A 269,868-nucleotide genomic window follows, 5' to 3' on the forward strand; every position below is an offset into this window, starting at 1 on the left:
TAAAGAAAATTGTGTGTTTGCCATACTTGGATTTTTGAAAAACCTATACCAGCCAGCCAGCAAAAAAACCAAAAAAAAAACCAAACAAACATTTAAAAAATTTAACATAGATCAATTGCATAAACTTTAACTTTCCCATCGCGTTATAGGCCATAAGTATGATAAATCATCTGTTACATTTACAATGCAGCGTTTCTGGTGCTAGTGTAAGTACAACAAGCATACTTATAGTTAGGTGACTGTAACAAGATCTCAATTATGAATACAAAGCATATTTGCAACAAATGCAAAAAGATGCAAATTACATATTACGAAGACAAATACGAAGTTTTAAAGAAAACAAGAATATATTTGAAATATATTATGAATGATGAAGGTAGTCAACACTTATTGAAGGAACGTGAGAATTTACGTAATGGGTTCAATTTTGCAGCTTCGCTCAGTGACATTTGTATATTAAGGCCAAAGTAATGAAAGTCTTTGTTTTGCGTCCCGTCCTGCTTAGGTTTTTAAGGTTTTCATGAAAAACACACAGTGTATTTATTTGAGTAGGAAATTTTAGGACATAACATACCCACTAAGCTTTTCTGAACTAAAAATTTTGTTACAATTTTTTATTTGCTGCAATCAAATTACATTGTGTTAATTTTCTTGTGTGTGGTATTCAGCCTGCTTAGACGCGTACCTTTTCCCATTTTGAGTGGACGCAAAACAAAGAATGTAATTACTTTGGCCCAATTGTGACATGTAAATTTAAGATCGAGACCTGTATTTATGTGAACAATTGGACGTATGATTTTTAAAAAAATTCATATCTATTGTATGATCACAGCCAAGCCTTAAAGATAACGTTTAGAATCCAATTCTAAAATTACACGGGAAAGGGGCTTCAAAGGACAAGAGAAAAATACAATAGGTAGGGCAGGAGGACAGAATAACCAAAGCTTGTCTGCCAAGGAAGAAAGTATTTATAGTACCAACGAATTCTGAACATCTCGTGTAGTCAATTGAAGATTACTAGTACCCTCTCAGCAAGCTATGGCGAACCTATGATTAAAAGCAGGCCAAGACGAGGTCACATCAATATTATTTTGGTGAAATTCCAAAATCCAATTTCTTACAAAATTCCATTTGTAACCACCCTAGTCTAATTATCAAAGTACATTAATAAGACTAATCAAGGGTACATAAATACACAGATTTAACTATATTTTTATTGGGAAAAAATTGTTCATTCGACTACCATGTGAATCAAAATTTCGATGAAATTCCAAAATCCAATTTCTTGAACACATATCCATTTGTAACCATCCTAGTCTAATTAAGTACATTACTATGAATAATCAAGCATACATAAATACACAGATTTATCTATTTTTCATTGGAAAAAAATATTTGGATTTTGAATTAAATATCGCTTATTATTTCTCTGGCGTACAAGGTAATTTAATATGGTTATTTTTCTGCCGATTAGGCCAAAAACTAATAAATAAATTGTGCTGTTCCGACAACATGGTTTTCAAAAATAGGGCATGTAGGTCGGCAGGGATTTTTTTTTCTAAATATTTTTATTTTTAAGTAATGCATTTTCCAGGGGTTCAGGGCCATCAAACACTGGTCACAACATTTCCAGAAAAACGTATCATACATATAATAGAAATAAAACCATAAAAGACATCCTCGTTCAAGCAAAAATCAAATGCCAGGTTATGAATGCGTGATTTTATGGTTTTTTCTTTCTTATTTTTTTACTTCTATGTTTATGTAACTTTAAAAAGTTTAGGGTCGGCAGCTAAAAAATAGGGTAGGACGGGTTGTCGGAAGAGCACAATTTTTTTTCGGCCTTACAGGCTAGAATTCCACACTCGTCCATGTTTAGATCAACTTTAAAGAATTATTAGAAAAAAAAGAAGTCAATGAAATGTTGCAGGCAAGTTGTCGAATATACACGTAATCTATCTATGAAAAATTCATTTATATTCTCAAATCTACATTACTGAAAAAACACTAGACGAGGAAAATGACAAGGGAAAATATGATGCAATTTTGGCGACCCATTTCCGCCAGCCGAACCTGTTCACTATATATTGTCTGTAGCGGCATGAACTGTGCTTGGAAGCAGATTTGTATTTCACTGGTAAATTTGACGTAAAACATGTAACAGGTGGCCGAAATTGGTAGAAAAATTACCCAAATCATTGCTGAGGTCAAGAACTTGTAAATTGAGAACGGAAAACTACAACAAACGAAAACTAAACTTCGCCAGCTCTGTCGATGGAGATTCGATCTATTGACATGTCAGGTCTTTGACATGTACAAGAAAAATAACGAACAAAAAGAGAACCGAAGGCAAACAACGAATTCACAGCTCAACGTATTCGCGACATGGGTTTAGCGTTCATCCCACCATATACTCGAAAGTCTTCCTCCGGTTACTCTGTTATGACATTGATGAGCCCACAGACTCGGGGAAAGGCTAAATGAAAATTGAAATTCATTTGCATCGTTATTACCACGTACGTACAGTTTGTCCACAATTCAGCAATTTTTATATTTGAGTTGAGCAAATGTGGTTTTTTTTTTTTTGCTTTAATTTAACTATAATTTGATATGTAGTATATATAAACCAGTATACTGTATTGGGTACAACCTAGACACCTGTCGATGTCCTGTGTATCCGTACTTGTTCAGCAGGTATTGCAGAGCGGAAGAAAGATCGACTCCCAGAAATACCAAAATGCTCTTATTAACATATATAATATTCTTGTTGTATATTTTATTCATAATTTTCATATTGTCATAATTAATAATGAATGTGATATGCATGTTTTACGGTAGGCCTTCTGAATCGCCTTTATATCTTGATTCAAGATTTTGTGAAATTCAATTTAAGACTCCCTTTCTCCCTGTTTTCTTGGTAGTTTATCTTTCACGTGCAAAAAAATATATCCCAGCGCGAGAACGTGGGATAATGTCCGATTGCGCCACAGATTATAGGTAGGAGGGTAAGAAGACTGTGATTGAAGTGGCAAATCGATTTATAGCAGTACAGTGTGCATCAATACAACCGTCACATAGAGGGTCATTATAAGCGGGATATTCGAATTTATCGTCACAACAACAACAACAACAACAACAACAACAACAACAAAACAACAACAACGACAACGACAATGCAAATAAATCCATGACTTTAATTGGACTAAATATCGAACAAGGCCAACGCACATCACTTTCATCCGTCTATGAATGTTCACAGCGCCCTCTTGCAGAAACTATGCATGGCACGCAACAAATGTCAAGGCAAACCTCTTTAGAAATTTGTTTCTCCTTGACCGTATCAAGACATTCCTTCCCATTCTCCTATTCGTCTTTATTAAAACAAAACAAAACAAAAAAGCAAACAAAAAAACAATTGCACATCACATATCAGTGGAAATCGTAAACAGTAAATGTTGAGAAAGATAAAAGTCTAACTACCGAAACGTTCTCGAGTCGGACTTTACTGTAAATCTTTCCTTCCAACTATTGTCATGTATATATGTTCTAGCAATACGACGCAGTGTGGCCATGTGGTGGCTTTCATTTCGGCTCAAATGCGAAAGATCGTCTTCTGAAGATTTTGGGCCTTGCCATTTGAAAACCTAACACTTCAAATTTGTTGCAGTTTCACTGGCTACCGTCTCCAACCACTGAAAAATGAATAGATATAAACTGTAGGTTGGCATCGCCACACAATAAAACTTCGATCTTTTGAGGCGTACTCGTGGAGCTTTGTAGTCCACGATCCATAGGAATCCATTCATGCATAATGGGAAGCCTTTGTGCGCGGTATGTGCTTGTTCTCCGCGCTCTGCTTTCCCCATTTTGCATCAACTGGCTAGTAAATTAGCATGCTCACGTGACCATTTATTGGAATAACTAATGTGCCCCCCTTGTGGAACGGTTCGAACGGTTGTTGCTTCTTATCTTGCCTTTGCCTTTTTTAAAGATATTTCCAGTGATCTGGTGTTATTCTAGTAAAATGTTTCTATATGAAGTATTCAAGATCCCCGTCTACTCACAAGCATTTTCCGGCAAATGCGGTAATTATCTGTAGCGATATCTACCGGAGGGTGGGTGAGTGTGGAACAGCCCTAATCATCAACACGCCCTATTTCTAAATACATATTACGAGTTGTACTGAGCGTGAACGTGTATGACTGTGGAAAACTGCTGCTTTTAGTAGGATTTTGTCATCAACAACCGTCACTGGAGCGTTTTAGAGAGTCACTGGCTATTTTTGTATCCAGCTGTGTTCACAAGGTATAGTCTTTTTTCAAATTATTCGAATTATCGGAGAATTTTCTTCGACGGACGGGCAAGGCAATGTACGTGTAGACACGCATGGAAACCACGGATATGTGATAGCAGATATCATCGGGTGCGGGTCTATCGTTTCCGTAATTGCCTTTGCACAAGTGAACAGTTTCAGTCCTCCATTACATGTAAAGGATGAGTATTCATAGAGCTCTTACGGATATAATTAAGTCTTTCTGTTGACTGTTCAGGACGTGTACACGGAAAAAATCAGACTCCGCCAGTTTGTTGTCCCCCGAAAGCCGTACCCGTCTTACTCACCTGACCGTGTACACATAGACGTCATCAGAGATGGGTGTCAACATTTTTCAACCGCGCAGTAGCTAGTTAACTTGCCGGCCACTTCTCATATCCCAACGGTTCACGTATCTAAACAAGTTGTATTTCCTTCCATCTGTTTTCCGCCCAGACTCTGGATTTGATAGAGGGACAAGAGTTCCGTCATCTTGAAACCAGTCGTGCGGGATTTCTTTGCTTGCCTCCAGGTGGGTGGAGTTGTTCTATTCTCGAAACAACATTGGCAAACACGTCGTCGTCATCAGCTGTTGGGGAATCCAATGTCCGCCCAGAACTGTTAAACTTATGTCAGCGTAAAACTGGTAGTTAATTCATTGCCTAAGCTGATATTACGGTATGCCTCAGCTACTGCTATTGTTTTTGCATCTATAGAACAACAACAAAATCGGTTTATCCAGCCAGTTAGTCCTGATATAGGGAAATAATCCCTCCACAATACTGTGGGTACGACTGTTATATTATAATACATATACATAATCTGTTAATCTGGGTTTCTGTCAATGGGAATATTTTCGGTGTAAACAGGAACAGGCAAAAAAATCTCAAAAACACAGAAAACTTTCAAATTAACATCGTAATACAGGTGTTATTTATGTATGGGTCGTTGACAGTAGTGGGACGACTGGTCCAGACAACAACTTACAAGGCAGTTTATGATTTACTGGACGGTAAGTCCGTGTATGGCAGCAGTGTTATGGCAAGCATTATTATTTGAATAACGTGTTATTTCCTTAGGCATCTTACAAATGTACCTGTACAAGATCAACCACATCGAAACACAGCCTTTATTCACAACAAACTGAGGACAAGGTATTAAAAAATTGCTGGCATTGGCATGCACAATAATTTTATGATGTCAGGCCATCATATTTAATCTGTTCCTGCCATCACCAAACTTTTGAACTTTGGACTTTTGGAGTTGACTTTTCAAGATTGCGATCACAATCACTCATCAACGATAAAGAAGAGAGATTGTGAGGGTGTGGTATACATACCTGTGATGGGAGCAAAGATAGCCACCAGAACCCCGATCTGTTGTGAAAGTGCATTCGCTCAGACTCACATGTGTTATGCTTACAACATGTTCTTCCTTTTCATATGTCAAATTGTCATCCTATAGTATTAGTGGCCCTTCTTTAGTTTGCTATACAGCAGTCTTGGGTTGGGCACCTAGGCCTGTGTGGTTGCAAACAATTGAATTGGGTGCGAACTGAAAAATATTGGCCTTTTTTTTCTCAGAGCCAACAATACAGCAAGGTGTGTGCTGGAAAATTCCTATTGAAATATATACATGCAACGTATGTGTTGCTTCTCACCACTATGTATATGGGCCATACTCTAGGAATATGCCACTATTACCATAGTGAAAGATTTTATGGCATTTGAAATAATTATCCCTTCTTTTCATACTGTTGATCAAAGTTCTTATCACACTGATCGAAGTTCATAAAAGGTAGATCAATAAAGTTGGGATGTCAACTTTTAAAATAAATTGTCCTTGAAATTGTCACATAGCAAAAATGAGACATTTTATTCGCTGGCTTATCTAACAGCAAAGCTGTTCTCCACAAAGATCAGAAGGCCATTTTGTAGGACATCAACAGTACTTTATTTTCATAGTTTTCATTGTATTCAAAACTTTTATATGCTGTTGCTATTCATAGTAGCTGTGGCCAATTGTGAAGTCCAAAATCTATGAATATTTGAATAGTTGCATGATAGTGTGCTGTTTCTTTCAAGTGTAGCTAGCATTAGCTACTGTCCCTATTTGTCAACAGAAGATGCTTTGATTCTAATTAAAGACATGTCAAGTGTGTCCGTCAGTTTGTCTGATGTGATTTGACAGGCTATTGCATTGCAAGAGATTGGAATTCAGAGTGGAGCGGACGTATTCTTTTTGTGTTATTGGAGTTATTAAATCATTTGTCTGCCAACATTATCATACAAGAGTGGATATAATAAAAAGGGAAAAATTGCAACTTGCAGACAGGAGAACCCTTGCTTTTAGACTCTGGGTTTTCTATCCTTTCTTGTATTAAAATTCATAAATGAATGAACAGTTTCTGTACGTAAATTTACCTTTGAGGGTTGTTAAACAGGCATGGTACAAAAGGTACATCACTTGCTACAGTCAAATTTTAAGTAACCATTCATTGATTTGCTTCAATAGGGATGTATTGCTTTGATAGTTACATGGTTTTTCCAGGAATTATTGGTTTTCTGTGCACTTCAGCAACAAGGTTTTGCTGGGCATATTGTCGGCCTCCTTGTTGGTTACATAATCTCATCTGGGAGATCAGTTGCCAGGTAAAATTGGAGGTTAAAGGTCATTAATTTTCCAGCACACCTTTCAGGCAATGATAAATACAGCATTTGTGTTGCTTGTCTTAAGATTAGGCCTCTTCTAATTCCATGCCTTTCTCTTTGTATGAAATATACGTATGTAAATTTTACAAAAGTAAAGTGGACGCCACTTGAACAGCCTTTTATAGTAAATACCCCTGTCATAAGACCATCATTTTATGTTCTTGTCTTGCAAGAAAAGCTTCATAAGTGTTTTGTGTTTTAGTGAACTCTTTAAAGGGCAGTGGATAATTAACAAACACATGACTAATGAAACCCATGACAAGTGAAGCGCACGTTATTCAGGCATTGGGGAATTTAGCTGTATTTTGAATATCATTTGCAAATTGTCACTAACCAAATGCAACTGTTTCACCATGGAAACCGAGTGTACTTGTGACTCGTCTGATTTTCTTTTGAAATGTGTTACAGTCAAAATTCTGTGAACAATTTTAATTTTCAACAACCCATCGTAGCAAGTTCCAGCAAGGAAGATAAAATCATAGCTTTGATGTCTAATTTTTGCACCATCAAACATTCATGTTGGTTAGGAGGTTACTTTAGGTTTAACGAGATGGGTTGCATTTTTTGTGCGCATTTTAATTATTCACATTCCATAACTGATTTGTAAAAAAATGGCAATGGCTGTCAGTCTCTCCTCTGCATACAGTATGCTTAACTGTGCATGTGGACATTGAGTCTGTCACTCAATAAAAGTGCCTTCTTGAAGTTCTTCCCCACAAAATGGATTTCAATATTGATTTTAGATAGACTGGTCTTAGCTGATCCAATCATATCCTGACAAATTCCAGTACATCCGTTGTCATAAGGTTTCTTGGCAGATTGACAACTAAAATGAAGGAAGATGTGTGTTTTAATAGCTTGGTGACGGTGTAGAGGCTCAAGTGAGCAGTCTTTCACCGAGACTGTGTAATGTAATAGTGTCCTTCCTAATGGACTATTTTTATCCTCTCTTATGAAGCATTACGAATATTAAAATGTTGCTTCATTAATTTGATTGCTTGCTCTGATGGAAGCTTAAGTGTGACAATTGTGCTGGTTGTTATGTAGAAAAATGACATTGGATGACTTATTAAGATTAAAAACCTGTATTTGAATTCAGGAGATCACAATACTGACCAGTACAACGTTAGTAGCAAAAGTGACATCATGCACGCAGAGTTTTTTTCGGAAAAGTAGTGGCAATAATGCCCCACCACTGGTTAGCTGTATTAACAAAATATTATTGATATGATTTCACTCCGATGATATCTTTCTGTCAAATGTCATACACATAGGTCATCATTTTATGAAATTAATAAGTTGTCCATTGTTTGAGAAGGTGCATGTGTGAATCGTGCATCACAATCATGAATATATGAAGAAATCATGTGCCTATAGTATGAAGAAAATAAAACTGATATCAGTATAGTTATTTTGTCAGAAAATTAATTAGAGGGTATAAGAATTATTTTTGCCACTCCTATCTCTTGTGATTTGTACAGCCATGTACAATGTAAATGTTGGATTATATCAGTGTCGAAAATCTAGTTAAATTCTTACTAAGTAACCCATTACTGTGATATAACAATTTGTTGCCATGATATGTTCAGCATGTTCAGAGGCCTGACGTGATAACCCATTCCCCCAGCCAAAGGCCATGTGCAAATCAATGTTTTTAAAACTTGCATAACATCTTGAAGCTTGGTGAAGTAATAACTGCTAAGTAGCATTTGTTGATGAACAGGTATAATATTGATGACAGGTTGATCGGCCTGTAACTCAATACACACGGCAGGTGAGAACCCAACCTGCATAATTTATGGCTCGGAATTTTGCTCCCAGTAGATAAGTGACACAGCTCTGGCCGATTGCCAAACCTGGTAAACTCATACTGTCATTTCCAATTCTTTGTGGTATTTTAAAACTAGCCCTTGTCTAAAATGGTTCTAACACTGGGGTTGGGGTAGCACAGGAATTCAAGAAACTACTTATTTTTAATCATCTAGTACCAAACCCAGGTCAGGATGAGAAAGGAATGGACGCAGGGGTAGACAGGATTTCCTGAGTGTTACCCCTCCCTCATCCAGGTGACATGGCAAATCCAATACAACTTTCACAATCTGCTGACCACGGCATAAATCAGCGTAACTCCTTTTAATATTCAGATGGGTTGGATCTTCCGCATTTCATTCACACAACTTGCTACTTTCAAGTCGTCTGTTCAAGAATGTTTTATTTGACCCTGGCCAAAAGAAGTATAATATGCAGATTTTTTGATAACTTTCTTCTGTGTGACAAGACCAGCTTGCTGACCAATCACAGTTCAGATTATCCCCTATAATTAAAGACACCCGATGGAAGGGGTCTCTGATTTTCTGTAGATACATATAAAGTGTGTAGCCATATCACAGAACTTCAGTAAGGACTGGCCGGGGGCCTTATGTAAGTATGCAATAGGGTCCACCTGCTGACAACTGTTCAGCAGGTGATTGCCAAACCTGTGAGGGATTGTTGCATGTTTGTTAGTTTGACAGATAGACCTACCACCTGGTGTAAGATCAATATCGATTGGTCCTATGTACATGAACAGACCAGATGCATGCCAGGTGTATATATACGAGGTCATCAATATCACATCTGTTTCAACTGGGGGCAGTGTTCCATTTGAGTGCATCTTTTGATCTGTTTGAAACCTGTCTCCTTACGTGAATACTTATAATTTTATCCTGTTCTCAAAAGAGTCAGTTTCAGGGTTGACTACACTGAGTGTGAAAATAAAGGACAGGAAGGAGGCATACCAGTCAATTGAGGCTGAAACTTTGGTCAGCAATGTTTCAAAGTTAACAAGTGAGTGATCGAAAAAAAAATTTAATAAATTGAACTTGAACAATAGCATACAGAGGGCGAAATGATGTACTGAAAATGACAGGATACATTCAGTAACAGTAACAGTGTGAAAAGGGAAAAGGTGAACACCTTTTGTTGGTGTCGCATTCTTTCCCATCTTTCAGCCCACAGTGTAAATTTACATAGGCATTTGACAGAGTTGTCAAATGTCCTGGTACAGACTCCCTGCCCACATTCCAAATGTGTACTCTCATGCACCATGAGCAACCACTAGGACTTCTTAAAGTTTTAGAGTGTCGGTAAGAAAACCTGAAGTGAGGTCTCAGACAGTTTTGAGTCATCCAAGGTTAAAGTTATTTGTTTTGGCATATTTTTGTTGTTTAAGTCCAACATCAGCAAATCCATAATGCAAATAAAGTTTATCTCTTTTGAAAAGTTTATCACTGTGGTCTACAAAATCTCATTTTAGCTCTTCTGTTGGAATGAGGTTTTCAGCCACTTGACAAGGTAATCCCAAATTTCTGTATAAATTTAAATAAAGAACAGTCTGTGTGTTTGTGTGTGTGAGTGCTCAAACTCAAATCCTTCCCAGTCTTTCAGTAAGTTACATGGACAGAGGTACCATGGTTCAGAAGTTCAAAGATATAATATCGCTCATCACAAGTAGGAATTTCTTTTATTCGTAGTTACGTACTCAAAGTGGAAAGAAGCATCACTGGTTATCGCACTCTTGATTTAGTACTTGAGTTGTGCTTAGTGTGTTTAGAATCGATGGACAGTGAGTTAATTGTTGGAATACAGTATGTGAAGCCTTTCAGTTCATTTGGAGCAGTTTCTGTGGTACACTGTTCACGTACAAGTGTACGTGTACCTCTCAGTTTGAATCGTAATTGCAGTTCATTGATGTAACAATGCTTGTAAATGTGATATTGTAGAACAGTTTAAATGTAGATATCTGAAACCTATTGGATTTTAGAATTCTCCCTGTGAGAAAGTAAACAATATCAGCGTTTTGTGCTGAAGCATGCTATGTTAAATTTTTTATGATGGTGGTTTTATTCAAGCACTGTAGATTATGAGAACTCTCCAAAACATGATAAGACTCGAGGATTTTTAAACCTGTTTCAGTGCTTTTTATATGCCGGTTATAAAACTTTGAATATCTCATTGTTAATGTTCAAAATAATTCTCCCAGCTCGGTACAAGAGTCCAGTCCCGGGGCCTAGCCTACAGATGCATTCCCTAAGTGTAATCTCTTGTCCAGCATGCAAGTTCAGGATCTAGACACAGCTGCATGCACATTGCAGGGTTCTGTCAACTTTACTATTGTAAAAGAACACAGCTCCATGTCAACCTGGAAGGTGTCAAGGTTGTTCACTGCCAACTGCAGTGTAACTTTAGTTCAGCTTTGTGATGTATTGTGTTATACAACATAGTCATCAGATGGCAATTGTAATGGACATGTATTGCCTTTCTGCAACCATCCCCAACCTGTCGGAATTCTTCCTTTGTTTGTCAATCCAAGGCCTGTTAATGTTATTCTCACCATCATGTGACAAGTGCATGCCTCTGTATAGAAGGAAGTAGAAAAGAGACTTCACCTATTATTATGCAGCAGTTGTATTTGTATGAAGTTCATACGACTCTTTGGGATGTTGTTAGGTTTTCCTCCTCGCTGCCCCGATTACACGGACATTTACCAGAATGCTAACCCTTAGCTATTCAGGTTTTGCTGCTTTTTTTGTTGCATCGTCCACAACCAATTAATGTACAACTTGGCTGTTTAGTAGTGTATACACACAGACATACATTATCTACAAAGAGGTATACACTATGAAATTACAATACAAATCAGTGCCGTTATCTGGGTGATACACATGTAAATAACATGGCAGTGAACCGGCTCCAGTAATTGGTGGCAGCATCTAGTGTTGAATCACAAGCTTTCCACAGGTAGTGTTGAATGGTATGGATCAATTATCAAATTTACAATTTTTCAGCATTTTATACTTCTTTTCCCCCAGTTGCATCTGCCTTTCTTACTGTAAACACTACCATGGACAAGTATAAGGATGTCCATATAAATGGTTAATCTAATGTGGGTCATGACTGATGCTTCGTGTCACAATTTACCTGAAGTGTTAACCTGGATGAAATGTCGGGAGAGAACCAGGCTAAACAAAAGTTAAGAAAGCTGGAGTATTGGGGTTAAGTGAGAAAAACACTGAGACAAATTTCTTAGATCGTGTTGTGACATATGGTCTACAGCTGTAACATACAGTGTTTGTTTCATTGGAGTGTACATTTTACTAACACCATGTGCTCCAATATCAATGTTATTTATCAAGCAGACATTATGATGACATCAGTGTTTCACAATATTTCTGAAGTCTCAATCCTGCAATTGTTATCCAAATCAGCTGATCTTGAAAGACTGATGGATGAACACAAATCAGTTGTATCATAAAAATGGATTACAAAACTACCAAAAATGGCTCAGAGCCACAAGATTTATTTTACACATAAATAGATAACTGTGTATCGTTTCTTGTGAAATTGCACTTGTAAACTTTCCATTTTAACATGCAGCCTATACCTGGTGAGTTTGTTGTGTGTATAAAGGATGAACTGTCATTCAACATTGAAGTAGAGTTTTGAGATTTAGGATGTACGTGTTTCCTCTGTGTATCGATCCATCTGCATTTAGAGCTGACAGATTTATGTGACCATTTTAATGAAATGAGTAAAAGCCATGACAAAAAGCCTGTAAAGCCAGTAGGTCACAAGTAATTTCTTTCGGAGACAAAACTTCTTGCCAGTGGTAATCAAGTTAGATCAAGACTAATGTGATCTCGTAAACTACCCGTTGATGATGTCTATACGGCAAATGTACTTCAATCCCTTCGTCTGATGGAAGGATATAAAATTCGGTACCTAGAATATTATATGTATCTGTTTGTAAAGGTCGAAGTGTGTTGAAAGTTTAAAGTTCAGCATATTTATGTGGATATAGCACTGATTACTTTGAAAGTTTTAAACTTGTGCCATGGGCATGCTTGCATGTCAGTGAAAAATAATGATGGTTTCTCTGTTGTCTTTTCAGAATTGTGTCTGATCGTATCAAAATGCAAATGTGAAGTACATGAGTTATTCAGATGACAGAGAAATTGAAAGTATTTTTTGACTCAGTGAAAGGATTGAATTACACTTTCAAACTGGATTGAACTGAACTGCAATGTAGGTTGTATCATAATAAATTACTAAAGTGGTTCTACAGATTTTGCGATCCCAAAATGTATTAGCATTGGGAAAATTTTTCAATTCCGTTTTCAGCTAGAGAAACTGAATATTAAATAAAAGGCTGGCATCCTATAAAGTGTTCATTTTGTACTCATGATCTGTGTTTGTGAGTTGTAATTTACCGTAAACAGCGTTTGTAGACAGTGTTGTATATCAGGGTCATCATTGCTGACATTGAAGTCGTAATTGAAAGGTATGTGGACTAGATAACACTTAATCGATTAGCCTATTCAATGTAAGAGTTGATGTCTTGCTGTGGTGTTGTACACTTTCTGTATCCACAACCCAAGTCAAACCAGTCTTTTGTGATTCATGTCAAGAATAAAACGGTTGCCAAGGCAGTTTTACCTACATGATGATGGTACTAATAGATGGTTCAGTAAACAAGTAAACAAGCTTTTGTTTGGCTTGACTTGGCTTGAAACAACAGGGTCAGTTAGCCTTGAATGTGTATTGTGAACTAATGTGTGATCAATATTGATCTTTGTTGTGTACATGTTCAGTAGCACTGTTACGGTGTAACTACCGCTTTGCATCTGATGCAGCCGATCCCCACTGAGTTCATTGGAGGGACACAGATGGAGTCATCGTTCTGGATGGAGAATTTCAAGGAGAAATAGTCTTCATGAAACCATAATTAAATTTTCTGGTCATTTAATTTGACAAGGCAACGTCAGAGACCAGAGACACAAGTTATTGATGTAGGTGGGCGTGGTTGATTAGTCTCGCTACACCCAGTGAGAGATGATTCATTCACACAGCATCTTTAGCTTATTTGTTTCTTGGCTCCCCATCCCTGTTTATTCCCATACATACGGTAGCTTGCCAGAATCAGTCAAAGTATATCTGTGAACTATTTTGCCTGTGTTTCATGAAGATATGAGGCTTGTGTGAGTGTACATATAAATCTCAGATTGGCGGCACTGTTTTGTACATTATCATGTAATTCATTTATGTACAAATTTATTTGTTTCTGTCATGCCAGTTTGATTTGAAGTTAAAGTTTTTTCCAGTGCATACATATCCCTTGACATTATTGTCAGTCCTGGGTACAGAGTGTATTTATTTGATAATATTTTTCTTTTGATCACAGTGACAATAGGGAGGCATGTGTTTGTCTTGAAAACAAGGAATCTGAAACTGTCTGCAATATAATGTAGAGCATCAAATAGGACTGTTTCCAGCTACCGTACTATGTTACTCTGAGGTACCGGCGCTCTTTGTTTCATTCTTTGGAAATTGGACAAATAATATTGTCTATTAGTCACTGACAGTGTACATGTACATCATCAAAGTACTGTGTCTCATGGCATCAATGGTTGTAATAACTACTTGTTTAGGTATGGTATCATTCGTGAAAAAGTCTGCTTCTGCCAGTACAACTTGTGCCACACTCAATCCGATATCCCAGATTTGCTGTTATTGAAGGTTTACTATGGTTCAGTCCGTTCCCAAGACAGACAAAATCTAATGATAAATCAATGAACTGTGGTGATAATAATGTGAGCGGCCTTTGTTAATTTGTCTCAGAAATCAATAATTTTCTATTAGCCACTATCATGTTATGACAGTCTGGTTGCTTACTTAAATTGTTGTGTCTCAACCATGCAGACTGTATGCCTCTGCCCTTTGTCAATAATTTATTTAGGAAATGGCAACAACAGTTGGTGTACTGCAAAACCTGTCTAGCCCATTGCCCTGTATATAGATGTACACTCATCATTGAAAACATTGGATTTTGGACCAAACCATTGTGAAAGGGGTTGCAAAGGAGTGGCCAGTGTTGTGTCTGCATGTTTTGAGTGTAGGAAGTGCTTGCATGCTTCAACTGTACCAGGAAGTGACCTTGGAATTGAGGTCACACCCTCTCCCAGCTTGAAGTTCCAATTGTCATGTTGTTGGTAATGCTATGGGTAAACTGCCAAGTGCAGCCAATCTAGTCATCCTGTTCTTTGTATCTGTGTTCTCTGCTCTGTGTGATCATCACGTGGGTGGTAATTGTTTAGAAACCCATTATGCAATGCCCTGCCACAGGAATTGTACCAGGCCAATTGAAACTATCCTAGTGAAGATTGTCTTTACATTCTGTTGTTCATCTGTTCATCCCTCTTCACTCTTTGAAACAATTTGTTACCGCAATTCTATTGCGACATATCCAAATACAATTTACCTAAAAATGCAAACTCAAAATTCTTCTATATCTATCAAAAAAAGGCATTAAAGATAACCAGTCATCAGTAAGGAGTCAAATGTCAGTGTCCAACTCTCCTTTTCATGCCAAACAATGATGAAAAATTTCATGTAACATATCCCTGTAATTAGCATTGAATGACTTTCCAGGAAATATTCTATGTATCCAGGATCTGTTCCAAACTTTATTGATGGAAACCTTTTGAAGTCTTTCTAAGAATGTGTGTTGTCAACCCACATCTTTCAACACTTGTGAGATATCTCTTCATCAAATGATTGTTGCACACAAACATTTAAGTTGTGGAAATGATGAAATACGGTAGAAGTAGTGGTAAATGGAAACAGGAGAAGAGGCATAAGACGGACATTTTATAGAAAAATAGTTTTATAAAACCATCGTAATGTAGTGAACGCTGTATTGGTCAGGACCCTGGTAGGATGCACCTAGATTAATGTATAGAATTTTTCATGTGTAGGAGTAGTGCGGCATGTCTTTATTATCGAGTACTTGCCATACATACGTATTTTTTTAAAGTTTTTTTCTGTGCATTACTTGGTACATGTATGTATATTTCTCTTCCATGTTGTGTTATAGCGCTTTCCTTCCATATGTGAATATTTTTGTACATATTGGTCAGTATGTCCCATTTCTGGTCAGGTGACCAAACCAAGTCAACCAATAGGAGGCCAAGAACGCCAGCATTGGAGGGGTCCGGATTAAAGCCCATTATGCACTTATCGGGAAAAGGTGCCTTACTGTGCATAATCCAGGTCCCAGGTCCGGAGTCATGTCAAAAGCATGTAACCATGTAAGGAGGAATCTTAATTGGGAGACAAGACAATGGTTGCTGCGCCGTTAATTGGATGCAGACCTGTTTTTCTCTTAATAACTGCAGTCATGATTCCTGTTAAAAAAAACAAAGGCATTTATTACAGTTGAATAGGTTTAACTCATTAAACCGTGCCTGTTCTATTCATGTCAGCATGTTCTCTCTGTTCCCTATTCACCATTTCATTAATTACGAACAAAGCACCTTTAACTATTGGAATGTAAATTGTAGATATCATAGATTACTAGGACGGCTGAGGTTTGCGAATGGTTTTCTGGGGTTTCAAAAATTGTCAACAACTGTTTAAAATCATACAGAGGTATGCAGATACAGATACAGTGAAGAACATACACACTTACACACTGATACAAATTTCTTTGAAAGAAATTGTACAAACTGTTGAAATTAAATTGAGAAAGCATTCATAGTTACTGAATTGGATTTAAACACCAGCTAATGTTTTCAAATCTGTGGTTGTCCTGTTCGAGTCCCAGTGAACAGATGCCAGGGGCTTGATACATGGACTTAACAGAGAATGCAGATGGCAAAATTATCACACATGAGTTGGGTTGTTTGGTTGATGTAATGTCGATCTGTATTACTGTGGTCAGTCTTGTAAGAAGAATTGAAGTGAAAGTGACAACTGTAGTCTCAACACAGCCTGATTCCAAAGTGATGCCCACCTCCTTAAAGTCTCAATCTTGACCTCACAGGTCATCTAAAATCGATCGTTTACATTACTGGCTTGTGTTCAAGTCGTTAAGCTCATACATTTGTAATGGGATTGAGGCTAATGTGGTTTTCTTCAAATCATTTCAACTCTTTTTTCAGCAAGGAAAACACTTTGTTCCATCATTGTAAACACTTTCCTTGTATTTTATCAGAGATGAAACTCATCATGGGTGTAATATTTTACCTGAACTGAAGAGTTCAAAAATGATGTCCCAAATGAAAACGAACAAAATTGTGAATGCATCAATTATGGGATGTATAGTACTGTAGCCCTGATAAAATTTTATTGGCATAAGAATCTTGCTATAGAGGGACAAAGTTGGCCATTTTTCATGAATTTTGTGTGATATGAGATACTACTTATATTGCTTGACATGTTGAAAGATACTGAATTACTAATAATGGGTGACCATGCGTATATTCGACCCCGGTTTTAGACACGATACATGAAACCATCGCGAAAATGAATTAATGGTCATGACCATTTATTCATTTTCGGGATGGTTTCATTTAATTTGTCTAAAACCAGGGTCGAATATATGCATGGTCACCCATTCATTATCTTTCAACATGTCAAGCAATATAAGTAGTATCTCGTATCAAACAAAATTCATGAAAAATGGCCGACTTTGCTGGAACACAGTGCCTCAACTGTCCTTGAGTTCAGATTATAACTGCTAACACCTCAACAGTATCGTTTAATCCTCCTAAAACATACCTTTTGTGTTTAAAAGATGTAATTGGTTTTGGAAGTAGTCGCTTTTCTGGTCAGATAAAAGCCTTCCCCAAAATAAAGGAGAAAGAGAGAAATAGAGAATGGAAAAGCCAGGGGGGAAAACGATAAAAAATGAATAGCTGTGAAGGCTGCCCATGGCCTCATGTTTAACTGTTCCACCGCCATGGTTTGACCTGAACCTGTATGTATATTAATTGCTATCCATGGTTGTTGTAGAGCTGTTTACAGGGAAGGGGGGATGAACAGGTCCAGGGGACAGGTTCATACTGACTGGTAATCAGTGGTGATTACGGTCAGAAAGCTGTAGTTTTCCAGAAATTAATAGGAGTCATTCTTAACTGACATGAAAACTCCGGTTCTGGAAAAGTAACTTTGTCATACCAAAAGTGAAGCATACATGTGTAACATGGAAATAGAAAAACAGCAGTTGGGAACCAAAATTTATGCAGTGGCAGGTGGAACTCTGATAATTTTAATCAAAACCTGTGAAGGTTAACGACCATTATGCAAAAGAGGAGAAGCAACAACAAAAGCAGAAACAGTGTTATTTTACCTGCAACTTCCTAAGCGTATGATGTAACATGGGGATGGGAAAGCTCTGATTTGTCAAATTTCGCGATTGTGTTCTTTTCCATGTGTGTTTTAACAAGTGCAAGCATTGACAGCGAAGGATGCCCTACGGCTATAGAGCTTGCAGTAGCTCCCCTTTGCTTTGGAAGTAAGCCCTAGCCACTGACACAAAGGAAAAAAAAGAGATTATATAATGCTGGATTTAACCCTTTCAAGCTTTAGTCTTCAGATATTGCAATATTCCCCATTGTTTCCATGGGTATTAACGGTATGCATGCATTTGTTAGAGTTATGCAAAGCCAACCAAAGGTTGACAGTTTGTTGACGAGGGTCCTGAATGTATAAAACCAGCATGTCAGCCAGTTGTGATGAGCAAAGCATCATCAAAAATTTAATCATTTGTCCAAATATTCAATCACTGCATTGATGTATCACATACATGAACTTGTTCACTGTATTTTCCTTTTCATCCCAAATAACTGCTGTGCATGAGACTTTTGACTGGATGTGGATTTTTTGAACGCTTTCGCTTTGTTTTCGCTGTTTTTTTTATGTGCTCTTCTCGGAATAACTGGGGCGATTTGTTTAGTGACATGTGACCTTAAAAAATTTAGCTGGCTTGGCATCACCACCTTGCAGGTGTCCACAAGAAAAGCTCTGATAGCCTTTCAGTTATTTAAAGAATCCCCAAACGCCCTGTTGGTGTTCTTCTGTAAGGGTAAGTACTGCCTTCCAGGTATGGTGTGAGCAAGACTGGCAAATACTGCGTATCATTGTCATGTAAGCTTGGGAAATAAGGTATTCTTTGCTGGAGAGTTTTTCAGGAAATTTTACGTGAAAAAACCTGTCTGAATATCAAGGCTTGTTTGAAGTGTACGTAGAACACTGTGCAAGTCCTTTTGATGGAAAATATTTTTCTCTTAAGTCGTGTCAGTAAAACCTTATTTCACATTTTTGACATGGTTGTTCTATTACATCATACAATGCAACGCGTGATGTCCATTCAATCACTGCCAAGATATTGTTCAGAAAATCTCAGGTTGAAATTTAAACGAATCTAGACTCACTGACTTTGGTACTTGTACCTTACTTTTTTTTGGCCACTACACTGAAGAAAATGCAAGTGAACAAAGAAAGCACTCAGTACTTAACATTGCTGATTGCTTGCCAAGTCTCTTATACTCGCTGAAATTGAACTGTTGGCCTTAAAAAGTGGCGCTACGTGCTGATTTCCCCATGTTGGGACATTAGTTATGGATATGAAGTACGCATGACTTGCAGCCGTGGAAATACTTAGGCTCGTTGACATCATGAACCGTAGCCTTTGGTTGAAATACCTGTCAAAAAAGAACAAAGGAGTGAATGGAATGAGAATGTTTAACCTTGTTTAATGATAGCCTGGCTCTGTAACACTGTGCTTCTTGTGCAGTTACTCACCCCTGGCAACATATTGAAAACATACCCTGCCATCCTGTCACTTCCCCATTGCCAAGTCAGTAAAAACCAGCCAAATCGCTCGACACATGTCCGTACTTGTCAAATCGGATTGAGGAAGGTGGGTTCACTCTCTTCTCTGTAAGCTATTCTGCCATAATAACAGTCAGGTGTGAAGACAGAAATGTTTTCACTGCCGTTCCTCTGCAGACCCCTCTTCAGATACAAAATTGTTCGCAAACTCAGAATGGTTCATCATGTGCGAACAACACTGTACAACTGACACAGGAAATGTTTCATTGTAATATGTGTTCACGTACTGTACACAGCTTACATAAATGTAGTATACAGACATGGCTCCACCATTCAATTTTCGTAAATCACCCACACAAAGGAGTCTGTGAGTAGAATTTGTGGGGTTTTAGAATTTGTCGTTTTTACTGATCATAGAATTTACGGATACAATTATTGACGTAGCAAAGGCACACAGTATGAACTTCTAGCTCCTTGTGGCTATTCAAAAAAGGTAAAAGAGAATGACTTTGTCCCTTTATTAAGTTTTACTCGGTTGTCTGCTGCTTTGTTAAATTTTCTCTTCAAATTTTGTCCATTTTGAACTTTTGTAGAAAATCTTTTTCAAAAGAAAACTGTCTCGTAGGTTACATGTAGGCCAAAGTCTTGAATGGACTTTTTTATGTTTTTGTCGTTGCTAGCAATATCTTGTGCAAACTTGCATTGTAGTTGTCCAGTCTTGCTTGTTTGAAGTGACTAGTGTAGACTGATTTAGCTCACGTAAGTGTTTGATCTCAAAAGTTCTAAGCTGTAAAGACTTCCGTTGACAATATAATGAGATTTTCTCATTGTCCAAGACTTTGTTTAAAATCATTCTCAGGCCTGATTTCACCAACAGTCCTTTTTCCTGATTGAGATTTGGTGTTAGTTCCGTGTCTGCTGGATTCCCTTTTGTTAAATGGTTTTGTCTAAATATGTACACATCTTCTGAAAAGTTGCTTCGTAAACAAAGAATTCAGCTACTATATGATTACTGTGATCAAATTTGCGAAGAACCCTGTTTTTCTCTTCCCTAACGTGTGACTTCACTTATCATAAATTTCATGCCTTCTGGGTAGGCTGCATATTTGGCACTAGAACTTGATATAGTCATGTGGATCGGTGTGGTAGACTTTAGAGACAGCATTGTTTTGCTTTTTGTAATTTATGTAAAGTGATGAATCTTAATTTGTTTCCGGGATGCATTTCAAACAGCCGATTGGTATGCATAATAATGACGACATCTATCTATTCTTCCCTGCACAGTGCTTTGAAAAGTCTCTCTTAGTAGAAGGAAAACTCACTTCAAGCAAAGCAGACTGTTCATTGGTACATGTAATTGTAAAGAAGGCTGGTTGTCCATCAGCTGTCAGAATCAGTACCACTATGTGACAAAAGGGCCCAGTCAAAGAATATGAGAATTCGTCTTTTCTGAACCACCCATTCTGGGACTGCATGTAAGAGAATGCGATCGGTGAAAAAAAAAGATCAGGTTTGTGAAGCAGTCCTTGTGTTAACAGGCTTCAGTGCAAAGTGTGTGTAGTATAATGCAAGTCTTGGAACAAAGTTGGTTTGTTTCAGCAAGTAAAAATTTCTTTGGGACAGAAAAATCTGATGTGGCAAAAGAAAGAGACCTTTGTAAACGAAGGTTTTCAAAACCCTATGTACAGTACATTTACATGTACTGCGGAGTCTATGCTGTTCGTCTGCACACCGTTTCCTCCACTGGACAGTGACGCGATGTGTATGCGTGAATTTTTTTGTTCCTGCTGGCAATTTCTGTCTCAGCGGCGCTACTGAATGTGATGTTCCAATAACACCTGTTGATTTGGTGAAACCAAAAGGATAGCAACATTCATGTTAGGTGATAGGTAATGCTTGGCAACAGAACGTCTGATTTGTTTTGAATTGTTCGAAGTCATTTGCCCAACAGTCAGTGAACTGTTAGGGTTTATTTAATTTTCATTAGTGCGCTCAAATTGCATTCCACCAGTGGCGTCTTTGTTGCAACCAAAGTTTTGCCATAGCCCCTACACTGTTAGTCCTGTCTTGGATTATCTTAGTCGTTTTGGTTTCTTGGCTAAAATCATGCAACTTCCAGAGATGATTGACTTTGACTCTTTCAATAATTTAGGTCAAGATTCAGCATCTGTGTCCTTGAAAGTAAAGTCATGACCAATGAAAAATTTGGTTTCAAAATGAAAGTGAAAGAGAAGTATGCAGTATGCAACATGAAATGTCAAAAAACACAAGTGCTCTGGTGGAAAAAAATAGAATGTAAATAATGAGAATTTGTCAAAATACATGTATTGAAAGTATACACATAAATTCCATATTTCTTACAAATGAAATTCTAAGATATTATAACTAGATGTATTTTAGTCAGCAAAGATGCTGTCTTTGTCATACCCTATGCTATATCAAAAACAGTTTCCAATACCTATAAAGTCATGTGTGCCATTATAAAATATTTGTCACTAGCTTTTTTTCAAAAAATTGAAATCCAGTACTCGGGTTTTATCCAATCTTTGTCTACAATAGAATGAAGTACACATTCACTGGGCAATCAGTTTACACAAAGCAAATGACCCCCCTTTTCCTCAGTGTCAAGAGCTGAATCCATTGCTGTGCATGAAACCCTTTTGGACTGAGAGTATAATTCCAGAGAGCCCAGTGTTGTGAAAGTGGTTAGTTGTCCCTGGGGTTCCATAAGGATAACAATCGTTTTCATTGTCTACTTTTATAACCCCTGCCTCCACATCATCATAGTTATGTACCCCTTCTAGTCACGGCGTAGCAGGATGTTAACTTACAGTAAATCTTTTTTCCTTGATGCCACACTGGCGGCAATGTGTTCAGTTTTTCACTGTGGTGTACCCTGTTTTATGCTTCAGATGCTCTTTATCTCCAGTTTTGTTTCCCACTATGGAAATTATGATCCCTCATTCCAGCGTCGCCATCAAGTGTTTTGTCAGCACAGTTTTATTTGCAAGCTGATAATGTCAATGGTTCCTCTCGCACAATACATTTTGATGGCAGGGTGCTGGGAGATTGCATTCAAAGAGGGAAAATGAGAGCCCACTGGCACACCCTTGGATGATCATAAAATACTCTGAGTTCTTTACAAAATTTATTTCTCAAGGGCAAGGCATATCCTAGACCATTTGTGTATACAATTAATTAACATGTAAGTATGTCACTTTCCTGTGAAGAGTGTCTGCGTCAACACAAACATGCTGACACATAATTTACATATAAGCTATACACAAATGTATCAAATGTATGTACCAAGTGTATGTGTGTCTACAGATACCAGTACAATGTTATATATACACACACACACACACACACACACCACACACACACACACACACATATATATATTATATATATATATATATATATATATTATCATGGCAGTCAAACATACTCTTACACGATACAGATTAATTTGTTCTGAAGTTAGTGAAGTGCAAATTATTTTTACCTATTTTCACTCTATCTAAATCAAAGGAAGAGATATTTCATGTCCCTGCCTGGCTGCAAGATTTCTGCCAATACAAAATGTGTTGAATAAATAGTCAACAGAATAAATACTGGTGAAACATTTCTGATATTAGGGGCTTTGTCATGGGTTATATGAAAATGTGTGACAACAAGTGAAATCTGTGGTAGCTACACATACATGTGTATGTAGTGTGCACTTCAAGTTCATCAAGTATTACTAAAATACTGTCAACTAAATTAAGCCTTCAAGGTGTGAAATCTGACTCAAGGGAGAAACAGAACTCAACAAGTTAGGTTTTAAACTGCAGGCTGTTCATAAATGCTCTACTTTTCACATCGTTTGGTTTTGTTGACACACTTTGAATTCTGGTCAGTACTTCATTTGAAGCCATTCAACTGCCTCTATGAAAACAACGAGGAAATGAGTCCTCCATCTTTCTCAGCTTCTCTGCTGTTGATCTCTGTTGTCTTGGTTGCAGCATAATTAGCGATGAGTGAAATACCATGCTTCTAGGGTAGACCAACTCCAGTAATTGAACATTACTCTGGCTTTAATTTGCTAAATTAAACGGTTGTCTTTTCACACACCAGTGAGCACATGCTGAAGGACGAATGACATCCTGAAGGGACCTGTTCTCCAGGGAGTGAATTAAAAAACAGGACCAGGTACAGAACATCGAGAGTGCATTCATCATTCACCTACATGCATGGCCGCCAACTGTCGATAGAACATTTAATTATGAAAATTTTAAAACATATTTGGCAAGAATGAAAAAAATATGTATAATAATAACTTTTTCATTTTATTTATAGTATGAACCATAATATTTGATCTTTACAAAATTTCATACTTTTGGTAATACCCTATTTTATTTGAAATCTTCCATTTTCTAACTATTTAAAATCCATTCGTTACTATATGTTTACTGTTACACTGACCAGGGTGGCTATTCACGATACCTACAATGCAGATCAGCTTGTATTCAATGTACGGTGTGTGTGCCTTATATATCGTCAAATACCAATGACATATAACATAAGGAATGTAAGCTATGCTACACTCCCAGGGTAAGAACTGTATTGTACCACCAAGTTCCGGCACCTTTGGCTATTTATTTTAGGGTGGTTTCATGGTGCTCACGTTAAAAAATTATAAAAGTACAATGCCTTTATATTATGTTACATCCTGCAATATGTATTATTACGTACACATTGTTTATGAATCATTGATATTATTACTGAATGAATGTCTGCTGAATGCAGGACTTTAGAAAGATAGAATGATTTGTACGGCAAATGTTTGGACTCAGGTGTAAACTGGAAACTTACATGTAAGTGTCCTTGTCCAGCGAAACGTTTGATCTGTAAACCACCTTTGCTCAGAAGAGCTGCACCTTTTCACAAGACCAGCATTCCAAACCCCAATCACAAAGACTCATTGTTGCATGAAGACTGCTGGTGAAAAAATCATACCTGTCACCGTTTACATGTACAGCGTATTTCATCGTTAACTCTGAGATCAGCCCCTCAAGTGGCAGATATGCACAGTTGAAGAAAGTTTATTGTACAACACTTGAAGTATACATTATTAATACTTTCTTTCGAATATGTCATTCATATTTACCTTCATGCAAGGAATATATTGAATAAAACCATTTCAGAATTTGCATATCTGAACGGAAAAGTCACCCCATTTTGGTGTTTACATACATGTACATGTAGTAGGTGTGGGGTTTTTAAGGTGACTGACGATAGTTTCTTATTTATTGACGTTTTTGGGTTCTTGTTGATTGATATTGCTGTTGTTGTCTGGGGTCTATTGACACACTGTGCCCAATTAAAGTTATGTAAGACTCTTAGAGTGGCAACAAACATCAAGTGGGCTGTCTGTTCCATCACTGAGGACGTTGTGGAGCACCACTTACAATTGTTAAAAAAAAATTTACTGGAGACTTTTCCTCAACAGCTTTCCTTCAAAAGTAACAGTTGAATGGTAGATTTCAAGAGTGTGATCGATAGTTGAATTTATGCCTTTTGATGAAAGCACTTCTCAGGCTCATTAAAATTGCTACTTGTGAAAGTGTTCAGAGAGGTTGATCAAGAGAAAGCTACTGTTGCTGGTAGGGCGATTTGATAAGGTGGTTCCCATGGCATGTTGCTATGCGATCAGTCAAGTTTGAGTTTTGGCACAAATATGTGTTATGCCAGAAAATTGTTTGATTTCAGCAAATTCAGCAAATAAGGAAACATATGTTTATTAGAGTACTCAGTAACCATGTAGTCAGAGGAAAAAGTGTATTTGATATTATATTACGGTACATATTACAGTTTTGTCAATATCAGTGAATTTTGTGACGTCATAACCCCCCCCCCCCCTAATTATTACCAATAATGTATCCAGTATTAAAGTATCCAATTATTATCCAGCATTTAAGTCCAAGATATTTTCCACATTTAAAAATTCACTGGTATTGACAAAACTATAAAACAATAGCAATGATGTACCCCCATCCGGCCCATAATGGACTCAAGCAGACTTTGTGCTCCATATTACTCAGCTTAACCTTGTACATTATGTGTTCAAAGTTTGCTTTTCTCCATTATCGAACGGGAGAGGGTACATTATTGCTTTTATTAATTGTGCTATTCATGGTGCATACGCTTCAATTTAACTTAAACACATGCTTCGGTATTCTTTTTAGGTATTTTGAGTAGCACAAATTCTCAGAGTGAGCTATCTCTGATGTACATTTGTATGTAACCCTAATCCTGTCAGACAGTGTAACTTCCCATATTTAACTAAATTCATCTACTTGACTTTTCAGTGGTATGTTAAAACAGGTCATCAAAAATCATATTTACAGTATCTTGGCCTTCAGGGACCTTTACTATAAATATTCAAGTCTTTGTTAAAATGCAACATACGGGACATGTTATGCCTCACTGGTGTTAAAGGTATACAGTCACCTGTAATCTAAATATGCCCATATATGGTCAAAGGGGCGTTCCTTGGTATTCAAAATGCCCATGCGAGGGCGCTGTTTTTAAAAAGTGGCCACCCACCTAAAATCTGTGATTGGTTAAATATTCTCTTTCCATGGTAACTGTGGCAAAATTGGAACAGGTGACAGTATACCTTTAACCTTTCACCATCATGGAATGGTCCAAACCCATTGTTATCAATGGTGACTGTGAACCTGTGAACAGGGAATTGGGGTGAACAGGTTAACAAACTTGACCTGGTGTCGATATATGGACTTGGCAGGATAAGGGTTATGCAAGACTTTCTACTCAAAACTCTATACACGCTAACTTGAATCAACAGGTGGCTTATAGTTAATATGCAGATTTGATGTTAAGTATTTGGGGGGCATTTACGCTTCTACATAACTACCGTACTCGTCCGAGTATAAGCCCCCGGTTCGGCAACACTAAACAGCGGTAAAACTAGGGGAGGGGCTTATACTCGAGCAACCCCATGTTATCTGGCATGGACGCTTAATTTATGCTAATTTTATGCACGATTTTTTTCAACACCACTCGATCTTTCTATGGCTTTCAAAATCGACTTACACATCCAAAGAAATTGATTGTACAATCTCTGAATACAGAAGTGACATTTTGGTGAAATTCAGCGTCGAAAAAAACCCCAAACTTGAAGCAAAGACGTCATGTATGCTGCTGATCAACAGTAATGTGAACAGGCATGCATTGCCCACACGGAAAGGCAACTCAATATTCCAATATCAAACTGTCTACATCTTGTGAAGACAACAACATAGCAGTGAAAATTGTAATAGTCACAAGGAAAAGTCTTCACAAATGAAAGGATATTGCTTCAAACAAAAGAAACTGCATGTTTCAAGCATGAAAACATCGTGGCCGTGAATGAAAATAAACAATGGCGGACGTGAGTGAGACTATTCTATTTAGGCGACGGGGGTGAGTAGGGTCAAAGAATCAAGATAGTACTGGAAAAACGTGTCATTTTTCTTACGATATTGTCAAGGGAACTCCAGTTTCCCATTGTTTTAACATCTTTTAATGGTTTCTTTATTATCTAAAATTAATTTTACCAAGTTAAATGACCAAATATACTTTCCTAACCTTTCTGTATTTGAGTTACACTAGGGTAGGGGCTTATACACGGATGTAATGCATTTTCTAAAATCCTCTAAAATCAGTAGGGGGCTTATACACGAGCAGGGGCTTATACTCGGACGAGTACGGTATATATGTTGACAGAATAGATACGAGATATTGATTTTTGAAATAATTTTTTGTGTTGAAAAATGTCGAGTCAAAAGATACACAGTCAGACCAAAGCAGAGTGAACTTGTAGTTGTGGCTATATAAAAGCTTTTTTATGCTGCAGTTTGCATCGAATCAGCGCTTCCCAATTCACATTGTATTTTTGGTATGTTCCTTGACATTTGGATGATCATTATACCTGCCTACTAGGAGTATGGCTATATCATCTCTGCAGTGGCAGTAATTTCAAAAAAGACAGTTTATTTGGACCCAAACCAGAGAGTAGATGAATCAATTTTTACTCATTCGTGATAAATTCAAAAGCCAAGAAATAGCTTTTTCAGAGTTAGTGTCAGTGACAAGAGGAAAAATAGAGTGGTAGGGTCCTCAGTGGTGTTGTTGTGCATGGCCGAGAAACAACTACTGAGAGATATATATGTTTGAGTAGGATGATCTCACTGCTCTTTTGTTACTTGTTTTTGAGAACAGCAATGACAGACTGGTGTGTATACATTGCTTTGTTTTATACTCTGCATGCTTGCGGTTCAAAACATCATAAGAGTGACAGGTAGAGGCCAATACCTCTGATGGCAGCCCTACACTGGCCGGCTTGCTGCCCACCATGCCCCTGTAAATGCATTGTCCAGGTTGTGTAACCCGTTTGCTGACAATTCTTCTTTTGGGGACACGGAAGATGTCAAGAAAGGTCATCTGAATCACACGGAAAAATGAACTCCAATTAAATTATATGATGGTCACACCCATTTCTTGTGTCAAAGGTGAGCAAACAAGGAGTTCAACACAATAGAATGCCAGGTCCAGTATTCCGTCGATACTTAGAAATAAAGTTGTTTATGAATCGGTTGAATGTTATACAATGATGATAAAAAAAGTCTTATATCGTGTAATATGTTTCTCTCAGCTTTGCATTGGTGAGGCATCCCTCGTTTTCATTTCTGTCAATTAATGATTAATTGTTTTGTGATTTAGTTGTAAAATTACTTATGGTCACTAGTTTTTGCAGTTTTGCATTTAAAAATTATTTCAGTATTTACTACATATAGCTGATAAAAAAACAAAAGAGAATTAGAATTCTTATTGAACTTTGCATCCATGAAGATTGCCTCTATGCAAATGAAAAGCAAACAATTGAAGCTTACAGTGTGGTTTTCAACCCAGTATTATCATACCAATCATTACAACTAATATAACAGTCGTGTTTTGTGAAGTACCATTTCACTGTCTTTTTGCAGCAGAAAATGAACTTTGACTGGCATGGAAAGCATTGCAGAGAACTTTCCTCCATAGCATATGGGAAAGAAATTGGAAAAATATTCCTCTAATTTGTGGTCATCATAGAAAACAAACAATAGAATGTCATATTGTAAGCTGTTGAACAGTTCCATACTGTTTTTGTCTCTCGGTTCTACTTGACTTGATTAGGAAACTAATAAAATCGAATCTATATGTTTGGAATGCTTCTGAAATCACTGAAATGAATACAACACACAAGACTTACCCAAGGTGCATTGTTTATGCATGGTGGGTATGTTGAATTGCAGTCCATAAGAGGCCACAGATCACTCATGCCTGATCAGGCTCTGGGCAGTCGTTGTCTGTCTCAGATGCAGCAATCAGGTAAGGCACCTGGGCAGAAGGCACAGATCTAGGGTGGATGTCAGAAAATGGCGCCCCATTGATATAACCATATTATGGATTTGTGAATCATACTACACGTACAGGTACATTGTATAAAGACAGAAATGAATGGCAGTCAGCAAATGCCATGTCTGCCAGTGTAGTCTGCATTCCATGTCAGCTATATATATCTTGCAACCCGAGTATTCAGACCATTTTGTGTTCAAAGTTCTTTTTGACTACAATGGAATCGCTGTGGTAACGCCGAAACGACGAGAAGTAAACAATACTTTATTTATACAGAAATTCTAATAGTTCTAAACTTTTATTTTCATTGCATGAGGTGTTTGATTCACATTTCTGTGTGTTAGTTCTCCAAGGTGGTGAAGGCATGGGCACTTTCAATTTCTTTGCATGGCCGTTTCCAAGAATTCCAACAAGTCTTATGTTTGATTTCATTTTCAGTTTTACACAAAAGCTCAATTTTGATGCCGAGAAATGATCCAGAAGTAGAATAAACTGTGGTAGTGTTTGAAAGTTATGTGGTTTGAACCAACGTAACATCTATTTTCAAATCTATGCATACGGCAAGAAAAACAGTGGCATAGCAGAAGAGGTATTATAATTGTAATATTGAGCAGCTATTGTTATGCAAATGATCATTCAGCTAATCAGGATGATTGACAGCCAAGCAGAATCCTAAAGAGTTGGATAACCAATCAGATTATATCTGTCTATGTTACCTGCTGTTGACAACCACTTGATAGATTCCAGTTTTTGAAAGGTTTGGACTATATCCCATGATTAAATCAGAAACACTGTTTATAACACTCTGTGGTATATTTTGTACAGCCAGAGTAATTAGTTTACAGGTTGTTGGTCAGGGCAGATGAACAGTGTAATCTGCCATGATGTAATCAATAATTGTAAGTGATCTTGACTCCAAATGAAACATGGTGGTTTTATGGGACAGGGGGGTTTCTTCATGGTATTTGTAGACGGAGGGAATTCCCTTGTGGTTAGTTTTTTAGGAAACTAGAAAGCCAATCTCCCAGACCGCACTGAAGGTTGCCAGTTTGAAGACTGTTCTTGAATCTGGAGATGATCCCTATTGAGGGATTTGTTGGGGAATTTTACACCTTAAAATAACACAAAACATAAGAGTGGAACGAACATTGTTATGTAACGTTGCCCTTTCCATAAAGTGAAAGCTTTTTTCTAAACTTGTTGCACAAAGGACGGCATATGGACTGTAACAGACAGTGAATAATGGAGTGGGAGTGAAATAATGGGAAGTAGACGAGATTGCTTTCCCCTGACAATACAGATTTGTTTTCAAATGACCCACTCTGTTAATCCCTCTGATGTTCAGATATTCTTTCTTTTTACATACAATGATCTGGTTGAAGTGTTACCAGACACATGTTGGCACAGTTTGAGCCAATGTTTCCATGTGTGGGCCATATTTTGACATGCCTTTTAGAGAGGAGGCAGTTTTTGATAATGAGTAAGCAACTTGCGGTGAATAATATGAATCCATGGGTACCAAGAAAATATTCTGTACAGGGAAGTTGCTTTCAGTGGAACACGCAACTGAACAGTAAGGTGTAATAGTATGTTTGTTTGTTTGATTGCAGTCTTTGCAGTTCTTGCGTGCACACATGGAGGTGAATATTGACATGATTCCTAAAACTTATAAAGTGATTAGTGGGTAGATCTGATCGGTATTTACACTTGTACATGTAATGTGGTGTTTATCACAGCTTCTGTGCAGGTTAGTGGTCAGTGTACCGATGGAAGGAAACCATTCACAAGGATAACCAGGAGTTCAAGACTACTAGTATACATCGCTACCAAAACAAAATTCATACACACTGCTACCTCACCAGGACCATTTGAACTCCTTGAATTTTGAAATTCAATTTATGTACATACGTTGCACAACTTAAAATTTACAACTTTAATTGACTGGCCATATGGAAACTCTAATTGGTTAGAATTTAGTTACTGACTTGAAACATTGGCCCTTAAAAACAAAATATGTAAGCTTGAAACTGTAATATGTAGAAATGATATCCTGGATTTTTTTAAATTATTTGTCATGGGCAGTTAAGTGAGGTGATCTGGTAAATTTGTGTATTTTCCCTTCCCATAATGGGATGGATTTTCATATGTAATCACTCTGTCACAACTGTGAATCATCAATGATAACAAATCCTCTTTGATATTTAATATACTGATAATGTCAGGAAGTCATAGCCATCTTATCATATATCATCTGTTATTCATTGACATCAATATGAATATTTTTCACTGGGATGATATCGTGAAATGCCCATTTGTCTTATATTTTATCAAGCAATCCAATAGACAAAAAATACTGGCCGATGTTGTGTAAGTGAGATATTTGCAGTAGGTATGGAATTTTCAGTGAAATAATGATGAGCCTACATTTTGTTGTGGCCATCAAGTCAAACATCAAATCTCAACTGAGGGTTGACAGTAAGATACATGGATTGACATATTTATTGAAGTTGCCTTTAATACAGACTGTTGGCAGATAATCATGAAAAAAAGGACAGAGCCAGTTTTTGCAGGAAATATTTGGAGCAACTTCAGTTCCTGTGGAAAGACTGTATACAGCCTAGATCTCTTGGTTTAATAATATAAAAACTTCAACAAAACTATGGAGGTTTCTCAGTGTGCCTTTGAAATGTAACTGTTACCTGAAAAACACACAATCTGTAGTTTGTCAATTTACTTGTTTGTCAACACAAGTTTTGTCTTGATCAGTTTCAATCCTGTTTATGTGTCAGCAACTGTTGTTCATAGTAGGGGCATAATTTATGTATCGGACTTTGTACACATGCAGGCTGTTTTTAGAAGTTCAACTCTGCATTTTGATTAAGGCATGATTTTGACGTGGTTTTTTGAGTAGATCCGAAAACTGTACAGAATCACAAAAATATTCAAAAGGACAGACGAATTAATAGCAGATTGAGCTTTAACTGCAGTCTGCTGGCTACATGCAGGAATGATTGGCCCAGTAATGAATTATTGATTGTGAATCAACACATTGAATATGCAAAATCTCATCATCTGTTGGAATACAGATAACAGTTGTTTGCCATATGTCGCATTTCTCTGAACAAAATTAGATTTTTTAATACTATCATTATTGCTTTCTGTTTGGAAAATTAGAACAAAAATACCAAGTTGCAAAATTATTATCACCAACACTGCCAATTTTAGGAAATCTATTTTTGACATTGATCTTGTGGCAATATTTTGTAAGTGGCATGGATTGTGGTACTGCAAATTATCTGCCAGTGTCCTTGATTCGTATCAATAACACTGACTGCAATTCTTGCAATGCGTGTGCTTATGTTCAGTGCTGCAGATAGAAATGTGGACAAATTTTCACCCTTTTTGGATTTGCATTTATTTTCTGCAGATTTGTGGTCAAATTCCTTGATATGTGATTTCAGTCGGTGTGTAATATTGACATTCATAATAACACATACTGCTTTTCATCTTTTACACAATTTCTGATAGACCTGTCAAAAATTTTTGATAAAACATTTATAGCTGCATATTAAAAATAGAACTGATGGCGCAAATGAGTTCCATTTATACTTGTATTCTACCGGTATTTCTAGTTTTCTTCTATTTTACCATCTGTATCATACATGAATATTATCTGTAAAACTATCTTCAGATATACATTCAGGGGATGTACATTCCTGAAAGGGGAAGACACTGTATTCTGAAAAGTTCAAGAATAGATTTTAAAATCATAGGCAAGGTCCTTCTGCTACTGTAAACATACGTTTTGCAAGCCAGTTATGTCAACTAGGATGGCCACCCTCTCCATGGAGATAGGAAGAGCTTCCTCCTGTCTGGGAGCTACTGTTATATGTAAATTTCTTTTGTTACTGGCCATTTAAGAAAACAGCCTGCTGAACGTGCAAGTGTAGGTGCCACTCAACGCCAAGGTTTCGTTCACTGTATTTTAAAAAAACATTTACAAAATTAACATCTTTCCTTATAAACAGCCATTGTCTTTCAGTGTATTTTGTAAATTGTAGAGTGAGAATAAATCATATGTCATAAAGTACAAAACATTTCCAAAATTGATGAAAAAGTTTTTGTGAGTGTGTGGACACGCTGATTTGGCCAGCTTCACAAAGCAATACCTATAACATCTGTCAAACTAAATGGTGGAAAATCTGAAGTAACTTATGAAGTGGTTTTGTTCAGATATTTTGAAACTACAGTGAGCAGACTGGTTTGTATGTCTACGCAATATTGCAGTGCAATATCATTTTTTATGTCAAAATATTCAGTGGCAGGAAGTTTGAAGCCAAGGCAATAATAACAAATACCGGGCAATATTGAACCTGGAGACTTTGTGAGGTCCTGAACTCTCAAGTATTCCTTCACTTCTGATGAATTATTAAACTGTATTTTGGGGGTTTGAGTCAAAGTAAAGCAATTTCAAACAGTTGTAGTACTTTTTCACTCAGTGAAGACAAAGTCCAGAGTGTCAATGATGCTCATATGGACGAGGCTGTTCTGTTGCTCCACAGCAAAACAAGTACCCACAGGCATTTATAGTATAGCACATACAGTATAAAAACCTGAGTTACAACTAGTGCAGTTTCGTTTTGACTCTATATGTACTGGTAACTCTCAACAGTGCAGTATCACCCCTTCATACACTGTATATTCAATGAGGCTATGGGTTTGACAGGGAGAGCTGGAATACATGCACATGTATACACACTGAGACAGTCAGTTGAACACAGAAATGTGCCCAAATAATGACTTAATTTGCAAAGAAATAGTTACAAGATCTTAAAAAAACAACGTCAAAAAACACGTAGGTGTCCAGTATTGATGTTGCCTATGTAATCCTGTGTTTGCCAATTCAGAGTTTGTTTTTGCCGAAAACATTGTCATAAAATCGCAACTTGAAATAACCTGAAAAACGTGTCCATCTCTTATTGTATTATGCTTTGTTCTATTGTCCACTTCTCCTTGTAGAATAGCCTGCTTGTATTCAGCCAAAATGAAAGCATTTCATTCCATTGTAAAGCCAAAGGAATATAACAGGTACAAACAACTTTTTGGTGTGTGCATTTGATATGCAGAAAGGTCTTTATTTGTTGAATAGGGATGATTACATGCCTTGTCTTTTGTGTGGGTATTGCCATTGACAATAGAAAATATGCCTGGTTACAAAATGTATTATGGTGGAGATTGATCGGAATGGTCCGTATGTAGAGAGGCATTCCAGTCTATGGATTTGTTGACATCGGGGAACTGCTCTGCTTTTGAAAAGTTCCCCGACAGGTCAGGAAAATGTGCACAAGAAGTGACTTAGTTTTTCCAAGGAGAAGAGTTGCATTAAAAAAAATCAATAGTTTCCGTAAATTCCCTTGGGTTGTCCATCTCGCCTGGCAGCTTGCCAGTGAGGTATGGCTCACTGATGTGGGGTCTAATACTGCCTCTTTCATCATGTATCAGTGTAAATACAGCAAATATGACAGGTGAGCCAGCGTATTGTCAGATACGGTACAAGTAATTTGCATATTGTCGTTGAGCACGTAGTCCATCCCGTAACCATGAACAGCATTCACTTCTCAGCATTCTCCTTAGCCAGAGGGCAACAACTTGAGTGAAGACTTGGCTGGTTGCTGACCCCATGACCTTCAGGAAGTCTGCTATCTGCTGTAGAACTAGACATTTCATGGAGAAACAAACATGACTATATGGCATTTTGAATATTCCAACAAGACAAGTGCATACATTTCTCTTTGCTTGCCTTGGCTCGTATTTTTGACTGATGTACGAACACAGTAATTGCATTTAAAAGTTCAGTTCACATGTATGGTGTATGTATCAGGAAATGCTTTCACAACCACGTGTACAGTGTCTTTTGCATAAAATACCTTACACCTTTACACGACCAGACATTCAATAATCTATACTGTATTCATACTGTTAGGAATGATATGTTACGTATGGACATAACACGTGAAAATACATGTATGTATTGGCATAAACACACTCACATGTACTTTAATACTGTATCTGCATGTGCCACAATATGCTTGTCGTCATACACATACATGTGATAATGGTTGTTATATAACAAAATTCTGTTAAATATTCTCAGAAGTCCTGATAAATTAGGGATTCAAAAGACAGACGTGCTTGTAATACCTCAGACAGATTTATCTATCACTGTTGAGATCAGCAAAAGATGTTTATGTTGTTTTCATTTTACTCATCAAGGCAAAGTTTAGGTAATGATTCTGTGCAAGGGCTGCGTTTGTTTGCATTGACGGTAGCCTGCGGAGGTTTATGGAGTCAGACCCTCTCAGTGTTGCTCATGTAGTAAACAGACACCTGTTGCTTCCATGCCAGCCACTGTAATCCTGCCTGGTTACCCCTGTTGCCATGGTGATTTGATGACCTCATCAGTGCAGAAAACATATCATTCACTTTTGTCCATGGCACTGTAGAAGGAATTGTGATATTCGGAGGTCTTTCTTTCCAGAAGGTCAATATCTGGTTTGAGGTTATCACATGACATGACATGTGTGTATATAAAGTGCACCTGCTATGATGTGATTGCTCACATCTATGGCAAAGGTCACAGAAACATCACCCGTGTACTTGTGTGGAGGAGCCATATTGGAAGGCTGTGCATTCAGAGAGCAAGGCTTCAATAGCTCTGCTTTGGGCAGGCAGCTCCGTAAAATCCAAAAGCCGTGCGCCAGATTCATATGTGGATAGGTGTATAGAAATTGAGCAGAGGATTGCGGTATTGGGTTACAGCACTTAACAGTGTATCGGCGTACCAGGGGGTTCTCTGCGAAGTCATCGGATCCCGCAAAGTAGACCCTACAGTGAACAAGGTAAAGAAAAGTGATTACAATCACCAAAGCATGATATCTATAGGTGTGATGACACCTTGAATTTTGTCAGACCTGAGGAATACAAAGTAATGGAGCTAAGTGAAGAGACATAAAACTTGAAGTGTCGAGCTTCTCAGGGGAAGCAGTGTTCGGTATAGGTACTCTACATGCCTGCATGTATTGTTTGAATTTGGATGTCATGCATGAAAGTTTTGTTTGAAAGTTTATCAGAAATGGCTCATGCGTATGTTGTTGTTGCGGCTGTCAAAGAGAGCATTGTTAATGCATGGCAGGGGCAGCAGTCACAAGAATGCCAACGGCCAACTTAAGGTCCCAGCCATTCTTGTGTTCAACAGCAACCGTGGTATTTGGATTTGCATCAGAGGTGACTTTTTTTGTGTAATGGGTCAGTGGTGGTCGTTAAAATATTCTGAATTCTGGTCAGGTTTGGCGATCAGCGGCTGGAAAGAGATGTGTTGACATGTAGGTTTTGTCATGGTTGGGAGGACTTCAGGATATTCTTCATGATCAGGATGAAATAGATCGATAGCAAATGTCCAAAAGTGCAAAAAAACACAAATGAGATGCATTGATGATGAGAATGGCCAAGCAATCAGCAGGTCTGTTTCATTCCAACCTTTGACATCCAGCAAACTCATTTATCACTTAAGTCAAACAAAAGAAAGTAAACAAGAAAAAAAGTTTAAACAAAAAGGCTTCAGCTTTATACCTTCAATATTTGTAGAGTCAAACATCAGTTTGATATTAGTGCTACTATCATAGGGATGTATTCATCCTTTTATTAAGGCGGATTGATTTTACAAATAGTAAATTGTTGGCTGAAGTGATTTTACCTGAGGGGCTATTGTGTGGAAATCATCTAATACGGACTACAAATGCAAGAATCACACATGTAGGTCATAAATTAGGACATGAAATATGTGTGTCGTCAAACAAACAGGTGGACGGTTCTTGTGTGGCAGACTCTGCAAGTACTGATTTGACTTTCCCAGGTACTAATAGGAGAATGTCAGTCACACAGTGAGTACAATTCTGAAATCTGTACCCTCATTCATATTGACAAAGGTTCTTTTATATAAAAACTTTGTGCAAATTTGAAGACTCATAGTACTACTTCAACAGTAGGGGGAAAGTTACATACTCGGTACATCATGAAGATGAAGACGACCAGTTTGAGCTGTAGAAGCTCTTCATTTACTTAAAAATTTTATGAAGTTTACTGGAAAATTTTCATTCTTCTAACTTGAATGTGATGCATTGAATGATCGATTTGCATCCAAGTGTGATGATTACATTCAAGACTTTGCATATCTTGATCGTACAGCAAACATGTTGTATGCACACATACTTCAAAAGCTGAAATCTTCGTCTAATTTTCCCTGTGATGTTCAACATGTTGCTCCTGACCCCAGCAATTTGAATGCAACGTAGAGGTTGTTATCAAGATAAGATGTAGGGCTCCTTACTGGTATTTCAGTCTCATTAGAACGACAGCACAAAGTGAACATTTTGGTGTTGCCTCAATTATAGCCTATGACATTATAGTCCGGAAAGCACCAGGGATCAGATTTTCATAGTCAAAAAATTGTTATTATTCTTACTGGTCTGCAGCTTTGTTTGGCTCATTTTGATATCTGGAGAGATTGGTATCTTTCTGCAACCCTGGAGTTTGAAAGATCAAAAAACTTAAGATCAGGTTTTCTACGTAGAGATAATGATACAGGATAGTTTACCAGTTTGAATTTCATGCTTAGATATATAATTTGTTTCTCTATCGTATAAATTTGCGGAGAAAGGTCATCATTATGAAAGGGATAGTATAAAGTTTCGTTTAGCAAGGTTTCAGCCAAAAATGTACGTATTTGAAATGCATCTGACAGGATGTCATTACAGGTTATGCATATATTTTAACATTATACCTGTTACAGGTGACTGCTCTCAAAGTTTTCGATTCATAACCACGCTCAACTATCTGTTGACCGTCATCATCAGCATTCTCACATAAATGCAAATGATCACTGGCTGGCCTATCTTGTCATGCTTTTGCATTGCTATGCTTGATACTAGATGAAGATTCAATGTTTGGTATGCCAGGGGCACATGAACACTTCTTGTGTGTACATGTGTGTTTACAGATGCATGTATGAAATGTAATAAACCAGAGGATGTAAACACCTGTCAGCATTTACTTAACATGTAAACGTCAGTGATAAGCAAATACTTGTCTGGTTGTTGCATTACGCTGCAGTCAATGTAGAAAAATCTTTTGAAGCTTTCATAAACTTTTCACTAAATACGAGCAATTATACGTCATGTGCAAAGAAGCAGTAATTAAGTTCTTTTATGATTAAGTCAGCAATGCTACAGAAAATTATGTGAAATATAATCTGACAAACTGTTTTTTGTTGTTTTTCTATTGAGTGCTTATGGCAATTCTTAGCCAGTACTCTCAAGTTATGAATGTCCCCAGCAGAGGAGGGGGTTCTCAGCGAGCTTTATATATACCATACATATGTAGCTGTTGACTCATTTATTACAGGAGGCATACCGTACTATTATTAAATCAGTTTCAATGCCATGAATAACGTGATTGGACCAATGTTCGGGATATTAAACGGAACATTTTCAAACTTTGGCTTTCTACATCCTATGTGAAACTCAAATTTTCAAAGTTGGCACAAAGCATTATGGAAGATATATGAGTTGTTAGAGAGATTTTAAGGGTGACATTTTCAGAGTGAATCGTCACTCAAATATTTGGATTGTCAAATTAATTTTGCTTCTTTTTATTTTCAATTTCGCAGGCAGCAGCTGAGGCTATCTGAGTTGTGAGACAGAGGAGTGCCTATAAGGGCATCGCTGTACACAGAGTAAACCATGCCGGTGCATGCGGGCAGGAGAGCCGAGCCTCCCATTGAAGTCTGGGATGACTCTGGATACTCCCAAAACTCACAGACATCATACATGAATGGAATGCAAAAGTAAGTCACACAGCTACGTTTTGTGGGTCCTAATTCCATAAGTCAACTTTGATTGGAGAATGTATTTTGATCACGTTTTTGCATTTTACGAAGACAACAGTCAACTTTGCATCCTGTAATAAATCCTGGAAGTTCCAAGTGTCTCCTAGACGGCCTGTATTGTAGTGTTCATGTTTGCTAATTTTACAGCCCGGATACTGAGCAGATGTTAGCACTGGAATATTGACCAATATCAGCATTAAAAATTATGTAACTTAATTAAGACTTTGAGTGCTGTTCCAAAATCCAGATTTCCATGAAGGTTTATCCCTTATCCTACCATGTTTGTATTTTATTATCAGATCAAATGAGTTTAAACCTGTGAAGCACAATATTTCTCATATGGCGCGTTCTAAAAGAAAATTGAATGTTTGAAGGCCCCGAAAACAGAGATACTGTAAACATGATTTTCAGACTAAAGCCACGGTAACATGCCAAGCCAAGTGGCTGAAAATACATATGGTTTTGACTCAATACCACTTTTTACTGACTTTGCTGATGGGGAAGTGATACTGTCTGGCAGGAAAGGTTTAAATGTTGATGATTCGAACTTCAAGTCATTATTTTATGAACCCTTTTAACCACTAGGATTTAGTCCTACCTGTCATTTTCAATCGGTTAAGGGCAACTAGTATACTTGGAATTGGAAGTGTAAGTGCAAACTCCAATGAATAATTGCTGTGTACTATTGTGGCAGTCTTTCTGTACATTGCTTCCAGTGCACAAACAGTTGATGTACAAAACACTTTCAATTTAGACCATAAAACCACTATTTTGCCAACAAGCTTTCATTACAATATGCAAATCTTAGTCTCCCTTGCCTCATTGTTTGTAAATTTATGTGCATGTGTGCGTAAATGAAACTCTCATTACTTCTTGAAGTGTGTTTATTATAAAAGCATAATATTTAGCTCACTGTGATATGAAATTTTGATCAACGACCTCAGATCTCATAAAAAAAAATATATATATGTACTTCATACAATGTAGAGCTGACTTGTTCATATTTCATGTTTTGAAAAATGTTTAATTTGAGCAACAGCATGTGTGGATGTTTACTACGTGTATGTGCTATTTCAAAGAAACATAAATTTGACTTACGATAAATGCAGATGATAGGTAGTACTCCCGCATGTTCAAAGACAGCAGAAGTTGATGAATTCTTTTGATGCCTCAAGCTAATGTGGTGTGTCATTATTTCTATTTTTTCCGTTCACTGCAGTGGCACCAAAAACAGAATGGATACGTACCAAATGGCTACCTCCAACAGATAAATGGTCCTGGGCCTGGGCCTGGACCGGGGCAGCCAGGCAAAATGCCAGCCTCTGGAAAAGATATTTACGGTAAGCTTTACCTTACAGGCCTTGTTATGGTAGCTGTCAAGTGCTAACTATTTTTGCTTCAAATGGTACGTGTATGTGTATCGTAGGTGTCAGAATTTTGATCAACAAATGGTACCAGTGAATGAGAGTAATTATGTTCTGTTCCATTCTGTTCCACTAAGACTTGCCTCTTAGGGACAGGTTTGCTTTGTTTTATCTTCCTTCAATTCAGTTTACTTTAGAATCAGTTAAAAATGGTTGAATGTCATGTATCATAATACTGAGATAAGTGTGTAGTTATGGTGTATCCTCACATGACAAAATCTAACGTTGCTGAGGTCATGCATGGTTTATAGAAATGGCACGAAACCAAGAAACTGTCTAAACAGTGATTATTTCATCGTACTTCAGTGTGTCATTAGTGTAACATATACCGGTACTGGTATCATGGAAATATATGGCTGTGCTCATCTACAGAATTGCCCTTATTGATGTTTTAACTAATCCAAGTGGATTAGTAATATTTCCAAAAGATAGATCGTGTCGACAAGCATAAAAAAAGTTGTACATGTGTTGACCAGACAGTCGCAATAGCTAAGAATCCACCAACGATCTCGGTGACACAGAAATTCGTAATGTCCTGTACATAAAGTACGTGCACTGCAAATTACAGCATCATTTCTTTTCTGTTTACAAAGCACACACTCATTTCCTCACACAAGTTGAATCCACCGGTGGTAAAAAAAGGTCGTGAAAATACTTTAATATCACCAATTCCCCCAAGATATAAGATATTATGTCAATCAAGCTTTTGAGATAAAGTTATTTGATTGTTTGTTTCTTTTCATAGTTCAGTTATTGTTGTTAGAAACCCATATACATGTTTATATGTTTATTATGACAACTGTCATCAGCTTGCTATTATTCCAATTACTGTCCCTCCACCGTGACTGTGTTCCTAATATACATGTCAACCTTTAATGCTATTTTAACGAGTGCAATGCCATTCTTCCACTGGGTGTGAACTGTACATATTTATCATTATTGTTTGAGAGGCAGACTCACATAACATCCATACCAGACATCACACGGCATCACAGCATTCAGATATTTTGGTTTTCTCTCCCGTTTTCTGATTTCAGAGATTCGGAGACAGTGGACCGAAGGAAAACTCAAAATGTATAGTATGTGTCTTAATAAACATTGCTTTTTCTTGTAGACTTGAAACACAAATGGACAACTCTACATGTAGATGTGCACTAGAAACTCTGCTGGTTGTGATCTCTTCCTAACCAAGTCTGTCTGAATAGTTTTTTATATGCTTTGACATTGCCATTTTCAACCCTAATATAGTAATACCCTAATTTTATCATCCTCTCCGTCTCTCCCCCTTTTCTGTTGCCTCCCCTCAAATTACTCAAATTCATCTCTATTCGGTCAACAATATAAGCATAATTGCAGTGATGCTGAGGCAGTTCATATCTTGTCATATCAGTTTAGTTTGCATCTTTCAGGCAGTGTATGTGCCTACTGACTGCATGTGTGTGTGTGTATTTGTACATCTTTGCCTATGTATGCAATGTTTTACGTGTGTTTGTGTGTGCAGATGTTGTATATCTGAGTACAACCCAGCCCGACATTCACTTGCCTATGCATATACAGTACATGTATGAAAGTTTAATCGACAATTGACTTTAATAGACAAACATAACCGTTAAAGGTCATCTAACCAATCAAAGATTTTAAGCGGGTGGCCACTTTTTAAAAACAGCGCCCTCACATGGGCATTTTGATTACCAAGGATCACTCCTTTGACCGTATATGGGCATATTTAGATTACAAGTGACTGTATACCTTTAACCTGCCTTGCTGACTTCAGGTTTTAATATTGCTCTGAGTAGTCCCTGAAGTGTATGGTTTTGATGTTTCTGCCCAAAGAACAGATACACTGATTGCTGACACACAATACATGTATCTTTATTAATGAGCAATTCTTACACTTTTAATTGAACAAAATGTAGTTGTACAGTACTCTTGTGGAAAGCAGAGTGGACTTGTATTTGTTTTAGTCTGGAAAATTTTCACATTCAACAATTTGCCAATCTGTAGCTTTCAACTGACGTTTTGCAAGGAAGTATTTAGCTCAACAAGGATCGCTCAGTGCTTATCATTTGCATTTGATGGCAATTGGTAGTAGCTATTGGTAACAGAGTAAATGCAGTAGCTACCCTTATGACAAAGTCAACATACGACCTCTGTACTCCATCCAGTGTAAACTGTGGATCCAAATCTTTGTGGTTGACTACTGTTAGTGTAGCAGATGTGTAAACCGCTATACCTCATCTGGTTTTACCAGATTAAACATTTTTAACATTCTGACATTTACTCATAAGGCCAAAGTAATTAAATCTTTGTTTTGCGTCCCCACCGCGTAGGTTTTTAAGGTTTTCATGAAAACCACACACAATGTATTTGAATAGAAATTTTAGGACATGACCGCTTAGCTTTTCTGAACTAAAATTTTGTTACAATTTCTTATGTGCTGCAATCAAATTACATTGTGTTAATTTCTTGTGTGTGTGTTTTACAGCCGCTTAGACGCGTACCTTTTCCCATTTAGAGTGGACGCAAAACAAAGAATTTAATTACTTTGGCCTAATAGCAAATCTTTTCTCATTTCGGGGAAGGAAGGAAGGGGAAAAATAAATATAAATATATTACTACATTATTTTAATTTCAAAGGTCTTTTGATTCTTTGTTTGATGACATATATATATATAATATATATATATATATATATATATATATATATATATATATATATATATATATATATATATATATATATATATATATATATATGTAAACAAAGAATTTAAAAGACCAAAGACCTTAGAAATTATAATAAAATTAGAGGAGGTACATTGGTTGCACTCACAGATCATCGTAGATTTACAGAATGATATTGCTATAAATCTTGTCTCAGAGTCAGTCCCTTCCGATGGTTAACATCTTGTATCATTGCAGTGCACTGTAGAAATTAATTGTAGATCTTGGTTTGGCTTGATTTTTTGCATACTAACTCGTAACATTTCTTATCAACAGATTGTAAAGGCGTAAGTTTTTTCCCTGCTTCTGTACCGGCAAATACGCACACACACACACGCCGTGCTGACCAATACAGCTTCTAACTTTGTAGTTTCTTATTTAGATTTACCCGGGCAGTTCACTTAGTAACTATTGCCCTCATGGAGGAAAAGTGAAAATGTTAATTGGTGTGAAGTTTTATCATGCCCCTAAGTTACCTGTTAGTGTCATTGATCTATTGAAGTAACACTGATATTTGTCTCATCATTCATGTATGTGATAATAGGGTATTTCTGTGAATGATATACAACATTTGGCCAACGTTACTAAAAAACTTCAAGAACCTTTTGTTTTCTTATTTCTCTGTCTCCCATTTTCTCACATCGTTTCATTCATTTTCATTTGAAACTCAAACAATCATGGCCATTGTGTCATGAAAAAAGGCAAACTATGGTAATTGTATTGAAATCATGCAAAAGATATGGTAGCCCAAAGCATTTGATAAGTAGTTACTAAGTAATACAGGCATCAACCATTGACCCATATCACACTTTGTTCTAAATTCCACAGAGTCGTCTAACTTCCACTATTTAGAAAATTACTCTCCGTTAAAGGCATATCTCCTGTAATCCTTATACCTTTTGATTGACATGCCTTTCAGTTTACAGATTAACCTTTGAACTCTGTAAGCCTAACTGGTAGATCCATGTCTGTGACCTCCGACCTATTAGTTCAGTTATACTGTGAACGACGATCATCATGGATAGGTTAAAATTGTATAACCTCATCGAAGTGAACCCCAGTCACTGACATGACTTAGCCAAAGCCTTTGTTTTCAATGGCGAGTCTCGACCTGTGTGCAGGGAAATGGGATTGAAATGGTTACATCACTAATTAAGATTGTCTGGTTTCATCTCTTCACTAAAATGCTTAATTTCTTCGTTTTTCTCTCATCACCACAGGCTTTAAACTATGTAGATTTTGTATTTCTAGCCCTTTTAAACTACAAATTATGCCCTTACAATGGCAATATGTATTTTTGTCGTTGTTTTTATTCTTTGTAAGACAAAGAACATCCAATCACGAAATACATTTCAATATTTTGTATGCCATCCAGCAATGATGCTCAAACTGCAACACTTTACCACCCGACTAAGGGGCATTCCAGGGTTTAACATGGGGTACATGAACAGAGAAATTAGGAAAGTAGGTTGAAATAGCTTTTCCATGAACTTCCTGGTGAAGTTCTGAAAATCTGGACACAATTTTATTGGGTTACCAATCAAACTCAAAGCAAGTTCCATATTAATATCTTTTTTGTATAGAATGTGGTGCATAGTACTCCTACCCTCCTTATGACAATGCTTTTCTTTTAATTTTTTTAACAGAACAAAGAAGAAATTGGACAAGACATGAGGGTCCAGACAATACATTCTACCCTGTGGAGGTAAGTATTGTTCTGGTGAATGCCGTTGGAGTTGCTCAATTTGAATCTGCATAAGTCACTGGAAAATGAACGTTTGTTCCTTCCAACGTTCAAACACCAACAGTAATAGCTGTGCCAAGTTGCTACAAGCCATTTTCCCCTGACACAAATGAGTTGGACGCTGAATAACTGTTTGTTGTGACTTCAATACCCTCACAACAGATGTGGAAATGATTGTTGCCAAGAAGTACATTGGCCTGTGTTTTGCTGTGGCTGTGGTTCAATGAACTATTTGGTCAGCATTTTGTACATCTTGTCCTGTGTTGCCCAAATCTGGACTTTACTCATGTCAACTCAACGGTTTTTAGTTCAACTCTTAAAAGAAAATTTGAAGAAGTGTAATCAAATATACATATCAAATGATAGTGAAGCCCCAAAGCTGAACCTCGTATGAACTTTTCTTCAAAAAGCCAGCCTTCAAAAATCACAATTTTGGGAAGCTAACTTTTCCCAAGACTTCTTGTAACAAAAGCTGGCACTTTCCTGAAATGCAAATAAACTCTACAGATAGACAAACAATTCATCGCCACTGTAATGATATCAAAGAATTGGAAACTATATTGTTATATGATTGAAAAATGCACCAAAATATTTTATGTACATGTGATTGTATTCAAAAAGTTGACAAAGACACACATTTTCACTTTAAAGTTGGAGAATTGTTGTTAAAGCCTATCCTGTCGCGCTCTTACTGTTTATGATTTTTAGTGGAAACAAAAAATGTGTACCTGCTGATAATATTTTTAGGAGCTCCGCCGTTGGCAAATTGGCAGGCAGGGCTGTCTATGTGACTGTGCTCGGTGTTCAAAAGTTAAAAAGAGTGAAGTAACCTTATGTAAGGCGTATGTGATCCGTAATCCCAACATTGTGTTGCATTTTGGTCAGCAGTGGTGCTTTTGTGTATGAAAGCTAGAAATGGGCAGGCACAGTTGGATTGGAATGGTTTATATGTTTTATTCAGTGTGATACATACCCTGCAAGCAGTGCCCATCAAATTCACACACTTTACTGTATTCTCTTCCAGCACTTGGCGACTTTCTCCGTGGATAGGAAAGAAGCCGTGCTGACAGTGGAGGACAGCATCCGCAAGTTGAAGTTAATGGATGCCAAGGGAAAAATATGGAGCCAAGAGATGACGCTACAGTTGACAGATAGAGAAATTATACTTATAGACAATGAAACCCAGGTGAGTAATCACAGAGCGATACAAAATATGTTTTTCCTCGCGGGGAGATTTTGTCTGATTGTCTTGTGATGGTGAATTGATCCAGTGAACCGAAGCTATCATTAGTTTATCTCATGGTTGGATAAGTTTTGCAACTCACCATATTTTCATGCACATGACATCTCCTCTAAGCTTTACGCAAAGAACGTTTTGCCGTCTGACTATGGTAAGGGAAAATGTTTCAACATTTTACCACTGATAATGTGATATGAAATCAGACAGAATTTACCGTTGGCGTTAGTTTTGCATGAGACCGTTGTATAAGAATTTGTAAGCATTATGCAAGGTACTGGCTTGTGGAACCAACAAGGGTTTGTTGTGTTTTCAACACAGTGGGAAAAGAAAACAACATGCCTTGCTCTGCCTGGAACGTTCAATTTGATTTCAATAGCCATGTCTGGTGACTCACCTTGTTGATGTCATGTGACGCAGTTGCTATTTTACACTCTGAAAGCAGTTCAGGCAGTATTTGTAACTTTGTCTTGTTTTGTAGTCTGACAAGGCGAGGAGAGATGTTCAAACCACATTTGATTTTACAGAAAGGAAAAAGTCAAATATGGAATTTACTGATCTTTTAAATGATGAGCTCTTTCATCATTTATTAATATTAGTATTAGTATTAACCCTTTGAATGCTGTAATTTTTCCCACCAAAATTTTAGCGCAACATTTCATCAGTTTTTTGAATTTGTCAATAGGTTTTTGATAATTTTGGACCAAACGGGTTTCACATTTCATTGACTACAGTTTTTCATCAAAATTTTGGCAAAAATTTGAAAAAATTTGACTGGGGTACATTTTATAAAGGTGACAAAAATTGACTTTGGCGCTCAAAGGGTTAAGACAACTGACTCATTATTATTTTTCCTTCATATTGGCTTTATCCTTTGACCAGTTTCAGCCATTTTACTCGTTTACTCTCACCTTTGTCACTTGCTTTAATTAATCAAAATAGAGTAACCTGTTACCATGATTGACTGGTCGATTTTGTCAGAAATATGTTTTTTTAGCTATGGATTATGGTTATTGCTTTTGTTAAAGTCAAAAATAAACATTTTACAATGATTAAAAACAGTATGAGATACACATCTGAAAGCAGGATTTTGAAAAGTCCAGTTTTATATTCCAGTCAGATGTTTAAATTGAAGGACATTCATTCTTGCTGTTTCACATACACTGTTTCCCTTTAAACGTTCCGTAAGCTATAACTTTTGATATATTTTCCAGTGTTTTTGTTTTGTCTGTAGAATATAGCTTGTTGCCCTACTCCCAAACTTGTGTCGAGATTAGTAATGTTCTACTCGTCAACATAGACTGTATGTGTATAATGTCCGGTGTAAACTGTTGATAACTGAATTCTAGCCTGACGTAGAATTCATAGGTTGACAATTACATATTTTACACTATGCAATTCTACATCATACACTATGCAATACTATGAGGTTATTATGAAAATACCGCAAAGGATGCACGAGGACATTGGCGCAGCCTATCGCCCGACGCGAAGCAAAGGGCGATGCGCGGCGCCAATGTCTGAGTACATCCTTTGCGGTATTTGCGTTATAACTTATTATTATACATCTTACATTCCTGATCGGGGCATCAAAATGTCAGAGTAGTGACCGTTTTCGTGCAATGTCAACAATTTTTCTTCCGATTTTATCGCACCAGTGTGGAACGCTATCTCGGACGCGCTTCTGCAAGTTTTGGAGTGTGTGCACTACACACATACGTACGTACAGAGCGCGCGCGAGACTTGTTCTGGCACTCGTCCAATGGGTCCCTTGAAACCGTTCAACAGTGAACGCGCAGATACAGCCGCAGGGAATGGGGCGCCTTGAAACCGTACGTGTTACGGAACGGGCGTTCCGTACGGCTTTTTTAGCGCACGCAAAATTCTATTGTTCTCGATGGTAGATGTATAATAATACACTATACACTATGCAATACTATAATATGAAAAGTCACATCTATGGTCCCTCTAAAGCTATGAGCTCTGCTAGATTCAAAATAACCTGTATTTAGGTCATTTATTGATAACCTACTGTAAATATCTGTACTATATTTCTTCCCGATCTGTATTCTCTTCACAGGAAACTCTGGAAAATTTTCCACTGAATAGCATCATCATGGCAACTGCAGTTATAAATGAGTGTAATTACAATAGTGTGTTAGTCTTCTCCTGCAAGGACAGCTCTCAGAAAAACCCAGATATGCATCTCTTCCAGTGTGATCACATCCCAGTAAGTTCCAAGCCTTTCTCTTCATGTTCTCTGTATATGTTTTATGTGACGTTGTGTTTTGGTTTCTACTTCCATGGGTGGATGGAAACGTTTTCCTTTTAACAGGCAGAATGACAGAGAGTGTTAGGAGTGGTCACATGGTTCCTGGGGTTATGCATAAAGGTGTGTGCACAAACACTTTGTGTTTAGCTCCAGCTGATGGGATATTTTTTGTATGAGAAATACCACTGAGAAGTTTCTTTGCAGCTGATATCTTTTAAATCTTCAAAACCCAAATTTTGTTATATAAAGAGCCTCTCAAACAGTCAGCTTACCAAACTCAAACGTTTTTCTGAATTTCGCTGACCCAGTTTCATAAAGTAGGGCAGGTCAAATTGTGTGGCAGTCGACCCCCAGCTGTGAATCAATACTGGAAATCTTGATGAATGATACTGTTGAATATATTGTTGTTATCTAGTGTCTTGATGACATGTGATCACCTGTAAATTTAGGTTGAAGTTTATAGTGTTGGCACCATTATGCATGGATACTGTCATACCTGTCCAGTAGATTTGTCAGACTTGTCAGTGTTGTAAGAGACTTTGTAGTTGAAGAGTAAATCAGACGCATGGATAAATATTGAGTGACATAAAACTACATCGTGGGGAACCGTAACTTCAATTTCATTTACATTGCATATGCAAATTCATTTTAAAGATGGGAACAGCATTCCATGTCACATGTTGCCATGGAAACATGGATGACCAGAGAGAACCATGTCAGATTTGGGTTTCCTTGATGTGGATCTAAATTTCATCTTTTTACATTCCACCAGGCTGATGTAATCTCCGGTGACTTACAAAACGCAGTCGACTATGCAACCGGCAAAACTAAGAAAAAACCAAAGAAGATTCCTCCCCAAGTGCCTCCTCATCCCCAAAGACACCATCCTCCGTCTGCCCAGCACCATCCATATCCGGAGTATCCTCCCTACCAGCAGGATATGATGATCCCCCCTCCCCCGAGGGAAATGGCACCAGAACCCCCTTCAGAAGGGAATGTACGGAATAAAGTAGCACTGTACACTGCTGCGGCAAAGCAAGGTAAAATTCCAGTTTATTTCAAAGATGTGTATCTCAGCCCCACCTGACTGGCAAATTTCAGTATATTCCCACCGTCTTCTTGTAGAGATGTACCACAGCAAGGGGAAGCCAGGGGTGAAAAGATGGAAAGTTAGAGGGGAATGTGCAACTGAAAATGCACTAGAAATTTCAAAAATTCATCAAATTACTCCAAAGGCTAATATTTTGAGTTTTTATCGCTTGTCAGATATATTCAGTTCGCTTTTTCTTCATAGTGGTTTATATCTGTCTTAACCAAAGTGAACTGCTATATTGTGTTTGCATTTGTTTACAAATAAAAGCCAAATAGATGATGCAGGTGCTAAACGTATCCGAACTTCTTGTCTTCACCAACAGAGAACGGTCAACGAGGTGTTCCCAGAGTTCCAATGCCTGTACGATCTCCAACAGGCAAACCATCAGGAAAGGATGACGACTCAATCGAAATGCTGGCTCTGAGAACGGAGAGGGATGTGGTGAGTAAATGGAAACCAAATGACAACTTTCTGATCAGAGGCAAGAGTTAAAAAAAGCAGACAATATGCCGTAGAGGAAAGGAACGTGATAAATATCAGTTGCATCATCAGCTAGATGTGTTCCCTTTTCCTGAGCTTCACACAATATTGCTTTGTGTTCTCAAATACACAGGAGGTAGAAAGAATCTGAACCTAGGTTTTTCTCATTCAAAACCTTTTCATCATCTTTGTGGAGTGCTGTTGACTTGTCAACAATTGTATCTTTCGCATGAATTATTTACTGTGAACATTGCACAGCTTGGCAACCCCTTACACCCAACACTCTCTGAAACATTCTAATTGGTTTATAAGCCTTCCCTGTAGTACATATTTACCAACTGGTATAGAAATATGGGAAAATTTGCTGTGTAGACAGGTGTATCGGATAGAAATGTCAGTTGAAAGAAATGGGTGATGATCATATCTTCAGATGGTGCTGGGTGAGATACGTTAGGTTCAGTGCAGAGGCCTGGCTCCACTTTAGTTCAGTTCACAACCAGTCAGTGTGCCAGACTGGACATTGTATCAGTTTTAAAGTGAGCAAACTGTAATAAATTCATAGCTTGTTCACCATGTTCATCAAGAATCTGTTAGATTGACTGTTGGGAATGGCAAAGTGCTCCTTTCTCAAGGAAAAATTAGTGACATTTACTTGTTTTTATACCTGTTCACTGTGATGGCCATTTTAACTGTGCTCTTGGAAAAACCCAACCCAGTTTACACCATGGCATGTGTGTCATATTGAAGGGGTTCTGTCTTAGGTGTTCTTCAACGGAAATACCGGTAGTGCAGTGGTCTGGAACTTAGCTCACAGCAGATATTAGTGTACATGTTTGGTGGAACTGGCCGTACCAGACTGTTCTGCTCAAATTCAAAAAGAGATGAAACATTATTTGCTCCTTTATTAATTAGGCACTTAAAATGAAATTCTTTATTTATTGTCAGCGTGCTGGTAGGTTTTCAGAGAAATTGAGAAAACAAAAACAATGTTGACAATACTACAAAGGACAATATTATTTTTCCAAAATAAACCAAATAAATAATGAGCTTAGGTTAATACATTCGTGTTTTTTGTCTGTATTTGTTCTTTTCCCTGGCTGGCTGGTAGGTTTTTCAAAAATCCAAAGACGGCAAACAAAGAAGTTTCTTTAAATGGCCGTATGATTTAATACCTAAGGCTCTGGATGTGTAGGTATGGTCTTGAGACCCATTTCGGAGGAAAACAAATAATTCTTGGTATGGTCAGTGAAGGATTTAACATTGATATGTGGTGTGAGAGTGAGGCTTGGTTTTTTATGAAAAAAAAACGGAAGTACTGCTCGTCAAAGGGTAAGATCTCTGACATGTGTCAAAATTTATAACTCTTTCCTGCTTCAAAAGACAATGTAAAGAAGAAGTGAAATGAGTCAGTCTATTTCTGGTGATGGCAAGTCTGCTACTGTTGCAACCATTGTGTGACTTCTAATGGTTAATAGACAAGTGTTGAGTTTGGGATCTGCATGATGTTTTAGGTATTTATAGACGTCTGTATAATTTTTCCACACTGCAGACCACCTTATGTGGCCATAACAGGTTATATTCCTACAAAAAAATGGTTCTGTATCTTATTTCATATACGCTTGCACCATTGTTACATCAGTCAGGACAGACACATGCATTCATGGTTTTCTATTGGTCCCGTAAGAGAATGAACATCTTTCTATCATGTCACCCCACAGCTGTTGTTACAACACCATTGCACTGTGGCTTGGCCAGACCTCTCTGTACATAAAAGGCAGTGGATGACAGGATGAAACTCAAGGAAGATACACCACCTCATCTTAAAGTTATCTGTTTCTTTCTTTTTCAGGAAATTCTCAACCACTGCTTCAGTGATGTTGAATACTTTGTGGCCAAGTTACAGAAGGCGGCAGATGCCTACAATGAGTTGGCACGGAGGAAAAAGAATCGTAAAAGCAAGAAGAAACAAGCAGGAGATGGTGTTCTGCAGGCCAGATCCAGACCGCCTTCCGAAGACGAGTATTTTGACGTTTTCCAGAAAATAAAATTTGCTTTCAATTTACTGGTGAGTACCTCAAGTCTTGTCTGCCTCGTCAGTTTCATGTGAGGGGTCTTGTCGGATACTAGGTTACCTTGCTGCAAAGGCTGAAATATACATAAAGGAGCCATCCAGTGTACAGAGTGTATGCCAATATCTGTCCTATGTAATGTATAGTTTATCAGTCAGCAATTAAGAAAACTAACCAGTAGTGTTTCCTAGTTCAAGTACGTCATTCATTCATTTCAAATAGGCATCTGTTTATTGGTTAATTTTGCAAATGTTGCTAGAATTAATGCTGTGTGGAGCAGTTACAGCGTGGGTAACATCCTTAGGGGACACATGGTCTTCTGTGTTGATCAGACAATGATAGCCTGATTGATGGCAGTTCGATGACATTACAACATTCTTTCTCTCTGAACACATTGAACAATGCAGGGGAACAGCGTATTCAAGGACAAAAGATGTGTTACCGAGTCCCTGAGTTTGTGTCTGAAAGGGCTGGAGTACCGGTAATTACTAACCAGTGCTTTTACTGTACCCCAATTCTGGTCCGTAGGAGTGTGTCAACACATTAAGGAATGCTCATCCATGTGAAATATTACATGCTAATCTGGACAATAGTCTCAATTTATCCGACTGTTGATCCAGTCATTCCACTTCAGTCACGCCAATCCATGTGCCCTTCAACTTTCATCTGAGAGAATCTGTTGTGTCCCAGGAGAGAAATACAAATGTGGCCCTATAAATGATAGTAAATGATCTGTTGTGTCCCAGGAGAGAAATACAAATGTGGCCGTACAAATGATTGTGAATGGTCCGGTAACACAATTCCTCTTCCATGCTGCTGTATAAGGCACAGACTCATTAAATTCCAAGAAAACCTGAGTTTTCTTTGTTGTAACATGTATTCTTGGCTGCAAATCAAACATATAAGTCACAATCCAAAGGCTCTGTAAAAAAATTTGGAATTCTTTCGTGGCAAGAAATTCACACAATTGTAAGTCAAGAGATAGGGTAATATTGCAGTACAGATGAGACAATAGCCCTCCTAGTCAAAGTAATACCATGAAATTCAGAAATAAAGGTGCAAAGTAAACAAAGTCAAGTTCATGCACATGTGTTGCTTGTGTTCAGTAGAAACTAAGTGGACACCAATGCTATCCAGGTGTGCTTGTAAGAGTAAATATTTAACAAACAATTGAGAAGGCGGCCATCCAAAACACTGTTTTTACCTGTTGAAATTCTTAAATGTCCATAAAACATGACCCGCTTTCTGCTGTGTGTCTGACCTTTGAGTCCATAAAAACTGAAAGGAACAAGGTGGTAAAGTGGCGTTACCATTTATCTTTAACATAAATCACCTATTTTATGGTTGTTGGTACCTGAGTTGTATGGCAAGGGGGTGTTCAAATTCATCATGTATGTGCTGGTCCATGTGGATCATAGACCAGTTTGTGTCTGGGTACTTTTTTAGCCTTACATTTGACCATCAGTTCTCACTAGTCCATCAGACTGGCTGAATTGTAAATTTATTCGCCCAAGCATTAAAAGTTGGTAGTCCCAGATCCATACCACTGGACTGACTCACCCCTCTAGTCTAGTATTCTGCTTTTGTTCAGGGGCCGTTTTGTCCACAAAGGCCCAGTGCCTGTCGTCATGCCCCATTTCCATCACCCCAAAATCCTTTCATCTATGCCATACTCTTACAGGTAAATTTCACAATTCAAAATTGTCTGGTCAACTTTTCTCTCCTCATCCTGTGGTCAAACAGAAAAACGTTAAGATCATGGCTTTGGCATATAGGAAAATTAAAACTTGATGAAAACCATAAATCATGTATTTTGAAACACATGCCAATGTTCCAATTGTGTCACAGAGGCAGACCTAAGTGACGGGTGTGGCTATTGTATGCATGTGATATCACTATTGAAAGAGAAGCATCTCACGTGAATGATTGTTATTCAAAGATTTGTTTATCTTCATACATGTGAAGATGTCGTTAATATCAATATGCATCTTTTGTCACCTTTACAAAGAGTCATTTGAGAATATTGTCTGGTCAGCATGAATTATAGCTTTCCTGACCATTTTGCCCATTGCCGTATTGACATGTAAAATTTGCTGTTTGCAGACAGGATGAACAAAACAAAATGAAAGTGGTGATAAATAATTATGATCAAGTTGAAAATATGATGGAATCAAAATTTTTCTTTCACAAATTCAAGTGTAATCACAGGCCATGATGCAATATTGTTGTATGATTTATTTTCCTCCAGGCTAAACTGAAAGCGCACATCCATGATCCAAATGCTCCAGAGCTGGTTCACTTTCTATTTACACCCTTGGAACTGATCATTCAGAGTTGCAATGGACCTGAGCTGGCAAGGACTGTCGTCTCACCACTACTCACACCTCAAGCCATTGAACTTCTAAGGAACTGCCTGGCATCGAGGGAAGGCGAGCTCTGGGTCTCGCTTGGACCTGCATGGACAACACCAAAGTGAGTACTATATATGAAAGTAGTCTCAATGGTGGAAAGCCGTAGGTCAGGAAACATCGTTGCTATGTAGAGGGACCATTCATTTATGCTGAAGTGAGCTTGTATATAACAAAGTCTGAAAAAATTGTTAATTTTTGTTACTTTGAAAAATTAAAAAAATTCATAAAAAAGTTCCCCTCTTCCTGAAACCCATTTAAGATGTAGTGTGTTCCCAGACATATGTATGATTAGACCCTAATTTCCAGGTAATCTGTATTACGTAGATCCGCGTTTCAGGATTATGTTTCTGGTAGTGTGAATGTATTAGTGTTTATACAAAGTCTGCAAGTTCAATTCCATGAGGCAGTACGTAGTCCCTTTCACCCTTTTGCCACCAGACTTTGGAATATTCATTGTTTTCAATAGAACAGTTTGACCCACAATTAGGGAAAAGAGGGGTGAAATGTTGAATGGTATCAGATTAATCTGTGTCATGAGGCCATGTCTGATGAGAGACCGCAAAAAAATTGTAACAACTCTTCATTTGTCAAGCCATGCAGTGTAGAGATACCAGCCAGTGATGTGAAACATCATGACAACCCCTCTTCACCACAGAATTCTAGATAATTCCTAGATAGGCTGTGCAATTCTGATGACAGCTCCGGTTTTAGGTGCTGATTAAATCTGCAGGCAATCAAAAGTCCCAGGGAAGATGGACTGAGCTAATCTCAGGACACATCTCTGTGGAACTTGGCACTGCGACAAGATGAACTTTACCATACCTGCAGCACTATATCTCATTTACGACAAGGCTCTGTATGCTTTGCAAATAACGAACAACCAAGTATTTTGAGATAGTGTTCGCTGCAAAAAACAGTCCAACCAATCTTTAGTGTAAAATATTAACCTAGTTTCCGTGGTGAACTGAAGATCTTTATCAATGTAATTAATTTGTGTGCAGAGTGAATAGGCATTTGAAATGACAATAACTCCACACAGTTATGATATTTCCAGGCCAAGGTCAAGCCTTGACTGTACTTCTACCATAAAGTTAGGGCTTCCATAGTTCTACCATGAAGTTAGGGATGCCATAGTTGTACCATGAAGTGAGCACTGTCATATTTCTACCATGAAGTTAGGGCTGCCATAGTTCTACCATAAAGTTAGGGATGCCACAGTTCTACCATACAGCCGGGGTTGCCATTTCATGTGACTGTTGTTACCGATGACTTACTGCTCTCCACTCCAGAAGTCAGGCATGTAAATGGTAGTCATTTATGTCAAACTATGATTTTCTAGCAGATATTGTATCTTCACAAATTTTTGTGTAACTTTTTTTGAATGAATGTAAAATATGGCATGTGTCGGGCTTTTTGCAGTTTTTGAGAGCTAATAATGTATGTGTATAAAATTCTTGTAATGATTTTCATCCTTAAAAAGTTGTTTAATTTCAATGATATTCAGCTGCTTCTGTTTTAAATAATCGTTTGAAAGATTTTTGAAATTTTGATGGTGTGTTTATACTTCAGGTGTATAACAGTCAGTAAGTAACATGGTAAACAGATAGAACTTCAAAAATTTTGTGTAAAATGAGTCAAAGTGTTCCATCTTTTTATTAAGAGATATAAGTTTTTTTCATATGTGCAGGATTAGTCAGGAAAAAATAATGCTTTGAAGAAACTCATCAAGTCAATGCTAATATTCTTGTATTCAATGCCATGATTGACGAGGGGATCTGTGCAGATTTTTATAGAAATAGCACCTACAGGAAGCACTGATGGTCCATACAACACCATACCATCATTCATCATATATCAAATGTAAATGAGATATTACTAAATTAAATGGAAAATGCAATCTACAATGAAACAAGCAAGACAGCATTCAACAACAGGATTATCTATGTCTCCACAGAGCTGCCTGGCCTAAGGACCAATATGTACCTCCGTTTGTTGTGCCCAAATTCCGTGATGGCTGGGAGCCACCAGTGTTTAACTCACACCCAGACAATGCTCGGGAAGAGATCGAAGCTGCTGTGGCCGCTAATGCTGCTGCAGTGATGAGGGCTGAGGAGGTACGCAAGGCCCAAATAGAGGTGAGATGAACAGCTGTCATGTCTTGCTAACTTGTTTATGGATAAATTTTTGGAACGGGTTGGTCAAAAAAAGAAGAGTACAGCTTGGAAATAAATCGCTGGCAGCCTTGCTGGATGTGCAGAAAGGAATCGATGGGTCTTAATACTGACAAAAACAGATTAGGAAATCAAGAAGAAAAGTTTGCATACTCTGTTAACTCGGGACAAAAAAATCTGTAAAATCTTGAAAAAATTAAAATGTCATCATGCAGACAGGCCCTATGCCTTGCTAGATGTAATAGAAACATAATGTGAACGTAGGAATATAGCAGATACATTCATTTCACAACGGCTGCAGATTTGATACTTTGTTGTTTGTAGTTGTTACGATAAATTAATGGGAAACAGCTTCTGTTATGAACATAACAATGAGCAAAGTGCTGTATGCATCTTGAACAGTTTTCATTTTGAGCATTAAGTTTGACACTACATCGGAGTCATTCTTGTTGTGCTCATTATATATCTACACCACTGATGTACCACTGAAATGTTTTCTCTACCGTCACAGGGAGAGGAGCGTGTCTTTCAGTTTCCACCTCCCTCTGGCACCAGCTATGGGGATACCTACTTTGCCCAGCACCAAGGCCAGCAACCGCCACAGCACCAGCCACATAGCAAAAAGCCAGAGCTAACCCCTACTACTGACCCAGCAGTGGCTGCATTCAAGGCCAACGTTGCTAAGCATGTGGACAGGTCAGTCTGTCTTTTTCGTTTTCTTGTTGTTTTTCTCTAAACTGTGTACGTAAATGTAAATCTACGGTTTCTTTTGCAATACTGATTGATGAACAATCTAACACTTCGGCTCTGTAACAATTGCTCTGAGAAATGAAAACAAATTATTTTGTTTTTGTCATAAATCGTGAATTTTCAAAGATGACATTAGACAACTGACCAGAATTTCACAGAAGTGTATTATCAGTTAATCTACCAAACTTTCTGCCACCTCTCTCCCAGTTATGTCATCTTTATGATTCAAATAAGTGTAGTATGAACATTTGATTCAATTAGTGTAGTATGAACATTGAAGAAACTATGCTCAATCAGTGATTTGAGATTTGGTATCGAATCTGTAAAGTTTTGTATCATCTCAAATATTGAAATTATCACATATTGTTAAGTTTGAAGGGAAGACCTCAGTGATTTTTAAGTGCGATATCAAATGAATATAGACAGCGCTTTATCTGGAGAAGTACATCTTTTGAAAGTTTTGCTGACAATTTTTTTTTTCGCATAACAGGAACTATGAAGCACAGGCTTTAGCTAAAACCAGACAGCCACAACCAGTAGCTGCGGCCCAGGCACCTCCCCAACAGGCCAGCTATTACTCCTCTCACATCCCCACCCCTCCCCAACAGCAGCCAAGTCCATCAACACACGCATCCAGAGACAGAGAAGCAACTACTGCCAAATATGACTTTGTGGCCAGAAATTCCAAGGAGCTTACAATCATGGCGGGCGAGAGTCTTGAAGTAAGTTATGAAAAGGAAAAATCCCAGTGTACCTTAGAGCTGATTTCAAACTCTCACATTGCTGACCCATATGCATGCACATGTTTGTCACGAAAGTGGAACAGAATATGTGTGCCCGTCATAAAAAGAATGAAGTGCAATAAGTTTAACCCTTTCACCCCCAGTTCCCTGTATACAGGTCCAACTTTACCATAGAAAACAATGGATTTGGGACAAACCATGGTGGTGAAAGGGTTAAAACCCTGCTCTGTGACACCAGACTCCTCCTGTTTTGTCTGTGGAATTTTAGAAGTCATTTATGCAACTGTCATCGATAGAAAAAATTGAAAAATGTTTACCCAGTACACACGTACTCCCCATGACTTGAAAATAATCTGATCATCTAGTGGTAAATGAAATATTCAATGATGATATTCACAGGTTGTAGATGACTCTCGCATGTGGTGGTGTGTCCGTAACTCATCAGGACAAACCGGATTCGTGCCATCTACTATCTTAGAAACATCTCATACATCAGCTCATGCCAGCAGAATACCCTCCCCACCACCTCAGTCCCCTCCCCCAGTACCTCAACAGCCTGCTCAAGATCCAGTCTACCACCACCATGTACAGCAGAGAGCAGTGAGCCAGGTAAGAATTGTTGTACAAATCTCTGCATTTTTAACCCTTTGAGTGTTGTCATTTTTCCCATCAAAATTTTAGTGCAACGTTTTATCAATTTTTATGATTTTTTCTGTAATTTTTTTTTGATAATTTAGACCAAATTAACATCACTTTTCATTGGCTACAGTTTTTGATCAAAATTTTGGGAATAATCTGAAAAAAGTGACTGGGTTGTATTTTATAAAGATGAAAAAAATTTACTTTGGCACTCAAAGGGTCAATATTGCAAATTTTTTAACCTAGGGGACAAACAAGAAGCAAACATGGAAAAAGCAGATTGTAAATACCGGTACAAATATTTTCAAGTGATAAAAAACCCCAGTAATTTTAATATCCTTATGTTGAGTACAAATGGCTGTCAACAAAAATTTGGAGAACCTTCTATGTTTTGTTGTGTTACGTTCTGGTCTGGACAGCTATGAGATGATGTTTTATGGAACTGTATGAGATAGACAGTACTTACTGTATTGTGATGACATGCATCTCATAGGTTCCATAATTTGCATGATACATTACATAACCCACAAGCAGGTTATAAACAGGTCCAATGGGCCATCAACTTTGAGTCATGTAGGTCAGCAGTAGGCTTCAAAAGACCACAACAATGGCTACACAATTTGCCGAAGAGTTTTAACTGTGGTCTGTTTTCAGTAAAGACTTCCATTGTCTGGCACTGCTTGATGGAGCGCATTTCAAAGGGAAAGACCCTGGGGAGTGCACCCCATACAAACTAGCTGTGAAGGTTTTATCAACAGAAAAGTTGGTCATGTTTTCGGAGACAAGTGTTTTTGTATTCACTAGGGCCCATATCACAACCACATAAATCATCCTTGGTTTTTTTTTTCAGTTGCGTTACATCACAACCCGTAAAACTCATTTTGTATTTAAATTCCATGTACAAATTCCATTGTTCCCATTCTGTGCCGGAGTCTACTTCCTTTGTCATAAAGCATGGAGGGTTTACATCCTTGTTTCAAAGACTTTACAGATTTTCCCTGATCTAAAGAACACCTTTTCATCAAAAGTGGCATGTGTACTGTATTACCAGTAATGGTAATGATACGCTTACACTGTGAACTCAACATCTCTTTCTCATATTTTTCACCTTTTCATCTCACAAAGTGGAAGTCATTAATATCACAGCAGAATACGGAAGCTGGTGATGATAAGGTCTGCTGATTGTTCTGTGCAGAGTTTGTATTTATACATACACTTCCATTGTTGTAAAGATGTTAATAAGCTAACCAAATGGCAGATACCATATTCTTTTGTGTCAGTACAGTGATGTGAACTTTATACAACACTGAATTAAGACACCTTAATTACCCCATTTCCTTGTCCCATTCAAATTTAAAAAAAAAACTTCAATTTGATCCAGCTCTGCTTGTCACAGGGCCAAAAGTTGACACATCTCTCTAATCATGATTACACTGAAACATTCCGTACTGACACACTAATTGATCAGTAAGTATGTGTTAATATTTAATTGCAAATATTTAAATAAGACGATTCTTCTGGCTCAGAAAATTCACCATCCTCTGTATGTATGTGTTGTATATATATATATATATATATATATATATATATATATATATATATATATATATATATATATATATATATATATATATATATATATATATATATATATATATATATATATATATTGTAGAAAAAATAATGAAACCCTTAGAAAACTACATCAATTATCTCCTTATCTCCTTGGTTTTTGCAATATTTATTTTCACATGATATCAACAATCATACTTTAGTCAATATCTGTAAGTAGATTTTTGACAAGTATTTGGTTTTGAAAATTTCTTGTTTCCCAGTGTACAGACAGTTTGATGAGTTTCAGAGATGAGCCAAAATGTTAATTATTGAAAGGTGTACTTGTTCATGCTATGTATTGAATTCTGATCCATAGGGATAGTATTTTGTATAATGCTAATGCTAAAATGTACATAAAATTTTTTCCCAGTAATGCAAAACTAAATCCTTGCAGTACATGTTTGTTATCATTTGTATTAAAATCACATGTATAAATTTTCGAATATAATAAAGCTTCATTAGCAGCAACTGTTAATGTATTTTCAACTTTTTTTTGCTTTGTTGAATTGATAAAATACAGTTTCATTTTGCAATTTCCATTGTTTGCTGTTGATAAATGAATGTTAGGTCAAGCCAGAATTTATTTTTCAACCATAATATTGCATGTTTTACTCAATGTTTTATGTTTGCTAGAATAATATGAGGTTATTACGAAAATACCGCAAAGGATGCATGAGGACATTGGCGCAGCGTATCGCCCGACGCGAAGCGGAGGGCGATGCGAGGCGCCAATGTCCGAGTGCATCCTTTGCGGTATTTTCGTGATAACCTTATTATTATACATCTTACATTCCTGATCGGGGCATCAAAATGTCGGAGTAGTGACCGTTTTCGTGCAATGTCAACAATTTTTCTTCCCATTTTATTGCGCCAGTGTGGAACGCTAGCGCTACCTCGGACGCGCATCTGCAAGTTTTGCAGTGTGTGCACTACACACATGACATACGTACGTACGTACAGAGCGCGCGCGAGACTTGTTCTGGCACTCGTCCAAGGGGTCCCTTGAAACCGTTCTACGGTGAACGCGCAGATACAGCCGCAGGGAATGGGGCGCCTTGAAACCGTGCCGTACGGAACGGACGCGAGTTCCGTACGGCTTTTTTAGCGCACGCTAAATTCTATTGTTCTCGGTGGTAGATGTATAATAATACTTTGTATGTCCCTAAACTTTTTGTAAAATGAACAAGAAATGTGCCTGCCTCACAAAATCAAAATTATGAGAATATTGTCAAAGATCTTGCCACAATGCTGCAGGGTATAATGGTATTTTGGAATGGCAAGTGATGTCGAATATTGCCTTGTGTTTGAAGTTCTATTTCTGGTTCATGTTTCTCATGCTAAATGCAACAAACTTTCTTCGTGAGTGGTTTTTACAGTTTTAATGACTAGAACAGAGAAACTCCTTTGAAAAAAACTCCTGCAAGAGAACAATGTACAGACCTGAATAAGTTCAGTTCATAGCTGTGTTTCTGCCACTAATATCAATAGTTGCAAACAATACTGCATGGATATCCTGTATATTCTACTCATAGAAAATACAGGGCTCAGTGTAGATCTTGGCAGATTAATCTCAATTTTGTTAATTTTTCTCCTTTCAGAACACAAATCAAACTCAGAGGGACTCTGTCTATGCCAGCAATATCCCCAGACAGACGCAACAGGCAGCGCCACCTCCACCACCCCCACCCCCTCCTCCCCCAGGGGTCCCACCTCCAAATATTACCTATGCACAGGCCAAGAAGCCACCAAACAGACAGTCATCATTCAGGAGAGGTGAGTGTTATATGAACATGCCATGGCTTCATGCAGAGACTGGCAGACAGACAGACAGACAGACAGACAGTCAGGAACAAAGGCTGAAAGACACAAAGATGACCCAGGGACTACGATAGACTGATAGATAGACAGACAGGGACAAAGATAGTCAGACATACTCAGAGAGAGGAAAACTGACACACAGACATAGATAGATACAAAAATACATAGGAACAAAGACAGATACAAATATACATAGGAACAGAGGCATGGACAGGTAGATGCAAAGATACACAGGGACAAAGACAAATCTGCAAATAGAAAGATACATAGGAACAAAGACAGACACACAGACAGATATGAAGATACAAATAGACAAAGACAGACAGAGAGACAGATCTGCAAACACAAAGACAGTAGGAACAAAGACAAATAGATTGCTATATTGACCTTTGACCACAACTTGAATAGAAGGGCTGACAGGACCGCCAGTCATTTTCAATCTATGAATATCCTTTTCTCCTAAATACAGAAAATGTTACTCCTTTGTCATGTGCTTTCCACTTACCCAGTGTTTTCTTCACATTTTGTGCAAAGTCTGTATTTTCTCTCGTGGCAATGCAATACCTATCAGCATAAGTTCACAGACCAAAGGAAAAAACATTCTCCTGAACTGTGTATCATTTAACTTTGTGTACTTTCACACTTCAGATTCGGACGCTTCAAATGATTTGCAGCAGCAACTAAGAAGTAGACAGGCGTTGAAGAAAATTGATGCTGATGTTGAACGAGGTAAGATAAACAGGGAGAATAATTAAAAGAAAAGCCAATGTGGTTGTAGATCTCCCAATACTTTAAATTAATTGTAGATGTCTTGGGAAATAAACCATACATAATGAAAAGTTTCCTTTTTGGAAGAAGTTGTTTTGTTCTTAATGGACAATAGCTGCTACTTTATACAGAATTCATTTTTGTTGTAGAAAAGCTAGTACATTTTTTTCTTATGTTTGAATAAAGTATATTGTAATATTAGTCTTGTGAAGGTAGTGAATTGTGTACTATGTGCTGTGTTATTGTTGACAAACAAACGTTTGTCCTGACGCCAGACTGAAACCCACTCGTCAAAAATAACATTGGGCATTCACACACATGCGGGCTCTGTTGACAACCCAAACACTTGGAATTTCAACTCAGTGTCAGAGATCAGAGCAGGAAACTTTACATCACAAACAGAACAGCAAAAATAGCAAACACATCAAAAGTTACAGATCATTTAGCTGTGAAAGGATGATGTAAGAAAACCAGCTTTATAAATGAACAGTGTTCACGCATGGAGTTAAAATGAACTGCTGTTGCTCCTAAAGTGTTGGACTGAAAAATTGAGTTTGTGGCATGTGAAGGTTTTGATGAGGGCGTATTATTCTGTCTTTTGTAAGCATCTGATATCATCAGTGATGGCTCTTTTGTTACAGCCAAGAGGACAGATGACCTGCATGAAGAGCTGAAGAGGCGAGTCAACCAGGGAAATAAGAGAAACTTTGTACCACGTCAACGAACCCATCTGTCAACATCACTCCAGACTCACTTCCAGACGAAGTCACCAAGGGTTGATGTCCAAAGGATTTAGCAAATTGTAAGATCCTCAATAACGTCTCCCTCTTTTGAGATTTTAATCCTATGTTTGTTTTGATTTTCTCAAGAATTCTGACATCATTTTGTCATGAGTGAGAGAACTGATTGTCCACAAGTGGTAACGCAAGTCACTGCAAATTTGTCATTCAACCTCTGGCAGTGTGATGTAGTTTGAACCTCTATGATTCATGAATGGTTTTTAGAATGAAAACTAAAATATTAACACCCCTACCCAGAATGATTGAGCAGAATTATTTCAGTAAATGGTATCCCTTGACCAGGAAAATTACAAATGGAATCCAGAAAGAAATGGAGAAGCCGCCTGAACTGGAAAAGGGAAACTTGTACATGACATTGCGTTTTGTAAGAAATTAGCAGTTATATCTTTTCAAAGTCGACTTGAAAGGGCTTGGAGGAATTGGAAAAAAAAAACCAACCAGGGTGAAAATTTGTGTTTGACAGGACTGTGGACAGTCTAGGAGTGCTGACTGGTGCTCAGCTGTTCAGTTTGACCAAGGAGGAACTCAAACAGGTCTGCTATGAAGATGGCTCACGAGTGTACAGCCAACTTATGGTGCAGAAATCAAGACTAGAGGTAGGATTACTGCCCAAGACGTCAAAACAAAAACCACTGCTAATGTCTGTGTTACTGTATGTTAAAAGATATAACCCTAAAATAATAACCAGCACTGGTAACTTTAACAGCACTCGTCCACTTCAATGTATAAATTACACCTTGATCCATATCACTAACATTCTGTGGTTGTTAACGTTCATTTTCCTGGGCCAGTGTTTTGGAGGTGGAAGAGAAACAAAAAAACAAAAAAAGAATGACACATTAAAAAAGATGAGGAGACAACAAATTTTTTCTTGTTTTGATCTGGTCAGCACAACAGGCTTGTCTGTTTCTACACCCGTGTGCGTGTGTTCTTTTTTTTTCCCATTTTGTTAACATTGATGTTTTTGTTTGTGTGGGGTTAGGATTCATTGAATGGATCTGCTGAACTGCAGGCAATAATGCAAAGACGTAAAGAACGGGCCAACTCCGATAACTATGAGGACTCTGGTGCATTTCACCAGCCACCCCCAGACTTCAGCCCCGCTACACCCCCTGGATTCAATTCATCAGGAGGTGGGTTTCAGATCACAAAAATTATAGAGTGATCAAATTCCAAACGGATTACATATAGCCACGACTAACATTTCATTCATTTCAACACATTAAAGGCATTAATATGTAGACGACCTTTTAGAAAACATAGCTGAAATCAGAAACGCCATACTGTGTCTTTCCCATTCTTTAGACATTCTTGTATCAGTTATGTAATAACTTTATAATCAGCATATCTTAATCTGTTAATTGATTTAGAAGCAGTAATTGTCACATGGTTCAGTGACATATGCACGCAGCTAGAAATTATTTTATATATGCACACACCTAGAATCCGTAGATTCTTGTATTCAGATCTCCGGAAGGAGTGGAATGGGTATATATGTGATGATTGTTTTACGCGTGAAAAATACAGATGGAGATATGGTCAAACGTTCCTTTGTAAATTCAATGTGTGTATCACTTCAAGACTCTGTTGTTCGACTCTCAGTATTCCTAAAGGGAGAAGAAATTGTGTAGATTTTTCTCTTTCAAAGAAAACTAAATACAAAAATCCTGCATGGGATGTGACTGGTTGAAGCATGTTAAAACTAATGTACTAATGTACAATGAATAACCAAAATATTCTGTGGATGTAGGCATCTGATAAAATTGGTGAACTTTGACCCGGTGATATAACTAGGTACAGTGTGTGATAGCATATCTTTAGCTGATAATGGTGCAAGGAGACCTCCAATACTCCTGATTAAATTCTGATATTGATGTTCAGCACAAACATATATAGCTAGATAAAAAAGAACAGAAAATCTAGCAGATGTATGGCAACCAAAACCTAGCCTGCAAATTTGGGGAATTGTCAACAGACCCAGGGAAGAAATCATAACAGTATTATAAAGCCTGGTGTCATTTCACGTCTGCCCCCTTTGTTTTTGATTTCATTTGCACTGAATATCTGTTATGCACCAAATATTAAGTTAAAGCATGCATGTCACATTGTCAATCAAAACACGAAATGTTTTTTGTAGTCATGGTAACATTGATTAGTGTCGTATAGATAGGGTGTCATCATTTCTGTTTGTTTTAAATTTGCCAGGACTGCAAGACTCTGATTTGACTTGATTGTGTAGAGCTGGCAATGTGTGTTTTTATGTTCAAGTTTACTTATCGCATACATGTTTGTGTTTTCCTTATTTCAGATACGTCACCAAGCTGGTGATAAGTATTAAAATTCAAGGAGACGCAATTAGCAAAACCAGCAAACAAGTGTTGTGTTCACCATGATCAACAAGGGACTGAGAAACCTAGACAACTACTGCCCTCTATAGTCCAACTTCTGCAAGGTTCTGTAGAGCTAGGCCCTAATTTCCCACACCCAAATGAAATTGTACAGTTTATTTTCTATAAATCAAAGACTGATGTAAATAGTAATGTTGAAATTTTTTTTTGCAATGAGTAAAGGAAGTGTTGCGGAATTTGTGGGAAGGGGACTTCCTACGCAACATCCTCATCCCAGGGAGTGATGCTGTGCGTCATGTGATCAGCATGTGATCGGTTTTCTAATGTACAGTAATAGGACACTGAACTGCTCTTTTTGATTTCTCTATTTTGTGATGATGGAACAAGCAGAGAGTGACTTTAATTATGATAATTTTTTTTGGGGGGGATGATAGCAAATTGTTTGATTGGATTCCGTGAGTCACATGTAACCTGCAAAAAAAGAAAATTGTGACTGAATTGTGTCGTTTCTCAGCAGCTGTGAGGTAGACCAACTGCAGTAATAGTTCTTCCCATTATAATATTGCTATATGTTCGTGATTTTTTTTCCAGGAATATTCAGTTTACTCAGTTATTGAATTTTGATTTCTGCAATGCGGATGACAAATTCTTTCATATTTAGTTTTCATATAATAATATATAGCCTGGGGGTTATTTGGACATATGAAATTGTTTAGTTTATTGAGACATATTCATACTTATGATATATGCATATACAAGGGTAGTTTTTGGTTGCAGGTACAGAACAAACATAGGTAGATTATTGTTGGAAAGAAATATCAAATACTGGTGACCTAAATCTGATCTTTTTCTATATATGCAATATTTTCAGAGAATTATCTCACAAAACTATTTAGTCCGTGGGCTAGAGGGGGTCTACGTGCACCCCCCCCACAGGATAACAAACCTGTATTTTTCAGAACCCTTGGGATCCCTAGAATACGAAATGGAATTTTAACAGGAAAAATATAGGGACGCAATAGCTGTTATGGTCATGTTTTGAAGGGTACCGCAAAATCACGATTTTCCAAGCCAAATGCATTTTCGTCAAATTTGTCTTCTTGTAAGTCATGTGCTGAGCTAATTTTTTAACATAACCTCACTTGTTTGGTATCATTAGAAAGGGAATTTATTCCTCTTTAAGATGACATATTGCATTATGCAATATCTTCTACAGTTTTTGTCAAATATAACCAAAACTTACCCCTTACCCCAAAATTTAACATTGCAAATTACAGTAAAACTCAAATTCTACCAATTTTTTAGCTGGGCATAATAAAATATGCATTGCTTTGTCTGAAATCTGTTTTATTTGATACAGGGACATGTCAGAAATATGAAATAGACTTTTAACAGAAAAAATATTGGGAATCTACAGCTGTAACAGTCATATTTTGAAGGGTACCGCAAAATAACAGTGTTGCAGATTTGCATGCATTTTTGTTAAAACTGTCTTCCTATAAGTTATCTGCTGAGCTTGTTTTTGAATATAACCTGGCTTGTTAGGTATCATTAGAAAGATAATTTACTAATCTTTAGAATGACATATTGTAACATGCAATATCGTGTGTAGTTTTCATGATATGTAACCAAAACTTACCCCATACCCCAAAGTTTACATTGAAAATTTCAGTCATAGCTAAAACCAAATTCTACCATTTTTTTAGCTTGACACAAAAAATATGGCCGTTTTTGCTATGAAATCTATTTTATTTGGTACAGACACATGTCAGAAATATGAAATAGACTTTTAACAGAAAAAATATTGGGAATCTACAGCTGTAACAGTCATATTTTGAAGGGTACCGCAAAATAACAGTGTTGCAGATTTGCATGCATTTTTGTTAAATCTGTCTTCCTATAAGTTATCTGCTGAGCTTGTTTTTGAATATAACCTGGCTTGTTAGGTATCATTAGAAAGATAATTTACTAATCTTTAGAATGACATATTGTAACATGCAATATCGTGTGTAGTTTTCATGATATATAACCAAAACTTACCCCATACCCCAAAGTTTACATTGAAAATTTCAGTCATAGCTAAAACCAAATTCTACCATTTTTTTAGCTTGACACAAAAAATATGGCTGTTTTTGCTATGAAATCTATTTTATTTGGTACAGGGACATGTCAGAAATATGAAATAGACTTTTAACAGAAAAATATTGGGAATCTACAGCTGTAACAGTCATATTTTGAAGGGTACCGCAAAGTAACAGTGTTGCAGATTTGCATGCATTTTTGTTAAATTTGTCTTCCTATAAGTTATCTGCTGAGCTTGTTTTTGAATATAACCTGGCTTGTTAGGTATCATTAGAAAGATAATTTACTAATCTTTAGAATGACATATTGTAACATGCAATATCGTGTGTAGTTTTCATGATATATAACCAAAACTTACCCCATACCCCAAAGTTTACATTGAAAATTTCAGTCATAGCTAAAACCAAATTCTACCATTTTTTAGCTTGACACAAAAAATATGGCTGTTTTTGCTATGAAATCTATTTTATTTGGTACAGAGACATGTCAGAAATATGAAATAGACTTTTAACAGAAAAAATATTGGGAATCTACAGCTGTAACAGTCATATTTTGAAGGGTACCGCAAAAGTAACAGTGTTGCAGATTTGCATGCATTTTTGTTAAATTTGTCTTCCTATAAGTTATCTGCTGAGCTTGTTTTTGAATATAACCTGGCTTGTTAGGTATCATTAGAAATATAATTTACTAATCTTTAGAATGACATATTGTAACATGCAATATCGTGTGTAGTTTTCATGATATATAACCAAAACTTACCCAATACCCCAAAGTTTACATTGAAAATTTCAGTCATAGCTAAAACCAAATTCTACCATTTTTTAGCTTGACACAAAAAATATGGCTGTTTTTGCTATGAAATCTATTTTATTTGGTATAGAGACATGTCAGAAATATGAAATAGACTTTTAACAGAAAAAATATTAGGACTCTACAGCTGTTGCGGTCATATTTTGAAGGGTGCCGCAAAATCACAGGTGTTGCAGATTTGCATGTATTTTGTTAAATTTGTCGTCTTATAAGTTATCTGCTGAGCTAGTTTTTGAATATAACCTGGCTTGTTAGGTATCATTAGAAAGATAATTTACTAATCTTTAGAATGACATATTGTAACATGCAATATCGTGTGTAGTTTTCATGATATATAACCAAACTTACCCCATACCCCAAAGTTTACATTGAAAAATGCAGTCATAGCTAAAACCAAATTCTACCATTTTTTTAGCTTGACACAAAAAATATGGCCGTTTTTGCTATGAAATCTATTTTATTTGGTACAGGAACATGTCAGAAATATGAAATAGACTTTTAACAGAAAAAATATTGGGAATCTACAGCTGTAACAGTCAGATTTTGAAGGGTACAGGAAAATCTCAGTATTCCTGACCTGTGTGCATTTTTGTTGAATCTATCGTCTTTTAAGTCATCTGCTGAGCTTCTTATAGAATATAATGTAAGTTGTTAGGTATCATTAGTAAGATTATTTACTAGTCTTCAAAATGACATATTGTAACATGCAATATCTTGTACAGATTTTTATGAAATATGACCAAAACTTACCCCATACCCCAAAATTTACATCGAAAACTACTGTCATAGCTAATGTCAAATTCAAGCAATTTTTTACGCAGACATAAAAAATTAGACAATTTTTGTATGAAATCTGTTTTATTTTGTACTTGGCCATATCAGAAATATGAAATTAACTTTTAACAGAAAAAATATTGGGATTCTATAGCTGTAACAGCTGTATTTTTAAGGGTACAGCAAAATCTCAGTATTCCTGATTCGCATGCGTTTTTGTTAAATCTGTCATCTTATAAGTCGTCTACTAAGCTTGTTATTGATTATAACTGAGTTTGTTTAGTATCATTGAAAAGGTAATTAAATATTCTTTACAATGACATATTGTAACAGGCAATATCTTGTATATTTTTCATGGAATATGACCAAAACGTACCCCATACCCCAAGGTTTATATTGAAAGTACTGTCATAGATAACGTGATCAAATTCCGTGAATTTTTAGCTAGACATGATAAAAATAGCTCTGTTTCGGTATTAAATCTGTTGTATATGGTACTGGGTCATGTCAGAAATGTGAAATAGACTTTTAACAGAAAAATATTTGGACTGTATGGTTGTAACAGCCATATTTTGAAGGGAAATGCAAAATCGCAGTACCGCAAACTGGCACCTTTTTTGTTAAATTCTTCTTCTTGTAAGTCATCTGCTGAACTTATTTTGTGACACAACCTGGCTTGTGAGGTATCATTAGTAGGGCAATTTATTTTTCTTTAAGATGACATATTGTCATATACAATGTCATTCATAGTTTTCCTGGAATATGGTCAAACTTTACCCCATACCCAAAAAGTTCAAATCGCAAATTACGGCTTATCTTAAATTCTACCATTTTTGCTGCACATAATACAAAGGCAATTCTGTTTAAAATCTGATTTATTTGTTACAAAAGTATGTCACAAGTATAAAATTAACTTATAACGGGAAGATGATACAATTTAGTAGCCATTTGGATCATTTTTGGAGGGGGAACCCATATATTGCAAATGTATGTGTTTCGGCAAATTTGCCCTGATACCTGGGTACCCTTCCAAATATGATCCAAAAGGCTACAAAATCATATTATGTTCCTGTTAAAAGTTAGTTTCATATTTGTGACATACTTTTTTAACAAAATCACAGATTTCATAGATTGCATACAAGCATTGCCTTTGGTATATAAAGTTAATAAATTGTAAAAAAGGTAGAGTTTCAGATTTGCAGTAATTTGCTGTGTCCTATTTGGTCCTATTTCATGTAACCTAAACAAGACATTGCATATTACGATATGTCATTTTAAAGGCTAGTAAATTACCTTTCTATTGATACCTAACAAGTCAGGTTATGTCAAAAATCAAGCTCAGCAGATGACTTATAAGAAGACACATTTAACAAAAAAGCAAGCGAGTTGCAATACTGTGATTTTGCGAGACCCTTCAAAATATGACTGTTACAGCTGTAGAGTCCCAATATATTTTCTGTTAAAAGTCTATTTCATATTTCTGACATTCCTCAGTACCAAATAAAAGATTTCATATAAAGCATTGCCTTATTTGTTATGTCTAGCTAGAAAATTGGTAGAATTTGACGATAGCTACGAAAGTAATTTTCGATATAAACTTTGTGGTATGGGGTAAGTTTTCGTCATATTCCATGAAATATATCAGACATGGCATATAACAATATGTCACTTAGAACAGTAGTAAATTAGCTTTTTAATGATACCAAATAAACATGGTTATGTAATAAAATAAGCGCAGCAGAAGACCTACAATGGGACAAAGTTAACAAAAGCACATATGAGTCTGCACTGCTGTGATTTTGCAGTACTCCACAGAATATGCCTGTTACAGCCATAGAATACCAATATTCTTTCTGTTAAAAGTCTATTTCATATTTCTGACATATTTCTGTACCAAATAAAATATATTTAATAGCAAAAATGGCCAGATGTTATATGTCTAGGTAAAAAAATGGTAGAATTTGGTTTAGCTATGACTGAAATTTTCAATGTAAACTTTGGGGTATGGGGTAAGTTTTGGTTATATATCATGAAAACTACACACGATATTGCATGTTACAATATGTCATTCTAAAGATTAGTAAATTATCTTTCTAATGATACCTAACAAGCCAGGTTATATCCAAAAACAAGCTCAGCAGATAACTTATAGGAAGACAAATTTAACAAAATGCATGCAAATCTGCTACACTATGATTTTGCGGTACCCTTCAAAATATGACTGTTACAGCTGTAGATTCCCAATATTTTTTCTGTTAAAAGTCTATTTCATGTTTCTGATATATCTCTGTACCAAATAAAACAGATTTAATAGCAAAAACGCCCATCTTTTAATGTCAAGCTAAAAAAATGGTAGAATTTGGTTTTAGCTATGACTGAAATTTTCAATGTAAACTTTGGGGTATGGGGTAACGTTTTGGTTATATATCATGAAAACTACACACGATATTGCATGTTACAATATGTCATTCTAAAGATTAGTAAATTATCTTTCTAATGATACCTAACAAGCCAGGTTATATTCAAAAACAAGCTCAGCAGATAACTTATAGGAAGACAAATTAACAAAAATGCATGCAAATCTGCAACACTGTTATTTTGCGGTACCCTTCAAAATATGACTGTTACAGCTGTAGATTCCCAATATTTTTTCTGTTAAAAGTCTATTTCATATTTCTGACATGTCTCTGTACCAAATAAAATAGATTTCATAGCAAAAACAGCCATATTTTTTGTGTCAAGCTAAAAAAATGGTAGAATTTGGTTTTAGCTATGACTGAAATTTTCAATGTAAACTTTGGGGTATGGGGTAAGTTTTGGTTATATATCATGAAAACTACACACGATATTGCATGTTACAATATGTCATTCTAAAGATTAGTAAATTATATTTCTAATGATACCTAACAAGCCAGGTTATATCCAAAAACAAGCTCAGCAGATAACTTATAGGAAGACAAATTTAACAAAAATGCATGCAAATCTGCTACACTATGATTTTGCGGTACCCTTCAAAATATGACTGTTACAGCTGTAGATTCCCAATATTTTTTCTGTTAAAAGTCTATTTCATGTTTCTGATATATCTCTGTACCAAATAAAACAGATTTAATAGCAAAAACGGCCATATTTTTTGTGTCAAGCTAAAAAATTGGTAGAATTTGAGTTTTACTGTAATTTGCAATGTTAAATTTTGGGGTAAGGGGTAAGTTTTGGTTATATTTGACAAAAACTGTAGAAGATATTGCATAATGCAATATGTCATCTTAAAGAGGAATAAATTCCCTTTCTAATGATACCAAACAAGTGAGGTTATGTTAAAAAATGAGCTTAGCACATGACTTACAAGAAGACAGATTTGACGAAAATGCATTTGGCTTGGAAAATCGTGATTTTGCGGTACCCTTCAAAACATGACCATAACAGCTATTGCGTCCCTATATTTTCCTGTTAAAATTCCATTTCGTATTCTAGGGATCCCAAGGGTTCTGAAAAATACGGTTTGTTATCCTGTGGGGGGGGTGCACGTAGACCCCTCTAGCCCACGGACTAATTTCCTTTTCTGTCAACCAACCTTTTTTTGACGTTCATACTCGCTGAAACCAGGTAATTTTGTAAACCACATTTAACTTTGGCCTTTTCAAGAATTGTTAGTGTAATAGTTTGAACTCATTTACTCTTTGAAACCCAACAGTGTTAAATGTATGTAGGACCATGTTTACCCATTTAGCTTTGGGTTGGATAATGATTTTATACAGAGTTGACAATAATCTGTCTGCTGTTATCACACCCAGCAGCCACTTGTACATGAAGTTAGACGTCAATATTGGAATTCAAATTCAAGAATTCAATATCAGAAGAACTAAGTCACAGTCTTTCTTTGTTTGTCTCTAATATATGATAACTTTGACTGTCAAGTTATCAGAGATATTATATACAGCACGGGGAGTTGCACCCCCTGTGATGTCAGCAATGTTTTCCCCAGAGGAAGGCCAGCCATTTGAAATTATTCATCACAGGGTAATATTTCTCCCTGTCAACAAATCAAGTAATTTTATGTTATTGCTGTCAGTTTACACGTAGGTCTGAGAAAATGCCATGTCAGACAACTGGCATGTCAACTAGAGTATGGAAATGATGTATGGAAATTGAGTTTGGGATTTCATGAAAAAAATATTAAACAGCTGTACATGCTGTCTGTGCCATGAGTTACGTGAATATCCAGATATTAGGACCAGACATGGTTTAGTAAAGAACAAAAGTATAATGTTAATCTAAGAAAAGTATCTATATATATGTTATACTTAGTTATTCACTGACTTCCCTTGTTTATTTTTCTCAGGGGTGGAGGTATACTGTAAGTTTTTGAGGGTTAATTGGCACGCCGCTTAGCGATCTCCAACATCACAGTATTACAGCGCAAAGGAAAGTAATATTAGCTGACACATACAATCTTCAAAAATCCCAAGAACACATTTACCAATCTGTGATATCCGTTTATGGTGTACCTTATTTCTGTGTTATTGTTTGTGTTCTGTGTTTTTTTTTTTGCATTCCTACTAAAAATAAACTAAAAAATCCACAAATGAAATGTTAAGATACCCCGTAGCTTCCTCTGATGTGGTACTTCGCTAAAAGTTGAAAATTGAAAGAAAATTGTGATTTGCAAAATTGAAATGCGTCTTCAGGTCAAAGTTGCATGGTTTGAAAAATTTGGCACTTTTCAGGTGCTTCTGCTATGGTAGGATTTGACATTCTGACTCTGTAGGGAATTTTTCTGGGACTCCTGTTTATTTCTGTTGTTGCCAAAATTAAGTTGTCATCATTCCCCTGATGTGATATTTTTTTGTTTAGCAAACAGTATGAATGTGTTCATTAAGTAAACATAATCAGCAGAGAAAAACATTCCATTTACATTATATATATCTATATATATGAATATGAAAAATAGGTCACAAAATGTTCTAGTGAAAAAAAAGGGAGAAAATGAGTAATGAAGTATATGGCATGGTCACTGATGTAAGTTCCAGAAAATATATGTGAAAAAAAGTTGTGGGACATTATATCAAGATGATTTGCCAAAGAAATTGGTTTAGTTTAAAATGATCATGAGACATGTATGAGAGTGGAAGATTGTGAAGTGTTGATGGTTATTTTTCTTCGGTCTCAAATTGTGGAAAGTATAGGTGTGACCTATGAGGCGAGCAATTATGAGTTTGCAAGAAAGATATTATCCTGCTGTCGTGGTGATACAAGAATTTTTGCGACAGTAGGTGAATATTCCTTACAAAAAATTAGTTATTCCAGATTTATAACCTCATTGTTGACTAGGAAAGAGGTTTCTAGGGAGATGGTTTTTTTTTTTTGTAAATTTTTGTCAAATTATGGGTGTTGCCGATTTCTGGTATTGTCAAAATCAATTTCAAGTGTACAAGTTATGAAGTTGGATAAATACATTTTGTTTAAACATTTGGGGCGGGGGAAGCGATTTTGTGTTATTTTTGGAAATTGTCGTAAACCTCTTTTCTATTCACTGTATTAATTGTTGTCAATCTTTATGTAATTATTTAATATCTATATATGTATGTTAATATTTCCTACAATGACAACCCTGAGAATTGTTACTATCATTTAATATGTTTTTGGTAAATAAAAACAATTTCAACTTAGAGTAAGTGTCTCATCACATATTATTTGAATTCCACAATTACTTCAAAAACTGTCAATTTTTGCAGCTGGTTTTGTTCTGCAGATATTCCCTAAATCTTTTAACATGTACACCCCCAGTTCCCTGTAAACAGGTCCACAATCACCATTGATGACAATGGGTTTGGGCCAAACCATGGCGGTAAAAAGGGTTTAGTATCCAGTATTCAGTTTGTCAGACAGTCCGTATATGTGTTGACAGTGGAATTTCTGTCCGGTCATTTCATTTGTCAACAATAACAGTATCTGTCACAAATGAACCAGCCTTCTGGACAATCTAAAATACACGGTATTCCACCATACTCTTCAGAGTTCACGGAGCAATCGCTGTCGATACAACAGGAAAAAGATCCCAAACATTGCAAAAGTTCTCAAAAATGCAGAAATAAAGAACAAATTCTGAAACCATGTCAAGTGTCACAGAATTATATCACAGATTCATGTCATGAAGCAAATTCCAAAAACCTGGAATGCTGAAAAATGACGAAATGAAGCTTCACTGTACTTTGAAGGCCCTATGTCAAATATAGAGTTCTGCAAATTCAAATTTATAAACAAGTTCGTGTAGTTAGCCAATATAGATAATATTTTAATAAATGACCATGATTTTAATGTTTAGTTCTTTTGATAGTTTTGGATTAAGATGCCTCCCATCTTAAAGATGCAAGTATTTAACTTACAGCTACTTGAGGACAATTTGTGGACAAATTGAAAGTGAAGTTCATAATCCTGAATGAAAATCAAGGGTGACCACGCAAATGTTTTGATTTTAGAAGAAAATAGCCTCCAACATGAAATGGCTTACACTCTGTGGAAAAATATGAAGTTTGCCATTTCCACAAAAACATTTTTAAGTGTGCAAAATGTGAGAAGGAATTTAAACTGTAGACCACCAAAAATTGCAAAATTGTTAAAAAATCGGATCTTTAGTGTATGATGCCAAAAGGTAAAATGGCAAAGTTGAACCTGCATACTGTGAAATGGTACTGAAAGGTTCATACATTTCTGCGTGTCTGTGAATAACGGCAGGCAATTTTCCCACTTTTATTACTTTGTATATTTGCTCTCTCAAAGTTATATTTGTCATAGTGTGCGCTCATTTCTTTGCTTCTCATACATTTTTTTTCCACTGAATAAACACAGGAGCTTTACCCACAACTCTTATCAACTGCAGCAATGCTGGGAACACTTACCTATAGCCATATTGTGGAAGGACCAGCAAATAAAACCCCTGTGGCAACATGACAAACCAATGTGCTTGAATGTCTAGTTTTTGATCAGTTAGGGGGCCTCTCTTTGGATGAGATGTACCCTATCTGTAATTCTTGTGTAGCTGTGAGTTGTGATTTAACTAATTCACACACTGTAAATCTGTCTCCCATAGAGCATTAAACAACTTCATTTCTGTACAGCGCATCATGTCCTGTATGCTGCCCTGCTGAGCACAATACTGACGTCTATCTCAGGTATGCCACTGCTGGGATGTTTCGCTGCTTAAACGAACACACTGGGTAGGGCTGGAAGTTTGAGAAACCTGTCAAACAAACTCATTACCTCAACCATAATTTGAAAACCTTGTGATATTTTATTCAGAAAGTATTGGGTTTATATTCAACACTTCCTGAATAACAACTGTATAATAATTTAGATCATCTTTCATGAGGAAGTTCCAACTGTAATCATTTGACTATATTACTGCCAGAAATTTTACATGGATTGTTCCAGTCTAGAAAAAATCTCTGTCAAAACTGAAATAGATTTTATGTAATCAAAGTTTGTAAATGTACCACCCAGAGACTTAAAACTTTTATCTGACAAATCCACAGTTTAGCAACAACATATCACATCATGGCCAGAAAACGATCAAACTCCACTGTAAATCGAGTGTTGTTGTTACACAAGTTTAGGTATTTCTGATCATTTAAATTGTAAAAAAATGTCATTTGAAATTTGTAATTACTGTTTACTTGTACTCTCCCAATTTTTGCCTATCTTGACAAATCTGTGAATGAAAACATCAACTATGCAGAAATAGATAATGACTCATTGACTGTGTACAATAAACGATGAGATGTTTGCCAAAATTAGCAGAGGAGAGGAACTAGCTTATTTATTTATTTCAATGTTTTTGCTTCCATGGCAATAAGTGAATATAAAGGTGTGGCTACACTATGCTCTAGGAACTTTTGGAATAATACTAGTTTCGTAAAAAATGGATAATTTCCTGACGAAATAGTTTACTAGGGATCTTCAGGATAATATTTGTAGTTGTGTCCAAAACGTGATAATTTCATAATAGTGTTGCATCTCAAGACGATGATTTTAGCGTACATGGAATATAAAATAATCAGTCTTAACTTGTTTCTGCAAATAATTGCAACGTGTTAGACTTTCATGACATGTATCACAAAATGCAATAAGAATGCTGAACTTTCGTTACCATGAAGTCTTGAAAGTATTAGATAAAGTGTTTGTTTTGTGTTGGGATTCTGTCGTCACAAAATAGTGAACATGATTTTTAAATGGAAGGACGTTATACACGGCCCCTCCCCAATCCCCAAATGATGTGTATTCTCTAAACATTCAGTCCCAAAGAACAGGCAGAGGAGGTGTCAGAATTACGATAATTTTGAAGTGTAATATGGAACTAAAATATAGAGAAAAGAAGACACTAATTGATTAGGTAAGGAGTTTTGTTATATGTTGCCAAGTTCCATCATGAGTTATGCAGATTTCAACTTCTCATTTTTGTCCACCCAAGATAACACACTTGTTCACAAATATTGAATTATTCATCTTTCAAACGTTTGGAGAAGCGGATAATCCTGTGGACTCCTGTCCGCAGCATCTTTAATCATCCCGAAAGGAAAATATATTTAGCGCCACCAGTGTTAAATTTTAGAATACATTTGTTTTTATTGATTTATTTATTAGATCACGTGTTCATACACATGAGCTAATGTTGCAGCGATGTCACTTCAGCCAATTCCTTATTAGCATATTTAATTAACTTTTTAAATTAGAGAGATATATTTGAATTGACTTGACCAAAGTTGATGAAACTTGCTACGTACATCAAAGATACTATAATATAACATTATTGAAAGTCAAAAGGCATTTTTACTTCATGCAATTCATAATTTGCATATTTAATGAACTTTCCTAATTAGGGATATATCTCTGAATTGACTTGATCAAGTTCGATGAAACTTGCTATGTACATTAAAGATACTATGATACAATATTATTAAAAGTCATTACACACTTTCACTTCATGCAATTCCTAATTTGCATATCTAATGAACTTTCCTAATTAGGGATATGAATTGACAAGACCAAAGTTGACGAAACGTGATATGTACATTAAATATACTATAATACAACACTATTGAAAGTCATAGAAAATGAACATGAACTTTCCTGATCAGGGATATATACCGGAATTTAATTCAAAGTCGGCAAAATATGCTAGGTACATTGATGATTATACCTAGTTAAAACAATATTTAAAGTCATTTCGCATTTTCATGTCAACTAATTTATAATTTGCATGTCTAATGAGCTTTTACAGTTTGGAATACATAGTTTGAAGGACTTGACCAAAGGCATGCAATTACACTTGCTATATAAAGTGGTGATACAATGACAGCAGTAAAAGAAATTTCGTATTTTTATTTCGGCTAATTACATATTTGTATACTTAATGACCTTTAAGAATTAATCTGTGGTGAATATTGTTCATGATGTTTATCATAATGCTTTCAATGAAAACATGTGGCAAAGGTTCAATATATAATAAAACACGTGAGCATTTTCAGTTTATATCTGGTTCCTGGAATACTTGCAGGCGCTGTCAAGATTTTCAACAGAAATTCATGCCAAGCCCGAATACCACAAATTCCTGATTGGTCGGGTTGGTGCCAACATCGGGAAAGTCCAGGATAAGGCCGGAGCTAGTATTGTCTTAATTCCCAGCCGCCTAAGATGAGGACCAAGAACTCATCACAATCATTGATAAAGAAAAAGAATGTGTGGATGATGCCAAAGGGGAGCTTGACAAATTAATTTTGACCTTGTGTCATCAGATTATGGATGGGCATGTTTGTGATTATTTTAAGTTGTTGGTTAGATCTTCAATAAATGTCCCTTGGTTCACTGAAATTTGTCAAGAGTTATCCGTTAGACCATTCTTGTCTTGAAGAAACAGTACAAGATCATTATACCGGTGATTATTATAAGGTATCAGATGGATATCTATTGATATTTTTGAATTTGCACTGCAGCAAGCATGTTATGCATGTGTTGCAGCGCCCTTCAGAGGCAAACAAGTCATTCAGAGCAAATACTTTCTGAACGTCTATGATGATGTCTCAAAACGTCTACAGTAACAATTGCTTTAATCTGAGAAATCCTATTTCCAGTATTCTGTTCTTCTACATTTTGTCAGGTTTAACCTGTCCATCAATATTGCTGAGAGTGAGATTACTGTGGACCCCAAGTACCATCGTCACTTCGTAGTGATAGTGAATATTTTGACTTGCTACTTTGCCGGAACTCGACTCGCCTCGTCCTTCGTTGAAGGCCTGCAATTCAACAAATTGGAAAACAACGAAGACTCTACCATCCACAATTATAAGAAGATAAATCTATTTGTCAATTAATTGCTTGACTGATTAAATATAGATTCAATTGATAGTTCGATCAATTAATTCACTGATTTTCAGTTTGACTAGCTGACTGACTAACATTTTCCTTGTTTTATGTCACCAGTCGAGTCTGACTGATTGGTTGTTCGGCTGGTTAATTGATTGATTAACTGATTGGTTTGCTTTCTTATTGTTCTCTATTTGGTGGTTGGAAAGGGTATTTTTGATCCCAGAGGTTCATGTTATTAAGTTTTATTTCTTCAAAGTAAAAATAAAGATAGAGACTTAAAAATTTCAGGCATTGGTAATCACATAAGCTTATGTAACTTCATGTGGAAAAAGAAATAATCGTAAATGTGTCACAATATTGAGAAATATGACACCATTTAATTTAATGATAAATAATTCATTAATTTCTTACAATTTTCAATAACAAAATCTACTCAAGCATTTTCTACCTGGTTTTTGTACAAAAATATATTCCAAGGCATTTGATAATGCTAGTTACGGGACAGTTTTTGCGTTGATGTCCCCCTTCTGCTAATAACCATCGGAAAGATATTGATACCCATCAATATCAGGACAATAAAGTTTGAAGGCCGATAGCGCGAGAAATAGCCTTCTTATGAAAAAAAACGGCCAAATTGGCCAAAAAACGTTGTTTACAGCTTGTTTTCGCCCCATTTTCATCGACAAAACGACCGTGGTTCAGCGTATTGCTGCTGTTCTACGTTGATGTTGACTGCTATGTGAATAACTGTTCTCTGTTAAATGCCGAAATTCATTAGAGATAAACTTTAAATTTTAAAGGATTAACGTTTGTCATATTTACTAATAAACGTCGAAACCTCTCCAGTTTATTCGTTGTCTGCGTTAACACACCTCCATAAGTTGGCGTATTTGCATAATTTAAGCATGGAAGTGCGCACGATGCATGCAATCACTGTCTGTAAAGTATCTTGATATCTACAGAATTGAAAATTGTAGGCCAACGATAATCTAATACGATCGGGAATATTCGGAAAATTGATAACGTAATTATAACTCAATACGTGCTCAGTTACCAGTAAAAACAACTTCCACTGAAGAGATTGCATTTAGATGTTGCGAGCTATCTTGGTTGGAGGAGAATTGGAAAGGTAGAATCTTTAGTTAACACGATTGGAACTAATTTGGGATAATTGGATCTTCATATTTTTCAAATTTCTCAAAAGTGTTAGGTGCCATATAGCTAAATGTTGCAATATTACAAATTAATCATTAAGTGTGTAACTTAAAAAGAAAAGCAGATTAGCTTACATTTGCAAGTGAAAACGACTTTACTTCACTATCCAATTATCCCAAATTAGTTCCAATCGTGTTACTGTTGAGGTATGTTGGAGAAAAGACATAGATCATAATGGATATAGATGTAGAGAAATCACTATGATCTCCAATAGTACGGCTCTTACAGTCGGATCTAAAAAATGGCCTCATGCTTGTGGTCCTCCATTAGCATCAAGATTTACGTTTGTGTTTTTGCTAATCTTAGTTTTAATCTATCCCAGGGCATACTCTCTGCGTTATTTGTATTTGTCAGCCAGAATTTGACCGTGTCCCTAAATTTAGACCGTAGAGGATTTTATCGAATCGTTGCATGGAAGGAACTATTAATATCACGTAATGAAACACAAGGTTTGCATGTGAATGAAAACCAATCAAAAATCGTCAAGATTGGGTTTACCCGTGACTCATAACTTTGCAACAAGGCTTCTCAATATTCAATTGTCTCTGAGCAATAGCTGTAGCTTTTTGAATATGTTGTAATTAGTTTTCTTAATTTTTCTGAGTTTTCTTTATAAAGAAGTACACCTTATCATATATAGAAGAAGAAGCAAACCTTCAATTCAATCAAAAGCCAATCGTTACAAAGTTATGAGTCGAGGGTAAAGTAAGTCTTGACCGTTTTTCAACGTACATACACCATGGAGGTAGAAGCTCTCCTTCTACCTCCATTTGAAAGTGTCTATTCAAGGTGTTAATTAATTCAGTGTTAGGTATGCAGTATGTAAGGGTCTAGGCTAAATTTGGAACTAATTGTCCATTCAGATTTATGCAAGGGTTCAATATTCATTTTGAACGCTGCACAAGAAAGTTTAGATCAAGACTCTCTGATTTTACACTATCACGAACATTTTCTATGCGTTCTGCCTTCTTCCTTTGTACTTTCAATGAGTGGACAGAAGTTACATATCGTAAGAGATAATCTCTTTCAGCGATTTATCATAGTTGGTTTAGGTCCCGATGCTAAAAAAACTGAAGATAGAGTTTTGCTGTTCACATGGTAATTTTAATGCAGATGAGTAATGTGTAGAAGATGTGCGATAGTCTGGCGTTTCCCAGGCACGTCATGACAGTCTCGTGCTGGGGCTACCAGGCTTTGACCTGGAGAAGGGGTTTGGCATTAGACTAGGAGCAGCCTTTCCCCTCCCTGCCGGCGGTAACACCCTCATGGGGTGCGAGATATTCGGAGTCACACCGTTTCCGTCATCGCCATTTTCTTATTCCTTATAGGAAAGGCAACTATAATCCACATAACAAGAAACTCAAAAAATAATTATTTTTAAACGTCTATAATGCACTACTTCATGAATTTTTTATCTACTAAGGATCAAAAATAATTTAATATATTTACTTTGTAACGCACTTAATTTGTTGATACTTCTGACCATAACGGATCTAAAATAATTGATAATATACATACGGAATAGTATATACATATCTAAAGTAATCTCAATTTATAATATAATCATATTAGATGCCTATCATTTTGCATATTATTGTTTATGTATTGTCACCAAAATGTCAAAACTTCCGTCATTACATTATCTGTTGAGATGCAATGAATGGAGTAAACTGGTGTGTACATGAATTCGACATTCGACTTTTAGCAGTTGTCTGAGCATAAGCCATTGCATGTTGATTAATCGATGTTATAACCTTGCAAGACAGTGCCATCAGTTTATCTATTAAAAATGAAGAAGAGAAAATTTACTGCCCCTAGGAGCAGAAAAAATCCACAAACTGCTATGTACACGTTTACAGACGTAAAATATTTATATCTTTGAAATTCTTCTTCTTAAATTAGTCTTTCCTTTGAAGAAAAAAATTTCAGGTCAAAGCCCTTTGGCCCCGGCACGAGACTGTCAGGAGGTGCCAAGTTTATTCAAGACCTTCTTTGTATAAAATCACATCAAAACAGCAAAAATTTATCAAAAGCTTCGTTCAACTTCAATCACCTATGATAAAACACCAAAACAGACTATATCACGCAATGTAAATGGGTCATCAAACTTACGACTGCACCAAACGTCTATTGCTTCACATAGCGGGTTCTACGTGATTTCAATTATTTGTAAAAGTTGGGACACAAATGAATTATGTTTTCATTTATTAAAATGTAATTCAAATCAGGAAGCCTGCAAAGCAACAATCATCTACTCTTTTTTCGCATATTGTCTGTAGTATGCTTACAGCTATCTTCTTGGGCAAACAAAGCACAAACTAATCTCAACATAGGTTTAACCGATATTGGGAAAAGTTTATACAGGCTACAAAAACAAAACAACAAAACAAACAATTGTATGCATTTTGGATTGACGTAAGGTCACTCAGGGTCATCAACCTCTAAAGTTCACCGGAGAAAAAAAGTATTGAGCCAATGCCCTGTGATAACCAATTGTGATGAAATCTGCTGCAGATACTGATCCGACTGATATCTAACTGTGGTGTAAAGCATTTAGTAGTGTGGAGTTAATTAAGGTTCATTTGCATATTTAATGAACTTTGTAATTAGTGACATTACTCTAAAATTACAGCATTAAATTTAATGAAACGTGATACAAATGTTGATCTGATGGATTTCTAATTGTCCCATGAAGCATTGAGCAGTGTCAAGTTAATTAACAGCTCATTTGCATATCAAATAAAGTTTTGTAATCAATAATTAAACTCTGAGAGTACTGTGCGAATTTGATAAAACCTGCTTAATATAGTGATATAACAGATATCTGATTGTTCTGTGAAGCGTACTACTATTAATGAACCTGTTGTAAATCACGTGAGCATATTCAGTTCACATCTGGTTTTATTTATATATTATTAAACTTTTGTCCAAAGATGATTATCCGACTGAGATAGATGCAAAGCATCTGTACAAAAGCCAGTCTCCCACAACACACTACAAAATAAGGAACAAGAGAGGCTGACATAATAAACATCGCAAGAATTTGAAGACAATTCAACAATAAAAGAAAACTAAAACATCTGTATATGGGAAGATCTGCATTTACTACAGAAGCAGCAGGTCATCCATGTACAAGTGTTTTGTTGACCAAATTAACAATAAAGTTTGTCCAATATCATTGTTTTATTGCCCGGTAAGATGCGAGAGTTGAATTGATAATTTGTAATCGGCAGATAAATTATTCCATGAAAAGAGGTATGTGTAAGAAAGAGTGTTAAACTAGTAAATTCTCAGTGCTCTTGAATCAGCAATGAGACTTGTATTTATGTATGAAAATGGAAACTTAACAAAATTATAAATATTTATGAAATATACTCCAAAACTATATTTATGCGTTCTGGAGAAGTTGGCAGAAATCAATCTCTGTTTTTAATCAACACTTGTAGTGTGTGTCTAGTCATAGACTTTAAAAACGGATATGGTCTAGTCAGTGATTACTGGTTTCTTTTCAACTTGATTAGATTTCGTTTCAGAACGCAATAAACACTCCCATATTCCAGTGTGAGGGCGTTTTTGGTAGCTCCGCTGGAGCAAAGTTTTCAAGCCTTGTAAGACTTGAAGGAGAAGAATGCATTCTGAATGCATTTATATGATGATCTTTTAGTTAAATGACTGATTTTTTAATTTTTTTCCAGAAAAGTTGCATTGTAATTTTGACACATTCACAGTTATATACATTAACTGCGTAGGTCAGCGGAGCGGAAATTATTGCTCTGGCTCGCGAGAATGATATAAGTTTTCCAATGCAGAAATTATTGTTTAACTTGAGGTTAACATGTGAAGTGTACCTGATAAAAAACTTTTGATACTCCTACGGATGTGTAAAGTGAGGTGAGGAGCCGGTGTCACAAAATGTTGTCCCTCTCAAGGAAGCAGAGGCGAGTACTCGGCCGTGTGAGGGCGTTTTTGGCAACCCCAAGAAAAAAGCCCCGCTGCAGTCATCAAAAAGTCCCGAAATATCCGAATTTTCCTTTTTTTCCCTCGAAATTCAAATATATAAACTTGCTTTGCAGATTTAGCTTGTATTCACGCATATAATTGACCTTTTTTCGATATACAGCCAGTTAGCAGGTCAATTATTGTTGGATTAATAGCCTCCATAGGTAGGGTAAGCTTTAATCATAGACCCTCGAGAAAAACGGGACAGGCAACTGCGATAGAGAACAAAGGGTCTATGGGATTAGCAGCTTGCGATCTATCTTGAATAATTAAGAGGTGTTAATGGGTCGGGGACGGAATGAAGCTGGACCCGATCGACCACAGGTCCAGTAGGCAGAATTTGTGATGATTTTTTCCTATTATTATCATAAAAAATAATTATGAATATTAATAAATTATTAATATGAATGTTACAGAATATTAAAACTTTTTTACACACAATGTCGTCTAGTTTGTGTAGATGCCATCTGGAAACTCCATTGTTTTGATAATTATGATTATAAATAAATTATGATTATGATTAATAAAGTCATATTTTACACATTGTAATGTGCTTATGTGAACAACCCTCTGGAAACCCTCATAAAGTTTCACAATCTATGCCAAAATATACAAGTGACACCCATTGCCCTATGGTGTCCAATCCATGCCAAAATTACTACTTTGATTTACAACACAACATGCCATTCCGGATTCTGTTTTACAATCCAACATGCTATTTCACAACACAACATGCACTTCCAAATCCTATTTTACAACTCAACATGCTATTTCACAACACAACATGCACTTCCAAATCCTATTTTACAACTCAACATGCTCTTCCCAATTTCATTTGACAACACATCATGCACTTCCAAATCCTATTTTACAACTCAACATGCTATTTCACAACACAACATGCACTTCCAAATCCTATTTTACAACTCAACATGCTCTTCCCAATTTCATTTGACAACACATCATGCACTTCCAAATCCTATTTTACAACTCAACATGCTCTTCCCAATTTCATTTGACAACACATCATGCACTTCCAAATCCTATTTTACAACTCAACATGCTCTTCCCAATTTCATTTGACAACACATCATGCACTTCCAAATCCTATTTTACAACTCAACATGCTCTTCCCAATTTCATTTGACAACACATCATGCACTTCCAAATCCTATTTCACAATTCAACATCCCATTCTAAAGCTAGCTCTGCGGAGCAGGCAGTGTTACTGGCTATCGAACAAGATTCAAAATGGCGGACGCGAAATGGTCCCCTCGCACAGAGAGAGAAATGCGAACTTTGCACAAGTCTAAAAACGCAGCTTAGTACATTGTGTATCGAAACAAAATGAGCGTGCTCGAAAACTAGGATCAATCACGATTATAAATTAAAAATTGGCTGTTTTTGGAAAAGAAACTGCGCGCTGCAATCAGCAGTTTTGTCTATTGTGCACCGTGCGTGGGAGGCTTATCGTGAAAGACCGAGATTTACTATATGGCGCATCTGATACGGATATGGTCCCATCGCATAAAGAGATGAAAATAGGCTTTGTGTAAGTTCAAAAGCACAGCTTAGCTCATCGTGCATCTAGACAAGTTGAGCGTGCTCAAAATAGGAGATCGATCACGATTTTGGGTGAAAAAACCGAGTTTTCGGTAAGAAACTGCGCGTTGCAACCAGTGGTTGGTTTTGCCTATGGCGGTCAGCAGGGCTGTGGTGGGAGGCCTTTAGCTGGCAAGGGTGGACCATTGGGGAGTGGAAAATTTTCGAAAAAAAAAATTCCCCACAAATTTCAATAAAAAATAATCAGCCAAAGAAACTTGAGAAAAACAGATGACGCACTTAGGTAAAAGGAAAAAAAATCCGTCAAAAGTTACTTTCTGAAACATTTTTATTTTAGTCTGCATCAGATAGGCCTATACTATGATTCTGTGGCCAAGAAGGGGGGAGGGGAGATCTGAAAGGTATGATCGTGGCCAGTAAATGAAGTAACTTTTTTATTTTATAACTCTTTGTTCTGTTTATCATATTTTTTCTTTCACTGAAGTTTGGCATCGTAAAGTAATTCGAGATATAAGATAATGTAAAAATCATATCTGTGATATCGATTGTTAACAACTGTATTGTGGGTCTTTACACTATGATTAATTAACAAGAATTCAACAATTCAGGCAGCTTGCATCGGTACATAAAATGGGAAATATTCACCAACAATAATGACAAACAATCACTTTCTTTGTATTTCAATATTCAACGAAACTGATTTCCATTGTAATGTTCTAAACTTTATTTTACAATTAAACATTACAAATCCGTATTTTTCTTTTCAAAATTTCATTTGTACACTTGTCTTGACGGTTGAATACCGTGCGTGTGAAATGCAATAGTGCAGAAGAATACGGATAGCGACATTACAGCCATGACAACTGACAACTAAGCCTCAGCAAGCGGAGATGTAAAATACGAATATGGGGCCAGACAAGGGTCAAAGCTCTGTTGGAACGGACTTTGCGAGAAAGACTGTGTGGATAAGGGACTGGTCAGTTTCTTCGGCCTGGGGGGGGGGGCCGTTGGATTATTTTTTGCCGACGTCAAAAAGTGGCTGACCCCCCCTATTCCAAATTTTGAAAACAGGGTGACCCCCCCTATTCCAAATTTCTAAAACAGGGTGACCCCCCCCCCGGGCGCGACAAAGGTAAAACAAAAGATGGACATAAATTTTATGTATATATATATATATATATATATATATATATATATATATATATATATATATATATATATATATATATATATATATATATATATATATATATATATATATATTATATATATATTTTACATATATTTATATTTTAAATAGTCATTCTATGTTTTAGTGAAATTGTTGACATGTCAGTTGTAAGATAGGAATTTCAAAGTGTCAATCTTAAAGTTTAAATACAGTACATTTTGAATGAGCTGTATTTTGAATGAGCTGTGAATGTATTTCACACTTTCTCTGCTTAACAAGATGTCCTGAACTGTTGTACAGAAATGGATGTCAATCATTAATATCAAAGAGGAAAAAGCAGTGAATCAAAAACTTTGATGGGTGTTAAGACTTGCCAACCATCCAATTAAATCTACTGAGGAGCCATAGAGAGCTTTTTTAGCCAAATCTGATGTGTACAGTGTCTGAGAGGACCTTTTCTTGTGTAACATTAAAAACCATAAAAGCACAGCTAATAATGACAAAAACTGTCTTTTTTAACTGTTATTTTGTTCATAAAAAAGCATCTTTCTACAGAAAACCTATGAAACAAAGGAAAATAATTGCATCAATGAGAAGGAAAGATATCTTGTCATTTTTCTATCTCTAAAATAAGTTACTGTATCAAATATATATTGTGAAATATTTGTGCATGTTGCTTTCTCATACTGAATTCTCACAGAGAGAACAGAAAAGTATCAGGAATTTGTCATCCTTTTCATATGAAATGCAGATTTCATAATGGTACACTTTCACTTAGCAAACATCAAGATATCTCTGAAAGTATGGCGCCCGAAGGGCGCGCCAAAAAATATGAAACATCCTGATATCTCTGATATATATGCCTTGTATATTAAAGTCATGCACCTGAAGGGCATGCTGAAAGATGTATGATATATTAAAGTAATGAGCTTGAAGAGCACGCTGAAAAATATTGAACATACAGATATCTCCGATGTATGTATGCTTGATATGTTAAAGTTGGGCGTGCTGAAAAATATGACTGATTATTAAGTTACGCGCCCGAAGGGCGCGCCGAAAAATACAACTGAATGATGAATTTTGTGGCTGACACTAGCATTTTAGGCAATGATGAGCCTGTGTCAAAATTCAAAAACACACTGACCCCCCCCCTATTGGGCATTTCAAAAACATGGTGACCCCCCCCTATCACCAAAGTCAAAACAGGGTGACCCCCCCCCCATGAATCCACCCGCCCCCCCAGGCTGAAGAAACTGACCAGTCCCTAACAACCGATAGAGGTCGCTGAATTCTTGTTAATTAATCATAGTGTAAAGACCCACAATACAGTTGTTAACAATCGATATCACAGATATGATTTTTACATTATCTTATATCTCGAATTACTTTACGATGCCAAACTTCAGTGAAAGAAAAAATATGATAAACAGAACAAAAAGTTATAAAATAAAAAAGTTACTTCATTTACTGGCCACGATCATACCTTTCAGATCTCCCACCCCCCCCCCCCCCTTCTTGGCCAAAGAATCATAGTATATCTGATGCAGACTAAAGTTAAAATGTTTCAGAAAGTAACTTTTGACGGATTTTTTTTCCTTTTACCTAAGTGCGTCATCTGTTTTTCTCAAGTTTCTTTGGCTGATTATTTTTATTGAAATTTGTGGGGAATTTTTCTTTCGAAAATTTTCCACTCCCCAATGGTCCACCCCTTGCCGGCTAAAGGCCTCCCACACAGCCCTGCTGACCGCCATAGGCAAAACCAACCACTGGTTGCAACGCGCAGTTTCTTACCGAAAACTCGGTTTTTTTCACCCAAAATCGTGATCGATCTCCTATTTTGAGCACGCTCAACTTGTCTAGATGCACGATGAGCTAAGCTGTGCTTTTGAACTTACACAAAGCCTATTTTCATCTCTTTATGCGATGGGACCATATCCGTATCAGATGCGCCATATAGTAAATCTCGGTCTTTCACGACAAGCCTCCCACGCACGGTGCACAATAGACAAAACTGCTGATTGCAACGCGCAGTTTCTTTTCCAAAAACAGCCAATTTTTAATTTACAATCGTGATCGATCCTAGTTTTCGAGCACGCTCATTTGTTTCGATACACAATGTACTAAGCTGCGTTTTTAGACTTGTGCAAAGTTCGCATTTCTCTCTCTGTGCGAGGGGACCATTTCGCGTCCGCCATTTTGAATCTTGTTCGATAGCCAGTAACACTGCCCTGCTCCGCAGAGCTAGCTTTAGAATGGGATGTTGAATTGTGAAATAGGATTTGGAAGTGCATGATGTGTTGTCAAATGAAATTGGGAAGAGCATGTTGAGTTGTAAAATAGGATTTGGAAGTGCATGATGTGTTGTCAAATGAAATTGGGAAGAGCATGTTGAGTTGTAAAATAGGATTTGGAAGTGCATGTTGTGTTGTGAAATAGCATGTTGAGTTGTAAAATAGGATTTGGAAGTGCATGATGTGTTGTCAAATGAAATTGGGAAGAGCATGTTGAGTTGTAAAATAGGATTTGGAAGTGCATGATGTGTTGTCAAATGAAATTGGGAAGAGCATGTTGATTGTAAAATAGGATTTGGAAGTGCATGTTGTGTTGTGAAATAGCATGTTGAGTTGTAAAATAGGATTTGGAAGTGCATGTTGTGTTGTGAAATAGCATGTTGGATTGTAAAACAGAATCCGGAATGGCATGTTGTGTTGTAAAATCAAAGTAGTAATTTTGGCATGGATTGGACACCATAATTGCCCCGGCTTAGTCTACGGCGAGAGTTACCATTGCCCAGGTTCAGTCTACGGCGAGAGTTACTACACAGTGTATATAATGAGAAGGTAGCCAGCTCCACTCGACAGTAAACTGACATACCTATGAATTACCTCCGTTTCTTCACTTCTGCATGTTGATTCTCAAAATTTCTCCCGGTGTTGGCAAGTCCATAAATCAGCCATCAAATCTACCTAGTTTTGGCCACTTAGACGGAAAATTTGTGAAGTTTGGGGCTGCGAGAAGGTATATATCGCCTATGAAATGATGCTGCCTTAGCGGAATCGACAGCATCCGGGATCTTTTAGGGCCGTTTGCGAAATTTGAATGTAGCCGCCAAGCAGGGCCGAGGGCGGAGCCATGATTTAACGTTATTAGATATGCTGACATAATTGATCGTACGGCCAATGAACGCTCGCATGAACGCTCGTGACCTTTGATTAGACCTCTCATCAGTTGACCCGATTGTACATGTGTCTGATCAACATCAAAACGTGGAATGAGTTTCATTTCTCTAGTGGGACGATGTGTTTTTCGAACTTTATAGCAGTTGTAAGGTTGCTCCAAAGCAGCTTACTTGGTATGCGATCAATGGAGGTGGTAGCTTCAGCGAAACGGGGACAGCATCAACTGAACAAACACCGCAGCAGGCAGCTCAATATAGATTGCTGCGATCGTGTTTGCCAGCATTTAATATACACCTTATCCATATTATTTGATGACACCATCATCACGTACGTCCATTACAAAAGTCCAGATGAAATTCCGACGACAGTGAGCACACCGTCATCAACTGTGACCGACTCCTCTGCCCCTCTTCCGCCAAACTCATCAGCGACTAATCCGTAGCAATTAAATGTTTCCACTAGCTGTGATATTTGACCGTGGCGGTGACCTTCGATTTGAACGCGTTCGCCGCTGCGATATCACAGCTAGGTTTCCACGGTATCCACCTATTCCCGAAGAACCTCCGCCATGTGCACACCGTACCCACAAATACCTTGAATAGCAAGGAACACGACAAACACTTCTAGGCTTACAAACGTGCTGACATTTTCTTGCCCGTTCTCGTTTCAAAATTTTAGTGTTTTTTCCATAGACCCTGCTGCATCCGTGTGTAGCGTCAATTGTTTTTCCCGAAGACAGAAAGTCCTCGCTTCAGTTTCTGAGTGTGATAAAACTGCAGAGCTTCGGTTAGGATTTCCAAATCTGCGTAAGGCTGTCAGCAAATTGTTTTTCTATTTGCGTAAAATGTACCAAAATGCGTACAAAATTAACATGACTACATGTAAGTACCTATATATAACCGCTGTCTACGCGATATCGAAAACCGGTTCAAAAGTCAATGAATAAAGTGTTCAATAAAGAACATCAGTGACAATGTTTTTTTCTTTGATATTAGTTTCACAATTTGTTCTATTCTATTTTCTGCCGACGATTTTCATTTCTTACTAGGCCTAATTATTTAGACTACAACTTCCCACTATTGCCTTCGCTCCTTGACCTATCATCGCTGCTCTGAAGTCAAGTTCACTTAGTCTCGGGCCCTCCATGGTTATCACCATCAGATCATTTAGATCAGGCATTGTCACTTAGACAGCTACGTTTCGATTTTGTAATCCTGTTTTGGGTACTGAACCCACGCGCTCACGCGGGACAGATGAGACTGGAATCACGGCTGCAATTATGGCCAATTTTGCAATAATCTGGAATAAGTTTGCAGACCGGCATAAAACTATTATTTTTAAGTTTGCGTAGCATTAACTTAAACTTGATATTCGACTAGGAGATCTTCAGGGTTTACAAGTATGCATTGGCGCAGCGGAAAAAAAAAAAACATTTTTTTTGCAATAACGACGAACTCTATTGAACTTGTTACATTTTTATTGGTACAGACTTGAAGGAAAACGTGATTGACAGGATGTAGGACAAAATATTAATATTACTAAATTAAGAACATTTTTATCTGCAAACAATTTATTTTTATAGTCTGGATAAACTTCACATTGAAGGGAAACTACGTGTGCTCATGTCTTTGTTACAGAGACTGCGCTTTTTAATGCGTATCGGATTACGCAGACGTCATTTTACTTTGCGTACTTCAAAGTAATAACATGCTTGAAATACGCAGGATTTTGCGTTGACGGAAGCTCTGTAATAAAACTATTGATAATATTATTAAAATTTTACTTTTTCTCAGTATTTTTTGCTAGACATGGATATATTTGTCTAGCATATTCATAAAAAAGTAACAGGTCCTCGTAACGCCAGCACGCGTACGCCTTTTCAATAAAAAAGATATCGATTTCAAGGTACATTGTCTGTGCTTTGTCTGTAAAACACGTCCGTGACTGTGTTTTTAATATTTTGTTGGGCAGCAAAATAGACGACAGTCAACGCTGCCTGTATTTCCATTGTAAATCTCTGAAAATCACAAGTTCATATTGGAAGGTGACTGCGTACGTACGTACGCTGTTTTGAGGTCTCCTCGCCAAGTCGCTGAACTTGACATATTTTCACAATGTCAACCGGGTATCTATCATAAACAAACGCATCTGCAACCCGTCATCCGTTTGTAATCACACATACATAGCTTGGACCGTTGACTTGAGGCACCTCCATCCTTGGACAGACCATGAAGTAATCGTACAGTGTAAGTGTAACTTTCATGTGTAAAAAGGTCACGAGCGTTCATTGGCCGTACGATCAATTATGTCAGCATATCTAATAACGTTAAATCATGGCTCCGCCCTCGGCCCCGCTTGGCGGCTACATTCAAATTTCGCAAACGGCCCTAAAGATCCCGGATGCTGTCGATTCCGCTAAGGCAGCATCATTTCATAGGCGATATATACCTTCTCGCAGCCCCAAACTTCACAAATTTTCCGTCTAAGTGGCCAAAACTAGGTAGATTTGATGGCTGATTTATGGACTTGCCAACACCGGGAGAATTTTGAGAATCAACATGCAGAAGTGAAGAAAACGGAGGTAATTCATAGGTATGTCAGTTTACTGTCGAGTGGAGCTGGCTACCTTCTCATTATATACACTGTGTAGTAACTCTCGCCGTAGACTGAACCTGGGCAATGGTAACTCTCGCCGTAGACTAAACCAGGGCAATGGTGTCACTTGTATATTTTGGCATAGATTGTGAAACTTTATGAGGGTTTCCAGAGGGTTGTTCACATAAGCACATTACAATGTGTAAAATATGACTTTATTAATCATAATCATAATTTATTCATAATCATAATTATCAAAACAATGGAGTTTCCAGATGGCATCTACACAAACTAGACGACATTGTGTGTAAAAAGTTTTAATATTCTGTAACATTCATATTAATAATTTATTAATATTCATAATTATTTTTTATGATAATAATAGGAAAAAATCATCACAAATTCTGCCTACTGGACCTGTGGATCGACTGCACAACATCCTGTTCATAGACACGTGCATGCGGGTATACGGTAATAATGTTTTCGGATTACAAGTTATTTCGGATTACCCGCAAGTCCATTTTTAGAAATAAAAGTGTTACAACTATTTTGAGAAGAATTCGTCAAAAGGGTTTTAAAGTACTTTTTACATATTGATAGCGAGATTCGATGCAACTAGAAGTCTGCAGGGAGTCAGTATGTTGCTGTAAAGTGACAAAGTTTCGAATAGAAATCCGAAACACATACCGCTGCAGTTCCAGACTTGACAGCAGTTGACATCACAGAGTTGTTTACATTCCGCAATTGTCCGTGTATCTCCGAATTTTCCCTCGTTTTTGCAGTTTTTTAACCGTCGGAATATTTTCTGTGCGAGGAGTGCTCCATGATTCGGTAAAGTATGTATGTTAACTACTGAAATGTTGTTGTTTGAAAACTGTGAACGGCCAAATTTACGAGGACAGCGTTCAGCTTTGTGTAAATGCATGTCTACCTTACCGCTTCTGACTCCATCAACCGATGGATAGTCCCGATTTATCGCGAAGTTTCTCCTGACAGCGAAAGTCTGTGTTACAAATGTATTTTTCTAGTACTTTGCGAATGTAAACATGTGTAACTTATCCGAACTTTGCTGTTTCTTAGGCTAAAACAGTGCCAAAATGTAAGACGTCATGTATTTGAGCTCCCATGGAGTAGTCATTTTTTGTGTTCCCTGATTTTCGTCAAATGTTGCGTGACAGATGAAATAAAGGTCAGATTTTCGTTTCGCAGGACTGGGGAAGTGTAAACCTGTCTAACTTGTAAATGTTTGTTGTTATCGGATATTTTTATGGTAGGGAATGTAAACTTATATTGTCGATATCTAGCAAGAGTTTTCTGTAGCGTCTATGGCTAAATGTACAATGTTTTTTTCGTCTGGTTTTTTCCCGTTGGCTTCGGCTTGAATCCAAAATGTGATCTTCATCGTTACCAGAACATTCACCATGACTAGTATCAAAAAACCCTCAAAATTCTCTGTGTCATTACTCGGAACGTGCCATGCAAGAGCAAAGTGTACATATTCAGAACGTCAGTTTGATCGTTAATGAGATTCAGTGTTAAGTACGAAGCATTGTTGTCGGGGACCGCTTGGCAAATAAACTTTAATGTATTCCAAGATAGATGGCACAAAGAAACCTCAGCAGTTGCCTGTCCCGTTTTTCTCGAGGGTCTATGCTTTAATGCAGCCAAAAACCTAAGAGATTTCAATGAATTGGTTTTAGAAAACGTTTAGCTACGTATGGAAGACCGGTGCACGACATGCGACATGCGACCTGCGACTTCAAAACTGCGACCTGCGTCCTGCGAGTTTGAAACATACGACCTGCGACTTCGGCATTTAGACCAAGGTGTAGGCCTAACCTGCGACTTCACAACAGCGACCAGCGTCCTGCGTGTTTGTCAAACTGCGATATCAGTCTTGATTTGTTCGCACCATTGCTCTGAACACGAGCCTGAAAAACACGAGGGACACCATTGCACTATATTAAAACAGCCGGTTTACCGCATTCTCGCGACCAGAGCATTATTTTCGCACCGCTGGCCTACGCAAAAATCGGCCAGCGAAAGAATTCAACCAGCGATAGAAGTGCATGAAGCTGTGACGGAGAGAATTCCACAAACGAAGAGCACAAATTTATTTTCCTTCTTACGAAAGGCAAACCGATCTGAAATAATGCAATAGCAATAGGGTTTTAAACGTCTACATCAGTGTTTAATAGTTTCTGGAACTTTTCTGCCTACATGATCTAAAATATTATATACACACAAAAAATAATATGTACATATTATAGTATGTACATATTAGGCTTAAAGACTGAAAATAGGATTGTAGGAGGGTTTAATTATGTCCTGTTTTACAGTTTTAACTCGCGTTATCTATAAAGAACTTGAGTCGGTCTCTGGCTATTCATGGTTAGCAAATATGTTTGCACTTCTGTCAATATCAGTATTATTTTAACTGCTTTACTTTGCATATGTTATTTGTGTAGACAAATGTAGTCCGAAGTTAACCAGTAAGAATATTTTTATTTACTGAACAAAAGTTGGATCAATTCGATTTTTTGACGAAAAGTAAAAATGAAATTAGACGAAAAGATGGCAACATCCGATGATCAATCACTAGAGAATTGGAACAAAACTGGAAATGTTAGAAAATGAACGACAATAACTGAAAATTCTAATTTTGCAATGACACTGACGCAGTTATGATACAGGGGGGACAACTGATGAATTAAACAGACAGCTAGATGGTTATACCACAGTGAAATGAGGATAAATACCAGAGATTTCTAAAAATCAAAAAGTTTGTCGATAACATTAGGAAAGAAGCGAGGTAAGGCAGACGAAGAATATCTAAAATAATTTGAAATTATAATATAAACATATAAATGCCTATCACGTAGCATATTATTTTCCATGCATTAACACGGACTGTCAACATTTCCGTCATAAAATTCTCTCTCCAGATGAAAATGAGTGAACTGGTGTGTACATGAATTGAGTTTTGCCAGACTTGGTGAACGATTTACCAAAGCGAAAGCAATGGCTTATTAATTGATCGATGTTGAACGTTAAATCTCCTTTCCACGTTTTACCCTTTGAGCGCTGTAATTTTCTCCCACCAAAATTTTAGTGCAAAATTTTACCAATTGTATGATTTTTCTGTAATTTTTTGATAATTTTGGACCAAATCGACATCACATTTCATTGGCTACAGGTTAGAAAAATTGACAGGGGTTTATTATATAAAGGGGACAAAAATAGACTTTGGCGCTCAAAGGATTAAAGTTCACGCAAGACGCCTCCAATCTAATACTGAGGAAAACACCATGAAACGTTACGTGTTGTTGTCGCATGTCGCAGTTGTGAAGTCGCAGGTCGCAGTTTGACAAACACGCAGGTCGCTGTTGTGAAGTCGCAGGTTACACGTAGGTCTAAATGCCGAAGTCGCAGGTCGCATGTTTCAAACTCGCGGGACGCAGGTCGCAGTTTTGAAGTCGCAGGTCGCATGTCGCATGTCGTGACCGGTCTTCCATAGGCTACGAAACATCGGCCATCTTTTATAAATATTGGGAAAAAACAGCAAAGACTTGCATGCCTAAAACTCTTTTTTCCAGTGTACTTGTAAAATGAATGAACCTTATTGACCCCCATGTCAATACAAAGTGCAGAAAATTGTTGGTTTTGTTGCTTTGTCTTTTGTGCCGTGTCTGAACTTTTTTCAATATGGTGGGTCCTTTGTATAGATGAGTTCGTTGAGTGTCATGTGGAGTGCTGTGGTTATCCATAGTCTGCAAGGAAAGTTATACCTGAGTTTGAATTTTCCAACATGCAGAAATTCTTGTTTAACTTGAGATTAATATCTAAAAGATACCTGATAAAAACCGTTTCATACTCATGTGGATGTATTAAATTAAGTGATATGAATTTGTGTCAAAAAATGTTGTCTCTCTTATGTCAAGGAAGAAGGGGCAAGTACTCGGCCGTGTGAGGGCGTTTTTGGTTATCCCAAGGGAGAAAAAAAGCTCCGCCGGCACTTCAGCAGGTAAAAAGATGTCTCTAAAGGAAGATACCGATACACGATGACATTAACAATTTGAGCATTTTATTTCACACTCTAGCTCTCACAACACAGATCGAGTCTGCCATGATGAGTGTTCTGCTTTAATCTTCAGTTTAAGGTAGTATGCGCCTCAAAAGTGAAAGACTTAAACTTTTGCCCAAACTTTCCTCAAAGAATATTTCAATCATTCTCTTTCAAAATCAAGAATAAAAATCAGGGGTCATCATGCGAATTTTGGAACTAGAGAAACGAATAACCAAGATTTGCCGACATTTGAAATTCAAAATAGTCCTCATCTCTGTGTTAACTCTATGGAGAAAAATAAAATTTTCAATTATCGAAAAACTAATCCGGTGAAAAGTTTTCTTACACCAAGTGCTTTAAAGACGAACCCCAACATGGTAGATAAGAAAATAATTGAAACAGTTTGAGGGGCCAAATATCTGTCCCCAGGCATGATCTACCTCAATAACCTGTGATGTGAAGACTCTCTTCATATCATTATATGAAAGTGTGACAGCAGAATAATGGAACAGATATTGTATATCGCTTTTCAATAACACAGTCATAATGAAAAACAATATTTTCAAGAGTTGTGTTTGTTTAAACAACGAGGAGTCAGTTTACAGCTAATTTTACCATCAGCTGCTTGTAAATTTACTCTGTTCACAACATAGTAACTGAACCAATGCATCTGTTCGTCTTTAAAAGTCTTTAGAGAGGCAATCGTAATGGGCTTGACAGCAAGAGAATTGGTGAATATATTCCTCTTCACATGTTGTGCAAGTATAGTATGAAAGATATTTAATATGCATTTTACAGTTTCTGTGTGAAGAATCACAGTCATTGTGAATGTGTTGTTTCTTATTGTGTCACATTTCACCAGGAGTACAATAAGTTTTTGATTGATCTTGTCAAAAAATTGATACATATTTTGGTCATGTGACATGTCTGTTGCCAAGGGTTCTTGGATGGTCCAATCAAAAGCGTCGATTTTGTATGCAATCAAACAGTCCTAGCACATTGTCGCATCAGCAGGGAATATTGAATTTTAAAGTTGTCTCTTTGTTAATATATTTTTCAGCTTTTCAGAGATGACGTCTTCATTTGATATGCCCTTCTGACATAACAATTACCACACAATAGCGCTGTATATATCCGAAAGATGTAGCCAGCAACTCGCTTTACTGCTAGGGGAATCGGTGTATTGTATGCACTGGAAGGGAATTTGACCTTTTCTGAAACAGAAATCTTGAAAGATACATTTTGAGTTTGCGTCCCAATTTGCATTCTGTTTGTAGATTTGCGTCAACTTGCACTGTATCAAAATGGCAACTGCGCATACATGTGCAGTTGCCGTAAGTCAGCACGATTTACATGTAAACACTTCAAGTGGACACCAGTGCATATAAACTTTGTTCTCAGAACGTGTTACCACCTGTGTATCACATCATTTTTATCAAATTTTCAACACCCCATTTACATCATAGCACTGTATTTTGAAAGTCAGATTTAGAGAATATCACCATTTTTTAGTTCAGATGTTCAAGAGTTTGGTGTTTTGTTAAGCTAGCATAAGGAATGAAAAGGATTAAACAATTTTCCATTATCTCACTCAAACAAAGACAACACAACTCTGGCTAATTAATATTTCATTTTATTTTGTTCTGTATTCCATCTGCTACTGTACATTCTAGAACACCTCAAAGTGTTGGGTGTACATACAAATACTAAAAAAAAAACTATTCACATTTACATTTTCCTCTGTAAAAACAAAAAATACTTCAATTCAAAGACCAAAAGATTGCTTATTCCTCTGATGTTAGAAACTTTTTTTCCCAGAAATCATTGCACTGAAAATTTTTTAAAAATCTCTCATGACTGAAAAAATTAAATGCTGTATTTCTGTATATGCCACCTATCCATAACGGCAGATAATGGAATGCACAATGCCATCAGTGAACCGACAACAAAAATGAGAATTGTGTGACTTTTATGTTACAAGATTAGCAAGATGGCTCCTGTTATGATGTAAAAAGAATGCCAAGTTCAATGCTGTATATTGACATTCAAACTCTGTATCTCAATTTTGATGACAAAGTCAGAAAGTTGTTGCTCATCAAAAAGCGTTGTAATACTGATACTGTATTATTCTGCATGAAAGCTTGCAAATTGATGGTTGAAAATAGCACATTTTTACATAAAATCTGTACCCTTTGTTGTGGGAAAATGTGTTAAAATTCACTGACGCTAAATTGGCAGTATTACAGAGAAAAGTTGTGCTATTGCTTCAGAAATGCCAGAGGAATATTACGAACAAACAGTTTTGTGGCAGAAAAGAAATTTGTATTTGATGTTCTTGCACAGACTATAAAACTTTGTGATTTATAACTTTTCTAAACATGAACTTTCTCTTGATATCATTATCGTGAACTGTTGATATCAATTGACTGATGCTTTAAGAAAGTTTGTATTGCTTGTGGTACTTCTAAATATTCTCCAAGGGACTGACAGTGTTAAAATAATGAGTTTAATTTCTTCCTGTATTAAAGGGATCTGCATTCCTGATGAAATGTGATAACTTTTCAGGGTTGACAGCATCATTTCAGTTTCATACATAGATGGAGCTGTTATTTTTGATTTATGAAAGGAAATTATGTGGATTGACTGAACAATGCACAGTATGGTCTGAAATTCTACAGCATTAATAAGTAGGCCAAGAGACTTTGAATTGTATGAAGATTACAATGCATGTAGTACTTGCCTTCTGTAGTGCTTTTGTGATCCATCGACCAAGCCAAGGAACAGAGTCAATTATTAACATAGCACTCTATAGAAGCCGCATCCCAAACCCTTGACCTGACACAATCTATCCCATAATCAAAATGCTGGCCCCATTACAGCTCACGTTACAACAATAACCTTGTCATGTTGAGGGAGCTTTTGGTGTCAACACTTCAGCTGCATTGAAGACAACTGATCAAGTTCATGTGTTCAGAATGAGTTAAGACACTTCAGTAGTATTTTAATACCAGCATTGATGTTGGTACTCCATCTTTCCTATTCAGTACAAGTTATAAATACAATGTAGATACATTCAGAAGGGAGAACCTTTTTCTTGAAAACTGGAATAGTTCATCTCTACAAATGTGGCCTTCACATTTGAAATGTCAAATATTACAAAACTCATGACCTTAAAATATTAAAATTACCAAAATGAAAAAACTTAGCCATATTTCAATGTAAATTGATGAGTTAGTTCTTGACGTCCCTTTCAAGTTTTACCCCTAATTATGACCAAAAATAATACTGAAAATTTTACTAACAAAACACTAACAATAACAATGTGAATAAAAAATTCATAAAAGTGTTAATGTTGACTTTGCCGGCATTCTTCTTTTATTGTTCAAATGGAATCAGAGTTTGCTCATCTTGTTTTTCAAGTTTTCTCCAATTTTGTCCAGGAATTCAAAAGTATTCAGGTAATCAGAGCGTGTAACACTGCAAAGAGAAGAAAAGTCATACAAACTTAGTGTACACTGAAGACACAATTTGACCACATAAATAAAGATCCAGTAGCTGTAACTTTTGACGATTATTTCACTATTTTTGGTTTGCATGTCAACTGCTAATTATTCTTGAAACACCTGCTATTTAGTTTGTCAACAAAGTGTCTATGCATGTAAGGTGCACTTTTATTGTTTATATTTGAATTCTAATCTGGACCAGAATTCACTTTTCCACTATATCAATGCACAGGGGACTGGAACTTCTTGTTTATTTGTGTCTGTGTTTGTTTGTGTGTATGTGTTTGTGTTTGTTTATTTGTTATTTTTAATAAAATAACAGCAAAAAGCTGTTTTGTTAATATTTGTCAATAAAGAGCAGTTTATTTATTTATTTGTTTGTTTGTTTGTTGATATGTATTTCCGATGGTTAGGGTTAGGCTTAAGTTAGGGTTAGGGTTAGACTTATTCACTCCCTCTATATATTCAGATGGAGTGAATAAGTCTAACCCTAACCCTAACCCTAACTTAAGCCTAATCCTAACCCTAACCATCGGAAATAAATATCAACAAACAAACAAACAAACAAACATGCAAATAAATAAATAAACTGCTCTTTATTGACAAATATTAACAAAACAGCTTTTTGCTGTTATTTTATTAAAAATAACAAATAAATAAACACAAACACATACACACAAACAAACACAGACACAAATAAACAAGAAGTTCGAGTCCCCTGTGATCAATGCAGTAAGTGTACAGGCTGTGTTGACAAGCTGAATACTGTGTATCTCAACATGCTTTAAAAGGAATAGAACAAGAAACTGGGGTTGACATTGAAACCAAAAATAGTGAAACAAATCATCAACAGTTACAGCTACGGGCTCCTTTTCAAGGAGAACTCAGCGATAATTATAGTGAGATCATTTCACTTTGTTCTTTAACACCCTTCTTGCTATGGCACATATCCATAAAAATTTGTCACATGGTACTGAAAATGGACACCCATGTACCAGTAAACCAATGGAGTCTGTCATTTTTGAAGGACTGAGAAATCTCTCACATCTGCATGATGACAAAAGTTTGACGAGGTATAAAAAAATATCTAATTTAATCTTCCGCATTGAATTTTCACCAAGCAAGTTGTAGTTTAGGTCAGTGCTAAATGACCTTGAGCACATAATATTTCAATCATAAGAAATACAGCGGTACTTCACAGATGTAAATGAGAGCTGTAGACTTACTTTGGTAATCCTTTGATGCAAGCTGCCAAGTCCTTAGTCATAAAACCTGCTTCAATAGTCTCTATACAAGTGGCTTCAAGGTTTGTACAGAATTTAGCCAGGGCTTCGTTCTTGTCGAGTTTGGCTCTGTGAGCAAGTCCCCGTGTCCACGCAAAGATGGAAGCTGCAGATTTGACATTGAGTAGAAAATGGAACTGTCTGATGATTTGGTGATGGGGAAAATTGTACATTTGTTAACATATGCAAACAGGTGTGAAACTTCGTTTCATAGTATTGCAAGATCCATACGAACGTGTTCTATCGGTTTTGTTGACTTTGTTTTTGTATTTCTATCATCAACATTTCTCTCCATTCTCTGCTCAATATTGTGTTGCACTCTGGAAACATTTGCAACAAAGTTCAGATGATAAGTGCTGGTATTTACTATGACCAACAAACATGAGAATGTGGCAATCATTCACATGGTAGTACCAAGTTTACACAGGACAAACCTATCTTCAAGGAGTTTATAATCACGAATTTGAATCGAGTTGAGATGATGAAAATATTGTCCGAGCTATCATTGTTGTCCCTTTAAAGGTACATGTATACTGTCACCTGTTCTAATTTTGCCACAGTTACCATGGAAACAGATAATCTAACAATCACAGATTTTAAGCGGATGGCTGCTTTTTGAAAACAGCACCCTCACATGGCCATTTTGAATACAAGGAACGCCCCTTTGACCATATTTGGGCATATTTAGATTGCATTAAATGTCAGCAAACACATCTAAATGGTTTGGGAACCCTCACAACATTTCTACTGTCCCCTGATGTGATTGCCTTGGTTTGTTGGGATGGATGCAAGTTACCAATCTCCGTACAGAGATTGTAGCCGTGGAAAATTACAATCTATAGCTGGGGAGTCTCAGCAGTAGCCACACTAATCTCTGCCACAGGCGACGGTTTTCACCAACTTTTTGGGTATTGCGCGTTTTCCATAATATAAATTTTCTGTCTTTTTTATATATAATACTTCGAACCAAAAAAATTAGATAAATGAATAGAACACTAGTTTCAATATCAATCCTCGTTTCCGTGAACACTTGCAAAACATAGACCTTGCTCTAGGTTAAAGGGATGTAAATTGATGATTCAAAATGTATGCCCCAACAGCTGTCAGCTTTGCAGACGCGATTGCCAAAGTTTTAGCAGATTATTTATTATTTTTATTAGTATATTAATGTATTATTTTTACCAGTGTGCGGAAAGTGCGATCTCTAGCTGGATTGCTCCTATCTGTTTACTATTTCCACCACGTTTCTTTAGCCAGTTGGGCGCGCGCAGGACTGAAAGAAGTCCAAGTTTGGAATATTTAAATTTGTCTGCAGCAGAGATTGGTGGGGTGCGCGGTCAACGACTCGGAGACCCTCTAGCTTGGTTCGAATTATCCACGCCGCGCTGCTGCCCAACTGCGCTTCAATCTCTGTGTGGAGATTGGCAAGTTACATGACTTTGGGACTCTGGCAACCTCTACTTGTTCACCATCCTGAACAAAATACACTGACTTGGCATTGATTAAGACATGAGAAATCTCACCGATTGAGTTTGTTGATGTTTCCTTCCCTTGTTGATGGAACCTATAGTGTCTTGTAACGGTGCCGTGTGCTGCTTCAGCCTCCACTGTCTTGCCATCAGGACAGATCAACACACTTGTCATCATACCAAGTGAACCATATCCTGTAGGTATTGGTGCAAATCATTATTGGTAATAATTAAAGCAAAATTTGGAAAAAAAAATAGATAATTGAGCTTCAAACCTAATTGCCAGTATTACCAAAGCATAACATGTTAAAAACGCAGTCCAGCAGATATCAACACAATCTCACTTGTAACCAAGGGTGGCATCTGTGAATTAAGGAATATTGGGATGCTGTGTTCAGTGTTCAACTCAATAACTCATTTATCAGGCCTGTTAATGTACTGTTTTATAATCTTGCTTTTTCAAAGTAAAGTAAGAAACAACCTTCTGAGACAGATGTTGCAGTTTTATCAAATTAAAACCCCTAGACAAAGGCCTGCTTGGTTTCTGTAGATTGGATCGAATAGGAGAAGAAATCTATTACTTACCCTGAGCAACTGAATCAGACTGAACATCACCGTCGTAGTTCTTACACGCCCACACAAAGCCACCTTCTGATTTCATGGCATACGCAACCATGTCGTCAATTAATCTGTGTTCGTACCACAGATTCTTGGCTTCAAACTGCTCTTTGTATTCCCTGCAATTGAATCAACAAGTTTGTTAATTGTCCAAGTGTTTATGAATATCCCTTCTTTGATCACAACTTTCCTATATCACTTTGTAATATTTGTGCCTGTTGTCACGACATGAATACTCAAAGTAAATTTTAACCAAACATTCATGATATATAGCTTGTATCCTTGAAATATGAAAAATTCTAACATAAAGGTACATGTTAGAGCTATAAATTGCCTTTTTCCTCATCACTGGAAGCACAACTGCTATATTCTGTGGATGTTTATATTGGTTTCAGCATGTTCAAAATTCACAACCTGTTTTTAAGTACAGTTAATCCAAAGTTTGAAAGAGTATTTTCCATGAGTATGTCACATCATGAAATGGACACGAACCATAACACACTCACCAGTGTTCCCTCTAAGGTTTTGAGAGGGTGCGCAACTTGAGATATGCCTGATTGCCTCACAGCTGGGTCCGTTCATGTATATGCTAATTTATTGAGGTACGTCACAACGTACAATGAACGTAGGTCATTTACCCCACACTCATCATGACCTGAGTTCAATTAGTCTAGAATATTCTCAAGGTCACTGCCCTTAATGACCTCACAACCTTATATTCAATTAGTCATGTTTGGAATGTTCTGGAAAGTTGATTAGTTGTGTAAGGGAGATAATTTTAGAACAGTAATTAGCATGTCAATAAAAGTTCTAGATTGTTCTTATATGCCTTTATAAAAGGGACGTGCACAGCTTCCAGTCAGACTTTTGGGATCGTGTCTCTTGTGTGTTACTAAACTCCAGCAGTAGTCATTCTCAAGACTTTTCAAGACCTTCACTGTCAACGCTGGATTTATACTGTGGACTTTGTGCAGCTTCAAGCCTGCAAGCCAAAGGACTGTTCATTCATCCGACTGACTGTTACAACTCTGAGACTGGAGCTTTGCCGTCCCAGCTAAGATAAGTAGTCTGTACACTTTTAAAGCTTGTACTCTGTCCCTGACTTAGCAATTAGTTTTGTTTTCGTAATAAATTTTGTTTAAACGGAAACTGCTGAGTTCACCCTTTTGTTCGTTTTCTCTGCACGTAACAAATTGGGGGCTCGTCCGGGATACGAATATTTTGAGCCGTTTGACAACATTTTGACAGCCTTTTCAAAACTACTGTATACTGTGAACTCAGCAAAATTCAATCATGGCGGAATTCAAGCCAGACGAATTTATGGATGACCTTGATCAGGACACATTTAATTCCCTCAGAAAAGACAACCTCATAGCACTGGCCAATTTCCTTAAAGTAGATGTCAAAAGATCTATGCGCAAGCGAGAAATACAGTTCAAGATTGCAAAACATTTAGTTAATTCTGGCCATTTGAGGAGTCTGCCTTAAAAGATTATGAGCCTGAGTCTTCCTTCGAACTCAAAAAATTGGAATTAGAAATACAGGCAGATTTCAAGCTAAAAAAATTGGCATTAGAAAAAGAAAAAGAATTACAAATGAAAGAAAAAGAATTACAAATGGAAAAGAGAGACAGGCATTAGAAAAAGAAAAAATACAAATGCAGTTAGAAATGGAAGAAAGACAGAAAGAGAGGGAATTGGAAATGAAAGAAAAGAATTACAAATGGAAGAAAGACAAAGGGAGAAAGAAAGAGAGGAAAAAGAAAAGGAAAGAGAATTAGCAGAACACCGACTGCAGTTAGAAATAAAACGTTTAGAGCTTGGACAGTCAGGAAAATTCTTCCCTTCAGACAAGTTTGACATCACTAAGCATTTCAGGTTAGTTCCCCCTTTCCAAGAAAAGGATGTTGATAAATATTTCCTTCATTTTGAGAAAATTGCTCAGAGTCTGAACTGGCCTAAGGAGTCCTGGTCTATGCTTTTGCAGAGTGCTTTGGTGGGTAAAGCCAGAGAAATTTACATTCAGTTGTCAGTAGAGCAGGCTTCAAATTATGATTCTGTAAAGGAATTAATTCTCAAGGGCTATGATTGGTGCCTGAAGCTTACCGTCAGAAATTTAGGGATTGTGAGAAGGTGAAAGATCAAACTTACGTTGAATTTGCTCGAACAAAAGAACAACTGTTTGATCGTTGGTGTTCTTCTGAAAAGGTCAGTCAGAATTATGACAAATTACGACAACTTGTTTTGATTGAGGAATTTAAAAGGTGCATCCGGAGTGACATCAAGACATTTATCAATGAACAAAGGCAGATACATTAGAGGTTGCTGCACGTTTGGCCGATGATTATTCATTGACCCACAAATCTTCATTTCTCAGCAAACCATCCCAGTCCTTTTCATACAGAAACAATGCAGGTAAATTTAACTCCTCCTTTTCATCCAAGAATTTCTCAAAGGACAGTAGGAAATCAAATGACAACAGTTCACAGAGTTCAAGTAACACTCCCACATCATCAGATCCCAAGTCTCAATCTCCTTCTGACAAACAGTTTGGTACACTTTCTTGTAATTATTGCAAGAAAGACGGCCATTTAATGTCAGAGTGTTTCAAGTTGAAAAGAAAACGTGAAGGTCAAAGTGGTCAAAGTGGATCTAAGCCCACCGGCTTTATTTCTTCATCAACTCAATTAGAGTCTAATAATGTGTACAACACATTTTCTGAGGTTAAACCCCTCTTATCCCCAATTAATAGGTCAAGGTCAATTCTTCTCAAGATAGCATTAGGGTATTTTCGAGCCATTTATTCATAATGGTTTTATATCACTTTCTAGTGATTTCTCTTCTGCTACCCCTGTCAAAATTTTAAGAGATACCGGGGCTTCCCAGTCTCTTTTGTTGGCAGATACCCTGCCGTTTTCTGAAAAGTCATTTTCAGGTTCTAAAGTTCTTATTAAGGGGGTAGATTGTAATGACTACATTCCTGTTCCTCTCCATAATGTCTATTTGTCTTCGGACTTTGTTTCTGGACCTGTGGCTTTAGGTATTAGGCCTTTTTTGCCTTTTGAAGGGATTCACCTTCTTCTTGGAAACGACCTTGCTGGGGACAAGGTCATTACTAATCCACTTGTGACTGATAATCCTAGTTTAGATCAAAATCCAGAGCCAATAGAGGAAGACATTCCCGCCTTTTCCCTTCGCGTGCAATTACTCGAGCCATGTCAAAGAAAACTTCTGAGAATCAAAATACTCTCAAAAATAATGTCACAGATGTTGACTTAAATGACACCTTTCTCAGTCAGGTGTTTGACACGGACCATTCCGTTATCCCTCGTGGATTTGAAACTTCCAGTAAAACTTCTGCTGACCAAAGTCAGACATTTTCTAGATCAAATCTCATTGCAGAACAACACAAAGACCCAGATATTTTGTCTTTGTTTGACAGGGTAGATGATGAAGGTAAAACTTCAGATAGCTCTGTTTCCTATTATACAAAATCTGGTATTCTCATGCGTAAATGGAGACCTCCAGATGTTTTGGTTGATGACGATTGGGCTATAAAACATCAAATTGTGATTCCAAAAGCCCTATCGTGCTGAAATATTGCGCCTGGCCCATGAAACGCCCTGGGCTGGTCACTTAGGAGTCAGGAAAACTTATCACAAAATTCTCAGTCACTTTTATTGGCCTAATCTCAGGCAGGACGTAGCACATTTCTGTAAAACTTGTCACACATGTCAAATGGTAGGAAAGCCGAATCAGACCATTCCAAAGGCCCCTTTACAGCCAATTCCTGCATTTCAAGAACCATTTAGTAGGATTCTAATAGACTGTGTTGGGCCCCTACCAAAAACAAGATCAGGAAATGAGACATGTTGACAATTATGTGTACATCAACTCGGTTCCCAGAAGCCATACCACTGAGAAACATAAAGACAAAGACTATAGTGAGAGCTTTAGTCAAATTTTTCACTTATTTGGCCTCCCTAAATGTGTCCAGTCCGATCAAGGCTCCAACTTTATGTCTGGAATTTTTCAACAAGTAATGGATCAGCTAGGCATTAAACAGTATAGGTCATCCGCCTATCATCCAGAAAGTCAGGGTGCTCTTGAGCGATTTCATCAAACTTTGAAAAACATGATTAGGACCTACTGTTTTGACACAGAGAAGCAGTGGGATGAAGGAATTCATTTTCTGCTCTTTGCTGTTAGAGAGTCAATTCAGGAGTCTCTTGGTTTTAGCCCATTTGAGCTTGTATTTGGACATACAGTCCGTGGCCCACTTAAGTTCGTAAAGAGAAATTCCTATCAGACGATGATGATTGTCTGAATATTTTGCAATATGTGTCAGATTTTCGTACAAAACTCTCTAAAGCATGTGAATTAGCCAGAGAAAATCTTGAGTCATCTCAGCAGTCAGTGAAAACCAAATACGATAAAAACACCTCAAAACGGAAGTTTGAACCAGGTCAAAAAGTTCTTGTTCTACTTCCAATTCCTGGCAAACCACTCCATGCTCGTTACTTTGGGCCATACCTAATTGATAAGAAATTGAGTGATTTAAATTACATCATAATAACACCTGACAGGCGAAAACAAAACAGCTATGTCACATAAATATGCTTAAGCCATATTTGGATAGGGATAATCCTACTATAACTCAGCCTGTCAGTGCAGTCAGTTCAAACCATTATGAAGATAGTGATACTGAAACTGACTTGAGTGAAAATACTCTAAACTCAAAGCTGGGCTCGGTCAAGCTTCAGAACTCAGAAATCCTGGAGAAGCTGGAGTCTACAAAGTTGGCACACCTCCAGCCAGAACACCAACAACAGCTGAAAGAACCAATCCATGAACATTTGTTCCAAGATGTTCCAACGAGGACAAACATCATCTACCACAACGAAGATGTCTGCGACAGTAATCCAGTGGAACAACATCCAGACGGACTGAATCCTGCGAAAGCGGAATATCTCCAGGAGGAAGCCAAGTATTTGCCGAACAATGACTTTATCGAACTCAGTAAAAATAACCGGACTTTGCCGTGCATACTTTATGCCAAATTCAGTGCCATTTCAAGTTTTCCAACAACAAATTGCAAGAAGATAGTCATGGGACATCCTGTTTGCTACTTTTCACACAAATTTAGCAAATCTCAGAGAAACTACTCTACAATTGAAAAAGAGTGTTTATCTTTGATATTAGCTTTACAGCATTTTGAAGTTTATGTTACTTCTTCAAATCAGCCAATAGTGGTTTATATTGATCACAACCCTCTTGTTTTTCTGCAGAAATTTAAAGGCAAAAATCAGAGATTGCTGAGATGGAGTTTAATGTTACAGGAGTTTAATCTTGACATTAGACATATCAAAGGCAGAGACATTTAATTGCAGACTGTCTCTCTCGTATTTAGATTTTATTGTTGTTCACTTTCAAGAAACTTTACTTTAGAGTAAAACAAATTTGAGTACTTAAATCCTTTTCAAGAGTACATTTGTAAAAGAAAGATTTTTCTTTGAAAATTTTCTTTTTTTGAAGAGGGGGTGTGTTATGTAGGTCATTTACCCCACACTCATCATGACCTGAGTTCAATTAGTCTAGAATATTCTCAAGGTCACTGCCCTTAATGACCTCACAACCTTATATTCAATTAGTCATGTTTGGAATGTTCTGGAAAGTTGATTAGTTGTGTAAGGGAGATAATTTTAGAACAGTAATTAGCATGTCAATAAAAGTTCTAGATTGTTCTTATATGCCTTTATAAAAGGGACGTGCACAGCTTCCAGTCAGACCTTTGGGATCGTGTCTCTTGTGTGTTACTAAACTCCAGCAGTAGTCATTCTCAAGACTTTTCAAGACCTTCACTGTCAACGCTGGATTTATACTGTGGACTTTGTGCAGCTTCAAGCCTGCAAGCCAAAGGACTGTTCATTCATCCGACTGACTGTTACAACTCTGAGACTGGAGCTTTGCCGTCCCAGCTAAGATAAGTAGTCTGTACACTTTTAAAGCTTGTACTCTGTCCCTGACTTAGCAATTAGTTTTGTTTTCGTAATAAATTTTGTTTAAACGGAAACTGCTGAGTTCACCCTTTTGTTCGTTTTCTCTGTACGTCACAACGTACAATGAACGTTGGTGGCAACTGCGCCGCCAACGGGCGCTAAACTCGAAACGCGGAATTAAAATCTACGCTGAGATCGCACATTTTGCCCTGAGTTAGGGGCGACGTCAAAAGATCGATGTTTGAAAAAAAAACTTAATTGCTTAAGTTTGGGGGTGGGGGGTTTTTGGCCAAATTAATTTCTGTGCAGTCAAAAACGATTTAACGTCTTTTTGGCAAATTTTACGATTTCAAGGCTGTTTTTTTTTTGTACGCTAAAACCGATCCAGTCACCCGTATTTTTGTTACTTTATAATGGTTTTCAATTTTTATTTAATTCAATGGTACATTGGTACGTCGTTTGAAAGAATTAGTACAGGGTATGAGTCCGCAATGTTTTTCAATTTTAGGTCAGTTAAGTTAGAGGGGGGGGGGGGGGGGGGGGGGGGTCCTGAGGCCAAACTTAAGCAATTAAGTTAGATTTATTATGTTGAACTTTTGATGTTGCCCCTTATCGTTTCCAAAACTAATACCGATTGAAATGACTGAGACTAAAGTTGCGCAAAACATGAAATTTCACTGCAAGAGCAGTCGGAGACACTGCGCAATTAGCGGGAACACTGACACTCACTGTGTGAATTTATTTATTTATTTAATTACCTTTGAAACGGTTTAAAAAACAAAAACTGCAGAAAAAGCAGTGTCATTAAGTACAAAACAAACACACACAAACAAGAAGACGCAAAGGAAAAAGAGTCCATCTTTAAACACAAAGCAATGTTGAGTCTTTAAGGGCAGTATTCCTCATATTCCAGTGAAGTTTGCACAAGAAACAACTTACTTGTCATATATTTCCTGGAATATGTCTTTGAATCTGCCGTCATATTTCTTGAGGATTGTGTTCTTAGTACTGTGGGAGAAAAATTTCAAATTTGTGAGAGAGAACACTTTATTCACAATCATTCAACCCATTAATACATTGATTAACAAAGATTACCAAAGAAATTGAACAAATTCATTATTGTCTCTTGATTTTATACCTGCAGACAAAACATGTTTGGTTAGGCTACAGCAAATTGACTTTTGTGATGCAAATTAGATGTACCGTATCCCTGATAATGTAGTGAAAGTAACATTATATAATTGCCATTATTAAAGGTCATGCATGGAGTTTCATAACAGGACTGGTTCCTGTTACTATAATATTATACTGTTCAATTTATGACTACAGCCTTTTAATCACATGAATCTACACAAATTATAACCCAGATAAAAATTATAACACATAAAAAATTACAACAAATAAGTAAGCAAAGGTTGATTTTGAAGATTAAAGAATTCATGGTCAGTCTCGCAACCATGAATGTGTTGTTGTTCTGACAAGATAGCCTGGTGCTCTGTCACTAAGCAGTGATTAATCTGAGACAAGTACATGTGCCTCCAGAGCGGATGTTTGGACTCAAATTTCTACAATTCTTTTCTGATCTACCACTTGTGGGGACTCATTTTAAAGCTCTTGGAGAAAGAAAAACCTTCACTGTCCATGATTACTCTACCAAACCTGTGCACCATCTTAGTTTTTAGAAAATCCAAAATTGAATTTTTCCCCATAGAGTTAACACAGGGATGGCAGCCATTTTGAATTTCAAATATCACAAAATGTTTGGTAACTTGTTTTGCTAGTTCCAAACTTTGCACGGTGACCAACAATTTTTATTCGTGATTTTGAAAGAGTATGTTTGAAAGTTTCATTCAGGAAAGTCTGGGCAATAGTTTAAGTCTTTCACTTTCGAGGCGCATACTATGACAAGATACCAGTATATGCTAGATGACACTCCTGGTATACATGACAACAGAAGTCACTTTTATGACAGTAATTCAAAGTTACTATACCACAATAATTTCTCATTACTAGAAAACAGCATTTACTCCATTTTGGGTATAGCTGTGATGAATTGCTGTTTATATCATATCATTTCGACACTGAATGTAACATTTACTGAAGGATTTCAATTAATGTTGCTGGTAAGTTTTAATATGAGGACCATGCATGGCAGGTGCCATTGACTGCATTTTCATAAGTGAGTGCACTTGACAAAATTGGGCCTTAAAATAAAACAATATGACAAGTGCGGCCACTTTTTGTTTTCTCTCAGACTCTGTAGCAACTTTTATTTTCTTGTCCCTGCGGACTGTGTACACACACAATGACACACAGAATACCACTTTAGATGACATAGTGCCAACATTTTAACTGCTTTACTTAGCATAAAATCAAACCCTATAAATTTGTACAGTCCCTAAAAAGCAAAAAACAAACCGACAAGAGAAATTTAAAAACACATATAGCCTAATCAATTACAGGAGCTAAACAAATTATAATTATCAATTTTCAGCATTTTTTGGTTCAGATTTTCTGCAAGGGTAGCTGTTATAGAGCCAGCTCTTAGCATAGCTGTGCTTAGTAACTGTGGCATGTTGAGTCACAGACAGCAACAACAATTAAATGGTCAATTTGTTAAAGTTAACTCCACACATGTGAACATGACTAGTAGCGTTAAATATGTATTTATATGAGTAGACATGCTACAGACTCTAGAGAGATCCTTTTGGATACTCAAAATTTTATTACCGTACTTAGGACATATATGAGTATGGGGCTGATGCAAAGACATTCCCACAAAGTCCTGAATCGACTCAAGGAACTCGTGAAATCAGAGGGCCCACTGATGACAAGTAAAGCTAAACGTCGCATTTTAACCTTTTCCTACCAGACAGTATCACTTCCCCATCAGCCAAGTCAGGAAAAAGCGGTATTGAGCCAAAACATGACATATTTTCAACCACTTGGCTTGGTCTGTTGTACATCTTTGGTCCAAAAAATCAAGTTTACAGTATTTATGTTTTCAACAGCTTTCAAATGTACAGTATTATGTTAAAATACACTATATGGAATATATTGTGTTTCATTATTTTTACCATCTTGACCTGGTGGTGAAATATGGAGTTGGCAGGAAAAGGGTTAAACATCTGATGCAGACTTTCAACAAAACTGGTTAAAAGGTGTACATCAGCCCTCAACTCTAGTATGGTTGTTTCTATTTTCCATTTTTGTCTATTGTAGGAAAGACAACGTTTGTCTTGCTTGACGGCCGTTTATTTTAAGGAATGAAATCTATTTACATATAAAGCCTTTGTCCAAACTTAGCTGATGCAGAAAATTCCAACAATCCATTCAGAAATGAGTTTAAAAATACCATCACTGTATCAATCATGCAGATAGCAATTATCAGTCTATGGCTTCCAGTTATGGTTCATCTGTTTATTGTTTTATGAACACCACTCAACAATTTAATCTAATTTGGAAGGCAACAAAATGAACTGGCCAATAAAGTGATATCAAAAACTTATCAATTTTGCCATTCAACTTTTACACGAAAATATTTTCATCTGAATTGAACATTGGTCTTCTGAGGATGGCTCAGGCATGTATTTTCCTTGCCAATATTTCTGGTTATTGTACATGGAGAATGTTGCAATTTCTCGTGTTTTTCCTAAAGTGAAAAACTAAATAATGTATCTTTTCAAACTTATTTTTGACTATATATGATATCAATGTCATGTTAAATATTGCTGTAGCATAAACAGAGGTTCAGTGTGAGAGAGTGCCATCATCAGTTCATTAACGTACATGTCTGGTAGCTGTATTTTATCTTTTGTTCCTAATGGTAATTTGTACATTTCAGTGGAAAAGAATAGTCTTAGTGTGATTGACGTTGAAATAAACTTTGAACAGTAAATGAATAGTTATCACTGGGTACTTCCAAAAACCTTTAAAACCCAGTAACTACCAGAAATTACATAATTGTTATTTTGTTCTGCACACTCAGATGAAGGTATGGTCTAATATTTTAAGATTCTGACCAATGCATACTGCCCATGTAAGAGTAAATATGAAAATTAAACAAAATTCATGAAATAATGCCATAAAGACTGCAAATATTCTCACTTTTGTGATACGACAATACACATGTCATTCAGTACATCAATCTGCAAATTGATTGATAAATCAAACGCAATGTGTGCATAGAACCAGTGGAACAAAGCTATGATAAGGCGCACATTGAACTCAGTGGACTCTGTCCAAAGTCCGTTTATGTATGAGACAGAGACTGACCAATACCTGGATCACAGTTTATGACAGAATTAGAAATGTGACAATTGTCTCACCTGAGGTAGAGGGGATAGCCTCTATCCAGAGTGTATGCCATACAGCTGTGGGCAAAGTCTTTGATTGATGCGTCTGTGTTATACATGCCCATGGCTACTCCGCCACTGTTTTTGAAATCATAGACAGTGTAAGTGATGGGTTCACCACCATTGGATGGAGTAAATTTCAACTCCAGCTGCCCGGGACCGGGAACTACAAAGTCTGTGGCTTTGTACTGTCAATGAAACAAGAGAAGATGTAGATGTTGATACACATAACCACGTTAGATGTTAATTTTGCACAGAATATTGAGATTGGACAAAAATAATTATTGCATCAAGAACAAAGTTTTAAAGGGCAAACACCCGTACCTTTTGATGATTTATTTACTATTCTTGGTTTTAACATCAGCTACACAGTTTCTTTTCCTACTCCCAAATGCATGTTGGGAAACACTGTATTCGGCTCGTCAACTCAGCCTGTACATGTGTAAACTGCATTGTTATTGTTGACAAGTGAATTCTGGTCCAGACTAGAATCAAATTCCACACACACAGACTTGACTGTGTTGACAAGACAAACAGTGAGTGTTTCAACATGCTTTTGGGAGGAGAACAAGAACATGTAAATGACACACAAAACAAAATTAAAAATAGAGACAAAAAATCATCAACAGTTACAGCTACTGGCCTTTTAATACATGTATGAGCTATACAGTCGTTGTAGCTTTTGATGAATTGTTTTATTTTTCTTATTATATTCCTGGTTGTTATATTCCTGGTTATTATACATCAGAGCTTCTGCTTGAAGCAACAGAAAGCGAAAAGGAATAAATGACTATGTGTAGCAATATTTCTCAAAGTGGGTGTAGGTATTGATTTTCTCTGCAGAATAAGAAACAAATTCCACCTATGACATTCACCTTGACCTCTCAACACTTTACAGAGACAAGTACGTGATATAAATCATGAAATAAATTTGTACTTCTCTTTTTTTAATGTTATTACAGGAAACCCAAGTCAGTAACCAACCTTACTATCGTTCATTTTATGAATGAAAGTAGGGATAAAATTTGAAAATCCAGTTTAATCTGAGTTGCACCCACCTGGTCTGCATGTGCATGACGACCAATCACGATTGGTTTTTCCCAGCCTGGTACAAGTCTGGGAATATTTTTGCATATGATTGCCTCCCTGAAGACGGTACCCCCTAGGATGTTACGAATTGTTCCGTTTGGCGACTTCCACATCTTTTTCAACTTAAATTCTGGGCAGAGAAAATTAGGAAAAAGGCTACATGAATTTGAAGAATACTGTCAGTGTTAAGGAAAGCAAGTATTGATGGGTCAGATTTTTCCCCTTTAGATTCCTGTATTAGATACAGCAAGTGCATGGTTATTGCTGTATTAAAGAAATTACTTTTCTGCCCACTATAAATATGAATAGTCTACTTTGCTTTTGTAGTTATTGGATGCTAATTGATCAAACTAGATCCTATCCTGGAGATTGGTGTTTTTCAATGTAATATACAGTATTAATCAATCTCTCTCTCCAAATCTCTCTCTCTCACTTCTCCACAGATGATGTCCAGCTGAACTTAGAGATGTCTAAAAATTACTAATAAGTTTAACAAAGATATTCAGCACCATATGAAAAATTGACTGTCAACATGAAAAACACTTGAATTTGCATCTGTGACACCCTTTATGGTCGACATCATGCTCTCTTGTTTGTTAGTATTTGGCCACAATTAAATGTAATAATCGGCAATGATTTGACTTTAGGTATTTCTCTCAGATACATGTAAATCACAGATGAAAGATTAACTCAATCAGCTGGAAGAAAATAAGGTAATGTGGTACTTTTAACATTTCTCTCTCTATTTTGTCCTCATAAGTGAACAAAATTAGTTTTGTAATTTCGTTTCAATTCTCATGGTAGCACTGAAATCACCATTATAACAGATTTATTCAGACTGGGCATTACAATTTTCTGTTGAAATTTCTACCGGTACACTTCAGCTATTATGCCTTTTTCAAAAGATTGACTTGAATACCTCAATTGGTACACAGTATTTTCATTTTCTGCTTGAATGAAGATTGTGCGTCAGAGTTGTCAAGGTAACGCAGCAATCAGAAAGTCAGAAAATTAATGAATAATTAGATCATGCATGAATGGCAAAAGGTAATTGGGAAATATTAAATGTGAATAAACCTATCAGGTAATTGTCCTTCACTTTCTGGGAAGGGTTGGAGGGATTTCAAAATTCTGTATTGAAGGATGGGTGTAGTGTGAGTTACCATAACATATAGATATCAGTGTTTTGGGAACAAGCTTGCATAACGTTATCATGTATGTCAAGGTCATTGACCTTGAAAACAGTGGGTGATCCTTACCTTCCACTCTCTTTTCGTCTGGTGTGATGGTGGCGCACTTTATGCCTACATTGCACTTTTTGATTGCTTCAGCGGCATCGATAGTCACTGTAGTGAAACAAGCAGTGTTGTTTTCTTAAAGGATTTATGACCTAGGCAATATGGTTACAACAAGACTATGTGTAATTTGGAAATTGATCCTACACACTGGGCAAACAAAAACATGTGACACTGATGTTGCACAGCCTTATCACTCCATATCTTATTGGCTTGGTTATTTTGAAATGAAAAGATATGTGTTGTAACACATTCTGGGTCTGAGACAGGTCACAAAAAATTGCCATAAGAGTTTTAAACCCAACTGAAGTATTTGCTTTACATTGGAAAAATGATGACACATTCAACACTTTTTGTGTGTACACCTCTTCAATTACATGAAACGCGAGAGGTTTTCCATGTGATAAAGTCATCAATTTTGACAGCAAAGTTCAAAGGTGACAGGATCACACATGCAAATCACCTTGTGATTCTTGATAACATTTGAATAAAAAAAGCAATTCCATGGTTTAAAGAAATTAAATCAACAATCATGTTGACCATTTCTTTATGGATTTATTAAGAATTTTTTTGGTAAAACAGTTGTCATAAACCTGTTTGTTGGTGCACTAATTTCTCAGTTTCATGACTGATACAAATTTCAAATCCCATTGAGGACTCTGAATCACAACACAGTTACACTTATAACTGTATAGCTGATTAGAACTGTGCCGTTTTTAGAACCTGTTAAAATTGCTGCATTATCAATAATGTTCAATAATATACTAAACAATTTTAATACAGGTATTTTTGACACCATTTATAGGAATTTCAGACACCACACTGTATTGAATATATGGTTTTAACCCTTTGAACCCGGCTCGGACACAAATGTCCAATGACGTCATAGAGTGCCAGGGGATCAGGGTGCAAAGGGTTAATATTTGCATAAATCTGCCCACAAGTTGATAGTGTCCGGATATTACAATCACAACAACTGTAAAAATCTGCTGGTAGAGAAAATTTCCTGCACAAGTGATTGAGTTACCTATATATTTATAGCTATATTACTTACAACATGAATTAAAAGAATCATAATGGCATACAAAGTTTTACTTTTGATATGTACTTCTATGTGGTAACATAAAGCAAACAACTCAATTCTACAAAGTCTACGTTTCACAACGGATGTGTGCCCATCAAATATGGATTAATTATTGGAAACATATGGTGTAATATATTACAATATTACACTGACTATCAACAGGCTGCCAAAATCTTATAGACCAGAGTTACCCTGAACAAGTTTGCAGACTACATGAAAAAAAGGGAAATAAATATCATATACAGATTTGATGTACTAAATTTTTGCAATAAAGTGATTCTCACTGCTTATCTAGAGTTGATACTTGATGACTTGCAAGTACACTTTTTAATTTTAATATTACATCATCCTGATGCCTTAAAATTATCCAATACCTATTTTTCATTTTTAAAATTTATTCCTAAATTTGTCCTGCTAATTTTTCACTTTGGTTTTGGTGTGCAAATGTTTCCATAAATATGCAAATTGCATGAAAACACTGCTGTCTGTAGGATAATCCACTAGCTGTCACATGCCTTGTTTTGATTGATGGGACTTCATATTGGCAGCTGTTGTTGATGAAAATGAAAAAAAAATTCCATCAGATTTTCGGAGGCTGATAATGTACCTAATATCACTATGGTTACCTTGGTCATTGGTGGCATCTCTGTGTTCAATTCCCAAATCAAAACTCTGGACCTCAAGGTCAACATACGGAAATATCAATTTTTCCTTTATGAGTTCCCAGATGATCCTGGGGGGAAAAAAAACAGGTAAAAATCCTTATTAAATTTTCTGGTTTTGAAAAAAATGTATGGTTCACAGAGATAGGTGATTCTAACCACGACAGTAACTGTGTGAGGCCTATAGCCAGTACATATCACACAGTCCTGCCATGCAGAGCTACACAGTAACATGTGTGACCATCACAGTGAGCTTATTGGGCAAAGTTCAAATGCTACAGATGATTTTGAATAATTCATTTTAAATTTACTTGTACAAAGCACTGCTCTACAAGAGTCTTCAAATGTTAATATCTATTGTCAATACTTACATATATCTCTTGTAAATACTTTCATACATCTTATGTATAGCTTATCGTAAAATATGTATAATACAATAAACGGATAGATCAGAAAAAATGATTACACACACACACTAAAAAAGAAAATAACATATAATGCAATTGGATGTATTGTAGATGAGTAAAGTACACTGTTAACAAGAAACTACTCTTAATTTTGATTATCCGTAATGCTTAAATAGGAAAGACACAGATTGAATATTTTTGTCAAAAATGAAAAGATATGTCCTCTGCTTTCTGAAAGAAAAGAGGATGATTATGGGATCTGCTGTGAAGTTGACTGGAATCCAGGAGAGAAGCTTATCCATGGAAAGCCTCAGGGCTGGTCTGAATCACACGAAAAATTACACACATATTTTCCAAAAATAGCTACATCAAACACTTAAATCTCAGCCTTGTGTAGTCTGTTTGAAGTTTGACTAAACTGTGCTTTCGTCTGCAATCAGGTGAAACTGTTGATGTCATCGCATGTACATGTAAGATGAATGTCTGATATTTTGTATCACACATCACTGTCATGTCTTTTGATAAAATTCAAATCAATGATTGAAATTTCAGTGATTCTACAGCAATAAAAAAATATTACAAGTACACTAAGAACTATGTTTTAATGTTTTGCAGAAACAGAAAATAAAAAGAAATTCAGAAACTTTTGGTCCGATAAGTCAGTGATTGTACTGAGATTGTGTTGCTGTAGTCTTTAAAAGTATCGATCGATGTTTTTAGCATTGGTATAGCTTTCAATCAGTGTTATTGATTGTCGAATTTTAAGAGTTGCATCCTCTACGAAAACCTTGGCAAAATATTGTGAGAACTTTGAAAGACTATGCATATAAATGATTAACTTTGTGATAAATGCTGTGTCTCCTTGTAGGTGTCTTATGCTGCTTTGGAAACAATCAATGAAGATTTACAAAGATGTAGAAATTTGAATAACTGCTAAACAATGTTTGACCTTGTTTAAGGTGTATGTTTTGGCATAAAAAATATTGTTTCTGTGAACATGGCCTCAGGAAAGGTCAGTCAGAAACTTTTTTATATTTTTTATTTTTGATAGGTGTGACCCATCAAAATTTGGCGAAATCATGCATGACTTTTGAAAATGTGAAAGAAGTTTAGGGTTGGAGGGATTTAAATAGGGAAGGTCGGGTTAGCAGAAACAATTTTTTATTTGGCTTTATTTGGTTTAGTTGATGCTGGTACATGTATGGACGGATATAGAATAGATGCAAATTATATGAACAAGTGATGTTACATGTCACATGTGACCTATGACCTTGTAAGCTCCTATTATTGTGGTCATTTGTCACGTCTGCAATACTTTATTTTTTGAAAAAAAGGGAGAAATTCCATCTGATAGCTAATGTATGACCAAACAAACAGGGCAAACATGGCCATCACCATTATCAATTTTTAATAGAACAATAATGTGACATTTATTTTGCATTTTATTCTGCTGACAAAGGCAATATCACCTTTAAGTTTTCAGAACTTGGTTGTCATTTTTTTTGCAGGAAATCGATATACTTCTAATAATGTCTGTTATTTATTCAAAATCATGTCACTAATTATGTCACTAAATTACCAGACTTCTTGCATCTGTTATGTTTTCAGCCAGCATACATTTTGACTACTGGCCATTGACATTTTTGCAAGGCAGGATGGGTAATTTGCTCAATTTTCCTGTTGTTTGGTTTGTATTGTGATGACACAAGTCAGTAAGGTAAATCTAGGCATAGACTTGGCTCATAGCGTGAAGAGTAACAAAATAACAGATCATACAATAAAAAAGATCCAAAATTATATCAAAATTGCAGATTTTTGTTCCCTCAGCAACATCAACACCAATTTTTCCCCATTATTCAATTGTTTGCATGTTTTATTGATGAGATGTTTATTTCAAAATAATTTATAAACATAATGCTGACATACATTGGTATTACACTAATCCTATTTTAAACCATTATTTGAGTAAATTTACTGGTGCTGGTAGAAGTACACGCTGTGACAAAATGATTCAAAGTTTGTGTACAGATGGGATGTTCTATAAAGCAGGTAGGAAAATGAGATGTTAGAAGTGTGAACTTTAGACAGAATACAGTTGGCGGTAAGATTCTCAAATCAAATCAAAATATTTTCTCAAATTTGTAACAATAAATCATGCAAAAAATGCATACAGCTGTAAATATTATGTGCTAAATGATGTGAGGAGCAATGTCTTAATTTAGTTAATTGATATTAGATATTAGCATCTATTGAAAACATTTAAAAATTAATTAATATCTGTTTGAGTTTTAAAAATTAATTAATATCTGTTTGAGTTTGGATTCTTCAAAGTTGAACACCAAGAGTGTACATTGAACAGACATTGAACAATCTGTTTTACGGTAACATTTTGTTATGATGTTAATTATCTAAAGCTGACTCATTGATTTAAAAGTTTTACATTGTTTGAGTTTCGATGACAATTATTCTTTCAACAATTCCATTACAATGATAAAATTGTTTGACCCCTTTCATCACTGAGCCAGGAACAATTCCTATACGCATAGGGCTTCCAGTTACATCATTTTCAATGGGCGAGGTCAGACCTTTGTGTCGGACAATGGAGATCAAAGATTCTGAACTAAATTGTGACTCAGACACCCTGTTATTACATCATCAGTGGTCAGACCACTTTTTCTTAACCTTTCCTGACCTAAACCGTACTCTTGCACTGATAAAAGTTGTTTTTTTCTTTGGTACAGTGGGTGTCTGGCATACATAGCCAAAGTGTAGGTGAAAGTGTCCTGTTGGAACGCTTGATAGAAGGATGGAAAACATTAGTTACTATAATACTATAGTTGGGTGTGTTCATGCCATTTTCAATTAAGAATAAGACCCAAGACATGTCATGAAGACTGCATATCAAGAGAAAACAGTCTTTCCACATGGTTTGGTATCTTCTCTGTCTCAAATCTAGGTCACTGAGATTATGGAACTCTTGAAGTATGTTGAAAACTTTTAAATGCCAGGCTGAGTCCACCTTTGGACTTTTTGACTTCGTTTCATTATAGATCTCAATACATCTGAATGTGATAGATGAAGTCAGAAATCACGTGTCATTGGACGACTGATGACAGTTCTGGCATGCGCAGCTAGAGAACAGACTCCAAACATGACAGCCAGACAGTGGAAACGTCAAACTCACTGAGTTGGTGGAATTTGGTATTTTAATTCATCTTGATCGGGCAAGGGCAGATTTTGAACTTGAATGCAGTCCTAGAAGGGATCTTATGACCAAAATGTTCTAGCCTTGGTTCTTATTCTAGTGCTGAATTTGATTTACTTAAAAATTGTACCAATCTGAATATATGGTTTATTCACAGACGTACTTTCTGTACTGGTAATCTGTGATCTACATTGTAGTAATTCTGCCATAAAACATCCATGGTACAGAATGATCATAATTTTGCAGGATAACAGCCTGCAGCAACATCAAAGGGTGAACTGACCTTTAAGTCTAATACTGGAACAGTTGTACTTTGATCTGTCTATATAATCATGCACCTCGACCTGCTCTACGACCTGCTCTACCTTAGATGAACTGATAAAGCAGTTTAAAGGACAGTTTGACTTTGATAATACTGACTCCTCAGTTATGCCTATGCAAATAACTTGTGGTATCCACTCCCAAAGCAGGTTCAGACATACATTCACTTGCACAAAAACGGTTTATAATATGGTCATGTGTGAATGATTGTGTAGTCATTTTGAGTATATTTGTAATATTATGAAACCCTTACTTTGTTATAAATTATATTATTTAGGTTGTTAAAGTACGGTGTACTGTCTAGGAAACTGGTACAGCATGTCCCTTTATTTAGTGTACCGTAATTGCATGTATATTAATTGCTGAAAATAACACAATCAGTGTGACTCTGCAAAACGTAGTTGGGGTTGTAAGAGGCCAGTCAATCTATTTTCATCCAGGTTGATAGAAAGGGGTTCACCCGCATGCCATCAACTTCATTTCATTTGGGATGTAAAAAAAAAACAAGAAAGAAAGGGACCATTCAACCAAAAGGCGACTGGCCCAAGTCAATTGGCTTGTCTGGGCAGCAGTGTGGGCAATTCTGTTCACACATCTAGGCAACGGCCTATCACCATGGCCTATCACCATGGAGGTACTGTGTGCCTCCATGCTATCACAAACTCAACAGTCTGCTGAAGTTTGTTCCTTCAATTTACCCTGTTTTGATATTTATGTGCCAACACACTTGGAGCAAATCCACCTAAAAGCAAGCATTATATATAGCAGATGGCAAGAGTTGTTTAAAATCCTTTGTGCAAAAATATAATTTTGGAATAGTCTGTGTGTGGTCTGTATATTGTCACTGCCTGCAAATATTGTCTTTTTAGTGATACAATGCCATCATAAATCCTGAAATTAACACTTCATGGTGTTAATTCCTACAATGCAAACACGTTGACAACAGAACACACTCTGTCAAGGGCATTCATGATTCACCTGTGACCTTTTGATGCTCAAATTTGAGAAAATGTTGCAATGATTGCACCTGTCGTAACATTGAAAATTACAGCGATGAGCCATACACACTGTATTTCAAAAAAAATAATTTAAGACTGCAATTTATAAAATGGGTAAAAAAAATTTGGACGCTTAACTTTAAGCATGGAGGTGGAAAGAGAGATCTCTCCTACCTCCATGCTTTAAGATGAATTGAGGTTGCATACAGATTACCTCCATTTTCATGTGCTCTATACTTGTAAAACAACTGTAACATCAACATATGAGACAAACACCAGATTACTTTATAATAATTTGCAGTGGCTGTGTGCAGATCAATGCTGCTGACTGAATGGTTTACGCTCTATTTACGAAGCCCTGGATTATTGGCCACCAAGTTTGGAACTTAAAAGTCAAAGGTCGCTATGCTAATAAGAAAACGCACATGGATAAGCTGACAGCTTAGCCGAGTGGAAGCTGAAGCCGACGACGCATGGAAATTTCCGTCGTTGGTGCCCTCCTTGCATACGTTAAAATCATATAAATTGAGCAAGATTCACAAAATGTTATTGCAATTTTTCAAAGTCTCATTATCTGACACAATAAATGTAAGATATAATCCTAAGTTTGCTCTATGAAATCATAAAACCAAATAGACGGGGACCGAGGACGGGAAACACCACTGGCCACCGCACCGCACCGTGCGCGTTCGTCATTCAGAGGGTATTTACGCCCTACATACAAAGTACATCGTAGCATGACGCGGTTGCAATCGGTATGAATTCGCTTGTAATTTTATCTCGAAATTGTATATCGGTCGCATCACTTGCAAACAGCAGAGCCGTTGGATACAGTACAAGTTACTACGGACGTACACATCATGCAAGACCCGGACGCGCAAGGAACATCCTTCTGACCTTCTCCCTCACTGCAAACCTTGACGACGCGTGACCGCTGCGCCGTTAGCTCGCTCGCTGTGCTTCATTTCACGACTTCAACAAAAACCAGGAAGCTAGCTGATGTTCTAATATCTTTCAAAAAGTGGGCTCTGTGTACGAAACCTGCTCTGCAATAAAGTGCGTCTCAAATAAAATGGGATGGGCCAAATATGCGAAACCAAAAGTTGGGACAACGGGAAACAAATCGGTACTGAGGAAGATACCGTACAACAGGAACTGCACACTCGTACTGTTGTTGCGTTTTGAAAACGAAATCCTGATTACGTGTGTCCTGTCTGAAAATAATGAACAGCGACAAACGGAATTTAAGTTCAACAAGCAAACATTCCATGTGATAGTCCACCTACCTTGTCATCTCATCACCCTTCATTTCCACAACGGTTCCTCCTGAGGAAAAAAAATCAGAGAAATAGGATCAGATTCTCAAAATGCTTACGGGATTTTTTATGAAAGCTCTGAGACAAAATCTTATAAAACTTGCCTTGGATCTTTGACATGGTTTTGCCAGATATTGTTCTGAAAATCGGTAGACAAGAGAGAGGTTAACAAAACGATGCCTGCGTTGCAGTTGCACAGAGTATACTACGTAACTCATTCACCGGCAAGTCATTCACAGATTGAATAGGTAGTGACGTATAGGGTGGACGTGGTTCGATTTGAAAGGGAGGCGAAATCTCGCGATAAAAGTTGGCAATGTACGAGATGTTGAAACAAAGATGGCGGCGAAAAGAAAAGTTGACAGCCACATACCGGCTGAGGAAAGTGATCAGCTCATTATAAGACCTCTGTAAGTATTTAAATATTCGATAGCGTTGCGAAATGAAAAGTGAATCAAAGGTTAAGATGCTGATCCATTTCCGTCGTGAAAATCATGTCTTCTTTGCATCCATGATATTATGTTCAAGAGTTCATCACACACGTGCATTTGCGTAAACACAGTATCAGTCAACTCAAAGGGTCCGATGATGATGATGATGTTGTTGTTTTTATTATTGTTGTTGTTGTTGTTGATAGTATTTGCAGAAAAGAACAAAGTATGCGCTGCGAAATTCAATACAGCCTAACTATACTATGCGTTGCAAATTCAATACAGCCTAACTATACATGTGCGTTGTTGCCTAACTATACATGTGCGTTGCAAATTCAATACAGCCTAACATTACCCAAGGGTTGTCACTTCATTGCCACACACTTTTTTTCAATCGCCAAAAATGCACCTAGCAAGCATCGAAATCGGTAAAATTCGACGCAGGGTCAAAGCACATTAGTCCTTCTCAATCATACTCAGACATTTTTACCTCTTACCCATGAAAAGTCGACAAATCGGCAGGTTTTTCCGCGCATCTTGTCGTCTCTTATATTCCAGATTTAAAAGGCCCGGCGTTTGTGTAAGTGACGTGGGCGCATTTCAAATCGAACCAATAGCAGAGCCCGTACTGAAAGAATGGGCCCGACGTGAAAACCCGGCAGTAACGTAAGTTTCTCACGTCTTTGGAAAGAACGTTCTCTTGCTATGGGTGAACTGGAACTGTTAAAGTTACCAGAATTTCATACGCAGACGCAAGCAGACAGTGTCACCCATAGTCTTCAAAAGACATAAGAAACTTACGTTACTGCCGGGTTTTCACGCTGGGCCCATCCAGCTCTGCTATTGGTTTGATTTGAAATGCGCCCACGTGACTAGATCTTTCGCGGGGCCTTTTAAATCTGGAATCAAGAGACGACTAGATGCATTGAAAAACCTGCCGATTTGTCGACTTTTCATCGGCAAGAGGTAAAAATGTCTGAGTATGATTGAGAAGGACTAATGTGCTTTGACCCTACGTCGAATTTTACCGATTTCGATGCTTGCTAGGTGCATTTTTGGCGATTGAAAAAAAAGTGTGTGGCAATGAAGTGACAACCCTTGGGTAATGTTAGGCTGTATTGAATTTGCAACGCACATGTATAGTTAGGCAACAACGCACATGTATAGTTAGGCTGTATTGAATTTGCAACGCACATGTATAGTTAGGCTGTATTGAATTTGCAACGCATAGTATAGTTAGGCTGTATTGAATTTCGCAGCGCATACTTTGTTCTTTTCTGCAAATACTATCAACAACAACAACAACAATAATAAAAACAACAACATCATCATCATCGGAGCCTGAGGACCCTTTGGTCAACTGTGTACACTTGCCGCAAAAGAAGCCATTTTCACTTGTTTGTGTGCTTTCTGCAGGGGAGCCGGTCAAGAAGTAGGCAGATCATGTATAATGTTAGAGTTCAAAGGAAAGAAAATAATGGTAAGTTGTCTTTCACAGTAGTGTAGCATAATTGTTTGTTGTTCTTACACTTTTGTCAATTTACTCATGGAGGTAGGAGGGGAGGCCTCCCTTCTACCTCGTGGCTTCACCCAACCCTGTTTTAGGTAACTAATGACACGGAGGTCTTTACCTCACGCGCATCTTAAATGTGAGTTTGTCAAAGAGCTAATTCTGATCATGGAGATAGAAGCGAAAACTTCTACCTGCATGTTCAGATCATGGAGGCCTGGTAGACCATGGATGTAAAAAATAGAAGGATACAGGACAGCCCTATCCCTTTCACATCTATTGTTATTTCTTTGTCTACGCTGGTCTTTGAAGTTGTGGCATGGTTGCCGCGATCAGGACGGCTCGGACACACCCACCTCACTCACAATATCGTGTACATCAAATTATTGTTGCCAAATTCATAAAAAAAACTTTCAAACTTGTGAAATTGCTTGTGTTGAATGCCCAGACTGAACAGAGCTCAAACAAACCAAAGACTGAGAAAATCGACGCATATTTGACCAAGTTATGACTATTCTTTGGAACCGACTTGGATAAAGTCCCCTGATCGTAAAATTACTCTAACTTACAAAGTATCTAACCGCGGAGTCTGATTTTTTCTTAATTAGAAGGTTAAGGTATGAACGCTTAAAAAATGTTTGTCCTAAGTGCTGGTTCGCCTGGCCGTTGAAGTTATCGTATTCTAAAGTTGGGCTATATTTGCGGTACGCCGATAGTTCGTCCCCATAGGATTGCGTGCAAATGCGTTCGTCGTTCAGGCCATGGTTCACACCGTTTGAAGTCACGTTTCCAGACGTTCAAAGACACTGCTGAAAGAACTGTTACGCCAAAATTAAAGTCATATATATAGACTTTCCGGTCTGGTCATGTTTATCGATCAGAGTACCTGGCCGAAAATTCCCTGGTGATTTTTTTGCCGAAGTTCATTGCGTCGCGTCACCATTCTGCACGGGTTGACGCATTGTTCAAGAAGGGGAAAGGTTATTACACATGCGCAGTTCTTGTTATACCGTGTTTACAGGAGACAGAAAGTGAGCCAGGAGCTATGTAGTCGATTGTTTTCCTCCTCGATGAGCTGCATATCATCGTTAAGATAGAAAAAGGTCGTAGTATTGCCACAACAACATTACTGGCACGAAAGACGCTATTTTTATGCTGTCTGTGGTAATGCACGGAAAGACTCGACGTTTACCGATGACAACCAGAAGGCACGCTATGAATAAAATAACACGCTAATCCCGTTATGGGATTACGAGATAACGAATCGGCGGCAACTATCCCTTGAACAAAGGATCAAAGGAGTGTCCTGTATCCTTCTATTTTTTACATCCATGGGTAGACTAGAGCCAGCAAATTGAAATAGATTTGGAAGGATGGCCAAGCTCTAACCAGGTGGCCTGTAATCTAATATAACATGATTCTTTCCACTGCATAGTGGGATCAGTATTTTTTTCCTGTTCAAGCGGATAAACCACTGCTTACCACAACAATTGATTGATTCACTAAAAAATACAAAGTTTCTTATTCTGTAAATCTTTAACAATATCAGCATAAGAATAATTATTTATGAGAAAATTCTCTACGTCTTTCAAAGTTTTAGCAATTATATTCGCTACTAACTTTCTGCTGCAGTCATCCAAATTTCATCCTAATGAACCAAAATCACCAAGAAGTACAGTTTGAACTAAAATTGAGAAATTAACGGATTTCATGTTTTAAAATACAGTACATGTGTGGACAGAGAGAAAGGAAAACAGACTCGGACACATACAGACCTACAAGTGTCTACATGTGGGGTAGTTCTTTATTTACAACTCATAGTAGCTGGACACTGTGCATAGCTTGCCATCGTAACACAGTATTGGTTCAGCAGGGTATCCATCAAGAGACTCAAGATCCTTTGATATTATGAGGTTATTACGAAAATACTGCAAAGTATGCACGAGGACATTTGCGCAGTGTATCGCCTGATGTGGAGCAGCGGGCGATGCGCAGCGCCAATGTCTGAGTGCATCCTTTGTGGTATTTTCGTAATAACCTTATTGTTATACATCTTACATTCGTGACTGGGTCATAAAATTGTCAGAGTAATGACAGTTTTCGTACAATGTCAACAATTTTTCTTCCGATTTATAGCGGAAGTGTTGAACGCTATCTCGGACGCGCTTCTGCAAGTTCTGGATAGTGTGTGTGCACTACACATGTACGTACAGAGCGTGCGAGACATATTCTGGCACACGTCCAACGAGTCCCTTGAAAACGTTCAACAGTGAATGTGCAGATACAGCTGCATGGGATGGGGCGCCTTGAAACCATACGTGTTACAGAACGGGTGTTCCGTACAGCTTTTTGTTCAGAATGGTAGATGTATAATAATTTATTTTATTGCACACATCACGTCAAGTGAATAATGTTTCTCTGTTCATTGTCTCCACATAGTTGGACTGTGGAATCCATCCTGGTCTGAGTGGTATGGATGCCCTGCCGTACTTTGATCTTATTGAACCTGATGAAATCGAGTTGTTACTAATAAGTCAGTAAGTGCAAACATGAATCGCTCCTTTACACATAAAGTCAACAATTAGCGGAAAGGTAATTGCAAAGTTTGAATTGACATACTTTGTCAAAGAAAAGTCATAAAAAATTGTGCTTTTTCTATATGCTCGTTATGGGGGAAGACTCCCATAAATGATTATTCAATAAGGGCAGAACATAGTAAAAACAATGTTGGTCAGCTTTAAGTCCTTGTTGATGAAATCATTTCAGATCCTGACTCTGAATTTAAATATCTGAGTCAGTCAAGTGTAATTAAGAAATTGATACTGCACTGGTGGTACTTCTCAGGTACTTTCATGTTGTGATACACCTTTGATCTAGCTCCATTTTGAAATATGATACAGAAACTCAGGCAGTAAAGCTTGTCTATTTCTGAAGTCGAATCCCAGCTTTTGCAAATGTTTCTTTTCACCTTGCCAACCGAAAAATTTTCAACGATGTTGTGACATTTGTGTTTAACCCTGCTGGCCTGACTTTCCAGTAATATTCATAAGGTAACCCAATATACATGGATATAGGTTGGAAAAGTTTAGGGACAGAGTTTTTTGTCTGTATCAGCCAAAGTTTACTTGAAAAGTTTCAGCCTTGAAAGAATGACAGTTGCTGTGTTTGAATAATCAAACTGCTGAATTCATTTTCAGTTTTCATTTGGATCATTGTGGAGCATTGCCATGGTTCCTACAGAAGACAACGTTCAAAGGCCGGGTGTTCATGACACATGCCACAAAAGCTATCTATAGATGGCTCTTGTCAGATTACGTCAAAGTCAGGTAAGTCAGATCAGTGAATGGATCATTTCAAAAGTCAGCCATACTGTTTTCAAGTCTTTGTGATCAAACGGGATATATAGTTACCTCAATAAGGATAGTTTCTAATTGGCTGTGTTCAATTTATAATTATCATTGCATTGGACAGTTTCTCAGCCTGGAAATTCCCTGTGTAATGCTATTTTCTTGTTCTCAGCACACAAATAAACTATGCTACTCACAGATAGGTTTTATTGTCAGCTGTCTCATGGAGAAGTCATCCTCATTGTTATACCAGTGCTATAATTTGTATCATTCAAAGCTCTTAAAGTTAATGTTTAGATTATGCTCAGGTATTCTTCAACATTTTAATAGGTCAGCATCTTATAACTAGTGGTACCTACTGTAGCAATAAATATCAGCAACAAATTTCCCCTCCTGGTGTAAATGATGCTACTTTAGAACAGGAGGGAACTACAGACGCTTGCAAGTGGTGCTGCAGAATGTGATATTTTGAAAGAGCGCCCTCTACATCACCTATGAACTTTTTATACCTTCTCAAAATGCTGAACAAAATTTATAAATTTATGCTAAGTACATTAATAATCATTATTTCAGTATGCAGATAAACTGATAATGACTAAAATCATGCACTATTTATTAAAACATACATTAATTGTACAAGCATGCATATGATATTCTTCTCGCACAAGAGTGTAAATAGAAACTTCTTTTTCATTGCGTTACAGCAATATTTCCACAGAGCAGATGTTGTACACAGACAAGGACCTGGAGGCTAGCATGGACAAGATAGAAACTATAGATTTCCATGTAGAAACTGAAGTCAATGGTGTGAAGTTCTGGTGTTACAATGCAGGACATGTGTTAGGTGCTGCTATGTTTATGTTAGAGATAGCAGGTGTAAAGGTAATAGGCCTTTGGTTATCCAATAATTGTCAGGAACTTCCATTGAAGTTTTTTCACTTAAAGCTTTATTCACATGTCAATCTGTCAGTTTTCCCTATACTATGAAAGTTATCCTACAGATGATCTGAAGTCTTATCTCATTCCTACATTTATTTTCTTGACAGCTTATGTACACAGGAGATTTTTCCAGACAAGAAGATCGGCATTTGATGGCAGCTGAGTTGCCCTCCGTCAGGCCAGATGTTCTCATCATTGTAAGTCTAGAAGTTTCTCAGCCATTTGTTAGTAAGAGATCAGTGTATTTCAAAAGTTACACCAAAGTTCAATGCTAAACATCACAAAACATTAGTGTGCACTTTTCCTCTTTGACCCGATCCACCAGTACCTCTGTTTGTCTTGTACGTGGTTATGACTGGACCAGTTAACATTTATTTGATAACGTGAAATTGGCCTTGACAATGGAAGTCCTCTTATGTACTGTGAACTATTAATGGAACTTTCCTATCTGATTGGCTCACAGACCATGCAAGGTCACATATTTAGCACACAGTATTTGGTGTAAATTTGGTTCATGTCATAGACATCCCACGCAGGGTACATGCTTTGGTACCATACTGGTTTTGACACAATTATATTTCTGGCTTGAAATATTGAAAAATGAAACAGTCTGTAAGATCATCTTGTGACTGTTGGAATAAAAATAGCAGCAAAATTACCAAATTATGTTACGAGACCACAGTTTGTATTCATGAAAGACCACCAGTTCCTCACTGAAAGGTGGCATTATTACTGTGTGACCATACTTCTCCTTAATTGAAAGTCACATTTAACTAAAAAACCTGACATTGTTCAAAACCAAGAGGAATAAAATGTTTGTTTACCTCCAACTTCAGGAATCTACCTATGGTACACACATCCATGAGAAAAGGGAGGAACGAGAGGCTCGTTTCACTGGCACAGTGCATGACATTGTCAATAGAGGGGGTAGATGTCTCATACCAGTGTTTGCACTAGGAAGAGCACAGGAGCTGTTACTCATTTTAGGTAGGATCAAGTCCTGTAACCTTTGACCCTTGGATGAACCTGTAAATACACCAGTCAATGAAAGTAAAATTACAGCCTATTTTCTCAAGTGTCAAGGGATGACTTGATAAAAGATGACTGGTGTAGTGTTATTTTTATGATTCTATGATATGACCACAAATGTATAATTGTACAGAGTGCATCTCAGTGCAGTGCATAAAAAATATGTATTAGACATTAATGTGGTGTCGTTCCATGATGGTGTACAGAGATCAATCATTTGCCGTTTTGAATACTGCATTGTAATGACTTTGAACCATTGTCAGTGATTATCAGTAACCAAATAAACATGATCATACATTGTTTTTAGATGAATACTGGGCAAATCACCCAGAGTTGCACGATGTGCCGATATACTATGCATCCTCGTTGGCCAAGAAATGCATGTCCGTATACCAAACCTACATCAATGCTATGAATGATAAAATCAAACGACAGGTAGGTACCAGTATTTATCAATGAAATAAAGACCAGAATAAATGAAGTCTCCAAGCACCATACTTTTGAGATGATCTAATAATGGTTGTCAAGATGAGAAATGTGTCTTGTAAGAGTAAAATTGGAAACTTATATTTCCAAGTTACATTTAGTACAAACCACCTGTTTCCAAGAAAATAAAGACCAGAATAAATGAAAAGATTGATGTTTAACTTATAATTGGCATTTATCTCTTTTATCAAGGTAATACCAATTACCGTACTCATCCGAGTATAAGCCCCTGCTCGTGTATAAGCCTCCCCCCTACTGATTTCAGAGGATTTTACAAAATGCATTACATCCGTGTATAAGCCCCTACCCTAGTGTAACTCAAATACAGAAAGGTTAGGAGTGTATATTTGGTCATTAAACTTGGTAAAATTACTTTTAGATAATAAATAAACTATTAAAAGGTGTTAAAACAATAGGAAACCAGAGTTCCCTTGACAGCATCATAAGGAAAATGATACGTTTTCAAGTACTTTCTTGATTCTTTGACCCTGCTCACCCCGTCCCCTTAAGAGAAGTCTCACCACATCCGCCATTGTTTATTTTTATTCACGACCATGATTTTTTCTCCCCTAAACATGCAGTTTCTTTTGCTTGAAGCAATTACCCTTTCATTTGTGAAGACTGGTGACTATTACAATTTTCACTGCTATGTTGTTGTTTTCACAAGATGTAGACAGTTTAATACTAGAATGTTGAGTTGCCATTCCGTGTAGGCAGTGCATGCCAGTTCACATTACTTACATGACGTCTTTGTTTCAAGTTTTGGGTTTTTTGCTGCTGAAATTTCACCAAAATGTCACTTCTGTATTCAGAGATTGTATAATCAATTTCTTTTGATGAGTAAGTCGATTTTGGAAGCGATAGAAAGATCGAGTGGTGTTGAAAAAAATTGTTTCATAAAATTAGCATAAATGGAGCGTCCATGGCAGATAACATGTCGTTGCTCGAGTATAAGCCCCCCTAGTTTTACCGCCGTTTTGTGTTGCCAAACTGGGGGCTTACACTCGGACGAGTACGGTATTGATACCTTACTGAGATCTATAAAGTGTAAAATATTTATACATCACTTTCATCATGTTTTATTTTCAGATTACAATAAGCAACCCTTTTGTCTTCAAACACATTTCCAACCTTCGAGGCATGGACCACTTTGATGACATCGGTCCATCTGTTGTCATGGCAAGTCCTGGTATGATGCAGAGTGGCCTGTCGAGGGAGCTGTTTGAAAGTTGGTGTACCGACAGGAGAAATGGAGTTATCATTGCTGGTTACTGTGTTGAAGGAACTCTTGCCAAGGTAATGAAACGCTGATCTGAATTTGTCCACTTTCAGATTCCATCTTTCAGATTTTCATAATGCAAACCCACTTCTTGCCAAGCTGAATTTCTTCAAACAGTTGTTTATGCTCTGGATACTGAAAAAATACTAGGTTAAAATAACTGAACTAAGTGGTCTTGATATTTCAAAAATAGAGTTTGGTATTTAGTTTTCTGAAGGATGAGATGGATAAAGACATAAAATTAAATGGAATCTGTAGAGGTTGCTTTGATTCATAGTGAGCTGACTTTCAACTTGTGTACTCTTGCAGATTCTGAAGAGCATTATTTCCATTGGGAGAAAGATTAATATGCATTGTACCTACTTATCGAATGTAACACAAAAGTGATGTACAAAAAGTGTTTTTCAATGTTGGAAAAGTTGTCATTTTACGTTTATCAATGCATGGCTGACTCAGAGAAATTTCCAGAATTCACCACTAAAGATGCAAAAGCTCTTTAGTACACACATGTCCTAATGTTTCTTATGTTTTTCTTTACACAGCACATTTTGTCTCAGCCAGAAGAAGTGACTACCATGTCGGGTCAGAAGTTACCACTCAAGATGTCCGTTGACTACATTTCATTCTCAGCTCACGCAGACTATCAGCAAATCAGTGAATTTCTTAGAATTCTCAAACCACCCCATGTGGTAAGTGTGATACGTCTAGGGGGGCATGTTGTCTTGTGAAAAAAATAGTGATGTAGTTACAGTACGTGTTAATTGAGACTCAGATGAGAGAGACTCAGAGAGAGGCAAAAATGGTAGTCTTGCTTGGAGGATTGTCTGGGACACAGAGAAAAAGACAAAGAGGAACAGACGTACACAATGAATTTCTGTAATTCTTTTCTTTAAGTGCATAATGAAAGTATATCTGCCATATTTCAGGCTCATTTTGTCTCAGAGTAGAGTTCACAGCAGAAATTTATGTTCACTATCATTTTACTGTTAATGCAGATATTAGACCATAGTTACTAAAAATATAGGAAAAATTAGCTGTTACTTATTGCATAAGTCTGGAGGTGTCGTTTACTAACACCCAAAGCAAATAAAAAGCCCAGCAATGAAGCTGTCAACACAGATAGGTATTCTTTTATAGTTACTATGAATATTAAAGTAATGACTAAAATTCATTTGGACCATATTTCAGTGCATTTTTTACTCTTATGAACTTTGTTAGCTTTAAGAAGGTGAAAAATAATCGAAAATATAGTGGAAAATGGTAAAACTTCTATAATTTGTAATCATCACAGGTTCTTGTCCATGGTGAGCAGAATGAAATGGGAAGGCTAAAAGCTGCCGTAATCCGTGAATACGAGGACAACGTGGATGTTGATATTCAGGTTCACAATCCCAAGAACACTCAGGCGGTGGAATTGTACTTCAGAGGAGAGAAAATGGCCAAGGTCAGTGTCATGTCCATAATGCCATAAATTCAGAAGATTTCTACTTCCCAGTACTCAATTAAAGTCGTGTCAAAGGTCATATAGTGACAGTGTTGTGAGAGAATTACATTGATATAATGTTCTTGTGAAACTGTCAGAATATTAAGTTGTTACATTGATTTTGTTCTCACAAAGTGTAATTGACAACAGCATCAAATATATGATAATGTGATAAAAATTTTAAAAACTTTGAGAAGATTTACATATGAAACAAGAATTGAAATGAATACACAGAGTGTTCAGTTTTTGTGTAAATTAATGTTGGCATGGTTACAGGTGATGGGCAGCCTAGCAGCAACCAAACCTACACAGGGCACGAAGGTATCAGGAATCCTTGTCAAGAGAAACTTCAACTACCACATCATGGCACCGTCAGATTTGTCTAGTGAGTGATTTCTCGGTTTTCTTTCCTTTCCTTGTACAACTGTACTCCAGCTGCTGTTACAGCATCTTACAAAACTATGATAGGTCAATGTCATGGTGGAACCAGCCTGCGAAAAAAGGTTTGCGCCTGGTGAATTGATAATGTTACATGTCAGGGTAAACTAGAGCCAGTGTTGCGTTGCTGTTTTATCCAAAACGTTCCTCATGGATGTGACTGTCTACATTTATGATTTTGTGGCAAGTTTTTATATCTTTATTTCAGAAGTGTGTGTCTTTGTCAATTTAAACAAACATGATAATGTAAGTGTTTTACCAAGGGTGCTGTTTCAGAAACCTGTGCCATTAACCCTTTTCCTGCCAAGTCCATATTTCACCACCAGGTCAAGATTGTTAAAATTAATGAAACACAACATATTCCATATGGTGTATTTTAACATAATACTGTACATTTGAAAGCTGTTGAACATAAATACTGTAAACTTGATGTTTTTGGACTTAAGATGCTATAACAGACCAAGCCAAGTGGGTGAAAATACGTCATGTTTTGGCTCAATACCGCTTTTTACTGACTTGGCTGATGGGGAAGTGATACTGTCTGGCAGGAAAAGGGTTAAAGATTGTGTTTTTTGTGTCAGAGGTGAATGAGAAATCGTCCAATCAGGATTCAGAGTATTTTTCTATTTTGCACAAACAAGCTAATAAACAATTAGAGAACCAGACTTGCCTGACTTTGCCAGTAAAAACATGTTCTCCACATGAAAACATGTCAAAATATTTGAACCAGACTGCAGTAATTGTAATAAATCTGATTTCTATTTCTCCATGTAGATTACACAGACCTTGCTATGAGTACAGTCACACAGCGTCAAAGTGTAGCTTACAATGCGCCATTGTCACTACTCACATACTACCTAACTCAGCTGTCAGGAGATGTTGAACACACCGAAGTCAACGACAAACCGGCACTGAAAGTGTTCAAAAACATCACACTTATACATGAACCAGCACTTGGTATGGTTACCATGGAGGTAAGCCACCAATCAAAACAAATTGTTCTGTGATGGACCGATCCAAATCTGTATACACTATATAGCTGATGCAAAGGAGTAGGAGTCATGATTAATGGACTCAAATCTTTGTATACAAATAAAAAGGTTTTCCTAGGAGGCCTTTTTTTGCATTCTCTATTCATAACCCCAAGCATAATTCTAATGACTCCCTAAGTGGCCAGTGATTAATGTGAAATGCTGTCTGTATCCATAAATCTTCACTTTTGCATGAAATCAAATGCAGACTTCGTCCTTTATCAATATGTTGCTGTGTTTCTGTGTTTTGAAAACCATATGCATTGCAAAATCGTTTTGAAGTGACAATTTAGAGAGTTGAATACTATACTAGCCATATGTCCTGCGAAGCAAACTGTAATTGATCCAAGAATACCATGTCAACTACTTGTAATTGGTTGAAGCCTAACTTATTCAGGATTACACTGAGTAGTTTAGTTTCCATGGAAATATTCTATGGTCATGCTTATCCTCTGATTGATCAGCGTAAGGGCAGTTCTCCACAAGCTGGTTCAAGAGATTTTGTGTGTCATTCATTTCTGCTTCACTAACACTTGATTCATATCCCTTTGTTCATTTCAGTGGGTAGCCAATGCCGTCAATGACATGTATGCGGATGCAGTCTTGTCTGTCATTATCAAAGTTGGTTCTGACCCATCAGCACAGAAAGGTGAGAATTTCCACACTGTGTCATCTCTGTATCCAGATATAGTGCTTTGGCAAGTAGTGAAGATCTGCCTACCAAAATTTTGTGACCAGTGTGTTTGTGTTTATATGATATTCATACTTTGGTTTACAAAAGCTTCCATCTTTTGGTTACCTGTTTATCTCTGTTCAATGCCATTGAAACTGACAATAGAGGTGAAGCAAAAAGCTCTTATGTTTGTTCATACCTATTTTCACTTTGGTGAATTATTTCTCTGATTGCGCTCATCAAATTTGTAAACTCTTTTAATCATTAGAGCTCTAGTTTCTGCTTTATGGCAGTACACACCTCAAAAGTGAAAGACTTAAAAACTATTCCTTAAACTCTGCTCAATAAAATTTTCAACCATTCTCTCACCAAATCAAGAATAAAAATCAGGGGTCACAGAGCAAATTTTATTACCAGAGATACAAATTGCCAAGCATTTACCAATACTTGAAATTCAACATGGCCGTCGTCGCTGTGTTAACTCTCAGGGGAAATATAAAATTTCAATTTTCAGTAGGCTAGGACAAAGAAAATTCTTCTTACTCAAAATGCTTCAAAATGAGCCCGGAGAATCGGTAAAGCAGAAAGGTATCAAAATTTTTGAGGGGCGGAACATCTGTTTCAGAGGCGCTTTCAAACTTAATGTTATTCTTAATTTTGCAAATTACTAAAGTGAAAAAATGGCATCTGTTGTTCTATTTTAACTTATGTACCCAATGTGTTGTGATCCTAACTTCTCTTTTAGTAAAACCAGCACCACCTGTGACTTACCTAGTGTACACTGAGAGATTGACTAAACTACTGCGTGAAATGTTTGGTGAAAAGTCACTGAGTAGAACTGTGAAAGGAGATGAGCTGATAGTAACGGTTGATGGAAAAACAGCCAGGATATTCATGGATAGTTTGGTAAGTTTGTCACAGTGAAAATTACATGTAGTCAAATAATGGACAAGGAGCTCACGTCTTGAATTTGGTTTTCAATGTTACTGCTCTTTGTTGATATAGTTTTGATGACCTCAGTATAAAGCTGGAGAAAAAAAATTATATGATTGTTCATCAGATATTTTTGGCAGAGCTGGCGGAGTGAAGTTTCCCTTATTTTTTTAATAAGCCGGCAAAATCTCCCACTGGTTACATTGTTATTGATGACTTGGAGTCTAGATTTGCAAACTGTCCACAATAATAGAAGCATGATATATACAGACAGTGTTCACAGAACAAATTCTGAGCATTTCAACATGCTTCCAGAAGAAAACAAAAAACTGTAAAAATGAGCAAAACAAAACATGCCGTATAAGTAAAACAGTTGCTGTATAAGTGTCTTGTTGATGTCCTCAAGGGATCTAACATTTGCACTCGAAATTTCCAAAGTGGCCATTAAAAAGTAGAAGTGGCAATTCAGAGGAACAATTTAATTTTTCTCTTCCTGGCCTAATGAGTGATTTCACTCATTGAAGCTTCACCCCATTCCCTTGTGTCAAGGTCCAACTTTACCACAAAATCTAATTGGGTTGTTCCAAACTACAGGAAAGAAAGGATAAAAAGTGACAAAAGTGTGATATATTGTGTGTGACATTGAAGTCATAATGACAACAGTGGTTTTACACAAGAACAGAAATGTGAATTCCATGTTAATAGAGATTAGAGGAGAAAGATTTGTATGTAGTGGTGTCAGAATGTTTGTGGCGATATATACATTGTTGATTTTTTCGGTAGTTGACTTCAGGAAGGGAAGATGTTGGCATAGCAACAAACCTGCACGAACTTCCATCAGAAGTTATGTTCATTGATTTGCTAAAGCTCATTGCATGTTTTTAATCTTGCATAGTTTTACTCACTGTCCCTTCTTTTCCTTTCCCATTTTTATAAAAACAGGAAGTGAAGTGCGATGAGGATGAAAGTCTCCATGCCATGGTTACCTCTGCTGTTACTAGGTTACATCAAGCCCTCAATCCAATGGCAGACCTGTGAGACAAGATGGCCGCTTTTATTTTGACAGAGCAATAAACCTGCCAAGTCCATTGCCTGGCCGAGTTCCTATCAACATTGCTTGTTTTGTGAGCAACATGACAGTATTATTTTGTCTTTTCATGTAGCGACAACTGTGAGCTCATGTTGTTTACTAAAGGTAGTATGCACTTCAAAAGTGAAAGACTTCATCAGGAAAGAGTTGTAAAAAATGTGAAAGTCCAAATATCTATCCTGAGGCACATTCTACCTAAGTAGTGTAAGCCATTCTATTTTGACAGTACATGTTTGAACCTTCCTATTTTGACAATGATTTGTAAGAATGAGATGTATAGGTTTCATTGTTAATACGAAGACATTGTCATATGTTAGAGAGATATGGTCCTGAGTTTAGCTCACGGTAGCTGCCTTTAAATTGTTGTTGTCATGACAACAACTGTCGGTACTTACTGTAATTTGTACAAATTTAGCTCACCCAGTGCATAAAGATTGTTCATCTTTGTAAATTCACGCTCTGCTGACCAGTTTCTTTTGTATCAAAGCATCGTTGACTTTTGACTTGTTTTGTCGACCTGAGTGAGTGTGGAACAAATAACTGCCATGCTTTGCTGAGCTGCAGTCAATTATCTCCACTGTACAATAAGACTACAATATCCATCATTCAAGGCAGGGCTGTAACCTTCCTCTTAAGGGTACAGCCCTATCTTGAGCATCAATCTTCAAGTCAACTGTACAACATGAATGGTTTAAATTATCAAAAGATGTAGAAAATTGCTGAGTGATCAGGAACTGATAACAGTAATTAGAAGAGTAATTTGTTGTTTCTCAGTACTTCAGGATTAGTGATATGTACATGTGATGGAGCTCAGCTTCAGTGCTTTACCTGTTGTGTACAGTTTCATGTCAAGTTTCATCCTCTAAGTTGACTGAACCAACCATGAAAATGAAACATTGATGCCACATATAGGGTTGGCACTTATTGTCCTGTATTATGTAGTGGCTGATTTTGCCCCCAAAAACTATCAAAAGAACATTCTACTGATTACCAGGAGTGTAAGCATAGCGTAATTTGATTATTTTCACTTTTCTACAGTATGATAGTTCTTTGGACGGATGTAGTGCTTCTCCTGGAAAGCGTGATTACTGCCAAATGGAATAAATGAATACTGGTACTTTATACTTTATAAACTGTACTATTGTGTGATTATACATACTGTTACATACATGTATGTACCACAGTTTACTTGCACCAGAACATTGGAATACTCCATTTTTTTGGGCTGCATTGCAAATACCAAACACATTATGCCATAACCTTGTGTTAATCAGCTCAGGTAACCTTGATTTTTATCACAACTGGAAGTTGTGATATAGAGGTGGTTTCAACCGGTGTTTGATGTCGTCCATTTCCGTAAACGACAAAAAGTCAAAAACTGCTGAACGGACTGCGTTGATATTTGATACCGATACATAGACTGGTTCCAAGGTTCCAATTCCGAAAAATGGAGCCAAACGGAGCGCCGGTTAGATAGTTTTGGGAAATTTCTAACCCCCCTTTTTATCTAATTGATTTTAGGGGTCTTTCATATATGTAGTTTTGGAATGTACACCAATCCTGCATTGTGGACTGTTTTATGAGTTGTTGAACAGAAATGAGGTTTTGATGAATGTTAGAAATATGCAGGATGGCTGATTCGAAGTATAAGAGATTTCTATGGTCTTTTGGGCATCAAAAGCATTAAAAAAAACATATTTCATAGTTTAGATTCTCACTTTTGAGATGACCCTAGGCATTTGTTAAGTAAACATCCTGAGTCAATATACAGACTTTGACATTCCAGAGATTAAGTATCCACAACCTCACATGTTACAGTCTTTCACTACAATGGTATGGCCCAAACCCATTGTTATCAATGGAGAGTGTGGACCTGTCTACAGGAAATTGGGGTGAACAGGTTAGACAATGACGTTACAAGTTGTAGGTTAGTTATCAAGGTAGCACCAGCATAGAGTCCTGAGTATCTGTCCATGTGTTCTCACAGCAAATTACAGGGGAAAAAATTATTTGAGAAGTTTCTCTCCTTTAAATAGAAGTATATTACAATAATTAAACTTGTCATGGATAGATTGCTCTCAAATGATCTGAAACACAGTTATTGCCCATTAGCAACAAATCTATAGCAAGATTTATGTAAAGTTCATGAACTTACACAAGGTATTAGACAAAAGATGACCATGACTTTGCTACTTTTCAACATTTATTTCAATCAGATTTCCCCAGCTTAGTGTATAATTTTGTAATCTTAATTACTGTCAACTTAGCTTTACTAACTTATTCATACCTCATTATTCTTACACTACTGCTATACCTTATAACCACAGAATTTCAAGAGATGCATATATGATTGTCACTTAAGGTAGTATGCACCTCGAAAGTGAAAGACTTAAACTTTTGCTCTAACTTTCCTCAAGGAATCTTTCAATCATTCTCTTTCAAAATCAAAAATAAAAATTGGGGGTCACCGTGCAAATTTTGGTACTAGAGAAACAAATTACCCAAGATTTACCGATATCAGAAATTCAAAATGGCCGACATCCCTGTGTTAACTCTATGGAGAAAAATAAAATTTTCGAATTTCGAAAACTAAGCCGGTAAAAAGTTTTCTTTCACCAAGAGCTTTAAAATGAACCCCCACAAGTGGTATATCAGAAGAGAATTGTAAAAGTTTGAGAGTCCAAATGTCTGTCCCCGAGGTGCGTTCTACCTTAACAAACAATTTACAAATATGTCTTCTGCTTTTTCTCCATATACATATACATGTCTCTTTTCTCATGAAAATGAGCTTAAAATCGCAATGTGAAAAATAGTCTGTCAGCTATATGTTGCTCATTGACTTCGTGGTCTGTCTAATTCACAGTGAGTGTGGTTGTTGATAAATGCCGATAATACTAGGCGGTCATTATGTCCAAGCGCCATTGGCGGTATTTTTTAACATAATGACCATAGGTCATTACTGCTGAACAGACTGCATTGATATTTGGTAGAGATATTCAGACTAATTCCAAGGTTCCGATTCCGAAAAATGGAGCCAAAACAGAGCAGCGGTTAGATAGTTTTGGGAAATTTCTAACCCCCTTTAACTAATTGATTTTAGGGGTCTTTCATATATGTAGTTTTGGAATGTACACCAATCCTGCATTGTGGACTATTTAATGAGTTGTGGAACAGAAATGAGGTTTTGATGAATGTTACAAATATGCAGGATGGCTGATTCAAAGTATCAGAGATTTTCATGCGCTTTTGGTAATAAAATTGATAAAAAACAACATATTTAATGTTTTAGATTTCTCACATTTGTTATGACCCTTAACATTACAGACTTGATGACATAACTAGCTGCTGGACCTGTTTACTGGCGCATCGATTTAAAGACAAAGATCTTTTTATTTTGTAATAAGGACGTGTGATTTCGTAAAACATAGTCCATTAGCCTGGAAATGTGATTTTTGCGAATATTGCTTACCCCACTGACAAACAGTGTGGTTTGAAAATGGCTGGAATTCGCTACTTCGGGACTTTGTTTTCTGTGTGCATTTACTGACAAACTCCAAACCCGCAGCACCTACCCATTCAGTATTTCATGTACAGGTGTACCCAGAGATAGAGTAGTTTCACAATGTGCCAGTTGTGATCAAGTGCCATTGGCGCTATTTTTTTTGTTTGTGAGCAACTATTATTTTGTAAACAAACCAAAAATGGTTGACTGCAAGCGTGAGATAAAACTTTTCGGCATGAAGCTTACTAATGAGATTTAAATGAAAGCATAGGTAGTTTTGGGTTGTTCTTTCTAACCATCATTGCAGTGAAAGATTTCAGCCAGAACTGTTCTGCACGTTCACAAGCCTTTGACAAGTAAACAAGTAAACAACACACTACCCAATCAGAGCCAGGGGTGTGGTGCAATTAGCCAATCAGAATTCAATCAGAATTCTGCTGACCATCTTTCCACGTACAGAGAGAAACAGGTTTGAGGTTTGTGTCCCTGTGATTAGGAAGCTTTGGAATTTTATGGACATCCTATTTTCAAATCAAAGAAATATGAACAAGTATTAATACAAGCACTCCTTGGCACATGAGTAGGAAAACTGCTACCTTTCTCCAGCCAAGGTCTGATGTCATCATCAGGTCAAGTTGGTTAACACCAATGAGGCATATATAACAAGTCCAAAATGTTACATTTTAACATGTAGACTTCTTCATGAAAACATGGACACAGAAAATATTACTGACTAAACATGCTATAACATACAATGCTAGGTTAGTGAAAATATGTTTAGATTTTGCTCAATACCACTTTTTCTGACCGGGCAGATTACAGGGAGGTGATAGAGCTTGGTAGGATACAGGTGAAAGGATGAAAACCATTTAACAATGTTTTACAGAATCTGATAAGATGAAAAGTAATGTGAAAACTCTGTTATTATTATAGACTGCAAATGTCATACATTTCAATAATACAGGTGATGCCAAGTCATTTGGCCTGCAGAGTTATGAAGAGTTTGATATCCCATGCCAACAAACAGAGAATTCAGAAAGTAGTTTGGCATGAAACATTTTGATTGCCATGATGGCATGTCGTCCTATCATTGAAGGTTTGCAATCATGAATTGTGTGAATATGATGTGGATGGAAATATAGCGGATTCTCAGTCATGTACGGTGGTGGGCATGCATAAGCAACAGTAATACATCAAAATCCCTCCATCAAGGGAGGGACTGTGAATACATACAAGCTACAGAAAGTACTATGCATCTGTCGGGGTGTACTGCTCAACTGTGTAGGTCTCTGGTGTATGTCTGTAAAACTCATCTCCATGTCCTTCAACTTTCCCAACAGACATAGAATGGATCACGTTCCTGGTTGTGGCAATGTTCAGATGAACACCCTGCCACATGCAAATTATCATAAAAGGGCACAATATGTGGCTGAATTCAGTCGTCAAAGGTCAGGTCAGGTGATTTTTGCAAGCCCATATACATCAATATCAAATATTTGTTTCCACTTTTTCAGCCATCTTTGACTGTATTAGTGTGTTGTCTCTTTATTTAGCTGGATATTTTGAAACTAAAAATAAACTTTGTGGGACATTTGCCACAACAGATATTTCTCCTGTACATACTGAATCGACATATACATTCACCTATGAAATTTTTAGGTCTTAAATTAAAAAACATTCCGATCTAATATCTGAATTTAGGATAAGAGTACAACTATCTTTCATGTTTAACGTATTATACTCTCATTTCCTCAGTGTCACATAAACATTGCAAATCATCTAAATGTTACGGTGTTTGTGTTGGTTAGAGCGCCATCACTAGTTGGAGTCTGGAAATGATTGTAGCAGAATACATATCACACACATGCTACTGGGTACTGGCAGCACAGTAATGTGTTGATTAGGAGTGATGCACAGTACAATAAATTACCAGTATCCACAATTCTGTTTGATTTGTACCAACGACGTTAGTTTTCTTATAACTTTTTCAGTTCTACATGAAAGCAATAATGTTGAGCCTCTAGATATATTGATTAATTATATCTATTAACAGTGTGTTTTAGATAATTTCAGTATAAATTTAAGGCAGAACGCACCTCGGGGACAGACATTCGGACTCTCAAACTTTTACAATTCTCTTCTGATATACGACATTTGGGGATTCATTTTAAAGCTCTTGGTGAAAGAAAACTTTTCACCGGCTTAGTTTTTCGAAATTGAAAAAAAAAAATTTTTCTCCATAGAGTTAACACAGGATGGCGGTCATTTTGAATTTCTAATACCGGTAAATCTTGGGTAATTTGTTTCTCTGGTACCAAAATTTGCATGGTGACCTGTTTTTATTTCTTGATTTTGAAAGAGAATGATTGAAAGATTCCTTGAGGAAAGTTTGAGCAAAAGTCTTTCACTTTCGAGGTGCATACTACCTAAAAAGAAACCATTAAATAACCATAAAAGTCACATTCTGCAGGTACCACAAATGCCATACTTTTGGGAGGCAAGTTATGATAAACTGAAGGGGTCATTCTCTGAGAAAAGTCACCATGTAAATTTCTTTCATCCTTGCTATTCGGGGAAAAAATCAATATCCTTTTGTTTCATAAAACCGGTGCAACAAGGTCTCCCTACTTTCCATCACATTATTATGTATGGCTGAAGACACAATCAGTGAAAAATTTTACAAAAATGCCATCTCCTCTCTCAATCAAGCATACTTTTCTAAATCATTTAAAATGGAAATTAAAGAATTGTCTCTCCTTCAAAGCAGCTTTTCAAAATTTTAGAAACTACTCTATGAATTTATCTACACATGGGAGACATGGTAGGCTTCACTGGGGAATCTCTGAGGACACATTAATCATGATAAATTATGGGAAATCTCCAGTACTGTGTGATGACTTTTGAAATCTGATGGCAACAAAATCATTGATAAGATGATATGTCTTACCTGACTTTCATGCTGTACTAGTGTGTTCATGGAGAAATCTCAGCAGGTACCCAGTACACACATGCTCTTTTGCAAAAGAAATCACTCCGCTCAGTTAAAGGGTCTGTCCATAACAGGTGTCACATGACTTTTTGGTCCTCTTTCAAATATCTATTTCATGGTAGTATTGAAGATGGGCATATAACAATATTACATATAACAATTTTACATATTACATATGACACTTTTTGGTCCTCTTTCAAATATCTGTAGTATTGAAGATGGGTACATAACACTATTTCGAAAGAAAGGCAATTCAAGTTTCATAACTGTGGGACAAGGCTATACATTGTGATGAAACTAAATTCTGGCATGAGGGTACTTGTTCAACTTCAAGTGGTTTTTTACAATGCCTACCAGACTGGGGTCTAAACACAGAAGGGAGAACTTAGAAATTCAATCGTCTTCAGAGGTTTTGCCCCTTGCTTTAACCCTTTCACCCCCAGTTCCCTGTATACAGGTCCAACTTTACCATAGAAAACAATGGATTTGGGACAAACCATGGTGGTGAAAGGGTTAATACTGCCATGATTCAAATACCAAAAGCTTGTTCAAAGGACTTACTAGTAAATCTTTCAAGTTTTAAACTTGGCTTACACATGTGCAGTTTAGAACTTTGATATGCAGGGTACTTGATGGAGAAGAAAGAGTAACAGAAATGTCATCAAATATGTACAGGCAGTGTACTGCCTATGTTTTATCTATGGTTGAGCCTGTAAGGCAGTCAACATAGCTACTTCTGGTTCAGTTTTTTATATGCTAATGTATCTGCAAAAATCTGCCCAGGCTTGCTGGCAACTAACCTTTGCAAGCTTGAATGTGAACTTGACATAGAGCCTTATTGCCATGAGGTACTTGCCCGTAATATGGGGCTGCCAGCAGCTGCCATGCAGTTATCTGAGATTTGATGTTTCTATCAGTTGTAACTTGCCCACCAGGTGCATCAAGTTCCGTAATTAATCACGCATACACAAACTGAGAGGAATACTCAAAGATTTGCTGGGTTTCCATTCTTTCTTTCATCAAAAGTTGGATTATTAATCTGAGTAAACCAGCTCTCCAGTGGAAAAACGATTCTGGTTGTCACGTTGAGTTTGACAGTCGTGACTACTAATCCTCACTTGTCATGTAACTGGTGTAACACAATGCGAGTCATTGCTATATTAGAGTGTGTACTTCAGCAGGGTTTCCTTGCAAAGACACAAGGAATGGGGGAATAGAAAAACAAACTGACATATAGCATAAGCAGACTAGTTTTGGTTTTATTGAGAATAAACATATTTTTATGGTCTGTTCAATCAAATTTGTAACACATCTGTTGAGCTATTTTCTTGTACAAAGTGGTTTGTAGGTAAACCATCACATAATGGAAATGTACATTTTTTTCTCTCTCTCTCTCTCTAAATGTTGCACAAAACTGAAACTGACAGCCCAGCTGTACCCCTAAAATACTTATTAATATTTCAAAGCGAGTCAACACAATTTTTTGACCTTTTAGAGCCAGATAGTTGTGAGATGGCATGTGCAGGTTGGTTAATACAACTTCTAGAGGATAAAATTGTACAGGATTAAGAAACTAGAATGGTAACACGTTACACATAAGGCATTCTTTTTTTTTTTTGTAACACTGTTGCCTCTTTCAATTTTGAATTCATAAGAAAATAGGCATCCACACTAGGATGGCATTCCATCATGCAGAGTATTTTGCAAATAATGTTTGTACAGGTATATTTATATTGAACTATTTTACATACATTAGTATGGTTTTTCCCTGTCGGTCACAGGTTTTCATACAAATCATTCGATGAAAAAGCACATGGAGTTTTTTTTTTTTTTTCCTTAGGTCACAATTTAGATACATCAGGATAAAAAGATGAGGTAAAGTGTGCAGTGTGTGTACACTGCAAATGAGAAATGTGATGAAAGGTGAGTAAAGAGGTGGCTGGATGGAGGGAAGTAGACAAATGCGAGGGAGTCTTTCAATACCTTTGATGGAGGAAAGTGAGCAGTTCTTGTGGCCTCGCTGGTCCTACAACAAACATAGCAGGTTTTTCATCTGTGAGTTTCAAATCGTAACTTACAAACAAGCTTATTATGAAGTTCATACTGCATTCAAAATGTGACTGGAGGCTTGTTTCAGGCACTGCCTAATGTGACAAATCTTGGTGAGCCATTATTACCCGACTGGCTTTTATCATTTTCACCAAACTTCCTTTTGTTGGCGCGCTGCAAGATTTGGTTTTACTAAAAGAAAAGCTATGTTTGGTGTCATAGTGTTTCCCTTCCTACCAGCCAGCTCTTGCAACAAAGGGTACAGACTTGGAAACACTTTGTACACAGCAAACTAGTTTACTTTTTACATAGAATAAGCGGTGTACAACACAAATCACTTATTTGTACTGGCGTAACATGGAGTAGGAAAAAGTGAAAAAGGGGTTAGGGCCATGAACACAACAAATACAGCCAATAGACACTTGTTTTTCTGATATTTCCATGGCAACGGGGGCTATAATAGAAGTGTAGTAGTAAAATATAGGGAGAAAATAGAGAGAGTAAAGTTTAGTGTTCTAGTATAATAGTCCTGTGACTTCTTCAAAGTCAACTCAAAAAGACTGACAAAACTACAATCTGGTTAAGAAGTCTATTGAATATTACTATATATCTATAGTCTCGAATATCAAAGTTTCAAGTAAAATGTCTTGTGAAGGCTATATGGCTTACAATGCAGTGAAAAAGTCTTGTGTGCAACCCTGGTGAACTACGACCTCTGACCTTCTACAGCCTCGTGGCAAATCACAGCGGGAAGACGGGAAATTCTCTGAACTGTGACTGATTTTCAATTTCACCTTTGCCAGAGAGAAACAAAACCTAGGATTTGATTATTGATATCCTCACAAACACAAATGGGGCTCCCCCTTGTCAACAAAGCTGGAAAAAGACTTCACACGGAATTTGCTGGATTTAGCTCAAAATTTGGAGCCTGTGATCTTATTCTGGTCATCTTTTCTACGGGATTCCGAAAAAAATGGTTCCTGCTTTAGCAAAATGTTACCTTGCCATGACAATTACTGCCCTGCATAATGTTTACCTTTCATCTTAGCCCTGTGATCTCGGCAAGTAAAAAATCTGAAATTATTCCCGGATTCCACCTGTCTGCCGAGCAGGTAACTGTACAATATCACCTACCTTGCCAAAAATCCACCTATGCTTGGCAGGCAGTTATTTTGCTATCCTGATTCAGACCACATCACAACTGATTTGACAGTTAGACTGGTTTTCCTCATTTCCTCATTGAAAGGAAGCTAGCAGAACTTGAAAATCTCCATTTGAATTGTACCATGCCTGATCTGAATGGAAACGTCATCCTTATTTTCACAAGGGCTAAAACCAAACCAGGCCCAGCAAGCTTTAGTCTGTGATTAAATCCATGCTATCTGGACCCTAAGGAGTTGACACCTAGATTTTTGCAGGTTCATCCAACACCTTGTCCATTTGATCAGGACAAGCACTACAAAGTCTATCAAAATTCATCTGAAAACAATACACTTGGTGTGAACTTTTTCATTCAACCTATGGAAATTGTTTTTGATTCTGATCATGAATCAGATTCTTTTTGAGTTTTCTTTCTTATAAGATTTCACCAGAGGAGTGGGCAGGTATAAGTGAAAGCTGTTCATTCCTATCTTGGAAGATTTCATTAAAACCAAACTCCTTGAATGAATACAAGTAACTCCATTCACCTGAATTCAGCTGTATGTAAGTCTACTGATACCACTTTTGAAAAGCAAAGGGTTAGACCAAACTACAGCAAGTTCAAAGGATGAATTTTGACTTGAAGTCAAACCTGAAAAACCTTAATTGGTCCACTGAAACCGACCTGGACTTTTACTGAAAGCTCTTCTTGCTCACGTTTTACTACCATCCCTCCACTTGTCGATGTTATGTTTCCATCACACGTTCAAAGATCTCTCCTGACAAGGGCGCCCTCAATGACATGCACAATTTTACAGCTCTGTGAGTCAATTTACAAACTTCTAGAAATTTCATTTAATTGGCCCTACAAAACAATGTATGTAATATAAAAACGTTTCCATGCATCACATAAAATTCTTCGGTGTAACAGGAAGAGGGCGCACTGCAGTAAACCCAACATTGCCGTATTCCCTGATCATACAGTAAACTTTTTCTTTCAGAAAATCTGACATCTTGACAAATGTTGCATTTTTTCGATATGAAAGCCAGTCCAAGAATCACTGAAACCAGATGTACCAACATCAAACGCTAATTGCTAAAGGTTGTATCTTACAATGCTGTCAGAAGCTGGCACCGTATAAAAAACCTACAAAATGGAATTTTCACCAAAAAAAATTTGTGAGATGACAAAAAACCACCGACCAATTGCATGAAAATCAGAATTTCATTTTTCAAAAGGCAAAATAACTGCTGTGATTTGTGTTCACCTCTGAATAAACTTGTTTAAAATTTTGTCACAGGTAAGTTGCGCTCTTTTGCACTATACAACCTGGGACATTAACAATTCAAATTTTCATTCTAGATCAATTGCAGCGAACGTCTGATCACTGACCTTACAATAGCAATCAACAGCATTACAAAATCGAATACTGACAAAAAAACCCTATCCTGGTAACTTAATGGCAAGTTGTGCTAACTCTTATGAATCTAGAATCCGTAAACTGTATAGATATGAATATCAAGACTGCTTTCCCCTCACTGAATAAACTAGCTAAACAGCCAGACCAATCGTGGGGGAAAAAAAAATTGACATTTCCGTGAGTAAATCTAGGTATTTGCAATTATGCTAGGATCAGTGAATGTGATACAATCCCACTGCTTGCCTGCTTCGTTCATTTCAAAATTATTACACATACTGTCCAGTACAATTAAATCTACAGCTAACCTAGGAAACTAACTTTTTATACAAAAAAATTGTCTTTGCTGAGCTTGAGTCTCTTCTAGTCACACAAGCTTCTCTTTTGAAAAAAAAATCTTTCTATCTACATTTTATATCCTTTGTTAATTTATGGTACATATTAGTCATGATTCTCTGGTCATCTTTCCTGCACGGAAAGTAAATTACACCACCTCAAAAAAATAGGGAGCTGTTGAAGGAACATCTCCATATAGCTTCAGCTCCTACATTCTTTTATACAGGAAATGGGAAAAAAAAATAATCTAGATCATTTTAATCATTTTATCTAGCGTACTAATTTCTTGACCATGTAAATTTTTGTTGAGACAGAAACACATGAGTAATCACTCTGAGTGTATGCATTCCTTATGAGCATTACAAAAAAATGTGATAGGAAAACATTGTAATACATTCTCAGACTGTTATGACTACATTTACATGCGAGTATACTTCAGACTGTTAGGAATTTTGCTCCGTATTGTCTTGTTAGGGGTAAAAAATGTTCGTAAGCTGTTTTTTCTTTAATTAAACTTTCAGGAGTTTTGTTCCCATGAATGATTTCACAGCTGATCTGCACAGTCACCGATGCTTTCGCGCACTGAACACAAACACGTCTTCACTTTCTTCCAGTTTACATCTGGGCTTTCTGCCTTTAACACAGAAGTATATCAATTCAAAAATCGTATCTGTGACCTTCGTGACCTTTCAATCGCAATGGAAGAGCCACCGAGCGCTGTCAATCAGCGTTTCCACCAGGCTCTGCATGGCTTCCTTTTGAGTTTCCATCTCAGTGACGGAGGAAAACTTGGGTTGTAGTACTGAGATCCAATGGCACACGGCGAGGTTGGCGCTGTCCATGCGATTGCTGTCACTATGTACCGACACTCTGCAGAGCAAAGTTTCACACAATTATCTCCTGTTAGTAAACTCTCTGTTTTTAAGTACATAATACATCATGCTAAACATAATCCATATAACCATTTGAAAACAAACCTGTCCTATTTATGGCAAAAAAACAGTATGATCAACCCATTTATCGACGAAACTAGAAAAAATAACTTGTTATGAGATATACACTGTAGAAATATACTAATGAGATATTACATTCCATGTTATCATGCAAAATGTTGATTTGCGTAAAAAACGACCAAACTCTATAATGTTCAGCATTACTGGACTAGGCTCTCAGGCCGCTACATGAACAAAAAAATTCTCCTGGTATTAAATGTCTGAAATGGGCAGCGCAGTCTCATGTCCGCCTTGATTCTTTACCCCTCTGAAAAATTATCGATCCCGTGCATATACCAAGATCAGATTCTGAATACAAAAGTACAAAGCTGTCCTACACCGGGAAAAAAATTCCTCTCCCCAGATCCTATCGCGGAAATGGGGGCGTAAGAGGGAGAGGGAGGGTGAGATTATTATTAGTAGTATCAAAAAGAAGTGTCTATTGAACTTGTTCCTCCTCTTGTTGTTCGCCCTCAGCGAAGAAATATTTAGCATCTATAATGAAGAGTTCTATCACGTCTCTCATTTTCATGTTCTGTGCCATGGCCTCAAAGGAGTTGAACTCCGGGTGGAGGAGGGTCGGCCACCAGCACACAGATAGGTTTTCACTGTTCATCAGGTTGCACGCACTATACTCAGTGATCCTGTGGGAAGAAGAAGAGACATTGGAGATTGGAGAGAGTTAACATCCTGGGCCTTGGCTTGCTGGGAAGAGAGAGAAAGAGAGAGGCAGAGCTCTGTGACATCATTGCAAATGCTCATGTAAGGTAGAATGCACCTCGGGGACAGATATTCAGACTCTCAAACTTTTACAATGCATTTTTGGTCTACCATTTGTCTTGCTGGGTCTCATTTTTAAGCTTTTTTCAGCAGCTTATTTTTGTGAATATCTAATATCCAATTTTTCCTCATAGATTTACGAAAGAGGTGGTGGTTATTTTGAATGTCAAAGTCGGGAAATATTGGATGATTTGTTTCTCTAGTACTAAATTTTGCATTGTGACCAATGGGATTCATTCTTGACTTTGAAAGAGAATTACTTGAAGTTCCCTGACAGAAAGTTTGAGAAAAACTTTTAGTCTTTCAAATTCTGAGGTGCGAACTACCTTAACAGCATTCAGAGCACATTGTTAGCACACAGCTGGTGTCGATTTTAATGTTTAGAGTGCTCACTGCCACACGGAAAGAGATTGGAAAGTGGTAAGAAGATGTGGGATGATTATGGGAGCTGTTATTCAAAGGAAAAGAAAGCATTGACAGTTAGTTTGCTCATAGGTCTACCTATTGATAGTTGAGAAAAAATACAAAATCATGAAATATGAGAGCAAATTCAGAATACTTCAAGTTTACCCCTTTTGTCTTTATCTTTTAGGACTGATGGACGTAATCTGTTTTATAGTAACTAGCCTTGATAAGAAACAGTGATATTGTTGAGCAAGTTTTTGTTTTGACTGAATTGTACCCATCCGGATAAACAATTGTTAACTGCAGTCGTACTTTTCACGGATTGGATCGAAATTTTCATTACAAAATCAAGGAAGCTCACTGGTAATTTGGATGAAACAGCTACAAACCATAGATGATTTATGATTTTGACGCAGTCAAACGTAACAGAGTGGCCATTCTTATGACCATTCACTTACAATAAGTACCAGAAGCTGATGAACTTTGCCGGATAAAATATCCACTGTTTTCACGGAGCAATAAAGCCACTTAAAATCATCCAGAACACACGAGTGCATTTGCTAAAAACCATCGTATTTTATGACTTTTTTTTGTGTTTTTCAATTAACATGTCACATTTCATTTCTTGTTATTTTCATGATATAATTAGTCTAAAATTTCATCTGCTAATGATAATTTTTGAAACATAATTGTCTGCTTTTTGATTGCTAGTACAATTTCTGTTGCAATTTCAGACTGGGAAAAAGCAAAGAGAGTGAGAGAGAGAGGACAGGTGTGTGAATATAGTCAAGTTAAAATACTAATTGCAGCAAAGCAAAAAGCACCCCATGCACCTTAAACCCTGCGGGAAAAGAAACAAAACAATAAACATGAAAAACAAAAAAAAAGATTAAGAATAGAGGACCAGAGTTCCCAGCATGCAAGATTGCAAGAACCATTGCCCTGTCAGCAACTGCATATTGGGCAGTGAGTGTGAGCAGAATTACACCATTATGTACAGATAACCACACACCATGCATTTAGAATGCTTGGCTTGTAGTCACATTGCAATGTGTTTGCATATACTTCCCATGTGTTACCATCAAAATTATGGGCAGCTTATGTCACCAAAAGATAGCATTACTCAGTATGGCAAAATGCAGCCCGGTTTGTTCCCCAGAAAACAGAGAGAGCGTTGTAGCAGCAATTAGGGCTCCATTAGCTGTAACTTTTGATCTATTTTCCACTTCTTCACTTTGAACGCTATGCTTTCCCGTTCTATTGAAAATATTCAAATTGATGTGGCCAGTGTCCATATCATCAACACAGCCAATGTATATCAACAATGGCTTAGTATTTTAACTCCAGCAAAAATATATAGAACAAGATATAAAAACATCAACAAAAATTTCAGCTACTGTCCCCATAATATGATAGAAAAGTCTAGTGATCACATCAAATGGTCTAAAGGTCTCTAGGAGGGTGATATAATGGCTGTATGTTTTCTGGGTTTTTTTGCATAATTACCAGAAATCCTCTTATTTAGGCGGTTTCAAGCTAAAAATTACTAATCAATGACAAAAATAGCATGTTTTCAGGCTGGGTTGCATATGATGGGTATTTTAGTTTAAGGGGTGCAGGGTCATGGTGGAACATTTCGGGTTGCAATGAGGCACATCAAAAAAGAATATATTTGGCAAACTGAATGAAAATACTGCACAAGTTATCAACTTTTGCATTTGTCATCATTTTTCAAATCAAATTACTGATGAGTGGGATAATTTCACTTACAGAAATGTCAGAAAAGATGTCAGGCATTAAAGTATTAATCCGAGGGTTGCAAAAAACAGCAGAGTTTATCGCTAGGGACAAAATGGTAAGTATCAAACTATAGGTTAGACTGAGAGAAACATTTAGTTTGTCAACGGCTTCAGGCTGGAATCAAGGATAACATAGTTAGGTGCTATGTGGTGGATGAGTTAGTTTATGTACCATGTCATGGGGGTGGTGAAGAGAGAGTGGTGGTGCCTGGGTGAGGGTTAGTATATTAAGTGAAGTTGATTGACCTTGGGGATAAATGGGCTCTGTAACCTTGCAGTCAACCAAGTATGTGGATGGAAATGGATAGGATATTAAGTGACAGTGGTCAGTTACATTATTAAGGTAGAATGCGCCTTTTTAGGGACAGATAATCGGACTCTCAAACTTTTACAATATTCTTTTGACCTACCAATTGTGGGGGCTCATTTTGAAGCTCATGGAATAAATAAAGTTTCCGCCGGCTAAGTGAAAATCAGGAATTGTACTTTCCCCCATAGAGATAACATGGGGAGGGTGGCCATTTTGAATTTCTAATATCGGTAAATATTGGGTATTATGTTTCTCTCGTACCAAAATCAGTACATCGACCAGTGATTTTTATTCTTGATTTTTTAAGAGAATGGTTGAAAGTTTGTTTGAGGAAAGTTTGAGACAAGTTTAAGTCTTTCATTGTCAAGGCGCTAACTACCTTAAAGTATGTCTGAGGCTGGGTGTCTGCACAATGTTCTAGTGGAGTTGATCTGAGACAATTACATGTAACCCTCTCTATATATAGGCCTGAACCCCAATAAAGAGGTGAACTCAGATATGTTACCAGAAAGTCAGGCCTGGAAGGCGAAACAGTTCACACATATTTGATTGGGATAAATTGTTTTAATTTATTCTTGTCCTTATCAAAGCTTTGGAACAAGAATATTCATATTTCATATTTACAAAAAGCTGTCAAACTTCTAAACTGTTTACATTTTGCCTTCGACGTGTCTATTAAAAGGTAACAGCACAAAAGAAGATGTTTGTCATGAAAACTCAACCCGTGAAGGTGTGGGGGGATTGAGATGGTGAAAAGAAACTGGTTAATGATCAAGATTAGCTTTGCACTTTTGCAAGGACAAAAGTGTTTCCTAGAAACTGGTGATAATCCAGATATTAGTGGTGTTGTGGGGTTGTTATAAATGAAAGAAATACTGCATGAGTTTGATTACAGAAAGTGGTGGCAGGAAAAAGAATGAAAATGGTTAGTATTTTTTTTCTAACTACACAGGTTTAACTACACGGATTAGTGAGAAAGCTGACCTTTGAACTGTCCAACCATATTATCATTAATTAATGCACTGCATGTGGTGTGGCGTACATTACTATTGCTATTTAACCCTTTAAGAGCTATATTTTTTCCAACCAAAATTTTAGTGCATCATTTTACTAATTTTTATGAGCGTTTTTTGATAATTTTGGACCAGATGGGCATCACATTTCAGTGGCTACAGTTTTTTATCAAAATTTTGGCAAAATTCTGAAAAAAATTGACTTGCCTGTATTTCATTTAGGCAACGAAAATTGACTTTGGCGCTCAAAGGGTTTGGGTTTTATATAAATTAAAAAACTTGCATCCTTCATTACACATACTGTATAAATGTTTTGAAGCATCTTCACATATAAACATGGACTTTTTCTGATATCTAAAGATAACATTTTGTTTTGCAAGCACACATGAGCATAAAGAAATTTGTTTTTGTGGATGCTCTGTTGTTGTCGTCTTGATTTTTGAAATAAACACTCTTGTACGCATGTTTACTGTGACAGCATCAGATAAATCATTGGCTATTGTTGTCACAAACAATTTGGAAAGTTAATCTATGAACATGTCTGATTGGTTCAGAGAAAGTGTCAGTAATAATTTATCAGAATAGATGACATGGTGACACACTATAGCTGTAAAGGTGATGGTGGAGTTTTAGCACATGAGTCAGTATGCAGTTAATGTGTACTTTACAAGTTATGGTACTTTAATCTGCTTATTTGAATGACGTTGAAGAAAGAATAGATCATTATTACAAGGCTGTGTTGTGGAATTATCACAGCAGTTTGAAACCAACATCAGACACTGATCAAAGTTGAAAACATGGTTGAAATTGTCATAGTATGTGTTTTTCCGCCTTTCCGGGGGAGGAAACGGGAAGACCATTTGTAGAAATGGGTCATTATTTGCTGTCGATCAAGTTGAGAGCAATACTCAAGTTAGGTCACTTCTCATTCACACATACAGATGTTTGGGCGCATAAAGTAAACAGACAAGCACTATACATATTGTAAGATAAACTTTCAATTTCAGTGTCTATGTTCGGTACAAACTGTTGTGATTACTGCGACTGAGAAAATGTTAGTTGGTGAGATTGTAGATCCTGTAGTATGAAAAACAGGAACTGTTTTGAATTTATTAGCATGACACTTATAGATGTCACCAGGCACCAACCTGTTCTTAAATGGTATACTTCCCCATGACTTCAATGATGTGACAAAGTCTATCCTTGAAAAGTCTGCCTGGCCACAGGACGGCGCTATTTGATATATGTTACATTTCATGACTTGACAAGTGCAGTCGTCTTTTGTTTGAGGATTGCAAAGGGCAGAATTTTGAGGCAATGGTTAAAATCATTCTCATATTCTGTATGGTTCTTTTTGGTTAAAAAGGAAATGAAATCGTAAATCTGGTTTGGGAGAGATTGGAAAGTTGTTTTGAAGGACAATATGCCAAAATACTTTTCACAACAACTGGTCAATTGTAAGGATGGTAAACAGAATAACCCACCAGGAAATGACAAGAGACAGGGAAGTGTTCCTCAAAAGTTGAAGGTCATTCAACATAATGACAGCTTTCCTTTCTGCAGATAGAAGTCACTAAACCACTGACAAGACTTCCTTTCTGACATGAAACTGTTCAATTGGTCTCTCATTTTGAGGAAAAAGTGGAAATCACTGACAACAGAAGGGTTTCTACGTTAGCGGGATGGGGGGGGGGGCGCTAATGTTAGGGTTAAAAGGGGGGAGGCTTGACTGTTCAAACCCAACAACTAACCTGTGTAGATGCACCATCATATATTCCAAGATGTCAAAATTAGCATTTGGCAGTTTGTCTAACAGACTCCTCAACGCTTCGTGTTTTCGGACTTGATCGTCATATCCTGGAGAGAGAAATCAAAGGATTGACTGACGACTGTAAAGATCCATCAGTAGTAACTTTTGATGAATTTTCCATTCTCTTTGTTGAGTCTGTAAACAGAGTTTGAAACACAGTACCTTATCCTACTCTGAAATATATATTAGCATTCAACTTGAGCACTGTTATTGCTGACTGAGTTTGTCGTCCTTACTAGAATTCATTTGATGATGATATCGTTGCACATCTCAGACAATACCTTGCGTCTGTATAACTTGAACCGTAAGTCAACATATTTGGGTTGGAGGAGAATAAGAAAGATGTGCTTGTTTTCTACATTAGACTGAATGATCACATCATCAAAAGACACAGATACTATCCCTTTAAATTGTTTACTATGCATGGTTCTATTATTTAGAATTGATGACTGGGCTGACAGAACTAGTCTACACATGCATTGACTATTTTGAAGTACAGACTAAATCACATATAAAAGCAGAATACGTTCCCATGGAGATACCATGTAAGGCATCTTGGCACAAACTACTACGACAGTAAACAAAATTCTTCCTTCTATTGAGTACTCTCGGTTTAACCAATCAATCAAAGAACTGTCATATTCAAAACGTCTCCAAAATGTTCCCCTTTGATCACCACATGTCATCCACACACACTGTCCGCCAGTACACTATATATGGATATTTGTTTCCAAATGTGGAAATAATTTCCGAAGAATCCTAGATAAAAATCAGGTATTCAAAAAGACTTTTTTGCCAGAAAAGGAAGGCACTGTTAAAACTCGCAGCAATGGGATCTAAGTACACACATCAAAAAATTATTTTTTCATTCAAAAACACATATACCCTAGCCTTACTCAAGGCACTTCTCCAAACTAGTGACACCAACAAGTCGTTTATCTCGATGACGGGAACTCGTAATAACATGGCATGATGTGGAATATTTACTCACCCACTGCTTCAAGGAACTCTGCTTGCAAGTGGACTGGAATAATTGGGTCCGGTAACTCATTAAAGAAATACTTCAATGCTGTTGCCACAGCATTTATCCCTACATTTAGCTCTGCAAGATCCACAGTTGGATCTGTAAATGACAGGTAAGACAATATCAATGCTTTTCTGATGAGTCTGCTGCATCGACAAACCAATGTTAAGGTAAAATGTGCCTCCGGGACAAATATTCAGACTCAAAACTTTTACAATATTATTTTGGTCTACCACTCGTTGGGGGCTCATTTTGAAGCTCATGGAGTAACTAAATTTCCAGCAGCTTACTTTTGAAAACATCAAAAATTAAAGTTTTCCCAGTGTAGTTAACACAGGGATGGCCGCCATTTTGAATTTCAAGGGTTGGTATATGTTTAGTAATACGTTTCTATGGTACCAAATTTTGCACGTTGACCCCTGATTTTTATTGAGATTTTGAAAGTGAATAATTTCAAAAATTTCTTACTGAAAGTTTGAGTGAAAGTTTCTGTCTTTTACTTTTGAGGCACGTACTACCATAAAGGTCATGAAAATTGGCCAACTACAGGTAACAATAAAACTTCACTGCATTGGCGTTATCCTGTATTGGATGATTTCTGTATTTCATGTTGTTTGGTAGGATGAGTTGGAAGTGACGATGTCTGTTAATAAGTTGAACCTTACCTTCATCAAACTTCTGAAGTATGATCTCGCTGTCTATATTTTTACCAGGCACTCGGTACAAACCTTCAGCTTGAAGACCTATCGAGTAAGAAAATACAAATTTGCACAGTTGATCACAATTTGAACATATCTAAACAATATCTACGCTGTCAAAGGAGAAGTTGTGAAGAAATTTGACCACATATAAGATTTTTGAGTCATTTGCATATATTTGACAGAATCATTAAAAGGAAAAAAATCTGGGAGTATACCTATGATACATTTACACATCAAATATCAAGTTTGTAAACTTTCAAAATAATGAGTGGATGGACATTCTCACAGACAAACAGACAGACAGACAGAGAGACAGACGGACGGACAGACAGACAGACTAAAAAGACATGTAACAGTCAATGACGACAACTGTTTCCATACTGCATGTTTACTAAACGCAACATTTTTCTTTGTAACACATCTTTCTTAATGATTTAGGAATATTTATTGACTAAAAAATTGTTACGCGATGCATTTCCAAAGTATATCATTATTACCTTCAGCTTCTAAGTACTCGACACATTTTACGACAAACCGCGGTACTCGGTCGTCATCGTTGACGATTTCTTCCAACGGTGTTCCAAAGTAAGTGTAAGAGACAGAAACATTCCCCTTAGCACCTTTCTGCTTCTTTTTCTTCTGCTGTAAATTTGAAACATCAGGTAAATTTTATCAGATTCATTCTGAAAATCAATCCCGCCATGTCAAAAGTTTTGTGTCACGACATAGAATTGGTGGCGTATTCATCACTGTGATGATTGTGATGCAGCCCTAATTCAACAAATGCTGACAAGTTCACAGAGTTCAAGTTCAACAAACGTGAAGTGCATTATTTTCACCTCTTTCCACATCAGTCTTTGGAGTAACTCCATGGTTTAAAATAGTATTGAGGGACTACCGGTAATGTACAGAACAAAGAGGATCACAGGGTGATAACAATGATAAGGTCTCACCTCCTCTTTCTGTTTTCTTTTCTCTTCTTCCCTCAATCTCTTCTCCTCTTTCTTCTTCTGTTTCTCTGCTTCCTTCTCTTCTTTCTTGCTCCTCTTGTTCTTCCTTTCATCTATGTTACTCTGGTAACAGGAAACGTCATCATTTCAGTTGATGCAAACTCATTTTGCTTTCTGACACACTGTGTCACGTGCTTCGTCATGACATCTGAATCTTTTGCTGCTACAGTAATTTGCTTTACATTTCCATGCACACACTGAGATATCCCGTTTAGCTTTAGAATAAGTCTACATCTGCTATCAGAAGATGCCATCTGTCTATTGCAGGCTGACAGAAATCATCGACTTGCTTTACTCACCTCTCCGTTTTCAATGTCATGTTGATGTGGTTTTGCTGGCAGCGGCGGCAGTACCGGAACTCTTTGAGGGAAATCACTGTTGATGACAGCATCATATGGATTCTCATCGTCGTACTTCTTATAGCTCTGCCGTAAATCTTCACTATCACTGCTTGAATCTGTTGAAGAACATAACATGATGCTTACCATAATTGAACCATAATTTGCCCTTTGGACAAACACAATGATTGGATGGCATCATCATATTATTACAGCTGTTTGCACAACATCTGATCTTACCAACTAGCAGTGAATTCAAACGTCACAGAGCCACAGCGACAAATGAACCTTATATTTTAGCTCTGTGGGTGCAAATGCAGTTGCTGTAGCAACATTTATCATTCATAATTGAGCCCTAAGATTTTGGTACAACTGTTGGCCAAGATAAAGAATGCAAACCATGGGCCTCTGTTGATCCAAAGATTTACCTTTTGAGTGCTGTAAATTTTTCCCACCAAAATTTAGTGCAACATTCTACCAATTTTATGAATTTTTCTCTAATGTTTTTGATACTTTTGGAACAAATGGACATAACATTTCATTGGCTACAGTTTTTTTCCAAAAATTTTGGAAAAATCTGAAAAAAAGTGACTAAGGTATATTTTATAAAGGCGACACAACTAACTTTGGCGCTCAAAGAGTTAAAAAGTTGAAGAATTTGAACTGGTTGTGGATTTCTATTTATGAATATTGACCGTGAAGTTTGTAAACACATAAATTGTGGATTTTAACCCTTTTCCTGCTAGGCCTGTCACTTGTTTTAACCCTTTTCCTACTAGGCCGGTCACTTGCTGTCGGCCAAGTCAGTAAAAACTAGTACATGAGCAAAAGCCTACATGCATTTTTCACCTACTTGGCATGTATGTCATAGCATGTCAAGTCAGTAACAATCATACGGTATTTACAGTATCTGTATGTCTTCAGGGGCCTTCATATCTTCACCAAGGATGATTTTTACATATGTGCTAGCTTTGTGGTCACTTACCCCAGAAAAGCTATAGTTATGTAAATACGCACAGCCTGGTTTGAGCGTGCGTGAGTGGACAATGCCATACCCACGGGAAGATGGTCCCTTCCATATCACATGATGCAAGCTCCAAGCCTGGAGCTTTTTTCCCACAGTTCAAATTACATGGGGCAACTTCCTGTACTATTTTTTTTGGTTTTTGTAAAAAATCGTGCGAATTATAAATGGCGAAAATAGCTTTTCTGGGGTAAGTGACCACAAAGCTAGCACATATGTAAAAATCATCCTTGATGAAACTTCCCCTTTAAGGTAGAACGCGTCTCGAAACTGAAAGACTTAAAACTTTTGCTAAAAATTTCCTTTCGGAATCTTGTAACTTTTCTCTTTCAAAATCATGAATAAAAATCGGGGGTCACTGTGCAAATTTTGGTACAAGAGAAACAAATTACTCAAGATTTACCAATATTTAAAATTCAAAATGGCCACCATCCCTGTGTTAACTCTATATAGAAAAATAAAATTTTTGAATTTCAAAAAACTAAGCCAGTGAGGTTTTCTTACATCAAGTGCTCTAAAATAAACCCCCACCAGTGGTTGATCAGAAAAGAATTGTAAAAGCTTGATAGTTTGAATATCTGTCCCCGAGGTGCGTTTTACCTTAAAACACAATGTAGGGGACGTGCTATGCCCGCCTGGTTTTAACCAACTTGAAGTCAGAGTAACAGATAAACTTGGCAGAACAAGGGTTAAAGCAGAGAGTAGACTATGCTGCCATATGTAACCTTACGTTTGCAATGACGCTTACAAATAATGCCACATAAAAGTTATTGTGTTACAGATAGCCTATGAAGCTACAGAGACACTCACTCACAAACTGTCAGTGCTCAAATAAGATGTGCGCTTAATGAAATACATAAATACCAGTAAGATGTACAGGGTACCACAAGATGGAAATGACAGTTACAGAATTTGACACACATTGCAAAAGTTTTGGGGGATGACCTACGTAAAGCCACTGGAAAGATTTCAAGTACCATCTAGTATTTTAAATACACCTAAAGTGGAACGTTTTCGCCTTTCACAAGCCTCATGAAATTAAATGTCATACTGACCTTGGTTTTGTACAAAATATAAATATTTAATAAACTATCTTAGTGGTGTTAGGGCTGATGACATTGACAGTGACACCAGAACTGACAGGTTTAATCGATGGGAACAGAACAGTATGATTCAACATTTGGAAGGCGTTCAGGAAAAGTACTGTCTCCACTCCTGAATCTTTGGAAACTGGCTTTGATAAGCTTCCTTCATTCAATTCCATGCAAACCAATTTATCTGTGCTCCCGTGCACTGGTCATGCCATTCTGTCACAGCAAAACGTTCAAATGATCTTGTTTTACCAGTTTCAAAAATTACACTTTTTCACAGTAGCCAGAAATCAAACAAAAAGATAAATTGAAAATGGGTAAAACTTGTTCATGAAAGGATGATGGAATGACATGAAAACTAATATAACAAGTGCATTATAGAGAGATGTCAAAATCATGTATTGTAAAAAAAAGTCACAAAAACAATGACCAAACAATCATGAATTCTAGTGATGCACTTTTAATATGTAATGAATTTGAATATGGCACAGAACGTTGCATTTGAAAAGAGGTAAAAGTTGAGACTTTCACAGAAATGTTGGTCCATGAAAAGTGCTAGAGACAAAGTCACATGTACCAAAAGCCACACAGAATCACATACTTCATATTTACAGCAACTCCATTTACACTCTCCACTGGCAAATTAGTAATTATTTGAAAGGGGGTTGGGGGAGGGAAGAGAGGAAGCAATATTTCCTGCACTGGATAATAATATCATCAGCACTGAAGGGTTGGTAGGTAAGTGCTCCCACGGCACTATTCTTTGAAATACAAACTAGAATACAGAGAAAGTTTTCAGTGTGTATGACTATTTTCAGTGTGATGTTGTGTGATTTTGTTTTGATGATAACACAGAAGTTCATACAAGAATTATAGATTGATCAAAGTCCCTCTCTCATTTTTTCGTTTTCTAGTTTTCTGTTGGTCATCTAACGGATTTATTGCTGTTGATAATTTATGGCTAGATAAAAACATATTGTCCTGCCTGAGGGTGCAGTCACTTGACTGTGGTTTTTACACATGGACGAAATTGGGGTGAACAATTAATGATATGCAGCAATGTGGGCAATAATTTGAAGCACGTGGCAGTTTCTGATTCTCATAATTGTTAATGTGGTGGGCAGGGGAAGAAGTGCATTTTGGAGGATCACTTTGAGGAAATTGTAAATTGGCAGTCATGATGATTGTTGCTGAGGTTACCGCAGCCACATTCTAAGGTACATGTAACAAGGTAAACTATGTAGACAATTGACGTCAATTCTCCTGTCAGGAAGGTGCATGTAAGTATCTGGGGATATTGCAATCAAATTTTTTCCAGGGTAAAGATGTGCATTGCGAGTGTCTTGGAATACTGCAGCCAGTGTTTGGGATATAAATGTAAGCATCTGGAGGTACTGTTATATAAGCTTTAAGGTATGACAGTCAACTTTCACGGTTTGGAAAAGGTGTGTAGAGTACAGACTCACGTAGGAACACACTCTACCTCATTCCCACATGCTGTGTTATTGTTACTGCATGGCAACATCACAGCAAGAAATATGACATCATGCTTGTGTGTTAGTACTTGTTAGAGGAACATGCATGCTTACCAACACCAGGTTTCCCTGCCTCACCGTACAAAAGCCTGTCATCAGTCCGGGCTGGGAGCAGTGGGGGCTCGTCAGAAACAGGGGATGGTTTGTCATTACTTTTGCTCGGCTTTTTCCTCTGAGTTTGAGGCTTAGCCGCCGTGGCATACTCTATCTCATTGTCACCTTTTGCTGGTCTTTCCAGTGAAGACTGGTCACTTCCAGACTCTTTGCGCTGCTTGTCCTTGGAAAGCGTTCGTATCTTCTGCATCTAAAACACCCAGGGGGGGAAAAAAACATACAGACAGAACGCTTTAATACTAAATGAAATTGCTCATGATTCTTCTACAGGCTGAAGTATTGTTTTGACATAAAAACATAATATATGAATGTATTCATCAATGATGGAAATTTCTCTGCATTCCAGGAGCTGGATTGCCCTCTGATTTCTGTTTTGTCATTTTATGATTTACAAGTTTTTGTTTCAGCAAAAGTTTGCACACCTAAGAACATAGGTGCCACCATTTGGCATCATCTTTGTTTGACATATAACGTTTACATACCATGTCCTGCTTGAAGTAACTTGCTGAAAATATCAGTTACCAGAGAGTATCCAAGCCTTGTGACACATTCCAGTGTGTGTGTGTGTGTGTGTGTGTGTATGTGTGCGTGTGTGTGTATGTGTGCGTACGTGTGTTTATATGCAAGTGCAACTGTCATCTTTTTGAAAAATTGCCCTGAAATCAAAGACTGTCACTGATTGACTGCTTGTAGACATGCAGAGCATGGCTTGGCACTGCATGTCAGACACTCATCTTAACATCACATGTGTCTTTCCTATTTCCTGCCTCAAACACTTCAAACTCATATAAAACAGAAGAACTGTGGCACACTTTCATAGGCTTATTCAGTAGGCTACATATAACTTGAATATACACTGGCCCTTCATTAAAGGGACAAAGTCGGCCATTTTTCATGAATTTTGTTTGATACGAGATACTACTTATATTGTTTGACATGTTGAAAGATACTGACTGAATGGGTGGCCATGCATATATTTGACCCTGGTTTTAGACATGATCAATGAAACCATCGCAAAAATGAATCAATGGTCATGACCATTAATTCATTTTCGTGATGGTTTCATGTATTGTGTCTAAAACCGGAGTCGAATACATTGCATGGCCACCCATTCATTATCTTTCATCATGTCAAATAATATAAGTACCGGTAGTATCTCACATCAAACAAAATTCATGAAAAATGGCCGACTTTGTCCCTTTAAAGGCCAAATAAAAGTAACTTTTGACAAGCTGTTCAGTATTTGTGTTCCATGTATATCAACTACATTTATTTTCCTGTGTCCACTTCCTACAGCATATTGCAATACCACACAAATGAATGTGTGACTTGCATTGCTGTTGAAGATAATGGAAGACAGGTCCTGATCTCAATGATATAATCGACAATAATAAAGCATGGCACACAAACACAGTTTGCATTGGCAGGCCATATACAGGGTATTTTGACATGCTACAGGATGTAAATGAAGAAACTGTAGTTGACATATGGAACAAAAATCTGTGAATTATTGTAAACAGCTGCAGTTACAAGACCTTAAACATGACCTCTCATTCTCTTTATATTTAGCGGCGATTCAATTAAATATGTGGCACTCTGGATTATTTTTGAGCCAAACTTTAGGATCTGAATGTCGAATAGGATGACAAAGTTTTTTGGGTTTAATAAAAATTTCATCCTGTTTTGGTCGTGCCAGTTCTTTGGACTGACAAGTTTTAAAAATTTCAAGTTTTGTGCAAGGAGGAATTATGAGGATTCATTTGAATGTCATCCTTGCAATTTAGTGTATTTGTATCTTTACACCTGCCAATAACGCAAGAGTAAATAGGAAAGGACTTCACATTGTTAACAAGTAAGAAAGAAAGGCACTGAAAAGCTCAGAAACTACAGACCCTTTGTTATGTATTACTCAGTATACCCGTTTACAGAAAAAAAAAGAACTCCCTAGGAAAAGGAAAAACGTTTGTTAGAAGCAATGAAAGGAGGTCTTTGTGATGGAGTATATGAATTGCGGTGGGGAGGAATGAAATAACACACAGTGGCAAAGCGGTTTTCTGAGTACAGAAGATGAACACACTTTGTGGTTGTCTACTTGCAGCAACTCTCGTCATCACTTGCCGGCTAGACAGCGTTTTTTTATCTCAAAAGTCTTATAAGTCTCTTGAAGTTATTAGTACCTTGGAGCTCTTATTAAGGTCGTGTACTTCGCTGTAGACTGCTTCCCCAGCTGCTGCCACCACTAAAGGCTGCTTAATGAGATCTTTAGGCAAAGCATAATCATCCTCAGGTGTTGCTAATGGCGCCCGATTGTGTCGTACACTGGGTTCTCCTGCTCGCAAACTTTTGTTAACGTTATCAAACTGCGCTATGTCTAATTTGCCCTGCAATACAATGGGATACATGAGCTTACAGGTTGTCGGGAAGATTTTTTTGGCTGGTTTCGGTTTCAGTTTTGGGGAATACTTTTAAAATAGATAACTTGGAGAAATTATTTTTCCAATCTAATCAACATCTCATGTTTTTACAACTTTTGATACAGTTGGTACCATATTCACATAAGGGCTAGCAGAAGCTTATAATACATCTACGCTATGATAACTACAGCATTTTTCTATCGCTATTACTGTTATACCAGGCAAGCAGTTATCCTTTAAAATTCTACTGCACTGGACGGTTGATTTTTTGTGTGTGACATGGACTGTAATGATCCAATGTGCAACATGAAGGGAGGACAGTAGGGACACACAGGTAGGAGACAGCTTTACAGTCTAGTTTCAAAATGTGCACCGAGCATAGGACTAAGGAGTCAATGTGTGTGCTAATTAAGAGAAAGAGAGAGGGAGAGAGAGGGAGTTTGGAAAATCGTTGTTAGAAGTCACAGACCCCATTTGCTCATGGATGTCAAATCACCGTAGCTCGCCGTTAGTTGAAATTTCATCAGGAGCTGTCCTTTCCAAGTTTGAACATGTGTATCTGATCAGTTTCAAAGGGAACTGATCTGATGTTTCTGTTGCACTCACCGGCTTTGGCTTGAGGGCTGGTTTGGGTTTCACGGGAGGCGGAAACTTCTTATCCCCGGCCGAGGGTGGCGCCGCACTTTCGTCATACAGTATATTATCCACAAAGCCTGACGACTTTTCCTGCTTCTGCCCAGGAACATCAAAGCTGTCATACACCGGATTTTTTACCCAGCCTGGAAATGGACATCATTATGGTTCATTGTGTTATTTGCCTGCTTCTGTGCTTGCATTGTATACACAAGCACAGTATATACTCACATATATGCATACATAGAATACGGTACTCATATATATGTATACATAGAATGTACACAATATATACTCACATATATGTATACATAGAATGCACACGATATATACTCACATATATGTATACATAGAATGTGCACAATATACAGAGGTGTACTTGCTCGTCACACCATTGTACTGGTCTTAGCTATGCCATCATGCATCTCCTTTCTTTTCAAAACATGAGTTTATGACCCTTTACTGTAGATTCTGTGATGGTAAGACACGCTAGCAATGCTCTATGCGTGTCATTTTTATCTTGAATTGGTGCAGTAAAATACATACCAGTAATCATGCAGATGTGAAGTGTGAGAATGTGTGAAACAGTCCTTGTAAAACCAAGCGAACAGCTTGTCAACAAATAAACGATACCATTGAAACCCCTGGGACTGAATTGAATCTGCATGTACACTCTACACAACAAATGTGTGTCTACAAATTTGATTGACGCTCACTCCATGTAAACTATGTAGGAATGTTGAAATTATCTTGAAGTCTTCACATACATATATAAAATAAATGTGGGACATCATCACTGGTCAACCTCTGAGGACATTCCACCCTACAACTTTGTTGACAAATCTTAATCTGGAGTTGGTTTTACATGATAAGAGTTACCAGTAACTTGTGACAGATAACTTACATGATACCTGAAACAGACTTGCATCTTTATTATTTGATATTAGCACATGCAAAAAAGAAAGACTTATTCATATAGGCTCGATTTTGATTTGTGTGAGAAACAATTACAATACAGAGGAGTGTTTCATGAAAAGTAAAACAAACAAACAAACTATTGTGAAAATTAATGAGGATAGTGACCCTTGGTCTGAACAGCAGACAATAATATTGATTTAATTGACAACTATTGCATACAATCTTGGCATTTATTTTGGTTGGCTTGAAGTTTTGAACAGCTCTCCCATAAATAATATGTTGATTAAAATGTGCCATTATTGTGCAAGAGAACATGTTTATACTCTGGTGTTATTATACAGATAGACATAAACTAATACACTTATATGAAAATACAACGGAAGGAAAAACACAAAAGAGGCTATGCACATATTATTTTAATTAAACTAAACATATCTACAGCAAGCTGGGCAGTATCCCACTGGGTTCCTAGAGTTCATGGGTCTATGGCCATCCCACTGAATTCCTAGAGTTCAAGGGGCAAAGGTCATCCGACAGAGTTCTGTTGACAGTGGCTTGATTAATAGACAAAACGGAAACCTTGACCCCTAGTGTTTGCCTTTGCTTGTTGTTTCTCCAAATGCAAGCAACTTGTTTGTGGTTTACCCAGTGACTAGTTCTTGAGAACTGTAACAAATTTTTCTTGTGATCATGCTTGGTAACAAGAAATTGATCATGATTTCAAGCTCACTGAGAAGTGAGCTACAAACGTGTTCATTGTGGTGGTGATAGACATGGCTATGAGTCACTCTAGTATTGAAATAGATTTCTATATCCTGAAGTAAACCACAACACAAGTCCATCCTTTCAGTTGAGAAAGTACTTAGCAGATGCAGAACCAGTTAAGAGGGTATACAAGCATACTTTTGGCAAGTTATACCAGCAGCAGAAACCTGTGTAATGCCAACTTTGGGTTGTTTTCTAGCATCCTATCATTCTCTGCAGAAATGGAGGAAAAAGTCCCTACATCAAACATACATGCTGTCATGACTACCCCATGATATCGCTCTGTAGTCACCAACTGGCTGGCTTGGAGTGGGCCACGGGTGAAGGGTATGTTTATCTCCCCTCTGAAGCCAGCAGAGCTCCCTCCCTCCGTCTACCATTTTGCCTGAGTGTTCATTGAAAGTTCTAGACCATTTTCCATTGTGAGACTTCAGAAGACAATGTGGTGTTTGGCTCAAAATTTTGTCTGCAGGTTTAATATCATTATGATTTGACTAAATCATTGATTTTTGAAGAGCCCTAAACTCTGAAAATGTGTTGTCTGTCCTCTGTCACGACACCATGTCCTATTAACCATTTGAGAACCAAAGTCAATTTTCGTTGCCAGTAAAAATTATAACCAGTCAATTTTTTCAGATTTCTGCCAAAATTCTGATAAAAAGCTTTAGCCAATGAAATGTGATATCCAGTTGGTCCAAAATTATCAAAAATAATGCAGAAAAATTCATAAAATTTGGTAAAAGGTTGCACTAAAATTTTGTAAGGAAAAAATTACAGCACTCAAAGGGTTAAACACTAGAGTCATGCACGGGCTTCAGAAGTCCCAGTGGATTTGGTAATGGTCTAGTTGAATGATGAGTTGCAGACTCCCCAAAGTAAGCAATAAGACTTCTGTAAGAACCTGTAACTGCTGGGAGGAAACTGTTACGGCATATAGAGGGCAAAAAGTGGAGTTAAGGGGTCAGTGGAAGAAGGAAAAGAAGAAGCTTTACCCTCTTTGAAAGAACTAGTAGGTGGCAGCTGCGGAAGAGGTGGCGGCAATGGCGGCTGTGTCTTTGTCTTTTGCCAAGGAGCGGTACCAGGTGGGTCTTTCCGATCAACGCTTTCATAGACATCATTGTCAACCCACCCTATCATCGAAAAGAAAAAGAAGTAAAAATCTGAGTGCTTGGTTTTATACAAATTACATGTTTGTTGTGCATCCTTTATTTTTCAATGTTTGGTGAACGCTCATGCAGTGTTGTTATTTCATCTGTGGACCTGGTAAAGGTCACTTGGGGGCGCTATGCTGGGCTTGTTGTGTGTGCCATAGAAAAAAAAAACAATGTTACTGGAAACTTCTAAGGTTACCGGTTGAGCGAGAACAGTGAGCACGTTGAAAGCCTAGGACAGGTCCATTACAAAGGTGACCCTATAGTGCAACTAACTTTAGCCTACATGCAGGAAATAGTACTCCAAGTATAGGAAAGGTGGTGACAAGGGGTTACTAATGCATGCACAAACTAAAAGGATGTAAAATTACACTGGTCAGTGTGGTTACCTGGTACTTTCACTAGGGAAACCCCCCTCCCTCCAATGAAAAACTCTGAAACACTGCCTATCAAATGAAAATGGAAAAATTGATTAAACACCGGATCTATTTATCTATTTGCCCTTTTTTAGGATTAATATAAAAATGTTCACCAAAACTGGACTTTGCAGAATTTTATGGAAATTTGCCCCTAAAATTTGATTCCAATATTCATATCTTCCTAAAACCTTGCATAAACAGCCTATCAACAGGGGGTAAAATCAAACACAATTCTAGAAATACACTCTTGTTTTAGACATGCTTCCTGTTCTTTTTTTGAGATTCTAGGGTCAACATAGTTAGTGATTCAGTCCACAGTTTTTCTGATCACAGTCCTGTACATTTCACAAAATGGCAGGGTAGCCTACATTTGCTTGTAACAGTTTGACAAATATCTTTTTGGAGAGGGATGAAAGGAATTTAACAAAGATAATTGTGATTACTTTCTATCTTACTGACCATGAATCTGAAAATAAAGTTTGAAGATATTACCATAATGATGGAGAGACACAAAAGCCTGTGAATGAATTACAACTCACTGAAGTTAAGCTGCCCAGTGAACAATGCTACAATGTTATACTTTCCATAGACACCATGTACCTGTTACCGCACATAACAATTATTGGAATTTGTTGTTTTTTGTATTATTAGAATGATAACCCAGCACTGGGAACACAAGGCTAGGTAAATGTTAAAGTACAGTGTTAGAACAGTTAATCAACCCATCACCATTCAGAAAATGACCAGGCAAATTGAAGGCCGAACACAGTTTAAGAGGCATGTGAGAATCAATGACCAACGTTTACCAATAATTCTGCATGAAAAATGCAATATCGTCCCTGGACCCTGTTATGGTGACCGCGATGATCCCTCTTATATACAAGTAATGTGAATCATTTTATTTATACATGGGCAGATTCTCAATGAAATGTCAACTCTTGGATTTGGAAAACCACCAGCCTTAAATAATGCATCCCGTTACAATCAGCGTGGCTGAAATCACTTAGGCCAAATGAATCACGTTGTGCATAGCTGTGCAAATAGCAGGGTGAAGCTTCACCTATCTTTTACGCACTGAACAACCACCCACTGCATAACTCACGAGGCTGAATGACATTTAATGCAGGCATGTCAATTAGGTGCACAAGCCAAACGGCTTAGAGCTTAGAGATGAGATGAAGCGAGATGCACCAGGATGACAGTTTGCGGTGGTCGGGCTCCACATGGGAGGGCGAAAAAAAAAATGAACTTGGGAACAGTGGGATAAAAAAAGGTGGTTTCTGCAGGCTGAGAGAAGGTTGGAACGGTGGTGAGAGAAGACATGTACCAGTCATTGCAGGCTCTGTGGGAAACGACCCTGGTGGCATACTATTACGAACCCACACACCATCTGTATTGGAAGACACAGAAAAAAAAGAACAAAAACATAGGAGACATGAAACGCAGAAAAATCCACAGGCAATGAAACTAACAATACACAGGAAAGTCTTTGACAATATGTTGGATTAGACGAACACACAAAAATGACTAGAAGTGTTAATTTTTACATTCTTTATCACCTTCAGAAGTATACGGATATTTTAAATCAAAATTAGCAAACTGGCAAATTTTCATCTTTTACAGTGATGTTTACTTGTTTCGAAATACTTTTATGCTACTATTGTCATGATGGGCATATTTTGAGTATTTTTCATAAAATATTCATATCTGTAACAGAGTTCAATTCGAAAGATATATGTCATCAAAAAAACTGAAAATGAAATGTCACTACACTGGACCTATTAATTAAATGTGTTTGAGCTTTTTATCTAGACAGACTCAAAATATTGATTATGTCAAATTTTTGGTCGGTGTAATGTTGAACTCTGAACAAACCGCTTCACCTGCCGCTTTTGTACAAAGTGACTCATGGCCCTACATTTCATAATACAGAAAGTGTGTGTGGAATTTGTTTTTCGGGGAAAAGTTTGAATTCTAAGTGGGAAGAAACTGCCCACAAAGTACGTTATTAGCATGATGCCGAGGAAGAGAACCGATTGAAAATACATGATCGAAGGAGTATGACAAGACATGAAATGACGTTACGTAGTATAGGTAAGATGAATCGTGGGTAATTAGAAAAGTAGAAAAGTCAAACTACGGGACTGGGGAGTTGTTGATTAGAAACAGACCAGTGCATGCATTACTAAACACTAGGTCTATGTCTATACTAATTCTAATGAAAGACAGCTTGCTGAAGAAAACACCTCTTATCTTTCCTGAACAAAAGCTGTTAGATTCTTTTACTAGAGCACACCTTTATTAAATCTGTGAAAACAGCACTGTTGAGATCACCTTTATATTACAATTAGTTTTTCGTGGTTACTTTTGAAAAAATTTATGTGAGCAGCAAGGTTATTTGATCAGAAATGCCTGATAAAAAAGCTTTCGTGAGAAAACAAAACATCACACAGTGTAGTCGTGCATTTTCCCTCTTGAATTTAAGAGTCATTTTTTTGTAAGCTAATTGCAGATTATTTACAGGTTATTTAGGGCTGATGTGCAGCGTCTCGGAAGCTTGTAGCCAATTGGTTGGCAGAAACCCATTGTTCTTATTGAATTATTTCCAAGCAGCCAATCAGGTAGAGAATCAGTGTACCGTCTACGCCTATTTGGCACGTCATGACCCATGAACACTCTGTGACTCAAGAAAAATATCAGTTGAAAGAGAATTATACATTGTGACTCAAGAAAATTTCAGAAATTTTCAAATTGACTCAAATTTCCTGAAATCTTGCTTGTCAGGGGGGAGGCACACTTAAGAGAATAGCCCTTGTTTCAGACTCCTTAAGTTTCTGAAAATAGTGAAAAATCTACCAATCAGATATAAACTTCCAAGCTGCTGTACATTGCCAGATTATCTTTTGTGGGATTCTTGTGTAGAGCAATGCCATGGGCATATCGAGGCAATCGATGAATGACAAAATGTCTAATTGGTCTGCTGTTGTCAATTTTAATTTCTTTTCTTCTCAACAGATGAAAGAAAAATACTTCTATTGCACTGCTGTAATGTAATACTGAATTAATGACTTTCTTTTGCGACTGTCTTAAATATCTACAATAGTGATGCTGCAAAGACATGTAAAATTTCTGAGGATGTTAACAACTCAATTATCATTAGGTATAAGCATATAATTATTAAATTGCCCTTAAAAAGGGTAAATGCCCACACACAAGATTCATTTTAGGGTATCTAGAATGAGGGAAAGAACTCTCCACACATCGCCATACCTTCCTCAGGGCCACGGGCTTTCATGGAGTGTCGTAACGATGCTTGACCCCTTGGAGGCTTGGGCGGTCGTATCCTGCCCAAGGTAACTGTGTTGTATAACATGTCGATGGGATCTGGAGGAACAGAGCATGCAATGAAGAGAAGAGTCTGAGCCAGCGTCTGTTGCTTGCATGATGAATAGCGCCACCAAGCAGTGGAAAGCCACCATGAACATACAAAGCACCGTCAGGGGGAGGTACTGAGGGATGTTTGAATTGTCATGGCATTTTCTCTGGTTACTTTATGGTGAAAAAAAACGCTGGTTTAATGTGCGCTGTTCGCAAAAAAACAAACAAACTTGTAACCAGATGCAAAATTTCCTTTCACAGGAAAATTTTGCGAAATAAACATGTATGATTTGAGGCATGACTGGTACTGCTATGAAATATTCTGCATTTTGTTGGCTATGAATTGCAGAGAAAAACAGCAGTGGATATGATGACTTTCCATTCTTGAAGAAAATGTGAAGTTTTTGCTGCCTGCTAATTCAGACAATGTCAATTTTGAAACATTGCATTTTGGCTTAAAGGAAGAGGCTTACTGTCACAGTGATAAAAAGTCTGGTTTCTCTTTTGGTCAATGTGAAAAAAGGGGTAAGCTGCTATCTGCAAAAAAGCATGTTGATCAATACTCAACCATCACACCCTGCTGGGAATACACCCCACCCCCAATGCCATCCTGAAGAAAGTATAACAGTCCCAGCTATCATGGTATATCTAATGGCACTCAACACATAAAAGTCAAATTGACACAGTGGGGAACAAACCATTCATTTGACAAGGGTAAACAACATAGGGTGTATAACACGTCTGTAGAAGGTACTTGAGTGAATAAAGTTTAAACCACTCTGTGAGGGGCACGATTTTGTAGGAGAAGCAAGAATTGTGGTGTAAACATTACACAGTAACATAGTAAAAACAGCAACATAACACACTGGGCACATGCAACTGAACAGGAAAACTGCTGCAAAAATTTTAAATGCCCACCAGGATTTTGGTTTTTGCAATTTGGTCTTTCGAATTTTCTGGATGAAAATGCTCTGAATGAAAATGATGCATGATACTTGCTGTCATTGTACATCCGTGGCTTCGAGAAACCTGGCAAAGTGGTCTATATTGAAAACAGTGACATGCAAATCCCAGTGGAAAATTAATACTTTTGCAATATGACGAGTACGATGTTCGGCGATAGCTCACTTCCACATGGTTACATGCTCCGACGATCTGTTATTATTTTCAACTGATTCACAGACTTAATAAACCCTGTGATTTGCATAAATGCATTTTCTCCTACTGAATCACCTTGACTTTGAGATTAAGGAGTTTGCATACAAGACAAAGTTCAAACACAGCAGTGGCGATGATAATACAGTCTGTGTGATGAAACAATGTAAAGACACATGTATGTGAGTAGACCTGCAGATCCGATGCTTGAGGGCGCTCCTCACTCACACTTCATATGGAGAAACTTTCGGCTGAGGATCTTTCAGTCTTGTGTATGAGGAACATTGGATAAACTCCAGAGTTAATAATATTTTGTATTTTGGATAAAAGGTTAATCAGCCCTGAAATTTGAAACTCTATTCAAAAGGTGAGGTTCTGGAAAGTAACTGACATGTGAAGAATCAGAAAAACAGGTACAGAGTCTAAGAGAGGGTCAAAGTTCACACATTCTGTTGACAGTTTAGCGATGACATCATAGTCAACACAACCATGCATTGTGGTGTGTAACCGCGTGTACAGAGGAGCCAAACGCATGCGAAGATGAGCCGTCACCGTGGGGATATTCTCATCATCAATAACACAGCAGTCTCAGATTACCACTCAGGCAAACCAACTAAATTTGAGTCAAGTTTGCTGTGATCTCATTGAAATTTTGCAGACAGAACCAGTGATCTCCCCAGGATTTTCTGATAGAGTGGCGGCTAATTTGCATAACAATAACTGCAATTGTTATGGTAATGAGTTTCTATTGTTTACCAAAAATTATAGAGTGGCGACCACCACTCTATAATAGCTCTGGGGAGAACACTGCAGAACACTTGTACACTTTATGAAATTTTTCATCTAAACTGTAAGATAAATTCACCAGAAGGGAAACTGCAGTAACCCTTTCAAAAGGGGGCTGTCTATAAATTGCTGTAGAAATCTGGAACTGAAATAAACAGCACACTTTTGATTAGAACTGTAAATAGATGCCATGGTAACAAATGACAGATAAACCATGGGTATGTTGCACAATAGCCAAAGCTATGTTCAAATTAATTTATTATAAATGGCCTTGGTCTATCTCATTTTTTTGCTACGCTGTTAATGTGCCTAAACGATGGGAAAAGCAAGATATTTGTATGCTTGGTTTGCGTGAGATCAGAAGATGAGACTGTGTTTTACTGATGGTTTATGGAAGTAAATAAGCAAAACATGCAAATGCTTTACGATGTATTAAGGCTACCTTTTCCACTCCGTGAAAGCCTTTTCCTTATTTGGCTAGGTTTAACTAAATGCTCTACGCCATCATTATGAGAATTAGTACCATCAAGCTCTGTCAGTGAGACACCGAGAGTGCGCCAAAATGTAAAGAAACAAAAGATGGAAACAAATGTAACGGATGAGGAAACAAATGAATAGCAAAGTAAAATACAACACATTGTGGAAGTAAATGCTGAAGCATGTAAGATATGAGCTGCCATGTTGTATATGGAGGAAAAACAAGCCACTGTCATGAGAGAAATGTCGGTTGGAATTCACACAAAGATGGATCAGATGTCTAACAGCCACTGAGATGAAATGCCACGGTAATGGTGTACGATGATTTGCATTCATACATGCGTGTTTGCTGCACTGCTCATAGCTAGAATAGATCTATGTGTCTTCTTTCAACATACTCTGCATCAGAAGATATTGTCATGCAAGCAGCCAGCCAGTTTGAAATCTGCGCAAACATGTTATGGCTCTATGTATATGCGAGAAGAAAGGGATATTTTCTGGACACTGTTGTGACATGTATATGCTGACTATGGATAAATAACATAGTTTGTTTTTAGAAACATTGAACTACCTTGGGCTGTATTTGAATGCCGTGGCTTCAGAGAACTTGTGCCATCACTGTGAAAGAGAAAAGAGTGAGATACAAAAATTACTTGAGTACATTTCAATTCACATTTGTACATGAACATATATTTACAGGTTTTCTTTGTGACCCATGTGTTGCATTTTAACACAGAGATTTGGCTCGTTGCCGCCTTTACTGACTTGGCACATGGGGAAGTGACACTGTCTGGCAGGAAATGGGTTCAGTCTGTTACTATACCACATTGCCAATCAGTAAAAGACATTGAAAAACAACATTGCAGTCACTGGTTATACTATATATAAAGGTCATTTGGGTTATTGATCATTTAAAAGATTTGTCGCAGGCAATTCAATAGACTTTATACGGCATACACATTGAAATGAAATTATACCATGTACGATATCAAAACTTCATTATTGTCCAAAGATCATCTCCAACCAGTCACTGGGACCAAGGAAAGCATCACACACTCATCTGTGTATGGATTTTGTATCAAAGACTTGTAGTTTTTGCGATTCATACACACCTGTGCTCTCCCAACCTTTCCAAATTGTTAGTAAATTTACGAATTCAGTTTGAAAAAAAATTAGTAAGCACAAATAATGCTGAGCCTCCCCCCCCCCCTATTTTCAGCAAGCACTTCTGGTACTCAATGAATCATTAAAAACTTAGGGAAATCAGACAAAAGCAAATGAAAAATTCCTTTTAAACTTTTTGTACATAGAGTATGCTTTTTATCTATACTGAACACATTCAACTCAGTTGTCTCAAGACACTGTGTGCGAGACAGGCATATTTGGCAAAGATAGGATTCCAATGTTGAGAACTTCATCCCGGAATATTTCAAAAAGCATATTTCATTGAAGGGATGACACTGTCACTTTTGACAGTATTTCCTAAAATTTTGCTCTGTAAAACAAGTTTCTGCTTTTATTTGCCTCCCTATGGGATGTTGAAATACCAAGTATTTACCTTTCCAACACGGCACATCATGTATGATATGTGATGATGTCATTGACAATAGTAATCTAGTCAACACCGGACATCAGGTGAGAACAGTTATAATGGACATTATTTACACATAAATTATGCAGGCAGTACTGACAAGCTAAAATACTGGGAATTTGTCAAGATTTTGAGAGCAGAAGAAGAAATTGCACTTTTGGTAACAGAACAAATACAGCGGAAAGTACATCAAAGCTCCTGCTGCTGGATTTTGAACAGGAAGTGCACACTAAATGGAAAGCTACACACAGCACAACATATATTAATTTATTCTTGATAACATACCGAATCCTAGGGGGTCTCAGGCTTGGTTTTGGCGGTTTGAACGGGGGCTTTTTAGCCATTTCGTTTTTCAGATTCTCCACTGACAGAGTACGAGTAAGTTTGATGCGGTGTTCTGTCTCTCCTTTTTGTCAAACGCCTCTTTGAAGAACGGTGTAAATACGGCAGCTGTAAATACAAAATCGGCCATCAGTTGGAAGACATGAGAACTACATGTGACATTTGATGTTCAAAAAATATTTCAAGCAAGTATGCAATACAGAAATACAATCAAAATAATTTTAAAATAGAAGTAAGACCATACACAGCTTGCAAATTTTGAAGTGCATCCACAAGAAATCGTACAATCACTCATCTTCCAAGTGTTGCAGAGAAGGTAGCTTTCCAATTATATTCCGGCAAATTGATCACTTACTTTCTTGCCGGAATTTCTGTGAGGCCGTGATAAATTTCACCTCCAGCTCATCAGCCAGGGTATTGCCATCTGACAGCAGTTTCTGTGATTCAGGGTCCAGAATGGCACTACTTTGTGTTACTGCTAGTATCAAAACGGTACATGTATAACTGCCCTGGAAAAAGCCCTGAAAACCAACAACAGAGGAAAATATTGGAATTTGTTTCACTGCCTTCTGTGACTTAGAAATGCTACGTGACCCTAGGATAATCTTAGTCTATAATCTCTTGCAATGGAAGGAAAGAGGGAAGTAGATCTGTAGATCTCTATTCTATCTATCTATGTATCTCTCTATGTATCTATCTACACAGAAGGAAAGACAGAGACAGTGAAAGGCTTGTACCTTACGTTTGACGGCAAAAGAGTCCATGCATGAAAGAGCCGTTATGGAATCTTTGGAAGTGTGAATCATGTTTACTCCCAAAAACATGCCGAGATCAGAAAATTACACGAACTAACGATATAATACACATTTTAGTTCCTGTAGCATTTTTGTCTGGCACAGTGAGCTGAATATGTTACTGGGGTTCCCCTTGGGTTGACAAAGACAATTGTTTTCAAAAATAGTAACACAATAAACCAGGTAACTACATCCGCTAACATAGCACAATATACTGTTTGCAGAATATTTTGGACTTCAAGTAATGTTTTTCAGTAACTGAAATAATCACCATCTGTCATAACCTTTATTGGAGATGTGTACACTTATTAACCCTTTGAACCCGGCTCGGACAGAAATGTCCGATGACGTCATAGAGTACCAGGGGGTCAGGGTGCAAAGGGTTAACTTACGTACACTATTTTTTCTTCCAGACAAAAATCAGGTATAATAGCGGTGCATGTGTTGAAGATGCTGTCTGCTATCTGTAACATTTCCATGGAACCTTTTGTGTTTTGATAGAATGGATACCAAATTATGGAGCATTCAGTTGAAACTCACCTCAACATTGACAGGGAGGCTTTTCGTTTGGTTGAATACGCTAGTATGTAGCCGTGATGTAAATCTTGCTTCAGATTCATGGCTTGGTGGTAGGAGACTGCCATCACCTCCACTTTTCGTTTCTCCGACCCGAGGAAAGTGTCCAAGGCAATGGTCTGGGCTTTGTCCGGATTGATCCAGCAGCACTGGTGGTTGACCAGCGGTGCTAGAACCATGTCTGCTGGGTACGGATCATCACACATCATGCACAGCTGAATCCTGGGAAATAATATGGGGAAAAGATATCATGGTTGAGCTTAACCATAATTGCACGCTGGAAACTCAGGAGAGACACATTAGAACTCATCAGCGGTTCAAATCTGTAACTTGAGTGATGCCATTGTGTACTTTCAGTGAGCATACCTTACTATGTGTGTTCCTACTTTGCTTAAAAATACGGATCTTTTTTGGATACAATACAGAACTATACCACAAAACAAGTAACAAACTTATGCGATCCGTGCAAAAATTGGATCATTCATTCTATAATCAAAAGTCTGCAACAGGGAATCACGGTGTCAATACAACATCTGAAGAACGAGACCAAGTTTTCATCGTGCTTTATGCTACAATAAGAAAATGTCTCTTACTTGATGTCTGGATCCATGTACTCGCGAGAGTTTTCACCTCCGAGTCCCGATCGGAATTGAATTGTTTTAATGATACCCCGCAGTGCCTGGGTGATCTGAGATTCATGGAATTTCTTGCCATGCCAGAGTGGATCCGTAGGTATGTCTATGAACACACACTGCAATCTGTTGAGAGTTTTAAAGAATACATTACATTATTTGTTCCAAAAAAAAATATTCCAAGAAACAAGCTTGCCTCTGCATTGAGTACTTTCATAAGTTTTAGAGCACTGTGAAGTACATAAAATTGATAAGTCGTCTCCAAAAGTGTAGGTTATAAACACAGTAGTGGTTATAATCAACCTAAAATTGATATTGGAATGCAGTTTTTGTTTGACCATTGAAGAGATAGAGCAATTGTGCATTCAGAGCTGAAGTGTTCTCTGGAAATACTACCAACAGTGTGCCCGCTAAGCCAATTTGACGTGTCATGAGTGCCATGACCCAGGGCAGATCTGCCTGACGCATTTAAAATTACAAGTAATCTCACGCATCACTAACGCAGCTGTAAAAAGCCTGCAAATGACTAGAAATGCTTAGCAGATTCATAATTTACACAGATAACATGTTTTCCTCTAGTTTTGGGTAAAAAAAAATATATGAAAACATCATTTCTGTAAGTCTCCACATTGATACTATGTATGTACAGATCAGCAGATAGCAAACTTATCTTGCTTGTCGATTGATTGGCAAGGAGGCAGCCATTGTTGTTTTCATTGTTTTCTCACTGACTCACGCAAGAGTATCAGGAATCGAGAAAGACATACGACCATAGACGGCGCTATACTTGGAACTACTGACTTTTTAGTCATAACCTATTCATGAATGCGGTAATGCACAGCATGTCAACGTTTCTTCAATTTGACTCAAAATTTTTTTTTCACCTGCCTTTAGAGGGCACACTGATTACCAATGAGCAAAAATGACATAGTGTATACTTGACTACATACATGCGCTACTGAACTGTACTTTGTTTCCCATGACATAAATCCTTCAGATAGATCTCACCATAAAAATGCAATTCCGCCCCATTATTTTTACGGGCACTCGCTATCCCCCTTCACAACCAAAACAGAACAGTCAGTGCAAGTATCTGAGTTTGTCATACCCATCAGCTAGCTCCTGGCCAGCGTTGCGCAATTCAGCATTTTCAGCGTCGGAATTGGAAGTCTCTCTGGCGAAGATGACAGCGAGGGGTAGCCCAGGAAATTCAGGTTTGGATGAGTCTGAGGGGAGTACTGTTTTGTATAAACTTGTCCTGATATAATCTAGAGCCGGCACACAACTATATACACATATACAGGCTGTAGGGAGAACAATGACAAGAAGAAAAGGAAAAAGTTGACAAATCTATAGCAATGAAATAGTATATTTTGCATTGGTGACAGCATGTAAGTATGTGAATAGAACACAAAATATATTACAACTGAAATAATTTCTAAATTGTTCTATCATGAAATACAACAACATACATCATGTTACAAATTTGTAATTTGTTACCAACCAGTCATATCATAATACATATAAACCATTTTCCTGCACTATGATGTCACGTTGGTTAAAACAAGAGGCATAACATTTCCCATATCCATACGCTGCACTTAACAAAGAAATGAACATTTGAAGGCCCCAGAAAACAGAGATATCATAAGCATGGTTTTTACCGACTTTACCTGCTATGATGAACATGCAAAGTAGGTGAAAATATGTTTAGATTTGGGCTAAAAGCCACTTTGTAACTGACTTTGAAGACGGCATGTAACAGGCCTGGCAGGTTTCAGTTATAGGGAACATGCACAACATCACAGATTTGAGGTGAAAGAACTATATCACAGCATTACAAAATGAATAAAATGAACCTTTTCAAGTGAGCTAAAGCCAATAATGGTCTCATGCAAATATGAAATATTCATTTATGACATCTGGGTACACTAGTCAAATTGTAGAACTAGCAGGCCCTGTAAACTGTTGAAGGGACCATAAGCACAGTTGAAATATATCCACATATGACACTCGTGTTGTTTCTCTTACCATTTGGCATAAACTGTGGGGTTCTAAAGGCATGATTTGGTAATGAGACGTCGCCTTCAATTGGCCGTAATTCTAAACTGTAAAGTTTGCCATCGAGCGTGTAATCTTCTTCAACAGACTGTGCCTGAAAACCAAGAAATGTTTATAAATCAAGAAACATTTCATTTGACATGAAGTTACATTGCATTGGGCTAAACATGTGTGATTGGTAAATTAATGCTTGGTGCAGGCCTGAAACATCATACCTTATGAAATGATCTTGCGGCATAATAGTCTTGGAATAATATAAATACTTGAAACATGAAGAAGAAGATAAAGATAATACACTTCTACTGATATTGTCTCCTATAGCACATTATCTATCACATAAATTTTAAATTTACTGTAAACAGTATGAAAAATCTAAAAAAAATTGACGTAACTTTAAATGAACATCATAAAGTCAAAGCAAATGACATTAGAAATGAATCCAACAAAAGTTTGTCGACACAAAATCACACATACTCTGATCTCGTTGGCTAGTTCATCAGCCAATCCATCTTTTCCCAGCAGCACGATATTCAGTTTGTCATTGGACTCGATGTAACTAGTACGTCTGTTCCAGGAAGATGGCCTGCATCAAAAAGGAAAGAACAGGTCTGGGTCACAAACTGAACTGCTTGGAGAGACATTACGAAGCATGAAATCTTGGCACGGAGTTCAAAGAGTTATAAAATCATCAAGACTTTACGATGCTTACAAGCTCCTGACTACGACAGAGGATATGCCACCATGCATATGATAAGGAGGAAACTCCTCACCGAGGTTTATTTTTCATCTATGGTACAAGACATGAAACCTGGTCGTTATGTGGATACCACAGCTTTAGACTGCACTCAAACCTGTCATCCTAACGTCATAAGGTAGCATGCGCCTAAAAAGTTTACGACTTAAATTTTTGCTCAAACTTTCCTCAGTTAAACTTTTAACCATTCTCTTACCAAATACAGAACGAATATCAAGAGTCACCTTGCAAAGTTTTGTACTAGAGAAACAATCACCTAACTTGTACCAATAATACAAATTCAAAATGGCTGCCTTCCCTGTGTTAACTGTATGGGGGAAATAAAATTATTGGTTTTCGAAAAACAAGAAGGCAAAAATTTTCTAACTCTTTTTGAAATGAGTAATCACAAGTGGGGGACTAAAAAAGTACTGAAAAAGTTTGAGAGTCTGAATATTTCTCCCTAAGGCGCATTCCACCTTAACATATACTGGTAGGTAGAACTTTGCTGTGAAAAACAACAGGGATTTACTGAACCTTGGTGATGAATCTATCTAACTAAAGAATTGGCACAATTATTTTGTTTTCTTTCATCATAACAATCTTAAACATCTCTCCTATAATCAGATTCTACCTTTTTAACGACCACCATCTAGTTTTACATAGAATAGGGTAGAGGAATAACTGTTTGATCTTCTCTGCAAATACTACCACCGAAATGAAGATGGTGACTTATACGGAATAATGTACAAGGGGTATGTACAGAGTCTTGGCCATCTCCTCTGTGTGTTTCCTTATTCAAAACTTTCTATGTTGATGAAGGCACACTGAATACTGTACTCTGATACATTAAACACAGGTTACTTTTGAATCTTTGGAACAACTTTTGTGCATGTAAGAAGTCAATGTTTCTGTACTAATATATATCAAGGTGAGCAAATACTGGAGATATTAAATCAATAACTTTTGTTTACAGATTTGTGTTTACAGCCTAGTTTCCTAAAGGCAACTACAGCCCTTTTAAGTGGCAACTGTGTGTCAATTATTTTGAAATATTTTCTGTTATACTTTCGATGCTAAATCTGTGTTTGCATGAATGTGTATATCCTACGGAATACTTGGATGCCACTACTTTATCACCAGCCTAAAAGACACCCATATGGTGGCTATCCTTTACTGTGAAGTTAAAACCAGAATATGGAAGTCATCAGTAACTTTGTTAAATGTGAATACTGCATGAAAATTTCCAGCACACAACAATTTGATAGGGCCTTCATATCAAATCATTCTTTGATTGAGCTTGAAATCAAGGAGCTTCTTGAAAATGTGAATACAGAAAACAAAATAAAGACTACAATCTCTTTTCAGTTTATAAAATTATTCGACACAAACAATAAAGGGAACAAAGAACAACAAAATTCTTCTGAACAATGAGTCATCACGTTACATTTCAGAAAACCACAGCCCTACACTTTACATTTGAATGACTCCACGGCAGCTAACTGTATACTACATGTATGATAGCATCTGCCTTTGTGCAGCCAACAATGGGAATATAAATTGACCCTGTCACTTTGTACTATGCCTGTTTGTCTCACTAACTTTAAATTTTGAGTTAAAAAGTTCACCTGACAACCCATTGTTTTTGTGACGAGGAAAGAACTGACAATTAGATCACATAAAAACAAAGATCAAAAGTAATTTTGGCCATATTGTCTTTTGTGACAGAAATCTGCTCAGAAAGCCACTTTTAAGTTGGAGTTTGTCATTTATAAGAAAATTCAACTCTGGATTCTCACATCGTACAATATGCAGTGACATCAAACACATCTATATTAAAATCATAACTCATGCAAAATAAAGGATAATTTACTGGATTTCTGTAAAACGAAAAAAATAAACATATTTTACCTTTTAACCAATTACACACATAATAACATTCACACACTGCCTACAAAAGCGGTGACATGAACCACCGTAGACATAGAGCACTAGACAGTATCACTACCGATGACTTTTCAGCCCATCCATTATACACCAGGTGCGATACGCAAGCATTTAACAGCGGTCAAACCGATTACTTAAAAAAGAACAGGCTGGAGATTCAATGCAGAAGTTACAGAAATTTATGCAAGAATAGAAACAAGTCTAGCATGGCAATATAATGAGGGTGCATGATATACTGGAGTGTTTTTTGATTTTTTCCTTACCTAACTCTCCTTCAAAGGGTTTATTAGTATATGTTATCGGAAGAGAAAGAAATAGAGCTATGGTCAGCAACTGAGAAAAAGCTTGCAATTTTTTTATTATCTTCTGCAAATTTTTTTGGAAACATTTCCTGATATTTCAAAATAGTTTCATTTCTGCATGTCATTTCTGTGGGTTATTGGCAGCCAAAACGTTTATAATGGGGATGTTGTGGGAGGCAAGTTCCACACAGCACAGGTTAACAGATTCATCTTAAATGCACCCACTCTCCAAGAAATGCAACAAGCCACTCGACGTTGTCATTGATCTGTTTCTATTTGCGACACAGGCAAAACAAAACTGAGCTGCCTATTGTTTTTATCTTTCTCATGCCAGCCTGACCCCAAAACACAGATAAGCAGTAACCCCAGTCACCATAGAAACTACAGAAGCAGAGAAGATCAGTAGCGAGGTCAACAGTTCTCACTCAGTCACATGGGAAGAAAAAACCCAAAGAAGAGGTTGGATTGCTTACCTGTGAGCATTGCTGTCAAAGCACTTTTCCACCAGGTTGTCAATGCAGTTCTCGCTGCTCAGACAAGTTTCCTTGGTGGGGTTATGGAGGAATCCAATATGTCTGAGTAAAAGGACATCTCTGTCTTGATCTAAGAAATTTAAGGCAGAGTACCTGAGAACAACAATTATAAATTATTAACAATGACAAACAGAAGAAGCACCTTACTTCAAACATCAAGAAAAACCTGGTGGTGTTCTATAACTACACAATATTGGTGTACAGGTGATAATTACAGTTAAATTGTTAAAAGACACAAAATCAAGTTTATGAATGCGACATTAGATATATCAAATTTAATCTTTTCATCCAATTATCCTGACAAGACCTACAGAAAGGGTACAACAGCAGAAAAGGCAATATAAGCAACTTCAAAAATTAAAGCAGGCCACTTCTGATGAACTTCTCTGAACTTCATTACAGATAAACTATGCAGGGTAACATGATAGACAAGCCTTTGCCATGTCAACTGGGAGCTGTTGTTTTTTTCTGATATTTTCATTCATAATAAATGTTGCCAGTTCTCATTTACCTAGTTTCCCTTTTCAGTGCTTCATGAATCTTCTTCAAGTCATCCTTTGATACTGTCTTGTTGGGGTCCAGCTTGGCAAACACCTCTGAGTACTCCAGCATAAGTTCACGGAAGTCATCCTTTGCACGCTCGCCTAGCTCCTTCTGGTGTGTGTCGTAGATTTCTTTCTTCTCTTGATCATTGAGTTCTCGGTAGCATTCCGATTCCAGCAAGAAGACGGTAATATCCTCATACTTCTTTCCCGCTGAGATCATTCCTGTCTCTTCCAGGAGCTTTTTGAACTCTGCCTTCATCCTGAAAGACCGACACAGAAACCAGGAGTCAACAATACAGCGGAGGTGCTCTTGCCACACTCATATTGTGACAGTTAATTTAGAAAAACCCGAGAAAGCTTCAAGCTACACTTTTTCATGGGATAGTACTTCTACCAATTCATCACCTGTTATAGCTTTTTTACAGCCAATGCTTTCTGGTTATATGCGGCAGTACAGTGCAGTGTTGGAGAAACATATTAATCATGATTTTACATCCTTCTTGCCTGTGTTTTTGTTCTGTCGGCACTAAATACCTGTGAATTTTTACATTGTTTGGAGGACTGCTTTGTCAGAATTACAGCCCAAAAATATTAAACATCTGTAGCATGAGTTTACTGGTGATCAATGCGATTACTTCTACTGAAATTCCTTCACAACCAGATTTTGGCACAACTCTATTACACTGCACTGGAGAAGAGCTGCACCTCTGTATAGCAACATAGAGATGAAGAGGCTTATCAATGCAAAGCCTTCCCTCCGAGAGAATAGCTTTCCACAGATAAACAATAACCAATATACACAAGCCTTGCTGTTATCGCACTGGTCCATATTACAATTAAACATTATCCTAGGGGGCACATATACATTTCTACTTATCACATAAAAGGCTACCCTAGAAAAGCCCCATATTGCAGATTGCCAGCTTTTCTAAAATATTACTGTGGATATTAATCAGCTTCATGTTCCACGTTTCGGAATCTTGATGTCGGCGGTGCATTTCACTTTCAAGAGGTCCCTTTATTTTCATAATCAGCAAATGATCAGTTGAAAGGCATCATAGCAGTGGTTCATGATTACAACTCTTAATCTAGGCACCCATCAGAGCAACAAGAAATAAAAGTCCTTCGGAATGTGTTTCATTCATCTATGTAATGTTTTTGTTTGCTTCATTATTCCTTGTTTGTTTCATCGTCCGTGACATGATGGAATCATTTCCTCACACGGTGTCTGCACACTGATCGACAGAAGTAGCACTTTTGTGGAAGCTTCACTCAAAAGAAATCCTAGACAACCTATTGTCCCTGCCGTTACAGAAATAAAGGCTGACGTACCTCTCTTTCTTCAATCTTGCATTCAATCTGTTGATATGATCCCGGAAGCCCCTCTCTGTTTCTGGTTCGTTGCGCGATAGGACATCAAAGGGAATCTTGATTTCGTCATCTCTGTGGATGAAGTCACTTTCCTTCCAGTTTTCACCCTCCTCAAGCATGACAAACCATTTGTCGAAGTTTGGGTGTTTACGAATCATCTCATGGCACTCCTTCCACTGCCTAGACAAACAAAAGTACTTACAGTCAGCATACCCTTGTAAGTAGCAATTTTCTGCACTCTTTGATTTAATTTGGAAATTTCTGGAAATTTGTCAGAGTCGGCCCTTCATCAAGACATGTAAAGCTTACAGTCTTGCATTCAGACAGAAAGCTTAGATGTTATAGGAGCATTATCTTGCCTTCAACTCTAACGAGTATATTGCACATTGTTGAATTGAATAAATTGCTAGAAGTTATGTTGCTGATCATGTTTAAAAAACTTGCCTCAATTGCACTTAGGATAGAATGTGCCTCGGGGACATATATTCGTCTTCTCAAATTTACAATACTATTTTGGTCTGCCATTTGTAGGGTGTTCATTTTGAAACTCACTGAATAACTACTTTTCGCTAGCTTTTTTGTGAAGATTGACAAATCATTATTAACCTGTTGAGTTAACTCAGGGATGATGGACACTTTGAATTTAGAGAGTTGGGAAATATTAGATAATTTGTTTCTCTGGTACAAAATTTTGCACGGTGACCCCTTATTTTCTCCCTTGATTTAAAAGGAATGATTTAATGTAGAAAAGTTAAAGTCTTTAAATTTTGACACTTGCACTAACTTAAGGATAATCCGACATGCTGTTTCTGAAAGATTTAGTAACCGAGCAGTGTGTCTGCGGATGGGAAAGCCAGTTTATCCTGAAGACAGACAATGTATTTGGAAGTGTAAGTTTCTCAGAAGGCCCTGCATGCTGGTAGAGTGCACTGTAGTTGTTCAAATTCCAATGAAAGATTTTACCGTTTTACAATATGTTTGGCAATTCATCAATATAAAGTTCAAGAAAGGTCACAGCATCAATCGTTCCATCATGTTGCTGCAAACTCAAGCAGGGCCTCATTTGATTTCATTATTTTTAGTTAAATACAACATTTGTGAGCATTCTCAACTGTATCACTATGTTTCGCATACATGAACTGCTAAATGATAGTTTTTCGTCGACTGCTGTTTGCACGATTGTGGAACAGTTGACCCAGCGTGACCTTCCACGAAAATCTATGGCAACACATAAGAAGTGTAGATTCATGTATGTTGCAGATGGCGATTCTAATTACTGTAACATGCATTTGTTCAATGCTATTCTTCAACAATTGACACTAATCAAACCATAGATCCATAAGCGTGCATGTATCAAACACACAGGCCCACGTTCACACTTTGCCAAGAAACCCACTTGTTTGCAAGGTCATGGTAAGACCCGCACTAAATGTGCAGAATCTGGTTGGCAGTGATGCAGTCTGTTAACCCTTTACCTGCCAAGTTCATATTTCATCATCAGGTCAAGTTCATTAAAACTAATGAAGCACAATATGTCCCATTTGCTGCATTTTAACCAAAAACTGATTATTTGAAGGTCCCTGAAATCACAGATACTGTAAACATGATTTTTATGGACTTAAGCTGTTGGAACAGACCAAGCCAAATGGGTAGAAATACAGATGATTTTGGCTCGATACCGCTTTTCACTGAGTTGGCCGATGGGGAAGTGATACTGTCTGGCAGGGAAAGGGTTAATTAAGCAGGGAACAGGTTGTGAGTAACGGTACTTACTTCCCGGCTATCTCGTTAACATCAGGAAGTAAGTCGTCTAATGCCTTTGGTAAAGTGTTCAAATACTGAAAAGTTTCTTCGTCAGGTGATCATCATGTAGCTTCTTGATATGTCTCTGAAACATAAGCTTTGCTCGTCTCTGGCCTAGCACCTCAACAAACCTCTCAAACTCTTTCTCCTTCTCAAATTCCTTTTGCATTGTCTTCCAGAGGGTGTGATAATTAGTCACCCGCGACTGAAGCAGAGCATTGTAATTCTCTGTGGCCGCCTCGATGATTTGCTTTTGGTGTTTTGAGGCATCGTGATATGTAACGATCTTCGCTTTGACCCTCTTGTCAATCAGCTGCGCGAGGTACATGAATGCCGTCTCCACGTTCACGTTCTCGTTGGCCGAGGTCTCAATCATGTGTACCTTTTTGCTTGTGGCGAACCTGTCCGCTTCCTTCCGATAGTGCTCTACCGCCTCATCACACTTGGTGGCTACAAGCACGACCGGTTTCTTGGTCTTGAGTAGCTGGTTAAACAGGCCATCTAGAAATTTTATTTGCTGTTCAAGGGTGCGATTGTGCACAGTGCTGACATCAAAGACACAGAGAAAGCCATCGATGTTGATTTTGCCATCTGGCAGTGGTTTCTGCTCATACTCTGTTTCTAGACCTGGAATTGAAAACAGTAGTAGCAATGAAATGACTGAATGTACCAACTTGTGTTATCAACAATTCCTGCATCTTTTATTTTCCACAATTTTCACATCTTACACTCATTCGGCTAGTTGACAACATCAATGCCAAGGTCCAAGCAAACCTTGAAAGCAACATCGTCAAACTATCTGGTGTGGACCATGTATTCAAAGTTGTAGGACAGCGGTGATATTGTCCAGTAGTTAGCAAGGACCAACACAGGTTGCTAACGTTATATTTATACTCTGCTATTGCTCTCTTACTGGCTATGGGCTAATCACCATCTGGGCATCGGTAATTGAATGGCAAATGAGAAGAAATCACCATAACCTATGTAGCTGATAATGGGCAACATCAACGGTAACACAATTTAATTTTCCTGCATTTGGAAAGGGGTCCCGGACTACCTTCTCTCGCTCTTGTTCTTTGCTCAGACGGGTGAATGTAACCCTCTGCCCAGACCGCTGGTCTGACAGACCAGAAATGTCAATATACACGTACATGAACAGTTTGTGCAAAATAGAGTGCCTGTAAGACTAGCAAACTTGACCGCATGAACACTGTACATACATGTGCATTGTAGTCTGGTGACCACCAAATCCTGAAATGTTATACAAAAGCCAGATTTGGCCTGAAGAAACACACCTTACACATATTCTTAATCTAAAATGCATGGAGGTGAAACATTATTGTTAATGAATAGAACTTTACTGCATTATGTTTATGCAAGTTTTTAAATTCAACCAGAGTGCTAGGCCTCATTTCAGCAACTGAACACGAATAAAGGTACTCTACCTGGCTGTGAGGAACTACTGCCGTGGGGAAACACAAAGAGGTTATCAGAGGTCAAGGCTTTACTTCCTTGTTAGGCTGAGATGTGAAACCTCTCTTTATTGCTATTCAGGTCACACATACCAAACATTTAATATAGTTTATTACACTTGTGTAGAGGTACATTTGCAGCATAGTCTTGCATAAATACTGCCGATGTCCAAGCCAGTGAAAACCACATAAATTGCAAAGAAACGTTTTTACTCAAGTCATCATCAATGACACAGTCCCTGCTGGATCACCTGTTTTTGTGAGGACAGTTCACCCCTGCTTGGATAGTAACAGTTCTCATCTATGATTGTTGAATGACAATGTGCCACTGATTTCAATTTGTGACTCCAGAATTATTTAAAACTGTTCATCGCTTAAAAGCTAAAGTGCAATGTCCAAGTACAAAGTACCAAGTTTGAATGAAATCAGTGTAAACACTGAACATGAAAAATTTGTGAAAAAATTGCCGCTGGCTGCCACATTGGATGGCATCAGTTTCCCACACTTGAAGTGCATATGTAATTGCCCTTACAGTTATACCAACTTTGAATGACACTGTTTAAGGCATGCCTGTGAAGCAGATCTGGACATGGAAAAATAGTAACAAAATGGACGCTTGGCGACCATATCACATTGTCTCAAAAACTAAACTTGATGTGCATTATGCATTTATAATACATTGTCAGTGTACCAAATTTGAATGAAATAAGTCCAGGCATAGCAAAGTTTGGCTGTGGACGGACATATGGATAAACAGACAGACAGATGTATGAGTACCCCCAGATCTCATCCATGACGCTAACAAACATAAACCGGTAGAAGTATTTTGCTTGCAGTGTTCGCCCCAGAGCAATTATAGAGTGGTGGCCACCACACTTTAATTTTAGGTAAACAACAGAAACTCATTACCATAACAATTACATTTCTTGTTATGCAAATTAGCTGCCATTCTACCAGAAAATCCTTCGGACAACGCTGGCATAGATTGTCTTGTACCTTATTTCTGGATTTGGATTGTTGCAATAGATCGTTAAATGACCGAGACATTGGGTGTTGAAAAAGTGACAAAGGAAAACTTGGCCCACAAGGATAAAGTACAAACTCTTCTGTACATACAACTTACACCAAAAGTTAGCAAATTCAGTATTGCAAGGTCTGGGATCATCAATGCATCAATGTTTTTGCCCGAGACCTCATTTGTTTTACTGTTAGTGGTCCAACACACCAGTGGATAACGAGAACAATAATCAATCTATGATTTAGAATGAGATAAGGGCCCCCAGACAAAGTTGAAGGACCACTGGATTAAGGATGATAAATACCAAATCGTTCATTTTTCTGTCAAATTTTCAAAATTCTCTGAGAATACGCCTTGAAGTAAGACCCAGAATTGAGATGTGTCGCCAGTTCAAGATAAGGAATGGTTTCCATGTAATTCACGATTTTTAAAAATCAAACAAATGCACGTGGCTATCCCGTTTAATCGGGGAGCTTTGGTAAACATTGTGGACACATTTGCATTGCTATTTCCATAATCCATCTTGAGTGACACAACGTTGCGTTGCACTAGCTAATTTACATAATGACGTGCTGTGACTTCTCCAAACACCAGGATTACTTCCGTCTGTAAACAATAAACCGTAATTAGATGTTTGTCGAAGCCTAGTCCAATAAACAAGTATTCGTACAGTTCCAGACATAGTCTACACCAGAAAGCAAGTCATTTTTCTTAGTGTGGTCAAGACATCGTGTCAACGACGATTTCTCAGCAGTGCGACGTTTTATCACTCTTTGCTTAGGGTTGATCGGAGCCTGCACACGCCGCTTTACGGTGGTTGACGTCTTTTTCGCAATGTTAGATAAACAATTACACAGTGTTCATTCTAGGATTTAAAATCAACGGGCCACTGTTGGCCCCCAACTCCTGCCCAAAGGGGCCATTTTAGAAAATCGGGGGCCATCATCATCACACATGTAAAAACCTTGAATTTTCTGCAGAAAATACAATAGTCTATCAAGTCAAGAAAAGGAGAATACTGGAGATTGGGCCCCCGTAACCAACCAAGCCTACTGCAAAGTTGTCCCTTGTACGTACGCAACAGGCCCAATAATGGCAACAGCAAACCGTTTGGTTTGATTCAATTGTTTACGTAACTTATGTGATGAATTATTGATATGTCGGACTTGAACAACTGTACAAATTGCTAAGGACTGTGATTTTGACTGTGGAAACGATCATGATCAAAGCTTAGCGCACCGGTAGGATTTCTCCGAGAGTGGCCCTCGATTTGCACGCATCGACAATTAGGCTACTCATACACTGATATAGCACGAGACTGTAACCCGTACGACCTAAATAAAGTGATCGATACATCAACTTTTAAACATAACTCGTATGTATTAGCAAATTTACGATCATTGGTTCTGGCCAAAGGGTTTTACACAGCGGTGTTGTTCTATGCAAAGACCTGGCTACTCTGGAAAACGAGATGTGTCCGACCTAAAATGTGTTGCTCTTCAAAACGATCATGGACGTTTTCCTTGCAGTGTTCAACGTTTCGTTTGTATGGACGGTAGACGTTGCAAACGCTTCAATTTAAGGGACTGCCCGATCATCCTGGGTTCATCAACTATACCGGCGTTAAAAATCGAGTGTCGACTGGCTTTCCACCTTTACGCAGCGGCCAGTGCCGTTGTTTTATATTCATCGGCCATGCCACATGCGTACGGCTCCAAAACACCGTTGCCCCTACATCAGTCCTTTCTACCCAGCTTCCTATATACCACCATATATGCTGTAGTGGGTATTTAATTGCAAAGGTTGATAGGTAACTGAATCGTTTTAACATGTCACACTATAACAGAGGTAATGACCTTCGGGGAGCTACGCGAATGTATAAACTATGTGAACTCTGCGTGTTCGACCATTCATATAATGTTGCGCCCTTAGTGGCGCGTCAAACGTAGAAATGAGGGCCATGCGAGATTGTATTGCGCAATGGCGCGTCCTAGAATTAACTTTGCAATTAGTGCGATAGTACGCTATCAAGTCTACGGTTCTGCAATGTCTATACAGCGTGTTAGGGGAGTGTGATCTGGGGAACGAAAACAAGCTTATCTGCATATGAATTTAGGACACGCCCGCTATCAGTAATGACAGCTGACGTCATTGTTTTTCCCACTGAAGCCATTCGCGGTGGCGATGTGTCGACACGCAAGGCTCCAAAAATTGGTAGTTTTCCCGCGATTTATTTTATTTTCCTGGGACTTTTTTCATCACTTGGTAACAAAGTATGTCCTGTTGAGGCTCGTGCACGTCTAATTATCAAATGCCGTAGCGTAGAAGTATCAAAACATTGTTTTTTGCGTTTTTTCTCGAATTCAATGTGTGAATGAAGTACCCTTCTTTGGCACCCTCGTCAATTCGCGCTCACAAACACTAGCTGCTTAAATTCACACCGTCCATTGGAAACATAATGAACTCAAAATCCGTGTCTGGGATTTCCTTTATTGCCTTTGTTATTTTTTAATGCGCTCTTAAAGGTGTTGGACGAAGGTGCTTTTCAAGGAATTTTAATTATCACGCCATATAATTTGAATGGAGCCTCCGAGAAAAAATCGCAGACACGGTTTTGAAGGATATTGTCAAGGCTTGTCAATGAAGAAATTCCAAACGGAAATCTTGCAGCGTGTTCGCATAAGGCCGGGAAAACCGGTTTTTGGAAGGTTCAGCAAAACGCTTGTCACGTGACTTATATGCAAATAATGACCGTGCACTGTGCTTGGTCGGATAGCTCTATATCAGGGCTTTCAGAAAATGTATACTTTATTGGGGTTGGGACATGTTCAACTGAGAAAAAAATAAAAATCTGAAAGTGTCTAAAAGGTATTTATCATCCTTAAATTCATATTGGTCTTTGGGCCATTAGTCGCTCATCTCCACATGATACACACACAGATATATGCACACACCACTTACCTAATTGATCTTTACATATATACATGAGTTTTTCTGCTGAAGTCAATTTTGTGGCTGTACTCCTCTTGTAGTACGAGTTGGTATTGGTTCCCCTTAGTGGCTGGAATGACGTGTCATCAATGAACTCGGTCTGTTCCATGATCCTAAACACTATCTCCTCATCATCTGATTTCTTGACCGTGCTGCCCCAGTACAGGAAGTGGTCATTGTTGACTACGCGTCCACCGAAGTCACTCTGACTCAGCACCGAGATATGCTCACTGCTGTAGTCGTCTTCACGTGGTCGGACGAAGCGGTTGCAGAGGCAGGACTTGCCGACACCTTGCGATCCTTTTTCCCCTTCAGTGCCGGACAACCCAACCACTGCTATGTTGAACGTTTTCTCTTTCTTTGACATTTTTCAAGTGTGACAGGTATTCGGTGACAAACTGTCAACAAAGTGGTCACATCTAGAGAAATAGACAACAGTCTCCTTCTCAGATGTCCTAATTACCTGATTGCCATAGCAATGACGCAGTTCACAAATAATAACGTCTCAGGTGACCCACATTTATTTCCCTACATATGGTAATGAACTTAATGGCTGCAAAAATGCCGCGTCAGCCCATTAGTGGAAAAATGGAATTTTCATTCAGCTCATGGTGTCTCATCTGAAACAAAATGAAAATTGATAAAAAAATTAATACAGGAATATTGGGAAACAAATCCAATGACCAAAGATACAAAATATGAGTCATTACTACAAATTAAGCATATTGTTGTGATGTACTATGCATATCAACATCAGGACCGCTTGGAAATTTGCAAGTTTTCTACACAGTTCATAAAATTATCACTCTGTTTCACAGACATCAGTCAACATAAATCATTCTTTTGCATAGGGCGACAAGTGACTGATGTGTGTACAATCATACCCATTCATGTGATGGACAGTAGTGTGTGGAGTGAACAGCTCTCCAAAAAGTTGGCTGAGCGAGACAAATTCACGATCCCCTCCTAGCTGATACTATGTACTATATATGAAAACAGTGCTAATGCTAGAGATTTCTTATTTGACACTTCATGTATGTCATACGCATACATGCATGATTTGCATTTGATGGTTGTAACTACACATACTAGAGAATGTAATTGTTCAGAAAATAATTTTCAAGTGAACAGTTTAGGGGATTTTTCAATGTTGCTACAGTACAGAATTATTCATTGACAGTGACTGAAGTGACATTTCTCGTATCCAAAGCTTGACTTTAGACCAATGCTCATGAACAATACACACAACACCAAAATAGATGCACTTTCAGTACTCCCAGTTACTATATTATACTATATGTTCAGTAATTCCTATGTACAGTTTACTCCAGTGCCACTCATTTCATCATCACAACTACACGTAATGTAATCATGGCTAACAGACATTGCACAGAGTCTGACAGCAACTTCAGTGTCTTTTAAACAGCTCAATTGATTCCACTTTGCTAAGTTTGATTACATCATAGTGTATACAACACTGAGTCAAAACATGTATCATACATGTAGTGTGTACAACACTGGCGGTCAAAACAGGTACAATGAAATTACAGGACATGTTCCGCAGAAGGCCACACCCTTCTCAATGCATTTTCATTAGGAGAAAAAACAGGCTGGATAATACGTATGTAGATCTTGCCAATGTCAACACGGAAGTACAGCAAAATCTAAAAATAAAATGAAGGTGCTGGCATCAAAGACCAACTCTCCAAAGAAAGACAAATCAAATTTGAGTTACCTTTGCATGTGTTTATGTACCCTTTGCAAAGGTCATACCATAATACAAGTTTCAATAGCTGTACACAACGCATTATTTATGATCTGTGTCTGTTTACATCTTTTTGTTTTCTAATTAATGCTTGTAGGGGTTTTTTAACTCCAAGTTCTCTAAATGTCTGGGACATGTGCTATTACTACATCCATATCCACATGCTAATACACATCTGTATAAGAGTCTAAATTGATACTTTATAAAAGACAATGATGGGTTTCATATCGGAAATTGTTTGATGATACAAATAGTAAATGTTTCATTGAAAGTGAAACATCACATTAATAGTAACAATCATCTGTCATTACAAGATGAGATTGAGAGCCCAACACGTACACAGAACGATCTCTATTTACTGATTACATCAGTTGTATATTATTTCTTACCATCAATGATACCATTATGATTATTCATAGATAAAGTGTATTTGCCTCTCTAAATGCTTAAAATTTAATGCCCAGCATCATCCGTCTGCATAGTTTGAAAAGGGACTTAGCCTCAGCTGAAATGATGAACCTGGAGGACATCCACACCAGCGGGAAGCAAACCCCAACAGAGTAGAATTCTGTTACATTTTTTCAGAGATAGTACAATGTACTCTTCCTCACATTAACAAATTACAAACAAAAGACAGAGAGGGAGTGTAGCCTTAGATACAACACAAAGTCCTGAGCTTTTGATTTGGTCATGGACAGTGGAGTGGAAGACGCTCAACTGTTACAAATGTATGGATTTGTCTGTTTTCACATACACAGTACGGTAACAGTACACTTGATCAAACAATATTGATTTTTCAATGAAGTAAAAAAATTATCGTTAATTCTCTTCATACAATTCATCATTCAGTGCATGGCAAATAATCAGACTACCTGTATGATTTACGGTTGGCCTTGATTGTTGGATGTGTATGTGTATATAATATAAATATGTGGAGTAAAACACATGCGACTACCAGCATGTAATTTACCGGACATTGTACAAAATATATGGATGTTTGCTTTTAATTGAAGATGTTGAAGAGCTCAAGATCAAGTAAATAAATTACCCATGGTCTAGGTTTGCATCGGAAAACACGACAATACTGTGATGGGAGACTAGGGCTAAGCATTATCACCAAATATACATAACATTCAGTCACCTCTTTACCCTGATGTTATTTTAATTTCTTATTTCTATAGCAAGAGCTGAACTTCCGTGTCAGTGTGGTGACAAATTATAGTTACTGAGGCAGAGAGTAAAAATAAACAGGTATCCAACATTCTTACTTAGAGAACAATCTATCTTAAATATGCTTTCTATATGAACCAAGCACATTTAAACATTACCAATCACAACAAACACTGTTAGATGATTATCTTGGATACATACAACAGATAAAGCCTTTATAAATATCTAAAGAAGCTGGCAAATAATTTTGGGAAAGAATTCATTTAAAATTGTTATCGCCAAGGGGAAAGAAAGGAATGCAGAATACACACATTAATGACTATGGCTAACTTCTTGTTTCATTGTTATTGAAATGCCTCTTTGTCTAACCTTGTGTCACTTCCTACTGAAGCGGTGGCTTTTATATTCTATCCACAGCTAGCATGTAATACAGTACAGAATGACAAAATATTCCCAATCTGAACATCTGAAGCAGGTATACGGTAGGTTATATCAAATCCTGACGTTGTTGAAATTTCATGCGTTCAACTTACAGACCACCTCCGGTAGAAACAGCTGATTTGCATACATGTAACTGATTGTAATCTAGGTTAACACCAACAGAATCACAAAAATGTCAAGTCCTAACATGCATTATATTATTTTGCTTTGGTTTTTGAAACATGCAGTTCAAAAAATTTCACTCATATTAAAGCAGCAGAAAGAAAGAAAAAGAAAAATTCATTAAAAAGGATATTTTCATATCAATCTTGATGAACAATGTCTAGATTATGGCCTCGTCAAAACAATTTTTTTTTTCAAGCTGTAAAGAATTCTAGCGATCTGACATCCGCTTAGATAGATAGTCTCTGTCAGAATCACATCTAAACTGACATACGCATTCTGCCACGAAGCAAATCCAAAATCCAATACTGTGCAAGGCCATACAGATCAGTCATCAGGGTAGACACAGATTTCTCTCTAATGCATAATGAATGCTTTTCTATTGTCAGTTGTGCAAGCTTCGATATGAGCAAGATCTTGATCATGTTCCATCTAAATGTTGAACTGTCAGGCTGATCTCGCATAACTATATTAAGTCTGTAAATTTATGATCCAGCTGTGTTGACACGGGGGTGAGAGGGTAGGGGGTGGGGTGGAAACGACACATCAAATATTGTAATTTTAGTAATTTAGTGACACGGCTAATGACACAAGAAGAGTCAAATCTTCAATCATTGCATAAAGTTAACACATGCTTACACATGCCTTCTTATCAGTTGGCATAAAAATATCAGACCAAAATGAAAAACAAAGGAACTAGTTACATGTACATGTCCGATAAAGCAGTAATGTAGTCTGTCGCTAAGCTATGCAATTGGCATCTTCTCGGGCTGTGACCTACTTTGTAGCTTGACTGATGCTCAATTCTTAACAACCGATGGGTCACACAAGGACATGTTACACTGTACCTGTGACAGACCAGTACTTGTGCTAAACATGAACGTGTGACATACTGTCAAAATGAAGCTTTTATGCCATGATTTGATTCAGCAACCGAGAAATAGAAATGCCTAAGTGTACAAACAAGGAAACAGCTGCTGGCGTTTAAACTGTTCCTCTAATGACTCAGTGTTTCAGCTGTACATATTCATGTAAAGGACATTTTGTAAAGCTATCCTCGAGGTCGCTGCTTAGTTTGCAATTTAGGAAAGGTCACAATACTGTTCCTGACATCTCTTGCCCTCTCAGATACAAATCTCTTCACTGTCACTACTTGAATTTTCTAACCTACGTTGGGACAAGAGATGCCTTTAGTACCTAACACCTTTCATGCATGAAAACATCAGTCTTCTGTTTTGCACTCACTAATTTACTAAACTAAACCAAACTGCTCCATCGACCATATCCAAACATACGTGTACATGTACATGTACTGTACAAAACTACTGTATTGAAGAAAGAATAGATCTTGCACAGATATGCACCACTAACATCTGTGGAAGTAAGAGTAGCCTGGTATCAGCATCACTTGAATATTCCTGAATCCTCAAACTATTTCAAAGGGTTTTAATTTAACAAACAAATGCATGCAAAGTGTGAATGTAGTTACATAAATCACACAAAAATACATGTACATACCGTATGTCACATTAAAAATATTATCCCTTCAAGATCACTGTTCACGGTAAGCGACACTATTTGGTACGACCCCCCCCCCCCCCTTTCCCCAAAACAGAATCCACTTTGAGACTAAGCGACATCAAGGAAACTCAGAATACCTGATGGTTCTGCAGCTTGTTCCATAAGTGTGGTAGGGTCTGTTAGTTATCAAAGGAAAGCAGCTGGTCTACCCTGTCGGGGAATCACAACATCTCAATCACGGCAGCAGAATTCAACACATGCATGACAGACAAGTACAGTGAATATAGTTGGTTGCCACAGGCTCACCACTGGTTACATGTAAAGTCATTACGACTGATACAGCTCAAAGTCAGTCATATACACTGTCAGCTTTTTTGTCAGAAAAGGGCCAGGAGGAGTGAATGACCTTGTGTACTTCTAAAGCAAGCAGGTCTTGTCAGCTGGGGCTGCCAGCGTGTCCTTGACAAGTGAATTAGAGAGTCAAACGATTCCATGTACGACTCGAGAGAGATGTACTCTGCACAATAACAAGCTAACACAGGATAATTTCCATTACAGGTTATTGACATTGCACTGTGTACATTCTACCATTCAACACATCCCCAGATCATGTAACACTTATTTTATCCACTCAATTACTAGGAAGTCATAATAGCCTTACGTTTCTGATTTTTTGATTGCTCTCTGGTGTGTTGCATGTTTAATTTTGATCATCAATACAAGCTTTCTCTTGATAAATACATATACATGAACGACCTTGAAATAACTGCATGCAAATCGCCTTTTATTACAGGGTTTGGAATATGTCAACTACATGTACATGTACTATCAGGCGGTCAGGTTGTCTACCTGCACAGCTTACAGCCCTGAGGTCATTTACCTGACGCTGCCCAGTCACGGTCAATGCAGGCCAACCAATTCACCATGTAAATAGTGAAAGACTAGTTAGAATTGAGATGCACGGCAGCAAAGTCATTCACTGATTCATGTAAATACAACCTAAGTTGGATGTGAAGAGCTGAGACTAGACTAAATGAGACGGTATATGCCTAGTGTAGTGCTTAAAACTAGCTGTATTTCATTTAAAAATTGGTTGAAACCAAAGTAACAGCACTTACTGATAGTCATATTGGATGCTTTCACCCCCCATTCCCAGTGAACAGGTCCAACCTTGCTGTACAAATAACTGAGCCATACCAAAATTTGACAAAGAAAGGGTTGAGAAACCAAAATTTGATAATTTGATAACAAGACCACTGAGGGAATAAACAGATTGTAGGAGTGATATAGCAACTTTTGAAAAAATTTCTTGACAGTTATGGATCAAAGCAGATGTGTAATTTGCAAGTAGGTTCATTGTCCTCCCAGAATGAAGTTCAGTCAAAATATCGCTATACAGTCATTACTGCAGTCAACTTAGTCAATGTCATAAGTCCATTGTTTAAATTTTGGCACTACTTTTTTCAATAATACAAAACAATAGAGCTACCAGAAATCCTTGGATCTGCAATGCCAAATGAAAGAAATTCCCAAAGGCAAGGGAATCTATGGAAAGTTTCCCTTTTTGTTTGCTAAGTTTTGTGTGTTAAACATGGCTTTACTTCAAACCTTGTCAATGTCCCAACCTTGTTATTTATACATGTTATTATAATGCAGGTGCCTTTTTTACAACTCAATTACTCTAATGAAGTGTTGATAACTGTTTGATGTTCTCTATTCTGATTTTCACTCTGTGACTACATCTGTTCCATCACAAGTTCCATGATTGTTTCACACTTGTTTCAAAGCCATTCTCTCTCAGTTAAGGGCTTCATTTTGATAAGATCTTTCCACAAAACTTGTGTGGATGTGTACATAGGCATACTGAGAAGTGTGTGGAGGTGTTGTCACTAAAAGAAAATAGACACTGTGTATGATGGCATGATGAACAATAAATACAATATTACACCTGACCTTGCATGTACTGCAAGTATCATTTCATGTTTTATCAAGCAAACAGGCAGTGTGTGCTAGGATATGTTTATAATTTTGGGTTTCCGGGTTTTATTCAACTTGTTTGGTGAAGATGAGTACATGTACACAGGAAGATTTTTACAGACAACTGATAAAGTTCTCCAAAGTTGAGCACTTGGCTAAGTCAATAGACAGACAAACATTATGTTTGGTCTTGGTAGAGGCATATCCTGAAACATCACAGGTTTGTTCAAGGCTAGCTGAGGATCTTGTAATTAAAGGGATACAGTCGTCGGAACTACGTATGGGACCCATACAACCAATGTAAACACTGTATACAACAGAAGATGGTGATTGATGAAAGTTAAAACATGTCTGCCATAATCTAAATCGTATAATTTAAATGTTGCAGCTATGATGATGAGGTGCATCTAGATATCGTGCACAAAATACATTGTTTGTAAATAAGAAACTCGCACAGGCGCAGTTCCGAAGACTATTTCCCTTAAATTTCCCTTGTAACAGGTACCATTCTGTCTTTTTATTTTGATAATCAAGACATGAACATTTTGAACAGTTGCAACTGTTATAGATTTACACAGATAATGTATGAGGTGTAACTGTACCTGAAAAAATGGAGAAGTACTTGAATTTTAAGTTCATGGTTCACTATTCGACTTCCACCATCTTGTTTTTTGAGGTACACTTTGTGAACTTTGAACCTCCTGGACCTGACAGTATCTCTTACTGCAGTCTCATTTCAACTTCCACAGCCCAGTCATACCACTGTCAGATTTTTATAAGACTGTGTACAGGAGCAGTAAACGATACCGGTAACCCTGACCATGCTAGGGCAGTGTGGCAAAATCTACTATTTGCAGAGTTTGAACCTAAATGATGTAGCTATATGTATGATACTAAGTTATAGTAAATGTACTATGCCCACACAGATAACTGAGTACAGACACACAAAAAACATGTGTGTTTGTTCAGTCTACATAGTACCCTTAACGTAAATATGAACACATCAACTTTTTGATAAAATGGACTTTGCAGTAATGTTGGTGGTTCCTCTATATTACATACATATACTGATGGAACAACATTTATAGGTGACGGTGTACAAAACTGACCATGCAAATACATGCAAAAACACACATCTCATATGATCAAATTTAAATTTCATCAACTTTCAAGAAATCAATCCTTAAAATTATTCTGCCTTCCATTTTCACATGCTAAAATATAGTTATTTTGCATACCACTGATGATATTAAACAATTTCCCCGAAAAGAAGCAAATCTTACATACATGTATATATTACCAGCTACATGATCTATGATGTCATATTATAAGAAATAACTGTCTTGGCAAAACACAGCAAAGGTAGTGTGTCACAACACTGTACTAGCACTAACCCACTCCAATGAAACACAGTACAAGGCTGTAGCAATGGGTCCACAAATGTGTATATCATGTTCTGTACTCACTGCTGTCACATTTTCATATCTTCAAAGAACTCACTTCCTCAAAATTTCACTGCTACCTTCCTGTAAACATATGCCTGATTTCCCTACAGAAAAAAATCTCTTCTCTAGACATTTAGAGGATTTGCATAATGCTATCACTGACAGTATGACTTCAATGTCACACACATTTTCATTCATTTTGTATTATCATCAGTATAAACTTCTTTCTGATAGGTTCAGCCCCCAGTGTAACCCTTGGGCATGGGACTCTATGGAAATGTTCTTTGCACTTGCACGTACACAGATTGTGCCTGTGTACTGAAGTGAACATACCATATGGCACCAGTGCCTAGCCTGTACATTACTCAAATTTGATTAGGTCGATATAAATAGAGTGATTACAGCTGATTTGATGCGTAACTGCTGTACACTGCTTTGCATCTAGCACACAGTAACGACTGGGAGTCACAGTATTCACGGGGGACAATGCCTCTTCTTTGCCACAATCCTAATTCACAAAATGACACCGTGCCAATTATCACCCACCAACATCATGGTTCACCCAGATATCAGCAGGAAATCCACCTCATTTAAAAAGTTTGATAAAAGTCAATACAACAGTGTCAAGTCTCCTCAAAAGAAGGGATAAGGAGGTAAAGCAGTGAATATTTGTCAATTTTCCTATCTCAGCTACAGACACTTGACCTTGTTATTTATATGTAACAACGTTTTAGGCCAGTTTCAAAAGCTTGATCCATACAACTTTAATCTGTACAAGTTGATGAAGAAAATGACTAGTGCATGTAACTGACATTTACTTCTTCAACATACATGCATTATCATTGTCGGCATTTATACAAGTAATTTTTTGACAAAAGCCAGCATACCATCTTTGCATTACAGGTCCATCACAAAAGAGCAGCTATTATCTAATTCTATTAGCATGTTTTTTCATAAACTTGAGAGGAATTTTTTGTCCATTTGGAGCATACATTCTTGTAGGGCATTTTCAATGGCTTGGGATGCAAAACAGGAAAAGTTGGCGTTGAAATTGGAATTACATGTAAAGGATAGACAGACGGGCATTCTATCCACTTACAGCTATCTATCTGCATCACAAACAACTCTGACAGTACACTACATAAACAATCTTCTTGTTCTTCCCTCACATTCGATATCAACCATTAAATCACCTAACCCTGTCAAGATAAATGGACACAAAAATATGGATACCAGCTAAAACAGGTTTCCTGAGAGGTGGGGGAGGGGAAAGGGCTTTGGCTATTACCCTATCCCTACCCCTAGTGACATGCCAGGTCACCAAGGACGAACGTGAAACAATTTCTGTGTCCACTAATCTTTACTCATGCCATCACAAGAAGACAGAAAACTAGAATAATGTACTCTTATGGTGTCTTTGCTGCAATAATTACTTATAACTTAGTTCTGATAATCTAGCTGTAATTCTGAAAGAAGTGAAAGAGTTTATAAATGTGATAAAGATACACCTTTCATCACCTGAACTGCCTTGTAATGATGGATTTACAAGCAACGAGGCTTGTGTGAGCGTTAAAAGGTCTTTATATAGAAATAAAAGCCTAACCTTTTGCGGGGAAGTCACGATCAATATTAGGAAACTTAACTGTCAATATGGCTAACAGTATTATAAACTATTGATTGGATTAGGTGAAACCCAACTACAATGGGGGAAACTCAACCACTGATTGTAATTAGGCTATGGCTCAGTAATAGCCCTCTCTGCCTGGCCTGTTTGAAGAGGACCCATGGTACACTTCACTTGACACACAAGTCAAAATTCTCTCCACGTTGCAACTTCTCTATAAGAACCAACCTGTCGACCCCTAAAAGTTATGACAGCCTGAGTCAACAGAGGCCTGTCCTGTCATATGTGTTTGCTATGGGAGGAACCAAACGATTGAACTCAGTGATTGTGGTATTTTGGAGAAATTCTAAATATCTTGGCATTCTTGTCAGCATCTCAATTTACTGAACTTTCAAAATTTTCATTCTGCAACTCTTCCCTTCTCCGTCTGTAAAAGCGTACTTGTGAAAAATTAATGTACATTTTGAAGTACATTTTATCTACGACAGGCTGACGTGTTGAAAGCGATTCAGGTCTACTTCCTGCTACGCACTTTGCTATCAAAATTTATATATGGCAGTTAGTAACTGTAAATTGTTTCCTATTATACAACAGTTTTTTTCTCTCTCAATTTTATACGTATACAATATGCAGCGATCCTACTACGTTTTGAAATTTCATAAAAATAAACAGAAGGGTGAGATTTTATCAACTGACAACACACCCCATTGAAAACTGTAGTTTTTTGCGGATTACTTCCTCAGCAACATCTACGTGTATGTGTATGCAGAAATCATGTAGTAATTGCCGTAGCTTCTGAAAATAAAGCAGAGAATTTCCACATATGTACATGTCTCTGGCCGAGTCACACAGGTATACATGATCATCGGACATATTCCCTTGACGTATGCAGATACATTCACGGACTATGATGAGAAGTGTGCACTAACAGTCAACGGTGAAGAGCTTACACAGAATGCAAATCTTGCCGCGAAATCTCACTGACTACTTGAAGAGATGTTGCTGCCAGGCGAAAAATTGGACTTCAGTCTGGTTGGACTGTTGGTAAAACAACTCATAAAATTCGTTGGCATGGCAAATGCCTGTGCTATCTATGATTCCCAGACACAGACACAACGTGATGAAATACCAGTATGTACATGTACAACTACTGCATGCTAAAACCATTGCAAAAATTTAACAAAAGACTCTCAAGCAGGAACAAGAAGTGCTTTTAAAATGACACTTCATTTGGTGAAAAGGAGAGAACAAAATTTATCACAAAGGCGGTTAACAGCAGACTGCCCTACATGGCATAGTCAGGCATAAACGTATGTGACCTCGAATCAGCCTGCATGTTAGGAAACTGTCCATGACCTGAGTAGAAGGTTATCAGGCGAGTGTTCAATATATGCATGCTTTTGTAGGATATGAGAATGTATGTACTGTACAGATTGCATCAACTCTAAATTCTGCTTTCTCTCTGGTTCACAAAGACTCAGCCATGAAAGACAGCTACCCTCTTCCTAGGATTGGCTTTACATATTTCGAAGTCAATTACAAAATAATTTTTGAAATTCTGAGGGAACTACAATTCCAATCTGTGATTACAATAGGAAATAACAGTTCAGGTATTTAACAGCATCATTTTTTTCATCTGACAATACGGTAGTTTACCTAGACCATCTAATTTCCTATTTTTGCTGTAGACAACAGAAAAGTTGTTAATCTAAACCATGGGACAGCCTATAAATATCTTGAAGTCATTTTCAACAAGTTCAACGAGACTGCCTATCTACTGAATCTGGTCGTTTCACAATTCTGTTCTGCTGGAAAAAAGCAAATCTCCTTTCTAATTTTCTCAAATTGGAAGTTGTTTCTCAAGTGCTATGAAATCAGATTCTGAAGGACGACACTAACTGTACACTGTGTGTTATATTTAATTGTCACTGAAGCAAAATGGAGACTAGGAGCATCAGACATTGCGACGATTTGGACGCAGAAGAGTCTGTAAGGTATAACCAAACATGTATACATGTACACGTGACTGAGCAAGTAGAGGCTTAGAAGCTGCTAAATATGGAAAGGTAGCTGGTAATTACTAGAAATATTTCTGCACGTACATGGCATGTTTGACTCTCAATCTCCTAATTTAGTAAATTTGGCTGACTGACGACCTTGTCATATGGGGAAGTTACAGGGAAGTGCTAAACACCTGCACCTTACACCATGAGTTTCAATTGGTTACAGCTCACCTCAGCCCATTAACACAATTCCACAAGAACCATGAGACAAGGTATCCCTATTGTGAGATGACCCACATGTGCCACAACCATCCAGGTACATTACAGGAAGCATGGAGAGTGAACGCCATTTACTGAATAAATCCATATTCTTCAAATGCATAACTTGTTATCACTGTCTGTTTTTGCATATTTTCACTGAATTTCACGAATCTTTGTCGGGGCAAATTGGCCATCAACTGCCTTGCTGACAAGGACATGTTTGACAATGCAATTGTGTAAATCAACTCACAGTGGAGTTGATCATGGGAGGTATTCAAAATAACCAATGACCTACACACTGAAATATTTCCCCATCGATATTTCCAATGTCAAATACAATAATGGATCCAAAAGTCTGTCAAAATAGCAAGCAAACATTGTTTACTTCTGGCCTTCTGAAAGCTAGGTTCATAGTACGGCTACACTGAGACCATATGTACATATATACACGTCTCTGAACTGAAGACAATCCAAATCATTACATGTACATGTACACTGTTCATCTAAGTGTGGTCACTTCTTGGCAAAAATTAACTCTGAATCCTACAAACATGATTGATCACATGTTCTACTCATGGACCAGTGACAAATTCAGTTTTTGTGGACATTGTCTCTCATGTACCAATCAACTGAATTTCTTTTCTTTGGGCAGTTTTGTCTCGTACTCATGATATTTTGGGAACTTCCGGCAGATGTTTCAGGGAAGACTGCTCTGCTTGGTTTCCTTTTATAGTGAAAATACAATTATTTATGTACAATTCTGTGATGTCCAACCACTTAGTGCATGTATTATTCATTGAAAAGAGACTGTACTTGTCATAGATATGTGGTACTGTGGACGCTAAAGGTACAACCTGTTGCATGTAATGAGTAACAGGTTTATGAAGGTTTTGGACAATACTTCCACATACATTAGTTTATAGTTAGGGATCCTGTGTAAACATGTGCTGCCTACCGAAGTGACAATTTGGCAACATTTGAAGTGCTGTTCTGCAAAATTGTGAATAACAGCACACAGACTACTTGACTGTGTCAAGCAAGAACCATGATTTGACATCACTATACAGATACCACAGTTGTATGGTCTAATGCAGAACAAATATGTCAAACTTCACTACCAATTATGGCAAAAAAAAAAAAAAAAACTAGAACAACGAGATCACCGTGAACAAAACAACTGCAATGATAATTATCAACAACAACAACAACAATATATCATAACAATAATAATAACAGCAACAATAATGACAACAATAATATCAATAAATCAAATTATCTGATGCTAATGTCTTTGGGCAGGTCCAGTTATGCACAGAGATTACAAGAGGAGAAGCATGCAATTTTTGCCTGGCACTACTTATGTTGAGTATATACTGATGTAAAAAATGGCCCATGCACACATAATTTAAAATTCCTTACAATTTAAGCAAAAATCATTCCTGATAATTCTGAAACATTTATATGTATACATGTATGGCTATGGTTTGGATCAAGCACAAAATTCTATTGGCGATCCGTTGACTTTTGAAATGCCTTTACACTAGGGGCAATGTGTCAACCTGGTGGTCTAGACATCTTTCAGAGGTAATAAGTTCACATTTTTCAATACATCAGCCTGAATTCAGCATAATTCAATACACTTAGCCCGTGACATCACCGACTGTACTTGTATTTGCTCAGGTATGTAAAGTACAAACAGAGACACAAGGCATTCTGTGTATCTTATGGAATTCTTGTGAAGTTCCATTACTTGCACATAAAACCGTTATCTGAGTTATTAGGATTCAAACTGGTCCCTACGACACATTGCTCAAAAAACAGCACTGAGTTGGGCATGACGAAACATTTTAGACTTTTGTGAAGCCCTGCAATGGAGAGGTTGAAAGTAGAGATTTAAGGAAGTGTCCTGAACATTTTGCATTGATTTGTTCTGTAATTGTGGGGTTCTCTACAAGGAAATTTTGAGGGATGGGCAAACCCTGTTTCTCAAGCAATCAATTTATTGATAATGGCCATACCAAAGAATGCATTTTATCAACAAAGTAATATGTACATTAGCACCGTTATGTAAATTGGTCACTCTGTCTTTTCTAGCTGAAGAGAACATAGAATTGTGAAAGACAAGTTAGTTGTACACAGATTAGTGAAACCATGAAAGATTATGGTATGGTGACAATTGTAATTGGTGAGACTGCTGTTGATATGTTATAGCCTAGCCTGTGGTAATACAAGGTTATGTTTTCGACGGGTGAAATAAAATGACACAAATTAAAATAAGGGCTATGGTTCTTGTACCCTGCGGTATCATGCATGCTATAGTATATACAGTATGAAAAGTTAAAGCACACACAACTGACTACTTCCACACTTGCAGTTACACCCAACATGCACCGGCATATTTGTATGTTTAAGAAACAGAAGTAATGAATAATACACAAAAGTTTACATGAAGCACTTTACAGTGGCTGTCTTGCCATCATGAATAATTTACACATCAAGGAAAACTGCATAAAATATTGCAAAGTTTCTAGTGAGCAAAGGTCTACCAAAGCTAATGTGCTTTATTGTGGTTATAAAACGTGACAGTTCTGCCTTCTCAAGGAAATACACGCTCAACAGCAAAATAACTTCAAAACTGTTACAGTTGGCTTTGATGCATGGACAAAATGAATACATCAATACTGAAATTTAAGAATAGTTTTGATCAAATTTTGTAATTCGTTGCCTAATTTTTCTATTTGACACACTACTATATATCAGTTATATCACTTATTATATGGAAATAAAATGGGAAATGGTAGTTCTGTATTTTAGTATCAACTGTCATTTCAGACTAGCTTGTCGTGTACAGCACTTCACATGTAGTGATATGAAGGTATAAGAGTCAACGGTTATGAAGCATTTTTTGTGTTCCTGGTGTAAATTTGATAAAAGTTAAATTCTAAACTTGAGCATTCACATAAGAATTTCAAGGTCATGCCACCACGTAAATATGCGACACAGATCCCAGCATAAATATATCAATAATTCCAAAATAATTCGTTAATTCAAACGCCTTTGAAGACAGGCGTTTCGACCAGCGACTTAAACCACGTTGCAGTTATCGACAATGCCAGCCAAAACGTCGTGGCCTAAGGTTGAGCATCTGAACGGGGTTGCATATCCATTCGCATTCGGGTCCACCCAATTACTATTTGAACATTTCGTATTTCGAAATCACTTCCTTATGCACAACAAGTCGTTGGCAGCATTTTCCAAAACGCAACACGTTCGGCAAAATGACATCGCGTGATCAGGATACACAAGTTGTGAAATTTGCCAATCATGGAAACATCTGCGAGAATCCGTTGAATTTCTGAGCGAAAACATTGGTCGACCATTCGCAAGGCAAAGGCAGTGCAACACCGGAAATTTGTACCTCAGCACAGATCGTCTTAAGTTTTAAAAATTAAATTCAAACTTACCGATCGAGTTCGATGGGCGGTGGAATTGCAAAACTGCGACTTGATAAGCTTCTAGATAGAACACCTTTACCGTCCGATGATTTTGGATCAGAGAAAAATCATAAAATGCGACAGAAATTTACCAAACAAGTGTATCATCCGAACGTTGGGTGGCCATTACTGTGCCCTCTTGATGAAACTTGATTGTTTGAACGGAACTCGTAGCAACCGATTCGAAATTATATTTCTAAATGGTCCGTCTTATATGCGATTTTTCAATCAACAATTAAATTGATTCTCTTTCCTTTGCAAAAATGTAAAAATCGTTAAGCTTATGTCCATCTATTACCTAACTACAGAAAAAAGATTTGTTTGAACTGTGTTATATGTATCCAACAATTGTTTCCCTGATAGAGGTTAACATGGCGGTAACGTAAAATGGCGATAAGAGAGAACGTCTCCTATTGGTTACCTGAACAGGAAATATTCACCCAGTAAACGCAACTTCTCTGTAGCTATTAACTTTCATTGTGTATTAAAAGATACAAAATAATGTCAGTGTCGAGTAGCGGAGATTTGTAGCTCTCAATCCGAAAATGTTGTGGTAAATCGAGACGAAACATGCTGTGAGTCTGGGGCTAGGGTGCATTATTATCTATCCAATTAGATCAATCTTCTTATATATTTACAGTCGCGTCAATTGGATGTCTATTATCGAGGGGCATGATATCATTACGTCATATAATTTTCACCTCCGGGGAACGCATCTTTTGCATCCAGATGCTAAAGAGCGTGTAGTGTGTTGACATACAAGATCTGTCGGCAGTATTTGGAGAACTTTTGTTGTTTGGTTATTGGTTTTCCATATCGGTTTGAGTACATCAAAACCCCATCCGGTCCCATCTCATCGGTCTTATCATCAAACGCATGTGATCGCGTAGCTCTGCGTACGTTTACATGTAATCATGCTGGCCGTCGTAAGGCAGTCCACACACTCACGGAGGGACTGTAATGTGGTCGTAATGTACACACACATAATGTGTACTCAAGAGTCGCTGAGGTCACGCCACAGGTCCAGTAGGCATAAATTGTGATGATTTTTTCCCTTTTATATCATAAAAATAATTATGAATATTAATAAATTATTATATGAATGTTACAGAATATTTAAAACTTTTTTACACACAATGTCGTCTACTTTGTGTAAATGCTGTCTGGAAACTCCATTGTTGTGATATTATGATTATTAATAAATTATGATTATGATTAATAAAGTCATATTTTACACATTGTAATGTGCTTATGTGAACAACCCTCTGGAAACCCTTATATAGTTTCACAATCTATGCCAAAATATACAAGTGACACCATTGCCCAGGTTCCAAGTCTGCGGCACAGGTCACAGTAGGCATAATTTGTGATGATTTTTTCCTATTATTATCATAAAAAATAATTATGAATATTAATAAATTATTAATATGAATGTTACAGAATATTTAAACTTTTTTACACACAATGTCGTCTACTTTGTGTAAATGCTGTCTGGAAACTCCATTGTTGTGATAATTATGATTATTAATAAATTATGATTATGATTAATAAAGTCATATTTTACACATTGTAATGTGCTTATGTGAACAACCCTCTGGAAACCCTTATATAGTTTCACAATCTATGCCAAAATATACAAGTGACACCATTGCCCAGGTTCAGTCTGCGGCGAGAGTTACCATTGCCCAGGTTCAGTCTACGGCGAGAGTTACTACACAGTGTATATAATGAGAAGGTAGCCAGCTCCACTCGACAGTAAACTGACATACCCATGAATTACCTCCGTTTTCTTCACTTCTGCATGTTGATTCTCAAAATTTCTCCGGTGTTGGCAAGTCTATAAATCAGCCATCAAATCTACCCAGTTTTGGCCACTTAGACGGAAAATTGTGAAGTTTGAGGCTGCGAGAAGGTATATATCGCCAATGAAATGATGCAGCCTTACCGGAATCGACAGCATCCGGGATCTTTTAGGGCCGTTTGCGAAATTTGAATGTAGCCGCCAAGCGGGGCCGAGGGCGGAGCCATGATTTAACGTTATTAGATATGCTGACATAATTGATCGTACGGCCTATGAACGCTCGTGACCTTTGATTAGACCTCTCATCAGTTGACCCGAATGTACATGTGTCTGATCAACATCAGAAAGTGGAATGAGTTTCATTCTCTAGTTGGACGATGTATTTTTCGAACTTTATAGCAGTTGTAAGGTTGCTCCAAAGTAGCTTACTGGGTATACGATCAATGGAGGTGGTAGCTTCAGCGAAACGGGGACAGCATCAACTGAACAAACGTCAAATACCGCAGTAGGCAGTTCAATATAGATTGCTGCGATCGTGTTTGCCAGCATTATATACACCTTATCCATATTATTTGATGACACCGTCATCACGTATGTGCATTACAAACGTCCAGATGAAATTCCGACGACAGTGAGCACACCGTCATCAACTGTGACCGACTTCTCTGCCCCTCCTCCGCCAAACACATCAGCGACTAATCCGTAGCAATTAAAATGTTTCCACTAGCTGTGATATTTGACCGTGGCGGTGACCTTTGATTTGAACGCGTTCGCCGCTGCGATATCACAGCTAGGTTTCCACGGTATCCGCCTATTCCCGAAGAACCTCCGCCATGTGCACATCGTACCCACAAATACCTTGAATAGCAAGGAACACGACTAACACTTCCAGGCTTACAAACGTGCTGAACATTTTTTTGCCCGTTCTCGTTTCAAAATTTTAGTGTTTTTTCCATAGACCCAGCTGCATCCGTGTGTAGCGTCAATTGTTTTTCCCGAAGACAGAAAGTCCTCGCTTCAGTTTCTGAGTGTGATAAAACTGCAGAGCTTCGGTTAGGATTTCCAAATCTGCGTAAGGCTGTTCGCAAATTGTTTTTCTATTTGCGTAAAATGTACAAAAAATGCGTACAACATGACTACATGTAAGTACCTATATATAACAGCTGTCTACGCGATATCGAAAACCGGTTCAAAAGTCAATGAATAAAGTGTTCAATAAACAACATCAGTGACAATGTTTTTTCTTTGATATTAGTTTCACAATTTGTTCTATTTTCTGTCGACGATTTTCATTTCTTACTAATTATTTAGACTACAACTTCCCACTATTGCCTTCGCTGCTTGACCTATCATCGCTGCTCTGAAGTCAAATTCACTTAGTCTCGGGCCTTCCATGGTTATCACCATCAGATCATTTAGATCAGGCATAGTCACTTAGACAGCTACGTTTCGATTTTGTAATCCTGTTTTGGGTACTGAACCCACGCGCTCACACGGGACAGATGAGACTGGAATCACGGCTGCAATTATGGCCAATTTTGCAATATTCTGGAATAAGTTTGCAGACCGGCATAAAACTATTGTTATAGTCTGCGTAGCATTAACTTAAACTTGATATTCGACTAGGAGATCTTCATGGTTTACAAGTATGCATTGGCGCAGCGGGAAAAAAACATTTTTTTGCCACAATAACGACGAACTCTATTGAACTTGTTACATTTTTATTGGTACAGACTTGAAGGAAAACGTGATTGACAGGATGTAGGACAAAATATTGCTAAATTATAAACATTTTTATCAGCAAACAATTTATTTTAAGTCCTGGATAAACTTCACATTGAAGGGATGCGTATCGGATTTCGCAGACGTCATTTTACTTTGCGTACTTCAAAGTAATAACATGCTTGAAATATGCAGGATTTTGCGTTAACGGAAGCTCTGTAATAAAACTATTGATAATATTATTAAAATTTCACTTTTTCTCAGTATTTTTTGCAAGACATGGATATATTTGTCTAACATATTCATAAAAAAGTGACAGGTCCTCGTAACGCCAGCACGCGTACGCCTTTTTATAAAAATATATCGATTTCAAGGTACATTGTCTGTGCTTTGTCTGTAAAACACGTCCGTGACTGCGTTTTTAATATTTTGTTGGGCAGCAAAATAGACGACAGTCAACGCTGCCTGTATTGTCATTGTAAAGCTCTGAAAATCACAAGTTCAATTGGAAGGTGACTGCGTGTTTGTACGTACGTACGCTGTTTTGAGGTCTCCTCGCCAAGTCGCTGAACTTGACATATTTTCACAATGTCAACCGGGTATCTATCATAAACAAACGCATCTGCAACCCGTCATCTGTTTGTAATCACACATACATAGCTTGGACCGTTGACTTGAGGCACCTCCATCCTTAGACAGACCATGAAGTAATCGTACAGTGTAAGTCTGTAAGTGTAACTTTCATGTGTAAAAAAGGTCACAAGCGTTCATTGGCCGTACGTTCAATTATGTCAGCATATCTAATAACGTTAAATCATGGCTCCGCCCTCGGCCCCGCTTGGCGGCTACATTCAAATTTCGCAAACGGCCCTAAAAGATCCCGGATGCTGTCGATTCCGCTGAGGCCGCATCATTTCATTGGCGATATATACCTTCTCGCAGCCTCAAACTTCACAAATTTTCCGTCTAAGTGACCAAAACTGGGTAGATTTGATGGCTGATTTATAGACTTGCCACCACCGGGAGAAATTTTGAGAATCAACATGCAGAAGTGAAGAAAACGGAGGTAATTCATGGGTATTGTCAGTTTACTGTCGAGTGGAGCTGGCTACCTTCTCATTATATACACTGTGTAGTAACTCTCGCCGTAGACTGAACCTGGGCAACGGTAACTCTCGCCGGTAGACTGAACCTGGGCAATGGTGTCACTTGTATATTTTGGCATAGATTGTGAAACTATATAAGGGTTTCCAGAGGGTTGTTCATATAAGCACATTACAATGTGTAAAATATGACTTTATTAATCATAATCATAATTTATTAGGCCCCTTATAATCATAATTATCACAACAATGGAGTTTCCAGACAGCATTTACACAAAGTAGACGACATTGTAAAAATGTTTTAATATTCTGTGACATTCATATTAATAATTTATTAATATTCATCATTATTTTTTATGACAATAATAGGAAAAATCATCACAAATTTGCCTACTGGACCTGTGGTCACGCTGAGGTATAAAGCGCGCGCGGAGCAGCGCTATATTTCTGTAGTCTTGGTCTGGTGGCTATTTTCTTTCTGTAGTCTGGAATATCTTGGCCTAGAATCCTACACGTCTTGCCTCCGTACCTCCGACCCATCGCACAAATGAATTAATGGTCATGACCAATCATTCATTTTCGCGATGCTCTACTACCTCCATGGTTTCATGTATCGTGTCTACAACCGGGGTCGAATAAATGCGTGGTTACCCATTCATTCGGTATCTTTCAATACTACGTGTATCTCGTATCAAAAAAATTCATGAAAAATAGCCGACTTTGTCCCTTTAGGGACTGGTCAGTTTCTTCGGCCGGGGGGGGGTTTGGATTCATGGGGGGGGGGGGGGTCACCCTGTTTTTACTTTGGTGATAGGGGGGGGGTCACCCTGTTTTTGACTTTGGTGATAGGGGGGGGGTCACCATGTTTTTGAAATGCCCAATAGGGGGGGTCAGTGTGTTTTTGAATTTAGACACAGGCTCATCATTGCCTAAAATGCATCGTGTCAGCCACAAATTTCATCCAGTTGCATTTTTCGGCGCGCCCTTCGGGCGCGTAACTTTAATAATCAGACATATTTTTCAGCATGCCCAACTTTAACATATCAGGCATACATATATCAGAGATATATGTATGTTCAATATTTTTCAGCATGCTCTTCAACCGCATTACTTTAATATATCAGACATTTTTCAGCACACCCTTCCTGTTCATTACTTTAATATACAAGACATATATATCAGAGATATCAGGATGTTTCATATTTTTCTCCGCGCCCTTCGGGCACCATACTTTAATAAATCAGAGATATATGCCAGAGATATCTTGATGTTTGCTAAGTGAAAGTGTACTATTATGAAATCTGCATTTCATATGAAAAGCATGACAAATTCCTGATACTTTTCTGTTCTCTCTTTGAGAATTCAGTATGAGAAAGCAACATGCACAAATATCAATGTTACAAGAAAAGGTCATCTCAGACTCTGCACACATCAGATTTGGCTAAAATGCCTCTCTATGGTTCTTCAGGAGATTTAATTGGATGGCTGGCAAGTCTTAACACCCATCAAAGTTTTTGATTTACTGCTTTTTCCTGTTTGATATTAATGATTGACATCCATTTCTGTACAACAGTTCAGGACATCTGGTTAAGCATAGAAAGTGTGAAATACATTCACAGCTCATTCAAAATGTACTGTATTCAAACTTTAAGATTGACACTTTGAAATTCCTATCTTACAACTGACATGCCAACAATTTCATTAAAACACAGAATGACAGTTAAATATAAATGTATGTAAAATATAATATATATAATATAATATATTATATATATTACATATATATATATATATATATATATTATATATATATATATACATACATATATATATATATATATATATATATATATATATATATTACATCATATATATATATATATATATATATATATATATATATATATATTATATATTACAGTATTATATTATTTCATATAACATTTGTCACGTGCGGGGGGGGGGGGTCACCCTGTTTTCAAAATTTTGAATGGGGGGTCAGCCACTTTTTGGCGTCGGCAAAAAATAATCCACCGCCCCCCCCCCCCCAGGCCGAAGAAACCGACCAGTCCCTTAGGCCGCGTTCAAAAAAAAATGGGGGGTCTTGAGGAATTCAGGGAGGATTCGAAAATTTTTGGGGTAGTCGAGGGGGGACTTGAAAGCTTTGCTCTGCCTGTAGGGGGGACCTGAAAATATTTTGACTCCCAACATTTTGATGTTGTCCAATGGTTCTAATGTTAGTAATAATTAAAATCTAGAACCGTTTTGTCACATTTTATGTCTTTAATCTTGAAAAAATCTAAAAATGTATGAATGCCATTAAATTGTCATAACACAAGTTGGCCTTGTAATGGGGCAGGAGCTGCAACTGTTGATAATTTTTCAATATTTCTATTAAATGTATCAAACACAGTTTCTTGGTGTCTCTCTACAGCATGCTGAAAAACACAATATTCAGTTTGTCAACAAAGCCCGTTTGTTTAAATATTGATGATAATTGAATGATACAAATGCACGGTACACGTAGGCTGTGTTGGCAAAGCTGAATACTGGACAGCTCAACATGCTGTAGAGAGTAGAACAAGAACGCAATTGTATAAACTGAACAAACATATTGTCAAAATAAGAAGTTAATACAACTACTGCCCTGCTACTACATACTGGCAGTGACAGTGATACATATAGCTCTGACTCTGATGTAGTTTAAGAAGAGTTTCAGTCATAGGACACTCAATGGACAGTGAAACATACATGTATACAAGATCCAGCCAGAGAGCAACACATAGAAGACTAGGGGACTAACAGTTACCATGGATTTTTGAATTCTCGGATATGAGAACAATCAAATATTAGAGAAAAAAGATGGGGTCACCATAATTGATCTTATACAAAGGTACGATGAGAAGTCAATTTTTCTAAAATCGCTTAAAAATCACTTTAAATCAATATATAAAACCATTCATTTCAAGTTCATGCAGTGAATGAAATTTTCACATCTCATTGTGCCAATAACACAAAAGTAAAACTTTGAACAGTAAAGACTCCAATTTAAATGGAAAAATGTGTGACTAAATGGAAGCATTTATTTTTTATCAAATTTGCCATTATTACACCCAACATTTCTGAGATTAAAACATTAATTTCATGGAATATATTAACCTTCCAGTATTGTCAATTTTGTAAAACATTTATAAGTGGCATCTAAGTTGTATATGTCTAGAACTTTTGAAAAAAAAAAATTTCGGTAGATCACTGTGCTCATTTTTTCATAATTTGGTTAAACGTGGCTAGGAATACACAATTTTCATACTCTCACATGATTGTCATTTTGTGTGCTTTTCAGCTGGTGCCATTGACCTGGCCAGAGTTGGATAAACTCAAGTCGGCTTAGACTGAAAAATCCAAAAAGTCCACTGATGCATTTAAAAATGAATCAATTTAAGGACTTTCCCTAGGTATATGGCTCTACAACCTGCTGATAAGAGGTAGTGTTGAACATCTGCGTGCAGAACGACACATTACATGTTTATTTTTACTCTGCGTGCATTCCTTATAAATATGCGGCTATATGGTGATTTGTTGGGGGACTTGAAAATTTTTGAGGGTATTGAGGGGGTACTTGAAAATTTTTGATGGTATTGAGGGGGGATCTGAAAAAAATAAGATTTCAATTGCGATTCCTCCAGCCCCCCCTCTCTATTTGTTTTGAACGCAGCCTTAATATATCAGATATACATCAGAAATATCTAGATGTTTAATATTTTTCAGCATGCCCTTTGTGCATAGAACTTTAATATATCAGGGACATATGTCAGAGATATCTTTATGTTTGCAAATTGAAAGTCTGTCTTGCAAAGTATTATGCAATCTGCAGTTCATATGAATACCATGACTAATTCTTGATCCTTTTCTGTTTTTGCCATTACAATTCAGCATAAGAAAGCAACATGCACTGATATTTCAAAATACAGTTGATACAGTGACATATTTTAGAAAGAAAAATGAAAAGATATTTTTCGTTCTCATTGATGCAATATTTCCTTTATGTCACAGATTTTCAAGTAAAAGGATTGTTTTATGAGTAATAAGATACCCAACAAAAGACAGTTTTGTCATTATTAGCTGTGCTTTTATGGTTTCAACATTAAAAGAAAAGGTCTTCTAGACATTGTGCACATCAGATTTGGCTACAACCTATAAAATAGTTCTCTATGGCTTCTCAAGAGAAGAAATAGTATGACTAATTATGGTATAATTACCAAATGAGGTTCATGATTTACTGATGCTCTATCTTTGATATAAGTGATCGATATCCATTTATGTACAACAGTTCTGGACATCTGGTTATACATAGAAAGTGTGAAATACATCCACAATTCATTCAAAATACTGAATTCAAACTTTACAATTGAAACTTTCAATTTGCAACTGACATGTCACCAAAACACAATGATCGAACGTTCAAAATATACCAGAAAATTATTATAATTATAATAATATATATATATATATATATATATATATATATATATATATATATATATATATATATATTATATATATATATATATATATATATATATATATAAGGCGAATACTTGTCACTGTAGGAACCAAGCGGCTGTTTTGCTGAGACCATCCAAACTCTAAGATTATATATATATATATATATATATATATATATATATATATATATATATATATATATATATATATATATATATATATATATATATATATATTTATATATATATATATATATATATATATATATATATATATACATTGTTCACCTTTTGTTTTACCTTTTGTTTTACCTTTGTTGTGGGAAGTCACCCTTTTTTCTTACATTGGAATAAGAGGGGATGAGCCTTTTTTTGACGTCCCATAGGCCAAAGAAACTGACCAGTCCCTTTTTTCAAAGGAAAGAAAATCTGCTTTATTGCACATGTGGGATTGTATTAAAAATTTTATTATCTGTAAATTCTGCAAGACTGGTATGTATTACCACTGCGACCCCGTCGATACATCGGAAACCTGATTTTCGCTTCTCCGATATCATTCCTGGAAAACTTAACTGTAGAGGGCGCACTCTACCTCAAGATATTGTTCCTCCAAATTTTCAAGTTTGAAAGTTCATACATTGCATACTCAGAGCATTTTCATTGTATTGCATGGATTTGGGTAGAATTGTTACAAACAAAATTTTGATCTCGTGAAAACTATATGTTAATTTCCTCAAGCTGTTGACTAGAGAAGATTTGAAAATTTAGATACTGTTCCTGTTGACCAGGTTGAGGTTAAATTGATTTGCTAATTTTCTACTTTCGGAATAAGAAACTTGTGGAGTATGTACTGAAGAGCAATGGAAGGCGGGGAAAATCATCCCTTTTAAAACATGATTTTCATCCACTGACGCAGATACTGTAAACCACTGTTGAGAAAAATACCCAATCTTGGGCATTAATTAGCCTGTGTTTCTCACTCACTGGTTCATAATACAAAACATGCTGACTTGTTGATTGTCTCAACCTTGGTCCTTGGTCATAGAACACATATGACACAACATCCAAACATCTTGTAAACCTGTGAACATTATGAAAACTCCTTTCCATTCTGTGAGGTGGCTGACTGTTCGAACTTACATGCAAATTGGAGTGGTATTAGATGTTTCTTCAAACAGTTCTCCTACCTATGTTGATTTTTATAATAGCAGTAACACAATGGTTTTGGCATACACATTCTTTATTTGCTTGTCAAAGGAAAAATATCATAATTTTCTTTAAAAATTTACACATTTTCCTTATAGGAGACAAAATGACATGAGGCAACTTAGGCCCCATCACACATGTTATTATTTGAAACCAATGGCATTGCTGGCTCTATGACAGACAGCTTCAGTAGAGGGCACCAGTCACAGAGGTCAGTAGAGTTATACTGCACCACATCAGGTTACTTTGAAATAAACTTTTGTTTTTACGCCCAGGGATTCAAATTTTGAGTGTCCTCTGAGATCTGAAATAAAGATTAATATCCTTCAACTGTTTCAGTCACAACAAATGTGTACTCCCAAATAGTGAAGCAACTTCTTTTATTCTTTGCCTAAGTGTTGTGCTAAATTATGATCCATATGTCTGAGTCTGCTGTGTTTTGGTGCTGAGCGCACAAAAAAGTTGGAATCTGAAAACAATGACATAAAAATATCCCCTTACATTTTGTTTTCCACATGGTGGAGAAATACGAGTAACTTTCAAGGAATGAATTGGAAAACTTAAAGTGAGCTACAGTTATGAGACAAGAAATACCCTTTCTGTGAACAAAACGACATCCATGTTTAATGGCGTTGATATTGGAAAGTCAGTCCAGATGTGGAGGAAAAGTATTTTCCTGTCAGGTTTATCTGTTCATCTGGTCAGGCTGATTAAAACTGGTAAAATGAAATAAAACTTCCAACATAACATATTTTAAAATGTCCATTTGGCTTTGAATGTCTATGTTGTGTTTTCTGTTTTCGAAGTTTTAAGATATGACTTTATGGCAAGTGACAAAAGCAATGTGCTGCATACCCTGACAGCAACATTTATTTTGACCAACTTCATTTAAAAAGACTTAAATTTATCAACAATTCATGAAAATTCAAATAGGATGCTTGCAGATTCACTTAGTCAGGAAATTATGAAAAACATACTTGAACACAAAAATTGGGGATGAATATACAGATCTCCTACAAACAATAACAGTCATTACAATATGCTAGATTTCCTATATCTTTGAAGCATGTATCGCCATCGCAGTCTTCATTGGGGAATTCACCATTTGAAAGTAGTTTTCTTGTCTTCAAACCCTGATAAAAAATTGAAGATGAAAGAGCCATGGGTATTTCTACGTCAGCTTTTTCCTCTTCCGGGAAGTGGGCTTGTCAAAGCTCTGTTTCAAACCAGCGGCATGGGCATTCTGAAATTTCAAGTTCATTGTTGTGTCCGAGGCCCAGGGTGAATCAAACTGCGTTGTGTCTTGGTCTACCAGGTGAGTGTACTTTGTACGACCAGAGCGACCAAAATTTTTGACCTGAAACACAAGAACATAATGTGTAATACAGTATATCAATGTTTGTTAACAGAAGACTGGTGCATACAACAGCTAATTTGAATCCTCAGGATTGCTTACACTCTGACACTTTATATCATGGATACAAGATTTTTGGATTTTCTCCTTCAAAACAAACATTTTATGACACATGACAAAATAGCTGCCACAGTCTCTGTAGGCATCACTGCTTAACCCTTTGAGCGCCAAAGTCAATTTTTGTCACCCTTATAAAATATACCACAGTCAATCTTTGTCAGATTTTTGCAAAAATTTTGATAAAAAACTGGCTGGTGGAATATTGTGTTCATTTGGTCCAAAATTATCAGAAAAATTACAGAAAAGTTCATAAGAATGGTAAAATGTTGCACTAAAATTTTGGTGGGAAAAAATACAGCACTCAAAGGGTTAATCATGCTGAAAGAAACAAAGTGTAATGAAGTATGCTTCATAGATGACGTAAGAGTTTTCAGCGCAATCCTGAGGTCAGCCATTACTGTTGGAGCTCTTCTTTCACACACAAGTTCCAGTGCATTTCATACACCAAGTGGGGATGTCACAGAGTTCAACGTCATTACCACTCAGTATTGCCAAGTACAAAGTATACACATGCAAAATCTGCCTTTGATGTGCATATCTGCCAGTGAAAACATTGGTTTACTCAGAGATACTGGAGGGTAATTACTCTATCATATATAGCGACTGTACCCTGGCTAATTTGCATCATGTATTCATGCTTGATATACTATCTAGTACGGTGGTGGATCCAAACTTTCAACGTCCTTTCAATTGTTTCCCTACATACATGAAACTGCGATAGAAGATAACTATCGCAGGCCCAGTAGAGAATTCAACCCAGGATAATGCTACATATTGACAGACACAGGTGACTGTACCTTTCTACAAAATCTAGAGTGATAAGAATATTTAACAGTATAGTGTGGTATGCTGTGTAAAAATACTTGAAAAGAGCCTAGATTAAGCATATGTCTCAATAGAGCATAGTAGGCAAGAGCCAATGGCGTACCGTATATGTAATGAGGGTTAAGGCAAGAACCAATTACATACTGTATATGTCATCAGAGTTAAAACCGTTGAGTAAAGATGGCGTTCGAGTTTGAATTGACTTTGTGCCAGAGTCATAAACTCTAATTTTTCAGCTGCAAGGAGTACAGTTGACCATCAATATGAGGTTATAACAATTCTACAGTAATATTATCCGAGAGCAGAACTATGGTGAAATTTGTACATAGTAAGGCGAGATTTGCTGATAATGCGGCCCAGAGTGTGCCTTGTGCGTGCACTGTAGATCTGCAGTGCTGTATAGGATGAATTGTAGCCTTGGTTGGGCATCGCGCAAGCCGCACGACAGAAGACTAAGCCGCGCAACCCAGCCTATCAAAGCTACAATTATTGCAGCTACCAAATACCATACAGTGCAGTCTTAGGGGAAGACTAGGTGGATATTAACCTGTCTACCCTGATTGACTGTGAACTGGTCCACAATCACCATTGATAACAACAAATTTGGGCTAAACCATGGTTCTGAAAGGGTTAAAGTGTAAAGCTGGACAAATCTACCTGTGTAACATAGATGGGCATTACAGAAACACATACCTGCATGACTTTGGGTAACACAGACTTATCAAAGTGATCTTCCAGTGTGGGCGATGAAAAATCTTGTTTGAAAACAGTCTCTTCTTTGTCCTGAAACACATTAAATTTCACATTATTTTGATATGATATTATATTACATCTGATTTTTTCTTGCTGTTACAGTTGTGTCCGTATGTGAGTTGGAATTCACAATAACTGTCAGATAAATGAAAGTATGACAATCAGATCATACAGTACTATGAGAATCTGGTATCTTATTGTAAAAACAAACTGCAAAACAAAAAGTAAAACCAAACACTGGTGGCGCTACACATAATTTCCATTGAACACGCCGTATGAAATAAATCCTTCAGGTAATATTGTACATGTCTCGAAAAGAAAGTTTTGAACTTTGCTCAAACTTTCCCATAAGAAATCTTAAACCTTTTTCTTTCACAAGCAAGAATAGAAGTAATGGTTCCCCATGCAATTTCAGAATACAACAAACATGTCAACAAAAGCTGCCCAATATCTGAATCTCATAATGGCCACACGCACTGTGTTAATTAATTTCCTATTTTCACAAAAACAAAACAGTGAAAACAGAATGGTCTAAGAAATCTGGATTTCTTTAAAAAGCCATGGGAAAGAAATTGATGTCCACAACACGATAAAACTATTCCATACACTGTAAATTGGTGCACTAAGATTTGTTTGGCTCACCATATTGTACTTTTGTCAAACAGCCCTTGGTTTGGTATCAATATTGAAAATAGCAACACAACGCTGGAAATCCTAAATAGGCCATGCAAAGAAACAACATTCAAATGGAAAGTAACTTACCAGAAAGAAGGCACCACGGTGATAGTACTTCTGTAAAAATCTGTATTTGCCTTTCTGTGCTTTGTTGGTAACCACCTTGGGGTTATTCCTAGCTTCAGCTCTTCTCTCTTCCTCTGTCATGTTGCGGAGACGGTCCACCTCTAGACGTTCTTTCTCCATCCTGTACAACAACACAGAGAACAAGGAAATGGTTGCTCCATTTTTCATTTCAATATAGTGCACACCATTGGCTGGGCGTGATCACGTGGTGGATTTTAAACTTTTCAGATTCACAGTACGTTTGATCAGTTTTTAAAGCATATGTAACATGAAGACAGAAACCACATCACCATGAATTCTTGAACACTGAATGTAAAATGTTCAGGGTGAGAGGAGAGCGGCATGAGCATTTGAGAATGACAGAATGTGACTGGCCCTCTATCACTGATCTTCAGACATGGCCTATACATCATCTATTTGGTTATCTTAAAGGGACAAAGTCGGCCATTTTTCATGGATTTCATTTGGTGCAAGATACTTCTTATATTGTTTGACATGTTGAAAGACCCTGAATGAATGGGTGACCATGCATATGTTCGATCCCGGTTTTAGACAAATTAAATGACATCATCACGAAAATGAATTAATAGTCATGACCATTAATTCATTTTCGCGATGGTTCCATGTATTGTGTATAAAACCAGGGTCAAATATATGCATGGTCACCCATTCATTATCTTTCAACATGTCAAGCAATATAAGAAGTATCTTGCATCAAACAAAATTCATGAACTATACCGCAATTATACGGTGTCGCTCAAATTTGATCAGAATTGGTACATACCAGTATGGGTACCAAAGATCAACAATAAATGTTGTTTCTATCTGTTCAGTGCAGGAAAATTCTACGTTGATGTTATGACAATGATTCTGCACAGTACATTCAGATTAAAACAAATATTAAGAGCTAAAAATGGCTGACTTTGTCCCTTTAAGCTGTTCAACTACAGTCATGTGAGAAAGATTCACGTAGATGACATCAATTCTAATCTTCATTTATTGATGATTGATTAGCTTCACTTACTGTTCTCTTTCTTCTCTAGCTCTTTTAATTCTCTTCAACTCTCGTACCTTCCAGGCTTCGTACTCTTCCTCGTCATTCTCGTCATCTGTTTGTACCACGTCACTGGGATCTTTGGCGTTTTGCTCCTGTTGAAGTTCTTTTCTGGCCTCGTCTTCAACCATCTACAAGAACAGTGAAGAAACAAAATCAGTCTATGAGCAGGGGCCAACCCCCTCATCCAAACTTCCTTTACATAGCCAACCAAACACATGCACAAATATGTACATTCATGTTACGTACACATACAGTCTTACAAATATATAAAGTACATACATACACACACATACATATATTCATATATAAATACACATACATTCCATTACATATCTGCATACATACATTATTTACACCAATTCCATACATACACATAGATACATATCACATATATTCATGTACATTTAGTCTGCTTCATGCAATTGATGATCAAAGTCAGACAAATATACACATTGAACGTATACAGGTACAGAGAAACAAACCCCACAAAACATGTACAGTCAAACCTGTCATAGTGGTCACCCTTACAGAGCGGTCACCTCTCTATAATGGTCACTTTGTGGCAGTCCCGTGGCATTTTACATTTTAAAGGCCCTCTACAGAACAGCCACCTCTCTTATGTGGTCAGTGGTCACATGGCATTGCTCCATTTTGGTACAAAACCTGTATATAATGGTCAATATATCTGACTCTCAAGGACCTCTATCAAAAAATGCTCAGACTGGCAAGCACGAAATAAGTCTACTTAAAATTTACTGATTTTACATTCTGCATTACAAGCTTTCCGAAACTAAATAGCTGTTCTATGTTTTTTAACAGATTTATGTTATGGAATTTATAATTGCTTTTATCTTTCCCTAAATTAACCACATAGCGCACCACCTGCACAAGAAGTAATGCCACACCCACCCTTTATAGAAAGGCCACCTCCATATAGTGGTCACTTTTTCTTGGTCCATTGAGTGACCACTATACACAGGTTTGACTGTACAAACAATACAGTTGCCTATCATGGACATGGTGAAGAAATATCAAATATGACGGATAATCCTTTCTATCAAATGAAATCTGTTTTGTGAGTACACATTTGTATGACATGATCTGCATCAAGGCAATGTTCTCAGGCAATTTTGTTTTCTATGTTTACCTTAATAGATTGCTTCTTTCTCTCTTCTGCAAGTTTTCTAGCTTCATTTTCCAGTTCCCTTCGCCTCTTGGCTTCTATTTCTTTCTCTTGAATTGTTATTCTGTCTTTCCTATTTGAAGGAATTCAAAAGAAAAGTCTGTTATCAGCAAGTGCTATCAAAACTACGTTATTATGCTGTGTTGGTAAGCTAATGGGTGTATCAACATGCCTGGGGGAGTAGAACAAGAACTTGCAGTCCAACATAAAGACAAAAATAGTGACAAAATCATCAAAAGTTCCAGTTACTGTCCCTTTGACAAACATCAACACAAGCATTCATGATATTATCAAGTGACCGATTGAACCAGTGAATGAACTGTCAGTATATACAAGGGAATAATTCAAATTCCTATCAAAGGTTCCTGGTTGAATTAATACATTGTGATTCAAATGGACTCTGATTATTAAATGGCTCCATCTTCACAGACACCAATGTTGTATTGAAGTGTTCAGGATTAAAGCTCTAACAGTTAAATCATTGCAAAGTCACTGCAAATAATCAGATGACTCACTTTGCCACAAACACTGGTTTCAATCGCGGTCCAGTTTCCTCCTCAGAATCTGAGTACTCTTCATATTCAGACGATTCCTCCTCCGATTCGTGCTCCTCTTCCTCCTCCCCAACATCCATCACCTCCTCTTCCATCTGCATCCGCTCTCTGGCACGCTGCTTCATCAGGCTTCTCCTCCGTTCGATTTCATCCTCTTCCAGTTCCTCCTCTTCTTCTTCACTGCTCTCTTCCATCTCAATGTCAGGTCGTCTCCTGTAGTCATCTTCATCATCGTCTTCACCTCCTCACTTCCTGACAGGATTTCTGGTAGCTCAGTGTGTCTTGCCGTCCTTTGAATGAAAACAGCAAACTTTTTGTGTCAAAGGTCACCTTTGGTGATTACCATACCAATGCAGTTGCTTGATTTTATCATAGTTACTCTACCCGAAAGTTACTGTGACTTTTTTGTTGTAAAATCAGATCTGTCACGACGTCAGCACTTGATTCATACACTTTTTCAAACTGTCACTTCTAATACAACAGAACTATATCAAAAGGCTAGTGTTAATGAGTACACAAAAAAATTCAGCTCTCATGGTTTAGCATTTGTATGTAAATTGTAAATGTTACAGATCATACAATCAACAAATTCATGCGATGTTCTATGTTAATTTCTTTCTTCACTCATTTCTTAAAATTGTACTTGCTAATTAATTACCGTCCTGACTACCTATTTCCATCAACAAGCAACCAGAGATTCCTTGCGTATTATGAGAGAATGGACACACAGAACTGCTATAAATGAATTGACCTGACATGTACAACACATAACATTCTAATATTTGCTGATTTAAAAATAGTCATGGTAGTATTTTGTGGCAGCTGTGGGACTCTGAGGCAACCTACCTGGTCTCTGCTTCATGATCTTCTGTTTCTCTGTGACGTTGTCTGATTCTCTGTAATCGGCGGTCCTCCTCCTCCTCATTCAGCTCCTCCTGTTCCGCTTCCTGTTGGGCTGTTTTTTTTCGCCTGATGAATGCTACTTCAAGTTCTTCCTCTTCTTCATCACTCGATTCAGGTGCATAGTCTGGCCTATGAAATACATTGTCAACCAAAAAAAACCACATTAAATGCCTATCTAAAAGCTATCAAGCCCAGTTAATTCATTCACATATCACACTGACATACAAAACTTGACCTCCTTCACTTGGCTGGAAACAGGCTGGTCTATTGAATACCAAAGTCTCAATGGCCCTCAATGAGCAGATGTAGTCTACTTATAGATTTTACAAAACAGGTGAAAAAAATTGTTTTGTATTTTTTCTGCCTTGAACAATTTTTTGTTAGTACCTTGGAAGTTCAAGAGATAGAAGGAACAGAATTGGGAATGTACCAACACCATGAAATGATTTGATTTTGAAAGTATTTTGATATTAATTCCACAACGACAAACTTACCTTTTTCCTGACACATAACGCTGCACCTTCACTTTCTGCATAGTAAGTTCACCTAGGGGAAATCAAGACACACCAAAAACAATGTCACTTGTGTTCTTTGATCTCCTCCCAGATCGACATGTTGACATTCAGTGTGCCACAAACAGATACAGTGTTCGCGCTACCGCTCGCCAGACGGCAAAATGGCGAATTGATTCACTCATTGGCGACTCAGACGGTCAGAACAATCGCCAGACTGGCGACTCAAAATTTGTACGTTCGGTCACTTTGTTCTACGATGTTCTGTTGCATTGCGGTGTTTTGTTTTACTTCTTGGGAAGTCTTCCGTCATAGTACTATCGTACTCATCTAAGTATAAGCCCTGCCACTGTTTTCAGAGTATAATTGGTCGTACAAGTTGGTAAAATTACTTTTCAGATAAAAGAAGCTAATGGGACATCGAAGTTCCCGTGATAGTATCGTGAGCAAAATGGCACGTATACCCAATAGTGGCAATACATGTACTTGTGCCCCTCCGAAATGTCCCCCGTTACCTAAATAGAATAGTCCCACTCTAGTTACGTCCGCCATTGTTCACGTTCACGCTGTCCTGTTTTCCCGGGAGGTTGTCAGAGTCCAAGTGTAAACATGCAATTTCAGTTGTTTTCAGCGATCATCCTTTCATCTGCGAAGAGCGGTTTTACCGGTGACCATTACAATTTTCACTGCTATGCTGTTGTTTTAACAAGACACGGACCGTTTGATCTTGGAAAGTAGAGTTGCTTTTACGTGCAGCCAATGCACATGCCAGTTCACGGGTTCACACCATGCTCTTGAACGTGAATGGCAGCACACATGATGTCTTTGTTTCACGTTTATATTTTATCTCAAGGTATGATTCAAGCTGAAATGTCACCAAAATGTCACTTCTATATCGAGGGATTGTGCAAACCAGTTTGATTTAAAACAGCTTTGTAAAACACTGTTTACTTAGCTTGGAAATTGTTACTGAGTTTTGCTGTCTTTTGGCCATGCACGGACGTGTATCAATATCAGTGTGATCATGGCATGCCATGCCAAGTTCATGAAGATCTTGAGGATGTTACTCTTTTCTGTATTTTTTTGTACTTCACAATTTCTTTGGTTGACGTTTGAAAGTTCACAAGTGGTGTTCAATAGTCATGCATGAGTTTTGATACGAAGCATTCGTTTTATTGAACTATTAAAGCAGCACTGAGGATACATATGATGATGAGAAAGTGGCAGACCTGAAATATTTGGTTATCATTACTCTTGAGTATTTAATGATATCACCTTTGACCCTTCGAGATGAATGTGTGTGACCCTTGACCTCACCTCTCATAAGAAAAATCTGGCTACTTGTGTTCACACTGTATTAGCCAAAAAGGCTAATCAGCTTGAGTAGCCAGAGCAAACCCTGCAGATACATCGTTTCAACTTTCATTGATTGGTTTTCTAACAAGATTGCAGATTTGGGTAACATTTTCTACACGAGAACCCCTTCCATCCGAAGCCATACAAGTGCTACTCGTTTTTTTCCGTCCGTGATCGACGACCGTGGCTCAATATTCAATCTATGAGTGTACAGTCTATCGAAAAGCGAACCCCGAGAATGTAACTTGGTAAAGTGAAACAACAACAGCACTCACCTTTTTCATTTCGTATAGGTATGGCACCAGCCGTAGACTGGATCTGGGCCTTCAGACTTGCTAATGCTGAATCCATTTTAAGCTGCAACTACCAAGCTTAATACAACCAGTTCGGTAAATACCTGGACACTCAAAGACAAGCAAAAGAAAAGCTTGTAAACACAAGCTTCTGCCCTTTGCCTGTTCTCGATCTCTCGGCCACCTTGTGACTTGTGGTGTCTCTTGTGCCAAATTTTGCAATGTTAGGGGCAGTCGAGGTGCAGGATTTTTTTCAAAGGGTCGACGGACCTAATATTCGATAATGTGCATATATTCTGTCAACTTAAGGACATTATCCTTGACGCAGATCACGACAGAGAGGTACACACCTCGAATACGGAACACAAAAATCACACGACCACAGCCACAAAATGGACGTCTTACCCAGAATGCAACACAAGCCCACTACACCAGCCCGACTTCCGCTGCTGGCGCCCTACAGATTTTCCCACCTATCGATTTCGAGTTTTCTGAAACTAAGCTGAAGTTATTTTCGTACTCGTATTCGCATGCGTATTCGAGTCACTGGAAATATTTTTAGTCCAAATTTCGAACCTTTATATAAAGTTCTGTCTTCATCGTAGAACATTACAAGTAAGTAGTTTTTATGATAATATCTCATACTTCAATATTCTGACAGTTGAAAAAAATCCAATCGTTTTAGGCCCAAGGTCCAAAACTGCCGTTGCTATCATTAGAGGAGATTTTAAAACAAACGGTCAGTCGTCTTTGGAGGAGAGCTTTTGGAACAAACACCATTTGCGTATTCGTATTCGTATTCGTATTAACTTCTACAACGTATTAACTTATTAACGTATTAACTCTGTTCTGTTTAAAATTTCTCTCCTTACTCAGTTTTGTCATGTCATATGAAAAAAACAATCTTTAACAACAAGAACAGCAAGTATTGGCATTTCGCATATAAAAAAATCCCCTGAGAATTCAACAGATGCGACTAAAGGGAGAGAATGTTACAGTGTATTTAATTATGATGATTTTCATATTGTCACTTTCAAATTTCACGTTTCAGATGGTTGTCACGCTGGTGGGTTGATCATTCAAAAATCATGTATTCATTTCCATGGTAACGATGACAGAGTCTTAGAATTTGCAAAGAAGTTTTGTTTTTGCAAGTATTACTTCAGTCACTTGAGCCCTCGGGCACTCCATGTATTGTAAGGGGTGGACCATTTGATATCCTGGGGGGGGGGCTTGGAAGATTTGGGGGAAAAAAAGATGCCAGGTGGAGTTGCTCGAAAAAAAAAATCTGGCGAAACAATTATGGACCATTGCGACTCGGAAAAAAAAATATCTTGGCAATTGTTCGATGCACACTGCAGCATCAATAAAAATCAAGCAGTAGCTCTGGAGTTTTATAAAGCATAAACCATTTCAAGCTTGAGGAACAATAACTTAGAATTTATTAAACGAGGAACTGAAATAAATACACAAACAAAAACACTGAAAAATTGTCAAAAGTTACAGCTACTATCACTGTAGCTTTCAGCAACTGAAAACAAGAACTCGTCTGAAGTGGTCTCATTGAGGAAGATTTTCACACTATTTCAGATGGCTTTTCTCTCATCAGTCATCTCTTATATTCTAAATCACTGAATATGAACAATTGTACAGTATACATGACCTTCTGATTAGAGGAAGTATGCTGAAATTGAAATTGCTACACAGTGTTTTCCAGAAATGTGTAAATCTGAATGTATGGATTTTGTCAAAATACCACAAGAAGAGAGACAGCCTGCCATGAACTGGGTCAAGTGGACTCAGTCAGTCAAGTGGACTGTTCAACTTACTAATATCACTCAAACCAGGACACTTGTCAGACAATGACATATTTTTTTCAAGCACGAGTAAATGCCATAAATGTACATGATTTTACAAATATATGTAGGATACCATCATCTCTTCTGATGACACCAGTGATGTTCTCAGAAAAGTTTTCACTGTAAGTTTGTTAATGCTTAATGTAGAACTCAGTAATCAGGTTGTTTGATTTGTATTTTCAGTGTGTTACCCATGGTATAAATAAGATCTATAAACTGATATTTTTGTAAAGTGAATCAAAAATGTACATTTATTTACATATCTTTATTTAGTTTCTTGAATATAGTCTGTGTGCGATAGAACAGCATCTTGTTACTGGGTGTGAAAAACCAAGCAAACAAACATTGCACCGAAATTTGGTAAAAAAAAATATATCTCGAAGAAGGAAAGTGAAAAAAAAGTTGCCAGCATATGCCCTGTAGAAAAAAAATAATTCATGGTGAAGCAGGTGGGAAAAAAATAATGGCTCTCCACCAATCTTCCAAGCCCCCCAGGATATCAAATGGTCCACCCCTAATAATAAGGGTGTGCTGTAGGTCCTATGTGACAATCACTAATATCAAATTCGTGATACATCGAGATCCCTTACGACAGGCGCCGCCTACGACTGAAATGCTATCTATATTGTGAAGGATAACTGTGAGCTTAAACCGCGGAATGATAACACATAATACTATTTTTTTAATTCAGTTGAAAAACGGTTCATTTAAGTCTTCTACTCTTAATGTGTATAATTTAGATGGTAAAGATATACAAAAACCAACAGTCGGTTTCAACAAGGGATCGATACTACAGGTCGATCCTATGTCCTTTACTCCTTAGATGGCATAGAAAGCGGTGGAGCGGGGATGGGGCAACATATGGTCTTCCTCCCTACAACACTTTTCGTGATGACATATCTATGTTTTGCCATCTTTTCCATACAACAAGCTGCATCTCGCGTGTCATAGTTTCAATATTTCAGAATAAGAATAAAAGTGTTACCGTAATGTTGTCAAACACATCCGCTGGACCAGAAGGCGCTATTAGTCATAAGGAATGTGTAAAAATTGTTTTTGTCATTTTCAATAAATTAATGATTATGAACATAGTTGATAAAAATATGATATTTCTATCATTATTCTATATTTCAATAAGTACCTAAATGCACTGGAACCCTGAACGATGTTCAGAATTTGTTGCAAAGACCCTCGTATTTAGGGTCCTATAGCTGTAGCATTGGACAGTTGTGCTTGGTCACAGCATGTCCTCGCAGTATCTCTAATAGCATTTACTTACAGAGACTGCGAAGTCTAAGCAATACTGTTACCACAAATTGTTACAAGTATAGACCCTATTTCCGAGGGCCTTTGCTACAACCGTTCGAATTTGGCATTAATTCTGAACATGTTTCAGGATTCCAGAGCAGTTTGGTACATATGTAAGCACAGAATATCATATTTTTGCGACGATTTTTATAATAATAAATTTATTAATGGAATTTTTAAAAATTATACATTTGATGACAACTAGCCCCTTCTAGCCCCGATACATTATCATGTGACTAACATTACATTTTGCTTTAAGATCGCAAGGCTAACACTTTGCATTTCGACATACTCTAGGGTGAAGAAGAATAACAGAAGAAGAAACTACATTTGTTTGTTAAAACGACAATTTTGTCAAAAGTTACACCTGGTGTCCTTTTCATGCTCATTACGCCATTTCATCCTTTTCTTTACATTTCATACCTACAATATTCTTTCCTGCCACACTGAAGTGATCATTTTCACAAATCAACATAATTCGGGAGGGGCAGTTGCTTTACCTACCTACCTATACTACCTATTTGACTTACAGACTGATATATGGCGGGTGCCACATGTGGGCCAGGATGCGCCAGAGGTCCATATATCTTTCTTTCATGTATTTGACTTTGTTGTGTGTATCGGTGCTTTACTGTCTGTTCTGTGCTGGTTTGTGTCCATGTTTATAACTAGTGTATTACGAATTTAAACTAGTGTTATGGATTACGGATGGGTATGATTACGATTATTTTACAAGGCCATTGGAGAGCCCCTAAGAACACCTTATCGTTTACATATGGTAGGTTGGACCCAGTATCCTTCAGATGCGCCTTTACTTTTATTCTGTTTTCTGTTTTGTGTATTGGTTACATTTTTTACCAATAATGACAAAAATGAAATTCGCACACCCGCTGATACAAGACAAAATACCCTCTCTCCCTTATACAAATTTTAACGTTTTTCCCTGGAGGTAGTCCCTGTAGTTTTCTTGCACGGATTTTGAGCACGGTCGGCTGGCGCAACGTGGTGTAAATCCTCAGTGTAATCATGTAGTACAGTGCAGTGGTGTCTGAAGCAATTGGAATGCACAGCGCCGCCAGTGGTGTTACGGCAGAAAATCGCCAACAATCAGACGCATGCACATTAAATTTAACACTTACTGTTCAGGTGTTGATGTCTACGATTAAAAGATAGGGTATTGCTTACATATCCGTCCCCGGGGGTGGGGTGGGGCTAGAGGGTCTTGGTCTTAGCATAGGTTTCTCCTTGATATTGTTTATTTTATAGAAAATACGTTTGAATATTATATGTATTGCCAATAAAGATTTATACTGCCAACCTTTAATGTCTTGGTCTTATGTTAGCACAAGTTTTGTGACCATTTCCTTTTTTCCTTCCCTGTGCAATGTATTTGTCCCTTGACAATCCTACAAGAAGTTTTGTCACTGTGCTGCGTCTATTATCTGATGTGTTTGATTGCCTAATGCGCCAAAGCAAGCAAGGGTAAATTACTAATCTGTAGACGCTGTCACCAGATTATCAGCGGATTAACTTTGACAAAGTCAATAACAAACGCACCGGCAAGGTATGTGCATTCGAGTCGCTACCATTGTAGCCGATTACACCTGTTAGGCTTATGTTTTCTAATGATAAGGATCAGTACCTAACTAACTAACACATTTTAAACTTTTACACAAAAACGCTGCAACCTATCGCTGAGCAAGTATCACATTTTAATATTGACTTACGCACTTTTATATATTTGATACATTTATAATTAAAGGCATTTTTTATTACACAATTAAAACCTACCGTGTTACTTACTTACTCTCCTAATTGCGCTTTAAATATTTGACGCATTTTTGCATTTATTATAATTTAAATGGGGCTGTCGTCGGAACTGTGTTAAAAGGTTGCCAGTGATCCCTACGACTACATCGTCCACTCGCACGGGTCCATTACTTCCCACTAACTACCCTTTAAAACTCTGTTTTCGGGAAACATCCAGCTGCCCGGACAAGACACCTTGGCAAACGAAGATGATACGACTAGAGTACGTTGGCGATTTATGAAAGTTAAAACATCAGGAATATCGTAAACTTTAAATGTTGCAGCTATGTTAGCGTCATGCATCTCGATATGATGCATAAAATATATTGTTTGTAAACAAGAAAGTTGCACACACGCAGTTCCGACGACATCCTCCATTTAAAGGCATTCTTTATTTCACATTTAAACACCTACGGTGTAACTTGGATACTGCAATATAAAAAAAAAAACTTGATTAAAATGTTTTGGAATAAAACTCCCGGGAGTGCGACTGATCCTTCCTTCATCATCATCAGCATCATGCAATCTCCTTTACACCCATCATCACCACCACCAGCACCGTCGTCGTCGTCATCATCACCATCATCATCATCATCATCATCATCATCATCATCATCATCACCATCATCATCATCATCATCATCATCACCACCACCACCACCACCACCACAACCATCATCATCATCATCATCATCATCATCATCATCATCATCATCATCATCATCATCATCATCATCATCATCATCATCATCATCACTGTCGTCGTAGTCGTCATCATTCTCGTCATCAATGATATTCCATTAGGCCAGAAAGAAAAAAATAAATTGTTCATCGGAATCACCGCCTATACTTTGCCCGAATTGGAATGTTCTTTTTGATTTCAGCAAATTCATACTTCTGCATTGCAAATTATTACCGCCGCTGGCGGCGCCCTACATTTCGTCGGGTTTTCGCGGGCATGTGGGACTCTGAATGAGACGTCTTCTCTCAGTATACCCTCATTCTAATAAATGAATTACGTTGCACTCCATTCATTCATTAATGATGGACCAGCCAGAGGTGGCAGGTTTAGCTGAGCTCTGTCAACACGTTGTTGCGACGTCTGAATTTTGCAGATCGCGACCCAAACTGGGTCAATTTTTTGCTGAAATTTCTCCGTTTTTGTCAAGGTTAGTACATTATGATCGCCTGCAAAAAAAAAAATAAAAAAAATTTAGCTCGCCGCTCCTGAACCTTAGTCAAAAAATCCGATGAACAAGATCTTTTTTTCTCTGGTCTTATCGTCAAATCAAGAGTAACCAGCGATCTCATGTTAATAATGCCTCATTTGTGACTTTCTTCTTCCTGCTCGAAAGTTGACATGTATCTTAATCTTCCTTATACAGATAAAAACATCGATTTTTTTATCGATGAAAACAAACAACCGGTGCCATTACCCTAGGAATTGACTAAGAGACGCACCTCTGTTGAGAGAAAAATCTAAACATAGCCCGCTTCTGACGTTCATGTCGTGTACACATCTTATTGCTAGCAGCTCAAAATCTAAGTACTCAAATTACTCTTTAGGCGAATTTTGCGTTTTTCATTAATATGGCAGATAGAAACGACGAACATTTTATTAATAGAAACAGAAGACCAAGATTCTTGGAAACTGAGACACTCACCGATATTGACAGATTAATCTAAATATATTTCGCTTCTGGCGTTCCTCATATATGCGCATCTAGCCACTAGCGACTGAAAGGCCAAACACTCAAATCCTTTTTTAATTTTTCGGCGAAATTTGCCCTTTTCATTCGCACGAAAGAACAATTTATAGAGTGCGACTGAAAATGTGACCTTGAGGGGAGAGAGATGCGAGCACATTGACACTGACAGAAAAGCGTTTTATTCTAGAAGACTAAGATGACGTTAAATTGGCACTCTAAACTCTTCAATGCAATACCATATCGGTTTCCTTCCATTCCATAACAAAATGCCAATTCGTAAGGCCGACTTCGGATTTTAATGGCTCGCCAGAAGGCATAACTTGATAAGCGGCTTTACGTAAAACCACCATCTTCTCCATTTAATTTAGAAAATGCACACCGGTTCTGGGCATGAGCGATATGGGTTACACACGTCATAAAAGTCGCTAACACAGTCATTGCATTTCAACGAACACGAGGCCATTTTTTGTTTATTGTTCCAAAGAGGGTAACCTTTGAAATAAGTTAGAAATGAAGAAGCCAGAAAATTCATGTTGTGCCTTCATTAGACAGATTGGTACTGTATCAAACATAACTTACCCGCCCGAGTTACCGTCGGCCAACTCTTTTAAAACTCTTCAACAGTATCATCTAATGGAGTTGAAAGATACAAAAACCCCGAAGGCCTTACATTACATTAAGTATCTGAGAAGCTTTTAGCCAATTGGTTGGCCGAAACTTATTCTTCTCATTGTATTATTTCAAAAAAGAGAACCGGGAAGAGAATGGCCCCAGTTTCAGACTCCATAAGTTGCTGTAAATAATGACAATCTCCTATACCAGAAAACGAACGCTGTGACAACCAAACTTTCAACTTGTAACCTTTTCACCAGCATGGTGAAGGAGGGGATTGAACAAGTTAAAGGAAGAGGACACTCAGCATAGAATATTTCTCCTCACACCAGATTGTAGTACTAGCTTAAAATTTAACTTCAGGCGTTTCATTCACTTGTTCAACATCGCATTATTTCCAAATATAATACAACTATATGTCATATATGTCAAAGTAGGCTGGATTTCAAATCGAACGGCAGGTAAATGATTGCGATAGCACAGACGTCGAACAAACGTACTTTCTTAACCAGCCTGAGATATAAAATCCTTATTATGCTTGTCTACTGATGCAGTCTGTCAGGTTTTATTCCTTCATCTGCTCAGGGAAGACACTGGAGATGATGAGCTGTCGGGGTTTAAATGGCAGTTCTGAAGATTTCTGACGTGACCGTATTACTTCGAGTGAGATCTCGCTATATCGGGACCGCTATGCATTTCGTTATACATTTAGTGATGAATATTAGCCTCTTAGTTGTTTATTCAATCAGTTAACCAAATGATGTTATTGATCAGTGAGTGATCTCAAACTACGACAACGACGATGATAATAATGATGATGATGATGATAGCCTTGAATTGAACTATACGAACAGATAACGGATCACAGGGGCTCTAGAAATAAAACAATTTTTTTCAATTTTATTGCTTAAAATCAATACATCCATACATTTTATGTATTTAATTAAAACGATAAAATACAGAAAGTTACATTTAAACAAAAACGAGTCACAAAATATAACTAAACAGTTGTAAAAATGTCACCAATATATACAACAGAATAAATGTTAAGGCGTATTTGAAGAACAATGGGTTCAACCTACCAAACGTAAACAATAAGGTGTTCTTAGAGGGCCCTCCGATTGATCAGTGTGGAACTCCTAGAATTATATGTTGATTTGTGAAATTGACCAGTGTGGACCCCCTAAAATCATATGTTGATTTGTGAAATTGATCAGTGTGGACCCCCTAGAATTATGTTGATTTGTGAAATTGATCAGTGTGGACCCCCTAGAATTATATGTCGATTCGTGAAATTAATCAGTGTGGACCCCCTAGAATTATATGTTGATTCGTGAAATTAATCAGTGTGGACCCCTAGAATTTTGTTGATTTGTGAAATTGATCAGTGTGGACCCCCTAGAATTTTGTTGATTTATGAAATTGATCAGGGTGGCAATCGATCAGTGTGGACCAAGTGATCTCCACCCAAAGTGGCCATGGCCAAGAGTTCAGAAATGCTGACGGGGAGAAAAGAATATTGTAGATATGAATTATAAAGAAAAACGGTGAATTAGCGTAAAAAACATGAAAGGGGCACCAGGTTTAACTTTGACAAAACTGTCGTTTTAACGAACAACAAGATATTCATATTCTTCTGCCTAGAATATTTCAAAATGCAAAGTGTTAGCCTTGTTATCACGAAGTAACATGTAATGTTATTCGTAACAGATGAATTCTGGTCCGGACATGAAATCAGTTCCCAACAACGGCATTTGGATATTATAAAGCCAACACGATTGGAACTAATTTGGGATAATTGGATCTTTATATTTTTCAAATTTTCAAAAGTTTTAGGTGCCCTATAGCTGAATGTTGCGATATTACAAAAATCTCATAGCAACAAGTGTGTAACTTAAAAAGAAAAGCATATGAGCTTACATTTGCAGATTATATCGACATTACTTCACCATCCAATTATCCCAAATTAGTTCCAATCGTATTCATGAGGGAAAATGCCGAGAGAGTTTGACCGGTTAAAGCCGCACTTTTCAATCCCTGGTTCTCGCATTAGTGGAGTTCTCCTCCCAGTCAAACACATGGCCAGTATGATGTTTGATTTCTATAAGATTAATTACACAAACTGATTTCAACCTTTTGTCACCTTTTGCTAATCCTGCAAACAGAGCTTATATAACCGTTTGATTGACGGTCGGTTCAAATTGCCAACGGTCATTTATTCCCCAGCACCACACTCGAATTTCCTTAAAAAACGTCTTCCAGTCACGTTAGAATATGAATATAACCACTGAATTCGATCGGCAGCAGCTTCGTGCTGACCGCTTGGCAGTCTGTCAGCGTTTTTGCGGTCGGAAAAAACTAAAAAGTGGCATTTTCTGGAGCGTGTGCCCTCATGTTACCTGCTTGGTGTCCACTTACACAATGAACGCCGCCATAGGTTGGCCCCCTTTTAAAGGGAGGCTCCGCCTTTAAGAAGGGCTTGACTACGCAGTTTCTGCGTAGTGAAGCGTCATTACGTATTCATGGTGACCCCTGGCCAGCTGTCAATATCTTTGGGGGCTTTGTCTTTTGGCCTGCTTTGCATATGCGTCGTTGGACACGACCTGCCAATCACCCAGGTAGTCAATTAAACTATTAATTGACTGTTTACCGACCCAATTAACACTATCCAGCAGTATCAGTCATATTTTAATCGCGTGGCCCGGGTGGGCACAACGTAGGAACGCGTGTATTTCTATGTGTACGTTTCACTTATGGTGTTGTTTGTACCATGGAGGTAGGAATGTTTGTACCATCGTGCATTTGAAGTAAGCTTACTTGTTTCACCTACAGCATTACCTTCAAGGTGACAGGCTTACTATTAATGTTCAGTATCATTGCACCGAGTTCTGCCCACGGTGAAAACCACCTGTTTTGCCACGGTCCCTCTGTGGAGGGACCGTGGTTTTGCCTACTAATTACTGCCCGTCGCTGCCCGTCCTGAATGTAGCCTATCTATAGCTACAGTAATCAGTCAATATATAATACCCCGCGCCTTATAATTTTTATATAAACCACAGTCTCTCTATCCACGAGGGACTGTGTATAAACTTATAAAATCATAGTCCGTGCCGTAAAATTGTTGACTTTCGGTGCGATATACAGGTTGCTCGTTGAATCGCACCGGTGCATCCATATTTACTTGCCCCATAAGCTTACTACTCTGTAAAGGGTGGGTAGATGGAATTCCTGGGCCAAAAATGAACACCGGGGCGAAACTTTTTGTGAACCCATGTGAAAACATAAATCTTTATCAGTTTTGATATATACTCCTAAATTGTAAGTTTGATCATGGAGGTACCTCCATGGTTTGATCAAAATCGAGACCACATTCAAGGGCTATGCAGACTGTCCATGTACGCACACACAGTGACAAGAAGGCGGCAAACACCTACTTACCAAGCACATCGAATCGGCGAAAAGAAGCATAAAAAGCTATAGGCTCATCGCCAAAACAAACGCGCCAAGCGCTAACAAAAACCCATACCGAGTGGCCCTTTTCAGGGCCACCAAACACTCCAAAAGAGAACTACCAAAAAAAACCCATAAATGACATAGAACACACAAACACTTAAAAGAAATAACAAAAATCGTACACATAAAAATAACGTGACAGAAAAAATGGCCGTGGAAATAAATCAGCTATTTCCAAAGAAATATCGTGACTGAGTGACTCTTTATATTCTCTATGCAATGTGTGCATTGACAATACATGTCGAGCTTGATGCAAAACGCGGATCCTGAGCGGACCAATCACAGTTGAGTTAAATGGACCAATCAGCTTACATTACGTAGTCACTTTAGGACCAATCAGAGTGAAGCTGTAATCTTTGTATCAATTTTCTCATGTTGTTTTGGCTACAATTTTTCCCGCCTTACGAGCTCTGTAGTTTTAGAGATTCAAGCTACTTTGGGGAGTTCAGAGTACTAGTTCTGTTTGTCGTTTTCTATGCAATAAAACCTCAAGTGTTTTATATGCTTTACTCCTACTGCCGGTGTCCGAGACTCGTGACTGCCATCAAAGAACCTGCTTCATCACTCCCCACAAGAAAAGCCGACAACAACATGAAATTCAACAACAACCTATCATCGCTCAAACTATGAAACTCCGAAAAATAGTACTAGGCAAAGGCCTTAAAATAATTCGGACGCCAACAAAACCAAACAGAATAAAACCACCTCAGGATTTCAACAATAAAGTCGTAAAATGTGACTACGCTACATCGTGAGACACAAACAATCGCAACAACACAAATTCAAAGAAAAGTCAAATTGGGCTCAACAAACACCAAAAACTTGAAAGCTATCTGAAGCTGCTAAACTCGCACTTCTAGAGATACCCTTTCAAACAAGGAAACAAAACATGTCGCGTGCTAAAAGAATCGCGATAAACCAGCTTGCAAACAATAGACAAATTTCGGGAAAAAAAAACCTCGACAAGGGTCGGGTTTTCGTCATTGTCAACACAAACGATTACGTACTCGAATGCGAAAGGCAATTACGCAACACTCAGTATTATACACAACAAGCCAGAACAAACAGTAAACAAAGTAAACGAACTATGAATCAAAATGTACGAGAACAAGCACATCAACCAGGATACTTGTGAGTATCTTGATCCAATAAACATAAAATCCGTACCCCCAGTGGTACTTATTGCCTAAAAATTCACAAACCTCCACAAAAATCTAAAAGATACACCAGTCAAAACAAAATTTACCGAAGTAAAGAAACATAAAACAAACAAACCGAACCACCAAACGGACTCACAACGTGACCAAAATTAGTATACTTGCCTCGCTAATCGAAAAGCAAGACCACTAAAATGCATTAAAATAAATTTTCACAAACACAAACTAAGGAAAGAATCTACACCGCGACTGATGAGAAACCACACCCGGGTTTCGAAACGCAAGCGTCAAAGGGCGACTCTATCAACTTTTGTAACAACATAGGTCCGGCTGCGTCTCGCCATAAGCTTTCCCCACACAAACAAAACATTACCGTACACACTAATCCAAACTTCTCTACAAATATCCAAAGCGAAACAAACATTTTATTAACACACACAATCGGATAAGAATGTAGGAACACATTTCGAAACGAATCAAACACAAACTCGACACAAAAACATTTAGGATAGTTAGATGGGGAGCCTCTTTCACATGTTTTACATCTCGCTATACTGTCTATGATTCTAAAAATAAAGTCATCTGCCACTTTTTCTGTATACGCGGTTTGGCAAAACTCATCTCTTCAATCGAAAGTCGGGCGATTTCATGGTTCTTTGGGGTACGTCGAGCTTAAGGAATGTGGTTATATTCGCGATGTTTTATTCGAAATTATTTATTTCTTCTAGGGCAAATGCACGTAATTCATGCTGTTGGAAATACTGGCCGCTCATAAACAAGACAATAAACTCGATATCTGTGCATCTTTACTTTTATTGTCAAAGTACCATCGACACCCAAAAAAACCAAATGGTTCAGTCCACGGGTGGGTTCAGTCCAGGTATTTGCAACGCCAGTCACCTAGGCGACGGTAATCCGCACCACTTATCACCATCGGGAAGGTACTCCTCCCCCTATACCACTGGCGATCCCACCCTCAAGGCACTGCGTCATTCGACCAAGCATTGTTATTGTAATTTCCTGCATAAAATTAACAGCGAGGTCAACCGGTCAAACTCTCTCGGGATTTTCTGGCATGAGATACAGGCTGTGTTGACAAGTTGAACACTTGGCAATTGGACGTGGCTTTTGGAATAGAATAAGAAACGACTTTTACAGACGGAATCAAAGTCACTGGTAAGTATTATACCAAAGAAGCTAAAAAAGCTTCAAGATGACAAAACTAGCGAAATGTAACAAGAGTAGGCGAAACGAAGAAAATCAATCTCGGATATAAAATATATAGTAGGCAAAGACAGTACCGACGGAGACAGATAAATTGAAATCTAAAAGCCTGGTGGAAATCAGTCTGTTTTCAAGGCACACTTGTTTCACATCGACGAAAAAAATTTAATACTAATGAATAAAAGATAGAGTATTTCGAAACTCAAAAGTAATAAGTGCACATGTGACTACGTATGAAGGATTCAAAGACGCGTATATAGTCATTACGATCCTGTAAGGACTACAGGACGCAGCATCGGTCTGTAGTACTGACCCCTTATTCAAACCGACCGCTGATTTTTGTAAATCTGATGTGTCATTTAAGTGATGAACATTGAGAGAACAATTTTTCCACTGAATTTTATAAAACTAGTATTATGTGCTATCATGCCACGGTTTTTGTTCATAATCATCCTTGGTAAAATAACTAGCTCTGTTAGGCTTTATCTCAGTCACAGACCTGTCGTAGGGATCTCGATGTATCATGGATTTGATACTCCCAATTTTCACACACGCACGCCCTTGTAACCTCCATAAATGTAATAATCTCCATAAATGTAACATCAACCATAAATGTAATAAAATGCACCCATAAATGTAATATCGTCCATAAATGTAACAAAAATCAACCATAAATGTAATAAAAACACCAACCACAATTGTAATAAATGGTAACCATAAATGTAATAAAAAAATCACCCATAAATGTAATACTTGTCAACCATAAATGTAATAAATCTATTTGTGATCGGAATTGAAGAATTAGCCCTTAAATATTTATCTATGTAATAAGGAAAGCAACTCCGCACATTATTCATATCTTAATTGTTTGCGTTTAGTGTGTTTTGTATATTTGAAAGTGTATTTTACGTTTCCCTATTTTGTGTACAGAACTGATTGGCCATTGCGAGACACAGCTGTAATATGAATGTCAGTGCAGTCCCTACTCCCGAGTGGAGGATACTGTATAACACTACGATCTTTTAACGCTGTTTTTTCGAAATTTGCCGTACTTTGTTAAATTCATCTTCCGTGGATAAATTGTGTGGAATAATCGATAGATTGTCTGTATTCCTATGTTGTCCTACTTGAAGTTTGTTCCTTCACTGGGGATGCTAGGATGTCTAATTTTGTTCTACTGTGTTCAAGGTAGTGTTCGTATTGTTTTTACTAGATTGAAATATGGATATATGTTCTCATCAACATGTTTTGTGTCGTAAGTTTCTGTTATAAGGTTGTATATTTCTCTGTTATTTGTTCTGAGTCATCTGTCATAAACTTTGTGTGGTATAACTGGTTGACGAGTTATTTTGACGCTTCCTTATTATGTAATTATCAGTGTCTAGAAATGCTGTTCCACTTCCATTATCTAACAGTTTGATCGGTACCTCGCCGTTTTCTGATAGTGTTCTCAAAGTATTCTGTGTTTCAGAAAGGAAACCTAGTTTCAGGAAGTATGCAATTACTCAGGGCATTATTAAACAAATGATCAAATATGCAAGTTCAAGTTTATTACATTTATGGTTGAGTTTTATTACATTTATGGTTAATTTGTTTATTACATTTGTGGTTGCGGGTTGTTACATTAATAGTTGACTGTTTTATTACATTTGTGGTTGATTTTATTACAATTATGGTTGATATTACATTTTTGGAGATTATTACATTTATGGAGGTTACAGCCCTTGCCATTATAATTGCAAAAGCAAACGGCAAACTTCTTTGCGAATTCTAAGCCTCTATCCTAGTTGCCATAGAAATCGATGAATATTTTGAAATGTCGATCCACAGTATGACAAGGAGAAAAAAAACCGCGAAATTTGAAACGTGATAATCCAAACTTTAAATAGTGTAATGATTTTAAATATGCTTAACACTGTAGGGTGTTGCTCGTCTCTACCGTTAGGCCAAAAAAAAAAAATGAAATGTTTCTGGTCAGCGCGCGCGTCACTTGAACAACAGCGCGTCACCCTTTTTTTTCCTGGTTTGAGGCCGGCGGCAGTGGCAAACTACATACTGATTACTATAAAACACGAAACCAAAACGGCTGAAGAGAAAGAAAATTCTTTGGGGCACATGATCAGTGACTGCATGAACAGTTTAAATGTTACTATATTGATAAAACTACAAAACTCAGTGTTATCCCCAGGCCATAGCGGTCCCGCTACGCTTTCGCCTCTCCCCCCCCCCCCCCGCTACGCCTTGATTCTCCCCGCTACGCTTTAAAATATTCCCGCCATCCTTTAGTTCACACGCTCTGCGTAGCTACCAGCTGATGCTGCATATCTACACATAAGCGCTCACTGCAACTTTTAACCTGGTGAAAGAGTGGAAGGTGTGAAGTATGGTATGCATCAGATAAGTTGTCCGGAAGTGTTGAGAGGAACGTTAAAACAATAGAAGAATCGGCTGGGTTGTTCACAAATTTTCATTCCAGAACGACTATTACGACCAACAAAGACAGTATACATCGCGGACAAGTGTTCACAGAGGTAGGCGGTGTAGCACTAGCAGGGCCTTTGATCACATTCCCATGCTTTGATCAACGAAATGGACCGCAAAGAAACAAGAGTTGACTGGTGAGGTTGATTATGATTGTACAACGATGAGTTTTGTCTGAGTACGATCACGATCGGGATCGAGTTCACATTGCATAACTTTCAATATGGCGGCGGCCATGTTGGTCGACAGGTTTTTAAGGTGTTGACATTGATCCTGGCGTCGCGTTTGGTTCCACTCTGACACGTTCTCTGAAAGATTTTACACCTGATTTTCGAGGGATTCTAGTTGTACTTAGTTCATGTCTTGTGATCATCTTGGTGGTATTTTTAAAATCAAGAATCGAACGACGATGTTCAGTGGAAGTAGAAGTTATGCGGGGGGGGGGGGGGGCCGCTGGTTGAAATCTATCCCCGTGATGAAAAATTATTCGCGGTGTTTGTCGTTCAAAAATGATATAAAACTCAATTGCATTTGAATTGCTCTTTGTTGGCAAGTTTTGACAATTTATTAGCAATATATGTATTAATGAAACTCCAATCAGACGAACCATTTCTTGCTCTCAAAGTTTCAATCTGAATCTTCTGTTTTAATTGCAATTGTAATTACAATACTGTGATGATTTATTTAAGTGTAATAAAGAGTTTCCATGATGTTCAAACTGCACACTTGTGTGTTACCATTGCATTTTGTTGTGAGTGTACATGTATGTGTGGATGCATGTGCAAGCTTACATCCATATGCAAATATAAATTAATGATATGCAAATGATTATGCAAATTAGCCGCTAAGCTTTGGCGCTTTAACTGACCCTGCTCCCTCCCTTGAGGAGGAGGAAAAAAAAAAAAAAAAAAAAGCCGCGTCGCCGCACCATTTTTTAAAGAAAGGCCTGACCAGAAACATTTCTTTTTTTTTTTTGGCCTTACATCCGTTGAACTATCACCGTTCCGAGTGAAGGAGTCAACTTTTATTACAGTCATAGCGACTGGAACCAAGCTTCCTCTCTGAGATTGCGAAGAAAAGACATCTCTGTATTGCGTTTCGGGCCAAACACATCGGTCTCCTTGGCTGAGCTCAACCTTTTAGAATGCGCAAACTAGACAGCTCTTAAAGCTATAGGACTGCTTGATTGAACGACCTCTGTATACAAGTACATCACCATTCGTATAGGACTGCTTGATTGAACGACCTCTGTATACAAGTACATCACCATTCGTGAAACAGGTTTTCAGCCTGGACAGAATTCATGTGACATTTAACAGGCTAGGAGAAGAAGCACTTGTAATGTCAGCGAGGCGTACGGGGGATGTCAGCAATCTGGCATCCATTTCTTGAAAACTGGAAATCCCCTGTCCTCCTACAGGTCGTACATAATGCCATGACCCTTATTGAAGGGAAATCTTGGCACGTGTTGAAAGTCTCATCAGTCAGTTTTGCCCAACTACTTTAGCACATAACAATCATATTTCTCATGTAAATGTACGAGGTTCATCCGAATGGTCACATCACCATCCACACCCGTGCTGTATTTCAAATTATAAATATCTATACACTAATTGGGCTCATTGGTATACATTAAATTATCGATTTCCCTATTTGCAGCCAGATGGTCTTAAAATTCGAGTTTTTTACCTCATATCAGATATCTACGGAACAAGTTTTCACCATCATGCGCACTAAAGCGATGAACAGGAAGATACATTAATGGGGATTTTTCATTTCCTTTGGCCTGACGGAAGATTGTGAGATGGGATATACATATTCCACCACTGTCAATTAGAGGGATACAATGGCAAATTTTAATACTGCAATTTCCATTCTTCCTGGGTGGTTTTCCTGTGTACTGTTCGATGTGGTGAGCAAATGCTCATCCCTTTACCGCTGTACTCCAAAATATCCGGAAATTTGAGGAAAATTGTCTTGTGGAGAAAATATAGACGAGATTATATGCATCATTTATTTTGATCAAACTCTGATGGGCGAGGAATATGTTTGAACTATGCAGGTGATAATAATTTTAACAAAAGCGTTTAAAATTTTACAACTTGAGAGAGAGAGAGAGAGAGAGAGAGAGAGAGAGAGAGAGAGAGAGAGAGAGAGAGAGAGAGAGAGAGAGACTTGTAAAACCAAAAGTGTAGGGTTACTTGAAGAATTATCTTATAGCAATTTGGCCGGATGAAATTATAAATATCGTATTTTAGAAAAAAGATTAAGAAAGTCATCGCTCACAAGACCTCCAGGCTCGTTAGAGGCCTATCGTTTAAAAAACTTACGCTAGCGATCTTGAGTTGTAGGTCCTTGCAAACATTTGTATCACAAACTCGGCCGAAAATTGCAACACTGATTTACTTTTGTTCTCCTCTCATTGTATAGTGTTGTCGTGGCAGCATCTCCCGAACGATCAGCTCACTGCTTCTTACGCATGCGCGATGGTGACATATTCTGTTATCTTCTCAAAATTATGGCTGGTATTGGACAGCAAGTTGCCTCAGGCACCGCTCGGCTCAGTCATTGAGACAAGGCCATTCGGCAATGGCAAAAAAGTCACGTGGTCCCTTTTAGACGATCTACCCTACTTATTACTCGCTGACTGAAAACTTTTTGCAACCGTTCGTAAACGCGGTAGAAAAAACAAGCAAAACACAGGGTAATCAGGCGAAAAATACATATCCGTGAGAAGTCCAGTGAGATCTATATCATTATTATATTCCTTGTTGCATGGTACACGAGCACCATGGTGTCCAGTGATGTCCATATTGCGGAGTCGATTTCATTCAGTAAATGAATCATGAATTCACTATTTGAGCTAAACTAGGGTAGGGGCTTATACACGCATAAGCTTATACATCATTTTCAAAGTCCTCTAAACATGGCATGGACAGGGCCTATACGGGCTCTATGTTCCGACCAATATGGTATCGCTCGTGATAATAAATGCTGCGTATTCATTCTTATTTACTTTTATGTGACCGAACTGATATGAGAGAATCAGTATTTCACCTTCTACCTGTACTGTGTAATATAACAATGCCATCCAATCAGAAAACTTGTTATAAAGGAACAGCTCACCGCTACATCGTTCTGAGTGACTGCAAGAATTCAAAAAAAAAGAGTAAGAAAATGGAAAAATAAACAAAATCCCGATCTACCGACCAAAATTTTGAAAAACATGGAATAGGAACCTCGCTGTTTTTTATTTGTCTTTAGTGTACTGAAGGCACAGAGTGTTACGCCGTTACTTAAGCTACCATTAGCTGACGCGACGCAATTAGAAACGCTATTCCTTCATGTGTACAAGTACATTATGATGACAGGAAACGTTGCTATGCTACAGGGCAATGTTGCTACGCACTCAGCTACAAACTTGTACACACTTCGGAGAAATGTGTAGCAGTGGGGGAAGATTTTGACAAAACGAGGCAAGGAGAATACAGTGATATGATATAGTCACATTATTGCTGAAGCAGGCACACGTGGCCCTCGTGGCGATACTGTGAACAACTCCGTCGACGTCGACGCGTGGTTTACACGGCACTCACATCTCGACCAATTACAGATGTCATCCGTCAGCCAACGGAGAATTTTGCCATAGGAACGGCGAAAGCTCGGATTCTTCCAGCCATATATCAATGAGTTCATGGCGCTGTTGACCAGAAACAACGAGGAGAGACCGAACGGGGCACCCTTCCTTGGGTCTGCAAGTAAAACCAATAGTGCGGAGTACTGCACAATGTGTACGTCAGAAAGGCGAAGAAAAGTGACTTGGTGACCATTATGTTACGTTTGTTGATGTTGCGCTGAGACAAATTCTGAGGGTGTGTTTGTCGTTTAACTTTACGAATCACCATCCAAATTCTAACGTAACAGTAGATGATAGTTGGATATGGCACGGAGAAATTAAAAATTATTCCGACAATAAAGAAGTAGATACCTCTCCCGTTGGCATCGAATAAGCATATTAGCTCACCCCTTTTGAAATGGTAACTCGGCAGTACTCCGATCATCGGTGCGGCCGCGAAGGCAAATCCGTAAAGGTGTGCGCAGAAACTGAGAAAGACCGTCCTGTCTTTCGACAGAGTCACCAAGCCTCCTTGCTTTCTGCGTAAAATTAGGTAACGGTTGACGGCGATCAAAGTCATGCACACAGTCGAGCACACCCCACTCTGAATCATCAAGAAACCAAAGATCTGACACAGTAAATTTCCGCGGTAACCATGGTCTTGATAACCAAAGGATCTTCCGTTGGTCGCGTAGGCAACGACGATGATGCCCGTCAACACAGTCGAAGTGAAAATGTCGGAGACGGCCAGCGAGACAACCAGTAAATTGGACGAAGTTCGCAGATGAGGGTATTTCGCCACAGATGCGAGTACGAGAGAGTTGCCAAGGAAACCAACAATGATGACGGGCACGAGGAAGGCGACGCCGATGCTTCTTTGGGCAACAGACACAGGTGTTCCGACATGGACGAAATCCGTAGATGTAACACCAAGTGACCAGTTGGTGGCTTCGGTGCTCAAGCTAACGTTGCTATTGAGAGTTAAAGATGTCAATGGATGTGACATAGTGTCACTCCAGTTACTCGTAACGTCTACATACATGGTTTTTATCACATGTGGCAGCTAACTCCCTTCTAATCGAAATCTAGGAATAAACACATGCACTCCATCCTAGCTTAACTAACCTACTCTACTGTGCTGCTACTGGAATGGCCAAATAGTTATCTATCGTTTCTGTCCTCTGGCCTTTGATCATGCGCAGATACATCGGGAGGGGGTCAATGTCGACTGCAATATGTGTATTGATTTGCAACCAGTAGTGATCCGTCGAGGTGAATGATCTGTACAGCGCTTTCAGTATATTCCGTTTCAAGGTAAACACGCCGGGGTCTGGAAATCATCTGTTCAGGTGGTCCTGTCTAGCGATGTCCTATCCAAATCACTGCATGAGGTCCATCAATGTCAGAAGTAATCGTAAATTCTTTGAATGTCGAGTTCAAATAAGAGATACACTTATTATAAAATCAGAGCATTACACTGAAGTAAAGCGCCTGTGTAAACAAAAGGAAACCACTCAGTGTAATTTATCTGACTAACGTCTGTATGCATTTGAAAACATGTTTTATACGAGGTAATATGGATAACATTCCAATGCACGGAAAAGCTGTCGTGAGACAACCGTATCAAGGGTCATTTTGTTATCGGCTAAGCAGACCGATGAAGATGACACAAGAATTATTGTTGCATCACTTTTATCGTTGAACTGGAGAACAATCACAGATTGATTAGTGCGCGTAGGGAAGATCAAAGATGACAAGAATAACGTCATAAAAAAGCGAAAAAGCGAATACTAAGAAAATTTAACGAATGATTATCTTGTTATGGTGTCCAATCCATGCCAAAATTACTACTTTGATTTTACAACACAACATGCCATTCCGGATTCTGTTTTACAATCCAACATGCTATTTCACAACACAACATGCACTTCCAAATCCTATTTTACAACTCAACATGCTATTTCACAACACAACATGCACTTCCAAATCCTATTTTACAACTCAACATGCTCTTCCCAATTTCATTTGACAACACATCATGCACTTCCAAATCCTATTTTACAACTCAACATGCTATTTCACAACACAACATGCACTTCCAAATCCTATTTTACAACTCAACATGCTCTTCCCAATTTCATTTGACAACACATCATGCACTTCCAAATCCTATTTTACAACTCAACATGCTCTTCCCAATTTCATTTGACAACATATCATGCACTTCCAAATCCTATTTTACAACTCAACATGCTCTTCCCAATTTCATTTGACAACACATCATGCACTTCCAAATCCTATTTTACAACTCAACATGCTCTTCCCAATTTCATTTGACAACACATCATGCACTTCCAAATCCTATTTCACAATTCAACATCCCATTCTAAAGCTAGCTCTGCGGAGCAGGGCAGTGTTACTGGCTATCGAACAAGATTCAAAATGGCGGACGCGAAATGGTCCCCTCGCACAGAGAGAGAAATGCGAACTTTGCACAAGTCTAAAAACGCAGCTTAGTACATTGTGTATCTAAACAAAATGAGCGTGCTCGAAAACTAGGATCGATCACGATTATAAATTAAAAATTGGCTGTTTTTGGAAAAGAAACTGCGCGCTGCAATCAGCAGTTTTGTCTATTGTGCACCGTGCGTGGGAGGCTTATCGTGAAAGACCGAGATTTACTATATGGCGCATCTGATACGGATATGGTCCCATCGCATAAAGAGATGAAAATAGGCTTTGTGTAAGTTCAAAAGCACAGCTTAGCTCATCGTGCATCTAGACAAGTTGAGCGTGCTCAAAATAGGAGATCGATCACGATTTTGGGTGAAAAAACCGAGTTTTCGGTAAGAAACTGCGCGTTGCAACCAGTGGTTGGTTTTGCCTATGGCGGTCAGCAGGGCTGTGGTGGGAGGCCTTTAGCTGGCAAGGGGTGGACCATTGGGGAGTGGAAAATTTTCGAAAAAAAAAATTCCCCACAAATTTCAATAAAAAATAATCAGCCAAAGAAACTTGAGAAAAACAGATGACGCACTTAGGTAAAAGGAAAAAAATCCGTCAAAAGTTACTTTCTGAAACATTTTTATTTTAGTCTGCATCAGATAGGCCTATACTATGATTCTTTGGCCAAGAAGAGGGGAGGGAGATCTGAAAGGTATGATCGTGGCCAGTAAATGAAGTAACTTTTTTATTTTATAACTCTTTGTTCTGTTTATCATATTTTTTCTTTCACTGAAGTTTGGCATCGTAAAGTAATTCGAGATATAAGATAATGTAAAAATCATATCTGTGATATCGATTGTTAACAACTGTATTGTGGGTCTTTACACTATGATTAATTAACAAGAATTCAACAATTCAGGCAGCTTGCATCGGTACATAAAATGGGAAATATTCACCAACAATATGACAAACAATCACTTTCTTTGTATTTCAATATTCAACGAAACTGATTTCCATTGTAATGTTCTAAACTTTATTTTACAATTAAACATTACAAATCCGTATTTTTCTTTTCAAAATTTCATTTGTACACTTGTCTTGACGGTTGAATACCGTGCGTGTGAAATGCAATAGTGCAGAAGAATACGGATAGCGACATTACAGCCATGACAACTGACAACTAAGCCTCAGCAAGCGGAGATGTAAAATACGAATATGGGGCCAGACAAGGGTCAAAGCTCTGTTGGAAAGGACTTTGCGAGAAAGACTGTGTGGATAAGGGACTGGTCAGTTTCTTCGGCCTGGGGGGGGGGCCGTTGGATTATTTTTTGCCGACGTCAAAAAGTGGCTGACCCCCCCTATTCCAATTTTGAAAACAGGGTGACCCCCCCTATTCCAAATTTCTAAAACAGGGTGACCCCCCCCCCGGCGCGACAAAGGTAAAACAAAAGATGGACATAAATTATATGTATATATATATATATATATATATATATATATATATATATATATATATATATATATATTATATTTTACATTTTACATATATTTATATTTTAAATAGTCATTCTATGTTTTAGTGAAATTGTTGACATGTCAGTTGTAAGATAGGAATTTCAAAGTGTCAATCTTAAAGTTTAAATACAGTACATTTTGAATGAGCTGTATTTTGAATGAGCTGTGAATGTATTTCACACTTTCTCTGCTTAACAAGATGTCCTGAACTGTTGTACAGAAATGGATGTCAATCATTAATATCAAAGAGGAAAAAGCAGTGAATCAAAAACTTTGATGGGTGTTAAGACTTGCCAACCATCCAATTAAATCTACTGAGGAGCCATAGAGAGCTTTTTTAGCCAAATCTGATGTGTACAGTGTCTGAGAGGACCTTTTCTTGTGTAACATTAAAACCATAAAAGCACAGCTAATAATGACAAAAACTGCCTTTTTTAACTGTTATTTTGTTCATAAAAAAGCATCTTTCTACAGAAAACCTATGAAACAAAGGAAAATAATTGCATCAATGAGAAGGAAAGATATCTTGTCATTTTTCTATCTCTAAAATAAGTTACTGTATCAAATATATATTGTGAAATATTTGTGCATGTTGCTTTCTCATACTGAATTCTCACAGAGAGAACAGAAAAGTATCAGGAATTTGTCATCCTTTTCATATGAAATGCAGATTTCATAATGGTACACTTTCACTTAGCAAACATCAAGATATCTCTGAAAGTATGGCGCCCGAAGGGCGCGCCAAAAAATATGAAACATCCTGATATCTCTGATATATATGCCTTGTATATTAAAGTCATGCACCTGAAGGGCATGCTGAAAGATGTATGATATATTAAAGTAATGAGCTTGAAGAGCACGCTGAAAAATATTGAACATACAGATATCTCTGATGTATGTATGCTTGATATGTTAAAGTTGGGCGTGCTGAAAATATGACTGATTATTAAAGTTACGCGCCCGAAGGGCGCGCCGAAAAATACAACTGAATGATGAATTTTGTGGCTGACACTAGCATTTTAGGCAATGATGAGCCTGTGTCAAAATTCAAAACACACTGACCCCCCCCTATTGGGCATTTCAAAAACATGGTGACCCCCCCCTATCACCAAAGTCAAAAACAGGGTGACCCCCCCCCATGAATCCACCGGCCCCCCCCCAGGCTGAAGAAACTGACCAGTCCCTAACAACCGATAGAGGTCGCTGAATTCTTGTTAATTAATCATAGTGTAAAGACCCACAATACAGTTGTTAACAATCGATATCACAGATATGATTTTTACATTATCTTATATCTCGAATTACTTTACGATGCCAAACTTCAGTGAAAGAAAAAATATGATAAACAGAACAAAAAGTTATAAAATAAAAAAGTTACTTCATTTACTGGCCACGATCATACCTTTCAGATCTCCCACCCCCCCCCCCCTTCTTGGCAAAGAATCATAGTATATCTGATGCAGACTAAAGTTAAAATGTTTCAGAAAGTAACTTTTGACGGATTTTTTTTCCTTTTACCTAAGTGCGTCATCTGTTTTTCTCAAGTTTCTTTGGCTGATTATTTTTATTGAAATTTGTGGGGAATTTTTCTTTCGAAAATTTTCCACTCCCCAATGGTCCACCCCTTGCCGGCTAAAGGCCTCCCACCACAGCCCTGCTGACCGCCATAGGCAAAACCAACCACTGGTTGCAACGCGCAGTTTCTTACCGAAAACTCGGTTTTTTTTCACCCAAAATCGTGATCGATCTCCTATTTTGAGCACGCTCAACTTGTCTAGATGCACGATGAGCTAAGCTGTGCTTTTGAACTTACACAAAGCCTATTTTCATCTCTTTATGCGATGGGACCATATCCGTATCAGATGCGCCATATAGTAAATCTCGGTCTTTCACGACAAGCCTCCCACGCACGGTGCACAATAGACAAAACTGCTGATTGCAGCGCGCAGTTTCTTTTCCAAAAACAGCCAATTTTTAATTTACAATCGTGATCGATCCTAGTTTTCGAGCACGCTCATTTTGTTTCGATACACAATGTACTAAGCTGCGTTTTTAGACTTGTGCAAAGTTCGCATTTCTCTCTCTGTGCGAGGGGACCATTTCGCGTCCGCCATTTTGAATCTTGTTCGATAGCCAGTAACACTGCCCTGCTCCGCAGAGCTAGCTTTAGAATGGGATGTTGAATTGTGAAATAGGATTGGAAGTGTATGATGTGTTGTCAAATGAAATTGGGAAGAGCATGTTGAGTTGTAAAATAGGATTTGAAAGTGCATGATGTGTTGTCAAATGAAATTGGGAAGAGCATGTTGAGTTGTAAAATAGGATTTGGAAGTGCATGTTGTGTTGTGAAATAGCATGTTGAGTTGTAAAATAGGATTTGGAAGTGCATGATGTGTTGTCAAATGAAATTGGGAAGAGCATGTTGAGTTGTAAAATAGGATTTGGAAGTGCATGATGTGTTGTCAAATGAAATTGGGAAGAGCATGTTGAGTTGTAAAATAGGATTTGGAAGTGCATGTTGTGTTGTGAAATAGCATGTTGAGTTGTAAAATAGGATTTGGAAGTGCATGTTGTGTTGTGAAATAGCATGTTGGATTGTAAAACAGAATCCGGAATGGCATGTTGTGTTGTAAAATCAAAGTAGTAATTTTGGCATGGATTGGACACCATAATCTTGTCACTTAGTGACATACATATAAGTGCTTTGGTGGTAGAAGTTAAATTTAAGGTGGCTGTGTACTTAACCAACACACTTTTTTCAAAGCAATGATTCTCATCGATGACGACATTAAAACTAAAGTTTAGAACGGTAGCAATAGTTTAATAGAAAGATGAATCGAGTCATGTAAAAACCTCCATGTTGATATTAAAATTAATAAATTAAAGTAAAAAAACTTGATATTAGTGAAATTTAATCGCATTTGAAACCATAGTTTATGAAGGAAAAAAGTTAGTGTTTAAATTTTCTAATCTCATTCTTACGTGGCGGGGATTGAAAGACTGACATTCAAAAAGTGACCAGAATCATTGTAAGCATAATTGACGAAATGACTTTTTCTCCAAATATAAGAACTTTTATTGCCACATGAAAGAACGATTTATACTGTATTGAATTTCAAGAATAAAATGTGAAAATTTCACAAATGTTACCCATCCAGAGTTGAGTTATATTCTTTTAGAATGTTGAAAATGGCAGAAAAAAGAAGCCAGAATATTGGGTGATTTTCATAAATTTGTATAAATTGACACGTCTTTCTCACTCAACTGTCGACTGACTGCTTGTCATGCTAAAAGGTGAACCCTGCCAATATTTTAATCTTGGCATAACAAGTTAATAAAATTTAAATGAATGTTTTGCCAAAAAAGTGTCGTTTAGCAAAATATTCTGTGTCACAGGGCCTCTGCGATCACCTGTTGTCAGTGTTACATGCAAAAGCATCTTGACTCAACCTTAACCGCGAGGTGGGACATCACTGGATGCGCACCCCCCCTTTGTGTGAATGACTGGTCATCTTCCAAGGACACATTTAACAAACTGCAATGAAAAATTTAATCCTTTAAATTGATAGTAGATTATCAAAGGTTAACGCTCAATTCTTTTTCCTGGTTTTTTCCCCACAGATGCGCCAGCTGTGATTTAGAAAATCGACACGTCGCCAGATGTCTTCAACCAATTACCGGCGAAGCATTTTCCAAATGAGCGGTGTATTGTAATTTCTATAGGCCACGGGGTTGCACTTCAAAATGAAGCTGAGAGTGGTCCAGACTAGAATTCAATACCTTTAATGCAAAAATGTGACTTCGTAAAAATGAATTATTGTAAGTGTCTATTTGAAAATCACCATGGTAACCTCAAGGAGAAATTACAAGGACCAACGTATTCAACTGCTTATTTTCACGATTTCAATCTTACTAATTTTGACCTTTAAATTTGTCCTGAATCAACATGCAAAATTTCCTTGACTTTTTTTGAGTGAATTTGATGTGACTTTAGTTATGGGCGATATCAGTCTTCATAAGTGGACGTGTTTCAATGATGTCGATGGTGACGTGTTTCAATCTCCTCATGTATTCTTAAATAATACAGAAACCACTCGAGGTGAGTGGAAGCTACAAGGTAATGTAAATATCGAGTTTAAATTCGTGTTTTATGGAAATATGTAGGTGTAACGTTCGAAAAAGCTGAAATTCGATACTGGAATTACAAAACAATCAGTGTCATGCTGGATACTTATGTAGTATGTAGTGTATGTATAACAGCGCTCACGATGGCGTCAAAAATCATTTTTGTCTCAAATTATTTCAGCGGTTATCAGCCATCGATCTGAAAATGTGAATGTGGAACGAGAGTTTTCTTTAAATTGCTGATCAAGAGCTGTATTGATATTTATGGTGGATGTACGCCAGAGGGCGTCTGGGTCTCATTTTCGTAAGGAATTTGAACACATTTATGTATGTAATTAATTTGTCTCGACCACCAATGGCTGATGCTAACAAGTGAAAGGATTATTGAAATTACTCTCATATCGCTTCGGGGTTGTCGATCGACTGAGAGGGCGACACAAGTGTAACTGCATCAGTCTCAAGAAGAGCACGAATCGCTTCGAAATTTTGATGTGCCTTTGAGATAAGAGCCAAGGTCGATGGGTGGTACTTGAAAAAAATAATGTCAGATGAATATCAATGAGTAGAGAAAACTGTCATGTCAAGAACACGGCTTCCTCAGCAGGTCCTTTTGAAAAGAGTTATTGTGAGCTATGTAGAACTCAGAGATCACACCGACAGTATGTTGCTGTCAATTGGCATATCACGAGAACTGTCGAAGGAGAAAACAATGGATACTGGCAAATCCCCCCTCCCCCAAGCCAGGGACTGATCTGCCGTACCAGAACTACCCGTTAACATGTAAGGCTACTGTGTTGAACTGTGAGTTCGTAAAAGTGTTTATAGTCCGTAATTTCAACATCTCACCTCATCCTAAACTTAAAACATCGAAATTGAGTTGTCTATAGGCTGGACTTCTTGCTCTAAATACTGAATTCGATGTCGTATTGGGAAAAAACAAACACCGATAGTTTCGACAGAACTTCTCCCTCTGAAATATTGAAACCAGTGTATGTTCAAAAAAGCCACTCAGTTTACTTAAGCGTTGCTAACGACAGGATGATGGATGGATGATGGCAGAGTCGAAAGTAGACGTATGTACAAAGAACTCTACGCAGTTGAGTAAGACTGGAGCTTGAACGAACAGGAGGTCTCGTTTTATTCTAGATTCCGAAACAGAAAATAGCTTATGGATTCTTTTAAATTTGATAAAGTCATTTTCTAGGTCAATACTTCCTATTCCTAACACCATACCAAAACTGACTTTATTAGTTAGCGCAGCACAGACGGACATTTAACATATAGGTGGAGGTGATACGGCAACAGACACACTTTACACAGAGATTACTGCCTGACAATTTTACGATTTGAATTATATTTTCCTTTGCGTGTACGTCAATGGAATTTGCACCTCTCACCAAGCCAAACGAGATATCCCGAAGAGAACGGGTACGTTCAAACCCTTTTACACCAAGTGGCAGAAAACAATCTTCATAGTAACAAAGCATTGAGCTATTTGTACACACACTTGGAATAAACAATTTACACTTACAACATTTTTCTTAATAAATAGATAAATAAATAAATAATAAATAAATAAATAAAACCACATCTAGCTGAACTGAACTGATGCTGATGCTTATATATATATATATATATATATATATATATATATATATATATATATATATATATATATATATATATATATATATATATATATATATATATATATATATATATATATATATATATATATATAACGACCACGACTGAGCTTATGCTGATAACCGTCATTGACGCCTATTACGGAACAAGTCGAGCGACATTTTCCTAAGGTTTGTTAACTTTCTTTCAAGCATCCGGAAATTTAGTAGCTGACAGTGATCATGATATCCTTCGTCGGGTGCAAAGTCACGTCCAAGGGACATCTTGCTATTGTCGGGGTTGAGGACGTGTTCTTATAAATCAAATTGAAGAATTTTGTGAGGGCATTCCACTTTCATATGTTGAGTGATGTCACCTATATCTGTGTTGTCCAATCGTATGCAATTGTTCTGATGATTTGCAGAAATTGATATAACCCTACATTATCAAAGCATGATAAAATTGCTAGTATTAAAATGGTACGCCGTAGTGTTTCGTGTATCAAAAAGCACACATAAATACACTGTAAAGGTCCGTACTCAACTCAAATGGTCAATAATTACGTCAACAAAAACTCTGATTCTATATTTGAGGTTGAGCTGAAAATCAGGAAAGAAAAAATTGAAGTGACAGGTACAGAAACACTTTAGAACCGATGCGCCTCGGGGACAGATATTCGGACTCCCAAACTTTTTCAATTCTTTTCTGATCTACCACTTGTGGGGTTCATTTTATCGCTCTTGGTGTAAGAAAACTTTTCACAGGCTTAGTTTTTCGAAATTCGAATATTTTAATTTTTCTCCATAGATTAGCACAAGGATGGCGGCCATTTTGAACTTCAAATATCGGTAAATCTTGAGTTATTTGTTTCTCTAGACCAAAATTTGCAAGGTGACCGCCGATTTTATTCTGATCTTAAAAGTAAATGGTTGAAAGATTCCTTAATGAACGTTTGATCGAAAGTTTAAGTCTTTTACTTTCGAGGCGCGAACTACCTTAAAATAGCTGCTCTTCCATTGGCAGTTATCTTGCGTGGATTAAAAACATGTTACGAAACATATGAAAAGTTTCTATGGAAAAATAATGTAGACAATATAGCACTTAAAGTGTGCTTTACCAGTAATAAACCACAGTTTACCACACACAATTAAGCAAAATCAATTCCAGCGACGGTATACTACGAAATTGTGACCAGTGTCACGACATAAGTGCACGAGCGATAGCGAGTGCATATAGGGGAATCGAGTGGTAGACCCGTTGCTGAGGTGGTTTATCGCTATAATATCATAATATTAAATTGAAAATCTGGTGTGAATGGTCAAAAAGGAAATTTTTTCTTTAGCTAAGAGCTCTTGCCTGTTCCAACCGTAATATATTGCGAATATGTCACGTTTATTTTCACGTCTCGACCAATCAGATCGCAGTGTTTGCACCATCACTATACTGTACGACCGCATTTCTGCAAGGTATTTGAATACGTTGGGTGCATGGGACGTGCGACCTTGGCCATTCCGTGATGAAGGAGCGTGTTATACAAACTAATCAAGCCAGAGCCAGTTGTTAATTATGTGTTCACTCAAAGTTCCGAAAGGTAGGCGGGTTAAACACAATGAAATGACAATTTCCTCATACAGCCTGTTCATTCCTGTAATTGTATCTGGAGGATACAATTTTACTTAGTCATGGTTCCGTGGTTGTAATATAACTGCTGTTAGAAATATTTTCTTGTTGTTTGAAAGTCATGCCTTGTTTTGTGACAGAATATCGTCACCACGACAAGTTTGTGTTGTTGTTTTTGTCTGAAACCTATACGCGTGTAAACGTTAAACAAAAGAATATTTTACTCTGGCCTCATTGAAATTCGATTTTGACGTCTCTTCTTGTGAGTGGGTAAAGAGATCGGGGTACTGCATTTTTCGCTGAAACGTTTCAAACATTATCTTCTTTCTGAACTCGCATTTGCAAGATCCGTTACCTCAAAGGTAATCGACGTGGCGTATATATTTTACCTGCAAATGTCACGCTTTGTTGAGGTTCATATTGTTTTTTCCCCACGGGGCAATAGAAACAACGTTATACACGAGGAAGCATTCTTCACGAATGACGTTATTGCTTAATCAGTTGATCAGTTTCATTGATCACGACATCCATCGTGAATAATGGTATAGGGACAATACAGTACAGTAAACACGATTGGAACTAATTTGGGAGAATTGGATCTTTATATTTTTGTAAATTTCTCAAACGTGTTATTGGGTGCCATACACCTGAATGTTGCAATATTACAAATTACTTGTAAAACAAGAGAAAAGCAGATGAGATTACATTTGCAGATTAAATCGACATCACTTCGCCATCCAATTATCCCAAATTATCCCAAAGTAGTTCCAATCGCGTGCTTATTTTAGTTCTGTCAAACAAGCACATTTTCTCGTTCTTCTCGTTAAAGAATTTTAAAGCACAAAGTTGCTGTGTTGGTTTTGTTCAAACAATGCATTATGTGCGATACGCAATGTTATTGTTGACGCTCAAATGAATGCTAGTCTGGACTTAAGTTCAATGATGAACAATAATATTGGACATTACTCACAGGCAGTGTTGACATGTTAAAACCTCTGTTTCAACATGAACATGAAAGTTCAGAAACTATATTTTTTAACAAGCTCAACAAAATACTGGAAAATAAATCAAAAGTGACAGGTAATGAGGCTTTAAGGATCAAGGGAATGCGGTAGCTGTGACGATACGGTGAACGCATCGGCCGACGATGATGTTCCACCACCACAACACTCCCATCTACACCAATCAATCGGAAAAGCTACTGCCAAACCGACGGAGAATTTTGCCATAGGAGCGGCGAAAGCTCGGATTCTTCCAGCCGTATATCAAGGAGTTCATGGTGCTGTTGACGAAGAATAAGGAGGAGACACCGAAGGGGCTCCCTTCCGTGGGTCTACCATATAAAACCAATAGTGCGGAGTAATACACAATGTGTACGTCAGAAAAGCGAAGAAAAGCGACTTAGTGACCATTATGTTACGTTTGTTGATGTTGCGCTGAGACAAACTTTGCGGATGCGTCTCTCTTTTCCCCTTGCGAATTGCCATCCAAATTCTCATGTAGCAATATATTATTGTCGGGTACGGCAGCGAGAAATTAAAAATTATCCCAGCAATGAAAAAGTTGATTCCCTTTCCGCTTGCATCGAAGAGGCATATAAGCTCGACTTGTTTGAAATGGTACCCCGATGATATTCCTAAAAGTGGTATGGCAGCGAATACGAAGCCGTAGAGATGTGCGCAGACACTAAGAAGTACAGTCCATCGTTTCGAGATAGCTTTCAAGACTCCCTGTTTCTTGCATACAATGAAATAGCGATTGATGGCGATCAAGGTCATGCACATCGTTGAGCATATCCCACTCTGCATCATCAAGAACCAAATATCTGACACAGCAAATTGCCACTGTTGCCATGGGTTTGATAACCAAAGGATCTTCCGTTGGTCGCGTAGGCAACGACGATGATGCCCGTCAACACAGTCGAGGTAAAAATGTCGGAGACGGCCAGCGAGACAACCAGTAAATTAGACGAAGTTCGCAGATGAGGGTATTTCGCCACAGATGCGAGTACGAGAGAGTTACCAAGGAAACCAACAATGATGACGGGCACGAGGAAGGCGACGCCGATGCTTCTTTGGGCAACAGACACAGGCGTTCCGACATGGACGAAATCCGTAGATGTAACACCCAGTGACCAGTTGATTGCTTCGGTGCCCAAGGTAACGTTGCTTAGGGAGAGAGATGTGAATGCACGAGGCATAGTGTCACTCCCAGTAGCGACGGTATCGACACTAAAGACCAGTCGTTGGCGTTCGCACAGATGGTATCTGAGAAAGGTTAGCTGCTTGCAGTATCGCTGTTTCTGCACCTTGTTTCTGCTTACACAGACCTCTTACTGATACTAGTTTTCAATTTCTATTCACACGCACATCCGCAGGACCGCTTCCAACCCTTTCTTTGCTACATCGATCATGCGCAGATTCATCGAGGATATATATGCAAATCATATTCCTGATTGGAATCAGTGATGGTCTGTGAGCATAAGATGACATATGCACGGCTCAAGGCAATGCCGAAAGATAATAGATGCAAAGCGACTGTTGCTAAGAAAGGTTGCTATACCCACCAAAACATGTTTTCCCTAAAATTTCCTTTGAAAGCGATTGCGCGATTATGTCACCAAGAGAATGGATATAGTTAAGTCGCCAGTCGCAGACTGTGTGTTGCCATCGAATGATAATGGTCTTTGTCCGTTTTAATATATGGCGCAGCCGCTCCATATTTGGTCAAATTCACTTAGGACGTGCAGGAGCGCAAGTTTTGAACGTTGCCAACAATAGCTACTGCGCGCAACCTCATGCCTTGATATCGTCCTAGAAACAGATAGGGGTTTATCACTAAGTTTAACTTTAAGAAAGCCAAAACCATTTACCAATTCTTGCTACATTTATAATAATTTGTACTTAGCTTGTGTTCACAATTTTGAGAGGTAAAGTCTTTTTCAAATATCAAATTTATCTTATTAAATGCAAGTTTAAGTTGTTGTTCTGAGCGACACATTCACCGTGATTCAGAGGCTCATATTTTCAGAGTCGCTGAATTAATTATCCCTCTAGTCCGATACTAAGATGCCAATGACGCCTTTTCCTCTGAAACGATCAAATACGGTAAGGGACTTAATGCCAGTGACAACTTGACAAGTAGGAATGTTCAAGTACTTAAAAGTCATTCTTGGTGAAATTAACATGGTAGAAGTTCATATCAAAATAGATTCCAGGTGCTAGACTGTGAAGTTTCTAGAATTACGGTCTGAAACCGCACGCGAACAGCTCCGTCCTATTCATTTATATATAGATTATTCGGTCGTTCGCATAGCGCTATCCTTGGAGTCTCATGCCGTGGGACCGTGAGTGGACTGACGAGATACTGCATCCAATGCAGGGAGAGTAGATTTATTCCAACGTCCATTGGAAGGTATCTAGGGTCTTTCTACACTTTATTTCCGTCAACTCTTTTACAGGGTAATATCAAGGGTCATAGTTTACACTAAGTATTTTGTGCCAGGTTTGAAGAAAGACTACTTTCCACGATTCATGTCATATTCCGTGAGCTGGGCCTATTTGCTACCACCACCACCACCACCACCACCAACCAACAACAACAACAACAACAATAACAATAATAATGATGACAATAACTACTACTTCTTGTACACATTTGATTAACTGTTCAGTTTTTGATTTAAGATGTCTTTTTGGATTAAGCCAAGAGTTTTATGCTACGGTATTTTTGTTGACAATGTTTTAATTGTATTCATGAAGTTTCTGTTCATAGTCTACCATCACCTTTTAGTTTTTTTTTAAATCTTATTTCTATTTATGTACTTTTCATATGTTTCTGACCATGTAGACATATTTGTTTATTTCTTTTTTATTTCATTTTTTATGTCGAGAGTGGTTAAGAATGAAATAAAGTTGGTTAAAGAACTACTACTACTACTACCACAGAAAAAACCCAGTCAATTGGTTTAATGCGACTGAAGTAAAGAAGACCCGATATCTATTTTACAATGGATCATTTCCTATCTAAGTGACAGGACAATGAGGGTGTGTGTTGGGTCGGTGGTGTCAACAGCACAGTCGCTTAACTGTGGTGTTCCTCAGGGATCTGTCATTGGACCTGTGCTTTTTAGTTTGTATACAGTACCCCTCGAGGACATCATAGAAAAGCATGGTTTAGAATCCATGTTCTATGCTGACGACTCCCAACTGTACATTACTTGTTCCCGCGTCTCCACACCAACAGCTAAAGTTGAGAACTGTACAGAAGAAATCAGGCAGTGGAGGTCTTCCAACTTGTTGGCACTGAATGATGGCAAGGCTGAAGTGATTAGATTCTCGTCGAAATTTAGTGATGGAGGTCAACCACGTGCTTGTAGTCTGCGGGTTGGGGGAGTTAGTGTTCATTCATCCCCTGTAGTTCGTGATCTTGGTGTTACACTTGATGCAACAGCATCTATGTCAGCTCATGTTGTGAATTTAAGTAAAGTCCGCACCATTTGCTTTATGGAAAATTGGAAAACTCCGTAATCTTCTTGATACAAGTTCTACAGAAAAATTAGTACATGCGTTTGTTACATCAAGACTCGATTACTGTAATAGTTTAATGTTTGGCCTTCCGAATTATCAAATCAGGAAGTTACAACTGATACAAAATTCAGCTGCACGTCTAGTATTAAAAAAAAGAAAGCAGATTCCATTCAACCAGTACTACGTAGTTTACACTGGCTAGCTATTTATAAGCGAACAGAGTTTAAAATTTTATGCTTAACGTACAAGGTTTTAAACGACACGGCGGATCGGTCATTTTCTGTTTGTGCTCCGCGGCTGTGGAACAGGCTGCCATCGAAACTCCGATGTGTTGATAATTTTAACGTTTTTAAGTCTCATTTAAAAACTTACCTTTTTAAAGAGAGTTACTTGTGTGATTTTTAACCATTTTCATTGCTCTATTTTTTATAACTGAAATGTAATGCGCCTTGAGATGTCTTTTACATGGAAGGCGTTTTTAAAGCAATAAATATTATTGTACTTGGGCCTCAGCCCAAGTACATTTGTTTTCATTCCGTGGGAAAAAACTGTAAGGTATAACCATTTCTGGCTGAGACCAGGGAGGGCAAAATGTATTGGCTTCATCTTTCTTGGCATAATAAATGGCGTAATGATGTTAACTGAATGGAAGTGCTGCTCTCAGCCAGTCTTGAATAAGTGAGATGTGAATATAAATGCTTCTCTATCTGAGTTTATGCCACAAAATCTTCTGAATATAATCAAAATGTGCATCGAAATGCAACAATTAATGCACCCTCCGTTCCTAGGCGATGGCACGACCCTTGCTACACCCACTGACGAGCCAAAGTGGGAGGGGTAATTTCGGTTTGGTCGAACAGGAGGGCTCGAGACCAGAATTTAACATTTCAACTTGAAACATGTTTAATCACTGACAAGATGTGGATTAGTGTTAATCAAAGAGAAAGTTTGAAAAGGAAAGGTTTTATATCCCGGACACAATGAAAAACATTACGACTGGAAACTGTACCCCCGGTTGAGAATAGTAATGCCCACAGCGATGGAGAACACTTATCCTTGAGCTGAGAAAACCAGACCATCATTTCGAAATAGAGCTGCAGATTCGAGAAGCTCGTTAAAAATAGCTAGGTACAACCCCATAGGGGTGGTTTCGAGTCTTGAGGGCAAATTTCGCCTCCTTCATTTAGAAATCGTACGTTTGTTTTTCCAGGGGAACACATCATTTGACACAAAATTTGCATGAAAAGGGGTCGCCAGTAAGCACGTGGTCAAATCTGGCATAAGAAACAATATGAAATGTTGGGTGAAGCCAGTCCAAAATAAACTGATTTGAACTTTTGTGTTTTGTAATTTATACCACTGCAGTAACATGACTTTTTTTGACAACATCACACAATGTAATACGTTTTGAAACTGAATACTCCGACGTATTCTGTGTCCCCTTTGCTAAAAAATACGGTATGCCGATTACCATGTAAGGAGATGATGACGTCAAGACAGATTTGTAGTGCGTTTGGTCTTGGATGGTGCACGAAGTTTTGTCGAGGTAGCTTGTGTATTTATTTCCTAAATGGGAGATATTAGGGTCGATCTAAAAGAAGGCCGAAAAATGTTATGATACTCTAAGCGAGCTGAACTCCAATGCGAATGGTTGGATAATTTGGAGGATGTCTAGACTGATCTCCTCTCATTAAGATTATTTGGCGGTCAGTATTGAATTTCAACTGCGTCACAAGTTTGCGTCGAACGGTCAACGAACGATATTTTAGAAATCTGGAGACATGGCACATCGCAGTTTTATTTTAGTATTTTATATTTTACAAAAGATGTAAGAAGCAATGATTTTGTTGAAAATTCTGAAAAAATATAGGAAGATTTGATCGCGAACACATTTTCACTTGGGGGTCAACTAGCCCTGCGTACGATGCTGTGTGTTCCGCTACAGCTAACCGCCCCGCTCACAGCCCTGCAAAGACCCGTACGTTGGGTCGGTGACTTCAAATCCATTTTGGGACTTGACGTAAAAAGCCAAATTACTGCCGAAATTCAGCGTTCTTGGGCCCAAGTCGTATCCCAGCCTACCTCAGCTACTCGATCGCTTCCAAAAATGACAGTCTTTTATTCACTTCTCGTAAATAACCGTCGATGTCGGCAACTCTCTCGCTGGCCCTGCGCACGATGCTGTGTGTTAGCTGTAGCACATGGCATCGTACGCAGGGCTAGGGTTCAACATGGGGTCGCAGCCATGTTGCCTCAAAACTTATTTCTGTCTGCACTCAAAACTCAAAAATGTCGCATATGAACCTGAAAAATCGATGTAATTTTGTCAAACTTCGGCGAAATTTCAGCCTATAGACAAAATTTCATCTAGGTA

At 37.5% G+C, this 269,868-nt stretch overlaps 5 protein-coding genes and 1 long non-coding RNA gene across 8 annotated transcripts; 3 read left to right on the top strand and 3 right to left on the bottom strand.

Annotated features, from left to right (window-relative positions):
• The first annotated feature begins 4,022 nt into the window (after positions 1-4,022).
• On the top strand, positions 4,023-39,016 carry LOC139140940 (uncharacterized). Its single transcript, XR_011554105.1, has 3 exons — positions 4,023-4,305; positions 4,769-4,844; positions 38,840-39,016. It is a non-coding gene; the product is annotated as an uncharacterized lncRNA (long non-coding RNA).
• Positions 39,017-40,287: 1,271 nt separating this feature from the next.
• On the top strand, positions 40,288-67,252 carry LOC139140938 (epidermal growth factor receptor kinase substrate 8-like). Its single transcript, XM_070710443.1, is given in 20 exon segments — positions 40,288-40,398; positions 41,520-41,561; positions 44,853-44,911; positions 45,975-46,136; positions 48,268-48,417; positions 49,232-49,499; positions 49,875-49,993; positions 51,882-52,097; positions 54,350-54,573; positions 56,467-56,647; positions 57,195-57,379; positions 57,924-58,155; positions 58,576-58,785; positions 62,028-62,202; positions 62,896-62,976; positions 63,657-63,805; positions 63,807-63,817; positions 64,279-64,411; positions 64,798-64,948; positions 66,124-67,252. Coding segments are annotated over 20 exon segments (2,796 nt in total). The 5' UTR covers positions 40,288-40,370; the 3' UTR covers positions 66,144-67,252.
• Positions 67,253-99,596: 32,344 nt separating this feature from the next.
• On the bottom strand, positions 99,597-126,608 carry LOC139140942 (isocitrate dehydrogenase [NADP] cytoplasmic-like). 2 transcript variants are annotated; one of them, XM_070710448.1, is made up of 11 exons: positions 126,511-126,608; positions 125,553-125,592; positions 119,300-119,406; positions 117,554-117,640; positions 116,264-116,424; positions 115,179-115,393; positions 111,790-111,858; positions 104,820-104,971; positions 104,289-104,429; positions 102,709-102,871; positions 99,597-101,456 (listed from the first exon to the last, which is right to left on the bottom strand). In XM_070710448.1, exons 1-11 carry the CDS (start codon positions 126,512-126,514, stop codon positions 101,372-101,374), a joined length of 1,224 nt encoding a protein of 407 aa, XP_070566549.1. In that variant the 5' UTR covers positions 126,515-126,608; the 3' UTR covers positions 99,597-101,371. The 2 variants fall into 2 exon arrangements, with proteins under 2 accessions (XP_070566549.1, XP_070566548.1); XM_070710447.1 differs by lacking the exon at positions 126,511-126,608 and adding an exon at positions 125,687-125,843.
• LOC139140941 (cleavage and polyadenylation specificity factor subunit 3-like) lies at positions 125,868-141,384 on the top strand. Of its 2 annotated transcripts, none has more exons than XM_070710444.1 (16): positions 125,868-125,992; positions 127,430-127,493; positions 129,963-130,060; positions 130,721-130,849; positions 131,575-131,752; positions 131,917-132,006; positions 132,646-132,796; positions 133,146-133,273; positions 134,414-134,620; positions 135,146-135,292; positions 135,895-136,047; positions 136,363-136,471; positions 137,299-137,498; positions 138,117-138,204; positions 138,974-139,134; positions 140,104-141,384. In XM_070710444.1, the coding sequence occupies exons 1-16, from the start codon at positions 125,922-125,924 to the stop codon at positions 140,197-140,199; spliced, it is 2,070 nt and encodes a 689-aa protein (XP_070566545.1). In that variant the 5' UTR covers positions 125,868-125,921; the 3' UTR covers positions 140,200-141,384. The 2 variants fall into 2 exon arrangements, with proteins under 2 accessions (XP_070566545.1, XP_070566546.1); XM_070710445.1 differs by lacking the exon at positions 125,868-125,992 and adding an exon at positions 126,889-126,979.
• A 6,597-nt stretch (positions 141,385-147,981) lies between these two features.
• Positions 147,982-212,447, bottom strand: LOC139141311 (rho GTPase-activating protein 5-like). Its single transcript, XM_070710938.1, is given in 30 exon segments — positions 147,982-153,321; positions 158,736-158,841; positions 159,786-159,917; positions 160,484-160,561; positions 161,017-161,161; positions 161,473-161,592; positions 161,829-161,986; positions 165,572-165,821; positions 167,809-168,012; positions 168,652-168,824; positions 171,354-171,491; positions 173,259-173,321; positions 175,202-175,315; positions 177,693-177,782; positions 178,299-178,345; positions 179,604-179,733; positions 180,016-180,181; positions 180,577-180,586; positions 180,995-181,252; positions 181,624-181,788; positions 182,771-182,966; positions 183,694-183,817; positions 184,198-184,306; positions 187,179-187,331; positions 187,750-188,043; positions 189,116-189,334; positions 190,928-190,997; positions 191,000-191,584; positions 196,409-197,058; positions 212,272-212,447. Coding segments are annotated over 29 exon segments (4,899 nt in total). The 5' UTR covers positions 196,806-197,058; positions 212,272-212,447; the 3' UTR covers positions 147,982-153,116.
• Positions 212,448-222,654: 10,207 nt separating this feature from the next.
• Positions 222,655-232,582, bottom strand: LOC139140943 (microfibrillar-associated protein 1A-like). Its single transcript, XM_070710449.1, is given in 10 exon segments — positions 222,655-223,995; positions 225,631-225,720; positions 226,453-226,612; positions 227,516-227,676; positions 228,696-228,804; positions 229,247-229,527; positions 229,530-229,575; positions 230,132-230,317; positions 230,683-230,734; positions 232,332-232,582. Coding segments are annotated over 10 exon segments (1,347 nt in total). The 5' UTR covers positions 232,408-232,582; the 3' UTR covers positions 222,655-223,809.
• Between the last annotated feature and the right edge of the window lie 37,286 nt (positions 232,583-269,868).

Source organism: Ptychodera flava, chromosome 9, assembly GCF_041260155.1.
Source record: "Ptychodera flava strain L36383 chromosome 9, AS_Pfla_20210202, whole genome shotgun sequence".
Classification (NCBI taxonomy): domain Eukaryota; kingdom Metazoa; phylum Hemichordata; class Enteropneusta; family Ptychoderidae; genus Ptychodera; species Ptychodera flava.

Coding starts and splice junctions, on each gene's coding strand:
- LOC139140942 (XM_070710447.1), bottom strand. Junction 119,407..125,552: donor AAGGGTGATGAGATGACAAG/GTAGGTGGACTA, acceptor TTTTCCCCCCAG/GATCATCTGGGAACTCATAA. Junction 117,641..119,299: donor AGATGCCACCAATGACCAAG/GTAACCATAGTG, acceptor GTTTCACTACAG/TGACTATCGATGCCGCTGAA.
- LOC139140941 (XM_070710444.1), top strand. CDS start 125,922: ATGGCGGCGAAAAGAAAAGTTGACAGCCACATACCGGCTGAGGAAAGT. Junction 130,850..131,574: donor TCAGATTACGTCAAAGTCAG/GTAAGTCAGATC, acceptor ATTGCGTTACAG/CAATATTTCCACAGAGCAGA. Junction 139,135..140,103: donor GGATATTCATGGATAGTTTG/GTAAGTTTGTCA, acceptor TTATAAAAACAG/GAAGTGAAGTGCGATGAGGA.